This window comes from Corvus cornix, chromosome Z (genome assembly GCF_000738735.6).
Source record: "Corvus cornix cornix isolate S_Up_H32 chromosome Z, ASM73873v5, whole genome shotgun sequence".
NCBI classification, from domain to species: domain Eukaryota; kingdom Metazoa; phylum Chordata; class Aves; order Passeriformes; family Corvidae; genus Corvus; species Corvus cornix.
Window position 1 is genome coordinate 37,773,266 of NC_046357.1, and position 288,358 is coordinate 38,061,623.

General features: G+C 39.6%; 5 protein-coding genes and 1 long non-coding RNA gene across 20 annotated transcripts; 5 read left to right on the forward strand and 1 right to left on the reverse strand.

Moving 5' to 3' along the window:
* The first annotated feature begins 23,173 nt into the window (after positions 1-23,173).
* TUT7 (terminal uridylyl transferase 7) lies at positions 23,174-58,091 on the forward strand. Of its 3 annotated transcripts, none has more exons than XM_039567052.1 (29): positions 23,174-23,276; positions 25,178-25,704; positions 29,907-30,082; positions 30,620-30,736; positions 31,474-31,651; positions 32,152-32,240; positions 33,166-33,217; positions 34,947-35,016; positions 35,882-36,008; positions 36,751-36,870; positions 39,354-39,485; positions 40,220-40,400; positions 40,763-41,910; positions 42,036-42,186; positions 42,855-42,941; positions 43,811-43,911; positions 44,417-44,474; positions 45,168-45,271; positions 46,251-46,340; positions 46,430-46,543; positions 46,652-46,729; positions 47,987-48,164; positions 49,056-49,103; positions 49,223-49,314; positions 49,826-49,941; positions 53,051-53,370; positions 55,114-55,190; positions 55,360-55,423; positions 57,051-58,091. In XM_039567052.1, the coding sequence occupies exons 2-29, from the start codon at positions 25,209-25,211 to the stop codon at positions 57,116-57,118; spliced, it is 4,632 nt and encodes a 1,543-aa protein (XP_039422986.1). In that variant the 5' UTR covers positions 23,174-23,276; positions 25,178-25,208; the 3' UTR covers positions 57,119-58,091. The 3 variants fall into 3 exon arrangements, with proteins under 3 accessions (XP_039422986.1, XP_039422987.1, XP_010402028.3); XM_010403726.4 differs by lacking the exon at positions 23,174-23,276 and adding an exon at positions 23,524-24,041; XM_039567053.1 differs by lacking the exon at positions 55,360-55,423.
* Positions 58,092-63,923: 5,832 nt separating this feature from the next.
* On the forward strand, positions 63,924-71,079 carry ISCA1 (iron-sulfur cluster assembly 1). Its single transcript, XM_010403724.2, has 4 exons — positions 63,924-64,126; positions 66,257-66,310; positions 68,022-68,127; positions 68,598-71,079. The coding sequence occupies exons 1-4, from the start codon at positions 64,046-64,048 to the stop codon at positions 68,744-68,746; spliced, it is 390 nt and encodes a 129-aa protein (XP_010402026.1). The 5' UTR covers positions 63,924-64,045; the 3' UTR covers positions 68,747-71,079.
* A 20,481-nt stretch (positions 71,080-91,560) lies between these two features.
* Positions 91,561-128,166, forward strand: GOLM1 (golgi membrane protein 1). Of its 3 annotated transcripts, XM_039566567.1 has the most exons (10): positions 91,563-91,678; positions 98,062-98,235; positions 100,844-101,023; positions 109,323-109,377; positions 110,357-110,459; positions 116,003-116,129; positions 121,115-121,244; positions 122,460-122,747; positions 124,845-124,958; positions 125,281-128,166. In XM_039566567.1, exons 2-10 carry the CDS (start codon positions 98,107-98,109, stop codon positions 125,343-125,345), a joined length of 1,191 nt encoding a protein of 396 aa, XP_039422501.1. In that variant the 5' UTR covers positions 91,563-91,678; positions 98,062-98,106; the 3' UTR covers positions 125,346-128,166. The 3 variants fall into 3 exon arrangements, 2 of the variants coding, with proteins under 2 accessions (XP_039422502.1, XP_039422501.1); XM_039566568.1 differs by lacking the exon at positions 122,460-122,747 and having other exon boundaries at positions 91,561-91,678; XR_005603776.1 differs by lacking the exon at positions 125,281-128,166 and having other exon boundaries at positions 91,562-91,678; positions 122,460-124,027; positions 124,845-124,930.
* Positions 128,167-129,076: 910 nt separating this feature from the next.
* NAA35 (N-alpha-acetyltransferase 35, NatC auxiliary subunit) lies at positions 129,077-154,741 on the reverse strand. 2 transcript variants are annotated; one of them, XM_039566566.1, is made up of 23 exons: positions 154,656-154,741; positions 153,005-153,148; positions 150,166-150,199; positions 148,741-148,855; positions 147,556-147,630; positions 146,257-146,424; positions 145,328-145,394; positions 144,580-144,623; positions 143,950-144,000; positions 143,130-143,213; positions 142,204-142,318; positions 141,545-141,723; positions 140,390-140,449; positions 139,148-139,254; positions 138,853-138,919; positions 137,584-137,682; positions 136,134-136,312; positions 134,398-134,534; positions 133,362-133,429; positions 132,980-133,120; positions 131,223-131,345; positions 130,038-130,118; positions 129,077-129,541 (listed from the first exon to the last, which is right to left on the reverse strand). In XM_039566566.1, the coding sequence occupies exons 2-23, from the start codon at positions 153,126-153,128 to the stop codon at positions 129,482-129,484; spliced, it is 2,178 nt and encodes a 725-aa protein (XP_039422500.1). In that variant the 5' UTR covers positions 153,129-153,148; positions 154,656-154,741; the 3' UTR covers positions 129,077-129,481. The 2 variants fall into 2 exon arrangements, with proteins under 2 accessions (XP_039422500.1, XP_039422499.1); XM_039566565.1 differs by lacking the exon at positions 154,656-154,741 and adding an exon at positions 154,450-154,547.
* An 8,648-nt stretch (positions 154,742-163,389) lies between these two features.
* Positions 163,390-229,188, forward strand: AGTPBP1 (ATP/GTP binding carboxypeptidase 1). 10 transcript variants are annotated; one of them, XM_039566571.1, is made up of 28 exons: positions 163,402-163,466; positions 164,515-164,632; positions 172,454-172,585; positions 173,616-173,686; positions 180,875-181,005; positions 181,529-181,596; positions 181,873-181,936; positions 182,313-182,459; positions 182,719-182,850; positions 184,699-184,792; positions 186,428-186,465; positions 188,245-188,453; positions 188,854-189,031; positions 190,504-190,601; positions 191,577-191,693; positions 192,280-192,989; positions 196,449-196,532; positions 196,779-196,865; positions 196,952-197,100; positions 198,504-198,591; positions 199,304-199,448; positions 202,164-202,317; positions 203,035-203,215; positions 204,596-204,725; positions 205,089-205,220; positions 206,832-207,008; positions 212,278-212,438; positions 225,679-229,188. In XM_039566571.1, the coding sequence occupies exons 4-28, from the start codon at positions 173,655-173,657 to the stop codon at positions 225,854-225,856; spliced, it is 3,684 nt and encodes a 1,227-aa protein (XP_039422505.1). In that variant the 5' UTR covers positions 163,402-163,466; positions 164,515-164,632; positions 172,454-172,585; positions 173,616-173,654; the 3' UTR covers positions 225,857-229,188. The 10 variants fall into 10 exon arrangements, 8 of the variants coding, with proteins under 8 accessions (XP_039422507.1, XP_039422505.1, XP_039422508.1 ...); XR_005603777.1 differs by lacking the exons at positions 163,402-163,466; positions 225,679-229,188 and adding exons at positions 163,617-163,732; positions 210,417-210,715 and having other exon boundaries at positions 212,278-212,364; XR_005603778.1 differs by lacking the exons at positions 163,402-163,466; positions 225,679-229,188 and adding exons at positions 163,617-163,732; positions 210,574-210,715 and having other exon boundaries at positions 212,278-212,364.
* Positions 229,189-267,484: 38,296 nt separating this feature from the next.
* On the forward strand, positions 267,485-276,489 carry LOC109145181. The gene is made up of 2 exons (XR_005603968.1): positions 267,485-267,595; positions 275,742-276,489. It is a non-coding gene; the product is annotated as an uncharacterized LOC109145181 (long non-coding RNA).
* Positions 276,490-288,358: the final 11,869 nt, after the last annotated feature.

Sequence of the window (288,358 nt, forward strand, 5' to 3'; positions counted from 1 at the left end):
CAGAAAAAGATGGTTTTAAAGAAAACAAGTCTGTTTTGGGGGTGTTTCCCACAAGTTCTTTTTGAACAAGAGAAGAGCATCATGACAAAAACCACAAAGGCACTTGTTTGCCACTTAGGGAAGTGATGAAAACCCAGTCATCTGGGAGATTTGCAGCTAGTTCTGGACAAGATGAATATAAGGGCAACTGGGTCTTAGGCAAGCAGGTTGGTGGATGACAGTGTCTGCTTCCTTTAGTATTCTTATTAAGAGGACCAACAGCAGGCATGAATAATGATAAGCTGCAGCTTCTACTAGAAGAAGCTACTCGGGACATTTGTTGAGATTCAGAGCAGAACTATACTGCTTTAAAAGACTTGTTAGCAAAAGGGACTTTATCATGTTATATAAAGCCAAAGCACAGACATCTGGAGAAAAAAAAAGTAGTATCAGGGTAATAAATAATTATCTCACACAGGACTGACCTATGCTTAAGAAAAGTGACTGTGGATGGAAGAACTGGAGATTTAATGAGCTGTGTTTCATTTGCGTGCGTAACTATTGTCCTCACAGTGCTGGACTTACAGAACTGCACATATAAAATACCATTAGAGAAAACAGACAAACTATACTCTATACTCATTAGTCTGATATAGAGCTCTTTCCTTATTCACAGACATATGCTGTTTTTCCACATACTCATAAACCATTTGCTCTGTTCTTTGCTTACATTTTGGCCTCAGCACAAAACAGCTTTTATTTTCACAGTTGAATATTCCCAAACACAGCAATATAAGTGGGAGAATGTATTGGTAGCTGTGTATGGTATTTGTTTATGAGCTCAAGAAATAAACTTGTCTGTACAGATAATACTGCATTCTAATAATATTAGTAAAACCTTGATTACAAATTTCCTAGCCTATTTTCACTGCTTGCAGGGACAGAAATTTTAAAAGTGATTAGCAGGAGAGAAAGTTAAAGGTAAGGTTGATTTAAAAGCCTTACAGTTTAAATAATTTACAATAGTATTAGTATCAGATAAAGATGTTTCTAGGAATGCACAAGAAAAAAATCTGCTCCATCCTTGAAATACCGGAATTTAGCTTATAACTTTTACCTTGATAATATCTTAGAGACTTGAGGTGGCAGCATCAGCTAATGATTCGTTCCCATACAGAGCTCTTAATAAAAGGGCATGGCATCATCATAGGTGCCAAGTATGTCTTCACAGTCTTTCATTAGCTTAGTCAGAGAGATTTCTGTGGGTAAAATAAAGGTGGGTTTTCCATGTGGATGCAGTGATATCCACATTAATCCTACAAAATGCAGTGTAGTGATGAACACAGTCCCAAAGTATTCAGGGTATCCTAATCTTTATTCTGTACAGGAGTACATGAGAAGGCACAGCAAGGTGCCCTTTGAGGGGTGTGCACAAGATCTCCAGGATCTCCTGTCCTGGATGCGACCCACATGACTTTCAGACAACCATTCTTGACTACAGTTCCCTACCTCAGGAGACCCACCAATACTGTGTTGGTTTCCTCAGCCCCAAAGCCCCTGACAATGCCCTTGCCCCAGTCCTCCAGCTGAGACTTGACATCCCCTCCACTCACCTCCCATCTACAGCAAGTCCCCCTTGAAGCATCAGCGAGATCAGGCCTCAAGACGTCTTCCCAGAACTTGCCAAATGCCAAATTTCAGATGGTTTTAACTCAAACCCAGGAATCTGACCAGATTTTCTTGAAAACAGGCCTAGTTTCATTCAAAATGTGTTACAGACTTCAACAAACAGAGTCTGGGTTTTGACTTTCTTGTGAAACTTGAAACCACATGTGTTCCGCATGGTTTAGGTTTTTGTTGTGAATATCTTACACAGCTCTATGGGAATAGCCTTTTCTTGTGGGCTTTTAGCATTTCCTATCCCAGCCAGAACCATAAAAAGCAAAGGCTGGAAAATATGAAAACTTCAATTATGTGGAAAAAAAGAAGGACTTAACTTTTTAAACCTCAGACAACGTTTGTGTTCATTTAGAGTGCAGAGTGAAGTTTTGAATTAATTCATGTTTTATTTTAGCTGTTAGACTTAATTAGGTGCATTCAGGAGAAATCACTTCCCCTCTAACATAAAATCACGGAGTTTGTGACACATGGAAATTATAAGCACTTTGGAGTAACTTGGGAGATGGGTGGTGGCTTTGCAGCAGCCGAAGAGCAAATATTTACAGTACATTATGCTTCGCTTCACTTCTAAATTATTATCTTCCCCTTTGGAATAATCTATTTGCCAAAGACAGATTTCTACTAAAGTTAGTGCCCTCTTCATCCATTTTGTTTGCAGACAATTATTTTTCCCACATTTACATATTGAAATTTCTTGCCCTAGCTCTCTGCAGAGTCAAATGAAAACTGAGGACATTCTTAATCTGTTATCTCTTCTGTCCCTGAATCACACTGTGGCTTCTGACAAACTTACACTTCCGTGAGCCTTTCTTTTTTCAAAATAAAAATACAAATACTTAACTTCCCAACAGAGATATTAATTAATCTCCATAACGGGATCTTAAAATATAAATTTATATGTAATGTTAATCAGTGGGATCATAATTGCTTATTCCAAAAGTTCAAAGCTGTTACTTTACAGATTACTTAAATTAATGCTAAAATATTCCATCTTTGGTCTCACAGGGCTCATTTATGGGAAGTTAAATATAACAAAAGTAATGCTGTGACATAAAGGAAAAGAAATAATTATATATGCCATTTTTATTCCCCTGATATAACTTCTCCAGTGCATGATGTGCTATTAGGTTTTGCAATAAAAGTGCAGCAACCTGGCTTTGCACTTACAATAGCTAAAACCATGTGCATACGTGTAAAACCTTTGCTGGCAGGCTTCCATGTGCGGTTCATGCATTCCTTCGCCTGTGCAATTTGAAGCTGTCAAAAACTAATTAAATAATTATGTGGTTGTTACTGCAGCTGTGTGTATTCTTCATTACGTTATAAGGCTGCGGTTTGAGGCACTCTCCTGCTCTAGGTTTCAAAATATTAGTAATGGAAGGTGTGTTGTCACTGCATGTTCAGCTGCTGCCAGAAAAAGCAGAAAGAGAAGGGAACAGCCTTTCATGTCAGTCTATCATTACACTTCATACTGTATGTTCCCTCTGTGCAGCATAGAGGTGAAAATACAAACTGACTTCTTGTAGCCCCTTCTTGTTGGGCAGAATTTGGCATGGCCTGTCCTGAGTACAAGACAGAGAAAAGCCCCTGCAGTACTTCCACAGTGGATGGGTGCGTATCTGGAGCCTGTATGTTGCTCTGTAGTGCCTCTCAGCCTAGCGAGGTGATCAGGAGGCTGATAGCAGAAGGAGAAGAGAGAGGCTGTGGAGAAGACCACTTCAACACCTCCTTGGCCAAGAAGGACACTGCTATCAGTCATACTCTTGACTTACTCCCTGACCTCAAGGAAATCACTCTCTGGGCCCAACTGCCCTACCAGTAAATCATGGATAACTTTGTATTACCTCCTCCAAGAACATATCAACAGAATTTGTTAATGACAGTGATTCAACTTGCTCTCAGAGTGAGGGTGGTACACAGATGCAATACAGTATAAAAATATTCTGTCATTTTCAGTGATGTTAAATTACCACATCACCACTCAATAGCATTAGATTTTTAGTTGACGAATAAGGACCTGTCACTGAAATAAAATAATCTCTAGTCATTTCCCCCACCCTTCTGTTGGAAATTATTCTTGTACACAGAAAAACATGGCTGCTATTTACCTTGAATAAAATAGGGTATATGAGTACAAGGAATCAGCTCTGCCCAAAGGGTGAAAAGAAAAGCGTAGCAGTCCCAGTGAAGAAGGCATCTGAGATCTCTTCACAGAGGAAGACATTTCTCAGGCCTACTTAATGAGGCCACTGAGGCAGCTAAATCCAAGTAGTGCTGCTCTTTCCAGACCAAACCAGCCCACATCAAAGATGTTTTCCACTGCTACAAAAGACATGCCCTGTTTGCACATGCAGTGCACAATTTACAGTCATCTTTCAGAGGAACAGTGAGTTACTCAAGCAGCAAAGCTGCATCATACAGAATGTCTCTTTTTTTTTTTTTTTTTTTTTTTGAGCAACTTTACTTTTGGTAAGTTTTCCCTCTAATTTATGGAAAGGTCTGCATCATCTGCACTTCTCTGCTTGGCTGAACGTTCAAAATACTAATAATGTTCAAAATACTAATAAAGGGAAAATTCCAGATCATTATTTTCTTAATATTATACCCGCAGTATAATACATAAGTCCTTCTAATGTCTTCAGATGATTCATCACTATCAGTCTAGATGACACAGCCTTTCCCAGTGCACTTGGCAGCCATGACAAAGTTGTTTAAAATCATGTTATCTCTAGCAGCCTTTTTTCTAGAGCCTTTCTCAGACTCTCCTTCAGAAAGCTTATAGGTGAGTCATAGTAAAATTCCTGAAAGCTAAAAGTGAAAGAAAATAAGCTACTTTTCTGAAAGCCCAAGCTGGAAGCTAACGATCTTTCCAGTTTTCAAGGGATACCAGACAGCAACGCATGTCTTTGGGTCCCTCTTGTGGTCTGGCAGCAACGAGCTGCCACCATCAACATACCCTTGCATGATCCCAAACACACCAACACGCAGAGACACGCATGCTCCCAGACACATGGCCAGATCCAGCAGAGACAAAGGAAGAGGAAAGGAGCCAGTAATCCATGGTCCATGTCCATTTCTTATCCTTACCAAAACTATTGAAATCCCAGGGAAATACTATGTAGTACAGCACTACTCCATTTTCTTGTTGAACCTTCTTTATTCACAAATAATATTTATTATTTATGAAACTACTGTAGATTACAACACAACATGCATAAAGGGTATCAGGACATGACTGTGTTTCAGATAATTTCCAGGTATACATCCAAGATTGTATATTTCTGATTTTGAATAAATACTATACTCAAGATTTTGTGTGTTCAAGATTTGTATATGGTATATTTCTATAATCAAGATTTTGAAGACACTCTTCTTCTGAAGCATAGATTTTGGGATTACTACAAAGAAAATTTTGTTTGGGGGTAATATAATTTAGTTTGGGGAGCATCTTTTAAATTATTAATATATGATAACTAACCTTATCCACTCTGCCAGAGCTCCAGCCTGTTGATAGGATAACAACCTCAGAAACAACTTCAGACATCTAGGCGGTAGCTTGAAATCATGAACTTGGGGAAGACAAGAGAAAGACAGAGGGAGAAAATTTTCTTTTAAGTGGGTGGCCCTGGCCAAAGCAGCAAGCTCTTTTTGGTACCTGTCTCCATCCAAGCACCAAGAGGCAACACAAGAAAGCATATGCCATCAGGTCCTGTGGACAAGGTGTTCCAGAGGAGCCTAAGTAGTGGTGTCTTCTCCCTCCAGGTGCTCTCACTACTATTGCAGACCCTCCAAAGGCATAAAAGGGTTGAAGAGATATGAAGCAACAGCTGGGCAAAGAAACCAGTGCAACATCTGAAGTCATGAAGAACAGCAGCATGTGGGATCGGAGGAACGTGCACTAATGAAGGAGGCACATCCCAGAAAAAAAGGCTCCTTATTGCAGCCCTGCTTTCACCATCATCCAGCAGCTTGCACTGGCCATATCCATGTTCAGCTTTGCTAACTAGTGGGAAATATGACAACTTCACATCCTTTTTACTGCCCAGGTACCTGTCACCTCAGGGGCCCAGAGGTCTCCCACCTCTCCCAGATATAAGTGTGCAGCTTTGACCATGTTCCTAAAAAACTTTCCTGATACGCCTGTCATCCTTCCTGGCCCTCTGAACAGCTCCCCAAAACTGCCAGAGACTCCTCTGAGCCCCTTTCTCCTACCTCCAACTGATCCCTCTCAAATTTCTTTACCTACCTGCACCATCCTGCCCAGCATGAGGTCTAACACTACCAGAAAAACACACTTGTCTGCCCCCAAAGAGTTACCTTGCTTTCACCCATAGGGAAGTAAAATTCAATTTTGCCTGTGCTACAGAGAAGCCTCAAACTACTCGGAGTTTATTTATAATATTGGCTCACTGTTACTTGTCACAAAGGAGCCATTAAAGGAAGAACCAATTTTCTCCAGACTAAGGGCAAATGTACTAGAACATATATCAAATATCCATCAGTGTAGTGTGGAACAACTTGCATGTCTGATTTTGGCAACCAAACTCCCTACACACTTTCTTGGAAACTATAAATAGCAATGTATATCAATATGTTCAGACAAAACCTCATTGTTTCTTTCCAAATAATCCTCTAATCCACATATCTAGTGACCCAACATTAGAAAGACAATCTTAAAGCTTCTGGCTTAAGATTCTCCACTTTCCTAGCTTCCCCATTTCAGAAATATTTACATCTTCCTACGTTCCTCATATACTCAAGGGGCTTTTTAAACTTGCCTAAATACAAATAACCTGATGCATGTGAAAAGATAATACAACATATTTCTAATACTGGACAATCTGTAACACTGGACAAGGCATATTTTGATAGAATACCAAAAAAAAAAAAAAAAAAAAAAAAAAAAAAGGAAAAAACCAACAGTAGAATCAGTCTTTTATGCATTATTGTTGTCCTGCTTCCTTTTAGAGGAAAGGCAGACCTTTCTCACATAAAGATAACGTGCCTCTACTGCTTGGAAAACCACCCTGTAACAATGCTAACAATTCCTTAAATGCCAGAATTACGTAGTTAAGGCTGACTGGAACTAAACCCGCATTTCCTTATGTTAACTGCCCTGCTAAGAATACACAGGCTTGCAAGGGGAAACTAGTCAAAAAATGTTACCTTATTCAGTAGTTCTCTTTATTCCTTGATGTGCTGCTTGTCAAGAGAGTGGATCTCACAAGTGGAGTGAAGATTGGCAGACACCTTGGCCACAGACACCACAAAGTGACCAAGTTTAAAATCTCTATTGACAGGAGGAAAAGTGCCAGCAAACCCTCAACTCTGGACACGAGGAGAGCAGACTCTCACAACTCTGGACACGAGGAGAGCTCAAGGAATTTCCCCAGGGGAAAATGTTTTTGCAGGCGTTGGCATCCATCAGTACTGGTCACTTCTTAAACATCACCTCCTAAGAGCCATACCCAAATGTCACCAATGAAGCTGGAGAGGCAGAAAACCAGCTTGGCTGAGCAAGAATCTTTTCTTGGAAATAAGGCAAAAAAGGAAGGTGTATGCCCAGTGGAAGGAAGGTCAAGTGACACATGAAGAACAGAGACATGCTGCTGGCCACTGTAGGGAGAAAATTCATGTGGCCAAAGCTCAGCTGGAGTTGAAGCTGACTGAACTGTGGGGAACAGTAAAAACAGTTATTTCAAATATATTAGTGGCAATAGGCAGTGTAAAATAACATCAGCCCATTACAGATGAGGATGATCACCTCACAAACAGGGACACGGACAATGCAGAGGGGTATGTGATACATTCTGTGCCTCCCGTTTTCAACACAGATGGTCTGTTCTGGGTTAGGTTTCTTAGGGAATTTCTTCCCATTTGTTGTCAGAGAGATGGTGAATGGACAGTGATGGAGAGAAAACGACTAGCCAAGTGCCTTGACTTATGGCTGAAATGGCTCTGGGTGGAGGGGCGAGGAGGGAATGGCAGTTCTTCACTGGGGGTGGGCAGACTTTGCCTCGCTTGGAAGGGAGATGATTGAGGTTCTGGGTGCTGGACTGCTCCTGCTCAGGGGCTCGGTGCTGCTGCAGAATTCTCCTTGCTGCCTGTTGGTGACCCTGCTGCTTGCAGGAGCTGCCGATTGACTGGGACTTTACAGCACCTGCCATTGCCGGCAGACCCTCGCCATATGCGTTGAGTGTTTCAGGAGAAACCGGGCCCCCACCTCCTCCCTCTCCGGACAGAGGGTCCCTGCTGCTGGTTGACTGGAACCTCGGTGGCTGCCGTTGCCAGGATACCCGCACGGTACACGTGAGCGCCCGGGAAAGCCCCCCCGCCCCACACCCTTTCCCTCTTCCCGAGGCCGCCATTACCCCTGAGGCGCTCAGGGCTCGCATCGGAGCGCCCCCTGCCGGCTGCAAGCGCGTCACTGCAGCCATGGCCTTGCCCGAGCCGCCAGCGCCCCCTGCCGGTTGTAGTCCGCTGCACCAAAGGGGAAACGGCTCAGCGGGTGGGAATCGGTCACTACTTCGTCGCTGTTGTTTGCTCTGTCTTGTTACATACATATATATATTTTCTAGTAAAGAACTGTTATTCCCTTTCCCATATTTTTGCCTGGAAGCCCCATAATTCTGAAATTATAATAATTTGGAGGGAGGGGATCATCTTTCCATTCCAGGAAGGTTCCTGCCTTCCTTGGCAGACGTCTGTCTTTTAAACCAAGACACAGACCAAAGGGGTCTCAGTGCCCTGAGATGCAGGACCATAACTGCAAGAATGATGAACTCCCAGTCGACCCCAAAATTGTGCAGGATGTCCTGCTCCAGCAGGATCATTATAAATGTATGGGGCCTGATGAAATTAATCCAACAGTCCTCAAAGAACTGGCTGATGTAATTGTAAAACCTCTCTCAATTATTTTTGACTGGTCTTGGGAATCCAGAGGTCCCAGCTGACTGGAAGCTGGCAAACAATGCCGATTTTCAAGAAGGGCAAGAAGGAGGATGCTGGAAACTACAGGCTTGTCAGTCTCACTCCAGTGCCTGGTAAAGTTCCGTAGATTATTTTGGGGGTACTGAAAAACACCTGAAACACAGTCATCGGTTACAGCCAGCATGGCTGCATGAGAGGAAAGTCCTGCTTATCAAAGCTGGTTTCCTTTTCTGACAAGGTAACCCAGCTGATGAAGGGAAGCCTGTAAAGTTTTTGAAACTGTCTCTCACAGGATCCTCCTGGACCTAATGTCCAGCCCACAGCTGGATAAACACGTTGTGGGATGGGTGAGCAACTGGCTCACAGGTCAGGCACAAAGGGTTACAGTGAATGGGGTGACATCAGACTGGGGACCTGTCACTGCTGGGGTTCCACAGGGCCCCATCCTCCACCCTCTGCTCTTTGACATCTTCACAAATGACTTGGACACAGGACTGGAAGGGATACTGAGCCAGTTTGCAGATGATACAAAACTGGGAGGAGCTGTTGGCTCCTTTGAGAGCAGGGAGGCCCTGCAGAGAGACCTCCACAAATTAGAGGACCTGGGCAATCACCCACCATAAGTTCAACAAGGGAAACTGCTGGATTCTGCACCTGGGACAGGGCAACCCTGGATGTGTGGACAGACTGGGAATGAGATGCTGGCAAGCAGTGCCATGGAAAGGGACCTGGGGGTCCTGGCAAGCTGAACATGAGTCAGCAGTGCCCTGGCAGCCAGGGGGGCCAACCCTGTCCTGGGGTGCATCAGGCACAGCATCGACAGCCGGGCAAGGGAGGGGATTGTCCCACTCTGCTCTGCACTGGGGCAGCCTCACCTCGAGGGCTGGGGGCAGTTTTGGGGGCCACAATATAAGAAAGATATTAAACTATTAGAGAGTGTCCAAAGGAGGGCAACAAAGATTGTGAAGGGCCTTGAGGGGAAGCCAAGGTCACTCGATCTGTTCAGCCTGGAGGAGACTGAGGACAGACCTCACTGCAGTTACAACTTCCTCATAAGGGAAGGAGGAGGAGCAGACACTGATCTCTTCTCTGCGGTAACCAGTGACAGAACCCAAGGAAAAGGCCTGAAGTTGTGTCAGGGGAGGTTTAGGTTGGGTATTAGAAAAAGGTTCTTCACCCAGAGGGTGGTTGGGCACTGGAACAGGCTCCCCAAGGAAGTGGTCACAGCACCAGCCTGACAGAGTTCAAGAGCATTTAGACAATGTTTTTAGGCACATGGTGTGACTCTTGGGGATGGTGCTGTACAGGGCCAGGAATTGGACTTGATGATTCTTGTGGGTCCCTTCCAATTCAGCTTATTCTGTGATTCTGTGATCTTGTGACCTCCAAACCAAGCTTTCTTTGATTTTCTTAGCTATGTCCTCTTGTCCAATCTGAAATCTTTTCTGGGAAGAGTTGGGGGACTTTGGATATTTACATTAGATTTTCAGGAATCCAACAGCCTCAGCAGAGAGGCAGTGCCTATTCACACTGGACGCTAATGAAAACTGTCCACATTCCACTCTGGCACAAGGAGAGCATCCAGCCTCCAACAGGTCTGCAGCAGAAATCCTGTCTTTTCCTGTTTATCCAGAGTGGCCAGAGACAGAAGCTACAGCTGTAGGGGCACAGGGAGTGTGCTGTCCCACCACAGGGGCTAGGTGCAACAGGACAAAGCACACATCCTTCCATGATCCCATGGGGACCACTTCCAACACAGCTCTGTTCATGTACACCTGTGCTGTGCTGCTACACGAGACAAGATACTGTCCAGAACATAGTAATTTTCTGGGTCTTGTCCTACCATGTAACTGCTATTGTTAGTGCTTCAAAAGTGACTTTTGGAGGCAAAACATGGGAAACTTCCCCCCAGAAAGAACAATATTACAAAGCTATATTCTCTCTCATCTGCATGTAGCTTTTCACTTATAATAACTCATATTACAAAAGCACAGCTGTAACAAGTTTACCTTAAAACTTAAGCAAACATTTTCAGTTTAAATACTTAAAGATAACACATGGGTCTAAAGATAACACATATCCAGCCTGATTTTTAGAGATACTAAGAACCATCATTGAATCCCAGAAGTACTGAATTGAACGAAAATCAGTATTTCTGACTACACAGAGTGCACAACTTTGGATTTTTCAGCCCAGTTGTTACAGGCAAGCAACTTGAGAAAACCTTGGTGTAAAAGGGTCTTTGGCCCATGCTGTTTTCTTAATTTTGGTTGTTCTCTATTTTTAAAGTCAATAGAAACACATCAGTTCAAAAGAACCAAGTATCTGATGCCTTATGTTTACACATTCATATATGTACACACATATGTAAGTACATGTACGTATGCCATGTTTCCTGAAAGTATTTAATTCTTTTTACAAAGTAATGCTTTGAATAAACAGTAAATTAGGGAAGTCAATACTATCTATACTCTTTTTACAACAAGAAATTCTCACAATGAGCAACCTGTCATGTTCTCTACCTCTAGTTTATTATAATGTTCAAAAAATCCATTAACTTGAGAACTAAAAAACATGTGAGGATTGTAAAACTATCCACTTAATAAACAACTTACAATGTTTCTAGATAACTGAGGAACTGGGATTTAGGTTGATGGAAAGGTTTATTTCTTAATATTTTCTGTAACATCAACCATCTTGTCAAAATCCCCTGGTTGCTCTGAGAGTAGGAGACATCTGTTACATGGGGTGAGCACAAATGCTGGAATGTCTGCCATCAGACATTCACAAACAGGCTTCATTACCCCTTCACATGTTAAGCTGGTTTACACTTCACAGTGGCATGGAAAAATCACATAGGCTACTTATGCCAGCAGAAGCTCTGTTGTAGACACGGTCCCACAGATTACAAAGTCCCCTTGGCCAGCATCCTTTAGTTCATGCAGTAAAAAATTGCAGGCTGTACCAGCACATGAACCAGTTTGCCTTTTCCACTGCACAACAGGTTTTACATGTAACTTCCATCAGGAGGATTTGCCTGTGTAGCTGTTTCTCCAATTCTAGCTTGAGGGTTGTGATCGGTGGTACAGAGTCCACTTGTAGGTAATTTCCTAGTGGTGGACCCTAGGGGTTCATACTGAAGCCACTACTGTTGGATATTGTCACGAATGACTGGGACACTGGTTCACAGTGCACCCTCACCAAGTCTGCAGACAGTACAAAACTGTGAGGAGAGGATGAGATGCCAGAAGATCCTGGACAGGCTGGAGATACTCGGTCACAAGAACCTCATGAAGTTCAACAAACAAAGTGCAAAGTCCTAACCCTGGGGAGAAAAAACATGAGGGGCAGGTACATGCTGGGTGCTCAACTGGCTGAAAACCAGCTCTGCAGAGAAGGGACTAGTGGTCTTGTGCGCACCAAATTGGCTATGAACCAACAACTTGAAGCAAAAAATGCTGTAAAACTTCTGGGAAGAACATTGCATGCAGGTCGAGGGACACCAGTGCTCTACTCAGCACTGATGAGACATGTTGAGGCTCAGCCCAGTTCTGGGCTCCCCCAAAAAAAAGAAGCATGAGCAGATTGAAGCCAGTTCTACAGAGGGACAAAAAGATAATGAAGGGACTGCAGCATCTTTCCTACAAGAAGAGGGTGAGAGAGTTGGCCTCTTCAGCTGTAGAAATCTCAAGGGTATCATTGTGTACGTAAGTACACAATGTGAGAGTGCAGAGATGACAGAGCCAAGCTCTACTCAGTGGTTCCCACTGACAGGACAAGTGATCATGAGCACAAATTAAAATACTAAATTCCATTGGAAAATATTTTTTACTGTGAAGGTAGTTAAAGTCTGACACAGGTTGCCCAGAGAGGCCACAGCATCTCAATCCTTTGAGATGCTCAAAATCCAACTGGATGGGATCCTACGTAACTTGCTCCAGCTTACTTTACTTGACAGAGGTTTATAGACTAGGGAATCTCAAGACGTCCCTTCCAAACTCAGCCCTTCTGCAATTCTGTGACAGTAGTATTTACAAACCTTTGGAGTATTTACAAACCCACAGTGAAGATTACAGATCCATGTCCCTGGACAGACATGTCTTCTGATTCTATCTACACCAACAACCCTTTCAATTTATGAGGTTTTTCATTAGGACTTTTATTTCTCAAACTCTCAGTTAATAACAGATATAGCCATGTTTTCTGTCTGAGGGAACTGAATCAGTTCTGAGGAAAAGATCAGATATAGAGGTTTTCTAGAGCTTTTTAAGATTATGATAGTTAGCTAAATATGTTTCACCTGCCTGTCTTTTACAGTCTGTGTACTTCAGAGTAAAGAAAACATTCAGGTGAAACACCATTCAAATAAGAAAATCTTTCACAGAATGGGAAACTATTTGTATTGGTTTAACACAGCCTGGTTTTTGGTGGGGGTTGGAGAAAAGCTGCTCGAAACTTTTATGTCCAGCACAGAGTCAATCGCTGAAGGCTCTGAAAATGGGCATGTTACTGGCCCAATTAGAGAAACTGGTAATGCCTCTGTGATGACATATTTAGGAAAGTAAAAACTGCAGGAAGTTCTCTTTCTTCTTCTCCTGAGGGATGGTGAGGCGGCTGCCGGGACCTATCCTGGCAGGGGCCTCTGGGGACCACATGGCTGGGGTCTTTCCAAGGGCAGGACTGCTGGGGACCACATGGCCAGGGTCTTCCTGAGGCCGGGACTGCACAACCGGGGCTCTCCCGAGGCCAGAGCCACATATGCAGTGCCAGCAAGCACCACATGGCTGGGGCCAGCCATGCAGTGCCAGCAGAGACCACACGGCCAGCAGCGAGAGACATGATGAACAATTCCCCAATGCAGAGCCCAGACAAGATCAACCACTCAACTGCAACTTACAGACACATACTTTCTTCCAAGTCAGAAAAAAAGGAAAAGCGAAGACACATGAGGAGAACCAGCATGGTCACACCAAGGTCAGTGAAAAAAAGAAGGAGAAGGTGACGCTTCCTTGGCTCATTCGTCCAAGCCAGGTGTGTCCTCGGTCTGAGGGAACGCAGCGTCACTTCCCACACACGTCCTTGTTAGACCATCTTCGGTGTGTGGATAAGTGCTGGCGGAGCTCGCGTGCTGGCTCCTCTTCAGAGGAGTCACGCCTGTTGCCGGTGCCAGTGGCTCACATCAGCCCGGAAGCAAAGAAGTGAGAGTGGTCTCTGGTATGGGTTCCAACAGATTTATTGTCAGAGGGTCCAGGGACCAGAAGAGCCCGGAGGAGAGCTGTTGTAGTGGTTTGGTCCCAAATACTGATTACTATTTACCCGCTGTGAGATAAGAACCAGGAGAAAGCAAAGCAGGCACAAAACTTGAAAGAATATAAAGAAGTTTATTAACAGACCTAAAAGAAGGGGGAAAAAAAAAGAAGAAAATAAAAACATACCACACCTTCAGAACACTTCTCCTACCCCCACCTTTCTCCCTTCTCCCACTGTAAAAAGACAACCCTTGAGATGTTCAGTCTGTTTACCACTTCCATAATAACCTTGTTCAGTTCATTTAGGGAGAGGAGTCTCTCTTGCTCATGCTATGGAGACATCTCCACAAGAGGTTCTCTCATGGCTTCAGTATCACGAGACAGCCACCTGTGTTGGCTCTCTGCTCGCATGTGAGAGTTCCTTCCCCCAACTTGCAGATTTTCCCACAACTGCTTTTGAGGGTCCAATCTTGAGCTACTGGGGTACCATTTTAAGGTTGAGCTGTTCAGAAACAAAGGTTCTCTTCACCCATCTCTGGGAGCATCTTCATCTCTAAGAATAGAGGCCCTCCTCCTTCCCCAGGAGAAAAAAGCATCTTCATCTCTAAGACTATCTCTGGGAGTATCTCGAGGGACAGAGGTCTTCTCCTTCCGATTGGAGCAAGAGTCCTCATCGCTTCCATCTCTCCCTGTTCAAATTTCTCATCAAATTACAGCTGCTTCAGCATTTGCTTTTTCCAGCACAGGTGCTTTTGCTCACAAGTACAAGTTGAACGCTCCACCCCCCATGCTTCATGAAATTACAGCAGGTACTCTGATATATCACAGTCCATCACCAGCATAGCTTTACAACAGTATTTCAGCTTTAAGCATCTCCTCTTTCTCCTCCCTCAAGATTTCAGATCTTCTTTCTTTACTTAATGTCTGCAGCACTTACAGCACTAAAAGGGTTAATCTCACCCAGGCCTTGCAGCTGGAATTTAGCTTATTGCTGTTGGTCACATGATCTTTGCCAGACAGCAGGGCAGCTTCAGCTGAATCTTCAGCCACAATGGAGAGGGGGAAGCCGGGCCACGCCGTCTGCACAGCAGGGCTGGGGGGTGCCGCGGGTGGAACAGGGCCACAGAGCTCCAGGATGGCTGTGTCCCGGCCCAGATCCAGCAGGGCTCACTGGGCCCTGTACCAGCCCAGCCCAGTTACCTGTCCTCCGGCTGGAAGCAAGAGAGCCAGCTTCCCAGGGTTTGTCCATTCTTAAATGTGGACCACAGGGGCAGTCAAAATTCTAAGTGGCTTAAAAATTTGTCAATATTCAAACTTGCCAGCTGATAAGTTCTGTTGAGTCACAGAGGAAGCTGTAAGCACCTCTTTGTAAAGACTCATTTCCAGGGCTATGCTTGCTAACCCAGGACAGCTGTACAAGACATTTTATAGGGGAACAATTAGGAGAAAAGGGAAGGGGCCAAGAAGATACAAACAAGGGGGAGGATACAACTGAACAAAAAACAATAAGGAAAGCAGGGAGGCGGGAGTCACAACAAGGAGCCAACAGACAAGTAAGTCACAGGGAACTTTCTGGAAGAGGGGCAGTTGGCTTGAGTCTAGGTGCCACCCAGGGGGATGCGGCCTACACCTCCATGCTGCCCATCGACCTGCCCTCAGATCCACTGACCTGGGCAGGGAAATCCACCCACTGGATCACCTTGGTTTGATGAGTGTTTGAGTGCCACAGTCCAGAAATGGGCTGGGCCACCGCAACAAGCGCTGGAGCTGAGATTTTCCTGTGAGCCATGGTGAGGACTATAATACAACAAACTGTTTCCCTATAATTCATGAGGTGCATGGGGGTGTGCAGAGATCCATGCACAGCCCGTGAAGAAGAGTACTCACGCTGGAGTGCATGGATGCTGAAAAGCTGTAATCTAGTGAGGAACCTGGACAGAGAGAGATGACCCTTGCTTTTAGAGACAGAGGAAGAGAGCCTTCGCTTCCAAACTAGAACAGCTCATCCTTAAAAGACTAAACGCCATGAACTAAAATGGTCCACGCTAGGCAGTTGTGGAAAGACTGCTTGGCCCATGGGAGGGACTCACGTTGCAGCACGTTCAGGCGGGACTGCTACTTGTGAAAGTTAAAACCACACTAGAAAAGTTCACAGAGAACTATCTCCCATGGGAAGAATCCCACAGCACAGCAGAAGAAACTCTCTTCCTTAAGCATACTGAAGAAAGATTTTTAAGAAGTGAAATACTGACCAAAACCCCATGTTTTGTTTCCTTGCGCGGTTGGTGGAAAGAGGGAGGGACTGGGAAAAAAAGGTGTTCTGAAGGTTTGCTTTGGTTGTCATTACCCTTTTTGCTTTTAATTCTGTTAATAATAAATCTTTTTTATACTGTTTAAATTTTAATCCTGTTTTGCCTTAAAGAGTTTTTTTTTCAATAATCCTTATCTCAGCTCATGAAAATGAAGTTTTCAATTCCCCCTCCTCTGCTCAACTATAGCAGAGGAAAATAAGTAGATGGTTTTTTCGTGGGTGCCTGGCACCTAGCCAGCGTCAAACCACGACACTATTCTAATATATTCTCTTAGATTCTACTGACACAGAGCTCTTGGATGTGGCTCAGGAAAGCAAAGACGAGCTAACTTTCATCTAATGAGGCGAAGGAATGGCAGAAATCTCAGTCTAGGAGGGCAGGCAAAGCAGAGACTGTACAGAAATTGTGGCAGAAGATTCTACTTATCGGACCAATCTGAAGTCTGTGTTCCCATTTCTCCCCCAACCATGCACTGTTCTTATCCAGACCAGCTAAATTTTTTATCATGTTTTATTATTGCACCTTTATTTCACTGCAAAAGCATGTCTTTACACTATGTATTCATGGGTAGTTTGAGCTGTCATTTTTCAGCAATTTTTTTGAATCTGCTGCCATCTGGTGAGCAGATATCAATCTGAAATGCGTGGGTTTTGCAGCCAGCAGTGGTTTTAACTTCTAAGACATGCGGGATTTTGTTCTGCTCTCCTTCCATATTAAGATGTAGCTTGACCAACCTGATTGCCTTCTATGAAGAGGTGATGCACTTAGAATGAGAGAAGAGCTGTGGCTGTCTATGGACTTTAGTAAAGGCTTTCACACCACTTCCCAAAGCATTCTGGCTGATGTCTTAGATAGGTGTACTGTTCACTGTGATAAAAATAGAGTGTTCGTGAATGGAGTTAGATCCTTAACCACCCAGGAATCCTGGAAGTGATCATGGATGGGACAGAGGGCTGAAACTTTGGAGTGTCACTACAGGTGACTCATGCTTAAGAGATCCCACTGTATAATAAGTTACCAGAAAATGAACCAATATGCCTTGTTTACAGACAGATCCTGTTTAAAGGTGGAAAGCTGCTGTGTGGAGTCCTATATGACAAGTTGCAGAAACTGCTGACAGACAAAAATTGAGTAAATTGAGTCAATTTGCAGAAGAGAAAGCCATCCAACTGGCTTTAGACATTGCTGAAAGAGAAAATGACCAGTACTTTATCTCTGCACTGACTCATGGATTGTGGCAAATGCTCCGCGGGTGGCTACAGCAATGAAAGCAGAGCAGGTGGCAGAGCAGAAGTAAATCCATCTGGGCTGTTGAATTGCAGTGAGGTATTGCTGCTCATGTGGTGAACCTGGTTGTAAATATACGTCACATAAGTGTGAACATACCAAAGAGTCTGCCACTGAAGAAGATCAAAACAATGAGCAGGTGGACCAGGCTGCTAGAATGGAAGTGACTCAGATGGATCTGGACTGGGAATATAAGGGTGAGCTATCACATATACCAGAACATGTAGAAAGAGAAGAAACACACAAATGGGCTCATGATCAAGGCATGGACTTGATCACCGATGCCATTGCACAGGTTATCCATGAATGCAAAGAGTGTGCCGTAATTAAATAAGCCAAGAGCTAAAGCCTTTTTGGTATTGAAGATGATGGCTGAAATATCAACACAGGGAAGCCTGGCAGATTGATTATATCAGACTACCATGAACTTGCCATGGCAAGCACCATCTGCTTACAGTGATAGAAGTGACTACTGAATGATTAGTGGCCCATGCCACTGCCTGGATTACTGTTTTGGGCCTTAAAGAGCCAGTTTGGTGGTTACTGAAAGAATTGAATCAGACAGCAGGACTCATTTCTGAAGCAAACTTATAGCCCGGCCAAGGGACATGACATCAACCCGGTGATCACATTCCCTGTTATGCACCAGCCTCCAGGAATGCTGAATGGCTGTTAAAAGCTGCACTGAGAGTAATAGGTGCTGGGACGTCAAGCTGGTTTGAAAGTAAACCAGGAGGAGAACTGAAGCCCACTCAATTACCTTAAGAGAGATTTCAGGTCAGAGTTACAATTTAATAGAAAGGTTACAATTAATGCAATGAAACACATTAAAGCTGGTTTAGACCCATGAAGTCAGACTAAACCTGGCACCCTGTTGGCCAAGGTGGTGGTTGTGGTCCTATCAAGTGGTGATTGCAGTCCTGTTGAAGTGATGGTTGCAGTCAAAAGCGGTGGTCCTGTAGAAGTTCTGGTCCTCCTCTGGATCCATCCAGGGGTGGTGGGGGTCCCAAGTCCTCAAATACCAAGATTATATACAGTCAGGTTTGGGTGGGAATGCTAGGGCAGGCAGTTTCACAATGGAAAGATGTAATACTTTGAATCATTGCAGCTGCCTATTCTGCTAGTGCCATTGAGTCCATAATGGCCCACTAGCCATTATGATTCTCCTGCAAGCTGTGGTGAGGACTATAATACAACAATTCCCTATAATAAAAGGGTGGGTGGGACTGTGGCTTCCCCAGAGGGAGTTATCACTGCAGACCCATTTGTGAAGACAAAGAAATACTCCCCTCCTCTTTTTCCTTATGTCATTTAACACCCAGCTTGCAGCCTGAGATGTAAGACATGCACTGGGCACCTACTGCAAATGACCCACCATTAACAGTTTGTCAGAAATGGCATGGAGGGTAGTAGAATACTCAGTTTGGTTACACCCACATAGTACTAAACTGGCATTCTTCTCCTGTAACAAGGACAGACATTCAAACATTGTAAAACACAGCATTCAGCAGAAGCCACTTGGCTAGTTAACATTAGAGCATCTGCCAGTTGACCTGGCCTTGTCCAATCAAGGTCTCTCTGCACTGTGGAAGAAGAAAAGATCCAAATAGTACATAGGAGAAACTGACTAAAAAACCAGTTATTCCTTCTTCAGGAAACGGTAAACCTGTTCATGGGATGTTTTTTGCTCAAGAACCTGGTTGCACTTGGTTAGCACAGAAGGATGGGGAAGTGCAATATGTACCTCAAAGTGATTTAATCCTGAGTGAAAATAATTCACTATTTGAGTTGTAAGATGGCAGTGTTACACAACACTGTATATCACCACAGCTGTAGCTGCCATGTACTGAAGGTATTATAGCAGAAACCTCTTGCTGTTAGCAAAGCTAGAGACAAGAACAGGAATTCATTATCACATTAAAATTTACAGCCTAGTCCAAAGGGACCAGGGCTGGAGAATGTAATGGATGTACTTTTAAATTGTTGTAAACCATGATTTGAGTGGAATATTATAGAAAGACCTACAGCAGAAACTACCTGTACCAAAGAAGGATGAACATCATAAGAAGCAATTGACAGGAAAAGATGTGTGTTAATGTCTTTACAAATAATTTGATGGCTGAGGGTATAAGGTGTTAATGTCTTTGAAATGGTTCTTAATGTCTCTATCAACCTCAAGCCACAGGTTTGTTACATAACCCAGACAGATTGACTCCTGAACTTTAGGGTAATAGACAAATGAGTCTGCACAAAGTCTACTACAGAACTCAGACAGCCTGAACTTCTGACTTTTGGAGGAAAATGACAGGTTCAAGGGCGGAATATGTGGAAGGCGCTTATGGAAGGCTGTACCTTCCTAGTTCCTCTGCCAATTAGGAAGAGGGCAACATGTGGCTGGGAGTTTAGGGTAAAAGGAGGCTGCATCCTCCAAAACCGAGAGAGAGAAACGCCATGGGGGTATGCCCCAGTGGACTCTTTCCCTTTATTCAAATAAAGCTGCAGGACTCCTCTGTCTCTTTTGGGGACACTGGCTTTTCATAGTGTGATTTTCTGCACACAGAGCAAGTGCAGCAGTGACTTGATCAGAGCTGCCTTTGGTGCCAAATGACTCGATGAAACACACTACTTCTCCCATCTTGAGTGACCACCATAGCAGATGGAGCCCAAAGTCATACACCAAAAAAACACAGTGAGCATTTTGTGGATAATTATGGACATTTCACAGACATTTTATGGCCAAGTGGGATGTACTGAGATAGGGTGGAATCTTAACACGACGTAAGTGATATGGAATAACTGGTGGAGAATATACTGGTTTGGGCTGGGGTAGAGTTAGATTTCTTCATGGTAGCTGGTATGGGGGCAATGTTTTGGATGTATACTGGAAAAAGTTTTGATAATACAGAGATGTTTTAGTTACTGCTGAACAGCACTTACACAGCATCAAGGCCTTTTGTGCTTCCCACCAGAAAGTAGTCTGGAGATGCACAGCAAGTTGGAAAAGGACACCACATTTGACCAAGTTCTTTTTGGGTGTAAATGGTCAGATCCACTATCTTCCAGAAAAAGTCACCAATAAAATATCCAGCAGACAGGTTTTATGATTTTTCTGCAAGTGATGCAATCTTTCACTGGTGAAGACAAACAGCAACATTGTCAGTGCTTCTAGTAGTTTAGCAGCTTTTCAAGATGGAGAGTGTTCCAACAGTAAAATGCTGTGGTGACAAAGCAGGTATGGGCTGAGGCTCCAAGAGATGTCTGAGTCACAGTCAAAACAGGATTCTGCCTCTGCTTCCTACCACTTCTGTGCCTGGGCAATCCCATCCCCATTAGCACAAGTATGGGAAAGGATAATCCCAAACTGGCCCAGTTTGTCTCACAAAACCACAGAAAAATGCAATCCTTTATTCTTTGGTAAACAAGCTTTCTTAAAGGAAAACAGTATCTTTTGTACACCAGCAAAACAAGACAAAAGCTATTTAAAAGATATATAAAATACTTGTTTGCTCAAACTGGAGAAACTGGGAATGTAGTGACTTGCTTTAATCTGGAACAAAATGTCTGCAGCAGATTCAAGATCAGTACTCAAAAAATTCCAAAGACTACATTTCTTCAAAACTAAAATATGACTTTGTGATGCCCAATACTGTGATTTGTTCTTTACGCTCAGTCTTATAATTTATATGCACCTGGCTGATCTGACTTGATTTAGTGAGTTGTACTCTTTTACTATTTTTCAGTTTCTCTCTTTTATTACAGGTAAATTTAACAAGATCTGCTAGTTATCTTTCCCATTTCAGTATATTTGTATTCGGCATGCTAAGTTTACTTTTTCTCACAAAAACCGTCTAATTGCATCTTCATACTATCTATTTAGGAAAAAATCTCAGCTGATCAAAATTTAGGCTTTCCAAGCAAGCAGCATGTGTATTTAGGATGTATGACAGTTTTAGCTCATTTCCTCTTATTTTTGTCTGATCATAGAAAATGCTAGTATTTGAGTATACAATAATCCATCAAATCGAAACTTAAACCAGAATCACTGAGCTTTGTAAGAACCACAGGAATTTTAGTTTCATAAAAATGACAGAAACTTTAGACAGTCTTGCATGGGTGCACTAGTGAAAAGCTTTCATCAAACCAAAAACTGTTTGACCCACCACAGTCAATACAACATGAAACATGCTGAGCCTGCAGCCACTCAACAATTTTATGGAAGAAGGAGGCAAGACAGGATTCAGAAACGTTTTCATGTTTGGGACCCTAGCCACATCTGCTTACTCCAATTGTTTTGTTAAGTTATGCTATCCTTCCATGCCAGGCCCTTTCCAGAAAGCATTTTACCAGGAAAGGGTAATAGAGGGGAAGGCAAAAGCATCTTCCAACTGTTAATGCACAGCACTAGGCTATAAATTCCTGTCTTGGAACCATAAATTATTCTGGGAAGTCTCTGCTATTTACCTGTCTTCAAAACCTCTATACTTGTACACATTTTGCTAAGGAAATCTGAACTGGAATGGGAAGGTGAATTCTTCTGAGGACCACGTCATGAGGTTTATTAAGAGTCCCTCTTTTCCATAAATATGAATGCAAAAGCATGGTAGGTAGAGACCCTTCTGAACGAGCCAGTATATTAGGTAAAGAAGAGGGCATACAGAAACAGGATGAAGGTGTAAGAACAAGAGGCTGAGCAAGTGCAAGCAATATTGACAAAATACACAGGTCACTTAATCCAATGAGAAGGGCAACTTAATGAGGTGGGAAGTACAAGGGGTTTTCCTACCTGAAACCAGGTATGTGTCCATTTCCCCACCTGCCCCAGGTTTTCCCACTTCCAGTAATTTGTGGTTTTGTTTCTTGTAAGTAATTTGCTCCAAATGTTAGTGACTTCAACAGGGGGCCTGGTTTGATGAGACACACAGGCTGTATGACTGGGTTGGGTTTGGTACACAGTGGGGCAGCAATGTCTTCAATTTTCCCCCAGAAGAGCCAATAACATTACATTCAGGAACTATTATGCAGGTCTTGCTTATATTGTACTGGTTTTGTGACTGCTGTGCCAATCCATTTATTTTCCATTGCATTTTCTGGGAGATGACTGCAATGCACATGATTCACATCTTCAATGACCAAGAAGGCCAATGGCATCCTGGCCTGTATCAGCAATAGTGTGGCCAGCAGGACCAGGGTAGTGATTGTCCCCCTATACTCAGCACTGGTGAGGCTGCACCTCATATCTTGTGTTCATATTTGGGCTCCTCACTGCCAACAAAGACATAGAGGTGCTGGAGCATATCCAGAGAAGGGCAATGGAGCTGGGAAGGGTCTGGAGCACAAGTCCTGTGAGGAGCAGCTGAGGGAGCTGGGGGAGGCTCAGGGGAGACCTTATTGCTTTCTACAACTGCCGAAAAGGAGGGTGCAGCCAAGTGAGGGTTGGCCTCTTTTCACAGGCAGCAGTGACAGGGCAAGAGGGCAGAGTCTCAAGCTGCGCTAGGGGAGGCTCAGGTTGTACATCGGAGGAATTTCTTCAGAAAGGGTGATCAGAAGTGGCAACGGCCTGCCCAGGGAAGTGGTGGAGTCACCATGCCTGGGCGTATAAGGCAATACTGGACCCGGCACTTAACGCCACGGTCTACTCCACACACACGTATTCGGTCAGTCAACCTTTCCCCGCCCACCCCGCGCCGGACTGTCCCCACCTCCGCGTCCGGCCCTGTCCCACCCCGCCGGGAGGGCGGGCCCGCACTGCCGGAAGACCCGCGCGGATCGGGCGCGCCGAGGGACCGGCGCCGCTTCCGTCGCGGCACAATGGCGACGGGCGGGCCGGCGGTAGCGGGCGGTGAGTGCCCTTCTCTCGGGCGGGCCGGCGCAGGGCGAGGCCTTTCCCGGCGGCGGACGGTGTCCGCCGGTGTCCTGACCCCCTCGCCCGCCCCTCTGCCTTCCTGTCTCCCTCCCTACATCTGTCTCTCGCTCCCTCCCTGCCGGGCCCGCCGCGGCCCCCTCGTCGCGGGCTGTGTCTGGCTGAGGCGGTCGGTCGGGGGGATGCTGCGCCACAGTCCCTGCACTGGGGTCGGGGGTCGACAGGAGGGGGCTGGGGACCTTCGTCAGCCTGTGGGAGGACGAGGAGCGAGCCGGGAGCTGCGGCGTGGTGGCAAGGGAGTCCTGGCCCACACTGTGTGTTTCTTGCGCCGGTATCGTAACGCCTTCGCCTGGGTCCTGCTGGCAGCTTGGCCGGCGCTGTCTGGTGCTTCTGGCCCCGAAGGCTACCGTGTCGTGGCCATCTGCGACGCTGCTGACCCCCAGGGCACCCCTGCCCATGCCAGGCTCGCACCTGCAGTCGTGGTTGGGAGCCGCAGGCTCATGTAAACTTTGACTTTTCTGCTTCCTTCCAGTGCAGGGAGGTGTCGTCATCCAGCCTGGCGGCAGGCTGTGGGCGTTGCTTCTGGGGATAACTCAAAAACAGGCTGGGTTTAGGTTACTCTGAAATTCGGGTTTGACAGCAGTTTCTTGCCTAAAATAGGAAGCAAGTACACTTTGTGTGTTTGAAACCTTTTTTTCCACTCTTAGCTGGAGCAGCTGCATTTCCAGAGATGTATATAATTGGGTAAGAATTCCGGTCTTTGTAACAGGAATCCTATTTGTTTTGTTGCTTGTGTAGGAGCAAAAAACTATCTTCTTCTTAAGAGGGGCATAAACACTAAAAGTCTCGTGCCTATGAAAAGCAGACACTGAGATGCTTAAGAGTGCCTTTGTGGCCTGCAGAACTTAAAAAAAAAGGTTAAAAAATCAGGTACTCTGCTCCCATATTAAAGGCAACAGAAGGATATTTTCTGATGTTTAGATGCTTGAAAATGCTCTTTACATCACTTTACATCTTCATCTGCATCCTTAAGCACCTGCACATATTCTGAAAATCTTTTTTGTTTGGTTGTATGTGTCTATATTTAAATCATAAAATATTCAGTGTTGATGAGACCACTGCCTCAGCATGTTTTACACAGTCTCTTCCCGTAGTTCCCCCTTTCACAGTCCACATGGCTTACTGGCAACATTGGAGTTAGAGCTCCGTGGAAGTGTTTTGCAGTAAGAACATGGATGTAACCAAGGAAAGGGGGGTGGTTATGCAAGCAGTTCAGTGGTCCAGATGTTTCAGACATTGCTAAAATAATATGAAATTGGAGTGTTTAATTCTGAGTAATGTGAGGTGTCACAATGGTGGTCTGGTTAAAATGTGCAGAGTGCTCATTGTTTCTAAATCATTATATCATATTTACCTTATAGCTGGATTGCAGCTTAGCTTCTGCATCTCTTTGATGACACAATTTTCATTCTTAACAAGGTGAACAGTGTCTACTGTGGGCAAGGAGGAATATTTTGATATGCAGAATGGCCTTGGGGCCATCCTTGTTTTCACCTCCTACATAATCTGCATGCCATGAAATTCCTTCAGCATTTCTTTCACAGCTTGCCTGTACTGAGCTGCGACTGACGTAGAGTCTTAAAATTTCCTATCTGTACTAAAGGCGTCTAGACCTTAGTGCCTGGAAAAGCCATAGGCTGTCTCTGCATTTTATGAACCACCCATAGGTGTTAGACGTTCTATGAGAAGAGACCTAGCTAAGATTTGGAGTGCCTTTTCTTGCCTTGGTTCAAGATTGTTGAGATTTCCATGGCAATTAATACCTAGTGTTTATTGCTTGATTGATTTTAAAGTACAGCTTTTACCTTTTTGATTTCTAGGTGGGAGTCACTAAATTGAACAGCAATAATCATGGGAGATGCTGCAAAACCTTGCTTTGCCAAACAAAATAAGGAACAGGAAATTTTGCATCAAGAACAATTAAAAGAAAGTCCCTTACAAAAAGGCTACGAAGTCATGGATGAATATGGCAGTGGCTATAGCAATAAAATAGATACCAGCCTGCAAAAGAAAAAGGGAGCTCCAGGTCATTATGGAAGCAGTCCCAGGCGAGGGCCACGTAGTGTTTTGAGTAGCCCAAATTCACTTAAAAACACAACTTACAGTCAAGGCTCAAAGTTAAATGATATCCAAAGAGACCAAATGAAGAAGTGGGTATCCGATGACCACCGTAGTGCTTCTGACACCTGGAGAGAGTACCGATCTGTTGCCTGGATTCCTGGGCATGGCAGGACAAGAAAGGACTCTTTTCATGAGGTGGAAGGTGGTGGAAACAGAAATGTAAGACGACAACTTCAGGAAGATTTAATGAGCAAAGATGTGCCAGACATGCAGAAAAGAAGTTCTGGTAATCACATGTTTATTTGTTTTTACATAGCTATCCAGTAAAGTAGCTTCCTACATGTGTTACTGAAAAGTAAAATTAAGATTCACTATTAAAGCAAAAAAGCGTTTTTGTTCTCTCCTGTATTGCAAACTATTGACTGCACTGTACTTGTAGCACTTTAGACAAATTGTTACAGCAATTGTTTTATAGACTGTGTTGTCTTTGTAGTTTGGTTTGTGAGTGGTAGAGGTAGGTAGGTTGCAGCATCTGTGTAGTGTCCCTGTTTGCAGTTTTCCCTGTACAGTTTGATGTAATCTGTCATGGCTGGTAGGGGATCTTTCAATTAAGCTGATAACAGGGTAAGATTTTTGGAGCTACCAATGAGGTCTTTAAAGACGTGTCTTAATGAAGATTGAAAACAATGCCATGTAAGTATTTTGAGAATTTAGTACAGCAATAACACAAATCTAGTTCTCCATACATATTGAACTTCCCTGTGTGCAGTTGGTACTAATAATGAGCATACAAACCCAAAGCATTGAAATGTGAGGAAGGACTGGCTTAGAGACGGTTAAGTGATCGATACCATAATATTTTCATTTAATGCAAGTAAAGCAGAAAAAGGGAACTTCAAAGAATATAGAGAATATAACTACATAAAATAAGAAAGACTAAAGCATGGATGCGGTGCTGCTAACGTGGAACACCAGTTGACAAGAAACCTGTCTTGTTTTGGTTAAGAGCGGGAGCCAAAGAAAGTAGTGATCAGACCCTCTGCTGAGAAAAAAAGCTACTGCTGCTTGGTACCCGGAAGCCCAGGAATTAAATGTCCTTTCCTTTGGTAGTAGCTGTAACGAGAAAGATAAACTGTGAACAGGTGCCCAGTGTCCCTCATTGTTAGAAGTAAGTTGCACACTGCTCAACCTCACATGAGGAGAGAGTAGAGTGTTTTCATAAGTTTTTTTCTTCAGTTTACTTGATGTAATGAACTTTTTTCTTCAACTTCAGTAACTCACTGAAATAGATACTTGGAACAATTGGCAATCATCCTTGAGAGCTTTGGGGAAGTGAGCTACTGATTACAGGAAAGTGCAAGTGGAATTAAAATAATTGGTGTGCAACTTTAATCTTGGGAGCCAATTTTGGAGCAAATAATGTAATATACTGAAAGGTATCTGAAAGGTAACAAAGATAAGTAGTAGTTAATAATGGATTTGTTAAGGAAAAGGTATGCCAAGCCCTAATTTATTTCTTTAAAATAGTTATCAGTCCCCTGTGGACATGAGAAAGGCAGTTGGTAGATATTGCTGGTAGTAGTACTGTACTACTTTAGATACTCTTATATGACAGTTCCGTAAGTAAACTAGTGGAAAATTATCTGGATTAAATTAATGTAAGAGACTTGCAGAGCTGATTAGGTAACTATACTCAGAAACTACTAAAGATTTTGTCAGTTAAAGAAAGTAGTGAGCGAACATCTAGTGAGTGAGGATTCTATTCCATTCAATGTTTATTATACAACCCTAACGATGAATGAAGACACCACACTTATTCATTGTGTGCTCTGAAAATTGAATATGCTGTGGAGCTGGTAGGAATGGAATGCAGAAAAGCAGGAAGGTCAATTAAAGTAACTTTGCACAATTGGCGAAATGACCTACATATAGAATGAAATACAAAGGATGTGTAAATGCCATTGTTAAGTAGGAATATCAGCTGTGAAAATAAAGGAGGAAAACTTAGTATAAAATAATATTTTTTTCAGAGAAGAATCTGAAATGATAGTGAATCAGAAGATGATAATGAGTAGTTATTATCATGGGGTTGTGAGGCATGAGAAAAGACTCACAGCCTGAAGTACTCCTTTTTCTCAGTCTTTGTAAACTCAGTTGCAATCCTCCATCCAGTTTTGGCACCCCACTTGTATGAATAAAAGGGAAGCTGTCCAAACAAAAGCAAGAAGGTTGTGAAGACACTTAGGAAACAGAAGCTGTTCTGTGAACAACTGTGAACAATGCCCAATCTATTTGCAAAATGAAAAGTGTAGGGAGACATAGTTACAATCTTCCTCTGTCTAGGATGGCCATAAAAAACTGATGTATTTTTTTCCAGTAGATGGAACACAAAGCAATGGGACTAAAATTGAGCAAGAAAGGTTCAGATGAGGAATAAAGGGCAACATTTAGAGTTTCTAAAGATAAAGGTAGGGAAGTTCTGGAGACGTTGTCTGGGCAGCTCATGGAAAAGGTACCTGAAGGCCTTTAAGAGCAGGTTAGCTGAGCATTGCTCAGATCTGACAGAGTTCATTTCATCCTGCTGTGAAGCACTGGCATGGCATAGCTCACGTCTTGAGGTTCCTTCAGAAGTTCTGTGTCAAGTAGCAAAATCAATGAAATTGTTTCTTTTAGCATTTACTTGAAATACTTTGTGCAGTTGTCCTTTTCATTACCTTCATGTCTTTTTTATTGTAGCTTATATGGAGTTTACCAAATATCTGAGACACTGTTTTGTCTGCAAGAGCTTTGTCTTTAACTTGTCTTTAGTTCTTCATTTAATCATGAACTTACAATTAGATTGTCACTCCTGTACCTACCAGAAGTATTTTTTAAATTTGTGATTTTTTTTTAGGAAGTCTTCTTTTAATTTATAACTTTTTTTTTTTAAGTTATTTGTTGGCTACAGAAACAATTGATAAGTAGGTAGCTGTCAGAGGCTTTTCTGTGAAGACATTAATACACCTTCAGGTTCTGTCTACACTGATTAGTTAAAAATGTAGTCAAATAGATGTGGCGCATCTTAGGAATTTGAGCAGAAGTGTCAGAGCAAAAATGGAGGGTATGTGGAAGGTTCAGAAGCTCAGACTTTCGTTTTTGTTTCCTTGATTCCTTGGGAGTACTGCTTTTGCAACCTGTTAAGCCTAAATTCTCTTTATTCCAGCTTAAACTTGTGCTGCTGCTGAAAGAAAGAAATTATTACATTACCATTTTTGTCTTGATACTATTTACACCACTAACACGTGTGTGCTGCTTAGTGAACTGAATCAAATAACTGGTTACAAATACACAACTGTGTTGTTTCTCTTTTGCCAATTATTAGAGACAAAAATTGTGGTCACAGGAGAGAAACTCCGTAAATGTATTCGGCAGAGCAGTTTATCTGGGGTGGTTTTTTTAGTCTTTTTATTACAAATTATAGCCTCATGCTGTGATAAAAGTTTGGGAGTCTAGGGAAGTTGCATAAACTTTCTTAGAAGAAGGGAACTTTAGAAATTCCATGCTATACATCCTGTATAGCTGTACAAGTGAAAGGCAAGATGTGATCTGAAGTCATGTGTGAAAATCTGACTTGTGTATATTTATTCCTGAGATGATTTTTAGAGGTATTGACTTTGGGCCAATAGCAACTTCTGCTTCAGAATGATGACAAAATTTGCTTTAAAGTAGAAGTGGCACCTACATTAATTTGTTCCAGAAGTTTTGCTGTAAACACAAGAAGTTTTTTAAGCATTATTATTATGACAGTGTTACAGCTTTATTAAGCAATGTGCACATACTTAGCAAGTCCATTCTTTAGTCTCTGTAGTCAGCAGTGGTGCTTACTTTTTTTCACTTGCGTATTTAATGTTGTGGAGTTAGTACTGATCCACATACTGGCTTAACTGAGAGGCAGATTAGATTATCACTGGTAATCATCCCTTGTTAATAAAACGTCAAATGTGAGCTATGCCATGACAGTGCCATATCATAGTGCTGCTAGCTCTTACAAGTCATTCAAATTGGCCTACACTTTTTAATTCTGTCATACTTGTAGTCTAACTTAGTAGCCTAAAAAAGCCTGACCAGGAATCCTGAAACCTTTCAGTATATTCTGTCTTTTCATTATAATGGCATACAGGTGTATAAATTCCATTTAGTTCTTTTTTTTTTTTTTTTTTTTTTTTTGCTAGTTTTAACAAAGGTATCTAAATAAGGTCATTGTCTTCAGAGGGACAAATTAGTTGATTTATTAGTAGTTTAGGACAAAGGTACTATAGGTAATAATACTAATACACTTACTATTATCAGACTTGCACAGAACAGATTGTGAAACCATACCAGGTAGGTGAATTCTTTGACTCTTATATAAGTAGAATGTTAATTAAGGAAAAAATTCTTTAAAAGGCTGTGGGGCACTCTGAAGTTATTTGACACATTGACACATTTGTTCTCATAACTCTTTATAAGAAATGAAGAAGCTTAGAAAACCAAGAAGATCAAGAAGAACTAGGAAAGATGAGTATGATCATGATGAAGTGGATGGTCCAGTCATAGATGAATCTGTGCTGTCAGCAAAAGAACTTCTGGGGCTGCAGCAAGCTGAAGAACGATTGAAGCGAGACTACATTTATAGACTGAAGAAGGTGCCACTGTCTTTACTTGTATAGATAGACCTCTCCTATTTATTTTTTTTCCAGTAGATACATTGTAGAGGGTAGACCTTGAGCAGTATCTCTGATTGTAGCTAGAAAGTTTAGTTACAGAATTTAAGTAACGGTATTGCTGTTAATGAATTATAAAAAGAAGATGGGTTGTCTTTTGGGCATTTTTTTCTACAGTATAACAGTTCAAGCTCAAAAAATGGCTTCTCCTTTAGTTCATGAAATAATAACAAATCTTATATGTTAAAATGCTGGAGTAATTGTTTGTTCAATTAATAGACTCTTCCATGGGCATTGGGTATTTTTTCCTGTAAAAGATAGGGTTTTGGGTGTGATTGACATGGTATCATTCTTCTGACATTATACTTGATGTGCAAACTTTTTGATGGCAGATACGGAGTTAGGGAAGCTGAAGTGAGTGGGTGTAGATTTTAGTCATTCAACTTAGCAAGGGTATTGAGTGAAGTGAAAGTAATATCTTTATATATTTTAGGGAGTTTTTTACTGTCTTTATTTTAGCAACCTCGAAACTACCCATCAGCAAAATATACCTGCAAACTGTGTGATGTTTTGATTGAGTCAGTGGCTTTTGCTCATAAGCATATTAAAGACAAAAGACACAAGAAAATCGTAAAGGTGAGTTAAGCACAAGAAAAAGTATAATCTGTAGCTTAATTAAACCTTCCTTACCCTGCTAATGATATGAAACTGCACTGCTTTTAAAATCATTCTGCGTTTAATTTTTACCATGTTTCAATCTTTTTGAAAACTGTTACATAGTGATACTGATAAAAACAGTAAACTTGGGACATGGACTTTGCAATGAGGAGTAGCAATATGCAAATACAGTTGGTATGGCAGAATTAGCAATGATAACTTGCATGTCAGAGTGAATATTTCAGTTCAGAAATACTGTAAAAATTAAGCACTTGTGGAGTACTACAGACTTGTTTATATGTAAAGGAAATAGATTTGTTTTGAGCATAAGTATCAAAATAAATTTCAGCATAACATCAATTTTACCTTTTTTTTTTTTTTAATGTCTTCTACGTTCTCTGCTTGAAGTAGACAAAATATGTCATATGCAGATTTCCTGTTTCTTCCTCTTTAGCTCCTAACTTTTCACACCTCAGAGGTGATGAAAGAATTTGTGACTTTTTTTTTTTTCACGTGCCAAGTACAAGTATATATACACCTCTGAATGTTACTGAGGCCTCCTGGAGTATCAGATTCTTTATTGCTTCCAGTTACCTACATTACCTGGAAAATCTGTGGTGGTGGTGGTATTACTTGGGATGAGTTGTTGGCATTAATTCTAGCATGTTAAGCAACTCAAGAAACGCATTTGAACATTGGTCTTTTTTTCTTGAAAGGAAAAGCAAGAAGAACAACTGCTGACTGCTCTTCCTCCTCCAACGCCTTCCCAGATACAAGCTATTGGTGTTGCTATTGGAAATGTAGTGCAGGAGTTTGGCTTAAATAATGAAGATCTAGAAGAAAGGCTTAACATTAAAACAACAATGGAAAACTTGCTGCGTCAAAAATTGCCAGGTATTATTTGCAGTTTGTTTTAAGTGTTAGATGTGCCAGCTTAAAAACAAAATAACAACAGCAAAAACTGAACAAACGAAAAAGAAAACAAGCAGAAAAAAATCCCCAACAGCTTATGAAATGAAAACTGAACTAAAAATCTTGTCTCTCTAAATTCTAAACCAGCATGTTTAGTTACTAGTCTGTTGAACAACATGATGCAGTAATATAACACTGTTTCAGAATTAAATTACAATGGTGCTCATGACCCAAACAAACCTCAAGTAAACAGTGAAGATGAGAAGGATGTGGGAAGGATTTGACCTTCTTGATAAGCCTTTACCAACAACAGCATGGAAGGCAGGATTTAGTAATAAATCTGGGCTGTTGGAAGACCCTTCTGGTTTTCCTGTGCTTATCAAAACCAGGTGTAGGTTTAAGATTTATTAACAATGCTGTAAAGTAGCTACAGACTTAGAGTTAGGCATAGTGTAAATGAAGTATAATTCTTTTTGTTGCAGAGTGTTCATTAAGATTGTATGGCTCCTCCTATAGCAGATTTGGTTTCAAAACTTCAGACATAAACATAGATACCCAGTTTCCTGCCAATGTAAGTAAGGCTATTTTATTAAGTATGTGTAAATGGTTTTGAATGTTTGCATCTTCATGTAGATTATATTTTAAATGTATTTTCTAGTGTGGTAGTAACACTTTCTCTAAAAGCCCATTGGGTAAAACAGAGCTGGTCTGGTCTTAAAATAACATTCCTTTCTTCACAGAACAGTAGTGATCAGGCAGCATAATACAGCTTTGTGTTTTATTGAAACTTCTTCTGAAAACACTTAAAACATCTGTACTCTAGCAGTCCTATGAGACAGACGATTATTTATATTCTCTAACAGCTGGAATAAGTGATACTTCTGTGATCTTGTTTCCATACTGATCCTAGTTTTGTACTGATATATTTACACACGCACGTTTTGACTACTAGGTTATATTTGAGCCGTGAAACCATGTTACTATTTTTTTGTGGAGCCTTGATTTGTCATGTTGTTTCTGTGTGTCTTTGTGCTTGAACACTGAAAAGGAATTAAGAACTTGATTCCATACATAAACTTACTCCTGCTGTAGTTGATTTGGCAGTCCCATTGTTAGAGCTAGCATTTCCTTTAGGAAACAAAGAGTGATCTAAGTTCATAAAATGCATATAATTTTAAAAAGCTGTAATTCCAGTCTTTAACATGATGTAAGTCCACTGTGTCAGAATGAAGAGGTATTTAAGCACACTGAAACAGTAATTCTGTTGGTGGGGGTTTTCTTACCATAACAAAGTCTTTGATAGAAGTAAAAGTAACTTTACTAAAAATTACTCCGGGATCATTTTTTCCTCTTCAAAACAAAGAGAGTTCCTGTTCCTTTGGTCCAACTTAACAATACTCTAGTACACCTAGAGGCAGTTTTAAATCTGAGTTGTAGAAAATCACCTTTTTGACAAGTGATTGATACAAAACCAGCTTTATTCCTTTTATTGACAGATGACTCAACCAGATGTTCTCTTACTTGTGCAAGAAAGTCTGCAGAACAGTGGTAAGAAAAAATTGCTGCCTTCTCGATTTCATTAAACTATTGCTGCTTAGTATTGTTGAATTTCACCTCTGCTGAATAGGTACACCACATGCTATTCTTTTTTAGAAAGATATGAGATTGAAAAATACTGCAGGAAAGAATACATTGACAGAACTACTTTTGGTTTAATGTTCGAGTGTTATGAGGGCTAAAGTTCTGTTGTTTTTGATGATGCGAGAAATTCCTAGTGGGAAGCTTTCTTCTACATTGTAAGTGAAGATGTCATTACACATGAGAGAGACTCTGCTCCCTTCCCAGCCTGCTCTATTAGCCATGCATAGTACAGAAAGTAGCCTAAGTTCCTTAATATGTAACAGAAACCAGTAATATACTTTAACATTGTGGTCTCTTTCCTGTAATTATGTGCATGTGTCTGTTAGTGCATGTGATGACCATGTACAGATGACTGCTTCCAGACACATGGGGTTTTTTTCAGGTAACAAATGTAACTCTGTGCATTGATACAGTGAAGTAAAGTTTAAGATCCTTTAAAAAATGCACTTACTCAAACCAATTCAAGCATATGCAAGCAAGAAAAAAATGAAAATATTGGCCGGGGGTGTGAAAACTCTGTTCTTTTAAAATGCAGATTGCAAAAAGTAGCTTCACTGCTTTCTTGCCTTGCTTTATGCCCTCAGTTGGGGAACTAGACAATACGGTTCAAAACATGCATATTTACTGACCTACATTTTCTCAGTGGCACCCCCACCATTGTTGTATGTGTATTTTATTGTCTGGAGCATTATGGTCTTTGAGAATGGGGTTATTTTTCAGTCATATTAGAGGAATGAATACCCAGATCTTGTAAGAAGTTAGGCTTTCCAGTGTATCTCAAAAGCAAGTAATATTTTTATTAACATGTTGTACAAAGTCTTCTCTGTGAGTGAGAAGATACAGCCATAAAGCATTAGGTGTCTGAGGTACCCCAGTGGCAAGAGCAAGATAATTTTCAATGAAATTAGGTGTACTGTTGGCTAAGTAACATCACAAAAATCTTGTCATTTCAGAATTTTTAAGAATCTAAAATGGCTTCATAGTTTCCTCTCTTCATGGCCAGTGAAACAGTGAGGCATCAAAAATAAATTCAGTTTGGATCAATAAACACCACTTAGAGGAAGGACCAGGGTTGCTGGCAGTTGAATCATATTTGGAAAAATTATATAAAGAATAAGAACAAAAAAAATAGAAAAAGCATAGCAAAAGGACATTACATCATGTAGGCACACCTGTTCTACATGTACATAAAGCACTGTCAGATAACCAGGGAGAACAAATTTATTTCTGTATAGTAGTGTTGTAACACTCTGGTTTTTTATTTTTCACACTAACGTTGTTCCACAGGTGTTGTCAGTCTGTCTATATGCCTGAATTGCTGAACCCAGCTCTTAACCAAAATATACTTCCTTAATTGTACCTACTGTGTATATATGAATTTTGAAAGTTCTGGTTTTCCTCAGTATTTTCCTATTAGTGCTCATTGTATAAACCATATTCTTCCCATCACATGTGAAACACTTAAATTAATCCCATCACTCTTGTAAATTATCATAGATACTTTATTTTTCTTAACATTAGTCATTGTATTAGAAGCTGAAATTCTACCTGTACTCCTCTAGTTGCAACCTGTTCAACATATTTTTTGTCAACACCATGCTTAATGTGGCTTCTTCCTTTTCTCTCTCCCACTTAGAATCTTTTACGGAAGTTGATGCAGATTTCCATGCTAGAGTACCAGTGGTGGTGTGCAGAGAAAAGCAAAGGTCTCAGTTGTCACTTTGTGTGTTCTAATAGTATATAGCAATGTAAATTATATTACCAACACCTGATAAATGACGTTTCTGTACTAAATTATTACAGTTCCATGGATCTTGAAACACAAACTAACACTCATGGGCAAGTCATTCCTAGCCTAGAATAAGAGGGTAAGGGTTGTTCTGTCCTCAGCTGTGTATTTCCCAACCCCTTCAACCATTATGGCTTCCAGCATGTACCCTTACCCTTCCATTTGGGATTATTGCTTAAGCAGAAACTTTCCTTTCTTATAGGTAGTGTACATACCGCATTAAATTATAGATTTCTGTAAGGATAAGAACAGTTTGCTTAGCTTTGCTAGTATTTTGAGAACAAGTGAAAAATAATTTATTTTGCCCATTTGATGAATATCAGTTAAGATTCATGAAACATTCTATAAACAGCTACTGATAAAAATATTACCAGTTATTTGCTGCTACCTTGATTTTTCAGTGTTTAAAAATATTTCATGTTCTGTGAAAACAGCATAGAAACTGTTTGAATGGTGGGTGTCGTATGGGAAGACATTTTTGTTTCATGAAGGAAATTAATACTATAACTTTTTCAATTCAGTAAATTCTTATCATTAGAAAAAATATTTAAATTTGAACTGTATCTTAAAACACTTGTACAGAAAATTATAATGCATATATTCTCAACCTAACCATAAATCAAATTAGTATTGCATGCTGCTTTTCATGCAGAGATGCTGTCTTTGAGAGGCGGTCAAGTCTTTCCTCACAGCCTTCTGCTACACTGTTCTGTGAGATGTTATCTGACCTATGGGTGTTCTTACAAAACCTCCAAGATCTTTTGTTTCTTTTTGGATTTTAGTGGCCTTATTTGTAAAGTGAGTGCAGGGAATGAGAACGCTTGTCTGACAACAAACCATTTGGCTACACTCGGAAAGCTGGAACCTACTATCGTACCTTTAGTGATTGCCTTCAGGTACTGGGCAAAGGTGAGAGTCATTTATATTCCCTTATCTGTCAATAAATATTGAATGAACTTTGATATTATGCCTGTAGTTATAGTTTAGAAAACAGTTGTTGAAACAGTCCTTTAAAAAAAGAGTTGGAATAAGGACGTAAGTTTTTATAAAATGTAAATTTTATAAATTATATAATTATCATTTGTGTGTGATAATGTTCCACTAAATTTCAAAAGCAGAATTTTAAGCTTCATTCAGTAGCATGCAGACTGTAAGTATCCTGCTCTGTTACCAAACTAGTCAGAGGAATGTATATGAAATGGAATTGCTAGTTTCTCATATACTTAATCCATCATGAAAAAAAAAAATTAAAAACTGTCTCTATTGTCGATGAAAAGAGTCTTGTGAATTAACATAACTTGTTCTAAAATTTGTGTCTGCAATTAAAATATTAATTTAAAAAATGGAACAACTTTCCACGTGTACTGTATCTATGCAAAAGGAGCTATCATTTTTGAAAATATGTATGTATATATATACTGTCTGTTTTGCTAGTCTGTGTCGTATGGCTCTTACACTGAAAACGTTGTGGTGGTATGGTAGTAACTGGAGTAAATATGCAGTCCTTGAGAACAAATTCCATCTGATAAGAGCTCAGAGATATCTGAGTTCCTGCTAGTGTTCAATATGACTGATTTCTGAACAGTAATTAAGCAAACAGTTTTCATAGTACCACTTGAAACTTTAATGACTGCACAATTTGTTTTTACAGTTGTGCTGTGTTGATCGTCCTGAAGAGGGAGGCTTGTCACCTTATGTGTTCGCTTTAATGGTTATTTTCTTTCTACAACAGAGGAAAGAGCCTTTTCTACCTGTCTATTTGGGATCATGGGTATGTGTGTTAATATGCTGAATAGTACGAATGAGAGGACCAGTCACTTGTGGTATATAATCTGTCAGCTCTATGCTACTCTGAGCAAGCTGTAAGCAAGCCATTCCTGCAGGAATTAAGAATATGAATTCATCTGTGAATTCATCATCATTCAATGACTACACTTAACTTTAGTATGCCTAGCTGTAAGGCTGCATTTCACAATCCTAGTCATTGAAGTAAGTGCTCTGTTGCCCCTTCTATAAGTAAGGAGAGCTGGGCATTGAATAATGCATTTTGCAACAATTTCCTTCCTCATTTTTTTGAGCCTTTCTTCCAGACTCTTGAGAACTCAATCCACATAGCTACGTCCCAAAACAATGTCTTGGAATTTGACATCTAATTCTCCAAAACGTAGACCATGGTTGGGGAGCACACTGATGTGATACCTGCTGAAGGGATTGCATTAGCAGTTTAGAGCATGTATTTCTTGGGTTTAGAAACTGAAATGCATCTTGATGTCAGGAGTTGTATTATGGATGCCGATCCAGAATCCAATTCTCCAGGACACCGTTTATGTGTTATATTCACGGCACCCATTTTTGTACTTACAGTCTCTTGTTATGTTTAGCATGCGTGTTGCAGTTCCTCTAATTAATAACATGAACCTTGCAGTTAACAATTTTCTCTAGTAAGTTACTGACTCATTTGGAAGCATCTCCACTCTCTGAACTGGATTAGAAAAATGTCCTGTTGTGTATGGCCATGTAATTAAAAGATAAATATTTATGCTTGTCTAATGTGCAAAGAAAAGGTTGCGTGACACAGAGTCACACAATTTTCTGTTCCAGTGCTTGGTCAGCCACACAGTAAAGAAGGTCTTCCTCATATTTAGGTGGAACTTTCTGTGCATCAGTTTCCCCTCCCAGGGAAAACTGCTGTAGTGGGTTGACCCTGGCTGGGTGCCAGGTGCAGCTAAGTCACTCTGTCACTCCCTTTCCCTTTGAGACAGGGGAAAGAGTAAGAGGGAGAGCAGCCAGCAGGGTGAGATAAAGCAGTTTTACTACAGTAAAAGAAAAAGAATAAGCAGAGATTTGTGTGTGCAAAAGCTGAAGGGGAAAAAAGGTCAATCTCTGTTTCCCATTAGCAGCGATGTTCAGGCACTTCCCAGGAAGCAGGGCTTCAGCACACCTAACGGTTGCTCTGAAAGGCAAACATTGGAACTTCATTAATGCCCCCCCCCTTCCTCCTCTCTCTCTCAGCTTATATATCTGAGCTGATGTGATATGGTATGGAATTTGACTGATTTGGGTCAGCTGGCCTGGTTGTATCTCCTCCCAGGCTCTTGCCCACTCCCATCCCCTTTGGTGGGGGGAAGGAATGTCAGAGGGGCAAAGCTGCTCAGCAGTACCCAAAACACTGGTCTGTTACCAGTACTCTTCCAGCTACTGATCCAAAGCACAGCACTGGGAGGGCTGCAAGCTTTACCTCAGTCAGACCCAAACTGAGGCCCATTGCCTCTTGTCCTGCTGCTTGGCACCACCTGGATCTGTCCTCTTGACACCCTCCCTTCAGATACTCAGATATGGATGAGGTCCTCTCTGAGTTGCCACTTTTCAAGGCTGAACAAGCCCAGCTCCCTCAGCCTTTCCTCGTAAGAGAAGTGCTCTAGTCCTTTAATTATCTTTGTAGCCCTTTGCTGGACCCACTTCAGGAGCTCCGTGTCTCCCTTGCACTGAGGCGCCCAGAACTGGACACAGCACTCCAGATGTGCCTCACCAGGGCACAGTAGAGGGACAGGATCACCCCCCTTGTCCTGCTGGCAATGCTCCTCCTAATGCACCCCAGGACACCATTGGCCTTCTTGGCCCCCAGGGCACACTGCTGGCTCATGGACAGCTTGTTGTCCACCAGAACCCCCAGGTCCTCCTCAGAGCTGCTTCCCAGCAGATCAGCCCAAGCCTGTGCTGGCACTTTGGGTTATTCCTCCCCATTGGAATGAAGGACCCTGCTTTTCCTTTTGTTGAACTTCAGACAGTTCTTCTCTGCCCATCTCCCTACCCTGTCAAGGCTGCATCCTGGGGTATTGGCCACTGCTTCCAGCTTTGTGTCATCTGGACCTGCTGAGGAGGCATCTGTCCCTCTGAGTCACTGCTGAACAAATTTAACAACACTGGGCCCAGTATTGACCCGTGGGGGATACCACTTGGGACAAGCCCATGTTTAGACCCTGTGCCACTGATTACAACCTTCTGGGATCTGCCATTCATCCAGTTTTCAGTCCACCTCACTGTCCATATTTCCTGAGTGTGGACACAAGCACACCCTTCCAAGACCATTGAGAGTTTTTTGCAGAGAAGTTTGGGGAGAAGATAGAGAAAAAGGTTGGGACATATTCTAGACCTGGAACAGGTGTTTTTAAACTTTGTTCTACTGTGATGTGAGGACTAAAATTTAAAGTTCACATGATGTTCTATGATGGTTTTTTTTTTTATTTCCTCTAGATTGGAGGATTCTCATTAAACAAATCAACTAATTTTCATCTGAGAGAAGTCAAGAATGATGCTGTGGTTTGGGAGCATAACCCCGCTGATGATTCTGATTTGCCACAAGAAACTTCCCCTAGAAGGGGCAAGGTCTGAACTTTTATATATTTATTTCTGTAGTAGTCTAGCAGTCATTGCTGTTCTTAGAAGAACAAAATTTCAGTTTTGTGTTTATGTTTCAAAACCATGAGCTGAACTAAGAGATTGCATGACTGCTTGCTTCAAGGTCTGTTGTGCTTAGCTCTTGGCGCTAAGGAGCTGGCAGGAAAATACATACAATTTCAAACTCTTTGATAAGACCCTGAATTTTAATCTACCAGGGATAATGTAGTTTACAGAGTTGGAGCAGTTTTCTCTTGGAAGGAGATTAAGTGTATGAAAAATATTTCCTCTTTGCTTTGAACTGTTCTTACAAATTATTTCTGTTATAACAACTTTGTAAGAAACAGTATCAGTATGTGATTGCATGTTGTGCCAGTTAACAATTCAGCCTAGACTTTGCTAAAAAATAGGCTGTATAATCCATTCTGTCCTGTTAGATGAGATACATTTCTTTCTTTGAAATTTATAAATTATGGCATAAACACTTAAAGAAGCAATTGTTATTAATTATTGATGCTAGTCTTTACCATTGCTGCAGCCTTTCATTTTCAAGTTTTATACAATCTCTTCCACCTTTTTAATTGCAGTTTTTATTGCAATTGCAGGAGTAGAGAAGCAATGATAAGTTCTGTCATACTAGGTTACAGATAAAATGAAGGAAGTGTAACAGCTAAACGCCTGTCAACTAAATGCTATTTAAGGTTTTCTTCTGTAATTGACAGGTTCCCTTAGTATTTGATTTAAGTCAGCAGTGTTCAGCACCCGTTGGTCAGCTCTGGCTTGAACTGCTTCGTTTCTATGCTTTGGAGTTCAATATGGCTGATTTGGTTATTAGCATACGACTCAAAGAACCAGTGTCTCGTGAATCAAAGGACTGGCCTAAAAAGCGCATTGCTGTGGAAGGTATCTAAATATGTCTCAACAAACTTCAAAGAGCTATAACTTTAATTTTTATAAGGTGGTGACTTGGCTATTGATACTGTGTTACATCTTAGAAATTTTGAATATTGGACTGATTATAGTAGAATATTTTTTTTTAAAAATCAGTTTAATATTTCTATTGGGTGTTATTTTCAACATTATCAGAAATAATTAAGTGAACTTAAAATTTCAGCAGAGTTGTGTCTTCAGCACAATTCGTAGATCTTGTGTCCTTACACAATGTTTAAGAGTAGCTAGCAATTCGAACTCTGTAAGGATGTAAGTGTATTCTTTTTTAAAAAAGTTAACTCTTTCACTGCTGGCTCACTTCTTCTTTCTTCTAGACCCATATTCAGTCAAAAGGAATGTGGCAAGAACTCTAAACAGCCAGCTGGTGTATGAGTATGTTCTTCACTGCCTGAGAGCAACTTACAAGTATTTCGCTTTGCCTCACAAAAAAAGTGCAAAATGGAGCAAAATATCCTCTTCAAATGCAAGTGAGGAGAAATCCCAAATGCTGGACCATGGAAAAGATGCTATAAAGCATGAAGATTCTGACTTGCAAAACTTAGATAGTAGAACAAACACAGCCATAGTAGAAGATTGCATAACAGAGGCTACACATATGCCCAAAGAACATAAAATTGATCCTTCAAGACTGTGTGATGGCTCAGAAAGTTTCACAGAAGAGGAATTGGCTGATGATATAAGTCATCTGGGAATTACCCATGAAGACTCAGACTGTATAATTGAGGAGATTATTTCTGGAGATAATGAGGATTTTAAACCTAGTTGTGAAGAGACAGAGAGTGAAAATGAAGATGAAGAAGAGGAGGAAGAGGAAGAACATGAACAACAAAAAAGACGGTGGAATAGTATTTTGGCTGCTGAGCAGTCAGTCGATGAAGACAGTGACAGTGGAGATCTCCCTGTTACAGTGAATGAGCACGATGTAGAGACATGTAGTACTTCAGACTTAGAAGGTTTTCGAAACACTGCACTTACAGAGAGTGATGAATTTGGGTTGGAGTGCAGCGGTATAACAGATGATAAGATTGACATTGATGAGGATAGTAGCACTGAAGGTACTGATGAACTGGATGAATCCCCACAAAAATTCCTGTGTTCAGCACAGAGTCAGATATCCCAAATGATTAACTCAGATGATGAAGAGGAAGAGGAGGAAGCACCAAGTCTTGTCAATCAGAGAGAATGCAGTATTACCATTAGAGCTGGAGGTGAACTAGATAACACATATACTGGATCTGGAGATGATGATGCACTGTCAGAGGAACAAGATGATTTTTCCATCCCCAGTAAATACGAGAACAAACACTTCGAAGAAAATGTAGCTGGACCTCTCAGGAACAATTTGAGTCAAGAATATCTTACTGAGAAGGGAAGCCATTCTGAAGAGAACACAGCAGTAGAACAGTGCTTAGAATCTGAACTTTTTTATCAGTTCAGTAAACAAGCTTTTACAAAGGGCAAGGTAAGCAAGCTGTATCAGAACATAAACATATTGCTTATGTTCTGTTAGAAGTTATATGAAAGTGTTGCTCAAATTCATTAAAGTACTACAGTTTTTAAAACTGATCTTGCTTTTTGTTTATGCAGTCTCCTACAGTAGTATGTAGCTTGTGCAAACGGGAAGGTCATTTAAAGAATGATTGTCCAGAAGACTTCAAGAAAATTGAGCTTGACCCACTGCCACCCCTGACACCCAAGTTTTCAGATATTCTAGATCAAGTTTGTGTCCAATGTTACCGTAAGTTTTTTCCTTTGAATATTGTTGTGCCGTAGAAAAAGAATCAGAAAAAAATAATGAAATACCCACAGACTAATGGTGTTATAAGGTGACAGTTTATTTGCTACATTGCCTCCAACTCTTAGATTTGGCTTAATGGTAATGGCTTTAATAGAACTGCTGAATAATTTGTATCTAGAGAACCAGAAAGTGTTCAGATTTGTCTTCCAACTGGCTGGTTGATTACTCATACAGGAAAATATATTTTCTGAGAGTCTAATTTTGGGTGGAGTTTTTGACTGATCCTTTTATATTTGGCTGATTTGAATTATGTTAACTGTTCCTTAACTTGTGTTTTTTTGTAAACAAAGACTTCAGTGTTCTATTGTAACACTTCTCCACTTTTGTTCTTTTCAGAGTGACCCAACTTTCCTCCTTTCTCTCTCGCCATTTCTGACCAGACAAAATGCATTATTTGTCTAATTAATGTTTTTCTTTGAACAGGTATTTCTCTTCTACCTCATCCTTGCTTTCTTTCCTTCACATGTGAATTTTCTCTTTCTTTTTCTCTTTCCCTTCCCCTGCCCCACTGTAAACCCCTCTCTATTTTCACTTGAATCTTTGCTGTTTGCTCTTTCTACACAACAGTTGCCTAAATTCTTGTCTTTTTTTCTTTTTTTTTTTTAAAGATGATTTTGCTCCAAATATAGTAGAGGGTCAGGCTCGGGAATATATAAGACAAAGCTTGGAAATCTTCATTAGACAGGATTTCCCAGGTAATTAAGCCATTTTAACTTCATATTTATACTTTTCATTGTTCATACTTGAATGTTTTCCAAGAAAACATCATTTCAGTATAATAAACACTTTAGTTTTGAATGTTTAGCCCATATTGTTGCTCAGCATTCCAATATTTCACTACATTATTTTTTGTTCTAAGTCTTTTAAGCCTTTTTTAAATTTGTGATTTTTTATTTATTCATATATAGTACATATTAGCAGGAAGGAACAATGGCAAGTTAAGAAAAAAACAAAGCAGAAGTGGAATAGTTTTATATTTGTTATTTTAAGTGTATTTATTAATTAGACTTATTTTTGTAACTGCTCTTGCAAGCAACAAGTTTTTTGTAGTACTTCCTACTGAAACTTACTGAGCTTGGAATATTTTAAAGCGTAGGCAGAACATCTGGCCTATTTGCAGAACCTTGGTGTTTGATTTTTTTCCTTTGTTTGTTTCTGGAGTTCTTACCTGTAACACCTGGACTTCAGTTCATGATCTTTTAAAATTAGAAAAAGATTTTTTTGGCTGAAGCTAGGTATATCCCTTACCATGAGAATCTCTGTACAAAGCATTTTTTTAATCAGATGTCAGCTTGAACCTAACTGCTGATGCTTTCACTACTGGAAAGTAACTTGTTTCTGGATTTGTCAGACTGCTTACTTGAACCAATAGTAGTAGAGATTCTTTTCTCGTAAGCAAAGTGGATCAGAAAATTTTCATGTACCACAGAAATGTAATAATGTTTTCATGCCTGTATTAGAAGACATGCAGAGGTTTGAAGCTACATAAAATTTGAGATTCTGTGTATATATAATTTGAGGTTCTTTGTTGGTATGTGGCTGTAATATAATACATGCCTTACAGGAACCAAGCTGGATTTGTTTGGCTCTTCAAAAAATGGCTTTGGCTTCAAACAAAGTGATCTTGATATCTGTATGACAATAGATGGTCTGGAAACTGCTGAGGTAGGTTGAGAAGACTTTGGTTTTATGGTTGAATAAATGCAAAATTTTCTTATATTGTGTATCTAGTGTAACAAATTAATTATTTTGTAAAAGCTTTTAATATCAGAAGAAAATACTAAGGCATCACTAAGTCAGATTATTTTGGGGTGTTTTCTGTTGGTTTAGGCATGTGTCTAAGAATAAAGTAGCCAGTTTTCTCCTGAATTCTGCATTTCTAGCTTTATTAGTGCAGATAAGTAACATTTTTTATTGCATAAAAAACTAGGAATGGGAACAAAATGGCAGAGCACATCAGTCTCCTTTCATGCCTAATATCAGTTTTTTAAAAGTTTTCATTATCAACTGTTGATTTTACATGTGCTATTTTGAAACAATTTCTTGTATTCACATAATTCTGTATGAAACATTCAGTTATACAGCTTTAAGCTTAATGGCACATAATAAAAGGTTTGCCTAAAATACTTGCAGCAGATACATCTTTCAGCTTTTTTTCTTAATGTCTTAGGGACTTGACTGCATCAGAATTATTGAAGATTTAGCAAAAGTTCTCAAGAAACAGTCAGGTAACTTTCTGGAAAATCAAAATAAGTGATTCTGGTTTTGTTACTTCATTTGCTGTAGTGACAACGTTCTGGGGCACTGTAGATGAAAGCCGTTAAGATACAAATATATCAAAGACCTTATGTTGGTAAGAGTGAGGTTAAATATTGTGAACATTTGGATTCATTTTTGTTTGTATATGTAGATCTTCGAGGTTATAATGTTACAGGACCACATCTGAACTGGACAGATAGTATATTTACTAAGACTTGAGGCTTCAATTTAGTAATTATGTATTTGTATGTTCAGTGCACAGTAAGTTGATAGTAAAAGATACTCTGATACGAGTCTGCAATGTGAATCCTGCTTTTTCTACAAGAAATCATGAATTTTATAGTGCTCATTTTGGTGTATCTCCAATGAATTGTAATGAACTATCATTTTTCTCTTAAGCTTAATTCTCTATAAAGAGATTTTATACTCTTATTTAGACTGATCTTCATTTTTTGAGGGGGCTAAACATACATTTAGATAAATTATATTTAGCAGACTGATCATGTTTGACAAATGGCTAAAATCCCTGTTAAACCATAACTGAAATACAAACTTGGTGTCAACTAAGATTTAATTTGTAGCCTTTTTGCTGCAGTTGGAAGTTATTTGATACTGTGTAGGACTGTATTGTAGCCATTTAGTAATAAAACATTTCATCCTAGGTTTAAGAAATGTCTTGCCTATAACAACTGCTAAAGTCCCAATTGTCAAATTTTTCCATGTCAGAAGTGGTCTTGAAGTAGACATCAGTTTATATAATACTCTGGTAAGGTTATCTCCTTTTTTATTTTATGTTGTGTAACAAAAAACTGAGGATCTGTTTCTTGAGACTGAACTGATTGTTTGGATGAGATTCAATAATCAACTGTTTCCAATTACAGTTTTATATTCACAGTTTTATATTTCAAAGACACCTTTTTCGTTTTGCTTGTTTGACTATGAGTGGAGTCAGCTGCACAGTTGTGACTTTAGAGTTGTCATTTTCCTAAGAAAATTTATTAGTTCTTCAGTAATAGTAAGAAATAGTGTTTAAGTATTTTAAGTCTTTCTTAAATGAGCTTTTTCACACTCCACTTAGCATCATGGCTCTTGCCTAGCCTTGAGACCTGAAAATAGTGGTTTTGAACCCAGCTTGCCTGAACTGTAACATATTAGAATTAACAAAAAAAACCCCAAACAATTCACGTGTTCTTGGCCAAACATTTTAAAAACAGGTTTTGTTTATTTCAATGTCTCTAAACTTCAAAACCCTGTTGCTTGAAACAGCAAAGAAAAGTTAAGTCTTAGAGACAATTTTTAAACTTTCTGAAGATTTTTTTGTGAGCTCACAGGGAGTCTTGAGGAAGATACCTCAACCACTAAGTGTGAAAGTTCTCTCCTTGAAGTTGTGCATCTCTATATGTCCGTTGGCAGCTCTTACAGATCCAGACTGAAATCTCTTGGTTCAAGTAATTACCTTCTAACAAATACTTTGAAACCATAGTAGGAGATTAATGCTTCTTGTTTTGAAGTATTGTTCTGTGAATGCTGCTTTGTACCACTTCCACACAGATTAAGGAAGTTGATCGGCTTTTAACAGAGAAGTGATAACCTCATTGTTGAATGCTTCCTTTCTCAATATATATTCCTACTATGTAGGGCTTCACATATGCATTTCTTGAGTTTTTGTTTTTCATGTTTTCAGCTTATTGCCTTCGTAACTTCAGAGCTCCTTTATTTTCTACATTCCTTCCTTATTTCTGTAGGCCTTGCATAACACCAGACTTCTGTCATCATATGCAGCTATTGATCCTAGAGTAAAATATCTGTGTTACACAATGAAAGTCTTTACAAAGGTAAGTGTATTTCAGACATTCTAGAAGCAGTAGCTCCTGCAGCAAGGAATGATCACCATGAAAGATAAAAATCATGTTTCTTTTTCTAGATGTGTGACATTGGAGATGCATCTCGAGGTAGCCTGTCATCTTATGCATATACTCTTATGGTGCTTTATTTTCTTCAACAGAGAAATCCACCAGTCATCCCTGTTCTTCAAGAGGTAAAGTATATCAGAAAGAAACAAGTAACTGTATGCAGTATTGATCAGAAGAATGTCAGTGCTGAATATGAAAGGCTCTTCTAATGAGTTCTAATATTATTCTTTCAGATCTACAAAGAACCAAAAAAGCCTGAAATTTTAGTTGATGGCTGGAACGTATATTTCTTTGATAAGATAGAGGAGTTGGTGAGTAAATCAGACTAATTGGAAAAGGTGTTACCTGTAGCTTGGCAAATAAATAGAAATTCCTTCTAAAGACATTGTTCCCAAATACAAAGGTTGAATATTGTGGTTTAACCCCAGCTGGCAACTTAGCACCGCACAGCCACTCTCTCATTCCCCCTGCCCCCTCCCTGGTAGGAAGGCGAATAAAAAAAAAAAAAGAAAAACAAAAGTAACATTTGTGGGTTGAAATAAAAACACTTTATTAATTGAAACAAAATAAAATAATAATCCTCATACTTCTAATTATTACAATGATGATAATAATAATAGTAGTAGCAGTAGTAGTAGTAATGGTGGTAATTAAAAGAGAGAGAGAGGACTAAAAGCCAAGAGAAACAAGAAAGGCCCAATACAACTGCTCAGCAGCTGCTGACTGATGCCCAGCCCATCCCTCAGCAGCAGTCAGTACCTCCTGGCCAGTTCCCCCCAATTTATATACTGGGCATGACGTTCTGTGGTATGGAATATCCCTTTGGGCAGTTCAGGTCAGCTGTCCTGGTACTGCTCCCTCCCAGCTTCTTGTGCACCTGCCAGAGCATGGGAAACTGCAAAGTCCTTGACTTAGGGACCTTTAGTTGCTGAGCAGCAACTAAAATATCAGTGGTTTATCAATGTTACCAACATTATTCTTAGACTAAATCCGCAACACAGACTATACCAGCTACTAAGAACAAAATTAACTCTATCCCAGAGCAAATACAGGAATGGAAGTGGAGTAGCTGCTGTTTTGAAAATCCCATTCCTGTGTTGTAAAGCTTTTAGAATATGGTTGGTTGTAATTCATCTGTGAAAAAATAAACTCCAAAATCTGACAAAATAGATCAGAAAATTATTTTAAGGTGTTAAGGATGATTAATTGTTCTTTATGTCACTCTGGGTGAAGATAACTCTTATCACTTGTATATCTGGTCATATCTGGTTAATTCCATTGAATAATTTTGTTTTATACAACTCATGAAGTGAATTAATAATTTTTTTTTAAGAGGCAAAACCTAATGCCAAAAGTTCTATTAATTGTCTGCTTTTGTTGTTAATAGGATAAAAAATATACCATTTAAAACCAATATTGGATTATCGATACCAATTATGAAAGGAAGTATTCTAGTGTAACTTCATTGTTTTTCTGTATAAAATAAATCATGAAAATATATTATGGAAATTATGAAAATCATTCTGCTTAATGTAATACTGGATGTAACAATATTTTTGTCATTTTAGTCAGTTGTTTGGCCAGACTATGGGAAAAACACTGAGTCTGTTGGGCAACTGTGGCTGGGACTTCTCCGATTCTACACAGAAGAATTTGATTTTAAAGAGCATGTCATCTGCATTAGGAGAAAAAGTCTGCTTACAACTTTCAAGAAGCAGTGGACCTCCAAATATATTGTAATTGAAGGTAAAAGCATAGGAAGTACAGGAATATACAGAACTTCTTTAGCATGAAAATTTTGCTTTTTCACAAGGCTTATTTATTTTCTATTACTAGATTATAAATTGTTACTTGCTCATGTTTTGAAATCATCACAAAATTGCCATTGAGTTTCAGTAGTGCTAAAAATTATTCATAAGGGTTTGGGGTTTTTTTTGCATAGCAAACCTCATATTTTTTATTATGAAGTAAAAGGCAGAAAAACAAATTTAACAAAATCTTTTGGCTGTAGATACAAAAATGCTGCTAGCAAGGATTTTCTTGGTATTTTCTAAGCCCATGAGAGACTTTTCTCTCTCACAGAAGAGGTAGCAGGGTATGTAAACAACCAAGCCACCTGCAACCTTGAAAAATCTTCTTTATGGTATAGTAGAAAAATATTTTGACAATGGATGTTTTAGGATTTTAGCCAATCACCCCAAGGGGTGGCTGATCCTTTGTCCAATTAGACTATGAAGAAAAAAGTCTATAAAAGGGTTTGTAAAATAATTAAATCAATCAATCTTGCTGCACAATTCCTGCCTGCTGGATCTTCTCTACTCCTCCTCCCTACGGCTGCAGGACATGGTGATATACCCTAGGGCCTAGGCCTGTGGTAATATTTGGCGAAGAAATTAACTATAATGCCATTGAGGTTTTTCAAAAATACTAAGTTTAGCTGAGCCCATATTTACTTAATAAATTTAACTTTGTGTATGATTATGCTGTTAAGTATCACTGTGATTGCTGACAGAGAAAATTCAGTGACATATTTTAGAAATGTTCTGTAAACTGTTTTCTGGCCATTTCATTTTCATGGAAAGAATTCTACTCTCTTGCCTGCACACTGAGGAATGCCTGTCATGTTTTCTTCTACAGATCCCTTTGATTTGAACCACAATCTTGGAGCTGGATTGTCAAGAAAAAGTAAGTCATCTGTTAACAATTTCAGTTACAAAGTGAAGACCTTGTCTTGGATCTTATTTTACATTCTGGTTTGATATTTAGATGATGATTTCAGTTTGAGTTTTTTTTTTCTTCCACAGTGACAAATTTTATAATGAAGGCTTTTATCAATGGCAGAAGGGTATTTGGTACCCCTGTAAAAATATTTCCTAAAGAATACCCATCAAAAATGGTAAGTTCCTTCTAAGAGGAGTATGTGTGTGCTCTTTGGCATAAAACTTAGCCTTTGCAGTAGTATGGTTACACTCACTTTAAGCTCTTTCTCTTAAATTGCCACACTACTCTAAAAGTCTTCATGGGAGTTACTGCTGAGTACCATTTTAATGTCATTTGCGTGTAAAATATGTTGGTATACAGAAGACTAGTCAAGTCAGAGTTTCATTGTACAGATTTATGTATTTTAATCCGAATCAAAACCAGCTTAGCATTTCTTAAAACTGCAGTTTTTTATAAAAGAGTATGCACACCTGGTGGTTAGTAGGCTGCCTGTCAAAAAAGAGGTCAGTGGCCAGTTAATTCATTAGGTCTTTCAGGGTTCAGCTACAGACCCCAAGTTTATTCTTTTCTGTAACTCTTACTGCTGTTTTAACACTTTTGTATCTGTCTTGATTTCCAAGTGTTTGTATTTTCATTTTTAAATTATTTAAATGATTTTTAAATTATTAATGTGATTTCTTCTATAGGAGTACTTTTTTGATCCTGAGATACTAACCGAAGGAGAATTGGCACCAAATGATAGATGCTGCAGAACTTGTGGTAAAATTGGCCATTTCATGAAAGATTGTCCCATGAGACGAAAGTGAGTATAGTACTGGCATCTGTGTGTAACTTTTTTTCCTCAGGTTTGTTTAGGAAAGATTAGGATAGTAATGCTGAAACAAAACGTCTGTGTGCTGCAGATTATTTCCTGAACTTAAATTAAAATGTATCAGTACCTGTTTTGGCGGTGGTGGATGGTGTTGCTGTAGAACTGTTAATTTAAGGTATCAGTGTTGACTCTCCACTTCATTTTACAGGAAGGGAGTAGTCAACGAGAATCTAAATACTCAGCAGAGCTGAATAACTGTGTGCTGTGAAAAGCACTCATGGATGCAATTTTATTTTTATTTATTTAATAGCTTCTACTACCAGAATTATGTTTCTCCTAGCAAGACACAATTTTGTCAAGTTCACAGAATCATACAATTTCTATCAAAAACAAGGCAAGAATGTCACAGCATTACTTTTTGTAAGCACACATGTATGAGAACAATGTCCTGTTTTACATCCAAGAGAATACCTCTCTACCTGAATAGCCACATCCAACATTCAGTGACTTTCTTCTTGCAGCAAATGAATGGCTAAATGGGTTTTGCTGCTCTTCCTCTTATGAAATGTCTAAACTTAAAACTCATCCTTTAATTTTGTTTTCTATTTAAGACAAAGCTCTTTTAAAGACTTCATGTCTGTAAATGCTGACTTTCTGGCGGGGGAAGCCATGCAGACAGTCAGTGTGATTGGTAATGCAAGCTTTGTTTATTGGCAATACAGAGGCGCTTATATAGTATTGAGTACAAGCTTATCAGTTCTTTAATTAGTTTAAACTTATAAAAGCGCATTCTTACTTCTACATAATTGGGTTAGATGAAAGACTACATTTGGCAAGCTTCTATTATTTATGTTTTGACTTGAGAGATCAAAAATCTTCCTCCCTTCTCATGGTCAGTATATCTTATCAGCACAGGACTGTACCTCCTAAAAACTCCCTTTTGGTTCTCAGGCCTGTTTCTCACGCAGGCATTTTCTCATGCAAACATTTTCTCTTGCAGGCCTTTGCTTGTACAGTTCTGTTATTGATTTGTACCCTTTATCAATGATCCATGTCCCTGATCCTCTAACCATTCTCCAACATATAAAGTAGTGAAATCATGAATTATGCTCACTTGTAAGGTGGATGGAAAAACCTAACTATTGTTTAGTATCTATTTATGTTAAAAGCTGTCATTAAAAATCATTTGCACTTGTCTGTAACTAAGTAAAAAAAAAAGCTACTAACATCATGTTGGATGAAGTGGCTGTTCCACTACACATTAGATATTTGTGAACTTACATTGTTGATTCTGCTAATTTAGACATTTACTCAACTTTTAAAAATGCAGTAGCTGACGATAGTTTGAAATTAAAGAGTGCTGAAGATGGTGTGAAAGTCTGCTCAAGGTCTAAACTGCTGTCTTACCTCTATGGATTTTTAGTCTTGCATCCTGAAGTGAAACACCAGTTCATTGCACATACTCAGCTACGTTCTGTACAACATTAGAGGAAATGTAAATGGGATTATGCATCTAAGAACAGAAATGCCCTATGGGGTATAATCACTGATACATTTAAGTGCTCTGTTCAGCCATTCATTGCAAAAGGGAATGCTGTCTCTGAAGGGCAAACCAGTTATTTTCTGCAATCTCTTCTCATGCATTCCCTCAGCATCTGCAGTTGCTGTATAAAAGATGTTAGAGCACATACCTGCCCTGCTCTGGTAATGCTCATTTGTGGACTGGACTTGTTTATGATTTTGTCCTTTTAGGTTCTTTTTTCCTGAATCTGATTCTCCTGGTTTCTGTAACAGTCTTCTATGGCAACCAGTTCCATAAGTGTTCTGACTGATGTGTAAAATAGTACTTTCCTATATTTGTTTAAAGCTAATCTTAGTGATCTAATAACTTGCTGAGTGTGCACTTAATCCATTTGTCAATGTTCCTAACAAAGATGTTAAATAATATTGGTCCCAATACAGACCCCTGAGGAACACCGTTCATCACTGGTGTTCACATGGACATCAAGACAGTGACCACAATGCTTGAAGTGCAACTATCCATCCAGTTCCTTATCCACTGCGGGGTGCCCCTATCAAATCCATGTCTTTCCATTTTAGAGACAAGGATGTTGTGTAAGACAGTGTCAGATGCTTTGCAGAAGTCCAGCTACATGATGTCAGTCACTCTTTCCTTACCAAACATTTCTATAACCATCTTATAGAAAGCTACCAGATTTTTCAGGCATGATTTGCTCTTACTGAAGGCATGTTGACTGTCACCAGTTGCCTCTCTGTTTTCCATGTGCCTTAGCATAGTTTCCAGGAGGGTCTGCTCCATAATCTTAGCAGGCAGAGGTGAGACTGACCAGCCTATAGCTCCCCAGGTCTTCCTTTTATGCCTTTTTTTTTAAAAAAGAAGCTGACCTTGAAGCTCATGCCATTCTTTTGCCCTTCATTCAGTTTTGTGAAGTATTTTCCAAGTTTTTAGCCATTAGCAATGCATCCAACTTGCCAGAGGAGCCTGATACCATCTTCAGACTTGGAGGTTTCACTCCTGTCTCTTTCCCTAGTCATGTATAAAGCTGTTAGATGAAACAAATCTGACAGTGGTAGTGTTTCTTCACTGCTAGACCTTTAAGTCACATAGAATTTTAGAAGCTTCTGGCAGTAGAAGAGACTTCTAGAGTGAATATGCACAGTTTCAGAAGGAAGGAACTGAGTTCTGGTTGAATTGTACAAATAAAAAAACAACCCAGAACTATAGCCCTATTTTTTTTGTACTTTGTTAGCATTTTGCTTGGTGTTTCTTCTCTTCCATTGTCTGCAACTTAAGCAGTCAGATTTTCAGTTGTTCTTATATTTTTTGAGTTACAATTATTAGGATTTAGGACTGCATTGTCATCTAATTGTAAAGTTAAATTATTAAATATTTGTTACATCAGTGTAGCACTGTTTGGTAGGAGAGTCAAAAGGAAAGGTATGGCAATTCACTTCATTTATTCCACTGAAGAATTACTTTGTCTAAGGACAGCACATGGGTTTTTGGTTTGGTTTTTTTATTGATTCTGTGTATGAATGTAAGGCTTCTGAATTCTGCAGCACTTTTCTGCTCCTGCAGGCTAAGACGGCGTCGTGGTTATGAAGGTGCACAAAGGTATGGAGAAATCAAGGAGAAAAGAAGCAAAGAGGACAAAGAAATGCAGAATAAACCAACAGAAAAGGAGAACTCAATCAAGGAGGGAAAGTTGCACCTATGTACACCTCAGAAGAGGAAACTAGCAAAGGTAATAGTGGAAACTGGAAGAGAGAAGACTCCCAGGCAATCAGCAGAGAAATGGAAGCGTCCGGAAGAGAGAGACTTAAGAGAAAAACGTTGTTTTATCTGTGGAAGAGAAGGTCATATTAGAAAGGAATGCCCACAATATAAAGGAGTTGCCGGTAAGAAACTGATCAAGCTGAGTAGTTTAAACAGCACTTATGGTGTTCTTCGGTATTTTTAACATGATTGACTAACAGATAAGGTTTTTGCACCATGTAAATGTTGGGTTGTTTTTTTTAATGTAGTCACATTTAATGATTTTCCCTTCATCCTCACCTTCCTTTCAGAAATTTGCTGTATCCTAGGGGATTTGGCATGGTTTCTCTTAGCAGATAAGATATTTGTAATTAAAAGGGTATAAGTATCAAATATATTGAAATTCCTTCCATTGTCATCACAGTATATGAGCTTGCCAACATTTCAAAGTACAGCCTCTCTTCCAGTTCATCATAATTGCAACAAAAGCTAACATTACAGCTCTTCACATTACCTAAACCAGAATGATTGATTGTATACAACCCTAAAGTCGATATGAAAAGTGTACAGATTTGCTCAGATAGAATTTTGTGAATAAAATAAAGAACGCTTCTGACAAGTCAGCAGTTGGAGGGATACAGGAATTCACCTCATAGATCCTGATTGACAGATCTGAATGAAATATTTCTAAGCAAAAGAGTTTAATTATCTAAGTCATCCCTCAAATAAGATGGATTGCTCATAGTTTGTGTTCCAAAGGAATATCTTTCTGAGATAAAACTCAGACTTAAGACAATATGTGGTACTTGTAATTAGCTTCCAAAGGAACAAAATAACACTGTTTCCCTGTAGGTTAACCTGGGTGTGTTTAAATTCAGGCTGGAAAAAATTTGTTTTACAGATTACTAATGACTTGACCTCTTAAAGGAACAGACAGGAGTCTTTTATATAAACATATTTTACAAACCAGCTTTTCTCTACTTGAAAAAATATCCTGTCTGCCTTAGATGAGGAAACTCTTCATAATCGGATGCATTTAGAGGAAGAGGGCATAAGACTGTGTTAAAATACTGGAAGAGGGAGGAAAATGGGGCAGGTATATTCAGAATTGTGAATATATTTAGAAGTATTCTTACTTTGATAGACCACTAGAAGTATTGGATGGACAGAGAAGTTGATTAAAAATTGAAGCCATGCGTCATTCAGCTTCTGACCTTTTGAAGGTGTATGTCAAGTCTAAATTTAACTTTAGAGTTTATCTTTGACCTTTTCTCACTGAACTTCTCTTCCAACCATTCTGTTCGCCGTGGTACTGCGTGTGCTAAGGTGGAGGGGAATATGCCTGACTGTTTCATAGTCAATGATATTTAACATTCATTGTATGAGAACTGTACTTAGGCTTCACAGTATATATGTCTAAACTAATAAATTCTGAAATAGGTGTTTTTATTAGTATGTTTGAATTTGAAAGAATTGCTGTAGGTTGGGCTTTGTCTTTTATTGCTTGCTTAGTGCCTGAAGTGTTCTCTCTAGTTGAATAAAGTACTATGAACAAATGGATCAAAGAGTTCAGACTTCACTCTTTGCTGCATATTGTGAGAATATGGACACTTCGCTTATCACCTTATCTTCATTCATCCTAAATTCTCTGTCGCCTGCTGATTCTGGAAGAGAATACAAAGCTTAATTTATTGTAGTTTCCTAGCTTAGATGTATGTCACCACATTATGCCAGTTTTCAGTGTTATAAAACTGAGGAAAATAACAATGTCCTACATTCTACATTTTCTGATTCTAGATAGCAAATATTTTGGTATTTTTCTGTCTTACGATAACCGAAATAGAAATTAGTTTGCAATTAGCAACTCCTTTTTATGATTTTTTCAGGTGGCTCAAAACCAGAAGTGTTGTGCGGGTCCCCTTCTTTACCCAGTGCTGTCAAACATGCTGGTAGATTAAATCAGGTAAACACCAAGTGTCATTTTTGTTTCATCTTTTACTTTTTATATGTTTTAAAGTCCATGTAAAGTAATTAAGAACAGCTTTACTTTAGTTTTCAAGGAAAACCTTTTATGTTGTAAAATGGAATACTTCAGTTTTCTTGGTTCATTGATGTGTGTATGTTTTTTATAGGGAGTGCTTATGCATGAAGAAAAAAAGAAACAAAAAGGAAAAGTATTTTTGAGTCCCCAGTCAGGTTTGTGTATCTTCAGTTCAATTCATAAACTATATGTAAAAGCCTGGCCAGGTGGGCAAGGGAGGGGATTCTGCCCCTCTGCTCTGCTGAGACCCCACCTGCAGTGCTGCATCCAGCTCTGGGGTGCCAGCACAGGAAGGACAGGGACCTGTGAGAGTGAGTCCAGAGGAGGCTTACCAAGATGATTAGAGGGATGGAGCACTTCTCCTATGGAGAGGCTGAGAGGGTTGGGGCCGTTCAGCCTGGAGAAAAGAAGGCTTTGGGAAGACTGTGTTGGCCTTTCAGTTCTAAAAAAGGGCCTGTAGGAAAAGTGGAAACAAACTTCTTAGCAGGGACTGTTGTGATAAAACCTGGGGTAATGGTTTAAAACTGAAAGAGGGTCAGTTTACATTAGATTAAAGAAAAAAGTTTTTTACAATGAGGATGGCGAAACATGGGCACAGGTTCCCCAGAGAGGTGGTGGATGCCCCATCCCTGAAAACATCCAAGGTCAGGTTGGATGTGGCTCTGAGCAACCTGATCTAGTGGAAAATGTCCCTGCTCATGGCAGGAGGGTTGGACTAAATGATCCTTAACACAAATTATTCTAGAATTGTATGATTCTTCATCAGTCCTTACAGGAATTTTACCTAATTTGCTGAACACAGTGGCAGCTTGAACAGGCTGAAGCCACCTATGTTTTTTAATCTGGAAAAGTGTACAATTTTTGAGTTTTTATTTGGAAGCAAAACTTGGGCACAACAATTCTGTGCCTTTATATCATTGACTCTGGTTGATTTATTTTGCAGAACGGTATGGTGGAGTTGTATCAATCTCTTCTGTTTCAGCTTACATGGGGTTTTCTGATTCTTCAGGAACATGGAATCCTTTCTTTTGAGGGTTCCTTGCAGTAATTGTCTAGAATTATACACAATAAACTTAAGAGAAATTATCAAACCACATCCTTAGCGTGAGCTGCCAAAATGCAAACTAGTTAAAATTACATTTGAAAGTAGCAGTGAGATTGTATTATAAAGGCCTTTATGTACTTTTTCTGAATCAGAGATGGTTTGCTTTAAATGTGTGATTAACAATGTAGCTTCCTTTCAGTAATTTCACACTCTTATTAGCAATGAAGTACAGTACAATGAATATTTTTAGAATGGCTGCTTTTTTTAAAATTAGAATTTCTAGTACAACTCTTCAAACCTTTCAGCAGCATGGGTGTATAATGCACTAATCTCTCTGCAGTTGGAGGGGGACCTAATTAGTTTTCTGAAGTTTGTAAAGATTTGACTGCAATTAAGTATCTCAAACTGAATTATCTGTTTTGTTGGGAAGACATATTTGGTTTTTTGTCTTCACTGCAAGGCTTTTTCAAGTCTAAGTTTGGGGATTTTTTAACACAAAGTGATTTGTCATTAGGTGTTTAGTTGAAGAAAATGCTGGTTTTTGATTTTGTATTTTATTATTTTCTACTGTCCTTCAGCAGGTAATGCTCTTAAGTTGATCTGTATGTCCTTTGATTCTAGTTTGATTTGATAGTAATTTTCTCCTGTCTTTTTGTTTCAGTTGGTTTATGTCTTTTTTGGAGAAAAAAAAAAAGCAAATACCTTTAAAGCATGATGCTTTCTTCCTCCCAATTTAGGCAGCCTTTCCAATAAATACATGACTCAGGGAAAAGCCTCACAGAAGAGGACCCAGCAAGAATCATGAGGGATATTAAGCACTGGTAAACTGCAACGCAGGCCCATCATTCACTTACAAGAAATGTCTTTGGCTAAAGCATCTGAATTCACGGGACAGCAGCATAGACAACCTTCAGCTTAAGTTCAATGAAAATATGGGTGTTTTATTTTAAATTGTTAGTACAAACAACTGTGGATTTTAATACGCACCCCTGCTCTTTAATAGATTGTTTGAGGATTTTAATAGAAAGCCATGATGTTTTGTATTTGTTTACTAGGTAAATCATTTAGAAAAGGGCAGGTACTAAAAATGGACTGTTTTCAGGGTTTTGTTGTTCCACCTGATGATTTTAAACTGCACTAAAACTATGTGCTAGCCAAATAAATTATATTTTCTTCAAAAATGAATTTTAGAAGGAGCAAATGATATTTATTAATGTTGATTGTTTACTGAATCCTCATGTAAGTGTTTGAAATGTTTGTAGACTGCTATGTTCTTTTTTATTTCTCTAGAGAACTGAAAACATAGACGCTAGTCATCATATGTAAAACAGTCTCTGGACAAGCAGTGCCACTGAGATTTTGTGGGGTTGTTTTCTGTTCTGTGATTTTATGGGAGTTCATTTGCTGCTGTGCTCATGTTCAGGAAGAAAGAAAGAAAGACTAGGAAACAGGTCAGTCCTGTTTTGTTGCTGCTAAGAATCTTTTTCAAGGCCTTGGGGATACAGACAAAAATGCTTTAAGAAATAGAGGTATTATATTTGGCAGTTGGGGAAAAATACATGTCCGTTTTCATAGAATGTGAAGAGGATCCTTGTACCAGTCAAGAATTTACATTCTTTAGTAATAGGCACTTGAGCTTTACTTGAAGTCCTTCCAGAGGTGGTAATGTACCATCTTATCTTGTTCAGAAAAGAATTAGTCACATGTTAAAATTGTTAATTGTTAAAATTGTTAATTTATGAATCTGAAATAAATTTTAAAAAAAAGTGAAAATCAGACTTAAGTTTCTGTATTTTTTCCTGAGGTTGTAGTTTTCAATATTCCTGACATAAATGTAGAATTAATGATAACTTACTATAATTATCTTGATTTTGACTATCATGTTCAATATTTTTTTCCCTATCAATCTATTTTTATGGAAGTTGAAAGCTAGAATTGCTGAAGTGGTCTTAGGGAACTAGGATCCTGTTTTCGTTTTCATCCATCTGAAGCCAGCTATCTGTGGACTTCTAGATATGTTGCTTTCACAAATAATTTCTTCTGTGTCCTTTGCCAAAGACATACTATATTTTTGCTTCATTTAGCTTTCTGTTCAGAGTTACTTCCAGTTTTGCTGGTGGGAATGAAGTGTATAAACCTCTTCTGAACCAGGTGCATACTCTGTCCTCCTAATGATACGGAGAGACACACAGTTGTTCATTCATGCTGCCTTTTTTATTAGAAAAAAGTGCTGTCATCATATTTCACAAGAATTTCACGTGCTTTTGACGTCCGAGTTTCCAAAGTTGGAATATGTTTTATGCTGTGAATAGTAAGTTATCAGGGCTGAGAAATTGAGAAAGATGAAGTTGTTTCAGGTTTGCAGCACAGTTAACTGTCTTAAACAGGTAAGTCAACCTCATTTAGCTATTTAACTGCTAGATCACACACATCCATTTTCCCTAATGTAATTTTTCTGGTGAGGTTTGTTTCATAGCTGTATTTAAAACTGTTTCCCCATCTGTTAAAATTCTACTTAAACTTACTTATTGCACAGCAATTTCTTTTATAAACATCATCACGTTTTTATAAGAACTACAGAAGCCACATAAAAAATTACCTTCACTAATAAGTTTTCATGGCTTGAAATAGCTGCATAGGAGTTCCCTAGCATGGAAAGTTGTTGGCTTTTTCTTCCATACTGATGAATTATCAATATTTCTTGTTACTTGCTTGAACTAGTTAGATTTAAAACAGATTTTTCCATTTATCTTCTCTGAGGGAAGGCTAATGTTCAAGCTCATGCTCAGTCTTCCATGCTGAGATTGATTCAGCAGACACGGGACTAAGGAGTGATGCTTGGAAGCATCCTGAGGAAAGAGAAAGTAAAGCTCTTTGTGCCTGCATGATAGAGTGTTACTGATGACAGTGGCGTTAGTTGCATTTGTACATGAACTTCCCCCCTTCAAGAGTACTGACTTCAGCCCAGTAGTTCATTTAAATCCCCCCAAGTAGGATTGTTTTGTTGAGATTGCATGCTCAAGGTGCATGAATTGTGTGTGATACACTTTTTGTAGCTAAAGAAAATGCAACTTTCTTTATAACCTGCTTTCTTTTAACCTGCTATCTTTGTATTTGAAGTAGTAGTGCTTCAGTAAAGTGTAGTGGCATAATTTATGTGTAGTGGTTTGGTCCAAAATACTCATAACTGTTTATCTTCTGTGAGATAAGAATTAGGAGAGACAGAAAGCAGGCACCAAACTTGAAAGAATATAAAGAAGTTTATTAACAGACCTAAAAGAAGGGGGAAAAAAAATATACCACCTTCAGAACTCTTCTCCCCCCCCCACCTTCCTCCCTTCTCCCACTGACAATGTGAAAAGACAACCCTTCAGATGTTCAGTCTGTTTACCACTGCCATAATAACCTTGTTTAGTCCCTTTAGAAAGAGAAGTCTCTTCTTGCTCATGCTATGAAAACATTATCACAACGAGCCAGCCGCCCACTTCCAAATATTGTTCAGTCCATTTAGGAAGAGGAGTCTCTCTGCCTGCGTGTGAGTCCCTTCCCCTGACTTGCAGCTTTTCCTGCAACTGCTTTCGAGGGTCCACTCTTGAAGTTTTTTGGGGTACAATTTTAAGGTTGAGCCGTTCAGAAGCAAGAACAGAGGCCTTTCTCCTTCCCTGGGAGCAAAAGGTCTTCCTCATCTTCATCTTTAGGACTATCTCTGGGAGCATCTCTAGGAACTGAGGTTTCTCCTTTCCCATTTGGAGCAGAAGTCCTCATCTGGTTCATCTCTCCCTGTCCAAACTTCTCATGAAATTACAGCTGCGTCAGCATCTGCCTATCTCAGCGCAGGTGCTTTTGCTCACAAGTAAAAGTTGAACACTCCACCCCCCACATCTTCATGAAATTACAACAGGATACTCTGATATATCATAGCTTCACAACAGACTTTCAGCTTTAAGCATCTCCTCTTTCTCTTCCCTCAGGTTTTCAGCTCTTCACAGCAATAAAAGGGTTAATCTCACCTCGGCCTTGCAGCTGGAATGTTGCTTATCGCAGTGGAGAGGGGGGAGAGCCGAGCTGCTCCGGCTGCCCACAGCAAGGCAGTGGGGGGGGGTTCCACAGGTGGAACAGGTCCATGGCTCCAGGATGGCCGTGGCCCGGCCCAGCCTGGCCCAAGCAGGGCCTGGGCCGGGCCCGCTGGCCCCCACACAGGGCCCGCAGCCACCTGTGCCAGCGCCGGAAACGAGAGAGAGCTTGGGGGGGAGTTTGTCTATTCTTAAGTGTGGATCACAGAGGCGGTCACAACTTTAAGTGGCTCAAAGAATTGTCCATATTCAAACTGGCCAGCTGATAGGTTCTATCAGGTCCCAGAGGAAGCTGTAAGCACCCCTTAGCAAGGACATCCCTTCCGGGACTATGCTTGCTAACCCATCACATTATGTAAAAAACACATCTGCACACTTTCTGCCAAGCTCTCTAGAACTACTAAGCCCAGAATCGGGGAGCTGAAGTAACTGAGGTCATGATACTGAAATGTGTTTCTTGTGCTTGGACTTCATAAACACGGATTTAAAGTATTATCTAGCATATTTAAGGATGCTGGAATGTGGAAATGAAAAACAGGTACTTGTTTTCCTTCTGGCATAGCCATAATTCAAAGTAATGGCATGAGTCTCCCTGTACCAAGGCTATTGGGGTTTCTTGCATGTGAAGTCACTGCAGCCACCAGGAGCTGGGGAATGGCAGTGCAGTTCACCCAGCAGCTTTCAAGCTCTCCTCCCATGATGCCTCTGCAGGGATTGAGAAGGGCAGCTGACCACTGCACAGCCATCCTCTCACCTGGCCCCAGCAGGGCATAAGCCTGGAGGAAGGGGCAGGATCCCAGTCAGCAGGAGAGCAGACACAATGCATTGTCTGTGATGGATCATAGCAGTCACTGGTTCCAGGTCCTGTGCACTTCACTCAGGGATTTGTCCAAACTGGATCACTCTGCACATGGGTTTTGCCTGCTGAGCCAAAGCTTCCTATGGAATAGCCATATGCTTTGTTATTTTAAAATTCTTGCCTGTGCGACAGTCAATAAATACTCACATTCACATTTTATAGGTGGGACACTATGTACTCGTGGGCCTCTGTTGTTCCCTAGTGTGGGAAAATGCTTGGGGATAAAAAGATAACGGTATGGAAATTATAGAGGAAAATAGGGTTGCTACCCCCTGCATGGAACAGGGTATGCATACCTGACTTCCCACTCACTTGTACATGCTGAAGAAGGGTGGAGTAGAGTACATTGTAGCCAGGCTCTTGCAGAGGATGGAACTTCAAGCTCCTTTCTGGCTGATAAGCTGCACAGGAGCTGAAAACCAAGGGAGATAAAGGAAGATGTGCTGTTGTCGAACTGATGCCTTAAGAGGCCTCCTAGAAACAGAGACTAGACAGGAGTGAGGGACTAAAAGACATTTATTTGAAAGGCCTTCAAAGGTACACCCCAGGAAGCCTGAAGCCATTCTCAAAATGGACCCCAAGACGGACCCCAGGTCACGAGTTCTTCACCCTTTTATAGGTTTGGTTCATTTGCATAGCAGGGTTAATTCTCAAATTAAAGCTTCAGTTTTCCCCTCAGCTTGCCCCCCCCCGCCTTCGTGGCTCTTTGGTTTATACTTTTGGCCTAGGACAGTCTTGGTGTCCTTGGAATGCAGGGTGGGAGAGGCTTTGTTATGTCTACCTAGTATGAGAGAGCAGAAATTAACAGGCTACAAGAAACTTCAGAGTTACACACCAAGCAGTACAGAATTTGAAAAATATAAAAGTTAAAACCTAAGGCATCAGAATCAGCAACTGTGGTTGTGAAAAACGAGGTTCACTCTCCTGTTAGAATTTAAAGAGTTTAATATAAAGACAATAAGACACACATAAAATAAAGCAAAGGGATAACGGCCGGGTGCCTTGGTGCTCTGCCAAGAGCACACCTGATGCTCGAGGTGAGTCCTTTTTATACCATTTTTACTGTCTGTTCTCTATTCATATTAAAACTTTTCCAGGAACTGTTCTGCATGGCCACTCCTTGGGTCCGCCTTTTTAGAGCATGCGTAGTCTTCGGCCTTGTGGTTTTATTTCTTTTGATTCTTGGGGTTGGGCCCGCTAGGTAAGAGTCGATGGTAGGGTGGATCTCTTAATTCCTCAGACAGTCAGGGCTGATTGCAGCTTTGGGCCTCTTTGCCCCCCGGGCAGAGCGGTGATAAGGGCTCTCGGACCCTCCTGGCCGCCCGTTCCCCGGGCGGAGTAGCCTTTGGGCCCTTTTGTTCTCTGGACAAAGTGTTGATTAGCAGCTCCTCGGGCTTCATCCTCTGCTCCCTTGGAGGTTATCTTACTTGCTCACACTTGCTAACATTCTTGCTAAAACGAGAGAAAACTACATCCACACAGCAAAAAGCATTTCTAATATTATATAATATCTACCTTAATACTTTGCGAGAAGCTAATACTATATGTTTATAACAGTGGTGAAATCACTCTCCTTAGGCTGACACATTATGTATACTGAGATATCCCCCCCACCAATGTACAGCCACCCTTCACTGAATAAGCTGTATGACTAGAGCCACTCAAGCTCCATTTAAACATAAGAAAATAGTACAAAAGTGAATTCAGAAGGGTGAGAAGTTAGGAAAGACTCCATTGTAACTTCTGGAATCAGTTGACAGGCTCAACCTCTCTTCAGTCCCATGGGGACAACTATTGGGTAAGAACAGTGTTCTATGAGTGCTAAATGCTTGTCTTGAGCTCACTTTTGTTAGGGATTAGAGCTTTTTAGTATATTGCTTTGAATTAATATATTGCTTTGAATATGTTTTTGCAGTCAGCTACTATCACCATCAATCCTTGAACCTTAACATGTCAGAATTCTAGGCTGCATCCACAGCAGCAGGGCCAGGGAGGGGATTCTGTCCCTTTGCTCTGTTCTGGTGAGACCTCAACACTGCATTCAGGACATGGAACTGCGGGAGTGTGTGGCCTCCTCTGCACTAAGTTGATAGGACTGCAGCCACCACCCTTATGAAGACAGGCTGAGAAGGCTGTCTGGAGATCTCATGGCAACCTTCCAGTATCTGGAGGGGGCCCACAGGGAAGCTGGAGACAGACTCTTCATCAGGAACTGTACTGATAAAACAAGGGGGAAATTTAGACAGGTATTAAGAAGAAATTCGTTACTGCGAGGGAGGTGGGGCACTGGAACGGGTTGCCCAGGGAAGTTCTGGATGTGTTCAGGGCCAGTTTGGGTAAGGCCTTTACAAACCTGGTCTAGTGGGAGGTGTCCCTGCCCACGGCAAACGGTGGGACTAGACGATCTTTAAGCTCCATTCCAATCCCTTAACACTCTAAATCAATAAACATTGTTATTCCGTAACCTGTTGACTTGACCCTTCAAGGGCGCCGACAGACTAATCAATTATTAAAGGATTGCAGAAAAACCTCTCCTTTCCACCTGACACCTGGGCCGCTGTTTTGGCGCGGCCTCCGCGAAGGACAGGGCGTCCTGGTCGTCTTTGCTGCTTATCTCGGCGTGCAGCCCCTCTGCCTGCGGAGCCCCGCCCGCCCTCAGCGGGGCCGGGGCCGGGGCCGCAGCGGGCCCGGGCGCCAGGCCTAGGGGGCGGAGACGGCGCAGCCCGTCCCCGCCCGCGGCCCGTGCGCGGTGGCGTCACGGCGTGCGGGTGGCGCTGCCCATGGCCGAGGGCGCCGGGCCATGGCCTCGTCCGTGGTGCGCGCCACGGTGCGCGCCGTCAGCAAGCGCAGGATCCAGGCGACCCGTGCCGCCCTTACGCTGGTCAGTGCCGCGGGTGGGCAGCGAGCGGGACCCGGGGGCCCGCGGCACCTCACGGGTGCGGGAGCTGCGCCACGGGCCCCCTCTGGCCCGGGCAGTGAGTCGGCCCCTGGCGACAGCGGGGGGGGCACGGGGACGAGGACGGGGACGGACCGCTCCGCCGGGCTGTGCCCGCTCGGCCGGCGTCGGTAACCCCAGCGGGGCGGCTGCGGCGGCCGGGCTGCAGAGGGGTCTGCTTGCCCCTGCCGAGTTGAGAGGCGGAGGGAGCTCCTGCTCCTCGCCAGTCCCGCTGGGAGGAGGCCCCGCGCTGCGCCACTCCGTCTGCGGAACCGTGGAGTTCCGGGGCAGCACCGGTGAGGCCCCTGCGAGCGCGGGGCCTTGTGGCATAGACACCCCCAAAAAGAGTATTTAATTAAATTTTTTTTTAAAAGGGAAATGTGTTAGCTACGGAGGCTGACGCGTAGGTTGTTTCCAAGAAGGCTTTACATCCTGTTGTTAATAATAAAGGACGTGTATTCTGTACCAGCGCCGTACTGGAGAGGCCAAACTTGAAAACATGGTGTTCGGTCATAGGTTGGACTCGATGATCTCAGAGGTCTTTTCCAGTCTCTGATTCTGAGAGAGATCACTGCAGAAAAAAGTGCAGTCAGTTGTTCCGTGGAGGAACAGGGGCAGATCGAGTGCACACAGTTCAGTCGTTTGTCAGAGTAGGTAATTCCTGCTCAGTGGGTCTCTAACAACAGGACTGGTAGCGGTAATTCGAAAGGGTTGTCTACTGCAAGTCTACTTGCGGTTTGCTTTGTGTGTTTATTAAGCCGGCTTATAGTAAGAACTTCACATAACTAATGCATTTCTTGGTGTCTTAGAAATTTGTAGGCATGTAATGGAAATTTTGACATTTGCGTTGTGTTCTTGTATTTCTGCATCAACTAGACCTGCGTGAATGGTGAATTTTATCTGGTGTAAAGTCACAGGTTCCCTTTAGGTTAACGGGGAGAGAGAAGTAGACCATGAGCCCTCTATATCTAACTGATTTTTCTCTGCAATGTGTGTGTAAAAAAATTTTCACAAGAACAGAGCTACTTGATTGAATTATGGTAGTTATTTTTGGGGGAAAAAACCCAAAGAAACAACATGGATCTTGACAGCCTTGAGAGGTGGGCTGATACAAACATCATGAAGTTCAGCAAAGTGAAGTGCAAGGTCCTGCACCTTGGGTTGGGGCAATCCCAGGCACACCAACAGGTTAGGTGGAGAATGGATTGAGAGCAGCCCTATCAAGAAGGATTTGGGTCTGATGGTTGCTGAGAGGCTGGACATGACCCAGTGATGGGCACTTGCAGCCCAGAAAGCCAGTTGTGTCCTGGGCTGCATCCAAAGCAGCACGGGCAGCAGGGGAGGGAGGGGATTCTGCCCCTCTGCTCTGCCCTGGTGAGACCCCACCTGGAACACTGCATCCAGCTCTGGGGCCTCCAACATAAGGATGTGGAGCAAGTCCACAGGAGGCCGCAAAGTTGATAAGAGGACTGCAGCCACCTCCCTTACAAACACAGGCTGAGAAGGTTGGGGCTGTCCAGCTTGAAGAAGAGAAAGTTGTCTGGAGACCTCATGGCAACCTTCCAGTATTTGAAGGGGGCCCACAGGGAAGCTGGAGACAGATTCTTCATCAGGAACTGTAGTGATAAAACAAGGGGGAAATTTAGACAGGTATTAGGAAGAAATTCATTAACTGTGAGGGAGGTGAGGCACTGGAACGGGTTGCCCAGGGAAGTTCTGGATGTGTTTAGGGCCAGTTTGGATAAGGCCTACAAACCTGTCCCTGCCATGGCAGGGGTGTTGGAACTAGATGATCCTTAAGGTTCTCTTCCAACCCAAACCGTTCTGATATGCTGATTCTAACAGCCAAACCCCCCAGTGTTAAGGATTAAGGATTGAATTCTTGAGGTATCTGTTTGCTGGCAGTGTGGGTGAGGAGAGGAGTGAAGAGGTGTTGTTTTCTGTATCAATTAGGTTGAGCAGACATCTGTTTTACAGCAGTGTGTATCTTACATGCCTCAACTTTAATACATGCAAATACTCATTGCAAATAAACAAAAAAATATTAAAACTTATATGTATGCTTCTGTCTTTCAGACCCCTTCTGCTGTCCAGAAAATAAAAGAGCTTCTGAAAGATAAACCTGACCATGTAAGTATAACATAATAATAAGTGTGTAGGGTGTGCAAAGGTATTAGCACAACTCATGATTGCAAAGCATTTCTGGTTAACTTAGAAGTTTGAAATGAGCACTGAAGTGTTTGTTAGAGATGTTGACATCTTTTTTTGGTGGGGAATGCATTAGCTTATTTGTATATCCAGCTTTGTTTTGTTACGAAATGAAATGCAGCAAACAACTGACTGTAATGACATTTCAATGTACTGTTACTGCTGAGATTAATAAAGCTGGAAAAATTTTAAGCTTCAAGTATTTTTGAGATACATTTTAGTGGAACCCTTTAGTGTGGCATAGTGTTGACTTCTGATAGGGAGAGAGCTCTTCGGCTGTTGATATTAAGACGTTATTATTTAAGTTCTTGTAGGAATTCTCATTGTGAAGTATGCAGTAATAAAGTTATATTCATATGCATTGGAGAACTTCTAATTCTGAGGAAACTTGCCAGGCAGTCTGTTTTTTTAACTAATCAGTGTTTCACCAAATAATGAGTTTGTCATCTTTTCTTCCTGGGGGAAAGACACGCAGAGGCTTCTTTTATAACCGTTGTAAAAGCAAACATTAGCTTTTTTTTAACAAGTGAGTATTATTTCAAGAAGAACATTTCTTTTATTAACAAGCCCATTGTTTCTTTTTCTTCCTGCACATCTGCAACTAACTAGACTTACTTGTGCTAATGTTTTAAACCATCCTAAGGAAGCCCTGGGCCTACAATTGATATAGTCAGTCATTTCCTGGCTGTAGATGGTGTTTGCATTTTCCAGCCCATTATTTGTAGCAGTTCCTGTAGAGAAATGTATTACCCTTAAAGGGTCAGATGCAGTTTGTCTTGAGATCCCATTTGATGACAACTGTTGCATTTTGATACATTTTTATCACAATATACGGACATCGATAATAAAATTGCCTCTTAGTTATGAAGCACTGGTTTGTGGAAGGTGATACTTCTTAAAGATTGTTACACACAAATAGTTTTCTACTTTGTTAAAACTTTTTCTCAGTTTTTTTCCTTACATGGATGCTCTTTTTGTCAGACTTGTTGAACGCTGTGAATGTTACAAACATTGACTAAGTTGGCTTTTAAGGCCAGTTAAAACAGTACACATACAGACATATTTGATTTAGGGAGGGGTTTACTTTTTGAGTGAGACTGGCAATAAAGGTAGTGAAAAATCAAAGTATGTTTTTCAGAACTTTGGTTTAAAGTAAGTTTTCTGATGGTGTCATTACAACAGTTCTAATCCAGTAACTGCCCTTGTTTTGGCCTCACAGCTTCATAATTACGTTACTGTCTATAGTCTTGTCATAGTACCTGAATTAGCATCTGAGTAAACTGTAGTTTGAAGTCACAAAAGTATCTGTCTTTGAAATTTGACCTTTTTGAGACCAGGTTCCTACAAGAGTCCCAATGGTTCATTACTTCAAAACTTTAACATACTGTAGGGCGTGATCTGCAGCAGCAAGCACCAGATGTTTTTTTTTACCGTGGCAGTCAAATTTATAAAAGAAAAAAGAAAAAGTTATCTCTTAATGTGTTAAAGTAATTCACTTTTGCATTTAGGCAGTGGAGAAAAATAAATGTCAGCATTTCGTTGTTCTGCATACTTTTTAACTTGCTATTCTGAATAGGTTTTAAAAAGGAAGTCATGCATGTGGTGGTGTTTTTTGTTGTTTATTGGTTTTTAGGTAGGTGTGAAAGTAGGTGTTCGTACAAGGGGATGCAATGGACTTTCTTACACATTAGAATATACAAAATCGAAAGGAGACTCTGATGAAGAAGTAGTTCAAGATGGTGAGTTTCTGGTGCAGCAGCACAAGCTTCTCGGGTGGTGGGGATGAAACCTGGTCATTTTGAGAGAAGAAATCTGTGTTGTCAAAGTTTTGTGCATCTTGTTGGATTCACAGACTTTAAGAAAGGTATAAAATGGGTTACCGTCTGTAATGCATGGGAATTGCGTACTGAAGCTGAGATTCGGTGCCATGTTCTACAGCTTATTTTCCTCAGCATCATTTTTTTTTGTCCCCATTCAAAATTACAGACATTCATGTGCACACCCAAGTAACAGTTCCAGACTTTTGCCAGACTTCTATAGGCAGATTGAAAACAGTGATGAAAGTGCCCCACATTAGGCCAGGGAAACCAAGTTGTACTGGTAGTCTTCATATTTAGCTTCCTCTTTTTTTATTACTGCTCAAAAGAGAATTTCAAAGTGAATGATGGTTTTGCTGTATGTAATTTCTGCTTTTTCTCTTGTTTTCAAGGCGTTAGAGTGTTTATTGAAAAGAAGGCACAGCTGACACTTCTAGGAACTGAAATGGACTATGTAGAAGACAAACTGTCCAGTGAATTTGTCTTCAATAATCCAAACATCAAAGGAACGTGTGGCTGTGGAGAAAGCTTTAACATCTGAAATCTCAGGACTACTTCTTTGACTTTGAGCAGCCCAAAACACTTACTATTATGACTCTGAGAAGCAAATGCATTTTCTTCAGGTTTGTAGGCTGCGTAAAGTGGGGATACTATTAAGAAAAATAAATTTAAATATTTGAAAATGTAAGCTGTGTGTTAAATTCCACCACTGATGTAGTTACGCTGTAATTTGTGATGAGTTGGGATCTAAAAGGTAAGAACAGTAAGTGCTGCAGTAACATCACTGTACTTCCACTTGCCAAGGAAATAAAATCTCACTGTTCTTCCTCTGTCATTTTCTTTGTCAATCCTACTCATACTTCCCCATTCAAAACCCATTTGAAAGAATATATTGTGTTCTGCTTTGATTTGGGGAAAACAAACAAACCAATGAACAAAAAATCTCAACCATTTCTGTGTGAGTATTTATAAGGATTTATATATACAAGCACACAGTCCTTGCTTATTTTGTAGTTTTCCAGTGCTTTCATCTTTTTACAAGTGCATTTTCTGGTGGTTTATTTTCCCTTAAATTCAGGGAAATAAAAATGTTGTTCATGTATTAATATAGTGGTAGACTATGGTAGCACTGGTATAGAAATGCTTCAAAGAGGGCTAGCCTAATTTTAATTATTTTCCTTTCTTTGTTGAAGGCACAGTCCCTGCTGTACTTGGTCATTTTCAAAACATGAAGTATCTGGCACTGGAGGGCTAAAAAGTGATACACAGGCCTTGTTTTTCACATTTCAGTTTCTTTTCTTGCCTCAATTAATTTGCAAAGTTGGTAAAACTGCCTCCACTTTCTCATTCCCCATGTTCACAAAATGTGCTCTGTTTGCACCAAAATCTATGAACACTTCCATTGAGAGACAAATGTCAGATTTCTCATTACTTTTTTTTTTTTTTTTTTTTGGTAATCATGCATGCTACTAATTTTGTTAAGTGTTTGAACTCTTTTTCATAACTCTTTAGGTAGTAGAATTTTTTCACCAAAGTTTATGGTCACTTGTGTTTAACTCCTGTCTTGAGGTTAACTTGATAACAGGAGAAAAAGCATTTTTAATTAGAAAAAAACCCTTAGTATTTCATATTACTTTTAAATTAACAGAGACAGTAATTGAAATACTGTAAGAGGCCGTTTTTTCTTTGGAATTTACTTAATCAGAAATTTGGTTTTGTAATCAAGTGTGTTTCAAGTTTATACAGTCTTCAGCAGTTATTCACTGGTGCTGAGACAGAAGCATAAATATCTCTCTAGACCTTCCCAACACCTGGTATGAGAAAGGAGCTGTTCTGCCCTTTTAACTCCTGATTGTCTGGAGATTACATGGTGCAGCTCAGGTGCTTACTTCTGCAGAAAATAAGATATCTGCCTGAGCAACAAATTTGAACAGCTGGTGAAAATGGTGCAAATAAAAAGTAGGGGACACAAGGAATCTTGCAGGTGTTGAGATGGAAGTGATCTAAGAGCATTAGGTCTGCTTGTTGAAAATCCAGAGGTCATCTTGAGGCAGACAGTTGTACCCACATGCCTGTCACCAACTGCTGGAGGTGCCGGATTGCACCTACATTTTGGTTCTTCCCTCTGCACCTTTTGCCAGGGCAGATGGAAGAATAAATATGAAAAAACAAAATTAGGCTTCATCTGCCTTATGTAGTGCACAGGAACAGAAGGTCAGAATTACTTACAGTCTAACAGTAAATACTTGAATTTTGGTTGTATGTCACCGTTTGATGTAAAGACACTATTTCCTTCAACAGTCAGCTGTTGCACACAGTTACTTTACATAGTGATTCAGGAATTAGTGGTAATACACTGGTGAAGTGCTTCTATAGTGATATAACACTTTTCAGGCTTGCCAAACAAAAACATGGAGTTCATGTGACATAGTTGCATTACATCTAAAACTCCAAGCTAAGGGCATTTCTTCAGATTGCATTTCTCTGCTTCTTGCTAGAGAGAAGACTTTGAATGTGGTAACACTGGTGGTTGCTAAGAGTGCTGGTGCTTACTCGTTTAACTTGTTTTGCAGTGGAGGGGATTGGTATGAAATTTATTTTAGACCTGTGGCATGTACAGCAATCATTTTTGTGTGTTTTGTGTGTATGCCTTGAATGAAAGTTTGCACTTTTGTACCCCCATGAAGTAATCATCTTAAGTTGTCACCTTACTAAGATAACTAATGCACAATGTGTTAAACTTCTGCTAAAGTGCTATTTACAGTTGCATACAAGCTGTATAGTTTTGTTGACTGGTCCACTATAATTTTGTGCAACAATATATGTAGAGTCCTCAATTATAATAATAAATATAGCCTGTTGGTAACCATGAAATATTCCTATCTTGAATGATTTTTTAAAGTAATAAAAAAGCACTGGGGGAGAGAACAGGTTTGTGTGCTGGGATTACAAAGTAGTAACAATGCTGTTGTTACCTGACTTAATATTTCCCCAAAATATTAAATATTTCCAGATATTAACAGCATTGAAATGGCATAGAAACATGGCAAAAAAAAAAAAAAAAAGTAAACTGTGTACATAAGATATTTACACATACTGGAGGACTGTGCTGTTAATGCATAGCCTTCTGTTAAAATTCATGACACACTATTCTCAGGGTAAAAATTCTAGGAGACAAATATATTTTGAAGGCTTTTACATACCAAAAATCATTGTGGTATGTTTCAATGCAGGATAATGATTTTGATCAAAGTAACTGCTGATTTAAAATCTGTTTTTTTAAACTGGTTAGGCATTTCCAGGATGAGTCAAAGGGAATTCTTCACCATTCCACTTCAGTGCTTTATCATGGCATTAATGCCCTATGGTATACTATGTCCATGACACATTTGGGGTTTTCTCTTAGATACAGTCTGTCCACCTCTATAAAGATTCCTTTTCCTGTTAGGTGAAGATTCTGAACAATAGAAGACGAAGTAATGAATTCTAGAAAAATGTAAGAGGTCGTTGGTACAATTGCATATTCATGATGTTAGAGAGAGAGAGACAAATCTTTCATACAGTCAGGAGCCTGGAAAGGCTTTCTGTTGGAGATCTTACAGAAGTTGACAAAAATGCTTGCTCGACCAGGTCAGTATCCCTGTTCCACCCAGTTTTATATCTCTTTTTGGATGGCTCAGGAAGAAGATTTTATTTAGGAAAACATTGAATAGCTCAATATGCAAGTCAACTGGACAACAGGTGATGGGACAAAATAAATAGGAACTACAAAATAAAAAATTAAGATTCAGAAACTGAATTTTTCATGCAAAAGAAACTTTTTTTTTTTAACTTAATTTCTATATGCTGAAGGTTGCTTCCATTGATTTTGTTGTTTTTTTTGTTGTTGTTTTGATTTTTTTTTAATTACTGTAGTTATTTTTCTCCCTGTTTATTTAAATCAGCACCTTCACTATACCAGCTATACCATTATTATACTACTGGCTGCCTGACTGTTCATGACACAAATTTTTTATGATGCTAGAATTTTGCAGTTTCTTCTTACAGAAGAATTTCGTAGTTGTAGATGTGGCAGAGTGTGCATCTCTGTCTTCAGCTCAAAAGAACCCTCAAAAGAGTACTTAAATTTAAAATGAAAGAATACTTGGAAATTACTTTTTCTCGTGACCAATACAGCTTTGTGTCTGTAAAGTGATCTGCCAAACAGTGAGCATTTTGGGCTGCCGTGCACTTTACTGCTGCTTTTAACACCTAAGAGATATCCTGCTTCAACATGGTGAGGAAAATGTACTTAGGGCAATTCCACATGCATTTGGGCTTGAACAGCATTTGAATAGCAATTTTTGTATGCGATATCTGGCACTTTTCTTAAAGAGAAGTACAGCAAGGGAAGATTAACCACTCCATTTTAGCAGGGTCTTCACCCTCACGTTTTATGCTCCCTTTCAGTGGGCTGTGCCTCAGTCTGTGCATGCCTTAGCGGGCAGCAGTGCGCCCCAAGCTCCTCACACAAGAACCCAGCGGTCCCAGACCGTGTCTGTCTAGGGACAGGGTCCAACCCCACACAGACTGAACTCCAAGGGCTAGTTCGTGGGAACAGATACCTGCTGACACTGGGTGGCAGCAAGTTTCCAGTCCACACGTTTCAAAAGGCAGATCTCTTTCCTCATGCTCATGTTCCAAGTTTCCTACTGGATTTCCTAAATACCAGAGCACTTTTGCCTATAGTGGTGAAAAGCATTGTTCAGCTCTGCTGCTTGTCTTTCTTGCATTCTGTTCTGTGCTTTGTATCTGTCCCTGACACCTGGGAAATGATCACAGAAATCCAAATGGCCAAATCATTTCCAAGATCCTGATGGAAAGAGAAGCAGAGGAGCTTTCTGACCAGCTTTAGCTTTTGAAGCGTTGGGTTTTTTCAACATTCCTCCTCATCTTCACAACTTCCTAGTAAGAGATAGGATGGCATTTGGCTGGCACTGGATTCTGGACATAAACTAAGGGATATACACACTATTAACAGCTTCCTTAAGTTCACCTTCTTCCTCTTAGTGATCTGTTTTATATATGTACCATAACAGTATTCCAGAAAAATTACATTTTTAAACTACTTTTGTACAATTCTATTAAGGCATAATGCAGAAAATTAGAGATTTTTTTTCACAGACCAGTTGACATCTGCACTCTGTTGTAAACATTATAAAAGATATGCATAATATTATGTATCAGTTCAAAGGAAATGTACTCATCATTATTGTGGCCTATTTGGGAACATGGTTCTTTGTCTCTTGTGTGATCATGCTTTTAGCTTCATACCCAGCCTGTGATTATTTTTTATACTGTGTTTAGATTGCAAGATTTTTTTGTTCCAAATGTAATTTGTTTGCATTGTATGACGATCAGTTGCTACCGAACTGCAATTTTTATCAAAATTTGTAGTCTTCAAAAAGTTTAAGCAACAACAACAGAAAAATTCAGAGTTATCCATGTAATATATTTTTACGGTCCTGCACCATCAATGTGAAGATTTTACAGTATGCTTTTCAAAAATTGTTGTCATACCTCACAAACACTAAAAATTAGCAGCAAGGTACCCATGTTTTCTGGAGCAAGCACACATCTCTCTTCTGTACTGTACAGTTAGCAATAAGATCTAACAATTGGGATGCTACAGCATGTAACAAACACAGCTTGCTTTCTAATGAGCCTATTATTACCAATTGTTCACAAATAGATGCTGAAAAGCAAAATGCTAAATCAACAAGAACAGGAATGAGAATCCCACACAGTTTCATATCTGAAGATGTCAAACAATTGTCTAATTCAAAGTAAAAAATACCTGTTGCTGGAGGGCACAGGGAAGTTGGTCTGCAAGCCATTGCAAAAACTTATACTTCCTTATGTGTTATTGCCAGTTTCTTTGATACAAGTATTTCAGGGGGAGAGAGGGGAAAGAAATGGTATGCAAAATACAACACTTTAGGAAAGAGAAAAGACTCCAGTCAACATTCAAGACTTCCTCCATGTCTACATTACACAATTCTGATGCTGAGCAGTCAGTACTGATAACTATTTATGGATCTCTCAGAGTACTACAAATGGGATTATTCAGAAACCACAGAACAAAAATTAAAAGAAGGAAAAGTCTGAATTCCAAGTGCCAACTCGTGGATATAGGAATTCAGACATTAGTCTGAAATAATTTGTAAGTAATAGAAGCATGACTATCTGGGATATGAAAAAGGATAGTTTTCAAAGGAGAAGTAGGCAAACAATCTGCTGCATTTATTACACAAAACATGATTTTTTCCACAAAATCATGACAAGAAATATTAAAAACATATATAAGTCCTACAGGCATTTGGGAGCACTTTCAGGTCCATGTGCATAGAAGTAGTCGATTCTTACAAGCTTGTTAGTTGCTCCTAACATTGAATTCAGTGGAAAACTTGTCTTGGATTTTGGTGGGATCTGGATTCACGTATACAGTTTTCTCCTCTCAAATTAACAACATAGTACACCTGCTCTGAAATGTATTAAGAGGCTGTTTTTATGAATCTGCTATAGCTAATGGCTTGGATATACTGTGGCCACTCTGTGCAGAGAGATTACCATACCAGCGCATCTTTAGTCCCAATTGAAAAACAAAGGGAGAATCTGTGCCAAAGCAATACTTCCCATATTTCTTCCCTCCTCCCCACCTTCATTACTACAAAGTACTTTAGGGTTACATATGCATTTTTCATCTATTACCCTGTGTGTGTGTGTGCGTTGTGTGCATGCACATCTAAGCAAAACCCCATGGCTCTGAGTGGCCTTTCTGCATAGCTTGGGAAAAACTAAACCAATTGCTTTAACTCTTGGCATCTCACATATAGCATCAAATCTTCAAGAAATGATTTGTCAGAGGCTGTATATTTTCCACTGTTGCAATACTTTTGGGTAGGTGAGTCATCACCTGAAGACTGCCATAGCATACACTCCTTACATGCTTGCATGTCAGCTCCCTCAAGGAGCTGACAACTGTTCAGGCAGCTGGTTTCAATTGGTTCTCACACTGTCTCTGCCTAGACATTCCTCAGAGGCCAACAGGGACAAAATCAATACCTAGATGACAAAGGAGGTTTTAACATGGGGACAGACTGAAACGAGCTGAAATAAGATCTGTTTTTTGCTTCAAATAGCAGATGTAACATAGGCAGCATCAGTTCAAACCTGTCTTCTTGGATCTGCCAGCAAACCCACGCTTCTAAGAGTGTGCAGTTGTCAAGTGTTGACATCTAGCCACTGGCTTTGTGACTGAGACTGGCAAGATGAGTGCCAAACAGTAATTATATATGAATTATTTTACCTCATGACTTTATAATCAGTCAAAATCACTCTATTCACCCCTGTGAGAGTAGAAGTAGACCTATTTTTCCTTTTTTCTTCTTTGTTTTTTCCCTTGTTTTTTTCCTTCTAAGAAATAACAACAACAAACAATGTAGGCATTTGTCAAGTGTAGATATCTCACTGAAAGTGTTGGGTACTGAGCACCAGTTTAAATTACAACATGCAGAGGTCAGTGTTCTGGCTTGTTACAATGTACTCCCACTTATTCTAGAGAAAATGTTGTATTATATGTATGCGTTAACATAATACATATCTTTTTGCCCATGTCAGAAATGCCTATGTGATCTTCCACAATCTGAGGAGATTTCAATGGAACGGTGAAGATAAAAGAGACATTTCAAAAAATTTTGAGAGAAACAATTTACAGACCTTTCAAGATACTAGAAGGAACAACTCAGAAGGCATGCTATGTTGTCCCTTTGATTTTTGAGTATTCAATAATTTTTTCTGTTTATCTTTCATATCCTGGTCTGCATCATGAATTTGAATGGAAATTACTGCAGTTCAGCAGAGAAAGCAAATAAAGTTGACGTGCTGTAGGCAATTTAAAAAGTTACTATTATTTTTAATTATTCTTCAGACTGCAATACTAGCTGGAAATTGAGTTTGGAGCATGACTTTCTCATGCTGTACCAACACAGCAGAACAATATGACTCTCACAAGTGTTTTAGTGTTCCTCAGATGTGGAGCAGCTGGAGGGAAGCATAAACCTTCAGAAAAACAATGTGCTTATATTTTTTTGTCTCTGCAGGAACATGGTATGTATGAAATGTAGTTTGTATTTCTCTGTTCAATGTAATTCCTAGCCTAGAGAGACTAGCTCAGTTAACTGCTATCTGAGATATCCCTGGGTCAGATGTGGTCCTGAGAGTAGGCATGTTCTACATTAACCATCCCACTTAACTTACCAGGTTGTCCCCTGCCCAGGCTAAGGAACTGAAGTCTGTCCTTCCTTCTCTCTCATCCTTTCATTTCTCTCTCTTCTTGTTTTTGTATATTCATCTCTCTCTATGTATTTATCCACTGTCTTCTACCCTCTTTCCAGGCAACACCTTAATATTTTTTCGATCACTTTTCCTGTCAGTCTACTCTTACTGGTCATGAAGGAGTCCTTGTGTCCAATGCCCAGGAACAGCCCTTTTCTTTTATTCAGGAATAGATATCCCAGTTGTATTCCTCCTTTCTCTTCAATTCTCCTTTAACCCATCAGACTTTCCTGTTTTATGACAGAATTCCCTCAGTCCCAATGACAAAGGAGATCTTTCTGCCTGGTCCACAATGTGTCTCCAAGTATTAGCAACACCTTTGGTTGGCCTGGTTACCTCAGCTAATCAATTTGTACAGTGGTGTTGCCTCAGCAGAGATTCTCTCCTTGCTACCCGGAAACAACTACAGCCAGCTGGGAGGTTGATCCATTGCTGGGAGCTTCCTGGTAACTGTGCTCTTCGTCTCTCTACACCATGCAAATAAATTATTCCTTGGACACATATATGACTGTTCAGCAGAGTGATGAAAACAGTTACTTCAGCAAGCATGGGTGTGGTCCTGCTGCACGGGATGGTGTTTATGGAGAAAAGAATGCGGAGCTGCCTTAGTTGCCACCACTAGCTGTTCTCTCAGAAATCCCAATGAGCGAGAGCTGTGTACTTCAGAGAAATACTCTAAAGGTATAAAGTGTTTTTCTCAGATGCATAAGCGGTGTGATACAAAGCAGAGTGAAAACCTCAGTGGGTTTCTACTTTGTTCAATTTTAACTGTACCCCCACACAGAGACTGGCAGCTAGGTGATGAAGTATTGCTTTGTTGGTTTTTTGGTTTTGTTTTTTTTTTCTTTTTCATTTTAATGATCAGAGCTGAAACCCCTCAAAGTTAATGAAAGCCCCCAGACTTCGGTGAACTTTTTGATCAGGACCATAAAGTGTGAAATGGGTCCCTTCCGACCTAGGAAAGATAACTATTCAGTGAGTATTCTGGCCATTTTCTGATAATAGCTGTTCCTGATTTAGAGATAGTTTGAAAGGACACGTAGCTTGATTTCCCAGACATGTGCACTCCCCAGGCATGAGAAGGAGCTTCTTCCAAAAAAAAATGTACAGAAGAGTTCTAGCTGCAAGAGAATTATGTACATTTGCTGTAGAAAATATTTAGAAGGAGGTGTTTTATTGCTGCCCAAAGGCAAGGCTGTGCCTTAGCTCCTGCAGACTCCTGTCTCTCCCTGATACTGGTGTAACGCTGGAGAGTCCTTCCCTTGCAAAGTGATCTAAAGAATCATAAAGCAAAAAACCTCGGATTCCTTCTGTACATAAAGCCACACTCAAAACATGAATCTTACCTCTCTTTAGATGAGTTCATACTGTGGGAAAGAAATATGTAACACAAATTAAGGCTTGTGTAGATCTTTGAGTAAGTGTTTATAACACGAAAGAAAACCAGTGCTTGTATTTCAGTGGTAGCATTGTAATACTTGATCACAGTATGTAATTTGTAGGAAAGATTTCCTAGTATAAAACAGAGACTGTGTCACTTCCAGGAGATCAGCTTAAGGTGTCTTTATTAATTATGTTTGAAATTCACAGACAGGCTAAACCAAATAAAGTTGTTCAAGAGCCTTTGGAGAAGTTCCTGGAGGGAAAAAAAGGGAATTGGGAATGCACTCTAACCTGTGTTTTATATGAATTTATTTCATTGATGTAGTAGTTCTTACAGTAAACAATTTAATACAAATTATTCTAACATCTTTGCTGAAGCTGAGTAACTAAAAGTTTTGTAGGAGATACATAGTCTATTTTTTCAATTTTTCAGTATCTACTACTCTTACTGAGGAACAATTGGAGCTATTACCCCTCACCTGTAGCTACCTTTGTTAAAAGATCTGAGACTTTACCTTTCACTGATGGTTGTGATGTACAATGTTTAATTCTGAAGTGCTTTATTTCATACAGGGTGCTGGAGCTGGCTCAATGCACTCTGCCTGTCCACTGCAGGGGAAACCTTGCTGTCTAATGTGAGTCTCAATTCTGCTACACAGCAAGATGATTAAAAATTATATCTTAAACCCCCTCCCTCTCTTTCCTCTCTTCCCTCTCCTCCCCCAAATACCTCTAGTCAAGTTTTCTTTAGCTTTCTGACATTTCAGACTTACAAGTGTGGATTCCTGTGAAACAAATAGAATCCATAAAAAAAAGGGTTCTGTCCTCTTATGGCTGGCTGCCACTATTTCTGATCCAACAATGCGGTCACACCAGTTTTATTTGCTCCGTGATCAGTTGTCCTGGGTTGCAGTGTATTCTATCACCATCCTCATGAGCTGTTGAAATCAGGTGGGGCAGTGTTTCCTTGCCTCCTCCCCCCAGACTATCTTTCTGTTAATTGCCCATCATTGTCCTGCCGCCTGACTCAGAGATAACTCCCTCCGGACTATCTTCTGTTAATGAGCCTAATCAACACTTTGCCTCATGACTCGTTACCCCATTGTGAGATGCTCCACCCAGAGGGAGGAACCAAGCATCCCATCGTGGATATAATCTGAGGCTGAACACCAGAGACATGGGCTTCCCACTGGATTTCTAGAGGACAGGAGCTACACAGCCACCACTGGACTTCCTGAGGAAGAGCAGACTGTTTTACTACAGGATCACTGCTTCAGAGGACTGCAGCCACCATTCTACCAGACTGCTACCACCACCGTGCCTAACAGGGTGTCAGGTTGTACCTTGACTCTGTCAGTTTGACAGTGTTTTCTTTTACCTTTTTTTTCCCCTTTTCTTTAATTTCCATTAAATTGTTATTCTGACTTGGTGCCTCCCACTGGTTTGTTTTCAAACTAGTACATCAGCACTGTAACAGCTTGAGTTACTAGGAATGCCTGGGTTTCAGTGGGCTGTTTTTTCTCTCATCTGAAGGACAGCTTCACTGTGCAATTACCATGGAGTGAACAGACAACCAGGCTCTTTTGCGAATTATTTATGAAACACAAAGAATCAGGGATATTTCTTACATTGGAAGGAAGTGGTCCATCCCCACCAGGACTTTATAATCCTCGCTGACACCTTTCTTTATCATTGTGTTTTAAGAGTAAGGTGCAGCAGTGGTATGATGCAGGTTGAGTTTCACTCTGCACAGAGCAGAGCAATGAAGCTGTGAAGGGTCTGGAGCACCAGTCGGATGAGGAGCAGCTGAGGGAGGTTGTTTAGCCCGGAAAAAAGAAGGCTCGGGGGTGACTTTATGACTTTTTACAGCCACCTGAAAGGAGGATGTAGCCAAGTGGGGATTGGCCTCTTCTCCCAAGCAGCAAGTGACAGGACATGAGGAAATAGCCTCAAGCTGCACCGGGAGAGGTTCAGGCTGGACATCAGGAGGAATTTCTTCATGAATGAGATTGTTAAACATTGGAATGGACTGCCTAGGGAGGTGGTGGAGCCACCATCTCTGGAGGTGTACGAGAAATGACTGGACACAGAACTTAGTGCCATGGTCTAGTTGACAAGATGTTGATCAGTCAAAGGTTGGGCTCAACAATCTCAGACGTCTTTTCCGTCTTAAAAGATCCTGTGATTTTGTTATGTGGTGGAGTAATTATTTGCCTAGTACAGATTTGCTACAATGTCTATCAAGTTACAGTACTAAACAATTTGTCCTAACATATAACATATTTCTACTTTTTGTTAGTTTGTGTGTCTGGTTCTAAGGCACGGCTTGGCTGTGGCAAAGCCTGACAGTGTTCCCTGACAGTACATTCATGAATGGATTTAGAAATCTGAGTGGGGGGTTCACTGGCTGTCCCCAAGCTCTCAAAAACAGACACTTGGTGACTCTAGCTGTGATCATAAAAAGGGCAGAGAAAGAGAAAGTTTCAAAGACTTTTACAAGGTAATATCGTGTTGTTGCTGTCGTTGTTTTCCCACTGTGCAAGTCAATATTCCTGTCCTGTTAGTTTTAGCTCGTAGATGGGGTTGGGTCTTTTTCTGTGATGTAGCTTGATGTTTCTGTTTTGTTATGTGCATGGTGCACATACATGCACTGGACAGCTAGCTGCTTATAAAGATTAAAGCCATTGTAAGGAACAAATACATGCCTGGAAGCTTAAATATAGACACTGCTCTCCTGAGGTCACACAGATGAAGTAACACAGCTGGAAATAACATTCAAGAGCTATTGGCTTTAGTCTCCTTATTTGTGCCCTGTAAATAATGCATAGTTCCAAAGCAAATATAAATTCTCCTTCTCTTGCGTTCTTGATTGTTAAGTCCCTGTGCATTTCCAAAGCAGCATGAACAGAACTACATCTGAATGACTGTCAGAATTCACAGTTGTAAATTCTATGTAATGCACGTGTAAGACCTTGACTGTAGTTTCCCAAAGCACTGCAGAGAATAGACTCAGAGGGTGCAGCCTGTTGAGTAAAAGCATGACGCAAAAGTCAAGAGTTGGAGGTGTGGCATAAGCCACCGCAGATACACTGAGGTTTACAAAAGCACAACTGCTAGGCTGTGCTTCAAATTGCTTTGTGGGGTTGCCTTGTGTACCTAGAGGGGACATTTGCATGGAGATACCTCAAGACAGTCCGGATTCTCTTTTCCACCTGAAATGGCAATCTCTCAGAAAGCAGACATAGGAAAGTGTTACAGGTGTAGCTGGGAAATCTCTCTTTTCTTTAAAGTTTCGGAGATTTTTTTTCCTGACAAGGTGGTTGGCCTATAAGGGAAGATTTTGAATATTTCCTTCTTTCTGAGATGGCAGTGTAATATTAGCAGCATGAGGGGCACACAGATCATGCTCAGCAGTAAGACTGCAGGCTTGGAGTACTGCTGAGCAGCCACTGGGGAAAAAAAAAGTGAGAACATGTTTGTGCTCTCCCTATGTCCTGGAGTATACTGGAACAGGCACAATTCTGTTGGCAGCAACAGCTTGGGAAATGGTTTGCAGGTCTGTAATTGCTTGTACAGGCAGCTAATACCAGGGTCTTAAAAATCAAATTCACACAATTAGGGAAGAGAAACAATCAAGGCAATTAGTTCCTGCTTTCTGCTCCTCAGGCAGCAGAAGAAACGGTCTGTACTAAGCTATGCTCCAGTAGGTTGTCACATTCTTAGTTGAAGTATATTATTTCAAACACGTTATTTTTAGAGCCTCCAAGTCTATAAAGGCCTTTGGATGTTGTACCAGAGCCAAGTCTGACTGCACTTCTAAAAGTGATATCCACAAAGAGCTATTCAGGGTAGTGCAGTGGGTGACATGCAGATCTAATGCAGCTCTAGTCTATTTTGGGCCAGCTGTGCTTTTCTGTGCTGCAGAGCTGCTAGCTCATGAAAGGTGCTTGTTTATTGCTGGACCTAAGGCAGACCATGGCTGTGCAGAGGACTGTGAATTTACTTCAGGAATTAGCCTTGGCATGCCATAAACAGGCAAAAGGTAACAGATCCTATACACAGTTATGTTTCAAAGATTGCACGGATTCCTCTTCCAAGATACAGCAGCAGGATTGCATCACTGTGCCATGGGTGATGCATTTATCACTGCTGCTCCAAATAGTCTTTTGCTGTCCATTTGCTACACAAATTCAATAATAGGATTAGCCCTGCTAGCATTACACTTTCCACTACTGTTACTGTCTGTATCATTAGTCCCCATGAAATAATTTAATCCTCTAAAGACATGATGGAACACAATATTAAACAGTACCTCTTCTCAAGGAAAACTGCAGTCACTGGTGAGAGAAGAAGACAGGTACACATATATGTTAATTTCTGTCATCACAAGGCAGGTGGTAGAAGCAAGGGCAAGGGATTATCCATAATAAAGTCTATACCTTTCCAGCTTTCAGAAAACAACAAAGCAATCCAGACAGAACATTATTTAATGCAGAGGCTTTGATGGGATCTTGTCATGGAGGATGAATACTTGCACAACAGCTCTGCTGCCGGCCTCTACAGTATCAAGAGAAGAGGTTCAAAAAAGAGATCCAAAAAAAGCATGAGGACCAAAAAGAACTTGGAGACAGCCAATTTGCACCAAATTATCCATGTACATAGAACCCCAAACTGTTGTTTTCACATGTTTTAAAAGTAAAGGATCCAAAATCATCTCTCAGGGTTCTAATACAAAATGTCAGTCTTTTAGAGGTATGAGTCACTTGGAAAGCAAAGTAGCATTAACATCCATTGTGCAGAGGTGGCAATGACATTGTGAACTCTTCAAAAGCTATCATCTTTTTTCCTGTCAACATCTCAATTCTTGAACCAGAGAGTTCTAGAAACAAAATAGTAATTTTGTGGTAGTGATGGCATAGATTGGAGTGCTGGTTTTTTGGGCTGAGTTGGGGTTTTCCTGTTTGTTTTGGTTTTTGTTTGTTGGTTTGGTTTTTTGCTTTGGTTTGCTTGTGTCTTTGTTCTCAGCTGGTGGTAATAACCCTTGCAGATGTAAGCTTTGGCCCTTCACCCAACAAGCAAAGGGCAAAGGAAGCTCCCAGAAGATGTGATGCCCTTTCCCTTATACATACACTCAGCTTTGGAAAGCCTTGTTTCCTAAATCTATGTTGTTCTAATGTCTAGGGAGATTGTGACCACAGATGTATCATGCAGTCCCTGTAGCTGTGTGAATCAGGGTCAGCAGAAATGTAATGAACTATTGTTTCTGATTACGTCAGTATTTATTTTTCTATGAGAAAGGGTAAATTTTTATATTTGTCTAGAACAGTCTAGAGCCCAGGGTCTCAGTCTTGCTTTGGTGAATTGATGATGTTAGCATAGAGTTGTTTGAACAGCCTGAAAAGCGGTTTTCCACTGTACATTATTCACTTCTACAGTCTTTATGCAGAAGCTGTCAGGCAGTTTAGTAAGCACTGGAGTTTTCTTCACTTTAGACTGAGGATAAAATTTGGCAATGCAACAACCAGTTGTCTGAACACAAATGTCAATCATTTTGCTGAATTTTGCAAACATCTTAATTTTGTCTCACCTCTTTGTCAGAAGGAACATGAAGGATGTGTTCTGCTAACAGTAGCAAAGTAACCATGACGGATATAACTCAATGGTGGGTTTTGATGTAAAAATTTTGAGTGGTTGTTAAAAATTACAGTAGCATTTTTATAGATCAGCTTGTTGATCACATGTTTAAACATGTACATGAGTGTTCTCTCTTTCAAGAAATGCAGTATAAGATTTGACAGACACCTATACCACATGTTTGCTACCATCTGGTGGCTATCTCCACACACTGTATTTTTATTTGCTATTTCTGTCTCTTCAGGTAACAGTGATGCAAAATTTATTTTTAATGTGCCCATTGTACAGTAATAATACTTGCAGGTTTGCATCAGCAGAAGACTGTCACAGAGGCTGTGTCTAATCTGAAACTTCAGGATTTGCTGTAGTACCCATATTTTTGTGGTGCAAAAGGTGCAAATGCTGTTGATGTGATGTATTTCTAAGGTGGCTTCTTATTCCTGCTGCTATGTTGCAAGTGTAGAAATACCATTTGTTCAATTTCAGTGGTATCCTGTACATACCATCTTTGAACTGCTGACAAAAGGAGATTTGACATATGTATCTGTGGATACAAATATGTGGCTAGCAAGAATTTCTCTTGCTTCTTTCTACTCCCATGAGATACTTTTCTCTCTCACGGAAGATATTAGCAGAGTTCTATAAGCTATGAACACCTGTGACCTTGCAAAGCTTTGTTTATGGTACAGTAGAAAAATATTTTGACAATGGATGTTTTAGGATTTTAGCCAACCACTCCAAGGGGTGGCTGATCCTTTGACCAATTAGACTATGAAGAAAAAAGTCTATAAAAGAGTTGTGAAATAATTAAATAAATGAATCTTGCTGCACAATTCCTGCCTGCTGGATCTCTCTTCTCCTCCCTACCACTGCGGGATACCATGATATATATCCAGTCAGTTAATGCTGGCAGCAGTCTCAGCCCAAGAGGGGACAATTAGCTATCAACCCTACTGGAAATGCTTTGTCTGGGTGCTAATCACTGGTAAGGCTGTCACTCGCTACTAGCTCCCTGTTGTGACCATAAGGTGACAAATCTGGTTCACAAACAGACACTTGTGCCTCTCAGGCACCAGTCCCAGGAAACACAGCATTACCTTCACATAAACAAACACCAATGTATGAAACTTATGCTTCTGAATGCTACTGAATTTATAGGTAGACTGCCTTGCTGGACACTTTTCAGTTTCCCACCTGCATTTCCAAAGTACTTCTAGCAATTCCCACATAACCTTTGTAATAGGTTTCCTTTTTGCCCTGTACCTGTATATGTAGCACATGTATTGTGTACAAGGTAATGCAAAATTCATGTAAAGAGGTGTAAATCAGCTTGTGCTTTATAGACTCCTGTGGTGGTGCATTCCCCCTCTCCCCCATTCCAGGCTGCACTGTGATCTAAGAAATGCTCATTAGGCCTCAGCCTTGGAAACAACACCTGGGCTCAGCTCTTCCTAGGCTTATCAGAAACATGGTCTGCTCCCAGGAACTGTTGTCTAATGAGGTCCTGTTTTACCTATGAACAGCCTTGGAAAGTATCTTTCCTGACTCAATAGCACAACATTCCTGTTCTCGTACATTCAAAGAGAGTGCTGACCCAAACTGCAGCCAGTATGAAACACTATGACTAAAACCCACTCTCTTGCGACCTTACAAACAGCGGTCCAAATGAGACCCTTTGAGCTCTCCTAGACCGCAGTGGGCTGTGACCAGCATCTCCCTCTGAGGGGGACGCCTTTCAGAGCCGGTGAACTCTCAGGTGTGCTATCCTTGGAGAATCACTGAACAGTGACGAGTCTTGGGCTGATGCCCTCACTCCTCAAGGCCTGACACTTCACCCATCGGGGAATGCAAAAGCATCCAACGTGCGTATTTCACTGACCTCTGAGGGGAATTTTTCACAGGTACCTTGCTTGCGCTGACTCTTTATGTCTGTGTGCATGCACATGCGCATATGCTATAGCAAATCTGAGAAAAATGCTGCCTTCTTAGATGTTTAAGTACCTTGGATATCAACTAAGTTAGGCCTGTAAGTAAGCTGGTGACTTACAAGTTAACCCTACTTAAATGCTGCTAAGTGTTGTTCTTTCGCTAAGTTACTAAGTATAACTCTGAAGTTATAAATTAGGTTAAATGCTGCTAAGTGTTATTCTTCTGTTAAATTGTTACAGTTACATTATAAATTACGGTAGAAGCTAAGTGCTGTTCCTTTGATCATAACAACAGCAGAGCCCTGTACCAAGGCGCACCACTGGAGCTAGAATCCTGTGGCTCTCAGGTAATTTCACATACAGTCTACCAGACATTACCATATCCTCTTATGTAATGTGAACTCTGGCACTAAGAAGTGAAAAAATGATCCTTATATGTTCTGTCTTCCTGTAAATGAAGTGAGGCAAGTTAGCCAAAACTGAACTCAGTTACCATGCCAGTTAACACTGCCCTTCCCTGCAGAACTGCAGTTTTGCACCACTGACAGTTTTTCTAGAAAATACCACTGTTTCCTAGGTAGACATTCAAGACCCAGAGAGAACTTTTTCAACCTTTTAAGCCCTGTTTTATGTATTGGACTGGCCATGTACTATCCCTAGTAAGTTAAGCTACTCAGTGCCCTCATTAGGTGAAAACAGCATTATTGTTCTGAGCTACTGAAGAACTGAGAAGACTCATTTGCTCTGTAATTGCACAGCAGAGGTCAGACTATATCCTTCACTTTATGAATTTCAGTCCAATAGTCCTAAGTTTTGCAAGTATCAGCCCATGTTCTAGGAAAACCAGGTTCAGCCTGAAACCTGTGCATGGGACTGTACACATATGCACAAGGTTGTAGCAAATGCTTGCAAATCTGGCACCCTTCATTGCACATGCAACTGGTATCACAGAAAGCTGTCCATCGATCTAACAACTACAGAAAACAATGTGTTCCATTCTTTTTACTGGCTTACATATATGGAAGACAAAAAAGGTTGGAGATAAGGGTTTCAGTCTTTTATTTATCATTTTTGAAGAGAAAAGAATGACTTAATTCTGACTCCTAGGTGAACCATCAAAGTGACTACAGCCACTGCCTGCAGGTAATACTTTTCCCAAGAAAATGGCATCAACCAATGTGGAAGAATTAACATCAATCAATAAACCTCCTAACGCAACATTTAGAGGTGTCTCATGAATGAAAAACCTATTTCCCAGAATAGGACAAGTTAGCTGCCAATATACCAAAGACACAGAGGTAACATGAAGAAAAAGAAGTCAAGCAGCGAAGCTGACAGTTAATCTGGTGAAGATCCAGCTTTCTAAGTCAACATGTCCTTTTCTAAGGTGGAGTTTTTTTACTGCCTTTACAGTAGATGTTGATTTTGTCCTATCAAGACCAGCCTGCCTAACTGTAATTCCTACAGCTGGTCTGGATTTTCCATGAAGCTCTTTGTTCTCATAGCAGAGCACACTGGGAATTTTCTCTGAATGAGACAGTGCAATTAAGCAAGAGAGCTGACACTTCGAGGCAACTTCTGCAGAGCTGAAGAAGCCAGAATGATGTTGCCATTTACAGAAGTTAAGCCCACAGACAACATTCAGAATTCCTCAGAGAGAGCACACAAAATCTGGGAAAGGATAAGAAAACCCCTTGTCTGTGCTTCAGTAACACAAGACTGCAGTCAGATTCGATTTGACAGTTCTTCTGAGTATCCTTGTAGATGCAAACAAATTGTTCCGTTTCCTACTTATTTCTTGTTTTGTTTGCAAATGGCTTGTTGTGATGTAATATGGAGTGATTACCTAAATAAGAATTTTCTATGTCTGCAAATGCACGGATGAGTTGGAATCCAGATAAAACGCTCAGAAGGTTTTTCTTTTAAAATGGAAGTAGAAAATACCACCTAGTATTATTTCATAGATAAGCAAATACTCCAATTTCCAACTAGCAGTGAAATTACATCTCAAAGTGCAGTATGTAAATCCAGTTCTAAAGAGTAAGAGCATTAAAACTTGCACAATACTAGGAATGCTGCTTGACCTAGTGAATAGTGATGTCCATTTTTACAATATATATACTAGAGTTTTCTTACTTCAAAAGTGAACTTCAAAGCTTATATAGATTCAGCAGCAGCAGCAAAAGGAGGATTAGGGAAAATGTGGCGCCAGTGCTGAATCAGATGGGTGTCCTGGTGATGGAAGACACAGAGAAGGCAGAATTACTGAATGCTTTCTTTTGTCTCAGTCTTTACTGGTGAGGCCAGCCCTGAGAAGTCCCAGACCTTGGAGGCAAGAGAGGAAGGCTGGAGAAATGCAGACTTCCCCTGGTCATAGAGGGTTGGGTTAGAGATCAGCTAGACAGACTTAACACCCATAAATCCGTGGGCTCTGATGGGATGCACCCATGGGTGCCAGGGGAGATGTTGCTGGCAGATGTTGCTAAGCCAACCTCCATTATCTGTGCAAAATCATGGAGAACAGGAGAGGTGCCCAATGGCTGAGGGAAAGCCGGTGTTACTGCCATCTTCAAGAAGGACAAGGAGGAGCCAGGAAAATATGTGCAGTCAGCCTCACCTCCACACCTGAAAAGGAACAGCCCATTCTGCCCGGGCATGTAGAAGACAATAGGGTCACTGGGAGTAGTCAGCATGGATTCACCAGGGGGAACTCAGGCTTGACCAATCCGATACACTTCTGTGGTGGCATGGCAGGATGGATCAGTGAGGGGAGAGCAGTGGATGTTGTCTGCCTTGACTTCAGCAAGGCTTTTGACACTGTCTGCCATAACAACATTAACTTGCAGGTAAGCTCAGGAAATGGGGGTTAGAGGAATGGACAGCGAGGTGGATCAGGAACTGGCTGAATGGCAGAGCTCAGAGGGTCGTGATCAGCAGAGCAGAATCCGGCTGGAGGCGTGCAGCCACTTCTCCAGGGATCAGTACTGGGACCAGTGTTGTTCAGCTTGTTTATCAATGACCTGGAGGAAGGGATAGGATGCACCCTCAGCAAGTTTGCTGGTGGCACTAAACCGGGGGAGTGGCTGATCCACCTGAAGGTTCTGCTGCCATTCCATGGAACCCTGATAGGCTGGAGAGTTGGGCAGAGAGAAACTTAATGAGTTCAACGCGGGCAGGTGTCGGGTCCTGCACCTGGGGAGGAACAGCCCCAAGTGCCAGCACAGGCCGGGTGTTGCTCCTACAGAGCAGCTCTGTGGAGAAGGACCTGGGACTCCTGGTGGATCACAAGCTGTCCATGAGCTGGCAGTGCCCTTGTGGCCAGGAGGGCCAATGTCATCCTGGGGTGCATTGGGAAGAGTGTGGCCAGCAGGTCAAGATGGGTGATCCTGCCCCTCTACTCATCCCTGCTGAGGCCACATCTGGAGTGCTGTGTCCAGTTCTGGGCTCCTCAGTAAAAGTAGCTACTGAAGATGATCCAGTGAAAGGCCACTAGAATGATCAGGAGTCTGGAGCATTTCTCTTATGAGGAAACGCTACAGGAACTGGGCCTGTTTCGTCTAGAGAAGACTGAGAGGAGATCTCATTAATGCATACCGACATCTCAAAGGCAGGTGCCAAGAGGATGGTGCCCAGCAACAGGATGAGGAGCAATGGCCATAAATTAAAACATAGGAAGTCCCACCTCAACATGAGGAACAACTTCTTTCACATTGAGTGTGCCAGAGCAGTAGAACAGGCTGCCCAGGTATGTCATGGATTCTCCCTCTCTGGAGACATTCAAAACTCACCTGGATGAGTTTCTTTGTAACCTGCTCTAGGTGACCGTGCCTGGGCAGGTGGGTTGAACTGGATGATCTCCAAAGGTCCCACTATTCTGTGGTTCTGTGAACTGTTTTGACAATTATATTCTACCGGAAAGATAATTTTATTTTTGGAAGGAAAAAAAGGTATACTGGATTTTCTAGTTAGATATGCTTTGCAGTGAAAGAGTAATGAGAATTGGATTTGTTTAGCTAACTATTTAGCAAAAAAAGCAGCATTTTATTAAATAAAAAATAGTTATAGTTCAAGGTAATCTATTTTTCCCACAAAATTTTGAGGATTGCCCCTTCTCTTTTGGATACAAATTATTCAGGAGATGCACCTCCAGCAGACTTCTGCAAATTGATTTTCTTCTACGCTTTTCAGGCACAGTAGTACATTGCTTCTAGTAGTGATCCCAAGAGATCGTGCTAAGATCCTTAACTTTTCTGCAGTGTAACATAAGAAGACGTACCCTTGTGGTTTTGTTAGTTCTTTGTTAAAATACATGGCTATTTACTTTTTAAAATAATGATACCTTTTTTATTAATGTTGCAGATTCCACTAGGAAATCAATTAATTCCTTAACTAGTGGGATGTGATCCGACGTGAACTTGTAGGAAAATTTTCTGTTTCTGGTCTAGATGAAGCTATTGTATGAATTATTTTAGAAAAATAAATATATAGTAACACATAGTTGTTCACTCCCGTGAAAAGGCTAAAATGCAGGTGTTACACTGATCAACTTTTAAATAGTCTTCAAAGCCTGGAAGAAAGCCTCATATTTGGCATTATCTTCTGACATGTAGAAGATCACTTGTTAAGTTTGTGCTCTTTGTTCAGTTAGAAATTTACATATATATATATATATGTATGTAAAGAAATTATTTTGCTTTTTTCAGAGCCTACAATTGCTGTTTCACTAGTTCTTCCATTCCGCTTTCGTTCTGTTTTTTAAACTTCTACTTGCAAAAGGCAAAATGTGGAAACAACATGCAGATTGGTCTGAGGAAGTTGGGGCTGTTCAGCCTGGAAAAGAGAAGATTGTGTGTTGGTCATAGCAGCCTTCCTCCTTCAAAGGATGCCTATAGGGAAGCTGGAGAGGGACTCTTCATTAGAAACTGTATTGATGTGACAAAGAGGAGTGGCTTCAAACTGAAAGGGGAAATTTAGAAAGGAAATCCTTACAAGTTATGAAATTATGAAAGAAATTATTTACTGTAAGAGTGGTGAGGCACTGGAACAGGTTAGGTTGCCCAAAGAAGTTGTGGATGCCCCGCCCCCATCACTGTTCAAGGCTGGTTTGGAACATGGCTTTGCGCATCCTGGCCTAGTGGAAGATGCCTGTGGCAGATGGGTTAGAACTAGATCATCTTTAAGGCTCCTTCCAAACAAAACAATTATATGATTCCATCTAGACGGTGGAAAGTGTCCAGCTGAGTTAATGACAACCATGGAATAAATAGGCTGACTAACTTTCCTTTTTTTAAAACAAAGAAAATACCAGTGTCATCTGCTCGGCAGTCAAAAGTAAGTATTAAAACAGCCTTTCTGAGATTTCTGTCGCTCTGTCTCTGATTTGGACACTCAGCTTCACCGACATCACCTCCTTCCAGAAACTGAGGGGCCTGTGGTCAAGAATGGAAATCTGGAACTCAGCAGAAGCGCTGGTGAAGGAAAGACTCTGCCCGAGAGGCTTGGGGACAGGGCGGGGCGGTGCGGGGCGGTGCGGGGCGGGGCGGTGCAGGGCGGGGCGGTGCAGGGCGGGGCGGGGCGGTGCAGGGCGGTGCGGTGCGGGGCAGGGCGGGGCGGTGCAGGGCGGGGCGGGGCGGTGCAGGGCGGGGCAGGGCGGGGCAGGGCGGGGCGGTGCGGGGCGGTGCGGGGCGAGGCGGGGCGGTGCGGGGCGAGGCGGTGCAGGGCGGGGCGGTGCAGGGCGGGGCGGGGCGGTGCAGGGTGGGGCGGGGCGGGGCAGGGCGGTGCGGTGCAGGGCGGGGCGGGGCGGTGCAGGGCGGTGCGGTGCGGGGCGAAGCGGGGCGGTGCAGGGCGGGGCAGGGCGGGGCGGTGCGGGGCGGTGCGGGGCGGGAGGTGCCGCCACAGCTGCTGTCCCGCGGTTTCCCCGCGGACGGGCGCGAAGGCCCGGTCCTGCTCATCCAGGGCACCCCTCGGGCTAAGGCGCCGCCGGGACGGGGAGGGGCGGGGCGAGGCGAGGCGGGGCGGGGCGGGGCGGGGCGGGAGCTTCCCCGCGTCCCTCTCTGCCCGCCCTCCTTCGCCTCGGGCGACGAGGGCAGCGGGAGGCGCGGTACCGCGCTCGCTCTTCTGCTCGGTGGGGGCGCAGCGGGCGGCACGGCGAGGTGAGGCCGCCGGGGGGCCGGGTGGGTGGCAGGGTGGGAGGGTCGCCGGGCCGCGGCTCTGCCGGCTCTGTCCCGCCGGGGTCGGCTTGGCTGGCGGCGGTAGGGGACGAGCGGCGGCCCCGGCACGGGGCGTGCGCGGCGGGCGGCAGCCGGCCGTGAGGGCGGTGAGGCCGGCGAGGGGCGGCCCCGGGCGGGCTCCGTCCCGCGGGAACTTCCCGCTCGCTGCCGGCAGTGCTTGCAGAGGTACCGGACCGGCTTGCTGGGGCTTAGCTGGCGTGTTTGCCGGACACTGATAGTACTTAATTAACCTCGCATTTCCTTGTTTCTTCAGCCAGCCTTCCCTCTTAAAAGTCTTGAGCCGGAAACATCTTTGAATATTCCTAGCGGAGGTAGAAATAATAATGTTGGAAATCAATGCAGGTGTGAGATACGTCCTCCTGCCTACCCTTCGCGGGAAGGGTCGGACGAGGTGGCCTTCCGAGGTCTCTTCCAGTCCGGGCGGTGACCTGGGACTGACTGTTCACCATCGTCCTCCTCCTCCTTCCGAGCTAGCCCCGCGTCAGTCTGCTCCTTGCTTTCCCTCTCCGTGAGCAGGGCTGCGGAGGCCTTACCCCTGCTCCGGGCACTGAAGACTTTTCAAAAGTTCATGCCTCCAGAGGCCTTCCTTCTGCTTGCAGAAGTGCTACCCCCACTTCTTCAGAAATTTTTATTCGGCTGTTGGGTACAGAAAGAACACTGTTTATCGCCTGGGCCCAGGATGTTTGCCTTGCTTTACTTCATTGGTTCCCCTTGTCAGCTTGAAGATAGAAGGAGTTGATCAGATTTTTAGAAAATCGTGCTCCTGAATTGAACTTTTTTGAATGGCCTTTCATCTTACATTTTAACAGCATTTTGCTCTTAAAGAACTACTTGTAATGTTGAATTTTTTTTCTCTCCTGGTGGGAGGTCTGCATGTTTTACAGTCAAACCATGTGTGCAGCTTTGCAGTAGTGGGGAAATGGTAGCACTGTAGTAGGTTTCTCATCACATATCTAAATTCAGTGTACTCTGTTTCCTAATCTTCGTTTAATATAAATGGATGTCCTATTAATTGTGATCTTAACAAGCTAGTTCATGCTGTTTGGAAAAAATACTGGCAACAAAATATATTCATAAAAACAAATGAACAGTATGGCTAACTCTTGAGATAGTTCAAGTGTATAAGTTTGCATGTTTAATTTTATTTTCATACACAGTACTACAGGTGGTAGTAGTATTTTCTAGAAGTACACCTAGGCAGCACATCCAGGAACATGTATTTTTCCAGGTATTCTAGGACATTTTATCAAGTTATTTTTGGTTAGCTGACTTCTCTCATTGGAATAGATACCTACCTTAAACCTCTAGCATCTGTTTTGCCACGTACCTGTTTGGGAATTCTCTTTAATCAGATAAAGGGCATTGAGGGTGATTGGTTATTAGCGTCTTGTAAAGTAGTCGTTTGAAAGAAGAGAGTTCTTGAGCTGAAACATAATTAGTGGTAACAGTCACCCTGTGCTTGGACAGATAGTGCATTTTTAGGGTTTTCATAGTCTTCTGATCTGTTACTTCTAGTTTAAAATGCATTAGAAAAGGAGGACCTGAGACCTGAATTGACTATCAAATGGTTATTTCTGAGCAGGATGAGCGTGAAGTTGTTGAATGGGTTGTGGTGAAAATGCCCTTCCCTTCCTGTGAAATTGTAACTTGATAATTTGGGTAAATAGTGACTCAGTGACATTCATTCAAAGTATAGAAGTTTGAGTAGTGGCTGTTGCTGAATGTTTCAGGGTGTTTTTTTTTTTTCCTTTTTTTCCTGCATTTTGTAGGTCCCTGTGTAAGGCATATAGGAAGTTTGTGGTCAGCAGGCTTGAGTTCAGTGCACAAACTTTAAATCTCTAGTGGAAAAATGTTTGTTTGACCTCTTGACTTGCAAGTTTGAAAAGAAAAACCACCCCCGGACAGTGTTGCTGCAGAGGATGATAAGAAATCTGTGCTGTGTTTTTTGACAGTGTACAGTTCCTGACCCCTATGTACGGTTTGTACAGCCTTGAAAGCATAAAGGCTGCTGCTGGCTGTAGCTGGTTCTCACCATGGGGCTGTGAATAGTGGTGCTTGTAAGTAAGATCCTGCTGTAAGAACCAACTGGATTTATCTTTCAAGGATAATCACTACTGTGTATTAACCATGAACAAAATGAAAATTGAAAGGTTTTGACTCATTTTTTTCTGCACTCCATTTCCACCCACCCACAAATGGTCACTTTTTTTTTGGAAGACTGGGCACACAAATGTTTGCTCTCTAATTCACTTTTTAAAGAATTACTTGTTTTTCCAATTTTTTTTTTTAATAAAACCAAAGTTCTAGTACCTTTTATTCTGATTTACTTGTGTCTGGGTATAACTAACTAACTTGTCAGTGGAAGAAATTTTGAGTTAACTTGCTTGGTTAATCCAGCAGGCTTTAATTCAAGCAGTTGGACATAGGAATTTTGTGACAATATCTGAAAAAACGAGCAATTTCTCCCAGAAGCTCAGAGGGAAGTTGGAAAAGAATCTGCAACAGGTGGGGATAGTACCACTGTCTGTCTGAGGGAGATGGGAGGAGGTTCCCCATTCTGGTCCAGTCTGGTTCGGATGGGATCTTGTGACCTCTCTGCTGTGTGGTAGTTGGTCCTTGTTGGGGTGGGTTTCTTTTTTTTGGTTGTTTGCTTTCTGTTTGGTTTGTTTTTTATGTGTGGGGGGATTTTTTGTTTTTTGTTTTTTGGTTTTTTTTTGGTCTTGTCTCTGGTTGTGGCTCTACATTTCCATAGGGGTTTTAGTAAGACTTTGTCCTTACTCAGGTGTCCAAGGAGCTGTGCCTTCACTTTTCAGTGGCTGCTTCAGCTGTGCTTGGTCTTTAGATGCTGCTCTGCCTTATTCTGGCTTTGTACCAGTGCATTGGCTGGGTGGCAGAGGAGGTGGTTGGTAGGCAGGTGTGCTGGTGGGAGATAAGGGAGCCTTTTTGCTACTCTGTCTGCTGTGTGTCTATTGACTTTTTCATCTTTTTTGATTGTTCCTGCTCAGCAGGTCTTATAGAAGTATACAGATCTGGACCCTGTGAGCAGAGAGACTTGGCCTTGCTTCTGGGAGTCTGAAATGCACCATTTTGTTTTGTGTTTACCCTTAGTGTGTTGGTCTTGAGGGTTGGTTGGCAAGGTTGTTATTTATCTGTAGTGGAAGATTGCTATCCTATATACCAGCTATCCTACTTCAGCTGAGTACAGTAAAAGAAAGACTTGCTCACTGTGGGAAGTAAAAGTATGCTGTATGTTAATTTGCTTGAGCATCTCTGAGTCTAAAACATCTCATTTTCAGTGTGGTACCACTAGTTTGGCAAAGCAGAAGGATGAAATCTGCTGTTCAGAAGTCAGGAATTTTACGCATATGCTTATTTTTACATCTGTCGTGGACATTGGTGAAAGATGGAGTCTTTCGTGTTCAGTAAAACTATTTTCTTACCCATAAAATCAGAAACTTATTTTATATTCAGCTCAGATAACTGTGCCAGAGCAGATGTTTCCTGAAAAACAGCATGTGCAAATGCATTTTCATGTAAATGTGCTTATTGAGCTGATTTGCTTATCTCTCCTCTGAAATATGAGTGTGTATATCCATGGCAGAATGTTAAACAGTTTTTATTTTTAAACTATTGCAAGAGAGAATATCAGTATTGCAACTGAGGTAAAATTTTGGGTCTTCAGTATGCGAGTGGAAGATCCTTCTGTGTCTTTCATATTTTTCCTCTTTCTTTTGCTTTTCCTCTGTTCAGTATAAATTCCTAATTAATATAAATTATTTAAGGGCAAACAACACTGCCTTTTCTAGAAAGAGCAATGTATTGAAGTCAAACATGCTTTAGGGAAATCAGCACTTTCTTGCCTGTTTGTTTTTAACAGCTGAAAACAGCAGAAAAGGTGCTGATGCTGCCAGATTTGTGTACTATCTAGGTGTATTGGCATTTTTTAAACATGGTTTTATGCCCGTGCTTTAAGCTGCATGGTGAACTAATTATTCTTTCTTTGAACAAGATAGTTGCTTTACCTCCTTAAATTTTTGACCTGAACAACTAGTCCCATATATTTATCCAGTAGATAAATTCCAGTGCAAGCTGTTACTGCTGATAATGTGAACCATTTTCTGTAATTCTGACAGCTATGAGGAAAATATCAGTTATTTTATTCAAGTCACACTTGGAATGAATCATTGCATCTTGCAGTGCTATGTTTGTAGTTTTTTCAAGTGTCAAGTGCACCTACTAATAATGCTCTTGTAGCAAAGAGCAGGATAGGGATGACTTCATGACAGGTTCTGACAGATGTTTTTTAAAATACAGTATTTCATTCTGGTATGCAAAATTACCTCAATTCTCTTGTTCTTACCTTAGGTGGCAGTGCTAATCATGCCCTTTGTGCTCTCATTTTTGCTGCTCTGGAGGTCTGTGGTTCTTTTCAGGGACCACATGTAAGACATGGTGGCTCTGTACTTCTCACTTTCCTGATGACACAACAGGAAAATAGTCTGTGCAAGATGTGTGTGTTTCTGCAGTTCTTAGCTTTCTACTGGAAATTTGTGCATAACTCTCTGTGTGTTTTAATCTACTGTATCTTAATTTTTTGTTTTACAAGAAAAAAAAGCACGGTTCCTCCCCATGCCTTTGCTTCTTAGTGTTGACCTTACTTCATCTGTATGTGGCCCTGTGGATGTTCACTGGAGCTGTGCTGCATGTGTCCCTTTGCTCCTTAGATGAGGTTTCCTTTAGGCAAGAAACTCAAGTCTCAGGTGTTAGACTTTTTTGCATTCTTTCTTTGGATTGTTTTGTGGTGTGTTTGTGTGTGAAGAGGCAACATTTTCAGAAAGTTGCATTTTACTCTTACATATTCTGGGTATTCCACCCTCAAATACAAATTAGCAAGCTTTTCAAATGAACACACAGATTTGAAACCTTCATGAGTCTGGCAGTATTGTGCACTGACTGCTGAGAAAAGAGGAGAAGATGGATTTTTATCTTGGCTGCAAAGAGGGAATTTTGCAGAGGATGCATGCGCACTCTTAGGTGTAGGTGAGCTGTTAAAGGACTTAAGTGCTGGATGTACAGTAAAATCCACATTTCTGGTACCTGCAAAGTGGTGCCACCACATTCTTCCCCTGTGTTTACAGTGTATGTTCACATGAAAACCCTTTGAGAGCTGCTACCATTTATTAACTTTTAAAACCTTGCCACCTGTGCATTGCAGCTGTAGGGAAGAGTTTGCTTTGCTGAAGAGCATGTACCTTGAGAGGTTGTACAATATATTTCTAGTAAGTGTATCCATTTTAGATTGAACTAGGGCCTTGTGTTGCATATGTATTTGCTGTCTGCCTGGTCTTCTGTGCTTATTTTTGCTGTCTTTTGTCTACAGGAGTGCAGACAGAAAAGAAGTTAATCTCATTTTACAAGGGAGCAATCTTCTACAAACTACAGCTGAAATTCCGAGTGGAGTTTGAGGATTCATAAAGCTAGATGCCATTAGGCTTATTAAGGCCAGATTTTACCGTGTCATGAAATGAATGTAGCCTATTTCAAAGAGAATTGCAACTGCCCTTTGGCCTGCCAATCTTTTAAAATGGGCTGTTTCACAGAAATTATCCAAGTCTCAACAACAACCAGTAGTATCCCTGGTACTGCTAATTCATTATTTATTTTCTGCAGGAGCAGAGAAAGCAGCTGAGGATCAAAACGGAGAACACTTAATTCAATTTAGCATCGAAATCAATGGAGTGTCTGCTCATATTCATATTAATTTCCATGTTTAGATTATCCTTTAAATAATTTGATTCAATCTGGTTTCCTTATTTATTTACAAGCTTGGGAACAAGAAGTTAGAATAGTAGTATCAGCTGGAATGAGTTGAAACGGCGCAATTTTAGGAAGCAAAGTGCAAATTCCTCCTCAAACAGCAAGACTAAGTTAATTTTCTGAGTAAATTAGGTAAACGGAATCTATCCTCTAGCCCAGTGTTGTCAGCTTAGCTTTTTGGGTAGAATATATGATAGAAGGATAGCTGGTTCTGTTTACTGCAGATTTTCATTGTATTGTTATCAGTATTCAAGACATCGCCCTCAAGACCGCGTGAAGCTTTATGTACAAGCTAATAGTGTGCGATGACCTTTTTTTGTCTTTCAGATGGAAATACCTGGACAGGTCAACACTAATACATTTACCTTCCTTGCTGGGTGTAGGCCTGTCAGCTGAGAGCTGTTGCATTATTGCAAAGAAAGTTTTATTGTGTGTATAAAGTAACTGTAATTGGGGATGCAGTATAATGTGCCGTTTTTAATTTGCAGGTTTCCATACTTGCTGTGGTTCTTCGGATTTGTTTTTTTCTTGCAATGGTAGGACTAGGAAACAGCTGTCGCGGGATGAAGTCTCCACCACTCCTCATGGCTGCACTTGTGGCGTGCATAATTGTTTTGGGTTTCAATTACTGGATTGCAAGTTCTCGCAGCATGGATCTGCAGGTAACATTCCTTTTGCTCTGCATGTCCCTTTGTACTTGTGCAGGTAATAAGCGTAGTTCACAAGAAGGATGATTCTCCTTCATGTGGCAAGTCAGGAACTTCAGCTTATTGTAGGAACTTCCATAAATTTTACAGTTGTTGCTTACCAGTAGTTGGAGACTGGGACAATGGGAGTACATGAAAGGAACCCAAAACTTGAACGTGCCTGCATGAGTGATACTTGTTACTTCTGCTCACACAAAGCATTCAGCTGTCTTGGGGCTGTTTCACATTAAACATGTGACAAATGCCGTCCCCTGTTTTTTGTCCCCTCCTCCCAAGCACCCCCAGTTTCTTCACCATCATGGATGTAGACAAAGCAGAAAAGGCCTTGGCTTTTGGAAGCCCTACTCAATAGTAACAAAAACATCTTTATATCATGAACCCTGTGTTCATCACAAATCTAAAACAGAGCCCCACACCAGCTACTGCGAAGAAAATTATCTCTACCCCAGTCAAAACTGGCACACTCATATCCCTAGATTTGTCTTCGTATGTGACCCATAAGATTGTTCGCATACTTTCCCACCCAGTACAAGGAAATCTAGGTTGTTCAGTGTCTAAAAATCTAAATTTGTGTTTCTTAGTGACCCTTCTGAAGAAGGACATGCAAGTCATATGGAATAATTACCTTGTCTGATGATAACTAAATTTTTTATGGCTACTGAGCTTGGGTTTTAATCCTTTCTGGAGCATTTGTTCTGAAGTAGGGTACGTGAGTCAAGTTTCCGGTTTGTGACAATCTGCAGGACAGGTTTGGGGTTTTTTTGTTGTTTTTTTTTGTTGTTTGTCTGTTTTTTGGGGGTTTTTTTAAATTCTTTTTTTGTTGTTGTTTTGCTTTGTTTTGGTTTGTTTTTTTGTTATTGTTTTTAACAAGCTAACCTAAAACTTAACAACATGTTGATTAAATGTGGCTCATGAGAGCTCCTTCCCAGTTTATCCAGTGAATTTGTATCCTCTTTGTAACTGAGCCAAATTTTAGTACTGAGTTGGTAGCTGAAGGAGTTGAACTCCTGTTTCACCTCAGAGTGGGCACTGTTCAAGCAGGACACTTGTGTCTGGCCATGCGGTTAGGGGTACGTCTTGGTTTTCCCATATGACTTCTGAGACTCTGGTCATCCCTTGCTTTCCCTTTAGTCAGTGACCTCAGGATGGTGGCTACCAGTGGGTAGTAACTGTATCGATATTGCTAAGTTTTGCTGCACTTCCATGAAGCAGCTGATAGTGAGAAATATGCCACCATCCTAGTTTATCTTGGTCTCAATAACCTAGAGACACAAGGTCCTCTGTTATTACTGATGTACTGTACCATCTTGTACATTTCTGCCAAAGTTAGCCTGAAAATTACTTCACTTGTGCTTAGTCATGCACTCTGAATGGAATAAAAGCATAGCTGAAGACATGGATGGGGCTTCTAAAGCACTCTGTAGAGCCATTTGTTTGTTGGCAAGACTTTGCAGCTATTACAACTGAAATGAAATGAGTGCTTTTCCTTGCTATTCCAGCTAAACTGCAAGTCTTCTTTTCTTTTTTTTTTTCTCTGCCTCCTCTCCCATTTCTTGCTTTCTGTGGTGGAGAAGCAGAGTAGGTGGGTCATAATATGCTACATAATACATAATATGCTACAAACTGTGGTGTAAGAAGGTTTGGTCCATGTTCGTGGAGTCTTGGAGCATGCACATTTTTTATTATATCTAATTTTTAATCCACCTAGAATCACCAGGTCTTTTTTCATATGGGTAGATTCTGTTGATATTCCAACCCCTTTCCATGTTTTTGTATTCGTAATCACTGCTGAAGAAAAATTTTAACCCAAAATGTTTAGAAACAATGTCCTGCAAAACTAACTTAGTACTTACAAAAAAGAAGTGGAGGGGAAGGGAAAAGAATGTGAAAACATCAGGCTTGATTCCTTAGCTTATGTCTCTGTATTTGTATGTACTGGATGTGATGGTGTTGAATTTTCTTCTGACTGTAGCTGCTCTTCAAGCAATCAAGAAGAATGATGATTTTCTGTTTATGAATGAATTTTTCTTATACATGTCTTTGTGTAATAGCCATCGGTGAGTTGTTAATATAAAAGTTGGGCAATATTGTCCTCCCTCTGCTTTTTTCTAGCTCTTACAGGAAATCAGATTGATTTGAGAGCTGAGTTTTCACACTGAGTTAGTGTAGGACCAACACAGAAGTGTAGAGCTGTCAGAATTGTATGGGTTACATTTAAAAAATTGTTTGACCTTGTACTTCAGAAAGATTGTAGACTCTTATCTTTTTTATGTTTATGTTTTGATTTGGGGTTTTTTTTAAGCTCAAGTACTGAGCTTTTCATTTTTCTTATCTTCAGGTGAAATTTTGACAGTGCCTACAAAACATGCACTCCTGTTAATTTATGTAAAACTTGGGAGGTTTGTGTCTCTGTGTGTATGACAAGTATCCCTGGCTGACCCAGGACTTTCATGATACCGGCATTATTAGAGCTGTGAAATTTGCTATTCCTTGAATACATTGGACAAGATTCTGGCAAGGGGGAAGCATTTCTGTTTGCTTTGGCTAATCTGCTCTTCCTCAGGGTCGAGTCATGGATCTGGAAGGCAAAGTCCGCAGGGCAGCAGCGGAGAGGGGTGCTGTGGAGCAAAAAAAGAATGAATTCCAAGGAGAGCTAGAGAAGCAACGACAGCAGATCGACAAAATTCAGTCCTTGCACAGCTTTCAGATGGAGAATGCCAACAGAGTGCATCAGGAAGAGAAGGTAGGGCTTTTTCTAGCCACGGTGGTCTGTGAGACTGTGGTCTACCAAGACACACTCTGCAACAGAAAGTGTTGCTCACATGTTGCAGCTGATGGGCGTACAGTCAGTGTTAGTGTGGCAAAATGTTTTATGATTGTATGGTATTGAGAAAATGGACCTTGAATGCATGTTTTAACATTTGCTGTAGAGCTTAGAAATACTAGAAGCCGCAAGTTCTGCAGTTCTGAATAAAACTCTTACCCCCTCTATAAATCATTGTTACCATACTTGGATTGGCCCTTGGCTTTCTTTCCTGTATACTAATGTTTTAAAAATGAAGAAAAAGAGGAAGACGCTCCAAGAGATATATTCCCAAATATTTGTAAGCGTAAGTGATTGATGTTTATTTCTAAATGCATTACAAACTTTGTGGCACCTTGGCTTTCTGCCTCTAAAACTCAGTAGTATTGGGAAGACATGAGAAGGTAAAACTTTCATGGCACTGCTCCTGACAATTCAGCTTTGCCAGGGGAATGGAATTCCTTTGTGAAGAATGTGAAAAAAGCTACTTAAATAGTAGTGTGTATGATTCCTGCTGTGTAGTGTCTTACAAACTGTTTTGCTGTATATTTTCCTTGTGTTCCTGATACAGCTTTGATTGCAGTTGTTAGTCAGTAATATCACTTTTCTCCCTATTAGCAGAAGCATTGAGTTAGCAATTGCTTCTCCTGTAGAGTCTCTTGGCTGAAATTTATAGATCAGTTTTCCAGGACTATTACGTTCAGCAGGCTGAACAGACACATCTCATGATGGCAATACGTGCTTTTCAGGTAGCAGGTTCACTGTGAGGGAATGGTTTGCTGCTCAAAATGTGATGTGTGAGCAAAATACCACCAGTTTAATATTTGAAGGACATAGAGGAACAAAAATTGAGTAAAAGTGGAAGGTAGAATGTGCTCATCAATGGTGTATACAATTAATTTATTTTGAAATATTCTTTACCCCAAGTCTTCAAGGAAGTAATAAACCAATTCTTTTTTACCTCATTTGAGACAAACGTTTCTTTGATAATTTCTCTCTTCTTTGTGTTCAGTCTTTGCATATACTTTAAAAATATGAGGTATAGTTTTGTCTATTTATTTTTTTAATTTATGTATTTTTTAAAATGATACCTCAATATTCAGACAGGATTCAAGTGAGTAATCAATCTTGTTGTTACTTCTGCCTCCTATTATTTGGTGTTGCTACTGAATGCTGTGGCATTTTCTTGCATTCTACTTCAGTCCTACAGGGAGTGAAAACACATGCGTGAGTGGAAAAAAATAAAAATCAAAGGTAAGAAAAGGGCAAATGTAATGCAATATTATGCTTCCTTTCTGTAAGTAGATATAGCCAGAGTTACTAAAGGGCACTGAAACTGTAAGGGCTGGCCACAGAGTTTATAGCACAGGCTAGCAAGATGGACAGATGCTGAGAGAGTTTTAAGGAAGTTTAGAGAATGAAACGTTACTTCTGCCAAGCATGGTGTGCCACCTTTTTGTTTCAAATTTCTGGCATCAGATGAATGGTAGGTGGCACCACACAATACACTTTCCTTGGGGTGTTTTTGAGTCTAGAGGACATGTGGGAACTGTTCATTAAATCTGGCATCCATGCCAGGAGAAATGGTGAAAAGTATTTTACAGAACTAGAGCTGCTGTTGGACATGGGGTGGAATGTGGTGTCTGGGGAAGACTCAGAGTGGCTTCTGGAAAAGAAAGTCTTTATTCTGAAGTATCTTGCTGTTTTCTTCTGAAAGAGTCAGTGTTAAAGGCGAGGGAGACAACGCATTCACACCTGGAATTGCAATGGCTTGTAGAGATATGCAGCCATGTGGTAAGACAGTGGTATTGCTGGAAAGCTGTGCATTTGTCAAAAGAAGACATCAGCCAAGTTGGCATGGATTCATCCACTGTAATTCAGGAATGCCTCTGATACGGTGGCAGGAAAGAGAGGAAAAACTTAATTCTCCTCACTAATGACCTTTATCTGAAGAAGCTGTATAGGATCAGAGGCTATTCCACAGAGGGATGTGGAATATAAGACTCTTTCTGAGTGCTTTTTTGTTTGTGTGTATCTATACCCATGTATAAGTGTGTTTTGTATGTTCATGTCTTGTATACACACACATAACCTTGTTGGTTGGCTCCATGGATTCCAGTGGAATATGTGATTCCTGGGAGGAGAGTAATGAATTCACCCTTTCTGATTCTGGGATGCTTGTTCCTTGAACTGAACTTTATTTGCTCTGTGAGGATTAGCAGCAAGTATTTACCTAGACAGGAAGAATGAATGCAGATCCAAATCCCAAGACTCTCAACTCATTTTACAAGTATTTTACAACCTCTATAACTAACTAGAGATTCTTGAGTCATAAATGAGATTTTGCTTAGTTCTTCTTACTGTTCTTAAAAATTAAAATGCTTTCAGCAGAGGTGTAAGACTGATTGGTCCATCTCAAATCTCCCACTTTTTCAGGAAGAAATTATGGTTCTTCTGGCTATAGAAGAAACTTACATCCAAGGCATACTTACACAATCTGGTCTTCTAACCAAAAGCAACTCCTGAGTAACATTTGAGATCAATTGTAATTGCAGTTCATCTCTGCTCACTGTGTTTTATTACTCTGCTGATAAAACACAGAATAATTATAGTGCTGATTTACTTTCCTACCAAACTAAAACACCAGTAAGGTATGTGCCGAGTTAGTCATTGTTACTAGCAGTGTGGTAATCTCTTTGAGTTAAATCTGTGTTCTTTTGTAGTAGAAGTGTCTCTGTGCTACTTGAAGTATGAGGGCATAGAAAGTAGGTCGTCTGAGCCTGTTATACCAGGTGGGCTCACCATTCACCGAGCCAATATAATTCTGAAAAATTGCTATTGTAATTATTTTCTTAGGTCTGAGTATGTATAAAACACTACTGTCACCAGTCTGCCTTTAAAAAACCTGCTTGAATTTTTAAGGATTAGTGCAGATTTAGGAAATGGCTTCTGGAAATCCATGCAGAAATAGAATGAAGAGATCAAGTAACCTTACTTGAACACTTGATAACCACAATTCAGGAATGCAAAAGGGCTGTTCCTAATCTGTAAACAATTTTGTAAAGAATAATATTCTCTGTGGTTGTTATTCAGGGCTCATGGCTTCTGGGATGTACAGAGCCACAGAAGTCTCTTTGAAGAGCATAAGTACAACAATATGTTTAATATCACTTAACTGCAAGAGCGTGATTTTGCAGTTCGTAATTTTCTTTGGATTTACATATATCTCCAACCTAAATCTGGTTTTACTGAGGAGAAGGGCCAAGGTTTGTACGTTCTATGTGAAGCATGTCAGTGTCCTGTTGCTGAGTATCTTTTAACACTGGCCACAGCTGCTCTCTGGTCCCCTCCCTCTGGGAAAATTTCAATTCCCAGCACAATCTTCTGACACAAAATACCTATTGGTATGCACAGAGTCAACTCCACTCAGAAGGAATTACAGTAGTCTGCAGGGAGAGAGAAGAAAGGTGCCTTTTCCTTTTCATTGAAGGCTATATGTGTTTTATCTTTTGATTCTTTTTTTTTCAACCCAAACAATATTGCATCTTCTAGTTTTGGAAAAGCTTTGAGGTAAGGAAGCACTGCCTCATGTCCCATATTTGCCATAGCACGATATTACTAAATTAGCAAGAGAAATCAGTATGCATACTCATAACTGGTACAGCAAAAGTCTAAAAGATCACTTCTGTCCAAAACATATCTTCACATGGTGGGAAGAAAAAAAAAGGATGAGACCAGCTGAACTAGAAAGAAGGAATTTAGAGTATATGTAGTTTAAGCGTTACCTCTTCACAGCTAAATGAATGGACAGAAAGCCAGAATTTGCATTAGCTATACCTATGGAAGTTTTATATTAATATTCTCATATCATAGGATTTTGTTCTGCTTCCATTGTCTATTATTTGGGGTTTATTTAAACATAACAGTACAGTGAAAGTCCTGCAGTTTCACAAGGCTTTTTTCTTCAATCTACTTGCTGTTGCCCTGTACCTGTAAAAGTAATTTTGGATTCATGTGTGTCAAATTCCACCCTCTTGTGTTGAGATTTTAAGAAAGTAACTTTGCAGTTTTGGTGGTTTTAAAGGCAGAACTGCACCATGTCATGGTGTGCATGTCTTTGTGTCTTCCATGACAAAACAGAGATTGCTTTTAGCACAGGCTTTGAAACAAGGTTGAGTCTCAGATCTTTGACAGAACCACTCTTCAGAAATAGAGGTGGTTTTTTGGGTTTGGGTTTTGTTGGGTGCGTGAGTTGTTCATTTGGTTGGTTGGTTTTTGTTTGGGGTTCTTTTGTTGGTTGGGTGGGGTTTTTTTACATTTATTGAGGAAAAGTGGAATTTCTGAATGGAATTCAGTTTATTGAGAAACAGATTTAAATGAACAGTGTCTTCTCCATTTTGAGCTTGAAATTTGTTGTCAGGCTTACTTCAATTGATGTGCCTCCACTGAAGTATACATGAGTGTGCAGCACAACAAGTAACCTTAAAGAGAAATATTTCCTTAGGTATCTTATTTATGAACTTTCCCCCCACATACTAATATGCACTTTAGCTGTTAGTCTCTTAGCCTGGAACCAAAAAGCCTTTTTGTGGCTAGTTGTCATGTTTTAACCCCAGCTGGCAACTAAATACCATGCAGTCACTTACTCACTCCGCACATGTCCCCCTACATTTTTGAAGAAAACTCTGTGGGTTGAGATAAGAACAGTTTGATAACTGAGAGAGAGAGGAATAAAACCGAAGAGAAACAAGACGTGCACAATCCAATTGCTCAGCACCTGCTGAATGATGCCCAACTTGTCCCCCAGCAGTGACCGGTGCCTCCTGGCAAACTCCCCTATTTTATGTCCCGACGTTCTATGGTATGGAATGTCCCTTTTGCCAGTTTGGGACACCTGACTGAGCTTTCTCCTGGTTTTGTGTGCAACTGCTGGCTGGCAGAGCATGGGAAATGGGAAAGTCCTTGTCTTAGGGTAAGCACTACTGAGCAGCAACTAAAATATCAGTGTGTTGCCAGCATTATTTTCATGCTAATGCCAGCGTAGTGGTGGGGAGCCGTGGGAGTGTGCAAGACAGAACCACGCTTTTTCTTTGCTGTAAGGACTTAAATCAGTTTGAGTTAATAATGAAATGAGAGCCCTGCTTTTCCCTGATTAATTATAAATGGCTGTTTCTGCATGTATAAATCTTAGCTTCCCATCTTGCTTTATTCACGGTTGGATTTGTTCTTACCAGCTGAGTTACTGATTCTGTGGCTTATCTTTGTCTCCTTTGAGCTGTATTTGTGAATGCAAAGCCTCTTTTTTCTTAAGTTTTAGTGTTTACACTCATCAAATTCTTTGCTTTCTTTTTTCTGTTGCAATGTCTCATTATGCTTTTTTATACACCACATACAGTCAGTGTTAGAAAGCATATATGTCAGTTCAGTGTGCTTGGGCTAGCTTGGTTCTTGAGAGTAGCAAATGCTGAAGGAGTTATTGTGGTAATTCCTCCAAGGAATGTGTGTATGGAGAATACTGTTGGGCGTTATTCAGATCAAGTGCATTTACATAGTTCAAAGTATGTGCTCAAAACAAAGATTTCAAATAATTTTTCTCAAAGCTTCCTCATGCATATTTCTGTGTTATGTTTTTTTATTTTGAAACAGTAACTTTAGCTTTGTCTTTCTTAAGTAGAATAAGACTTATGCGGACATGTTCTGTGGTGAATCTTTGGCAGCTGTGATTAAAAAATTTGCTGTACAGCTGGAGCAAGTAATTTTCCCTCACTGCTGGGGGAAGTGTGACTTTTGAGTTTTGGTTTCTGAAGACCTGCTGTCCACAGCATTGTCTTCAATCAAAAGACTGATATTTTTCCTCTTTGATAGTCATAAGGACTTCTGTGCAAACATATTTACAAATACAACAAGCTGGTTCTATGTTACTGAGTTACTCTGTCACAGAACATCAGATTTTGATATGGTGATAGAGTGATTTTCCAAAAGCTGGATATTTTGCTCCTGGGGATTATAGCTATTGTTTCATGGGCTGATTGAAGTTTAAAATGGGAGTTTCTTTCTATAACTGACTATTGGCATGTGTCTGCTGAGTGCTTCCCAGCAGTTTTCATTCTTGACCTGCATAAAACCCCAAAAGTATGTTTGCTTAATTTACAGCCACAAGATGAAAATTAGTCAACACTTGAATGACAGGAGGAAGAATGGAAGGCCTGATGTTATTGACATAGTGAGATTGGAAGCTGGCAGTTGCAGTACTGTCCTGTAAATTATTAAACAGTATTTCCTGCTCAAGTTAAACAGCGAACTAGATTTTAACAGGGTTTTTCCTGGACTTTTGCCCACCTGTTCAAGGAAGTAGGTATGGTATTGCCAAAATAAAGTTTTATATGCAATCCAGAAAGACAAAGGCACACTTCTTTTTTTCCCTGTTGTAATTCAAAGAGAATTTTTTTAATGTGGAAAATAACTTTTTTCACTTCAGCTAATCACAGTTATTATTGTCCTAATGTACAAAACATGTAACACTTGTATGTTGTACTGCCACATAAGTGATCCTGGCATTTAGAAATTTCATTTTAAGGAGAAAAACCCCCCAACCAACCCCTCCTCCCCCCAATAAAAAGATTGCCCCCCCCAATAAAAAGAACCAAAACCAACAATGCCCCCAAAAAACTGTAAGAACATAAAATTGCTCTATCATACTGATTTTTCTAGTCCATTGACAGTTTCTCATAATGGCCAATGCTGTATTATCTTGAAGGTGATAATCTGGAACAACCTGACTACATTGTTCACACATTAGCAAAACTTGGAATTTCCACTGAAACATTAACTTCCTTTCCCCAATAACCAGTGAAAACAAATTTATTTTTTATTTAGCTGTCCTATGAGAAAGGAGAGGGAGATATATTAAACAATCCTACATAAATGTTTTTATTATTGTTTTTTGATTTTCTATTTGTGTTTTAACAAAGGAGCAAGATGTTTTTCCTTGAGGTTTCACGGTGGCGTTCACAGAACAGCTGTACATATAGAATGGTGTAGAAATACTTAGCAACAGCTGAATGACCACCTCTGTGAAGTGGGACTCTTTAAAGGGTCAACCAAAGACAAATCTACTACTCTGGTGGGTGCTAGCCACTCAGGTTTATTTAACGCTGCGCTTCATCTAATCAGCTGGCTTTTATTACTGTAGCCTTTGTGAAGAAAGGCACTGACAATGTTGTCAGTGTTTCAGGGTGACTTGGGCAGACAGAATGGGTGCTGTTACTTCTTTTCAGGCTTGGACATACGCACACATCAATACTAGAGCAGAAACTTTGGGAAACAGGGGAGTTGATGTATTCTCATCTGGGATCCTTGAAGAATACTGAAGTTTCCCAGGACAAGGATAATAGCGGTACTGGCAATAAAGCCTAAGAAATACCTTCCTAAGACTGGACTGGATTTTTTCTGAAGAGCTGGTGGATCTCTTTTTTGTATTCTTAAGAACTCTTCTGCATCAGACTTGCTAAATGTTGAATATGAATAATGTCACTTAGGCTTGACTTGACTCAGTTTTCAGATGTTTTGGGGTATGTGTGTATATGAAATGGTAGACACAGACTGATGGAAGAATAGACAAAAAATGTTTGTATGTTTACTACCTCTTCAGAATGAGAGGGAGAACAAAGTGAGGGAGTGGAAGAAGGCTGCTCCAACATGAAAGCAATCAAGAAGATAGGTAGAAAAGGGATTCAATGCAAGGGCTTCACATTGCTTTCATGGAGTTGCTTTATGCTGAATGATTAATACTTTCATAGCTCATCTTTGCGTGCCTGAATGCAGGTGTATTGATTCCTGAGTGAGAGGGTAATTGATAGTGAGCTGTCATAGGTTGTATTCTTCCTTCAGGAGATAAATACAGTAAGTCTGGCTGACTCCAGTCATGATATTAAACTAGAATAAAGTGACAAGCAATTGTAGTATCTTTAAATTCCTTTAAATTTTTCCTCTTTTTATTTGTGCACTGATATCTTCTCCCACTCCCCATTACTGGAAAATCTGGGTTAAAATGAATACTTGTTGTTTGCAATTGTAGATCTCTAAAGCAGCTAAAAGTTTTTGTTCAACTGTGATGCACAAACTAACAACTGTGACACAAAAAATAGATCTTGTTACAAGTATTTTGATAGATGTTGTTTATAGTGGTAATACAGGCCCTTTGCAATTAAAACACTGCATTTTGTTCTGCTTCTTTCAGGCAATGCTGATGAGTAACATCACACTAAATGATCGATTGATTCAGAGTCTACGAGGTACGTTGTAGTACCCCTGTGAATCTCTCTCTTACTGTTTTTTAGGCTCCCTGTTTTTTAAGACTTGCATGTTTCTTTTGAGAGTGCTGCATTTCTTCAAGTCCTGGGGGTGGTGCAGGAGCTGCCATGACTTAGATACTTCATCTGCATAACTCCAGTTAAGTGTCAGACTAATCTGCCTCAACAGTCCTTGTAGTGCCTGATGTAGTACTCCTGACTCTTTTGATATTATACAGAATAGAAGTAAGTTAATATATTTATTCTTCATTCTCCTTGGCAACATATTCTTGCATTCTTCCCTGAGGTGTGGGGTCATGCATTTTAGCACCAGAGGAATTCACAAGTCCTTTATTAAATAAGAAAACTCAGTCTAATTCATTTCTATTCATGGTTGTGCTTCAAAAATTGTTGTTAGTAATGTATTCCTCTGGAGGTTCTTGGAAATGAATCCTATAAACAAGTAAGTGTGTTGTGGTGTTGCCTTCTGGTACCCTCTCACAAAGCTTTCTATCAGGAAGAAAACTCTGAATCATAGATGCCTCTGTTGCTGAGGATCATGGCTATAAATTGCATGTTATTCAGGGAAGCATTGCAAGCTGATCTTTATGTGGCTGATAAATGTGAATGCTGTTTCATACTGTGTTCTGATTATGATTTCATAGACTTAAAGATTTTCCAGACTGCAACTTAGCAGGGTTTGCAAATCAGTTCTGTGTATTCCTTAAGAGGAAAAGTAGGTAAAAATATACATTGTACTGTTCTTGCTAAATGTTGTGCTGAAAAGTTATTCTTACCAGATTCTCTGCACCCTTGTTGAATAAATTCAACAATTATCTATGCATTTGTGTATGATGTGTAGTTTGCATAACAGATGGATTAATTTCGCATGCTTACTATAGATTTGTTGTTTGATATTTCTGTTGTAGAATATATAGGTGTATGTGTATTTTAATATGTATTTTAATTCTGTTTTGATCAGAACACTTGAAAGAGTTACAGACGGAATATGGAAAGCTACAGCTGGATGTTTTCTGGTTTCAGAAGAACCAGACTAACCTTCAGAGGAAGTTCTCATATGACCTGTAAGTATGTTCTTTAGGAAAGATGACTTCCCAAATTATAGGTGACTTGGTTATAACCCAGAGTACTCTTGTGTTAGCTATAGTACTGTTAGTTAAAATACATTATTAAGGAGAAAGTAACATCTGACACCTCTTCTAAAATTGCTCACACTTGATCTTGGAGAAGAGCATAAACTTTGCAATATTTTTCATCTTTGTGTCCACACACTTCTTGATGCTCCTTCTATTGCAGGAGGATTAAGGTAGCAATATTATCCCTTAAGAGTTGTGGGGGAAAATTGAAACATGAAGAGGCTAAATTCTGAAGAAGTTTGCGTTAAGATAGGGGAGCATCTGATGAGAAGCTGTACCTTATTGAGCTGCCAGAGGTCTTGGGAATTTCTGGTACCATCAGACTCATGTGTTCTGTTTTACCTAGTCATGGCTTTTTCTTGAGATTTCCCACTGAATTGTAAAGCATGGATAGCTGAACAAAAGTACTTATCCATATCCTTACACTAAATACACATTTCTGGTATTTCTAGGAATTTCTCCTCAGTCCTTTCTGCTCAGTAATATCCTTGTTTCCTCCACCTGCCTTCACATCCTATAGGATCTTCCCCCTTGTGCATAAATAGAAAAAAGCAATAAAATTTGCTGTTTGCGTGTTCTCATAATGATGTTCCATCAAGAGTGTAATTGTTGTAGTGATAGGTATTTTTTCAGCAGCCATTGTTTAGCCAGGTTTTGTAAAAATTATGACTAAAAGTGGACCATGAAACTCAAAGAACTTGAATTCTGCAGGCTAATCTTGAAGTATTTTCTTCTGTTTTTCCACCTCCTTAGAATTAAGGATTAATGTTAGTGCTTCTGTAACACTTACTGATGACCAATTGGTTGTGACCTTTTTTTTTGAATTATTACTCATGTAAATAAGATAGATTATATTAGTGGAGCTGTAATTTAAGACGTCTAACAGAAAAGTAGAAGGAAGTTGGATACTTTAGTTTGTACCTGCCTTTCAATAAGCTGTGTTGCTAGTGTGTTAAGGGGCTTTTTCCCACTCTGTGTTTGTTGTGTACCATGGTTGTTAAGCACCATCTGTTTGCTGTTTAGTTAAATGACAGACCTGAGACTCATGGACCTCTGTTGATAGTTCTGTGTTAGTCAGTGAACCTGTTTGCCAGTGTCTTCCTTTTAAGACTAAGATCAGCAGAAACAAATAGATCTGGATATAGCACAAATATATCTGTGTGCTGGACAGTTGTGCTCCACATGAGAGGTACACCCATGAAGCACTGGCTTGATATACACATGCAGGGAAATAATACAAGGAAAATGTAGTGAGTCTGTCTTCTGAAAATTTTGAGGTTTATCACCCATGTCTGGTGCTTACAAGCATGGCTCTGTTGAGGAAATCACTGACAGAGCACCCCTGTTTGTGGTAGTGTACCATAAAGAATCCCTCTTCATTTGACAAAGGAAGGTTGTATTCAGACAGCATACTCCAAGGTCTGGGCTGGCTCAAGGTGAAAAGCTAAGCTTGATAGTAAAGGTGGGTTTGCTTTTATCAGGGTAGGTGTAGAGACATGATAGATCAACCATGTGGTAGCTGAACAGGGACTCAGCTGACCTGTCTCCAGCTGGTCCTGAGACAGCTGTACCAGTTCCTAGAGAGTCTCTATGGGAGTCTGTAAAGGCAGTTATCTCAGCCAAGGAGCTATGCTATCTTCACTAACTTTGTTGCATAATACTTCAATGTTCATTTTCTATTTATAGATTCTTTTCCTGAGAGTCGAAGTGAGGAAACCAAGCGTAGCACTCAGATTTTCATGAAATAATTTATAGCTTGGGTACTGTGCAGCATTCACACAATTCTAGGAGGAACATGTATAAATGTGTTTTTAAAATGTTGCTGGTTGTGTACCTTTAGGGAGGATGTTGGAATTTTAATATTTCTCTGTTGTGGTGTTCTGGTAATTGCAGACATGGATATTTGATAGTACTTGGCTACATATGTTCCTCTTTATTTTATGCTCAATTAATACTGTCACTTTAAATGATTGCAAACAAGCTTTTCCCAATATGATTGTGGGCCTAGGAAAATAACAATTATTAGAAAGATTCCAAATGTTATTTTTAATCTGTCTTCCTTCCTCCCCTCCACATTCGGAATAAACCACTGTGTTACCTCTCTGTTCGTCTGCCTTGCCAGGAGGAGGCATTAGACCTGATTATGTGCTTCTTCCTTTTACCTGGATTTGTATGGTTGAAGGTTTTGCACCTTAGGTAGCAAGTACACTATGCCCAGTGCAAAAATTGAGGGACCATATTATTTGTATAATTGAAAATGTTACAAAAAGATGACAGAAATCAATTGCCTTTTTCAAACAGCACATTGTAAATCGCTCCATTTAAACATTCAGTAACTACTCTGTAGAAGACAGTGGTAAGAGCAGTTGTGAATATGGAATGCGTAAGAACAAAATCTGTGACCGTAGGAAAAAAAAAATCCTTGTTTCTTCTTTTACCTAAGTCTTGAAGTTTCATCTTACCATTTTTTTGAACAAGCTTAGTGTTTTCAGTGCAGAAGCCAGCAGGAATTATCTGACCTTACTGGTGTTGTGTGCCAAAGGAGTGTGCATTCCACAGCAGTTGACTTCACAACATACCTTTGGTGCACACTGTGCCCAGTGCTGTCTGGTCATGGCTAGAGCTTCTGCAGCAAAGGTTCACTGGCACACTGACCCTTCTCTCCTGCAGCAACCAGAATGAAACAGAAGCCTCTGGACTGATCTTTTGAAATCATTATTGAATACATTCCAATATTCAAATACATTTTTATTCCCAAGACCTTTGGTTGTTACATAACTGCTTTTTTAGAAATCTTGCTACGTGTAAAAGGTCTGATAATTAGTTTGGTATTTGCAGACCTTAAAAGTGCAAGAGTGTGAGTGCAGGAGTAACCTTTTTTGGTGGGGTTGAAAGGAGGAGGTTGATAGATGCTCCTGGAGAACAAAGATACTCTGTTTCTCATGCTGGGGATTGGCAAATCCAGCAGCCCAGGAGGGGAGAAGCTGCACATCTGTTCCTGTGAGCAGATCTGTAGGCTGTCAGGTATGCCGGTTAACACAGAACACATGAAGCATGAGCACAGACAACACCGATAGACTCATCCCTCTCCTGTGAGAGTGAGTGTCTGCTAGTGCAAAACATGCTGTGGGGGTGGTCTAGACAGGCTGTCCCTCCTTCTCAGTTTGCTTGTGCCTCTGTGCTTAGGCTCATGGAGATCATCCTTGGATGGGCTGGTGGCTCCTTTGATGGGCCTGGAAGCAGCTGTGGAGGGTATTATTTGGGCTCCTTTGTGTGTGTGCAGGTGAGCTCTGTGTCACAGAATTAACTATGTAGTGAAGGAGAAAACATGCGACAGAGACTGAGTTTAAGAGCAGTAGGTTTGCACATTTGAAATGTCCTGGTGATGGGATGAGGTGGAGAAACTAATGCTGTCCCTGTACTCGAGAAGTTCTTGTATGCATGAGTACAGTATAAAGGAATTCTGTTACAGATAATAAATTTTAAATGGTGAGGATTTGTCACAAATGTTAAATGAATTTTATTTTCATGTGCTATGTGAGATGAAAGTGCAACCTTTCACAAATGCTCTGACTTCAGGTCGTCTGTGTTCTGCATCTTTCTCAAGCTTGCAAACTGAGATGCAGACAATTAATATGTCCTTTTATTTCCTAGAAAATACTGAAAGTGTGCATAACTCAAGCCTATGCTGTTTTACTGTCTCTGATGTTCACCAGTTTGAAGCACTGCTTATTTCGGTGACACTTCCAGGTATTAGCATTATCAAATCAGGCTTTAGAATAATGTCTAGTCAACAAGAAATTGTAATGAAGGTAATTAATTTGTCAGTTCATAGCCTATCTGTCTGCTACTGTTCTTCCTTTCTGGGTCCGAACTACAGAAGGGATTTTTTGCTTTTGAAAAGTAGAGGTGGAGACAGGTGAAAGTGCAGTACAAATGAGTTACTTGCTGTGGTAGAGTGCACGTACCCCAAGAACTCCTTCGGATTATGTAGCTTATTTGCAGCTTGAGAAACTGCAATATGCCTGTCTGAACCAGCTGCTGTTGCACGGAAGGTACTGACACTCTTAGTAACACTGGTCAGAGCCAGAATCAGGGGAAATTTACCTGCCTTCTTAGTCTTGGTGAGGGGGAGGAGAAACTTGCAGTATGTTGACCATGATGTTCTACAAAGGTTGCTGAAAAAGATTTTGAATGCAGAAAGATGTGTTTGCAAGGTCTGTAGCTGATTGTATATGTAAAAACTGGAAGCTACCTTTGAGTGGAAAAAACAAAGGAGAGAGAGAAAGGAGAAAAGGTTTCAAAATCCCAGAAGACTTCTTTGCTGCTAGACCAGCAGGGAAAAGCAAATGGGGTCCCCAGCCAAGAGCCTGCTCTTCCTTGGGCAGGCTCTCCAAGGCAGTGAGTACAGACAGTGATGGTGATTTTTTATCACATTTTCCCCTAGTGTGATGCTCTTCCCATTGGGATCCTCTCAAACTGGTGTTCCTGTTCATAGTGGGGTCAGAGCATACTTGGAGTTACATGATGACTAGTTTCTAAGACTTCTGCATGTGTATTATGGGGTAATGATTATCTTGCTTTGTTATTCACTAGATCTTATTTTTCCTCTGATGTAAACCAAAAGCTATAAAATGACTTCTGAAGAGAGCAGGAGAGAAAGGAGGATCTTGCCCTGACTGTGGCCACTTGCCCTGAGAAACTGAGGTTGACAAAACTCCTGGGCTTTGCGCAGGATCTCCAACACATCCACAGAAGGGGAAAACACTGCCCTGGCAGCTTTAGGAAAAGCACTGCTGCAAACAGCAGGCCTTGCCTAGGAGTTACAGAGCTGTGAGGGAAAGCAGGCTGTAGAGATGCAGATAGAAGACCCCTGCTGTCGCAAAGGTTATGGTGCTGTGTAACTATTAAAAGTATGTAAAAGATACACAGTGCTTGCATCTTTAGGATATGTTCCTTCCAGAACTTATAGTAGCTACTAATGAACTCCATTTCTGTAACATATGTTTTGCTATATCTTGCAGCACTGCGCTTTGCTGAAATATTGAGAAAGGGTGTTCAGTTTGCTAACAGTAGATTACACCTGTTTTCTTTTTCAGCTGATACTTTTCTGTTTCCTCTTTCTGGCTAAAATCAAAATACGAATTTCTGTAATCATAGTAGAAATGCTTCAAGGATCAAAATTGTTTTTAACTTAACTGGACTTGACTGGTTAGCAAAGACACAGAGAAAATCATGTAGCTTGTTGAGCTGGTCAAACAAAAGTACTTTAAATTAATTTATTCTAATAGAACTTGCCTGCACTATGAATTTGTCCTTAGGACTTAGGTGAATGCCTCATTTTTTCCTAGTGACTTCTAAAACCATAAAGAAAAAAATAGATATATGAAAAAAAGAATTAGGTAATTTTGCAAAAGTACATTTTAGAAGAGTGTGGATGAGAGTTAACGGTCTTGTTCATGTTTTTTCAGGTCACAGTGCATCAACCAGATGAAAGAATTAGAAGAACAATGTGAAGAAAGGATAGATGAGCTTACAAAAAAGAGTACTGATGTACCACAAATCAAAGAAAAAAAAGACTTCACAGAAGACAGCCAGGTATGGTTTGGATAATTTCTTGAAAATGCTTTTCTGTGTAGTTCTTAAATGTTTCTTTACCTTTCTGTTATTTCCTACTAGCATTAGCCCATCTCATTAAGTTTTTCACTACTTCAGCATTTGTTGAGTGTTTCTGATCTATGGGAAATGAGGCAATTTCAAGGACAGAACAAGGAGATGTCCTGAAGGAGACTCCAAATCACTGTGTCTCTGAGATGGGCAGAATTTGAGAGGTGATGCTGAGAGTGGTGTGGGGTCCATTAAGGAATATTTACACGACTGAACTTTGTTAACGGCACCTTTTGACTTTGTTAAAGTACTTGGTTGCTTTGTGTGTTAAAGATGAGGATAAATTGTGAATCTCTTCAGAGAAGCAGCACACCCTGAATATTGCAGTCCAAGGTTCACCAGCTATGAATTTTCACAGAAATCCTTTATGTGAGCATTTTACTGTAGGAATTAAGGGATAATAAAGTGTCTGCACTGCTTGCTGTTGGATATTCTGAGACAAAGAACCACAAATTCATTGTACCTATTGAAGGCTCACTGGGGTAGGGCAGGCTTGGCAAATAGGGTGGCTGCATGTCAGCTGGCTTTTTCTCCTGGGGTGCAGAGGGTGGGAGAAAATCCCAAGAAACGGAAATTTCAGTTCATTCTGTTGTCTTGGCACGTGATTTATTGATGCTTCTTCATGGATGTGGGATTTGGTCAGGGATAGAATTTGACTGGTTAAGCTTGATATGGACAGCCCTGGAAAGATGCAATCAAGCTCTTGGATGAGAAAGCACTTGATTAATTTCTGTACCAAAATAGCCCTTTCTTCAGGCTTACCAAAGAAACAGAGGTTTCAGAAGTTAGACTTTTTACATGTGACAGCAGTGGGGCCTTTTCCTCTAGCTGGGTGGCCAACTCTGATTACAAAGGCAGTGGGGATTTGGTGGAATATAGCCTTTTCTCTTTGTCTAGGAAAAGGCTAAATTTGATGACTTTAGAAGTGGAAAGGGTAAAGCATTGAGGAATGAATATTGGTTCTACAAAGAGCTGAAAAAGGATGTGAGAAAATGGCTAAAACCTCTGCCTGGAGATTCCCATAGGTAATGTTTCAGTCTGTGTCCAGTCCTTTATGTAGAAAGGGGAAAACAACTACTGAAGTGTGTGACCTTTTATCCTGGGAACGTGCATTGTGTGAGAGCTGCAATGTGAATGAAGCATTAGAAACTGGAAATGCTATCCAGTTATGCCTTAAAATAAAAGTTACAGCTCTTGTCAATAGTTTTTATAAACAGTATCAAATAAGTAGATAAAAAGTAACAAGAAATATATCATTGTAAGTACATAAACCCCTCATCATTTGGAGATGATACATTAGTTTGTCAAATGCATCCTGTTTAAGAAATTTGATCTAGGGAAGACCCTAATATAGAGGCGATCAACTTAATTTTTAATGTGGTTTTGCAGCAGATTTTAATTACAATTACTTGGACTAGATTCCTTTTCTTTGTTTATTTGTTTGTGTGTTTGTTGCATTTTTGTTCTTCTTTTAACATTTCCAGTTTGGAAGATAAATCATCTTAGGAGAGGAACCTGAGGAGTTTGACTGAAGCCCCTCTGCAGGACAATTTCAGTCTCCTGCAATAAGGTGCATAGCTGGAGGCAATTTTTACTCAAAGCAGATAATCTGTAAGGAAGGGCAGATTTTCTCTTCTCCTTTTTATATGTAAATGGGATGATCTCAGATGAGCTAACTGATACTATATATTTATATATATATATATTCCTAAATAATTTCTGGCTGCTTGTATTCCCTAGTATCTGTGGCAGTGTTTCTTTGGCCAAGCTGTAACTTCCTCAGTTGTTTGCTTGCCCAAGAATTTCATCTTTTTGCTTTTATAAAAGCATACTTAGTTATAGTTAGTGCAAGAGAACCCTGACAAAGTCTATGTATGTTTTTATCCAGTGTTTTAAGCTGGAATAATTCCTGATTGTAAGACGTATGTGCTTATGTAACAGAAAAGTCTGACTTAAAAAGAAAATGGAGTGTTGGTCGGTTAATAACTAAACAGCTTTACTTAGAGCTCTGTAATTTGAGGAATGATACTAAATATCAAGATATACTTCTTGGCTGAGGAAAACACAACATGTTCAATTACTATCTTTTTATCCAACTACTTCAACTTTAAAAAAAATCAGCATATACTCTTTGAATCTATTTGACATTAAAAATTACTAAGCTAGAAATTTAAGATAAGTAAAGGGCTTCTGCATGTGTAATTAAGAGGTAATTTCTTGCCATTCTTGCAGAAGAATTCATGCCCAACATAAAGTGAAAAATGGTCTGATGTTCAGTTTCTGATTATTTCTACTGTAGAGAGTGATCTCAAGGAGCTGAATTATTTATAAAACAGAACCATTTTTAAATACAGCATTTTTATTTTACTGATTGAAGGAAGATGGAGTTCTTCTGAATATCATTACTGCAATAACCAAGTATTCTGCAGTAACATTTGCTTATCAAGCTTTCATAAGAGTCAGTGCTAGATTAGTTGTTGATACTGGACTTCATGGTGTTGACACAAAAAGGTCTAGTTCTGCCTGGCTTTGATGGAAATGAAATGCTTTTCAAAACAGCCAAGTAATCGTGCTACAACTCTGCCTTCTTGGTGACTTAGCTACTTCTTTCTGCAGTCATTTTTCCAAATGACTGAATGAACATTTGACAACATAGTGTTTTACTGCCCTCCTTAGATAAATGGGAAGCTACAGTCTTAAAGACAATTGGTAACAGAAAACAATCCTGTCAGTTCTGAGACTTCCTATACCATAAGATTGCCCATTCATTTATATGGTACCAGATATAAAGAGGTTTGTATCTCCAAATGTGCACACGCTTGTTCCTTCTCTGCATAGTTTGCTTTTTTTTTCCTTTTTGTAAATGAAACAAAAATAAATATGCAACAAAAAATCCCCATAGAACAAATGGTTTTGTAACATTCTGGGTTTTGTTCACCAAAACTGGTATGGAACAAAATGGGCTCCATGCATATTTCATGTTCAGTGTTTGCATGAATTCAATTGACATAGCTCTCTGCCAATTACAGAATTCATAACATCATTAAGGTCAGAAAAGAACTCTTAAGATCATCAAGTCCAGCTGTTAACCCAGCACCGCTGTGCTCACCACTCAGCCATGTCTCCAAATGGCAAATTTTTGTGGCACGCCTTTTGAAAACTTCCAGGAGTGGTGATTCCTCCACTTGGACCTGTTCCAATGCCTGACCACTCTTTTAGTGAAAAAAAAATTCCTAATATCCAATCTAAACCTCTTCTGGTGCAGCTTGGGGCTGTTTCCCATTGTCCTGTCTGTTGTTACCTGGGAGAAGCAGCTGACCTGCACCTCAATACCACTACCTCCTTTGGAGTAGTTGTAGAGAACAGTGATGGTAATGCAGCAAGATGACTGGGAGAGCTCTCTGGTTTCCAGTGACCATGGAAGTAAGCAGACATTTGTTTGGAGCAATCAACTGTAGCTTCTTTGTCCCACTGAAGTCACTGATGCAGGGCTGCCAGGCGGGTAATCCCAAGCAAGCCTCATATCAGAGCTTCTTGTTTTCTTTTTCTTCTCAAGTCTTTCTCTTTGATCATTCTCATAAATTCCTCTACAAAGAGCTCAGCTCTGCTCTTTCCCCACTGGCCCTGGCTTTGCACCCTCATTAAGTGTTTCTAAGATGACACTGGGGAAAGAATAACTCCATTTATCAGGGCAGGCAGGGTCTTGACTGCTTGAGCAATGACCATGAAGAGAAGAGCCTGGGTGCCACAAGGGGTACCATATGAGCCAGGGGGCTATGTTAGGTGAAGCATGGCCACCCTATCTTTTCAAACCTCTTCTACCTCCACTCAACTGCAGAAACATGCTGTATCTGGAGAATCACCATTCTCTACAGGCAGCTCCAGATTCCCCTCCTAGAGGATGGGTGTTCTTAATGTCACCTGTCTGAAAGCCCCTGAGTACATCCCTCAGTTCACTGACGGTCTTTGATTTTCACTTGAAACTAATGGTGAATCCTAAGTTGAGTTCTGTGTCTCTCAAAAGGTCTAACACAAACCTACACCCCCAAATACTTAATTCATATAGTCTGGGAGTCATTTATGGGGAGGTGGTGACGTGGCATTCCTGAGCTCCCTGTTCCACCATGCTAGAGATGAGGGGATCCACTGAAGGAGACAGCACCAAGCACAGACTGCCAACCACTAGATCCAGAGATGGGGAGGAGATGGAAGGGGCCTCAAGTAGGCAAACATGCCAACACTGACATACAGGGAGGCCATGGCCACATGAGGGAGCCAATGCCCGTGTAAGTGAAAGTCATACATAGAATTTCAATTGCCAGTTTGGAAGATCTTCAAGATGGTGTACATCTTAGATTTAATATCTAAGTGGGTCAGATGCTTACAGCAGTCTAGCACCAGAATTTAATACATTCTTAAGCAAGCTGTGTCATGTTAAAAAGGTGTTATTGTCTAGTTGGTTAATTTTTGTTTTTCTTTTCTTAATCCTGCATTTAACATAGTTACAGACCAGTTCCATACAAGCCTTACTTAGTTGAAGTGTAATGGTGACCAAACTCAGTTTTCCTGCCCTGTAGACTATTAATAGTTAATGGCATCTGTTTATTTGCTCCGCTGACACAGTAGCAGAGCAATAGTGGATAAATGTGTGGTGTTACTGTTCCGTGACACTCCGAGAATAACCAAGACCAGTAATCTTGTCATTAGCTGCAGTTAAATAAGGTATGTTAAAATTCTCCTGATGTGCCATGCTGTTATATAGAAGCATTACTGCATATTCAGAATTGTATGGTACTTCCATCACCAATAAAAATTTCAGTCCAAATATTTCCGAGGGTGTTGCGATATTTTCCCACCTTTCCAAATCCAGGTGCAGTTATATAGACAGTGCTTATCTGCGTACATTCACTTTATAGGTTGATACTCAACTGCCAGCCTTGAAGGAAACAGAGTTCAAGCAGGCTGACTTGGAACAGCAGAAAACCAGTGAGGATGTTCCTAAAGCAGTACCTACAGTAAGAAAGACAGACCTGATGCAGGCTAAAGGTGAGATGGAAATCCCTGTCTCACTAACAACTGGTTAAGAATGGTTGTAATTTAATTGAACATTTAGAAACATTTTTGTACACAAGATTAAGATAAAAAAGTGACACCAAAAGTTTGAACATCAAGCTGAAAGAAAACTTGCTAGGATTTCTGTTGGTTCAGTTTTGTTGTAGTTGGCATGTTGCACATAAAAGAAAATGGAAATATTTACAGTTCTGGAATCATGTTCCTCATTTAATATGAAGAAAATACCCAACTTTTGGAAGGAATAATTTTCAAGCATACTTAAAATTTGCTTTCTTAAAAAGTTTGACATATTCAGCCTGGTACCTCTCCTTCTTGTGGAATACCTGAAAGTTAGGCTTACAAGAAACACACATTCACATTTCCCATGTGTTGTCATTGAGCAAATTGCAAGTAAGGAAAATGATACATGCGTTTATATTAGTTAACCTAATGGTTCCTTTTGGCACTAAACTTCAGAAACTATTAATTTGAATGGATATATCCTTGTGTGTCAATCTTGCATAGTAATGTGTGTGATACAAATTCAATTCTTAAATTTAGTTATTCTTACATGCTATCTTAAATTACAGTGGTGTGAGCATGCAACTCTCATTTCAGAGATCTAGCAACTGAAGACAACGTCTACATATAGTTTATTTGCGAATTTTTTTTTTTAATTAAAAGTGTAGATACATGGGGAAGAAAGAGATATGTTAATGTCAACTAAAAATTATAGCACTCCTGCACTTCCCTCTTCATGTTTAAAAATAAGAACAGACTTGGATATGTACAAATCTGCCTATGTGATGCTTTGTCCTGAGCTACTTTTGAACACCAAATCAATTTTATTGTTGGTAACAAGATGTAACACACAGAAACCTGATGCTTATATAGGACACTGCAATTCTATTTAAATTTCTCTGTTTCACTTGCACAATTTATTAACCACATGTACCAAAATTTTAACGAGGTAGAAGCATGAATCTGTTGCCAGTAAATAAAGTTCCCTTCTTTAGCTGTTCCCAGTAGGAAAAACATGAATTGTCTTCCTCTTGTCTCTGGAACTGATGTGACTGGAAGATATTCTTTCAGAGGAAAACCAAGAATTTAATGAGAAATATAAAGCATTATTTATTAAAAGTTTTTAACTTGTGCCACCACTGAAAGGCATTGGTTTTTTTCATTCAGAATCATTTTTGTTGTTTTCAGAAAGAACAGACAGCCTAACTGACGTCAGAAAACAGGAGCCTAAGGCAGAAGAGGAGCAGCTTTCTAGTCAGTTGAAAAAACCACAAGAGTCACTCGAGGCTGCTGCAGGTCACAAGGAGATGCTGCCTGAGTCAGAGAAGGGGCCAAATCCACCTGAGGATGAGAAACATGTAGCTGGGCAAGATACGTTACAGCTGGCAGCAGAGCAGGCTGCCAGTGAGGAAGTTGAGAGGGAGCAGCTCCTAAATTTTGATGCTAAGCAGGATGACTTGCCCCCTGGGAAGGCTGGTTTGTAGCATGTCATGTATTGTTATAAACAGTAACAAAATGAAAAGTAAAGAAATGAAAGTGTGGAATAGGGCATGATTTCTGCAACAGTGGTGGAAGCTGGCCAGACTTAGTACAAGTTTTCATAAAGGTCAGTGTGATGTGGAAGGTGTCAGTCCCCAGCAATCACCTGCAGTTCATGAGTAAAGATGGAGGCTGCTGATTGTGCAACATGAAGCTGCCACGCTGAGTTCCTCTGCATCACCGTAACAACCCTACTGTCTCTCTATTAGCTCTACAGAGCATTTAGGGAAATTAGCCCCAAAACTTTTTGGTATTAGGGCTTTAAAAAAATATGATGCATCTAAAAAGGATGAGTGAGATGTTAACCATGCAAAGCACTGATGAGAAGAGAGTTACTTGCACATGGATGTTTTGCAGTTAGTCTTTTTACATAAATATAGTATATAGTATAAATACATATTTATAAATATATTTATATATAAATAGCTATTCCTATTTCAAAATAAGCTACCATGAGTAAAACTCATAACTCAGACTTCAGGTATCTGAAGTTTATTATTGTGAGTCTTCAAGAACATGGATCAGATATTGTAGAGGTGCCAGTTTCTGGCATCTATCAAGTGACCCTGAACTACACATCTCAACAGCACCAAGCAGCAGAGTATTGATGCTGTGTCTAAACCTGACCAATGTCTAGACATTCCTCTGTCTTGAGGGATTTGGTCTCAGTAGCCCAAAGTAATCAAAAGGAAGCCTTACGGCAGTCAGAGCAGAAATTGATGCCCACAAAAAAATGCTGTTTATGCTTTTCTAGTAAATACATCCTTAGAATTGTAAGTTATCAATGTTAACATTACTAACTTGGCAGGGATAAGTAATCTCCTCTGCATTACTAAAGCAGTACTTTTCCAGCTGGTCCAAAAAGATGCTGGCCAGAGCAGGCTTTACCCCAAAGAGATGTAATTACAAGTTGCCTAAACTGTTTCAATTTTAACAGAAAAAATCAACCCACAATTAGTGCAAGGAAAATCTCTGCCATGCAGCCCATGAAAGGTCAGTTTCAAAGGTCTGCGTTTCTGTGAGCTGAAAAGACTAGGAGGATGTTCTTCAGGCTTTATTGTTATTTTTTATTTTATATTTTTTATATTTTATATTGTTATATTTTACTGCACAGGTTCCTTGTAGCCAGAGGAGCTTAAGATAGAAAGACTTCTTCAGTATTCTCTGGGCATCCTCTTTTTCAAGAGAAGCTGCTTCTGAAATTTTCAGACCTTTAGGTCTGTAACTATAAAAATCTATTTGATGTGGTGGTCTGAATGACATAAGGCTTACAATTTTCAAGCCTGTTTCTTAGCCACTTACTAACTGGAAGGCTTAAGAATATTTAGAACAGAGGCTGTGATCCATCTTAAATGGGATTTGCTTACACCTCTCTGCTGTTACGATTTTTTCTGGTTGATTATTTGAAAAATAAGGATAGTAGTTTGGCAATCAGCAATGTTTCCATTCATGTTAACGAAATCTTATGATAGTCAATAAATGTTGCTTGAGAGGAGTTAATGACTGCGTGAAGAAAATCTCTTCTGGAGTAAAGTGCTTCCATGACAACTTAGCACATCATAAAACACTGTACGCTATAGTCATAGCATTCCACTTGCTGGACAATCTAAAACAAGAAGGGGGGAAGCTGACGTGTTTTGGTGGTGGTGGTAATACATTTAAAAGCAACATCAGAACATCACAGTTGAGTTTTCAGCAATGGCTTCAGGTTTTGCTCTTCCTTAGGCTGTCCTTTAATGTATTCTGAAATTGTTTAATGCTCTTTCTTTATGTCCATCTGAGTGCTGGCTGATTTAGCTATGCTTTCCAAATCCCAAAAGATTCTGTATTTTATCTAGTTCTTTTAACAGGATTTACAGCCAAAGTTGCTCTGAAATGTAACACTTCAAAGGAAAAATAATACAAAAACCTACTCTGAACAGCAATTCATTCAGCAGCAAAGTAATTCTGTGGAAGATGTTTACAGTCACTCTTTCTGTGTGAAGATGACCTTATGGTATAGCATAAAACTGCTTCATTTTAATCTTCTTCCAGACAAACAGGAACAGGAAGCAGTGAACCAGGACAAGGATGCTGATTACAATTTAGATGTGAATGAAGCTGAATCAGAAACAGACAAGCAAGCAGCACTTGCAGGGATTGAAAATGGTAAAAAAGAAAAAACCCAGTTTTAAACCACATATCACATGCTGGTATTAAGATCATATTTTGCATGGCATCCTGTAGCAAGCTATACTTAGCTAATTTGTTTTTTGAACTTTCCCTCATGTTTACAGTGTGACCTATTTTCTGTATAGCACCACTGAACCTACTCTTCAGTGGGGGGTATGGTACTTTACTGTACTACACAGTATTTAACAGTCCTTACAAAATTTCTCCTGTTGTTTTCTAGTTAGAACAACTTTCTTTATGAAGAACTTCGGCCTCTTAAAGACTCTTCTGTACTTTTTTCTTTTTTTCCCCTTATTAGTTCAAAACCCTGAAGATACGAAGAACCACTTACCTGACCATGGTGAAGGACGACAGAAGTTGTGAACAAAGGAAGTTCATGATACAGCCTAGTTACCTCTTCATCTAAATGCAGCAATGATCTGAACAAAGTGATCTTAGAAGGTTTTGATTGTCTTCTAAAGGCTTGACTTAGGGCCCAAATGAAGTAGTATTTTCTTGTGAAGTTTCAGTACTGTTGCAGTGGGGAAAAAGGTAAATCTCTGGAGGCTTGTTTCAAAGCAGCTTGACCTCTGCAATGACTTTCTCCTTCCTATCAATTATAAAATTGAAATCAGGCAGCAATAAAGGTGGTAACTTTGAAGTTGCCTACCTTAGTCATACTACAGCATGTCATACTGCAGTAACGGTACATGTGGATTGGTGGTAAATGAGGAGCAGTCCTCTGCCAAGGATGGATCTCTCCCCTGAGCAATGCACAGTAGAGAAATCCCCAGCTTAGTTTTAAGAACTTAAGAAGGAGCTATGTTACTGTAACAAAACATGGGAAGTATGGAAACCAGTCCATGCTGCAATCTACCCTTGTGCCTGTTCTAGCACCTTTTTACTGCAACACAAACTGAGAAAGTGCAACTGTAGTCCTCAGATACTGTGCAGAATGATGTATTTACCTGGGCCTTCTAAATTAAATTCCTAGATTACACTGTTAGGATGTGTTCTTAGCTTTGAAGTTTAAAAAAAAAAAACCCAAAAGGATTCTGCCAATAGGAGCTTCTTATTAAGAGATTAGCCAGGAAGATTTTTCTGAAAGTGTTGTTGGACTCCACAAGGTCGGTACTACAGTTTGGTCCAGTTACCACTAACTTGCAGAAGTTTAGTGTAAAAATTCAAACTCATAAACTTTTCATGACAGAAGCCCTCTGAAATTGTGTGCTACAACTACCCCTTACCCCACCCAGCCACTATCTTCTGTGAAAAGGAAAAAGGAGTGCAAATGCTTGCCTTGTACAACAGCAGTCTCAGCTGTTCAACATGACTAATCTTCTCTGCTGGACTTCCGAAGGAGGTAACCAGACTATGCATTTAGAAGACATGGCAGTGTCTCCCACAGATGAAACTTTAGTTGTTGTGAAGTCCTATGTTAATCACAATGTATCATCTTGTTAATGTTCTGCAGTCTTTTTCTTTACTGCAATTTGTTCAATGTAAATTAGAAACTAGTTTACTTGCAGTAAGATAGAAACACCCTCTACTTACAACTATGGCACCCTTAACTGCGGTCCAACCAGCATGTGTAGCCAGCTGGTTTGAAGAAATTTTTATATTTGCATCTGCTCCCAAGACCGACACCTGTGTTCGGAGCAGTCTTTGTGAGTACGAACCAACCTTTGTCGAGACTGCGCAACAGCAGACAGCTGTGACTAACTGGCCAATCAGCATTCCATTTAAGAAAAGACAGATTTGTTTTTGGTTTCCCTTAAAGCATTTCCCTTTTCAACTCCTTTTCTGGTGTGTCGTTCTTCAGTGTACTAGTTTACAGCTGCTGTACCTTAAGATATTGAAATACACAAGTGGAAGGCTGGTTCTTTTGTATATGAAAAGAGTAGTAGTTGTCATCAAGTGAAGGTCAAGAGTTTTAAGTCAAATGATGCCTATTAAGCCTAAACACAAACAGTTCACTAGCAGTTTTTCACCATTTAAGTAAGCCTTAACTGGTCTGGGCTACTACAGTCAACAGAGCAGGGAAAAAAAAAATGCTTTTAAGCAGGAGAAGAGGAATAAGCATCTGTTCTGACACGTATTGGGAAACTTGGGGTATTGGGATTTTTTTTTTTTCAAATAGTGGCATGTTTTAACATCAAAGCGTTTACCCAAAATTTAGGTAAAAATATTTACTCATCTTCTGAGCGTTTTCCTAGGACTGAAACTGCAAACAATTATACAGCTGAGATGTAAGTTGATCAGGAATTTAATATTGATTGTTAAAAAGCATATATTCTAACAGTATAAAACAGACAGTGAAACACTATATTCAAGTTGATATAGCTTTACCAGTATCAAGTTAAAAATTCCAAAGAATCAAACACTTTAGGGTAAATAATATATTGACAGAGAATTATTTTAAAACTAATTGGTTTAGCTGTGCTTCTGTACATTTTTGGGCTTCTCCTAGCCAACTGGATGTTGTCCTCCATAAATATGACCACCTCTGTACAAAGCACACTTTTAAACCTCTGAGGGCAAAGGGTCTGAAAACCTGCATAATAGCAATGTTCAAAAGCATGAAGGACTACAGTTTTATTCACAATGACTTCAAGTGCTTCAATCTAACTCAGGTGGCAGATTTCTAGTAGGCAAGAGGCCTGTATCTCTACTGTATAGAATTTCAGAATTAAAGGACCTTTAGTGGAACAAGAGATTAATTTGGAACAGGGGTGTACATAGTGTCGTCTCTCACTAAAGTTTTTAGTTGTGTGAGGCATTACTACTTTGCTCTAATCATCTTGGTGTTATATTAGCACTTTGTTTTTTTGGTTTTTTTAAACTAAACCTAATCCATTTTAGGTAAGTATTTAAAAGTAATCTTCTCTAGTGCATTCACATTATTCTGTACAATTCATACAGTTCTAATTTTAATGAAAAGGGGAAATAATATTATTGCTATTTTCTTGGTTCCACAAATCACATATAATTTGCTTTCTCTTTTACTTGCTGCTTGCTTTGGAGAAATAACAAAGGCTGTCCTTGAACTATTGTCATGTAGTTCAAGATTTTTAAGAAGGGAAAGATTTTGTGACTATTTATAAGAAGCCAGATGAATTCTCTGTGCCATTTTACATCTATGTATTCCAGGCTTTTTATTCCTTTGGCAGCTATATGGAAGCACTCAAGTATATTAATCATGATGATAAGCAAACATGTAACATGAGATGCCGTCTCTTTAGCAGAGAAATTGGAAAAAACATATCTTCAGGACCATACTTCTGATTATTTCAGGAAGCTGCAAATTGCTGGAAGACAAGTGGGAGTTCCACTTCAGAGGTTACTCATTGTTTTCAAGCTCTAGCTTGGCAGTGCCTCTGCTCAGGGGATGAAGCTGAAGTGGTATTAATCCACAGTAAAATTAGGATTAACACCAAAGTGTCTTGTATGGTCAATATGGAGTTACAAGCTCATCCCTATGGAGGAAGTCATTGTACACAAGTGAAGAATTGTCCTGTCCAACAAAGGATTTGCACGTATGGCCTAGTTATGACTTGGCCTTTAGTAGAGCCAGGTTTGCTTTTTTGAACATTTTTTCATTTTGCAACCTTTTGCTACAACACATCTTACCTCTGTTGTTTCACATCTGAAAGCCTGGGAGGCAGAACTATTGCAGGAAGGCAAGGATAGGTTTGGGGCTTCTCCTGTTTTGGATATCTACCTGTCAATTACTACAGAACACAGGATCCAGCAGCCCCATTGCAGTCAAAAATGGAGAATAAAGATCATGCAAATCCCTTGTCTGCATGGGCAAATACCAGGATTGTAACAAAGTTGCAGAGTAGGTAAAATAGAGTCTTCAGTGTCTGGTGCTATTGCTAGTGACTACTGCAGTGATTGCTGAAAAGATTCTTGAGCACTTTGAGAACAAAAACAAAGGAACAAATTCCAACTAGGAATCACTCACTCAATAGCTAAATGACTAATTTTCTTCTGCTCTTGATCTCTATAAAGATTGTTTTAGCTTGGAGGATATGAAAAAAGCCAACTCTACTTGCAAAGTGATCAATTTGATACAATTAAGCAAAAATATGGAAACTCACAATCTCTCCATGTAACTTTGTTCAATGCAGAATTACAGTAGCTCAGCTGTGCACATGAGGCTCTACTGCATGATTTTTATTCAGTTCCTAACCCATGACTTTGTCAGAACACACTAATAAAAATTATTTATGATCAAAATCTGTAACAAAATCAACCAAGATACAACATTCTTTAATAATACAGTTGATTAAAATCAGCTTCACGCATAAAATCCATTAAATCTTTATACAAACCACTTTAAAACAGCAGTTGTCATTCAAATCACATAAAGGCAGCAGACTACAGATATTCCACATAACAGTACTTTTATCCTGGAGGTCCCTCGTAATCCAAGTGCAGCACTAGATATTCCCTCCTAGAGCTGGTATCTGCTACACAGATATTCTTCGGGTATCCTAAAAAAAAAATCTTGTCCTTCAAACAAGCTTCACAACTGGAAAGTATTTATGAGGAGAAAAGTCAAATTCTGGAGGAACCTATATAGAAAAGATTTAAAAGGTCAGAGAGCAGTACTACGGCATTTAATACCCATAATGAGAACAACCTGCAGACAGAAAAAAAAAATTAAACAGATTGAAAAGAAATAGTCCTTGTGGCAGCCAGTACTCTCATGAGTTTGTTCACACAAGCTGCTGCTACACTTGCTTCAACAGTTCTCACTATTGAAGTGAGATTATTAGTCTGTGTTGTCCCACATGTATTTCCCAATTTTTTTCTCAAAAGATTTATAGGTTAGAGTTTTCCATATTTAGATAACTACAACAAACTATTTCCAGGGGAAAAATAAATTTACTTTCCCTGTTCTTAAGAGTAACTACAGCTTGAATGTACTCATTTGGCTCTTAAGAGATCTGTAGTGGCTTTACATAGAATTACAGGACCATTCAGGTTGGGAAATCTCCAGATCATTGAATACAACCTTAATGTATGTATTACTACATTTTACGTTCAATTGAGCTGGCATCTCCTTACCTTAGACTCTTTCTTGTGGCCTCCTGCCAGCAGCTTCATGACCACAATATTGGGTTTTGCAACTTTTAGAATTCGATTGACCTAAACACAAAACGGCAAGAAGTCTTCAAGTCAAAGCATTTGACCTCAAAATGATTTCAATACTCTAATGTTGACATAGTATTAGCCATACAGCAGTTCTCTTACAGGATCAGTTTAACAGAGATCAGACAGTTTTGGATTTGCTTTAAGTACAACAGCTGGATTAATTAAATTTAATGAAGGATGCATTTATTTTAAGTAACTTTTTAAATTCAACAGACCACAGAAACCACAGGTTTAACAATTCTTGAACAAAACCATGGAAACAATGGCAAGTTCTGTGGCACTCCCACAGATAAAGGTACAGATAAGACTCTAGGCATCTAATCTTCAACATTGCAACACAGTGGTAAGGGGTACTCATATATGAACTGGTGGCTTTTTGCACGGAAGTGCTCTTGACGTGCTCAAAACTACCTCTGAACTATCTTGGTTATCCTCAAATTGATAGCTCATGTATGAGTACCACCAGGATCCAGAGAAGAGAAAGTGAATCCTAAATTCTCAGGAGGACCTAATCCTGTAACTATTCTTAACCTGCTTAGATATGACAGAAAAAGCATCCTCCTTGGTCCAAAAGATAGTCACAGACACTTAAGGTTTAAACTATGAACAAAGACAGAAAAATCTCTACCCATGTTTACGGCTCAGTGCTGAGAAACTGCTGCAGGGAACAAGTACCAGACTCATTCCTCTTTTCATCCCAATGATATTCAAACCTATTTTTCCCACCTCTCAGGAGGCTACCTGAATTACTAGATTCCAAATAAGCGCAGCAGGCACGTTATCACTGTCTGGTTAAAACTGCTGTGCTTTTAGAAATGGGCTAGAATCAAGAAGGAAATAAGCTGCTATCCAGCATCTTGGGTCCTCAGCAGCGAGAGGTTTTTTAACAGTGAGCACAACTTTATGTTAGCTGAGGTACTGAAACAGACTGCTGTGCAAGATTGCCACCACTCTCTGCTGTCTACTCCTTAATCAAAGAACTCAGCTTTGCTCAGCATTTTGATGTAAGTGTATTTCGGATGTCAGGCAGATCCAGCTGAGACCAAACACTTATTCTATTTCTAGCAAATACTCCTTTTCCTAGTGTTTCAGTCTTACCTCATTGTCTGGATTTGGAATATTCTCAAGAATCATTTTAGCTTGCTGGTAGTGCTTGCTAGCTGCCATGTAGAGATCTGATGACTGAGGAGGTGGGCTATACTTATTTAAGTCAGACATTTCCTAGTGTGTTACAGAAATACATAAATACATATTAAAATATATAAAACTAAAATTACCAGGAAATTGGTTTTTTATCACATTACTATATTCAAGGAAAGAGTTATGTCAACTAAATACTATTTTAAGAATCAAAACTGGAGTCAAAACACTTATTTAAAATGGCAAAACCCAAGCAGCAACACAGTGCTCAACTATTATAGTGCCACAAAACCTAATGAAATTGTCATAATCTTTATAAAACAGTCTCTCTCTTGAACAAATTGCCATTCATTTGCTTTAATAATGGCATGCAAGAAGGTATGAAGTTATATGAAAAAAAAATAGGAGAAAAAATAAATATATTGTTTACTCAAAGTTACAGCAGGTCAGATGCTGAAACTGTACAAGATTTCATTTTATATAATTTTGATTCTTCCAACTTTTTTGTTTTTGATTAGGTATTAAAAAAACCTTTAATGACAAAGAGGAAACCGTGATAGTTTCATAATCTCCACTACAACAGTGCACATTAACATTAAACTGGGGAGAATGACTGGCATAGAATATAGCACTGCTTCAGTTCAGATTAATTCTGAACTGAAGTCTCATATAAGTAGAGACTAATAACCAGCTGGGTGAGCAGCAGGGTTCTGCAAACACCTAGCTGAATACCAGCCAACAAGGTGCTCTTACTACAGATCAGACAAGCCTCATATGGGAGTATCCAAGCCAGCATATCAAGGAAGGTTATCATCCTATACTCAATATTTGTGTTGTATTATCTGAAATACTGCATCCAGGGCTGGATCCACTCAGTTCAAGAAAGATGGTGAGATGTGAAGATGGTTGGGTGCCTAGAGCATATAAGCCACAAGGACAGGTCAGTGGACCTGGACTTTTTCAGTTAGACAGGAAGGATGCTAATTGGTAATTTTAATAGCAGCCTACAACTAAAGACAGTTACAAAGCTGTCAGAAGATAAAGGCTCTTGTTAATAATGGCAAACAGTGTAACATGAGAGGCCACAGCTGTGTCTTAGTGATTCAGACTGGACATTAGGAAAAAAGTGCAGCCCTCAGTCAGTTACCCTGAGACTTAAAGGACCAGAAAAAAGTAACTGGATCAGGTTTAACCAAAGAGGTTGGAAAATCTCCAATCTTGATTTTTTTTCAGACTTGGCTGGACCAAGATACAGCTAAATGTGATTTATAATGCTACTTGAAGAAGGAGACTGGACAAGACAAGCCTCCACTGGTCCCTTCAAAACACCACTCAAAATTAACTTTTTTATTTTCCCATTTGCTTGCTGCACTAATAAAAACATGCTGCTATAATTAACCACAACCTGTTAACAGAAGAAGTTAAAGAAGTCTGTTAATAGACTTCCAAGAGATTTTCATGCAAACCAACAGAAGCATCTTGAACTGCCATATCAGACCAATTTTTAAATATCTAAGCATCTAAGTTTATAAAGAATTTAGTGCAATATCTTCCTTGCACAAAACTAAAGCTAGAAGTCCTTGCCATTTTGACTTAGTTTCAAGATGCACTTTGAGACATTAAAGGCTCTTTTTACAATGACATCGATATCTAAAGCAGGTAAGTAAATGACTTCTATAAAAGCATGGGCAGCACCACGTTTGAAGATTACTCACTTTAAATTGCAGGTAGTGCACTGGGGGTGGTGTTATAACACTGTTGAATGGAGCAAATCTGTGCTCATATCGAACTTGTTCACTATCCAGTTCAAACTTAGGTTTTCTTACTTTGCCATCCATGTCAAAGGCAATCATTGTCTAAAAGAAAAGGATAAATATAGGGAAAAGTATTAGTTTTATGTCATATTTTGCTGTAAGGAAGATCAAAATTATGATTTAGCTATAACTGGAAGGATAGAAAAACTGTAGAGAATTTACCATATAAAATTATAAACCTGAACTTGATTTCCAGCCCCGCTACAAAGAAAGAAGGCATGCAATGTATGCAGGATCCCCATTACAAAAAAAAATGGAAACACATAGAACACAAATGAGTTACCTTGTACATCCCAGCACACATATTTTGGTATGCTTGACTCATGGTGATCTCTCTGCTAAGAGGGCGAACTGCAAATTTTACATAAAAAGATATATTTTTAATTCAATGTAAGTACACGTATTAATTTCAGATCAAAAGAGCTCTTCCAAATTTCCAAAAAGTGCCGTAACTCTCAATTATATTTTAAAATAACTGAAGTATACAAAGCCTAGACATTCATTTCTGCTCACCTGGCTCCTGGTTACATAAAATACCTCAAGACACACTTACCAATCACATGAACACCATAGTGCTCTCAATGGCATAAACTGGTCAGTGGCATTCCCATGACACTATAAAACACTGAACAGCCTGAAACTTACGTATGTACACAAGAGGCCTGTTTGCTTAGTTCAGGGATCTTTCCGACTTCTAGGGCTAAAATGTTAAAGCACTTTTTATCCTAATAATCCTGACAGCATTCTTGTAAGATTCCCTTTAGTTTCCAGTGTTTAATGCTAAACTGCCCAACACATGGCACCTTAAGTACATTAGTAATTTTCTGAACTTCTAGAGACAGGGGAGTTTAGTTGATATGATCCTGAGCTAGTCATATCCGATTGTTTGTTCCCCTTGAAAAGGTGGCGAGGAAAAGAAAGGGAAGCTCACCATGGTAAAATTAAGAAACATGCTTTAAGAACTTCTAAAGCCAAATAGAAATTACAGAAATATGCTGAAAGTCTGGTGTTTGAATTTAGTTACAGTCACTAAAAGCATAATTCTGCAGGAATTATAAACTCTGAGAAGGTCCAACATATAACACAACTGATGAAACTGGCAATATAAATGAGTTTGTGTTTTTCTGAAAGATCTATTTGCAAGTAACTAACTAAATAGGGAAATTCTTAAAAAGTTTTACATTCAGCCTTCATAAACTTTAGGATATTTTTCCTACCCATATTGGTGTTGGCACTGTAAATTTTGGATTTTAATTCTACATAGCTGCATGAAAGGGGGAAAAAAAGAAATCTTGAGTTAACACTCTACACCTAGGTACCTTTCTTCTTTTTCTTTGTTTTCTTACTACTACGGCCTTTCTGTTGTTCCTCCATTATCCTCTCCTCCGCCATTTGAGAGCTGTCGGCACGGCTCAGCGTTGACATCAGCCAGGCATAGAGGAACTCTGAGAGATACCTGCATGGAAGCAGTATGGAGCTGTTACGGGCGGCAGTGCACCATGGACTCGTGCTGCACGCATTCCCACCGACCACCAAGGCACTTACTCTAAGATGCAAAGGACGTGTCCTAGCAAAGGACAATGTTTATGGGCTGTGAAAACTCTTTGTTTTGCATGGCTGGAATCAACACATCAGTCTATGTTCTTGTTCTGGTTCAGATTCAACCACAAACAGCTCAAGGTATGCGAGTCTCTTACACATTTACTAAGTGAAATCTAAGCTTATTTCAAAACTTCTGTAAGATCAAATTTTTCTAGAACTCTTTCTTCCCCCAACAAATGAAATATTTTTTTTAAAGATACTATGTTAATACCTTTTCTACATTTGTACTTAATTATTCTGACAAACAAGATCACTACTTGCTTTTTCAAGCACTAAAAAGCTGTGAATTATTACATAAAGGGGTCAAGCCCACAGACACACAACATTCACGTGCAGTTCTTTCAGAGTTAAGAGACATCTTTAAGAGAAAGTGGAAGCGAGTCCAATAAATATCTTAATTGACTTCAAATCAAAAGGAATAGGGGGAAAAGAGAATAGAAAAAAAATTACAGATTTGGAGCACAATAAAAATGTAGTAATAGTTACTGAGATATTTGAGTTTCATTTGCACGTTACCTCTCAGAAATTGTTTCTCCTTTTTTTTGTTCACGTAAGTAAGAAAGCAGTTGACATGACAATTCCAACTAAGAGTGATTTTATTAAAATGCTAGAGGGCAATATGGGCAGGTAAAAAAAATACCCTCATACACAAGTTGGTATTACGTATTGAGGCACTACTTATATTGCCACCTTCTGGTAACTTCTGGAATATTAATTTTCTCACTTAATATTTAATCCACTGTTGAAACAATATAAAAACACAATGAATTGCACTGAAGTTTGTGTCGTTTGAACTGTTCTAATCTCTCAGTAAGAAGGCTTATGGCTTACGTAGGAATCTCTGGGTAGCTTTGCATTTTAAAAAAAAATTATCTTTTGGCGCAAGCCATTAACTATGAAAAATAATTAATGTGAACGGAAGTGGAAAAATAAAAGTATTCTGTCTCCATATAATGCAATCCTTTTCACTAAAGGCAGAAGATTTCTCTTCAAATATACTCCAAATAAGAAGTGAATTTTAGCTAGTCAACTTTCAGATTACAGTTACAACTTTGCAGAACTTTTCCAGAATACTAGAGATCAATAAGACTATCAATCCTGATACTAGAAAGGCAGAAAAGAATAAAGGAAATTGCTTTTCTCCTGCTTGCTCTTGTCTACCAAAATCAGCACATTTTTCATTCACTGTCAATAGAAGACCCTGCGCCAAAAAGCTAAACAGAGTGTGTATTACTATTTCAGGAAAAAAAAGTACCCTATTTAGTAACTCTAGAATAGAGACCAACAGATTTTTTTTCCCCACTTGTAATATTATGAATAGGTAAACCAAACACAGTGTTGAGCAAGCTTGAGATCATAAAATCATATTTGAAGTCCCTCCTTCAAATATTTGTAATTATAGCTCTCTGGGAGCATCCCTCCTCGAAGAGCTGTCAATAAAGCGTCCTCTTACCAATAGATGTAGTAATATTCGTGCATACTGTAAAGTTCCAACTCAAAGCCACTGAGAAGATACTGTATCATAATACGAAGGTTATGATATAGGACCCAGGTGCCCAAGCAAGCCAAATGTTGCCTTTGTGGTTCCTGCTTCAGTAACATACTATGAAGCGCTGCATCTACTTTCTCTGCCTGTTGAAAAAAAAAACCAAAACTTTAAAATAACAGACAGAGGACGAAAAACATTTGATTGAAACAGCATCCCAAACCAGAAATAAAATCTTAACAAAATCTTAACAAATTGGGTCAGTAAATTCACGCTCCAGATTACAAGAGAAATAAGTCTAGAACTGTCAGAAAACTGGAAAGATAGTCACATATGTAAATTCTGCTGCACAGAACAAAAATATTCTATACAGTAATATAGCAAGAACATTAGATAGATAATATTTGTAATTTTAAAATATATTTGTATATAGATCATTAGCAGTCACATGAGCACAAACTCAGAACCCATTACACTCTGTTGTTCATTGCTCTATATTGGCAATAATTACTCTTTTTTTTTTAAACCTAGCTGCATTGAAAAAATAAATTTATAAGCTTAACATGCAAGAAACACACTGTGTGTTCCACCAGAGTAACTAAAATATTGCTAAGACCGATTTTGTCTTCAGAAGCAAATTGTATGGAAGACAAAGTCTCTCACAGTTGGAATATCATCAGTAATCCTGAACAGAACAATCCATATAAAATGCTACAAAATGAAAAAAACCAGTGCCTCAGCTATAATACTGCAACAAACTCAATTCAAACCATTTTGAAAAAAGCTGGAGCACACAAAATCTCCCTCCAACTCCAAGTTCCTCCATTGTTTTCCTTGCAATGTACATCCTGGGAAATACTTTATTATTATATGGCTCTCGCTACTGAAGAAACGTATTTCCAGCAAGAAAAAATATGTTTTTTCTTCTCACCTCTCCCTCCCCATTCTTGAGAGATGTCCAAAATCAGTTGGAGCACATATTTTGAAGAGTTATTTTTTACTTTCTTTTTAATCATTATAAAATTTTGCAGTTTACATCTTACGTAGGTTTAAGGCTAAATTTTCAAAGGTGTTTTGTAAGTGTGCCTTGTCTATCTCCCCCTGGTACATCTTGCAGACTGACAATTACAAGCAGGATGGAGACTAAAAGCTGTGCAGTTACCAGTAAATTACATCGCAACAGCTTTTCCTGAAGTCTACTTATTGGACAAAGCTAATCTTAAAAAATGTAGTATGTTTTTGTTCAACACATCTAACACAAAGGTTTTGGATGCATCATAACAATTTCTTGGGCTAAATTTTAGGAATCCTTGTCTTAAGGATTTTGCATCATTCATTTAGAATTTAGTACCATGCTTTACTTTGGCAGTAATATACCTGGAAAGAAACTTTGCTGGTCTGCTGCCTAGGACATTACCTCATCCTGTAGAGTGGCAAATTCCTCAAGAATGTGACCCAGTTTATCTCTCTGACGAGCTCTGTTGTGTCCATGGATTTGAATCAGACTACAGAATGGCTGAAAGAAGCAAAGTAATTTTAAATTATCAATGCAACTTTGAAACTGCAGGAGAAGCACTGCGATGTCTACTTAGGCACCTGGTTTATATATCCATATTAGGAGGCAGGTTCCTTAAATCCCTTCAAAGTGCGAGTTAGCTTAAGTCGATGTGAGATTGAGTGAGCATCCTTTAGGAAGGTCACCAGAACAAAATGCTTGGGGCAAAAGTATTATTTCTTAAGGCTAAATCCAGGTGCCCAGGTGACTAAGGTGGCCAGTGGCATCCTGGTTTGTGTCAGATACACTGTGTCCAGCAGGACCAGGGCAGCAATTGTCCCTCTGTAATCAGCACTGGTGAGGCCTCACCTCAAATCTTGTGTTCATTTCTGGGCCTCTCACAACAAGACAGACATTGAGGGGCTGGAACGTGTCCAGAGTGGAGTGCATTGTCCTGTGAGGAGCAGCTGAGGGAGCTGGGGTTGTTTAGCATGGGGAAGAGGAGGCTCAGGAGAGACCTTATCACTCTCTTCAACTGCCTGACGGGAGGGTGCAGCCAGGTGGGGGTCATCTGTTCTGTCAAGTGACAGGACAAGAGGCAATGGCCTCAAGTTGTACCAGCGAAGGTTTAGGTTGAATATTAAGAAAAAATTCTTCACAAAGAAGTTTGTCAAGCACTGGAACCAGCTTCCCAGGAAAGTGGTTGAGTGACCATCTCTGGAAGTATTTAAAAGATGTGTAGTCACGGCACTTAGGGGCATGGTTTAGTGATGGACTTGGCAGTGCTGATTTGGACTCAATGAACTTAGAGGTCTTTTCCAACCTAAATAATTCTGTGATTTTCTTAATATTTTCATTGCACCACATTCCACAACAGAATCTTTTAAAACAATTTTTAAAAAACTGAAACAGGACAGAATGCAGAAATAATTTTGGTTTTATTAGTGCTATGCATTTGTTTTGTGACATGTAGGTGCAGATTTCTTATAAAGTGAAATTTTAAATTAAAATCTGGAAGGAGGAAAAAACCAGCAATAATTACACTGGATTTTTAAAAATTAGTACCAATTTAAGATAGCCAACTTCTTCAATTTTGCCTTTTGCCTAAAATAACTGGTCTCATTTTCAAATGTATATAAATCTGCCAAGTGTTCATACACACAAACATGCTGTAATTGAATGAACACTTACCCGAACACAGTGTGTGACAAAGGAATCAATGTAGTCTTTTGCCTGGTGGTTATTATAAAGACAACACCTAAAAGGGAAATATCCATGTACATACGTATTTTTTATAAATGCCACCAGTCTATGTAGCACAGAATAAAAAAAAGAAACACAAGTGCAGCAACAGCAACTGACTCCTTCATATATAAGTACGAAGTATAAAATGTACATTTTTTGTACATTTGACATTGCTCTTGTAAGCAGGAATATTTCTCATCAGACATGTAAACACACGCAAATAAACTCAAGATCCACTTACTTTGGAGAAAGTACTGGAGGACTGACAAAAGACCTTAAGGCATCTTTTACCATGTCTTGCATGAGGTGAGTGCCGAACACCTTCTTGTTATCTACTAGGAAAGTTGTCTGAAAGTAAAGATGTGTTTTTAGAAACATGTCTTAAGTTAAAAGTAATGCTCTAGAATTACTAATAGAAAACTCTGGCAGTACCTACTATATGTAAGAAACTTGTAAGATTACTTTAAGAATTAAATGGTTCAACTAGGTCCAAGGTTAAAGAGTCAGAAATACTGCCAGGCTACTGCTGATGTTTTTCAGTCCCTATGGATTCTACTGCTTACATCAGTCATGTCTGATACTCATTTAACTTCCCTCCATGAGTGCTGTGTCCCTTTCTTACATGGTTCTTCAGCAATTAGAGAAAAAGCTCTGCTGTCAGGCAACCACAGGGATTACACAAACACATGTGTAGGCCAAAACACACAATGAAAACATTTTACTTGCCCATAGTTGTATTCCATTGGCTCTACACATGGTTTAATAGGGATCAAATGTAAAGAACTTCTGGCATCTAGGGGCATCCTATTATAATCAAAAACTCCTAGAAAGAATTATTTACTTAGAGTCAAGGTACATATAATGCACTTTCAAGGTAAGAGAAGCAGTGAGAAAGAACAGCCTGTTCTGCACTAACCATCAGTTTTACTGCTGTAGCAATAGAAGCAGTCTATACATTAAATTCTGTCCAAACAAGGAGATGCATACAAACACCAGCTCAAAATGGCACAGCATGTGGAGAGCAGCAAAAAAATGTGTTTACAGGCACAGCTTTATGGCAGAGAAAAAAAAAATTAACACTTTCTGTTTTAATTAGCCTGTACTAAAATGATCAAAGCAACAGTATTTAAACATTATTTTAAAAATTAGATCAGAACATAAGCCTCCACATACAGAATCACAGAATGGTTTGTATTGGAACAGACTCAAAGATCACCTAGTTCCAATCCCCCTGCCATGGGCCCAGACACGTTCCTGGCCGTGAAGACTTGGTAGAGCATCCACAGCTTCTCTGGGCAACCTGTTCCAATGCCTCATCATCCTCACAGCAAAATATTTCTTCCATAATACTTAAATATCCACAGAAAGTTTTTTAACACTTAAATATTATTAAGTTCTATGCAAATTATTGAAATATTTAAAACAATAACAATTTCATAATGAATGCAGAAGTACTTTATTCATAGACATAATTAGGACTTGCCTGTAACAGGGATCTTGAAAGAACACATGGTGATTGCTCACTAAACTCACAGAAAAAATCCTAATGTGTATTTAGGAAAAGAAAAAAAAAAAGATGATTCAGGTTAATATGCCAATTTATATATATATGTAAATATACACCAAATCATTTTTACACACACTTGCATCTTCCCTGAACACTTATATACAACTGTGTAAATACAGCAATATTTTGTTTAAAGGCATAGACAAACATAGCATGGCTTATACAACTTGTAAGAAAGTGACCACAAATAGTTTGAACAGAATGTATTATGAAGATTTTCTGCAATTACTTGGTACTTAACCAAAAGGTTTCTGAGTTTTCAAATGCAACAACTAGAAAGATGATAGTACAGAAAAAAAATACTATGAGATTGTTAAGATCATGATGTAACTACAACAGGTATTGAACAAAACTGAGAAATGATTTAAAAAAATTGATTGAAACCCAGGTAAGGTTTAACTGGTACCAGACGCTTCATGCAAACGCTTCTTTATTAATTAACAGGAAATAGAAAGACAAGAGATTTGATGTAACTGTATCTCTTTTTATCAGTCAGTGAATGCATGGATACTAAAAAATATTTCAAGCATTTAAGTGTCTTCTAATAAATGTAGGCAGTAACTAAGATTAATATCAGTTATTCAGGAAAGAATATAAGCAGGTGCTTAACTTGATGCCCATTTAGGGAACTACATGTTTAAGCACATATTTAGTGCTCTCTTGTGTTATAGGCACATGTGCAGAATACTGCTTAATAAATTTGAAAAAAATCAGGCATATAGAAAAGAATTATGTTCTGTAGATGCAGCTCTTCAACCAAAGAAACTTGCTTGGCCTTTCCCAGTAAGATGTGTAATTATTTAACAAATTACGGGAAAAGTGGGAGGTTTGAGAAGAGGAAGGTCTTCGTCAAAAAAAGAAAAATATTAAGTATTAAGGAAGGATTAAGTATAAAGTATTAAGGAAGGATAGTAAACTTTGAAATTGTACATAACAGTGAGAAACACCAAATACATACGTAGTGCTAGTTTTCTCACCAGTGAGCAAGAGCACGCATATATGGAATTATATTTTGCAAGTCGCATTTTCAGATCTTATTTTTGGCAATAAATAAGAAATATTCATGCTTACCAGTATACAGTGCAAATTAGTTAAGTTGACTACTTCACATACAGTTTTTATTCGGTCTATTAGTTTGGAAAAATAATTGACCATTTCTTCCCTTTTAATAATTTTTGCATATCGAGGGAAAGTTGGTGGCAGCAATCTCTGATTAACAAGTGGCTCAAACCCCATCATAATAGGATGATCTAAAGAAGGAGGAGGGGAGAGAGAGAGACAAACTGCATATAATCTGTGTTTTCAGACCCACTTCAAACTTTCAAGTATAGTACAAATTATTCAATTAGCCAAAAGGAATTCTTTAAGTGACAGTTAACTTCCTGACACTCCAACAACCCAACAACAGCAATGATTACTATTTAAAAAACACCGAGTCCTCAGCATCTCAGCATACACCTGTACAAACAGTGAAGTCCTGTTCCCTATTTTAAAGTGGCATCAATCAAAAGTTCACATTATTTCTGGCTTTGAAATGACAGTACTGCTTTCAGGAGAACCACCACTTGGTAAAATAAAATTAAACAATGCAAGTCTGTAATGGGTTGCATAAGAAGTATTTTAGTTCAAAGTAAATAGTGATTTCAACTTTTTTTAAATACACAAAGGTATTTACATTTATGAAGAGAGCATATCCAGGAAAGGAAAAAATGGTGTAATTTGATACATACCTCCTTTAGTGGTATCATTCTGTGCCTGCATACCATGATGCAGTGAATTGTGTATGGCAGAAAGCAAGTCAGCTGCCTGAGTCATTAGTTTCTGAGCTTCTGCAACTGCACTTGTCTGAAAGGCAGGAAACAATTATTAACATTGTGAACCAATACATTTTGACTATCTAATTAATGCTAGTATAAAAAAAGTAAGGGCATTAAGATTCTGATGGTCTTACACAAGTTCTGAAAAAAACCCAAACAACCCAACATTTTTGTGCAGTAGTGTTCTTTGTATTTCATATATCTATACATAAATTCAATATTGTGTATTTTGCTTTGTAAGACTTTACGATAATTACAACTGAAAGTCCTGCATACGCTATGTGAGAGTCTGCTCTGGGGGCATGTAGTTCTATCCCTTTGCCTTAAAACACGAAGTTCCTTCGCCTCTCAGCAATTGGGAAATCTTATATTCAAAAAACAGGCAAATTGTATGGAATGCTACCGAACTCCTCTTCTCAGACCAAAGATGTCTAGATACATATTCAGTATCACAGGGAAGGAAAAGCTAACAGTTCTTTTGATATGGACTAAACACTGCCCAATGTCAGGTAACTCCACAGGAGGGGACGGAACTCAAAACAAGAAGTTTTGCTCATGTGTGTGAGAAGAGTAATTAGAAAGCCATAAATATTTTTAAGTGTTTTGTAATGAATATTCTGTCTTTCTGCAAGGCCATGATAATGTCAGCCACTAGCCTTCCCTTTGTTTCCCACTTTGAATAAAAACTGAATATTTGCCACTGTAAGGCTTTATTCAGAGCTTTACCTCCACCCACATTCAAATCTCCTGAATCTACACAGTAATTGCCTGATCTTAAAGAACAAAAAAAGAGAACTTCACAGGATCCCAATGCAAACAGAAAGGCCAAATGAACGTACCTCTTTTTTTGTAAATGCTATTAGGACAGTTAGTAGGACGCGGGTAAACTTGACTCTGCTGAAGACAGCTAAACATTGTTGATGCTGTAATAAAATTATACTGATTACTAAGCAATAGGTCATAGAATATTCTGTGTTGGGAGGGACCCAGAAAGATCATCCAGCCAACTCCTGGCCCTGCACAGGACCACCCCAAGAGTCACACCACGTGCCTGAGTGTTGTCTAAATGCTTCCAGGACTGAGAGTTTTGGTGCTGTGACCACTTCCCTGGGGAGCCTGTTCCAGTGCCCAGCCACCCTCCTCGTGAAAACTCTTTTTCTAATATCCAACCTAAACCTCCCCTGACACAATTTCAGGCCATTCCCTTGGGTTCTGCCCCCAGAAACAAGATCAGCGTTTGCCCCTCCTCTTTGCCTCATGAGGAAGTAGTAGCTGCAATGAGGTCTGTCCTTAATCTCCTCATCTCCAGGCTGAACAGACCAAGTGACCTCAGCTGCTCCTTGTACAGCTTCTCCTCAAGGCCCTTCACCATCTTTATGGCCCTTCTTTGGACACTCTCTAATACCTTAATGTCTTTCTTTTATGGTGGTGTCCAGAACTCCCACAGGGCTGCTGCCCTCCCTGGACAAACTGCCTCCCCACACAAAGTGCCTCAGCATGCCCTGACTGGCATGTCCCGCTGTTTGCCAGCTCTTTCACCATGCTCCTGGGTGATCACACTCCCCGGCTGCTTTTTATATGCATGGGTGGGGTTATACCATATTTAAATCTCCCATTTACATTCTTGAAATCCAGGAAAAAAAACAAACAATTCATTACTTCAAGTTCAACTTCCGGATCTCTCTCTTCTCCTTGTCGACTTCGAGTGCTCTACAATGTAAAGAAATGTCAAATAATTTACTAAAAATTGCAAAGGGAAGCTACTGATAAAATCCCTTTACCTTCTCTAAAACATCTACCTGTTGAATAATCCCAAAAATCAGTTTTCAAATTCAAAATTTCTTAATATATAATCCAGGTACTTGAATGACTCTCCGATAGTAATGAGACATACCTCAGTAAATTCTGCAAGTAAGCAAGGACAGTGCATGACCATTTTACATTGTAAGCTGTGGTAAAGGAAAATTAACTAACTTCTTTGACATTACATAGTATCTCTGCCTAAAACCTGAAAGTTAAATACATACTTTCTTGTGTCCCAGCCCAGTGTTACCTTCTACATTATGATTCCACCTACTACTAGTGAAGCAACTACTGAAGAGTATACAGAAGTCTGAAGCTTTCACCATCTTTAGCTAGAAGGCATGTTACACAAACCATTTATGCCAGTTCTTCAAAAACCCCACCATAATGACACAAACCTCCATTCCTCATAATCCAACTCCTTTCCCCAAACCTATGTTAAGTACACCTGAAGTATAATTGACAAGACAAACATGAAAACAATACCTTCACTCGTCTTTGCATGTCATCTTCGACATCTTTCAGCATACCTGGAAAAAATCACAGCACGATTAAAAGCTGAGAAGCATTCCTAGGCACACCTATACCACTCAGGGGAGAAGAAGTTTTGAGGGCAAAATCAAACTTAGAAGTGCTTTACGTATCCATTAGCCAAAGACTAGACAAAAAATATTCTTGTGAGGAATGGTGGAGATGTCTTGCAACAATCAAAAATCAGAATATAGACTAACTGATGCAAAGCTGAAGCGTTCACAAATTTTTCAAAAATAAATCAACAGAAAGCTCAAATACGCATAAAAAAATCATACATCGAAAAGATTAACTTACATGCTTATGAATGTACCTAATAACATATGTATTCATACCTGTAGAACTACTAGACTGCTTTTTTTTTCCTAAAGAATAACAAATTGTGAGACAAAAAAGCAGAACTCAAGCAATGCACTTTCCAGTGGTCTGTATCTATACCATGATGAGCTCATGCCTAGCGACTTTGCTGGCCCATCTAAAAGCACTTCCTCCGTTTCTCAGGCACTTAACAAGACAACTGAACCTTTTTTCCAAGGAAAACTAATTCAATCTCTCTTTTTACCAAGTCAGCAATTGCCACAAGACTAATAAAAAAACTTAACAGCAGAGACTCCTAGCAGTTCATCAGATGTGACTGAAAGTAATTACATGCTCAAAAGAGAAAGAGGTTGCTGGACAGTTACAAAGAAAGCACAAACTGTACCTGTAACTCTAAGATCTGTCACACTGTTGGCCATTTTAAATCCGTAAGTCATTGACTGAAAATCTTCCTAAAAAAAAAAACATCAAGGAAGCAGTATGTAGTGAAATATAAAAAGCTGTAGTAAAAATTTTCAGATTGTGGTTTGAAGTTTTCTTTTTGGTTTGGGTTTTCTGGGAGCTGTTTTCTTAATAGCTTTTGGATCTTTTGCTGTTTTTTCTCTTTTGGGGGAGTGGTTGGGGGTATGCATGAGGTGTACTTTTGTTTCATTCCATCAAGAATAAAAGTCCAGATTTAATCTACACAACTGAATTACACTCAGAATGAATACACTGAATGATTTTCCTGGGCAAATCCAGCTTGAGGCAATTACCTTCTGCATAAATCCTTAATACCAATATGCCCTTCATATTTTCATCAAGTGACACCCTACCAAAATGTTACAAGAACTATAGCTGCAAAGCAGTATTTGATCCATTTTAGATACAGTCAGCAAGAGTGACTTGTCCAAGCTCAGAGGAAACAGATTGCTCTGAGCACAGGAAACAGGACTCTGATCCTGTTGCCAGATGGACATCTTAGACAAAAGACGATCATGACTATCTAACACAGAAAATAAAAAACTTAAACTGGAAGAAAACCACAAGTGAAATGGATTTCAAATGGTTAATCACAAGACTTGAGTTGCTTTTTGAGTAAAATATATGTGTGGCTCTAGTACTCGAGGAAAATACAGAAGAGAGAGCATGAAACACCGTCACTGGGGAAAACTGCATTTTAAAGGTATTGAGTCTAATACTTCTAGGATTATGAATTGCTATTCCTATGCTATCCTTGAATCAAACATGAACAAATGTCACTAATACATTGTTTTACTTGCATTATGGTATAATGTTGCATATTTGACCCCACAGGAGATGGGAAACACATACCTCCTCAAAAACAGCTGCTTTGTTAACCTTTTCTCTGGCAATATCACAGATTTTTAGGATTCCAAGAGCAAAAGCCTTCATAGCAGGATCTTCTATGAAGTCTGGATTATGAATATAAAGGCAAGTGAATACTGTCTGTGCCAAGGAATGTCCTTCTAACCATGTTATCTAGAGAAAAGGAAATCAAGTATTTTACTCATGACAGCCAAGTCCTCATTTTTATAGCTCCATTCTTCTTCCATTTTATTGTGCTTCAAAGGTTCACTAGGAAACTCCTTATCATGGCAACCTTCCATGTACCAAAAAAGGGCAAGTGAAGGTGTTTCAATCCTAGAATTCGGTGTTGGATAAACCTCTTCTATAAAGTTCAGGTCTAATCCCTGTGATTTAGACATGACATTATGTTAAGAGACCTTCACATTTACAAGCTTTCTCTGCATAAACAGTGACTGGGAAATGCAAATGACTATGAGACAAGTCACCAGTATTCTTCATGTTCTCTCTCTTTTACAACATAGTTTCTTGCCACAATCCCCTCTCCCTACCACTTCTGTGTTTCTTTAAGCTACAGGGAAAGATTCAGTAACTTAAATTTCTATCTTGAAATTGCATAAAATAAAGTAGAACCATCTTTTCAAATGGAGTCAGTATTTGGGGGCCAGGAGCAGAAAACAAGTGATGTTACACTGTATCAGATATACAATGATCTTCACATGTCTTTCTGACTAAACTGATTGGAAATGTTTTAAAAAATAATGTTATTGATGTAATTTTAAAGAGTAACTGAAAATAATTAGTATCATTTACTGAGGAAATTAAAGCATATACACAGAAAAAAATCTGCAATTAAGAAGTAACTGATATTTAACTTATTTTTCTAAATGAATTTATTTACTTTCTTCAAAATGCCTCTGTAAGCTCTGTCATTTCTGGCTGTAGAGAAAGGAGCAACAGAGTGCTACCAGTTACTGCACACTCAGCTTCCAACACAGTCAAACATCAATACACAGCAGGCAATCAGATAACCTACATTTATAAAACCAGAAACTATAAAACCTTTCTAAGGTTTAAGGTGCTACCAGCTATATTCCATATTTCTTATAGTAAAAAAATTAAATATCAAAATTAAGCCTTTCATAATAGACAATGTAAATAACTAAATGGAAATTAAAATATATGTATGTATTTTCTGCTTGGTGAATCTTTTTTTGAGTTCTGCTAATCCATTTTTTAAGATGGATTAAAGGAATACATTTTAAAAGCAAAACCATATAACCTAAAGAACAGACAAATGCTTACCAAACAACAGAAACACGTGTCCATTATTCCTACCAGCTCTGGTGAAGTGAGATCCTTTATTTTAATGGTGCCATCCTTAGAAAACAAACCAAAAAAACCCAATCAAAACCCTAAATACTATGGAAGCATACAGGCAAAATACAACTTATTTGTACCAAAGCCAAAAAGGAAAATAAAATTTGTTTAAGACTTCAGAGTAATTGTATACTACTAGCTTTGCTGATCAGCTTCATAACATGTCTTGAATTCTTAAAAACTTTGCCTTCCCATCAGTTGTACACTGACCAACAGAAAACTACCTAAAGAGAATGATAAAGCAATAATTCTGATTTATTACTAACAAGAAAAGTTTAAAACCAGTTAACTGTCAACACTAAAATCAAAAAACAGTATAATCATACTAAAGAGATTGAACAAGGAATATGCAGGACCAATTCTTTGAAGACTGCTTTTTAAACTGGAAATACTTGTAGTGTTTTACTTAAAGGTAACCAAAAAGGCTGCAACTTTACTTTGATCATTTAGTTTGCCCAGTCTATGCAATCCTGCATACATTCCACGTGACTCAGTCAGCCAATATTTTAGGGAGTTCTCTAACTCCATTCAAAATGAAGTTCACCATAAAAAAAAATACTTTTCCCTAAGTGCATTATTTTTTCCAAAATAACATAAAGACTTTCAACCTCTCTCCACCAATTTATCTTGATCATAAATCAAAAGTTAATCATTACAGTTAATGTTGGTAAATTATCTGGCTTCTGTTCAAAGTTAATGAACTCAAAGAATGATAGTGTTAATTTCCAGCTTTTTTAAGGAAGTTGGTTTCTATTCAGGTTAAATAGAAGCTAACCAATAGATCTTCATATAAAAGATGCATTTTAGGGAAGCACAGAGTGACTTGCAAAACTATTCCGGAAATACATTTACTTGAGGTATCAATACCCAATAATTTCACAGTACTTTTCACTGGAAAAGTTAGCATCATTGTGATAATGCAGGTAACAAAAAAAAGTAATCATCACAAGATATTTCTTACTTAATTATCCAAAAAAAAAAAAAAAAGATAACATAAGTATCAAGTGAAGATTGAAAACATTAATTACGCTGAATTGTGCTTAACTGTAATTTGACAAAACTGCGTATTTCTACAGACAGTGTAGGCAAAACCAGGAAATTCACACGAACCTTAATAGCTTGCTCAAAGTTAAGAACCTTCCTGTTAACTTGATTTCCAATCATACCAGCATCCATCTTGGGATCCATCATTTCAATGGCAGACATGGCTTCAAAAAGACCAAAACTATGAACACACACACAAAAAAAAGGTGCTGAATGTAATTATTTTATACAAAATAGTCTTCAGGAACTAATGGAAAAGAACATAGGATGACAAACCACGTACACCATATTCTGACAACAGACAATAAGGTATGTGAAAATTAGTACTGATATTCAGAGATCATAGTTTTCAGGAAGTTAAGGATCTCTCAACAAGTTCATAGGAAAAGAGATGGCTAAAAGTGAAAGAAAATTATTAGCCTTTCTATAAGAGTGAAGAACACTCCTCAGTGACATATCCCACTACTATATCTTTGCACACTTGTTTCTATAAACTTCATAGCATCTTCTTAAACATCACATAAAATAATAAACTGATATTAATTGAACAAGCTGTTCTTTATTACAACATACCCAAAGAAACAAGTGAGATACATCCCCCAGACACTAATGATAATATACATGACACAGACTAATATATATTGAATATACCAGCTTTGTTTAAGATGGGCATGTTAAGAAGACTAATAACAAAAAAACCCTCAGGATGTGACAACATATCACTTGTAGTCAGGGCATAAAAGCTTGCAGAAGAGCCACACCAAAAGAAGACTTGCCTATATATGAAGAGATACAGTGCCTCACTTTATCACAACATTCATCAAAACTCCTGCAACAGTCTTTATAATACACAAAAGTTTATTGCATGTGGCACATTCAAATTCTGAAAAGTGTATTTGCTTTGAATGCACTTATGTATAGAACTACATCTGAAAATGTGCTTTGATTCTGCTAAGTAACTAGCTGGTGACATCCTTGCACACACTTTTAAGCGGGTTTTCATTTAATAGCATGCTTTACCGCATGCTTTTCTTTGATACACATTTCCAATCCGCAGAGTTCTCACTTTCTGCTTTAGCATGTTATTTAAGTTACATTATTATTAAGTTACATTACGTTACATATGGAGTGTTTATCAAAAACTCGATAGTGACATTAGAGTCAACCAAGTTTAAAGTCTTTCTGGCCTTTTTTCATAAAAGCACGTCCCATAAAATAGTTCAGTAACATAATCACTACAGGTCATAAAATGTGCTATAAACTTCTGAAGTACAATTTCAATCACATTAAAAAATGCAATGTTATACTTACACCTTCAGATATGTTCAGCATTCATACAGGTGCAGCATATACATACTGCTGAGAATGTATGATATTCTATATACTTAAAATACTTTATTTAAAGTCTAAAAAAGCTTAGTTATTAGGTAAGATTAACATGTTTGCAATAATCCTATCTAAAAGCCAGAACCATCCTACGTGCATACTTACAGCTTGTCATGAAGCAGTTCTCCTAACTTCAGTTCTACAAAGGAACAGGACAGAACAAACAATTACAATCATCCTACTAGCACAACTTCTCCAGGGTAGTCTTGTCACTCACCAAACTGTTTTATGCTAAGAGAGAACAAGGTGCGGAAAGCAGATCAGACATTTCTACTTGCATTGGGTTTGCATGGCCTGGTTTTGGTAGCTTGGTGGGGGGGTGGTACAGGGGTGAGAAGCTGCCAGAAGCTTCTTCTATGTCCAGCAGAGCCAATCCCTGGTGGCTTCAAAGATGGACGTGCCACTGGGCCAATTATAAATGGTCATAATACCTCTGTGATAACAGATTTAAGAAGAAAGAAAAGTTTTAACTGCAGATGGAGAAGAGCCTAGTGAGAACATGGGAGAAGAAGAGCCCTGCAGACATCAAGGTCAGTGCAGAAGGAGGGGGAGGAGGTGCTTCTGGTGCCAGAGCTGAGATTCCCCTGCAGCCCATGATGGTGCAGTCCATGGTGAGGCAGCTGTGCCCCTGCAGCCTTGGAACCCCTGTCCTGTGGAGGTCCATGGGGATGCAGAGATTCACCCACAACCCACGGAGGAGACCCACACTGGAGCAGGTGGATGCCTGAGGAAGGGTTGTGAACCTAAATGAGACCTGTGGAGAGAGGGGCCCGGCTCCCAAGCTGGAGCAGCCTGTCTATGAAGGACTGCACCCTGTGGAAGAGTGACCCACGCTGCAGCAGTTTTGGGAGGACTGCTGTCCGTGGGATGGACTCACACTGCAGCAGGTCACAGAGAGCTGCTGCTTGTGAGATGGACTCACACTGGAGAAGTTCATGGAAACTGTCTCCTGTGGGAGGGACCCCATGGTGCAGCAGGGGAAGAACTCCTCTCCCTGAGCAGTGGGAGAAGCCTCAGGTGCTGAACTGACCATAACCCCCATTCGCTGTCTCCCTGTGCCGCTGGGGTAGGAGGTAGAACTGGGAAGGAGGGAGGCGGGGGGAAGGTGTTGTTAGGGCTTATTTTACTTCTCATTATCCTGCTCTGATTTTGTCAGTAATAAATTCACTTCGTATCTCTAAGTTGAGCCTGTTTTGCCCATGACAGTATTTGGTGAGTGATCTCTTCCAGTCCTTATCTCAACCCATGGACCTTTTGTTAAAATTTCTTTCCTCTTTACAGCTGCAGAGGTGGGGGAGTGAGCAGCTTTGATGGGTGCCTGGCATCTGGCCCAGGGCAACCCATGACACTACTCCACCTTCGTTTGCTTTTACTTACAAAGCACTTTTCGAGACTGAAGGACTAAAAAAAAACCAGTGGTTCACAATGTGCCCTCATCCCTCTGTTATTCTAGTAGTTAAAGAAGTTTTAGAAATACTAAGCATATAGTGCACTCACAGCCTAAGAAACTTGATATCCTGGGCTGCATCCAAAGCAGTGTGGCCAGCAGGGAGAGGGAGGGGATTCTGCCCCTCTGCTGTGCTCTGGTGAGACCCCACCTGGAACACTGCGTCCAGCTCTGGGGTCCTCAGCACTGAACTACATAGACCTGTTGGAGTGAGTTCAGATGAGGGTTACAAAAATGAATGGAAGGCTAGAGAACCTCTCCTATGAAGACAGACTGAAAGAGTTGGGGCTGTTCAGCCTGGAGAAGAAAAGGGTCCTTGGAGACCATCTAGCACCCTTCCAGTTCATAAAGGAAGGCTAGGAAAGAGCTGGAGAGGGACTTTTTACAAGGCCATGCACTGACAGGACAAGGGGAAATGCTGTTAAACTAAAAGAGAGATTTAGATTAGATATTGGGAAGAAATTCTTTACTGTGAGGGTGGTGAGTCACTGGAACAGATTGCCCAGAGAAGTTGTGAATGCCCCATCCCTGGCACTGTTCAAGGCCAGGCTACATGGGGCTTTAACAACATCGTCTGGTGAAAGGTGTCCCTATCCATAGCAGGGGAGTTGGAATGAGATTGTCTTTAAGGTCCCTTCCAACCCAAATGATTCTGTGATGATTATTCTGTGAAACAGCACCATCTAAATAGCCTGGAACACAGCTGCTTCCTCTGCTTCTTTATTCAGGTGTCTTAGTCTTTTCCAGGGAAGACTACTGAAAGGCTTGCTTTTCCTCATTACTTTTAAAGGAGTCTTTAGATATATTTGATGGGTACACAGATATAAGTAATATTGAGAAATTATAATTTATAAGCAATATAGAGTAATATAGAGAAATAATATACAGAAACTGTGCTTATCATTATATAACATTCTGTGTGGTAAGATGCAGTTTTTATGTTTTTATTTTTCCCTAATGTCATCATAAAATCAGTTGAAAAAACTGTAAATTAGAGGTAGCATCTAACAGTAATAAAGGCAGTGTTTAAATGGAAGCAACTGCTTCCCCATTACTGAGACACATTACACCATTTCAGAAACTCATACTTGTTTCAAAGATGAAAAATGATGCACTGATGAATTAAAAGAATTATTGGGCCCTAGAGATCCAAAAATATACAAGAAATAAACAGAATGTTGACTCTGCATGCCTGAATGACATTTCCACTTGGCAGAAGAGACAGGAAGAAATTTTTGCAAAGGAAAAAAAAGCAGGTATGAATATGTGTAAGATGAAAAAACTTTAATTAAAAAGGTATTTATGTAATCTGGAAGAGGAAGAAAAGTGAGGTGGCTCATGATAATTCCAACCTCACAGCTGGGACACGGAATCAATGTAGCTCATTCATCTGAAGCTTGAACCTGGGTCAAATTATTGCTCAGAAGAACTCAAAGAACTATGCTTAGGCCTCCAAAGGATTCCGAGTTTTCTCCAAATGAAAGGACTACAACTCACCTCTACAAGCTTCTTCAAAATCCCGGGTTATGTCTATCCAGCTGGTATTACTCTTTTCCATCTTGTCAGGCATACCAAGTTCCCATCCTGAATCATCATCTTCTACTGTAGCTTTCATAACCATGCTGCTACACCTTTAAATTCCTGTCAGAGACACCATGTATTTGCACAAATTAGAGAAAGTGCTTCATGGGAATATTTTTTTTTTCTTTTCAAGAATCAGGTGAGAAAGGGAAATGAACTAGCATTTTATTTACACATCTACTGTTACACAGGTCAAACAGTAAAACCCCTATTAATAAAAACTCTTTAAGAAAAAGGTTTTCTTATTCATCATTTCTTTACAAGTAGCTTGTAGGCTGTGAAACCTCAAAAACTAAGGACACCAAAACATCAGCTGTACAGAGCCATACAAAAATGCCTACTGTCAAATTAGAAATAAAATCGGAAGCATAGCAACAGATGCAGACATCACAATTTCGTTCTTGTTCTTTTATACTATTACAGTACACGTCCTCCTACTGCTCTGCAACGGGAATTAAAGAGGGTACTGTAAAACTGAAAAAAAAAAAGCTTATTTCCTACGATTTCTTTAGCAGAAAGCAGTATCACGATTGTGGCATTGAAGTTAAGCAAGTTCAGACTGGAATATAAGTTTTTAACTCCACCGACCAGTTACTTCAAACTGGTTGTGTGCTTTCGCAACCTCCCGACACGCGGGCAGCCCTAAGGACTTCCACGCTTTCCCGGTCAGCCTTCCTGTGAGATACCAGCAATGCTGAACTCCCCTCATGCTGGGGGAGTTCTCGCAAGAGACAGCTGCGACCTCGGCAAGCTCTGAGCAGCTTAATCACCGCCACCACGGAAGCTTCAAACAAAGGCCCCAGTGGCAGAAGACCTCCCGGGCATCGGGAATTAACAAAAACAAAGGGGAGGATCAAAAGGCTTTTGAACAGCAGCTCGGGGGTCCCCTCGTCCCAGCCAGGCTCACTCCCCGTAGGGAGCGTCAGGGTGTCAACAGTTCTCAAGCGACTGCAGGGACTGCCAGGCTCAGCGGACTGGGATGAGGAAATACGTGGGAAATCAATTAGAATAAATTCAATTCCCCCTTGCATTTCGGGACATTCAGGCCTCTCGGGCTCCCCTCTTCCCACAGGTCACCCCGACTCCGGCGGTGCAGAGCCGCGGCCGCCGCGCAGCTCAGTGGGCCCCGCGCAGTCCCCGGGGGCACCGGGCACCGCCGCCTGCCCGCACGGCTCCTCCGCCCCGCCGCAGGGGAGGGGCCAGCGCGCCGCCCGCCCCGCTGCGGGGCAGCGGTACCGCCGCTGCCGGCTCTCCCTTCCTCCGTCCGTCCGTCCGTCCGTCCGTCCGTCCGTCCGTCCGTCCCTCGGTGCCCCTGCGGGCTCTGCCTACGCTCCTCGCCCCGCACCCTCCCCGGGCCTCACCCGCTACGTCCCACGCCGCCGCCGCCCGCCGCTCCAGGCTGGGCCGCTGCCGCACACGCGCAGACCCGTTGCCGTTGCCGCCGCCGCTGCGCCGCTGCCGCCGCCACCAGCCCGCGGTCCCGGCCTGAGCGCCCCGGCGCAGCCGCACACAGGAAACTCCGCCGCCCCACCCCGTCCACAGCCGCCCCTGCGCGGCCGCCGCTTACCGTGAGCGGCGAGGCGGGGCGAGAGCGGCCGGGGCGGCAGCGCTCGGCACCCGCTGCGCCCGCGAGGAACGCGGGGGCGGGGCGGGGCTACGGCGGCTCCGCCCAGCGCGGTGCCGGCTCGGGCGCCACGAGGGCTCCGTGCGTGGGCGGTGGCAGGGCAGCGGTGGGGGCAGGACTGGGAACGGGCTCGGGGACAATGCGGGAGCCGCGGACGGCCGAGCGCTGCCGCACAGCGAGAACGGAGTCCGTCTCCAGGTCTGTTGCGAACGCTGTATAAATATCTAAAAGGCGTGTGTGAAGAGGAAGGAGCCAGGCTCTTCGCACTGGTGCCGAGCAATAGGACAAAAGGTAGTGGGCAGAAACTGATGCACAGGAAGTTCCACCTGAACACGAGGAAGAAGTTCTTCACTGTGCAGGTGACTGAGTGCTGGAACAGGTTGCCCAGAGAGGTTGTGGAGTCTCCCTCACGGGAGATACTCAAGAACCGTCTGAACACAAGCCCGTGCCACATGCTCTTGCATGATTCTGCTTGAGCAGAGAGGTTGGACCAAATGACTTCGTGTCTTGCATCCTGACCCATTCTGTGGCTCTCTGAAGCGCTGCCAGCGGGGGCCCGGCGCGGCCCCTGTGGTGGCAGCCCAGCCCGGGGCGCGGTGCAGGTGCGGCGCTGGCGCCGTGGGCTGAGCAGGCGTCGAGGAGCAGCTACGCGGGTCTCGCTCCCGCACTTTGCTGAACTGAAAGCAGACTCGAAGCAGGTTTTTTTTTTTCCCCTCTGTCAGACGTTTCCTCCCCTTCCTTTTGCACTCCGTTTTAATGAACGTCATGTGCTAGAGGTTACGTAACTCTGCGTTCTGTGCAGGGTCTACGGAGATGTGCTGATTATCTATCTCTGTTGAGAGGGAAGCCAAGTGACGTGAGATGATGTCTTAGGGAACTACGGTTTTAAAGTACACACTGAATGTTTGCAGTTTCAGGTCAAGATCACCAATGTAAAAGACAGTGGCTAATGTGCTTTACTGACCTGGTAGAGGCTATCTTAAGTAGATTTTGTCTCCGAGGTTTTGGGAAACAAGTTAGAGACTAAAATAAAAGCACTAACTTTATCCATCATCCTTTCTATTTAACATGCTTTCCACCAAGCACAAATGCTCTGTACTTGGAGTAAGAGGAGAAATTTCAGTGAGAGCTCCTGTTAACCAATGACAGCAACCTACTTTATCTGAAAGAGTAAGTTATCTTTAGTTCAATGGCTGTTGAAATGTCTGGTGGCTCACAGCTGCACTGTACACAATTCCAGGGGTGATATACAACAATATAACAGGCATCTTGTAATGATCCCAATGTCACGGTAGAAAGATCATTATTGTTGAACCTGATGGTTGTTAAAACATCAGTATGTGAAACCTAGCTGTCTTTAGTACAGAAGACAGTAATAGCTTGACCAGCTCTCTCTTCTGTAGAAATACAGTTGTTTTTCAGGTGAATTCTATTTTTAGTGTCAGGAGAGAAGGGCTGTAGTCCATATAATAATCATTTCACTATGAAATTATTTTTAAAAAAACACTATATTTAACAAAAATTACTTTCTGAGAAGGTTTGAAGTTTGTCACAGAGTATTCCATTAGCAAATACCTGTTTGTGGTTCTGTGCAGACTTTATGGTTGCCATTATAAGCTGACTTTTGTGAAGTAGTCATGGCAGTGGATTCATCCTAAATAAATGTAAGCAATTATCACTTCCCTTAGCAAAAAATACCAAGCATCAAAAATGAACAGCAGGTTGATTATGTGTGTGTGAAATGACCATAGCAGTTAAAAAAGTGAAAACATGTTCACTGCAGTAACCTCTAAGGTGAAATGCTTTGCTTTGAGAACATCAAAGCACTTCAACCTGAAATGATACAATGAAGTGCATGGACAGAATGCTGTGAAGGACTGATCTAACTTCTGGTACATGTGATATGCACATGGGAAAATCCAGACAAATAAAATCACTTTTTATTTAGTTTTAGATTATACACACAATTTTTTTTTGTGGGAATAGTTTACAAAAATCACTAGTATTTAAAATGCCTTGGAGTTTATTACAAAAGTATCCCTTGTTTCCTTAGTCTAGTACACCACAAAGTAGTTCTCAATGTCAAGCAAAACAGAAGAAGGAGGCCACCTTCAGATAATACTTGCTGGTTACGTCCAATGCATGTTTTGTGCTTCCATCTTGGTGAAGTGGGAATAGATCAAGAATTATGAGGAACTTGCTTCGGCATTAATTATGGAGTGCCTTTGTTCATGTAATAAAGGTAGAACATGTCATCATACTTGACTTAAATAGGCTGCTTTGTTTAAAAAAAACTTCAGCTAACCCTGTACCGGTTTAGGGTGTAGTCATTTGACTTGCCTGCTATTTTTGTCTTTCCAAAAAGATGTTACATTAATTTTGAAAGTACCGATGTATTTTGTATGAGTTTGTAATACAGGGTGTCTATTTTTACCCTGCAGAAACTCATACTAAAGCATTATGAATTTTTTAAGGATAGTTAAGAGGAGAAGTGAGCAAAGTTGTCCTCTGCTGTTTGGCTTTAAAAAAAAAAATCACATAAAAGAAATTTTGACTGGCATAAGCAAAAAAGGCATCTCTACTCTTTGAAGTACTGTGTGAGCAAAGGTCGATTAAGTCAAATGTAAAAGCGTGATTACCAATAAGTTCAGTTAATAATGTAGTCTAATGCTCTAAATAAGAGCATTATTAAAGCGTGCTAAATAAAAACAGATTTAAGTTTTTTTGCATCCTGACAATGATTTATTTTTTTGCTCTAAAGAATTTGAAGTGTGTAGAATTACTTATTGACCTGGTTGTACAAAATTATAATTGTTTATCATTTTCTGAATAGCAGAGAATTGCCCTCTCCCTCAGAAAGTGTCCTAAGTCCATTGTGGAAATGGTCATCTGCTGCAAGACATCTTCATAGCCTTGCCCCAAGAAGGAGGTATCTCATATTTGTTTCTGAAGATTATTCTTTACCTCTTGCCTTGCTTAAAGTATTGCTGACTTTTCAGGAACTTACCATTGCTTTGGATGTCCTTCTTAATGGAAGTAATTGGTGCAGGGAGAAAAGGGAAAGTGAGAGATCTCAAAGTACGCAAATACCTTCATAAATAGAAAAAAGGTGACCTTCAGGTAGCATGAAAATGATACACATAGATTTTTTTTTTTTTACTCACTGTGAATATGGAGGTTCTTGTTAGACTGAAACAGATGAGATTCACTCTTGGTTTTAGTTGGGTCATGGAGGGGGGATTATGTTAATGTTCTGCATGTATAAATTAAATGTGATTGTCAGTAGGCATATGGAAAAAAGTGGCTGACTCGGTATGAACCTGTGAAACAGTGCATCACTTTAGAAACTTGTCCTCTTCCTGCTCTGAAAAACAGTGCCCACTCCTTCCCACCCACGGTCCCCAGAAATTAAGGTGAAAATATCCATCAAATCTATACATTCTGAATTCTGTGTGAAGAATATTGATGTGTTATTTCATTTGTAATATTACAAATTACAGCTAAAGTAGCTGAATGAAGTACAGATGTGAAATTGAACTGAAATGCTTTATTATGCACTGAAATACATGCATAACAGAGCACAAAAGATCATCTCAAAGGTGAAAAAGAAGAGATGCAACATTGGTGAAGTACCAAGTGTTCTAACTGATAAGATACATTAGAGGTAAAGAGTCAAAAACAAATTCTCCAGTGTGTATGTAGGCAAGCACTGGCTTCCAAATGAAGGAGTGATTGTTTTAAGAGTGATGGAGAGCTGTTAGCTGTGTTCATTATCTGGAACTGACTGGATCTGTTCAGTAATATGAGTATAGCAACAAGCAAGGCAGATTTAACTAGTAGAGGTTAAGTTTTAATAGGAAACAATGATTATCTAGTAGATTATTACAGGGAACAGGATAGGATCTAGAAACACATGTTGCTAGCCACTAAATTATTTTGAAGAGCTTTTTCTTAGTCTCCTTGCTCTTATCATAGAACCAGAGAATTTTTAAGGTTGGAAAAGTCCTTCAAGTCCAGCTATGAACTTAGCACCATGACCATGTTCACCATTACACCATGTCCTCAAGTGCCATATCCATACATTTTTTGGAACACTTCCAGAGATGGTGACTCCACCACTTTCCTGGGCAGTCTGTTTAAATGCTTTACAATCCTTTCCTGCTCCCAGAGAGGATAACCATTATCTTTTAAAACTTTTTGTGATTATTTTAGCTGCATGGTCTGATCCTGGAAGTCATGCTGTACAGCTTACTTAGTAGTAAATACTTTTTTAGCAGCCTATAAAAATGCATTTGGGAGTGAGGAGCCTGTCTTTGTCTGAAAACCTGTATCTCTGCATAAATGTCGGTAATCTGTGACTCAATTAATTGCTTGTATTGCCTTATCAATAATACTAAATGAACACAATATGATTTATATAAACTTATAAGCTTCTTTTTTAGCTTACGACATCTCTGATGTCCTTGCCTTTCCACACAGTGTGTAGATTGGCATATATTTGTTACCTTCCCTAAGTGCATGGATTGTCCTGTTAAAAGGTATATTCCTAAGACTGACTTTCCTACAAATCATAAAATTATCAAAATTGGAAAAGACCTGTAAGTCCAACCTTTGAATAAACACCACAATGTCAACTAATCCATAGCCCTAAGTTGCATGTCTAGTCGTTTACTGAACACTTCCTGGGATGGTGACTCCACTACCTCCCTGGTTAACCTGTTCCAATGCTTAACCACTCTTTCAGTGACAAAATTCTTTCTCATGTCCAACCTGAACCTGCTGTAGCACATCTTGAGGCTATGGCTTCTTCTCCGATTTGGAAGAGGCTGACCCTTGCCTGCTACACTCTCCTTTCAGGTAGTTGTAAGAGAGTTAATACAGTCACTCCTGAACCTCCTTTCCTCCAGGCTAAGCACCCCCAGCTCCCTCAGCTGCTCCTTATAAGACTTGTGTTCCAGACCGTTCATCACCTCCATTGGTCTGCTCTGGACACACTCCACACTCCTCAATGTCCCAGGCTGGGATCTGCTGTTGACCCCCAGGCGTTTTTTGGCTGGGCAGCTTTCTAGTCTCTCTGCCCCAAGCCTGTAGCAGTGAATGGGGTTGTTGTGACCCAAGGGCAGGACTCAGCACCTCACCTTATTGAACCTCAATCCACTGGCCTCAGCCCATTGATCTGGCCTGTCCAGATCCCTCTGCAGAGCCTTCCTGTCCTCCATCAGATCAGCACTCCCACCTGACTTGGTGTTGTCTGCATATTGAGGGGTACTTGATCCCATCGTCCAAATAATTGATGAAGACAGTAGACAGGACAGGCCCCAGCAGTGAGCCCTGGAGAACTGCAGCTGTGACCGGCTGTCAGATGGATGTAGCTCCATTCACCAACACTCTCAGCCCAGCCATCCATCCAGTTTTTAACCCAGCAAACTGTACCTGTCTGAGTCATGAGCAGCCAGTTTCTCCAGGAGGAAGCTGTGGGAGAGAGAGTATCAAAGGCTTTACTGAAGTCCAGGTAGATAACATCCACAGCCATTCTCTCACCTGCTAGGTGGGCCACTTGGTCAAACCTAGAGACTTAATTTTGGTGGAACCCATTCTGCTCCACTAGAGAGTATTACTGTTGCTGTGATTTTCAGAGATGCATGCCTGGCTCCCCATCAAGCTTTTACTTGATGGCTCTTTAATTTGCCATCACCTTATTTTCAAATTTATGATTTGCTCTGGTTAAATAAAATGTAAATTGTTTGGAATAGTTTCATATGCTCGTTAAAGATTTAACTTAAAGTGTTAAAAATTTTGTGAAGTCAAAAGAATAATGAATAATTATATTAACTCTTTATAAAAAATTCCATAGATAAACAATTCAATTCTGCAAACAGTATTGTGTTTGAAAACAAATAAAGCTAGAGCATATTCCTGCTGTCTCATATAAGTAAAATACATCTGAATTGGTGAGAATTGTTATGTAAATAAGAACAGCAATGGTCTGCTACTCCATTTGTAGGCCAGAGTCAGATTTTCTAAAGGTAAAGTTGTTCTCTGTAGAAATAAATCCTCAACTTGGAACCAGTTTACATCCCAAAAAAATAAAGAATCTAGGTTCAATCTTTCAGTGACCTTTAACTTCGCATAAACAAATGTTTAGCGAGTAAAAATCAGAGTTCTGCACAGAACAATCTTTTGGGTGAAATAATGAAGATGAATGCAGCCCCCATATCCAATTACGTTATGTATTTTTTGTTTATGTTAACAGTGAAAAAAGTGAATGGATTTCAGTAACTGATACAAGTATTTTAATTAGGCCCATTACTAGAATTCATTTTTTCTTAAATGAAATCACACTTTTTGCCAGTCTTAAATTAATTGGAGCTACTGCTGGGTCCCCTTTCTTCAGTAGAGAATTCTTATATTTTTAACTGATTTATTTTTGTCATGTGCCAGGGCACATACAGAGCCGTTTTAAAACATTATTTTTATAACTTACTTGAGTAAACTGACTCTGACTTCAAAAAATGTGAGAGATTTTTATCTACACCCCCTTTATTTGTCCTTTACTTGCCAGAGCCTGCCTGATACTATTTTCATCTTTGCCTGAGTCATACTTGAGTTTATTCCATGTCTTCTGCTTTGCTTTAGACAGAGCTATGCATTTTAAATAATTCCATTAATAGAATTCACAGACAACTTGTAGCTGTACTGAATTCTGTTTTAAGTATTGTCTTTATAATTCCCCAATGTGACCAGTGTTATGGAACAAATGAAACTGTTCCTACCTATTTCCAGTGCACTGGTAAAGTTCTGCATTCTAATAACATGCTCTTCTCATTCATGCTAGATAACTGGAGAAACTTGTAAGAGAGGGCTGAATCTCCTTCGCAATACACGTCTGTTTTGTGATCATAGCCCATGCATGGGTTTACAAGTTCTAGGAAGCATAATTAATGTTGAATTATTTTCTGGAGAAAGACCATGTGAATCACTGAATAAATGGACATCTGACTATCCATTTTTGTTAACATGGTGGGATGAGGACTTAAAAAAAAGTATATAAGCAGTTATGCATAAATAGGAGGTAGGAGGACCAGCATCTCTCATCTATTAGTTCACTGCTCCTCACTTGCATGGTTTCTGCTGACTTGCCAGTAAAGCAGCTTTGTTCTCTGTCCATAAGGTATGGATGTGTATGCTCGCTGTGCAGATCATCTGTGTACCGCTGCAGGGATGATAAGCAGAACTTACCTTTCTAACACTGTAACCTGAGTTACTAACAAACAGTAACAGTAAACCATTCTTCAGGTGAATCAGCCCTACGGAAGCATTGCAAACTGTCACACCAAATGCACAGCTACCTCCTAGAAAGTAGAAAAGTCTTGGCTATCTTTGCTCTTGCCTTTGTGAGTATATTGAAGGATGTGTGTAGGACAGGAGCAAGTGCTGTAGCAAGGTATCTGTACTTTGAAAGGGAAGATGAATAAAAGTGTAGATTTAAAGGATCTGAAATCTGCTTTTTACTGAACAAGAATTAGAATGGGTAACTCCCTGGATACACAATGTTATTGGGAAATTAACTGCATATTTCTAGTAGGGATTGTGCATTTATTATTGGTGTATGTAGGATTTGACCTTTATTTGAGTTTGCTGGCCTTCACTAAAGGGCTGTTTTTCCCATGTAAGTTTTGTAAACTCAATATAAAGATTTGGCCACAGATTCTTAGCAGTTTCTTCATTTGAGGAATTTCATGAAAAAGGAAGTACTGTTCCTGGTTGTTCTGACTTAACAAATGTCAGAGAACGAGATTAAATTATCCACTCCTAGAAGTCATCAGCGATACTGATGCAATGTTCAAAACCAGGTGTTAGGCACATGGAGGTTAATTTGCCATAACATGTTTTGTGAAGTGTATGAGGTATTACTTTTCTTTTGCAAAGATTCTGAGGGGGCAGGGGGGGAGGAGGGGGTATACAAAGTCTTTAACTGATGAATCACTGTGAGTTTTCTTACCTCCTTCTGTGGTACCTCAGTGCCCTGGGCAGTAGGGTCCTTTGGGTTCAGGTACTTACCTGCCCTAACAAACTGTGTGTGAAGGTTGGGCTGGGGGGAAGCGCCCCACGAAAGTATTGCAGAAACACAGACTCCCTCAGGTTGGAAGGGACCACAGCGGGTCATCTGGTCCAACCTTCCAGCTCAAGCAGCTCATCCCAGAGCACATGGCACAACACCGTGTCCAGACAGTTCCTGAGTATCTCCAGTGAGGGGGACTCCACAACCTCTCTGGGCGACCTGTGCTAGTGCTTGCTCACCCGCACGGTGAAGAAGTTCTTCCTCGTGTTCAGGTGGAACTTCCTGTGCATCAGTTTCTGCCCATTGCCTCTTGTCCTACTGCTTCCGAACCACCGCGAAAAGCCTGGCTACATCCTCTTGCTTCCACTCTCCCCTGCCCATTAGATACTTGCATATTTCACATAGGTGTGGACTGCTAAGGGGTGAGCGGCTGGCGCGGGGGGCGGCGGGCGCGGCCGGCCAGGGGATCCGCACGCCTCGTGCAGCTGCCGCTCCCCCGTGCGGTTCGCACCGCCGGACGGGCCGGGCACCGCGCTCCCCGCGGCGATGGCGGCGCTTGCGCGCGGGCGGGGCGCGGCGGGGCCGGTGACGCGCTGCGGTGCGGGCAGGTCCTGCCGCCGCCGCATGAGCACGGCGGGGGCGCAGCGCGGAGCCGCCGCCGTCGCCCGGCGCCCCCGCCTGAGGGCCGCGGGGTGAGTGCGGACTCCTCGCCTGCCACGAAGGCGAAGCCTCGCGGGCGGGCATCGCCTTGGGCAGCGCGGAGCGGGCCGCTGCGGGGGCAGGGCCGCGGCCGGGACTGGGGCGGGGCGGGGTTCCGCGGTGCCGGGCCCTTCGGGGCTGTGGGGCGTGTCGCTGCCGGGGACCGGTGGATGCGTGCGGGGCCTCTCGGGCACGGCGGATCTCTGCGGGAGCCGCACCCTGCGCGCTCCCGCCCGCGGAGATGGTCGCAGGCCCTACGGTAGGAGCGGTGCCTGGTTTGCGGGCCCGGCCGCCATCGGGTCTGCCCGCGGCGCGGGGTGGAGCCGCCGGAGGCACGGGGCCCCGCGCTGGCCGTACGGAGCCCCGCGCCGGCCGCGGGCCGAGCTTATCCCTGCGCTCCGTGCGCGCTTCTCGCTCTGCTGCGCGGCCCTGCAGCGCCAAAGGCTGCGGGTGAGCCCTGGCCCTGCCGGCCCACCAGCGCTGCGGCTTTTTCCCCCCTGCCCCGATGGAGGGGTAACCTACCGTGGGCACTGGGTGGAAAATACGGCGGTTGGGATAACATTTGCCTCATGTGCCATGCGACTTGGCCTGCCCAACGTCTGTTTGACTTAACGCTCCGTGGGTAGGAGTTTGTTAACATTTGGGGTTTGGTTTTTATTTTTCTTTTTTTTCTTTCTTTTTCTTTTTTTTTTTTTTTCTTTTTCCTGCCTTCTCTTGCAGTAGTGGAAATCTAGCGCAGCAAGTCTTTCTTCGTAGGTATCGGTTCAAATGCTCGACAGAGGAGGTCTGAGAAATAGGTTTCACATCGGGGTGGGGTGGTGTTTTTCTTCGGTGTAAACTGTTTTCAGGCACCGAGCTTTGTGAGATGTTTAGAAATCCTCAGCTGGCCGAACTGTTGTGGATACTTAGAGCAGTAAGCTTTCTCTAGTATGTATAGGCAGAAAGTGAATTCCTTTGTACCTGTATAGTGTAAAAAACACCATGAAACTTCCGTATAGCCTTGTGGTGTGAATGTTGATTTTTGTGTATTTGTTTTTCCAGCATTAGGAAATTAGCTCTCCAAAGAGCGTGTTCCCATGAATGACGTTCCTTTGAAGAAATACGTGTGTGCACTACTTCTATAGGTTATACTTCATGAAAAGGCTTCTCTGTTTTGCAGGTAGTTTTCAGTGTGTATTTTGTGTAACGCTGGGTGACTGGATGTTGCTCATGGGATAGCCCCACCTTTTGGTTAATCCTTCATTGATATCATACTTATGACCAAAGAGTTTTTCTGGAAATTATACCTCATGTTGTGCGTTGTGGGTGCAAGTCTGTGTTGAAATATCTTTTTATTTCTTGGGCTGGGCGATGACAAGATAGTCTCCTTTCCTGAGACTTTCCTATTTAATGTCAAGATAATTTTAACACATAATTTCTGATGTTTCAGTTTACTTCTGTGATTATTTTTTGTGCCAGTATAAATTAAGCAAAATACTTTTTTTTTTTGTTTCATTAAAATAAAGATTCTGTCTTTTTTTTTTTTGAAAAAGAGTGGAAATTATGTCAAACCGAAGAGTAGTCTTGGTGTGTGAAGTGACACCTGATACATGTTTGTGTGAAGTGACACCTGATCTCAAGCTTAACTTTCAGTTCAGGTGTTGGAGGTGGCAGTGCTCATATTTTAGTTTTCATGTTCAAGTAGTTCACAGATTATTTTCCATATTGAAGCTTTTGAGCTTGAAAAATACTCAGTTGTCTTGACAGAAGATTTTTATTAATTGTCTTACTGCTGCTGGGAGGAACTTCGCTGAAATTAGGTGTGAGAAGTTACATGTAAAGAGAAAAAGGAGAAGGGCTCTCTGAAGTCCTTTTGACTTACGGAAGGAGTTTTCTATTTCACCTTGTGTTTAGGTTTTAGTTTAGGAAGGACATTCAGCTTGTCACTCAACAGCTTGTCAGCAGTGTGTCTCATGATTAGAAACTTCGCAGTCTTTAATATTCATGGTGATACTCTGCTAGACATAGTTGGGGATCACCTGTTTTTTGGCTCTCGATAGGTTATTTGAAACATCTCCTTGAATTCCATTATCTGTGAGCTGCTTGCTCTTAGGAGATTGCTCCTGTGATATGAATTGCTAATGTCCAAAAGCACAGAGTGCTAATCAAGTTGCACTGGCTCTGGAGTATAACTGCAGTAATTGAAGTGGTGAAACTCCTTAAACAACTTAGAGGAGAAGTCAGGTTTCTCGGAGTGAGTGTGAGAGTGCTGAACAAGGCAGCTCTTTGTGTGGATGCTTAGGAGAGATTTGTAGCAGCAGTGTATCTCTGGGTGTGTTTTCAGGCCCTGCCCACTATCCACAGCTTAACTGTCCAATATCCTGTGCTAAGCATCAAGAAGATTATGAACTATCCAGTGTGTGTCCTGGATACATGGATGATTCAGCATGGTTTTCATTTGGAATTGCAGTTAGCCGTAGAAAGACTGGAAGCAGGGGGGAGGAGGGAACACCCAAACATCCTTTCTTTTGCAACAGCTGCAGAGGCAGCAGCCCTGAAAACGTCACCCTAAAACACTTAGTATATTATGAAGTACATAAGAGCTTCCTCTACATTCTTTATAAAACTTAAAATTTCTGAGAAGCAGGGTGTCCGAGGGTTTGCATACTGGAGGTAGGTAATACTGTTTCAATTGTTCCAAGTGTAATTCATAAACTAAATGGTAAAAATCAAAATTTTGAAAGTGAGAACAATTGCTGAGAGTATTATGGGTTGTTATGATTGTGTTTCTGCACACTAATGAGGTTGAAGGGTTTGGAGTATATTTGAGAGATAAGTATGCAACATGGAGCCATGGTTTTGGTTTTCTTTTTTCTTTTTCCTTTTCTTTTTCCTTTTCTTCTTTTCTTTTCTTTTCTTTTCTTTTCTTTTCTTTTCTTTTCTTTTCTCTTTTCTTTTCTTTTCTTTTCTTTTCTTTTCTTTTCTTTTCTTTTCTTTTCTTTTCTTTTCTTTTCTTTTCTTTTCTTTTCTTTTCTTTTCTTTTCTTTTCTTTTCTTTTCTTTTCATCTGGATTACAACCAGGATTGAGGGTTTGCTTTAACTCAGTTAGTGAATTGGGAAGTTCAGGTCTTTGAGTTGATTTTTTACAGACTGACCTTAACCATGAAGACAGCGTAACCCAAAGCAGCAATCACTGGGTTAGGTGCTAGAAAGCACCTCTGACATTTACCACTGTATTAAGTTTTTCCAAGAGCTGGCAAAAGTTACTAGTTTTCCAGTTCTTGTTCAGTTCTTGGTAGGGAAATGCTTAGTTTCTGCTGTGGTAGTCCTTTTCGTTCTGGCTATTTTTATTGCTTCCTTCTCCCTCCCTGTGCCATTCACCTTACACCTGATGTGAGAGTTACGCCGGCCGGGCAAGAAGGAGCTGACTTTTGCAGTATTTCTGTCAGCTTAAATCACTTAAGCTTTGAAAGTGATACTATGTGACCCTGATGACAGCAAGTTTGTCATATCTTGAAGTAACCCTATGCTTGCAATGCCAGTAACTTTCTAGGAGCTTCTTTTCAGGCAAGAAATAAAATAGTGCTGTTTTGTTTTGCTCCTTTCCCTGGCAAATGCTTTTCTTGCTTGCTTGCTTAGCTTTTTTTTTTTTTTTTGGCTACTTTGTTTTTACAGTCAAGTGGATTGCTGGTAATGGCTGCATGACATAGTTGACAACCTGCTGTAAAGGACTTTGGTGCTTCAGTCTTCTGTGAAGCTTTATATATGTCATTTTGAATGTCTGATTATATGCTGCGATTTATCTAGTCACGTCAAAAACTTGTCCCTTTGCTATAATGCAGCAGTGGGTAAGCTATCAGCTGACTTCTTTTGTTCCCTACTGTAAATATTTATAGCAAATGGCATGAGGGAAAGGCAGTAACTGATTTTCAGAAGTATTTTTTCTTTGACTAGTGAAGATTGTTAGCCTTTTCATTTTGTTTTAGGTTTACAAATTAGACTGTCTTCCACCAAAAACTTCAGATAATTTTTTTCTGCTTGAAGGAGTTGGATAGTCATTAGATAAGGGATTATTTTCTGCCATTTCCACATAAAATCTTAAAATTATATCTGGAAGAAAAGTATCTCTAGTTTTTCTACTATCTTGAACAAACCTTTTCTCATGGAATAAATACTTCTAAGGTAGTTTTAGGTATATTACAGTATTTTGATGGCACTAAAAGCTTTTTGTGCTGCTGCATTTTAGGATCTTAGGAATAGATAGCTGTTCTGTGTGCACTCAATGTCATTCCATCCTATTTTACAATTTAATTAAAAAACCAGCTGGTCCTGGTAATTGACTCTCTGGGCTATTGACTAGGACTTAAATTCGTATTAAACGTCTACAAAGTAAGATTCAGTATGGAGTGGGAAGTCTTTGTTTTTGTTTTCCAATGCTTGTAAAGGTTCAGGAACTGGGCTAGGAATAGTCAACTTCAGGAAACAAATTCTCACTACCACATTAGTTACAATTCTTTATGTATATGGTTTTGTTTACTGGATTGTGATTGGGTACAATGTAGTGTTTGCCAACTTGAAACTTAACTGTGAAGCTTGAAGGATTTCCCCAGATTTTTAGGATGGTTTATAGGTAACCAAAACTTTTATGGAGTGTTCTGTGGATTGAGCTTTCAGGATATAAAGCAGTTTGTACAAATAACTCTGACATCTCTAAACAGCTTGTGAGATTTTTTTACCTAACATTAGGTCTCATGTTTTTATTAAGGAAATTGTTCACATGCAATAACTTTGCTAGTTTGTGTGGCTCTAAAATAGAACTTCATTCTTGAAAAAAAAACCAAAAAGCAACCCACAAGCAACCATTTTTTCAAAAAGATAGTTGTGCAAGTTGTGACTTGAGACACTGAACTGGAAAACTATATATTAGGTATGAAAGAGTAAAGAATTAAATAGCCAGAGGAGCTACCTGTGGTATAATTGCTGAGACTTTTGCAAGTGGACAGTCCTCCTTATGGTGCAAGAGGATGAGATGGGGGAGATTGCACCACTGTATTAATAGCAGTGGCCTGTTCTTACTGCTGTCAAAGGGAGAGGATTCTGCTGTCCTGGTAATTCTTTTGTGTAGTGTTAAGTAACATACTGCTCATTTCTGTATGGTGTGTGCTATTTGTGTGGTTTTGCCGTATTTAGAATGCTGGTTATCACAGTGTTTACCTGCTTTCTAGAAGTTCTTTGGGTAGGTTGCTTTTGGTACAGAGACCATGACTCTTGCTGCCACATGTTGCTGGTTATCCTAAATTTTTGACACAGAGCTTATTCCTACAAGTGTAAATTCACTTAGGTAAATAGTCTGTTCTAGCAAACAATTTACTTCTATGTTTAAGAACATAAACCACAAGTGGTATGTTGGAATTAAGATTGCCTAGAGGACAAAGAATGAAGAAGTATTTTTATCTGGTTTTGTTTAAATGGACTTGCAAGCACTTTGAAAAAGAATATTTTGACCTATGAACAGCTTCTGAGGCTTTGGGATGTATGAAATGAGATACTATGAAAGGTGCATTTGTGTGTAATTTAATCTGCACCAAACTGGGGGAACTCACATGTGCTTCTGTGAGAGGTAAAAGTGCTTTTGGAAGCATACCCCAGAATGCAATCACCTTCAGGGTTTCAGTGTAGGTTTTTTTATGCCTAGCATTTGTGACCTTTTTAATAATTACATGTTTTCTCAGTTCGTATCTATGGTTTCTCTATTTAATTTTTAGGTTTTTTGCGTTTCGACACTATTCTGTCACCTGGGATTTTGTATTCCTTTCCTTTTTTGCATACTAATTTGTCTTTTTTTTGGTACTGTACCATTTAACAAAGATTTAGCTCAGCTACTTGCTTGCACTCTCTGATAAATGAGTACACATCAAAATAATGACTTATTTGCTGCAGACTTGCTCATAGTTACTTTTTTTCACCTTTCAAATCAATAGCTCCATAATAATCAAAAGTGAAGTCCAAGCTTTGGCTTTAAAAATATTTTGGGATGCACTGAGCTTTGGATACAAAGCAAAACATGGAAATATATATATATAAAAATATGTATATGTATGTATAGATGAACAATCTTACAGGTTTTGCAGAGCTATTGTGGTCAATAAACATAAAAAACTTAAATTTTGATTTTTCTCTTGATAAGTATAGCTTGATATGTGGTTTTAGCAACTCATCTATTTATGAAAATAAGATACCATGTTTTAATAAATACTGAACAGACTCAAAAACATGCCTTTCTATATAACAGCTTTTATTTTCCAGAAACTTATTTTCTTAAGGAATAAGAAAATAGAATGTACTGCAAGTAGAACAGATGCAGTTGTATTGATAAACTTTGTATATCCACATGTGGTTTTGATTTTTCTGATTTCACTTGGAGAGAACTGTGTTTTTTGAAATGTAGTTGAAGTACTTTGCAGGAAAATCCTAGTATTAGTTCTGGAAAATTTCAGACATCTCTGGCTCTTCAAAGTAGTCTATTTTCTGGTTGTGGGTTTTGTTTGTTTTTTTTGTTGTTGTTGTTGTAGGGTTTTTGTAGTTTTTTTTATTATTTGTTTGGTTTTCTTGTGTGTGGTAGTTTGGTCTTGCTGGTTTTTTGAGGGTTGAGAGGTTTTTAAGTAAAGAAAATGCAAAGATACTTAAAATTTTCTTAAAATTACATTTATCCTTCCCAGGCAGCCATGTTTTGTGTTAAAGTATTTTGGTCAGTTGAACATGTGAATTCTGTTTATGTAAACTGAGAATGTCCTTCAGCTTCAGTAACAGAGAGATTATCCTTGTTTTCCGTAAGAGAAAATTTTAATAGCAGGATTTTAGCATGAAAACTCTCCATGGTTTTGAGAGTTAAGAGTTTCTGCCAGTTTCAGTGAGGAAGAAAAAACTAACATGAAAGTAGAGGTGCTGTTGCTTAAAATACATTTTTGAGCCTCAGGTGTGACATTATTGTGTGTTTAAGTTATGAGAATTTCTTTCAAGTATGATGTTACCAAAATGACAACAGAAGTGCTCAGCACTAACGTGTTGTAATGGTGACTGTGCTTTTTCTTCCTAGTGTCTAGCCTAAGCCTTCCTCCTTTCAGTTTAAAGCAATTGTGTTGCTTCTTGTCCCATCACTACACGCCCTTGTAAAAAGTCCCTCTCCAGCCTTCTTGTAGGCCCTCTCTAGTGCTGGGAGGCTGCTCTAAGGTCTCCCCAGAGCCTTTTCTTCTCAGGGGTGAACAGTCCCAACTCTTTCAGCATTCCTCTGTATAGGAGAATTGTTCCATCACTCCAGTCATTTTTATTGCCCTGTTCTGGACTCGCTTCAGCGAGTCCACATCCTTCTTACATTGGGACCCCAGAACTTGTGTCAGTAAAATCTCCTCTGAAGCCTGTTACAGTGTCTGACCAGAATTATTGCTGCCTTGCAGAGGCTGAGCATCTTGGTATTCTTTTACTATGTATATATATATAACTTAGTATTCAGGAGGATGGAGTTCATGCAAGTCCTCTGTAGGCACTCCCAGCCATGCCTAATAGACTCATCTGAATAGGAGGTCTGAATGAAACAGCATAAGTTCATTTCTTTAGCCATTGTTTTGAGCAAAAGAAAATTGCTTTGTGATGATCCTTGCCATTTTTTAGAGTAGTTTTGTGGTTAGAGTGTTTATCCAAGAACCAGGAGTTCCATGGATTCCATGTGATTCTTACATTTCGGCAAATGCCAAAATTTCATATGAAAGGGAAATACTGGAAGGGGTATCCTCTTCCCTTTGCACGAACTTTGTCAGTAAGTGTGAAATTTATATGGTACTGAAAAGCTGGATCCACAGAGAAGGTGGCTCAGTGGCTCAGTGACAAAGAATTCACCTAGGAGTGAGGTAAATGTGCTTTTCTGAAGAGAAAGGAAAATGTGAAAATTACATGTAACTTCATGCAGGCCATTTAATTTATTGTACTGTTGATAGCATTATGACAGCATTTATTACAGTGCAGCTTTCTGATCCTGTGAAGACTGCCTTTTCCCCTGTTTAGATGGGAGGATGGATAACATTTCTCAGGCAAGGTGAAAAGGCAGAGGGAGATTGCAGAGAATCCAGCTTTTATTGACTTGGAGTTTTACTTAGTCAACACTTCTTGCTCTCCTCTGCTTCCCTCCAACTTGAGGTGCTTTCATTTAGTTGTTGTTGGTCCTTTACAAGCAGAACTTATGTTAATTTTAAGTCTGCTCTGCTACCACTGGAAGGCAAGTGGCATTGTTTAAAATGTGTAAATTCATTCACCTTTGCCTTTAGCTTTCTATCAAGTGTTTATTCTACTATTTTCTATATAATAATAATCTATATTATTATACTATTAAAAGTTTTAAATTATTTTGGAAGTTGTATTTTTGCATTGCCTACTAAAATGTTAAAGAGAATTTTTTTTTACTTTAGTATGCATAGATGTTCCACCACAACCCTCTGGATAGCCACTGTGTGCATTTCTCTTTTCCTTTTTTCCCTGCTTCTTCTCATTGGTTGTTGGTTTTATTGGGGGTTTTTTGGTTGTTTTTGGTGGGGTTTTTTTTTTCTTTTGTTCTTGTGCTTTTTCTTTTTTACTTGACTTTTCCTCTTGACCTGGAGCATCAGTGAGCACTTTAGTGCTTACTGAAATACTTTGTGGTGAATTTAGACAAACAAAGACCTTGCAGTCTCAAGATGGTTCAGCTCAGTAGCTGGCTCCACTTGTACAGCGGTTCAGTACACAATAATATGTAGACACTATTGGCACTGGCAGACTGTTCATCATCTGTGTGACAGCAGGTCATACTTTTGCTGCAAGCAAAACAGCACTTGGCTACTTGAATCCAAGGGTCTAATTTCCACCCAGTAAGACCTGCAACCTGGCTGGAATAATCCAGACTTTATAATTCATTAAATTGTCAGTAATGTGGTGAACACAGCTCTTCTCTTGTAACTATTTATTTTCTTTAAAGGATTTCCAGATTGTTTACACTTGAAGGGTACTTGGACAAACCTGGGACACCTGCTAACTTGAGTCAAGCTGGAATTCTTGTGAAAAGTTAAACAGTTTCTTCCTGGCTGCTGGGACAAGAGTCTGCTTTCAGGTAAATCTGGAAATAAGCTTGCTTCATACTTCATCTGCTTTAGGCTTTTAGCAGTTGTGGAGTTGAATTTACCAGTAATAAAAACCTGATTATTTTTACATGCTGAACAGTAAGGATTTTTGAGAGGTTTTACACATTTCTTTGGGAAGAAGGGGATGGCGATCAGCTGTGTGTGTGTAGTTGGCTGAATTTCTTGCCTGCATTTTGCAAGAGAAGAGGTGCTTTATCTTACTCATTCTCAGCACCAATATCTTTGAACATCCATTTTCCCCTTTTCTTTGTCTTCTACCTTTATACTAGCCATTGTGCTCTTGGAGGACAGGTTTTTTCACAGTGGGAGTATTTGTTTGTCATTCATAGTAGATCTCAGATGGAAGTACTGGTGTTCAGTTAATGGTCCTGTAGACTGCAACCTTAATTGCTTGGAGGCACCATTTGAGGAAGCCGTGTGCCCTGAGGACACTATGTCCTTAAATGGATAGGAAAATTGAGTCCTTGGCACGATATAGTTTCTGTCCAAGGAATGTATTCAGGTCTTGCTTAAATAAGAACACCAAATACTCCATGTTTCTCGCTGTGCCTCTAGTCTTAGTTATTCTGTAGATACTTAAAATGGCAGTCAGAAATCAGTATGTTGTGGCATCTCACAGTATTGTCAAGTAGGTTTAAAAAGTGTATTTACTGGCTTCAGCAAAAGCTTTACTTGATATAATTCTGTCATTGACAGGAAAATAATGTCTAGTAAATGACTTACAGAAGTTTCTATTTTATTGTAATAGGACTTTCTGAACTTCGGTAGGCCTGAATTATAATGCAGAATCATACTCCATACTTAGAATGCAATAGTTTATTTTAAAAGCTGGATCAAATAGTATGAAGGGAGAAGAGCTTGTGACAGTGTGGAGAAATGCAATCAGTGTGAATTAACTTATTTAGCATTTTGAGTGCAGGGACATTCAGTATGGTGGCAGCCTTTAATCTTTAAAGAACAAAAGATGTTGATAATATGCAGTTGTTTAATATCTTACAGGTTATCAGAGATGGTGATTTGAAGAATCATATTTCCGATATGAACAAAGTAAAAACATCATCTGAAAAAAGGTAAATTTAAAACTGTAGTCACCTCTTAACATCAAGCTATTAGAGATTTGTGAAAAAACAGTCTTTCTCTTAGTAAGAAGATAAGTAAAATGGATCTGTAGTATGGATAAGTAAGTTGATGTCCTGAAAAATCAATGGAGTCAGTACTGATCAGCACAAAGTAACTTCAAATTTAATAAATAACTTTTTAAATCTAAGTTTTTAGTTAGTGTTGGGCATGTTCATATATAAAGTACCTATTAAATTTAATTGAAAATTTAATTAATTTAATGATTTTATGCACATATTAGCAAACCACAAAATTATTTCTAATGAGGGAATTAAAGAAGCAATTTATAATACTGTGTAAGAAGCCATGAATTTGTCATAAGATGTGTGTCATTCTGCAACAATCCTCCAATCCAACACATAGCTAGGACAAACCAGAGTAGTATGCAGAAGATGTCAGGTTGAAAAGTTGTGTTTGTTATTTTCGTGTGAACTTGTTTCAGCAAGCATTTGAGAAATCTGTGAAATTATCTCTGGAAGGCCGTTAAGCATCAGGCAACTAATTAAAGGCTTGCAATCTTACTTTTTTCTTAAGGTAGCACAGATTAAACCAGCTTGTTAAATCAAACAATCTAATCAGACTTTAAAAAGTAAAGCAAAGTTGGCAGTTTTGGCTTCAGTCTTAGTTTTCTGAAGTACCAGTTATTTTCTATGTGAGCAGGTGAATTTTAGTGAAGAATTTGCTCTACTGTGAATTGTGTCTCTATCTTGGGATCTATTTAAAATGCAAATTTAAATTCTTGTATGTGGAATCATCCTTACTTTTGCTGACTTTGGGTGGAACAACTGGGTATCAGACTGGTTGGTCCTGTTTTCGTGAGGGGTAGATAAAAAGAAATGGTAAAAGTCTCTTATGTTTTGTTCTTGTGGTAGATTAGTCCCTTAGGCATTATGATAAGCAAAGCAAGCTCTCTGTCAGCAATGAGTGTTCTTGAAAATACTACAAATTATAATGCATAAAATATGCTATCACAAAGAATATTAGATGTTTGCAGATTGGCTACTTAAGTGCCATTTATTCTTCTTTACTTATAGAGACAAAATGAAAGTTTCCATCCCTGCAATTCAAAACAGTTGTTCCCTAAGTCATGAATAAGTTATGGTGACTCTATGTACAGAGACAGCTGTGAACTAATCAGAAGTATCAGCTCTCTAATGATTACTTGCTAACTGTGGAAGTGGTTGAGAAAAAAAAGGTAGTTTGAAATTATTTGCATTGGAATAAAATCAGAACAAGCTCATGAGAAGCCTGCCTGTTTTAAAATAGGGTTTAAAGGCTCACTGCACCGTGCCAAAATACAGATCTATTTACTGTGGGGGAAGAAGGAACTCCCTTTATACATCAGTGTGCTGGCTGACTGCAAACAGCAGTTTCAGAGGAAGTAGGTACCATTGAGAAACCGATGACATCCTTCATTTGACTATTCTATTTTGTAAGGCTTCTTGCAAGGTGAATACCCAAAAACCATTCCAAGATAATTGAATTTTTATGAGCAGCCATGGCTTAAGAGTTTTCTTTCTCATTTTGAGTAGAGACATAGCAAGCTACGAAGATGTGTTTTAGCCTATGTGTAGTAAAAGTGGCATGTAGTGAGTAATGGAGGATTGTGCATCTTGCACTTCTTCATGATCAGAGTTTGAATGCTTAAATCTTTTGGGAGTGAAAGAAATGTCCATGTAGTGAGGAATATTTATTTGAAAAGATGTTTTCTTGTTGAGGAAGTTCTCTTCCAAATGTGAAGCCCTGAAGTCCTCTGTTCCTCGCTGTCTGGGGCATGCTTCCGTATTTATTATCTACTTGTAGCTTTCCTGACCAGAAAAGGAGGAAAGCCACAAAGCTCTCTGGTTAGTTGAGTCATGTTGTAAGTTTTGGCAACAGCTGAGATACGGACATGGGTGTTCAACGCTTCCTTTTTGCAAGCAAAGTGGTGATGTGGGGGGCATTTTGAACTGCAGCACTTGAATGTGGGATGAAGAGGGAGCTTCCTGCTTGTGGTGACATGAACTGTACTGGATCAAGTAAAGTAACCTTCACCTCAAGATGCTTAAAGAAAGTGTAAATCTATCCCAGAATAATAATTATTGGTTATCTTTGGACAGAGTAGAGCACTGACTGGATACCAGATCAGTGATAGTTGATGACTGTCAGAAGGAAATGATGCGCAGTTTATTTCTGGATGTGCTCTCTCTGTTTCTGGTTACAGCTAATGGTGGGAAATATTCTGGTTTTTCACTAATGATCTATAAGAGAAGAAAGTTACTGTTAAAATTACAGACAATTTTAAGCTGGAAAGATCTTCAGAAGTACTGAAGGACCAAATTATTTCAAAATACTCTTGTGAAATGCAGAAAACGGTTAACAATATTTGAATATGTGCAAGATATTGTGCTTAGAGAGATACGTCACTGGAATGGATAAGGGCCAGTTGTATTTGTAGCAAGAAGTGCCAGAAATGTCAAGATTAAGCTTCTGGATGAAAGCCTTTCAACTGAAGGGATACAAAGTGTTAGAATGAGATTGCCTTTGGTTCTTGAATCATCTTTGAAGGTCATCAAGGACTGATTTGGCATATATGTGTCATGAGGAACAGCTCTGGTGTTTATCCAGATCTGAAGAGAATAGTTTTTATGCTGTTAGGAAGTTTCTCCTGGTGCTCTTTAGTCATGTTTTTTAGTAAAGATAATAGAAACTCTATGTACCCCTCAGTTACAGAGTGCTCTTGTGAGAAGGCTTTAGAATGGATGGGGTGAAAAATGTTACTCCTAGTAACAAGAAAATCTTGTGGGAAAAGTAGTCTCATACTCTCTGTTGCCCTCCAGCATCAGTGACAAGCTCAGGCACTCACTGCAGCTGGAGACCTGGACAGCTGCATGTCGGTGTGTGAGGTCAGTCTGAATCATCTCATTCCTTCTGACAATGGCTTTTGACTGAGTAGAAACCATAGTTAGCCCATAGTTTGATGGGTGATGACTCAAATTTATATTATATCCAGTCAGAATTCTTGGGAGTGGCCTGCATTGCATTTGTACCAGTTTGACCCCAGGTTTCCCTTAGCAGAGTCTCAGATGTCTCATTCTCCAAACCAATTTATTCATGGTGCGGTAACACAGAAACAGCTTGAGCTGGTGTCTCTGAGGAGTGACCACCAGCAAAGGAACCCCTGGGCTTTTAAGCCTTCCCAGTCCAAGCATGGGAAAGTCTTAGCTGTTCCTCCTGACTCTTCAGCTCCTCCTGTGTCTCTGTGTCTGGTAACCATGAAAGTCTGGCCACAGTCTTCAGGGTATTCATTTGAGGTTCTGCAACATCAGCAGCTTGAGAGAAAACATGCCTCTGACCGGACAGAGTTAATTCTGTCTGTTTCTTGTTGTGGGATTTAAAATGCTGAATTCTGTGGTGCCGCTCTGTTTTGGAGAAATGTCTTCTAGATTTGGATGCTGAGTGGTTCATTGGTCAAAACATACATGTTTGCATTACAAATACGAGAGAGTCTCATTACAGCTTGGGCTTGCATTTTGTTCTGGGGTCAAATGGGTGGTCACAGCAGTATTACTGACACTGCTCCTTTATGTCTGGCTGGCTGCCGTAATTCCTGTCCTATGGTCTTTTTGCTGTACGGTGCAGGCATTGAAAACTGTCAAAAAGTTCTATAACCACTATGTATATTAGTGTAGAATATTGGTAAATAAGACTATAATTCTTGTTTTAAGAAGAAAGCTCAGCCATAACTTAAGAGGAAATCAAGGCTTTAGTTTGTATTTCAGCATTGGCTGGTGTTAATTTTCAAGGATGCTTTATTATGTATGCTGAAGACATGAGGTATAGTTAGCTGTATTTATGTTGGAAGACTTTATACAAGATGAATATCTTTCTAAAGATATCTTTGCTGTAATAAGCACTTATTGCTGTAGATAGAAGCTCTCTGCCCAGGAGGAGATTATAACAATAAATCTTAGAACTTAAGTTGTTACACCACCCAGTACTGAGAATGACTTACCCTACCTAAACCTTTTCAAGCTTTTATTAACTATGGAGAAATTATGTTAGGTGCCAGTTTCTTGTACATGGTAAATTGCTTCCATGTGTCAGTGTTTCTTGAATTTTCCAGGGTGCAGCCATCAAAAATCAGGTTTGCTCTGACATTTTAATGCCTATAAATGAGTTTTATCTTTGCAAAAACTTTTTTAAAAAAACTTGTCGTTATTATTCCTGAGCATCAACTTTGCTTTCTTGAGTTGTTTTCAGCTTTCAAACTACATTAATTTCATTGTGAGACCAATGATATACCACAGTGGAAGTGATATGCACACACACAAGTTGAAGCAGCAGTTCTGTTACACATTGGCTTATATGTGGGTTGGCTGGACTCTTACTTGTTTTGGTTGTGGAACTGGTGAAGATATAATCCTATATAAATTGGTCAATTTGTGTATTGGATCAACATAGCTCATGGATTTCATTACAATCTTGGGTTAATTTTGGATCATTTAAAGTTCAGTGGATAAACAGAGAAGGAGAAATAAGCAAAACAAAGCTTATGCAAATAATAATGGGATCATACTATTCCACCTGGTGTTGGATGATGAGAAAGGATTGGAGTGATTATGCTTTACTTACGCAAGGAAATTAATGTTTCAGCACCCAAGACAAATTTAATTTAGATTAAAAAAAGTACTTTGAGATCAAAGTCTAGCAAATAGCTGAGAAGGTGATATGCTTACTTCACTATATAAAATGACTTATATTTAAGAGCTATAATTAATATAGCCATTTCTTATTCCTGTTGGTATCAGCTTGTAAGTATCAGCTGTAATCTGAAATTGATTTTTGGCTCTGCTTCTCATTTAGATGTCAGTGTGGAAAAGTGAGAGTGATGGAAGCAGCTTCTTGTGCAGCTCTTACATCCATTTGCTTTCTTGGCAGTATAACTTTTGCCCTCAGCTACCTTTTTCCCTTGATTTTAATGTTTTAGCCGAGTTAGCTGTAAATGTGAAACCTTTACGCATAAGTAAGATATAAATCAAGGGGTAATAATTTCTTATTGTTATAAACAAAACTGAGTATATTTATAAAACTAGTGTTGTAGACTTTAGTTTTATTATAGATAGAGCAATGTGTGTGTAAAATGAATTATTGGTGATTATTGTAGGACTCTAATGTTAGGAATGAAAACCCAAGGTAGTTAATTCACAGAAGTCACAATTTCTTGTAGCTAATTGCATGACTACAATTAAGATGTTTTAATTGTAAAAAAAAAAAAATTTAAACATCTGTTTAAAAATTACTGTCATGTGGGAATGTGAATCTCAAAACTATTCTGAATAATTGTTATGATCTAAAGTAGAGAACAAATAGAACTGTTTCTAGGCTGACTCTGTTTAGAATACTATAAATACTTAGAGCAATTCTTTCTTTGTAATCTACCTCTCTATATGTATGCCTGGATTGAAGTGGTGTCTTACACTAAAATACATTTTCAAGGCTATTTTTTGTTGGCAGGTATACTGGGTTTGCTTGCTGGTTTTGGTAGCAGGGGTGTGGCTGCAGGGGTGGTTTCTGTGAGAAGCTACTGGAAGCTTCCTCTGTGTCCAGCAGATCCAATCCCTGGTGGCTCCAAAGACAGACATGCTGCTGTCCAAGTTGGGGCCAATTAGAAATGGTGGTTACACCCCTGTGATAATACATTGAAGAAGAAAAAAAAGTTGTGGCACAGTTTTAACTGAGGCCAGAGAAGAGTGGAGTGAGAACATGGGAGTGGAACAGCTCTGCAGACACCAGGGTCAGTGGAGAAGGAGGAGGAAGACATCCTCCAGGTGCCAGAGCTGAGATTCCCCTGCAGCCCATGGTGCAGCCCATGGTGAGGCAGCTGTGCCCCGGCAGCCCAAGGGGATCCACAGGGATGCACAGACCTACCCACAACCCATGGAGGAGCCCCAGGCTGGACCAGATGGATGCCTAGAGGAGCCTGTGACTCCATGGAAGATCTGTGGAGAGAGGGGCCCTGCTCCCAAGCTGGAGCAGCCTGTCTATGAAGGACTGCACCCTGTGGAAGAGTGACCCACGCTGCAGCAGTTTTGGGAGGACTGCTGTCCGTGGGATGGACTCACACTGCAGCAGGTCACAGAGAGCTGTTGCTTGTGAGATGGACTCACACTGGAGAAGTTCATGGAAACTTGTCTCCTGTGGGAGGGACCCCATGGTGCAGCAGGGGAAGAACTCCTCTCCCTGAGCAGTGGGAGAAGCCTCAGGTGCTGAACTGACCATAACCCCCATTCGCTGTCTCCCTGTGCCGCTGGGGTAGGAGGTAGAACTGGGAAGGAGGGAGGCGGGGGGGAAGGTGTTGTTAGGGCTTATTTTACTTCTCATTATCCTGCTCTGATTTTGTCAGTAATAAATTCACTTCGTATCTCTAAGTTGAGCCTGTTTTGCCCATGACAGTATTTGGTGAGTGATCTCTCCCAGTCCTTATCTCAACCCATGGACCTTTTGTTAAAATTTCTTTCCTCTTTACAGCTGTGGAGGGGAGTGAGTAAGTTGCTTTGGTGGGTGTGTGACCTGTGGCCAGCATCAACCCATGATGACAGGCCAAAATACCCTTGTATTCAAAATTAATCCAAGCTTGGATGATAACTTTAGAAACCTTCCTAAGTTTTTTTTCTTCAAAATGGTGTTCTTTTTCTTCAGCTGGTATGTGCTAGTTTGCTCACGTCACGAATGACTTTATTTTCTTCCTTTTCTGAAATGCCATCCTGTGAGATCAGCAGTCTTTTGGACTGTTGGTAGCCAGTTCCTCCTTGAATGGCAGGTTCGACAGGATATCCTGTCACTTAACATAAGTTATTAAATATAAGTTATTGTAGATGACATAGATGAGCAGCATTCGTACCTATAGCTGCATTTTACTTGCTGCAACTGATTCCCTGTTCACAGTTGCTCTTGGAGATGCTGTTACATACAATTAGTTTGTTGCAGTGCAGGCTTTGCAAAATCTGTAAATTTGCCAGAATTGAGAATTAAGACTGTTTTCCAATACAGATAAAATATGAAGTGCATTAGCCACACCCATTCCTCTAGCATCAAGTTTCTGTTGTTAGGACTTTTTTTTCTCTGATTTAGATGGAAAAATTATATCTTTCTTGTAGTGTTTCTGCCAGTTCTCGGACTGTATTCCTGCTGTCACAGCTGGAGAAGATCAATTTGGACTCTGTATTAGGAGCATCAGACAGTGCCAGATATGTTACCTCAAAGATCCTTCATCTGGTTCAGAGTCAAGGTAATTATCTAAGCTTTGTGGTTTTAGTAGTTTCCGTTTTGACCCTTCCTTCCTGTATCTCCCTTGCTGGACTTCAGTTTTTGTTTAGTGAACTTGGTTATCCATCTGTTTTTGTCACTGATTGTTAGAAGCATTTGTTTAAGACTATGTTTAATGGATCTAGTATAGCATTGGTAGTGCTGAGTCCATTTTGTATTGTTAAATAGCTGTAACGTAAGTAATAATTCACTTTGTACGTATATGTGTCTGTGTGTATATATATATGAAAAGTAGAAATATCTAGAAGGGAGCTTTCTTACTGGTGTTTTTCTTTACAGTTTTTTTTCCTAGGCCATCACAAGATTGTTGAACAATTGAAAACAAAAATTAGTTTTAAAATTGCTTGAGTCTTTACTTAGTTTTATATACATATATGCAGTTTTTAATAGCTTTTATTATTTGCAGTGTAGATTCTCTTGTCAATTTGTAGATGATAACGTGTTTTTTTTCCGCAAGCCAGTATTGGTCTTTTTCTCATTGACAGAAAAAACCAGGAAGGAGATGACTTCTAAGGGCTCCACTGGAATAGAAGTTATCCTGTCAACCCTAGAGGTAAAATCTTTTAGTTTTTGTAGTTATGGGTTAATAGCAGTTTTGCATTTTATCATTATGAAATGTATATATTTATTAGTATATTTGTGTTATGAAATATGCTGTTATCCTATGGAGCCTTCAAAACTTGTGTTGGTCTGTAATGAATAGATTTAAGTAACCTACTTGTGAATTTTTCTCCCTTATATTTATATTTAGATATCCTCCTAGCTTTAAGTATCTAAACCATTGTATTAAATTGCTATATTAAGCACAGATCTCTCTTTTTTATTGCAGAATACAAGAGATCATCAAACTATTGTAAATATATTGAATATTCTCATTGAGGTAGTCTCAGTTGGTAAGTTTTTATTAAGGAGTGATATATGATTGTATTGATGCATACTTTTTCAGATTTTTTTTTTTTGTTTTGGCTAGTTACTTTTTATTGTTGTTGGGTTTTTTGTAAATTATCATTATTTTGGCTTTTGTTTGTTGTTGTTTGCTGAAGCATATTTATATGCAGAATTCAAAGAATCTAAAGACTGAAGTTACCTTTCTAATAATCCTACACAATAATCTGTGTTGCTATAAGTCTAAGTCCAGCATGTCCTTGCATAGTGCAGTCACATATAAAGAAAATATTGCTGTTCTGAAGACTAACTTCATGATAACCTTATCTTAGATATTTAGTTGTTCTTTGGCTTTAGACATGTCAGTTCAATTTTAATTTCTAGGTGGTGGTCGGAGAGCAAGTGTCATAGTCACCAAAGGAGGGACACAGATCTTGTTACAGCTGCTTTTGACTGCTAGCAAAGACTCTCCACCAAATGAAGAACTAATGGTGCTTCTTCACACTCTTCTTGCAAAAATTGGTCCAAAAGGTGATATTATGGCTTAAGAATTACAGTTTTATAGGTGAAACTTAATAAAAAAAAAATTTCTGTTATTGTGTAAGCATCAACATACTCAGAATTGGTAGAGAAGAGGAAAAAGGAGGAGTAAATTAGGGGGGAGGAAAGAATGGTGAAAAGTAGATTAGCAGAGTTGACATTAGTAGAAGGAATTCAGTCATTTAACTTCTATTTTTTTAGTAGTAATTTCAAAATTAGTGTGATTGGTCTTGTATTTCTTTGATGTCAGACAAGAAGATTGGCATGAAAGCAAGAATAAATGGTGCCCTAAACATATCACTGAACTTAGTGAAGCAGAATTTGCATAACCTCAGGCTAGTATTGCCATGTCTTCAAGTATTAAGAGTTTATTCAACCAACTGTAAGTATTGCAGAAAATTTTCTTTCCTATGTGAATAAAGCTTTTTATCTAGATGAGGTTAAATACCAACTCTGAGTGCTTGTTTAATGTTAGTTATTTAAACTACTTTTTTTCTGAGAATTTTCTTTTTATATACTCAAAATGCTTAATTCTATAAAAATATTTTTTTTAACCAGTGCTATTGGATGTGTGGAATTTCGAGCCATCTAATTTGCATAAATGCTGTTGTTTAAAGCTCTGAACCAGAAATGGTAACATTTTTCTTGCAGAAGCAAGAGTTAGAGTTAAATAATTGTTCTCTTTATTATTCATTCTCATGTTTTTTGTTTCTGGTATTTTAGTTATTTCTTTATTACCAATTTAAAACTTGGTTCACACAGAAAATATTTTAATTTAACCTAATTACTTGTTAATTTAACCTTTTCCTTACTCCTTTTGCTCAAGAGCTCCACTCTCCACTATTGGGCTAATATTCTTCCACAAGAGCCTAGTTGTTTGGGCTGGCAGTAGGAAGTTGATGAAAATAGTGTGGTTCTTACTGTATCTCTACTGTCAGTTAGATGCTCTTAATTTTTTTCATTTGAGCTCGAAATGGTTGTTATATCCTCTTATTTAAGTGCAAGAAGTTGAAAATGTGGCCATGTTCCCCCCAGAGAATTGAATTGGTGATCTGTAAGATTATGTTTTCAGGTCATTCACATGAGCAGCTATAATTCACAAAGCCCTAATACTTTCAAAATGTGGAAGCTTTATTTCTGTTGAGCTGTCTGATAATGAGGTAAAATTCTTCTAAGCTGAAAAGTTTAATACAGGTAGTTACATTAGTTGCATGGCTTATCTGAAAACTTCCTTGATCCTGAAAATGGGACTGAGTCTCTAATTCTTAGACTTCTTCTTAGATCAATTCTATTTTTCTGTATTCCTCACTCCTTATAAACAGAAAAATTAGTAGTTCATAATATTCTGATGAGTAGTACTTCTTAAAGTTGGTTTTCAGTTATTATTAGAGTAAGTCCTAACTTCACTTAGATTCTGGTATGATGTTGCTGCTAATGATGATGAAATTGCCACTTGGGTTCATGTACTAAATTCTGCACTAATAACAGCATTTATTATATTGAAGTAAATTCTTAGCTGCTCTCTTCCTACTTTGTTAGGAGTACATATTGCTAAACTCAGTCAGGAATGGAATTTCTGTGCCTGTTTTAGCAGTTTGTATTTTCAGTTGCCTGTTGGACTTCAAACATATACTTCAAGTTCATATTTCTCTAACATAGGTCTTAGCATAATCTCTTTTCATTGGCTCCCTTTCAAATAGATTTTTTTTATAATTTTTTTTCCCAAGAGCATATATTCGTAACATGTTGCTCAGGAAAGCTATACCAATTCGAATTTTTGAATTTTATAGCAGACTCTTGGATTTCAAGTCCTGTTGAATATACCTGCTTGTCCAAATACTGAAGGATAGTAGCAAGTCACAGAACCTATTTTAGAATTTTAGAAAACCTGCTGTTCCAATAAAGTGTGAATTTCTATAAAGAAAATTCTTTTTGTTTTGTATCTTAGTAACAAAGAAAGCAGAAGCCCGCATTGGAAGCAGTACATGATTTTATTTGTAAAGTAATAATTAAGTTTTGTTCTTTTCCAAGTTTTATCAGGATTGGATTGTCATGCTAATTACGTGCAGAGCAGTGTCTGCTTGTCACTGTATGTCATAAAGGACAAAATTGTCTATAATTTTTTGTACTTCAGAATTAACTTGTGTGAATTTTAGTTTTGAGTATATTGACTTTTGTCTTTTGCATTTCTTACTACATTATCTTCAAATGGATTGCTTTTAACTTCCAGCTGTAAATGCAGTATCTCTGGGAAAGAATGGAGTAGTAGAACTGCTGTTTAAGATCATTGGCCCTTTTAGTAAAAAGAACACTAGCCTTATGAAGTAAGTAAGGTTTCTTTAGTATACTATATGGTAAAACCTTGTACATTTTTTCAATACTTACTTGTAAATGAAAAATAATACTGGAGAAATCAAATGCAATTAATATTTGAAGGTTAAAGTGAAGGGAAATGGGAAGGAGTACCACAAATATGACAGATTTTAATTTCCCCCAGTAGAGTAACACAAAATACTTGAATGTCTAGTTGCAGTACTGGTAAAATAATATACATTATTTTTTTGTCTCTAATATTCCTGCATGGAAGCTGTACAGCGGTTAACTCCAAATCATAACAAACAGATCAAGACAATCCCATCATTTTTCAGTTTGTTTCTACAGCACCAGCCTGACAGAGTTCACGAGCATTTGGACACTGCCCTCAGGCACGTGGTGTGACTCTTGGGGATGGTGCTGTGCAGGGACAGGGATTGGACCCGATGATCCTTGTGTGTTCCTTCCAATTCAGCATATTCTGTGATCTGCTTTGTGCTTTTAGCGTGTCACTGTCTGTTTTATTTGGTAATAGAATTTTCTTTTTGTTTTTCTGCAAAGTAAATAGACAACCAGAGCAAGATCATAAAACATAGAATAGGAAGCCCCATCAGTATCTCTCTAGCGGGCTATTGTGTTGAAAAAATTAAAATTCACTGTGTAGCTGAAAGTGGTGACTTTAGAGTCTCGCTCTGGTGGTGGTAGATTTTGGGTTTTTTTGTTTGGTTGTCTTTTTTTGATTAGGGTTGGGTTTTTGGGGTGAATTTATAGTAAAAAAAATAGCTAAGTGGATGTAACTGAAGATAATCCTTTCCTTATATACTTTACCTTTTTGAAGTACATACCTGCGGAAAACTAGTTTTTTCATCTGGTTAGTGAAGTAATAATCTCATATTGTGCATATTCTAACTTAGTTACGAAAGAAATAGTTTGGTATTTGTGAAAGAAAATCTGGTATTTGTGGTCACAGGAGTAGTGTTCCAAAAACATGTCCTGCTCCTTTAAGGCCCAGCTAAAATTCCACATATGAATGTACTATTCTATGATGTGACTAATCATGATATCCTTGTTTATGGTCTAAGATCAGGTGCATCAAGTCCATCTTCACAAAATGGGGAAAAAAAAGTATGTATGTTTGTAGTTGCACAGTTGAATTGAGAGAAAATCTTTGGGTACAAGAAAAATGCTCGCTGTCTTGTGTTGTAGTACAGATTGATGGGTATTGCTTCTCAGTATATTCATATACTGCTGGTATTGACCTACAGTTTTCTAAAATAATATCCTTTACTTTGTGGAAGTACTTGTTCTGCTGATAACGAAGACATTAATTTCAGAATATCACAACCAGTGAGTGTTGGTCATAAACATACGTTATCAGAGTATTTTTGCAAAAGCTGGAAGTTTGTATAGCCATTGCACTGATAGTTTTAAGTTTTGTCATCAGACTTCAGATATAACAGAGATATATACAGTCTTCTAGTAAAGTAAAATATACAAGTGAAGTCTGTGCTACAGTGCATCCAGGAAAACATGAGGCTAGACTCTTTGTAAGTCTGTTAGCAGTAAATATTTTGTATAGTTTTACAGTGTTGTAGATTAAGCTTGCTGGTTGGTTGCTGTTTTGACTTTTCTTGTTATGTTGACAGGGTTGCTTTAGACACACTTGCTGCCTTGCTAAAATCAAGTAAGTGTTTGACTACAAGAAACTGTCTACTTGAGCTATATATGGGGGTGTGTGTATATATCGACAGAGTAAAACTAAACATTAAGTTGGTGGCCAAAACAAAAATAAGGCTAGGAAACCGAGAAATAAGTTTCATCTGGAAAGGCTGCACTGCTTCTGCAGAACAGATCTGGATCCAAGGTGGAGAAATACATTTTTACATTCACCCACTTCAGCCCTTCAGTAATGGATGTCTATAGCTTAACTCCTGTGCCTCTTTTTCACACATATATCTGAAAATATCTGTTGGATTGCTAGGGAGAATACAGGTATTCTTCAGTACCTTCCTGAGTAATTAGGGCTTGGGTCCTGGTAACAAGTCTGTCAGTGATGCTCATGAAGTGGAATTAAAAACCAGTGGTGTGTTTCCAGACATCAACTGTCTCAGCCAGCAAGAATTGATCCTCACAAATGTCATCTTTTCAGATTTTGAACCAGCATTGTAACTAGCAAGGAATTAACTAATTTTCTCCAAATACTTGTATTAAAGTGACAGCATTCCTAGTAGTTTTAGTGGCGTTGGATAAGAATTGTGGTATGACTGTGTATACAAATATGTGGCTAGCAAGAATTTCTCTTGCTTCTTTCCACTCCCATGAGATACTTTTCTCTCTCACGGAAGATATTAGCAGAGTTCTATAAGCTATGAACACCTGTGACCTTGCAAAGCTTTGTTTATGGTACAGTAGAAAAATATTTTGACAATGGATGTTTTAGGATTTTAGCCAACCACCCCAAGGGGTGGCTGATCCTTTGACCAATTAGACTATGCAGGAAAAAGTCTATAAAAGAGTGGTAAAGTAATTAAATAAATGAATCTTGCTGCACAATTCCTGCCTGCTGGATCTCTCTTCTCCTCCATACCACTGCAGGATACCACGACAGTGTGACTAGTTTTGCAGAAAACCATTTCACACAAATGGTGGGAAATTTCTGTACTGACTGTCACAGGGTGCTGAGTTTATTCATGTTTATTCAGTGTGATACCTTGGTCTTACAGGTTTGTGTATTTACGAATTTTGCAGTTTCTCCTTGGGAAGTTTAGGGAAAGAAATATTTCCAGATAGTTGTCAGTATTCTCTTCTGTAAACTGGAAGTTAAACTTTAATACTGGGGAGGAAAACGAAATGTTTAAAAGGTGTGTCTTTAGAACAGGAGGTCTTGTGCATTTATTTAGGGAGGTCTTCTCCTTAGTGGTTTTGACTTGTAACTTCATACACTTAAATAAGTAAATATTTTCATAATGACATTAATCTGTTATATATTCCAGTTGTCATACTGATTACCCAGTATTTGGGGTAGAAGTATTTTCAGCTTATGAAATTTGAGTGATAGATGTAAAACTATATGGATTGCAAGTGAAAAGAAGTTTGTTTCAAATCTTGTATCTACACAGTGTGTGCAAATAGTGATAGAAATGCTTTGTAGAAACACTTTGGTTTTTTAATTTACTGGATGACAGCATCTTACAATTTACTTTTAAGTGTAATGCATGCTGTTCTTCTAGTAGACCACGAAAATTACATGAAATGTTCTACGAATGAAATTTAGACTACTGGTCTCAGTTATCCAGTCATTTCTGTTCAGGCTGACATAAAACTCTGCTAAAATACTACTCGAACTGAAACAATTCAGTTACTTGGATAAAAAGAATAATTTAAACATTGAAAGTATTATTTGAAAGTAATATTGTAAGTCACTGGGCAATTTTAATTTTCTTTCCTAACTTTTTTTGCAAAGAAACAAATGCCAGGAGAGCAGTAGACAGAGGATATGTGCAAGTGCTTTTAACGATTTATGTTGATTGGCACGGTCACGATAGTCGACACAGATACATGCTGATACGTAAAGGAGTGTTACAGTGCATTAAAAGTATTACAAATATCAAACTGGGAAGAAAAGCGTTTATTGATGCCAGTGGGATGAAAATTCTTTACAACACTTCACAGGTAAGTTTATCCTGGTTGGTTTTTTTATGTTGTTGTTTTTGCCTCTTTGGCTATGACCTCAAGTTTGTCATATTTATTTTATGAGATTCATGGTCATTCCTTATTATAGAGCAAGGATTATATTCTGTACCAGACTGAAACAATGAAATAGTACAGAACTAAATTTGTATTTGCTGTTAATTTGCTGTATCTATCTCTGGGAGGGCCAAGTGAACTTAGTTTTAAAAAAGAGGGGGTGAAAATGCCATTTCATTTTGAAGTTTGGATTTTTAAAGAAGGTGAATTTGTGTTGGTAGAAGTTTTACTGTCCTTCAAAGAAGACACAAACCAAATGTTTTGTAAATAAATGTAGTTCGACTTTTAGTTTGAGAAATACTTTTCTTTATTTTCCTGTTAACAGGAGTGCCTTGCAGTAAGAACTCTTGATTCTCTTGTCAATACATCCAGCCTAATAATGAGAAAATGTTTTCCCAAAAATCGTCTTCCTTTACCAACTATTAAAAGTGCTTTCCATTTCCAACTCCCAGTTATTCCTGCCAGTGGTCCTGTGGCTCAGCTGTACAATTTGCCTCCTGATGGTACAGTGATTTTTTAGTACTTTGAGTGTGTCTAATGTTGCTTTATGGAAGGTGGAATCAGTTGCACTTATTTGTGTTCTCTGCTAAAAGGACTCTGACAACTCTTCTCACCTAGCAAATGGTCTGTGACTGTTGGTGTGGAGCACCAATTTCTAATGTTAAGTTTAAAGTGATAGAAATTTTTTCCAGACACATGTGGTTATAAAATAAAAGAGAAAATGAGGACTAAAAGGTGATGTTCACCAAACTCTGAAGTCTAAAGAATAGGCTGTATACAAAATTAAGTAGTCTCTCCTTTCAGCTCATGTAGCATATACATTCTCCTATGTGAAATACGCTGTAGTGTACATCCTGTTTTACAGGAGCATGTATTCCTTTCTTTCTTTCTGTTGCTCTGATAAGTCAGGATGTGGTGAATTTAGATTAGTGTGTGCCATTTGAAGCACTGGCTTTTTTATATTATTGTGCTTATTCCTTCAGTTGCATGATGAGAAAGTAGAGCTGCTTTCTTGGACTGTTGCAGTCTCTTAGGAAACACTGTACTGCAAAGCATTTATATGGTTCTTTGTAGGAAATCAATTCATCCCATTGTGAACACCTTTCATTATTTTCAGATAATTAAAACATATTCAGATATGGTGAAACAGATTCAGACCTGGCAAGCAACTAATGAAGTTGCTGTCAGAAAGTTACTCTAAAATGAGGAGGCAAAGTCAGCTTATCTTTTATTCACAATATCTCCTGAAACAAAATGTTATCATAGTCTGAAAGAAGTAAGATACCCTACTGGGGTTCATGTGGGTCAGACTCCAGGAGTTAAAAATTTTTTTATGTTTTGTCTTCACAGTAGAAAATAGATTTAGAAGTGTGTTTCAAAATCCACAGAAATTAAGTCTCTGCTTAATACAGTAGATGGTACCCTATAATACCTGTTTAGAAACTTCCTAGTTTGCTGAACTAATGATATTAGTTCAATAATAATGTTTTAATTCAAAATTCAAAAAATAGTTATTAATTCACTAAAATAATGGTTTTCTGGTAGACTTCTTATCTGTTATAAAAAGAAGTGAAAAATCTAAGGAAATAGGATACATAGGATACAGGATAAAGTTCTGTATTAAAAGATGTAGAATGTGGGGGGGTGGGTAGAGGTCTGGGTTTATTAAAAGTATAATCTTGTATAGTCAGTATTTTAAAAGCAGTACATGTAGTCATTCTGAGTATACAAGAAAATCAGCATAATTTATAGGCCTCTGAGTGAGCCTTTTAGTGACAATCAGCAAATTTCCTGCATGGAAAACACTATGAGAAAACTTAACAAAACCCCCAGCACTAGTTTACTAGTTGGTTTTCACATTTTTTTCAAGGGGTAAGCAAAAAAGAAAATAAACCCAGAATGAAGAAAATCTTCTTCGAGCATGTATAATTGGATTAAGTGTATAATCTGCTTACCAAACTTTTTTGTATTGTAGTGGATGATGTAGTAGATGAAAGTGATGATAACGATGATGCTGAAACTGAGTCAGAAATTGAAACTGAAAATGATGACGACAAGGACCAACATTTTAAGGTTGGTAGAGACAAAATTAATTGAATCATGTAAATAAATGCATTTTAAGTGTTAAAAGCAGTTCAAGGAGGTTTTCAGGGCAATTTCTAAAATAGAAAAAGCTTCTGAAACATAAAGAAGGTGGGTACTGCTTGAAAATATGAACTGTTCTTGTTCATATTGCTTCAGGATTTTTAGCAAAATCTGTTTGCTTCACACTTGATGTATCTGGAGTGCAGGGCAACAGAACTGCAGACTCCTTTAGCAGTGTTCTGTTCCCACTTGCATTTCTCTCAGCCTGCTTTTCTTACATCAACTGGTCCATATGTAGGAGCTGCTGTAACTTTTTCCAGCATTCTGGACTGGGATTGACTAGATCAGTGTTTCAGCAAGGTAACTTGAAGTTCAGCCAACTGTAGAGGTAGACACCATACCTCTCACTGTTGTACCACTTTGGGAAGGTATTCTCCTGTTTGCCATCTGCCTGCTGAGACATGGATGGATATTTGGTCACAACTGCCTTATTCTGTATTTTTATGTTACATGTATTTAGGAGTTAATTGATTGTCTGTCCATGAACTGGAAAAAGATACTTTATTCAAGGGTCTTGTGAGCCCTGATGGAGGGATTATCTTCCATAGAAGCAGTATTGCATTGTCACTGCAATCAGATGAGGTCTCTACATTCCAGGTTCCAGTAGTGGGAATATACACAGATTTCATGTAAAGTCTGATGTCAGTGTATAATAAGTTTGGATGAAAGCAAGAAAATGGAGATGTTTGTAATATTTCTGTTGAAATGGCAGCTTAGGCATACTAATAATACTCAGCAGTTTAAATGTTCATAGTGAAAGCTGCAGTTCAGCTAATTTTAAAATAGGGGTGTTTATCTTTCAAAGCATGCCTGTGTCCAGAAAAAAGGTTAATGTTTCAGATTAATGTTGTAGAAGTTCATTAATTTTGGATACAAGATTAATTTGTTCTGGTGATCTTTCAGAATGATGATATTGAGACTGATATTAATAAACTGAAACCTAGACAGGAATTGGGAAGATCCATAGAAGAACTGAAAATGTATGAGCAATTTTTCCCAGAACTTTCAGAAAACTTTCAGGTAAAGTCTACAATTCCCAGAACTTTTCTGGCTGTGTCAGGTGGACTCTGGAATATACTGTGGTGTTCTTTTTTGGGTGGATTGTTCCTCAAGCCAAGAAACATGGGTCTGCCGTTCTGGACCTACATATGGGAGGTTATTTAGCTAGGTGTTAACGATTGCTTCAGTCTAATTGAGAAGGGGGTGCTGTGGGCACATGTAAAGGAAAACTTTGTTTCTGGTGTCTGATTATTGCACACAGCAGAAAGTACAATAGTCAAGAAAGACATGAGATTTCTGAGAGGACTTCATTGTATTAGGCATCTACTTGCGTGCTGCGCACCTGCTTAATATAGGTAGTTAAAATATCTGGGCAACTGCATTGACTTTATACTTTGTTGTTAATGAACTGCTTGTTTATTGCTTTTAGGCCTTCTTGTAAAAGATGAAACTTCATTGCTCTGATGGTTTATAGCATAGCTGTCACCTTTTCAATTACATTTGAAACAAGGAAAGAGAAATGTTTCTAATGTACATGAGACTTGGGAACTGTTTACCTTTTTTATTACTAATTTTTAAAATTATTTTTTCACCTTTGTTTTTTAAGGAATGGGACTTAGTTTCGAAGGAACCAAAGCCTTTTGTACCTGATGCAAATTTGAGTGGACCTATTGTTGTTCCTACAGCCAGTGAGGAGCACTCTGCTGAAGCAAACCCGGCAACAAATGGAGTTGCTTCGAAGGAGAGCAATCCTTTATTGACAGAGGAATACAATAGAAGGCCAGTGTTTCTGGAACTACCAAAGAAAGATACCACAAAAGATAGTAGTTTACATCAGCAAAATGATCAAAGAAACGTGCTTCCATCATGCCAGTGTCTAAGCCAAGAAATTGTGAAAGGCTTGGACAGAATCAGTCTCCAGAACAGTGCAAAAAATGATCAGTATTATGACGCAGGGTGTGTAGTAAAGAAGGAAAGCAAAGCTAGCCTTACCACACTTGCTTGTAGTAAACCCTCTGAGCATGTTTCACCCTGTGGAGGTAGCCTCTTTGAAGGATCATCTGTCCAGCTGGGAAAACTCTGCTGCACTGGAGTGGATTCAGAGGAGGAGGATTCCAGATCTAGTTCATCAGGGGAACATGTCATGCTTGAAGTTTCTGATGTATCACCAGTTCATGACTGTGATCTTTATATTGAAATGGTGAAGAGCACAAAGTCTATTCCAGAATATTCAGAAGTGGCTTATCCAGATTATTTTGGCCATATTCCACCCCCATTTAAGGAACCTATTCTGGAAAGGCCATATGGGGTGCAGAGGTGAGTCACCATACTCCTTTTTTGGTTGTTTTTATTCCTTTGAGAAACAGTGTTTAGGATGAGATTAACCTGATGATCTCCAGAGGTCCCATCCAACCCTAACTATTCTGTGATTCTGTGGTTCAGAAGCTATGTTACAATGCCTACTTTGTCATCTAAAACTGTTTCCAATGAAAAGCAGTTTGAAGATGGGTGAGTAGGCATTGATCAGGGCAGAGCCATAACAGCACAATCTGATTCTGTAATTGCTAATTCTGGAATTCAGTTTCTAAATATGAAATTCAATTTATGTGATCCTTTTCTGCCTTCCCACCATTTCCCATGTAAATTTTGTAGTTTGCAAAATAACAAACCATCCTACAAAACCCCACCACCAAACAAAACAAAAAAATCCACACCTGAAGGCTAAGACCTGAAAGGAGCAAAGATAGGACAGTTAATAATTCAGTGATTCTTCAGTTCTTTTCCCTGTTGTACTAAAAAAATCTATCTTTCAGGGAAACATAGTGGAAAAAGTTAAAAAATTAATGCGCTAAAGTGTTTGGCTTTAGTGTTCACATTATAAGAGAATTTAGAGGTAACAAATGCAGACGATGCAGTTTGTGTTGGGTCCTGCAGGATGACATACAACAAACACACATCAGCACACCCTTTTATTTCTTTGAGAGATACTGGAAGATGGTGAAGAGTGATGAGATTCTTAAGAATAATTTGCAGAAGTGGTATGAAGAACTGGCTCATATACATAGTAAGTTACTGTAGAGACATGTGAGTACAGTAGGAGAACATGTAATAGTAGCTATGAGACCTCGCCACTTGCCTCCTTCTGAGATTGAATGCCTTCACCTTTATACTTGTAACTGTAACCAACTTAATGAGTTTCTTCATATTTATATTTAGATATTAAAATGATTAAGAGATTAAGTGGATTAAATGTCCTTAGGCAGCTGACTTTAAATCCTTTAGCAGTTTCACACAAGTCGTGAAAAAGTGATCTTTGTAGTGAAATGACAAGTGCTGAAACACTAATGACATCATGAATATATTATTCAGTTTCGAAGGAGGAGAATCTTCCCTAGCAGGTTATTTATTAGATAGATTCAGCTGATTTAGAAGGGAGGTAGTCTTGAGCTGGGAATCACCTAAGAACTGTATTCTAAGAAAATCTTGCAAATACTTTTGTATTTTTCTGTTGTAATTAATAATTCTGAATTTTCCTGAATAAAACTGAGTGAAGTCAGATACAATTTGTCATTCCAGTGCTCCTTGTTAGATATAAATGACTGGAAAAATAAACTTCCTGTGATTATACATGATTTATAGACCATGAAGATCATTTTAGGGTATATTTTAACTTTAAAATGCTTTATTTTTATTGTATTTTTTATGTTGCAAGTAACTTTTTGAAGTCTTGTGTGAACAAGAATGAAATACCAGATAATATTGCTAAACTTGAATCAAAAGTCCTGCATCACATTTTTAAGATGTACACTGTTATAAAGAATTCAGTTTTATACAAATGTCTCAGTTTTGTTACTGCAACATGACAAACTTCTGAGAAAGGAACTTATTAAAAAATGGCTTAATCTTTTTACAGTTTCATCGTTTATAGGAGAGTGTAAAAATTAATTTGGTAGGGGACATGGAAAAGCTTTAAACCCTTTTGCAAAGCTGTGTCCAAAGTCTTTTGATATTCAGTGTGATTTATGTTCTCTGTAATGTAAGCACTTAGTTACTGCTCATTGGGTAAGTCTTATTTAGAAAACAAATGGTTGCTTTAACCCATCCATGTAATTTGATAAAATACTGTGTCGGATCTAAGGTGTGATTTAGTGGATTTTCTTCTTACTTTTATTAGAACAATGTGGGGTTTGGTTTTTTTTTTAGTCTTGCAATGTGCCAGGAGATGCAATTTTTTTGAAATTATGCTTTGGAGTGCTTTTTCTTTCTCTTTTAAGTTTAGTAGCATGTAATTATCACTGAATGTCTCACCAATTTATTATTATTTGGATAAATGAAATTGATAATAGCTGAAGTGTTTTATACTACTCTATCTTTTTAGGAAGAAAATATGATATAGTAAAATACCGTATAAATTTGGGCTTAAATACTACTTTCATCTATTCCTTAAAAATTTAGTTGGGTTGGTATTTTTTTCTGTACACTTTAGTATTTTTCAATCGTCAGGATCCACAAAGAAGTAACCTCTAAGCACAGGGCTCACATCAACAGTGTTGGTTCTAGATTTTTTTTTCCCTTCAATTTTCTTGAAATATCTTATCTTTATTTTTTGGAATGTGAAAATGTCTGCTACTACTTTTCCATCTCATGAGCATCTTGAATAGTATTTCTTCTTTGCTTTCATCTACACTGGTTATTGTAATGGTATTTAAATGCCATTATTATTTATAAAATACTTACGGATTTTTATTGATGGATTTTGTCTTGGCAAAACTCCTATGATAATAGGAAGTATTAATGGCTTTATAGAGCTGAGAGATGCTAGGATCTAATGAGTTCTCTAAGATCAAGTGTAAGATCAAAAATCTGTAATCTTGTCCTGAGCTGAACCTATTAACATGGATTGTGGTGAGTCAGCCTTGTCACAATATTGTCAGTACATTGGACTTGTGATTTCTTTTCTTTTTCAGTTAATTTCAATTTAATAAGAGGTGCTAGAGTTATGCACTTACGTTCTCTTTCTCATTTGTTAACAGTATTTATTTTGGTTGTATTGAGAATTTCCAACCTGAATGTACTTTAGCATTCTGTTTCTGTATTCTTCGTTGTTAATCTGCCTCCTTTTCTTCTTACTGCAGGTGCTGTGCAAGCTTTTCCACACAGCTCTGCCACTATATTTCATTCTTGAACTGCAACACATTCTTACTTTTCTAAGCCAGGACCTAGATACTGCCACTTTTGCAATGGTTTTATGATCTGGATAAGCATACCCCTGACATTTGGCTGACATCACCAAATTCTTTCTTATTTGTTACGTAGTCAGTAAATGAACCTAGATCTCCAGAGGTGAAAAGCTAGTTCACTAACACTCACTGTACGTTAATTTTGGTTATGGTAGGATTCATATAGGTTACTAATGTTATCAAGTGTTGTCCTGGATTAAAGTATTAACATAAGTAATGTTTGAGTAATTTCTGCTTCTATTATAAAGTATGAAATGGCACTTTTTCCCTTAAGGTAAAACCCAGTGAATTGTGTGCATGAAAACTCAATTCCCTCACATATAAATATTGGATTCAGTCACCTGTGAATGCAGGTGTTTAAACTTAAGTACACCTTGACTTTGCACACATAAGTGAGGGTGAAGCTGCAGTCTCTCTGAACTGTCCCACTGTCTTCATGTCAACTTTTAGTTTTCTTGTATGTGGGAATTCTGCTTTTGTGATGTGAAACAGTAAGTGACAATTTAAATGAGAACTCTGCTTTTTTTTTTTTTAGAACAAAAATATGTCAAGATATTGAAAGGCTGATTTATCAAAATGACATTATAGATAGAGTTGTGTATGACCTCGATAATTTGAGGTAAGTTTTTACCTTTCTGTGAACAGTATTCAACGAACACTCTAAACCAGTTCTACTTGCTCTGTGATTTATAATGTTTACAACAGAATTCATCGGAAGTTTCATCTGACATAACAGTGTTTCTGCTATCCAGGTTGTATTTAGAGGAAGGATTGAAATAGTTTCTGAATTGCCAAGTGAGGACTAAAAGCTATTTGGTTTAGCTAAGCTTGTTTTATTCATTTTGGTGCCTTTTTCTCCTCATAGTTGTTCAGTACCAGAGGAGGCAGATGTTTTGAAGTTTAATTCCAAATTTGAGTCTGGAAACCTGCGCAAAGTTATTCAGATCAGAAAGTAAGATATTTCAACTCTTCTTTTCACAGTTTAGGCCTTTTATTTCTGCTTCTTAAAATTACTGATTTTTTTTTTTTAATTTTCAGAAATGAGTATGATCTGATTCTGAACTCAGATATAAATAGCAATCATTATCATCAGTGGTTTTACTTTGAAGTCAGTGGAATGAAAACTGGCATTGGTTACCGGTTTAACATCATCAACTGTGAAAAGTCAAACAGTCAGTTCAACTATGGTAAGATACGTTTCCCATACTTTGAGAAGAAATATGTAAACAATACCTGTACTAGACAACTGTGTACTGTACTAATCCTCCACAGGATTAGAAGTATTCTTGTTGTCAGTTTAAATTCTTTATTTTAATAGAACTGCTGGAAAATGTTTTGATAGCTCTAGTTAAAAAGAAGAAATGCATCTTAAGCCAAGGTTTTGTTGTAAGTGAGGCCAAAACGGAAGAAATTTACTGGTTACTGCAACTAAAATCGTCTTAGGACCATTGGGCAGGAGAGGACAATCAAAGCCTGTTGATTCACACAGATCAAAAATAATGATGGTTGTCATCATTAATCCATTTCTGCATGGGGGTAAATGTGAAAGTAAGTGGAGACATTCCAAAAAAGTTTTGTCTTATTGATGGCAGGGAAAAATAAGTGTAAAATGCTGGGGTTCATAAGTGACCATTGCTGTCTCTAGTAAGTAGCGTTTGCAGTGTGTGCCTCATTTGAAGGTTTACAAAGGGCTTACTGAAATTACCTTTCTTCTGCTTGTCTGGGAGTGTGTATGTAGTGTGTGTCATTAAGCTTAAAACCATTCATTTTTTTCTTGATGTATATTCTGACATTTGTCCTTTAAGAAGGAAGAAATTTCTTCTCCCGCCCCCAGCTTCAAACTCTTGTTTGAAGTAATTTTGTAGTGTTATGTTCTCCTTTGTCATAAACTTTCATCCACATTGATAAAGTCGCAGAATACCAGGTAGTTTGACCAGTAATAAGATGCTTTCAACTTACTTATTAATCTTCATCAGTCAGCCTAGATTTTTTTCATGTTGTGCATACTTACTTGATAGTTTCTTTTGATTTTTTTAGTACAATGACTGAATCAGTCAGTGTGGTTGGCTAATTATCTAAAGAGTAAATGATAATTAGTGTATTATTTTCTCCTCTAACTTCATATTAAGCGTTCAGCTTAAGTATACTATAAAAAAAATACTTTAAAGAGTTACTTTAAAAAAAAATTGTCCTGAAACATCAGTTATTTTTTGGTTATTTACATGAATGGATGATAGTATCAATTTTCTGTATTCTCTTTGAAGCATTTTTGTAGTGTGAGTTGGATGGAGTGGAACTGAGGACTGCTTGTAGTTTCATGCAAACCTCAGCTTTCATTTAAACATTTCGTTTTGGTCTTCCATAGGTCTTGCTGTTTTCTTTAGTTGTTATTTTCTGAAAATCAGCAGTCTTTTGTCGCCCGGTTTAAAGATTGCACAGTGCAATACCCAGACATTCATGAAAATATGATAGTGAGTAAATAAATAGAGATAATTTGTAGACTTGTATGTAAGTCTTGGTATGGTCCATTACTGCTAATATCTTTCTGTTTAATGTTAGGCATTAAAGTGAGATGCATTTCTTCTTTCAGGTATGCAGCCCCTCATGTATTCTGTTCAAGAAGCACTAAATTCTCGACCATGCTGGACTCGTGTTGGGACAGATATTTGTTACTACAAGTAAGTACACAAACCAAACATACAGCAAATCTTACACTGAAGGTTAACATGAGGTACAATTTTTGAGGAGAAGTACTTTTTTCTGCATTTGATAATTCTTCGTTCTGTTGTGAAGAGGGTTTTCTTTCTGAGTTACTATGGAGAGTAATATATGTGATAGAAATATACAGGGTCTCATTTTGGAAGCACACTACTAATATTTAAGCTGTTCATATTTTATACTTTTCTTAGAAATTGCACACTGTGTCTGGAAAGCTTTTAAGGGAATGTATATATGCATGCTTACTTGAAATCTTATTAGTGACTTCCAGTAATACTGACCTCATGGTCCCTGTGGTAAGCCTTCTGTAATCTGTGGTGGAATTATTGTAGGGGAGTTCTAAAACACAGGATGAGATGGTACAGCATATCAATATGTAATCCTTCTTGGTTGATAGCTGTTTGGTTACTTTCTTTTGTTTGTTTTTGTTTGTTTTATTTGGTTGATTGTTTTTGTTTGCTCACGTTTTATCAATGTGAATGAATGTGTGTATCGCTGCTGTAATAAAGTATCTTTAAAGCTGGTGGGAACCTGTATTTAACCTGTATGTACATAGAAAAGAAATACAGTCACTAAAAATCCTTCTGACACTTAAAATGTGTGTTCAGAAATAAGTAGTAGTATGAAAAAAAAATACTCTAATGTGTATATTACCTGCATTTTTTGATTTAGGAATCACTTTTCAAGAAGTTCAATTGCTGCTGGAGGCCAGAAAGGAAAATCCTATTACACGATTACATTCACAGTGACTTTCCAACATAAAGATGATGTGTGCTACTTTGCTTACCATTATCCATATACATACTCAACTTTAAAGGTGAGAAGCTTATGATGTGTTACATAAATGAATATTTATAGTATTAGTATGCTATATAACATTCATGAGTGAATTAATTTTGTTTCTTTTTATGAAGTTCCAAATGCTCCTTACAAGGGCGAATTTTCATAATACTGGTGTTTAGATTGACAAAGTGTGTAGGTTATTCTAAAGAACGGTCACAGGAAAAATAAAATTGATGCTTGCAGGCTAAATGGGTTTTCTGGGAATCATAAAGATGATTATATGACTGGAGCGTCTCTCTTATGAGGAAAGGCCTTGAGAAGAGATGACTGAGAGGGGACCTCATCAGTGTCTGGAAGTATCTGAAGCAGGGGTGTCAAGAGGAAGGAGCCAGGCTCTGCTCAGAGGTGCTGAGCAATAGGACAAGAGGCAATGGGCAGAAACTGATGCACAGGAAGTTCCACTTGAGTATGAGGAGGAACTTCTTCACTGTGCAGGTGACCAAGTCCTGGAACAGATTGCACGGAGAGGTTGGGGAATCTCCATCTCTGGGGAATTCAAGCATTGTCTGGACACAGTGCTGTACAATGTGCTATTAGATGGCCTTGCTTGGAACAGGGAAGTTGGACCAGATGGCCTGCTCTTGTCCCTTTCAACCTTATGCTTTCTGTGATTCTGTGATAATTGACTAGAAACAGTGCTGGTTTGATAGAATGTTTGTGTTTGACTTAAATGACTTGTATCCTGCTGTTCTACATATATACTTTTTGATAACTAAAACTGCAGTAATTAAGATAATTAGAGATCTTTTTAGGTTAATGAATTGTCTAAATAAGTCTTCTGAAGCTTTTAATACTAAGCAAAACTCATTTGGCTAGAATGTCTCTTGTTTGCCTCTGTCACAGCAATGATAGCGAAGTAGGGGATTCAGTGGCCAGTGTATAGCAGCTTTAAATGCAGCTTTTCACTAAACCATACCAACTTTTGAAAGAGCTACCTGTTTTAAACAACTGCTGCTTCCAGCAGCCCCTGGTCCTGGCGGTTCTTCCTGCCCAGCTGCTGGTGGCCAGCCAAGGGACCTGGGGGTCTCTGTCCCAGGCTGATGGACATGGCTGCTGCTTTCCTGTTTACTTCTATGTTCACTAGCAAGTCTGAATATGTATCCCAGAGAGAGAAGGAGACTTATGCACACACACTTGTGCACACCCACTTCCCCCCAGGCATGGCTGGCTACATGGACTGGCACAGACAAGTGTGTACATGAGTGTGTAACACTACCATGACTTGATTAACAGTTACAGACACCCCATCCTCCTCTGCAGTTGGTATGCACTGCTTATCACTAGTAAAAGTACAAGCCCACCCACTCTCTAGAATCACAAGCACCTTTGTGGACCACTGGCATGGCCCATCCATGCCATAGCCCTGCTTTGATCCCAGTCTCTCTGACCTGCTGAGCAGGCCTCCAGTTTGCAGTCTAGTCCAGCCTGATACTCACTAGCAAACAGATGTGTGCACTTGCACACTCATCTCACAGGCACTCTGCACTTGTGGCTCTGCCCAGATGCCAGCATGGACTGTCTGCCTGCTTGATACCCCTCCCTTCACCCAGGGCCCATACTCTCTGGGTAGTCCACCTTGAAGTTTACCAGCAAATGTCATGTGTGCCCCCACATGGACCAGCTGTGGGGAAGATGTGTATGCTTGGCCCCCATCCCTAGCAGCTGTTACCAGGCCCATGGTCTTGTAACTCATGCTCCTGCTTCAGGTGTTGTTACTGAGAAACTCAGTCCTTATTGTTCCACCAGCTGTGTTTTGTGGGACACACTGTCCTTGGCTCAATGGTTGAACACCAACATCTTTACCCACTGCAGTAGCTGGCAGCGAGCCATCCCCTTGCTTCCTTTGCTCACACCACTGACTGGAGGGTGCCAAGACTGCCTACAGCTCCAGCTGCTGGAGTCTGATTTGATTCCAACAGTATCTAGGACTTGGGACCCATAGTCTATGCTACCCACAGAGATGCTCCCAAGAGGTTGGATTCTCCAATTGCTGAGGCTGAGACCCTTGTGTATTGCAGCTGTTGACCGCAAATCCACTTTCACCTGTCTGTTTAGTTGCATTTGTCACGCAGCGCTTGAATGCACAGGATAGAGAGTAAGGCTGCACAGAGAGAAGGCTAAGGGTGTACTGTAGGGATCAGGTGCTTGAGTTTTGTATGGTACCACACCCCCTGCTTGAATATCCTGAATTACCAGGTTCCTTGTTTCTTCTTTATCAGGTGACTCTCTCCCAATCTTTGTCTAGATTCTTAATGGCCTGTTCAGTGAGAGACTGGTGGCTTTGGTCTTTGCTATTGTTTCTGTTACATCTCAGCTCTCTGTTCCTGTGTATTGAGTCTTCCTTCACTTACGACTACTTTTTACAGTGAAAAAGTCCCTGATCAGGTAATCTTAATGAAGCAAAGGTTCTTACCTTCCATATACCCTTATAGTACCATCTGTGTACAATAGCTTACCCTCTTTTGCTTCATCTTTCTCAAAGCAGTTGGAAGACCAGACTCTACAAAGAGAAGTATTCAATCAGTCAGAGATGGTAGAAAAGGGTATTTTACGGTCAAAATTATGCTGGAAACTTGAACATTGTTTAGAACAGCTAAAAGAAAGATCTGTTGAATAGTATATTTGAAATATGCTCTCATATGTGACTGCAAAGGATTTGAAGTATTTTTTTATTGTTTTTGGGATGAAGATGCATCTTCGGAAGCTGGAATCTATGCACAACCCTCAACAGATATATTTTCGACAAGACGTTCTCTGCGAGACCCTGGCTGGCAACAGCTGTCCCTTAGTCACTATTACAGCCATGCCAGAATCCAATTACTATGAACATATCTGTCAGTTCAGTAAGTAAACTCTTCTTTCTCATCAGCTGAAAAGAACGTAAAACTAGGTATTTGTAGAAAAAATTTAGTCTTAACCACTATGCATTGTAAAAATAAGGTTAATGAATTTCGTGAAACTAAGAGGCATTAATATTCAGGATTTGCTTTGTATTTAATAATACTTATTTGTGGCAGTCAAACAAAGATATAAATATCTTGATATATAAGAGTATATATTCATGTATTCTAAATTTTTGTTGCTAGGTTTGTACATTACATTTTGCAGACAACTCTTCTTGGAAAAGAATACGGACAAATAACTTATTTCTTGAAATGCTGAGGTTATTTGCTTGTCAAAAAAATCTTTCATAAAGCTAATATCTGAGCTACTGTGATTCAAAGTGAGCTTTTGTTGTTTCCCGATTTGTTTGTCCACCTCAGTATTTTTCTCGACTGTTGGGAAAAAAGTCATGAAAGTCACATCATAACTGCCAGCTCAAACTAATTGTGTAATTGTCTGATTGATTCAAAGCTCCTTTGTGGTAGTTCTGTAATTAGCAGTCATTTTAAAAATATTGTGGCAAGCTCTATCAATAATACCCATACTCAGTAATACTCAACTCACAAATGTTTTTTGTCTTGTCATAAATGCAGCAGGCTATTGGCTCTTTTTCCAATTAACAAACTGTTTACTTAGCTTAATTCATGTTTTGCAATTTCTATGCATATTTCTTTTAGGGAATCGTCCTTATATTTTCCTGTCTGCTCGTGTACATCCTGGAGAGACTAATGCAAGCTGGGTTATGAAGGGAACACTGGAATACCTTATGAGCAATAATCCAAATGCGCAATATTTACGGGAATCTTATATTTTCAAAATTATTCCCATGCTCAATCCAGATGGTGTCATCAATGGAAAGTAAGCATATATTTACTCACAAATATTTAACCTGTGCTCTAACTCTTTGCATCAATATTTAAAAATTAATAATCTAAACTAGTCCTGGAAAGATACAAACACAATACTTAACATGATAAAAACCAACAAACACTTGCAATATTGATAGGATTTTGGCTTCTTAAAAGGCAGTTACATTGTTACACAAATTTCAGTTTTACAAAAATATTTTCAGTTGTTCATGGATAATAATAATTTCAGTGTGATTTTAACATGACATTTTAATTGTATCTCTGTCTTGGATTTGTGTAAGAGTGTTCTATGAGACCACACCTGCATTTAGGAAAAGCTAAACAAGTTCATGGTCCACATGAAAAAAAAAAGTGCCTTGTATTTGAGAAAGCTTTTTACATAATTTTTTTAAAAGGTGGGAAGTTAATAGGTGTGCAAGAGAAAGGGTAAGAGAGTATCCTGGTTTGATTAAATTTATCAATAGTAGTTATTTCAATTGCTACACTTTTCTTAATTGATTTAAGGAATATTTTAGAAAGTTTTGAAACTGCTGTGAGTAAACATTCAGCAGTCTACATTTACTTGCTTGCAGGGAATTCATATGAAATAGAAATTTTGCTGTGGTGAATCTACAGTTTCTATTCATCTTTTATAGGTAGTATTTTAAAAGGTTTTGTGAACAAAATAATAAAAATAAAACAGCTACAGATTTCAGTAGAGCCTTGTCTTTATATATGTAAAAGCATATGTATACTGGAACACCCATAATTAAATAATTCAGCATACAGGGACAACTAAGAAAGCTGTCCCAGCAGACACAGTCTAAAGGCAAATATATTGAAGATGACTACATGATCATGAAATCCTACAAGTTTAAAGTTCTTGCTGATAGTTGACTGAATACAGAGATGATCTTTTTGTTTGCTGGGTTTTTTGTTTGGTTTTCTTTTTCGTTCTTGTTTTTCTCACCGCTCCTTCTCTCCTAACAACTTCACATTTCAAGTATTATATTTCTAGTTTACATTAGTCTTTAAATTACAGAAGTCAAGACACTGAAACTGTAAAGATACCATATATTTGAAACTACTGATTTTGAACTAGCATTTGAACAGAATTGCAAGCCTTGAGTTTCAACAGCAAATAAACAATATTACAGTTGACTTCATATGAGAGGCTACTTCTAATTTATTTTTAGATTTTCTATAACATAGCTTAAAATGCCCCAAGCATTTCTATTATTTGGCATGTTAGAGAATTGAAGTTTGTTTCTTGCCAGACTCCTTCCAAAGAAGCACTGGTGATGAGGAAAACTTGAGGTGGGGGGGAGGCTTATTTAAAAGTATGATAATACAGACTACATCATGCGTTTTTCCACCCCCCCCACAATAGCCACCGTTGCTCTTTAAGTGGAGAAGATTTAAACAGACAGTGGCAAAATCCAAATCCAGATCTGCATCCCACTATTTACCATGCTAAAGGGTTACTGCAATATCTGGCCGCTATAAAACGTTTGCCTTTGGTAAGTATGTGTGTGTAAGCAATTCTGAATATTTTTAACTTTGTCTATGTAGCTAGTCTATAAATTAAACATTTTAATATGGTCTTGTAAACCATGTCACACTTAAATTTGACTTGGAGAACTGGTCGTCTGCAAACCTGTAGATGTAAATCTGTTACATTGGCTAGGCTAGAAGGTTAAACCTTCCTTAGATGAATCACACACTTTTTGTCTTAAGGCAGGAGTTAATTGTATAAGGAACTGTGCTGCCTAATTCTTTCGAACTTTCAACAGTACAAATAAAAAAAAATTGTCTTTCTATTACTTTCATAAAATGTTAATTCCATATACCTTGGGTTTATTTTGCCAAATGATTTATTGTAGGTCTACTGTGATTATCATGGTCATTCTCGTAAAAAGAATGTATTTATGTATGGCTGCAGCATCAAAGAGACAATGTGGCATACAGGTGTTAATGCTGCCTCTTGTGACATGATGGAAGACCCTGGTTACAGGGTAAGTTTGACATTTGTATCTCTTTTATTTGGCATGGATTTGGAACACTTTTCAAATAGTATCGTAATCCCACCCTATGCAAATAATGACTCTACAGCATAAGCAGACTTATTTAAAATCATCTCTTTTTAGTTTGTAAGTGTACTTCAAAGTACACTTCATGAAGTGTACTTTGAGCTTTAAACATTATCCATAGAATGCTTTTTTTTTGTTTGTTTCTTTGCACCAATATGTACTTTTTTGTATTTAATACTACTTTTTTAAAGAATAGATGGAAAATATGCTTCTGTGCATTTATAATTACCAGATGAAAAAACAGGTCATTGAAGCATGGCAAACAATATTCTAGCAACAAGGAAAAAAAGAAACTTAATTCTTTTGAGAAATACTTACTTTTGTATATGGAAATATGTAAGATTCCTTTTTATTTATTCCCTTATATAATGATGTGTAGTTAAGACATGTGCCCCTAATTAGGTATATATAATCAACTTTGACAAACACATCCTCTGCATTGTATAAGCTTCAAAACTGTCAAAAATTTAGAGAATTACTTGTTTCTTAGTGTTACTTGTTTCTTCCGTGTGTCTCCCTCCACTGCTGCCTCATGGGAACTGCAAACCTGTGTGACCTAAAGGTGTCCAGGCCCCAGGTTTTTTTTTAAAAATTCAAGAGTTAAGCTTCAAAAACATGTGAATGTGTGTGTGTTAAAACACTTGTTACGCATCCTTGAGTGTAATTGAGTACAGATGCTCTCTGATTTTTTTTCTTTAAGTCTCCCTCACAAAAAAAAATTGATTGCTTCTTGATTTTCTTGTGTAATTTCCTGGATGCTGAGCTGGATGCCAGTCATGTTTGCTGCTGTAACACATTATATGGGGTTTTGTCAGTTCGCCCTGCACTACTATAGTGCACAAAAGACAGTAGTCAATAAGGGCTGTTGGAAAAAGCGTTTTGGTTTCAAAAAGGTGGAATGAAATGTTAGGGCAATCTTACACTAATGGGTTAAGTACTACTGAAATAATGAATTTGAGGTGGTCGTGTTTGGTCTTAACTGACACAAATAAACACTGGAAAGAACAGTCGTTTAGCATTATTCAGTGACCTTTTCACTGAAGCTGTCATGTAAACAGTTATACTGATTCACATTCTTGAAGTGAAATACGCACCTAGTGCTTTGCTGAATACAAATGAAAACTGCTTTTGTTAGGTCTGTAAATGGGATTTCTGAAACAGTTTGCAATTGAATTAAATACTTATATGGAGTATGGTACATTTAATTTGAGCAAACTTAGCTTGATGAGTTAGGAGGGATGGTGGTCAGCTGAAAAATTCTCTTGTATTCTGATTTTTACTCACATGACTAACAACTTCAGTGACTGGACCTGATAAAAAGGATTTTAATAAGTAGGAAAAGGCAAACCTGGAGACACTGTCACTTGAACACAGAGTTTTGAAAACTCAACATGGAGAACTGTTTCTTTCTTGGTTTTTTTTAATTCAAACTGCAGCAAAATTTTCCAGTAAGTTTGTGATTACATGATCCCTTTTCACTTCCTTCCATATTGGAAGTAAAAGAATCACTGTATTTTTCAAATTGCTGTCCTGCAGGCACTCCCTAAGATCCTGAGTCAGACTGCCCCTGCATTCTGCATGGGCAGCTGCAGCTTTGTAGTGGAAAAGTCCAAGGAATCTACAGCACGAGTTGTTGTCTGGAGAGAGATAGGAGTACAAAGGAGCTACACAATGGAAAGCACGTTATGTGGATGTGACCAGGGCAAATATAAAGTAAGAAGATATATCAGTTCAATATTTCTTACTTTTAAATTTCTTCCCTTTGCATTGTTATCTTACTCTGTAACCCCGCTTGCTCAATTCTTGCTTGCTTGAAGCTTCTGAAACCTTTTAAGGTCTGGGTACACTAATGTTAGAATGATAATTTTCAACTTTATAGGTTGCATAGCAGTTATGCTTATGGGCTGTTTTAACAAGATTAATATCAATCATTGCTTGTAACACATGTGTATGGATGTAGTTAAAAAAACCCAGAACTGTTCTGTCCAACAGATTATTAGAATTGGGTAGTAGTGTAAATGCCAATACTATTAAAAAAATTTCCTTTACACATGGCAGTTTCAGACTTCAGCATGGCAGATCGTGGTTCTTCAACATATATTTAGCAGTGTCCCTTACAGAATTTTCCCATATAGCTGAGGAAACAGGCTTACAAATAAAAACACTTTCCTATCAGGTTACCAACACTATAAATTACGCATCATCTCTGAACTCACATAGTTGTGTGGCTTCTTGACTTAAAATTTGTTTTCATTTTCTCTCCTTGAAAAGCGTTACAGGCTGGATATCTGAACACAAAAGGTGACCCTATTGGGTAGTGTCTCACTACTAGACAGCATTCATGGAAGAAGTGGGTTTCCTCTGCTTGAAAGTTGAGTTTAGGAATGCTAATCAAGAAAATGATCACAAGCCTCAGATAAGGTGCTTGACAGAAGGAGGATCAGAAGGCTGAGTGGGACAGAAACAACAAAAAAAAAGAGACAAGATATATTAGTATATTAATGTGTACTGCAACATCTGTGCTTATACCCCTAGACAGTAGGAAGACAGATTTTGTCCAGAATTTCAGTAGGCCTGTAAGTATTACATTTTGTCAATTTACAACAGAAGCATTCCTGCTGTTGTCAGAATATTCCCCAGATGACATTAATTGTGGAGCTTTAAAAAAAAATAACCGATTTGCTTATTTTGAAATTTCCAAAATACTCTTAAACATGAACCCTCATGGCTTTAGAAGTGTTGCTACAGGAAGTACTTAAGAAAAGTGAATTGAAGATGCTTTGTGGACAAACTTTCAAGATGCTTAAACCTCCAAAGCTCTTCTTCAGTAATGAAAGAAAAAAAATGGCTGAATTTTGTGGAAGACTGATTTACTCAAAAGGGAAGAGCATTCTTCTATGTAATATAAACTTAACTGATGAGATTAAATTGCTGTTCTGCCATTCGTTTTACGGAGTAAAGCAATTTGTGAGGTCTTCGTCATCCTCTGAACTTACAGGAAGGTCCTTAATTTTTTCTTCACTATGATAATGCTCAGACTTACTAAGAAAATGTATCTAAAAAGCCAAGGTGACTGGTCTTAAGCAAAGACCAGCATTTCTCCAGTGAGAAGATGAAAGAGATGAAAAGGCTTAAGCTCAGTGTTTTTTGGGGGGCTTTTGTTGTGTTGTTTGGTTTATTTTTGGGATTTATTTTGTGGAAGGAGTAGGGCCAGTAACTCTATCAATAAACTTGTGGTATAAATTAGATGACATATGTCATTATATGTTATTTCAAAACAGAAAGAAGTTGAACTATAGAAAGTCTCTTTTCTGCTACTTCCCATCCCAAAGGACGTGAGAGTTCAGATCTGAGGGATGGAACCATAAAGGTCTGAAACACTTCACTACTCTTATTCTGGTTTGGCATCCTTGCTGAATTTTGCTCAAAGAATGAAGAGGATTACTTAACAATTTGGTTCCTTGTGGAAGGAATATTGAGTCTTTGCCAAAGCTGAACATCAGTTTTTATTCTCATTCATTTTACTTGGGCAATGATGGTGCTAGACTATTTCCAGTCAGGAAGCTGTTGAGCTGAAGTTAGCAATTCTTACCAGAATTTAGGATCTCTTGTGACAGAGTTATCTCTGGAAGCAATTATTTTGTAACTGGTCACATGGAGTCTTTGTAGTGTGTTGAGAATAAGTGCTGCAAATACTGCTTGGTCATCTGTGATTCAAGATATGGAAAAACAAACTTTGCGGTGAATGGATTCTCTAGGATCTACTATGGGGCATAATTAAGACACCAGATAGAAGAACAATGTCTTCAATAATTCAAGCCATCTGAAAATGGAAATGAATCCCTTTCCTGATTGGAGATGAATAAATTTGGAAGTGTCGCTTGACTTTTAAGTTAATTGAAAAAATTTTGTTATCAGGCAATCTTACAATGCACATAAAGAGAAGACTTCAGGAAATAAAGACTCAGTCAACAAATTTCTCAGTAACCATGGTTCTTCAGTCTCTAGAATTTGAGTTCTCAAAAATTATTATGTCTTTGTAACCTCTGCTGAATAAGAAAACAGAAGATCTGCATGATATTTTACTGTTCAGCTGACTTCTCCAAATCGTTATATGCTGTTTTTCTTTTATTAAGTATATATTATAGGAATATTCTTCTCACTTGAGGTCACAGTCTGCTATGCCTTTGTTTTGTATCTTCGCTTTCAAGTAGCAAGTTTAATCACTTAGGAAGGTACCTTCATGACATGCTTAGTAAGGAAGACTTCAACCCTCCCTCTAAAATTTTACTGACAGTTGTATAAGATGTAGGGAAAAAGAAATTAAATTTAGTTTTAAAAGAAAAGAAGCTATTTTGTGATGGCTTGAGCTTAAAAGCAATGCCTGTAGCATTTAAGGAACTGTAATAGGCCTCAGTTAAAGGTACTAGAACAACAGTGCAAGATCATTAGAAGATAAAGAAAAGGACTGTAATCAAGGTATCGCTGAAAATGAACTTCACCTTAGGTCCCTTAGTAAGGTCAGCCGATGATTTCCTGAACCAGAGTCTGGATCTTGTTTCATGGAAATGAAGAGGTTTGGCTGATGGAAAAATCAGTTAAGGAATTTGGTGTTTGGCATTTGTGTGATACTACATTCTCCCTTATGATTTAAAGAAATGGAAGAAGCAAATCAAGATTTGGTATGAGGCTCTTACCACAATTGTGTAGACCCCTTCAGTATAGTAGGTTCAAAATTTACCCTTCGGATGTTTCCCAGTTGTCCACTTCCAATCCAGTCCATTTAGGTTTCTCTTTAGTTACATCCTCTTTCTGCTGTGCTAAAAATAGCAGCCAGGGAACATGCGCATGCTTTATAACAATTGTCTTTGCACTTTTCCTTCATGCTATGCTCTTGTCCTTTTTCAACTTAGAGACACATATCCTATCTATAAGGAACCTGCCAACTAACGATAAATTCTTCAGCAACAAATGTAGATGATAACTGGAAAAGTTTCTGAACCATCAAGTTGTGCACATTAGTAATCTGTGTAACAGTGAGATTACTGTTACCTTTCTCCTTCCTCGTCTATATACTTGTTGCCTCTTGTCCTTAATGTTATTTTAATCTCTTTGGGGCAGGGACTGTATCTTCCTGTGATTAGCGTAGCGGAGCCCCAGCTATGATTGGGGTCTTCGAAAGTTAATGATGTGCAAACAAATACAAAACAAAGCCAAAAAGTTGGCCTCTGTGGATAAGGTACTACACTGAGTGAGGAGAACTGATTTCTGTTCCCAGCGGGGTCAGTGACATGCTGTGAGACACTGTGCAAATCGCTTCAACCCTCTCTGCCTCCATTTCTCCATCAGTACAGTGAGGATAATTCTTCCTTTATTAATAAGTGCTTTGAAACCTACAGCACAAAAGCATTATAAAAGAGGTAAGTAGTATTCCTATTAAGAATAATACTCAAATATTCAACTCTTGTTCACTGCTAACAGGTTTCAGTACCATTTGGCTGGAGGATGGCACTGTTCAGAATTGTGGATATAGCTTTATCTTTCTTGTCACTAAAAAGCACCTTGTTTATGAGTACTACCAAGGCAAAAAAAGAACTCAGAAGAAAATCAAACTTCTCCTCTATTAAGTATGTTCAAAACAGCACATGGAGAATGTGTGGGCTGTACCATTTCTGGAGCAACATACTTTCTTTTAAACCTTGAATTTTAAAATGTAGTGTCAATGTGGCAACACATACAAAGCTTGTGTGGGTTTTTTCTAGCTTTTGGTAAAAAAATTCCTGCTTCATTCTTTTTTGCTTCATATATTTTTTTGTACTTGATGACTTAACTTACCACCAATTCCTGGCTCTTCTGCTTCCCTGTTTGTTTTGTCAAAGCTTCTTTTTAGCTAATCTGTGCATTAAGAGGTTTAGAACATCCAAGATAAAATCCTTTTAAATTCTTCAGAGATACAGAAATTGCAAAGGGGGAAATTGAGTTCTGCCACTGAATTTGCTAGTGTATATACAATTAGTACTAGCCAATTACATAACTGTTGAGGCTCAGTCTGGATTACTCTCTTTTCATAAAATAGTTGAGGTCAGAGGTTATATCCCTATATACTGCACTTCTGGCTAAATTTAAAGTGTGGAATTACCTGATGGGAGAGTTTTATCAGATAGGTAAACTTGGAGAGCATTACGTAAGTGTCGTGGTGCTTTCCAGTTTTCCTCAGCAATCTTTATTTCCCCTCATGAAAATAACAGATTTTGTGGGGCTTGGTGCCTAGCCAGCTAAAACCATGACAGTAAGTTCTACCTTTTAAATAGTCTTTGCAGAGGAAAATGCCTGGCTATGTAATTCAAGTTAGAAAAGAGCTCTGGCTTTTGAGAATTCATTTGTTGGTTTTAATTACTAAATGTCTGAATAAATGCTTTCAGAATTAACACACGTAGCCTCTAACTTATAGGCGGGGAAGAGACATCTGTCTCATGGAGTAACTGCTGCCTTAGATAGTCTTACCTATATGTCAGAATATAGCAATGAACTTCATCACAGCTATGATATGAATGCTCTCCTTTCTTTTCATTCTGATTGATGGAACTTATGTTGCGGAATCTTGTATTTGAAATGAATTTTTATAAATTTTTCTGAAGTTGTAAAAAATAATTTATACTTATGAATCTAGACATGATCTCTGTCTCTCTTCCTATGCCACTGGGAAAAGATCTGGTAATATTGGGGTGCTAGAAGTGTAGACTAGGAAGCTCCAAAAAATACGGATGTGTCTGCTCAGCCTTGGAGAAATCATGTAGGTATTTCTGAGTCTTCTCTGATACTCTTGCTAAGTGTTTATTCTACAGTTATTTGTTCTGTCTCTAAAGCAAGAGAAGGTATTAAGTAAAGTAAGAAAATGTTAACCTAAAGAGTTATTCTGCAGTATGTGTGGGTCCATCTGCATGTGCCTATTTTATATTTTTAAATCTTATTTTCAAATTAGGGATTACAGATAGGTACAAGAGAACTGGAGGAGATGGGAGCGAAGTTCTGTGTTGGCTTGCTGCGTTTAAAAAGAATGTCCTCACCTTTGGAATACAGTCTGCCTTCTAGTCTGTTGGATATTGAAAATGAGCTGATTGAGTCAAGCTGTAAAGTGACAAGGTAGTACACTTCTATAATACCTACTTTCTCTTCTGGGGAAAAAATTGCAGTTTCTCAAGTGGTATAAAGATGTTCAAAAATATTCTTCCACTCATCAAAAATAATGCTGATGTATTGTGACCTGTTACTTTAACAATAATCTGAATATGTTGGAGACCTACTGTGTTAATTCAGTTGTTTCAAACTTTGAAGGAAAACAATACAGACAGAGTTAGACTATATGTCACATTTGTTGCTAGGATAAACCCTAGCAATTTTAATGTCATTGGGGAGTTATTACAGGCCATAAAATTCAGTAGTAGGTCTTAGATCTCAATTGTCTCTTTCAAGGTGGTTTTTTTCCCTTTTTTTTTTCTTGCTGTGGTATTAAAAATACATTTAAACAGACTTAAAGTATGTGAGTTAAAGCAACTAAAAACTGTAAGTATTTCTTCCAGACTCTTTTTTTTTGCTTCTCTTGTGGTGGAGGTATATAACAACACTTGAAGAATTTAAAACGTGAAATAGTTTGGGTCACAGAAGAAATTCATATGCTCAGTAGCTAGGTTACTAAGTTGCCTGTTCTTAAAGGTGTAGATAGGCTTGCAAATGTATGCATACAGTGCATCTTTCCATTCATGTAATTCATCACCCAAGTATCCGCATGTGCATGGTAACTAAAGATGGATTCCATGTGATTCTAAATGTACAACCATATTTTTCTGAAAATGTGGTTGACAGACTAATAAAGCTGAGTTCCAGACTTGAAAAAGGCATTATATTGGAAAGGCATAAGGTTTACATGCTACAATATTTCTACTAATGTTGGCTGTAGCTCCAATTTAGCTAAAACAATAGAGTGGAAATTTGGGAAAAAAATGGAATTTGTTACTGCTTTTGGGCAGCTGAAATAAGGATGTACTTGATGCTAAGACTTTTGTTAGATGTAAGATCAACGAGCAATTTGTCTGTAGACCACAAAAACCTAGCAGAGCTATGGGGGGGCATCTGTGACACCGTATGACATGGGAATGATGTTGTTTTTTTCCTGCATTCAGACCCATCAGTGTTACCAGAATGTTGAGTATTGAGAGAAACTGGAGCTTGTTCATGCTTACCACTTACAGATAATAATGAAAAGTGAAGCATAAGCTAAAAGGTGGTAAGAACAATAGGAGTAACGACAGGAGGGTGTCTTAGGGAAGTGGTTAAAAGTGTGTGACTAGTAGCTGTGATGTGCTAGTATCTCTTGGCTCCAGTGATGATTGGATCCCCCCCAGTATCATTTGCTCTCTAGTAGAACGTCAGGATGTTTGTAATGACTGATTTTTTACTGTCAGAACAAGTTTCATGCTTGGTTAAAGGTGAATTAGGGATTCCTGGAAAAGATAGTGTCAGAAAGTGGGTTTGGAGTAACCAAAGAAGAGCTTCCTAAGTGTGTAAGTATTGTAAAAGAAAGATTAGGGAAAATATGGCCCCACAGGTGAATGGGGCAGGAACCCTTGTGACACAGGACATGTAAAAGGCTGAGGTAGTGAGTGCCTTCTTCGTCTTAGTGTTTGTTAGAAAGAACGGCTTTGAGGATGCTAAGGACCCACACTGGGGAAGGACTGGAGCAAGGTGGTTGTTAGCAATTAATCCATGAGGGTGGCATTGAAAAACGGCCCCAGATTTCCATGTAACTTTCTATTACTGTCCGCCTCAGGCGTGGGAATCTCAGTCTTATATTGTCTCTTGGGAGATAATTACCATCCTAGTTCACGGGTAGTTACTGGCTATGCTTTGGAAAAAAGTCATGTGCTGGATTTCTGTTTGTTAATGTTATTTATGATGGATTTTCCTTACAAGAGCCCCTATTGAACTGAGGAATGTCATGTCATATACACAAGTCACTCCCCTTAGTATCTGCTAGAAAGCTAAAGACACATCAAAAACACTTCAGTATCAGAATGGGATAAAAAAGGGGGAGACGTCATGTTTGCTTTCTGTTTGATAGCAAACTTGAGTAATGCTAGATGAGAAAAGGAACAAATGGGAACACATAGCTTGTTTTAATATTATGAAATAAACCAAATCCTGGTGTATGAATAGACACACATAGTTTGGGCTTCCTTTACCAGCTAAAATACTTCATTAATAATCAGAAATTACTAATTTCTAGCTATCTCTAGAAAATTATTATGTATGAAAATTAATTGCATGTGACGTTCAACCATGCTAGGGGCAGGGGGAAGCTGTCTCTGACTTGATTTATATTTAATTGCTGGGAGTGAAGGGCACAGGGACTGTTTTAGCCTGGATTTTCAGAAAGCACTGGTAAAAGACTTAATCCTACATAAACATAGTGTTGTTGGCTACATATGAGCACAGGTGAAATATAACATTAGGCTCATAATAAGCTTACTATTATTGAGACTCTATGTGGAAATACCTATAATCCTGTTGAGTGAAAAAGGTAACTAGTACTCTGCTTCGTCAAAAAAAAACCAGCAGGTTCAGTTCCATCCCAAAAGACTAGGTCATGAAAATCACAAAAATAATTGTACTGCAAGTTAATATTTTAAACTGGAGAGAGGTGATTAAATAACTTCATTCAGTGTATTAAAATTAATTTATATCTAGAAAAAAATTTTACAAAATGGTTTCCCTTAACATGACCTTTGGGTGTTGCACAGCTACAGATGGTGAAAGGTGATAACCAAGTGCTTCTGCACTAAAGAAATTAGAAGAGTGGGGAAAAAATCAGATTCTGTGCATTCAGAGTTCGTATTTTTAATCAATATGGAACATTGACATAAGTAATATTGAAATTTATTGGATGAATCTGTTAACATCTGTTTCGGTTTTTCTAAGTCCTGATGGCTTTATTTCTTAAAGTCATTGAATGTAAATCCAAGAACACTACAACAGAAAAATATGTAGCATGAAGTGAGAAAATAGGTTTCAGTATTGACCTAGCAAATACTTTCACTGTATAACTGTGTGAGAATCCGTGATGGAAAAACTAAACATGTAAATTCCAACAACTTAGTTTAAAATAGGGCATTAAGACTGAAACATGTTGTGTATTTGCTCCTGGGTTTCTGAGCAATCTGGTGTCACTGCCCACAGCAGGGAGGTTGGAACTAGATGATTATTAAGGTCCCTTCCAACCCAAGCCATTCTAGAAACTGTAATTTTGTTCACAGAACCTCCACCGTTAGCAATAAAAGTGCCATATAATATTTAAGTTTGCGCATTATCTTCTTTTATTCTTTGCCAAAGGGATCAATTCTGCCATATGTGGATTTAAGAGGTGGTCCCATTCTTTTGTTGCCAGAAGCTCAGAAGCAGAGTTCTGCTGTATGCCTTAGGCCATCAGACTTTTTGCCTCAATTACTTGGAAGAGTTTGTCTAGAGCAGAGCAATTTTATTCTGCTCCCTAGCAAATACGCCCATGTGACAGTTGGTCCAGATATCCTCGGAGTCCAAATTTCCTGTCTGTGGTAGCAGTCATTGCATGTCACAGCAGAAAGTTCAAAAACCTATACTGTTTATTGATGATGATGCTCAGGGAGGAAGTCTCATGTTACTTGTTTTTAGGGTCTGGCTTCTATTCAGAACTTAGACACATACTGTAAAACAGGTGTTAGTTAAAGGTCAGCTTTTTTACTGGATAATGGAGGTACCATATTCCTCTATACTGGATATTATTAAAAATAAATTTTAACAACAGTCTGTTTAAATAAACGTAGTGAAAATCCACTTTGTACTGTCTCAGGAAGTAATGGGCAAGACCATAGTGGACGTTACTTGGCGAGATCATTCCTCCTCCAAAAAGAAAAACCCAACAAAAAACCCCAAACCAACAAAAGCATAGGATGAGGAATATTCAGTTTTTAACAACTGGAGAAAAGCATAGTTCAGCATGGACTTTCTACTGTCTTTCTTAGTTTGTGGGGATCTTTTGGGTTGGGTTGAGTTTGAGAAGGGAGGGGGTTTGGTTTGTGGGTTTTGTTGGGGGTTTTTTTTGGTGAGGGAGTGAAGTCAGATTCTATTTAAGTACTATTTTTATTAAATCACTGAATGAGTTTTCAAGGCTATTTTCCTTGTACAGTAAAAAAAAAAAGGCTGGATACTGCCCCAAAATGTTGCAGTTCATTCAGATTCCATAATCATTATTTTGCTTATATTCTTGGGAGATGGCTTGGGAGAGCACTCTAGAACATTTTGCTAGAAGGCTATAACTAATTTATGTAGATATGATGAGTATCAGTTCCTAGTGACACTTCTAGTAAGACTCAGCAAACTCTTTTCACACTTGCCAGTTTTATGATAATTAGATTTGGAGAAACATGTAGCTGGAATTTCCAGATACCGTTACAACTGAAGTACACAGGAGTTGGGCTGCGTTGCTGTGTGAAGTGAGACTTCACTGCTGTTTGAAGGAAAAAGTCTCTTGGTAGGATTTGGTTTCTTTCTTGTCTTCCCTGCCCCCTTCCTCCTTACCCCTTGTAAGGATCTGGCTAGTTTTCTGTGCAGCAGAAGTACCTCTCTATTTCTAGGTGCTATGAAAAACAGATATTCATTTACACCTCTTGAAACTTATATGTCAAATTGGTGAAAGATGTTGTTCATTTGTCATTTTATTAAATCCTTGTATCCAAAATGCTGACGTTTTAGTGTTTCTATATGGTTCTAGACAAGATACTAAAAAAATCTTGTCAACCAAGGTATCAATTTATTATTCACTTGAGTGGTGGAAATATACAGAGAGCCTCTGTCAAGTTTATAAAGCTGATTTCTGTTCCTCTTCAGAGACAGTCATGGGTCAGAATATAGTCACAGTGTCTTGTTTTATAGGCCCAAACTTCAATTGTCACTGTTCTATTACAGTGAAAGAACTGCTTACACTTTCTTTATACTCACATGCTTTGCTGCCTTTTACTTGCCATTTAGAGACAAATGAGAACTACCTGCAGGTAAAGCAGATAAAAAGTTCATCAATAGGAAGTATAAAACAGAATAGTTTTTACACAGCTGTAGCATTCCTGTAGGGTTAAAGTAGAGCAATTACTACAATTGTGGTAATTTCCTTGATTTTTGGATGTTACTGGTATTGCTTTTTACCACTGCACAGTTTTAATGCTTTAGAGACTAAGCAGTCAAGTTTAAACACAGAAACACTGATTTTGTTTTTTGCAAATGATTTTGAGGGTTTCTCACATTCTTTTTTGTTTTCCAGGTTGTAATGAAAATGACCAAGTACATGTTAATATTTTAGTATTTCATTACACATAGGCTTAAATTTCCATGAGTTCATTTTGAACCATGTCTGAAACAAGAAAAATAAAGCAATAAGTAGATTTATTTCCCTCTGGCAGTGCACTCTAACATTATGTGATGAATTAAGCACTTAATTTTTCCTTAATTATTTCCAACCCATTTGACAGTGTTTTCACCCCAGTTCCAAATGGGAAAGATTAGACTAAATGTAATACTGATCTTGTATTGAGAATTATAGTTGTTGTGCTGACCGGTCTGATAAGGGTCTATATGCAATGAAACAAAAACATATGACCGCAGTCATAACTGTTATGACTTACTAGACTTAACCTTTGCTCAAAAACTTGACCACTTTTTGGAAATTCTAGTTCACTTCAGTGATTCTTTTGAGGCTCACTGGTGTGTTCTAGAACATGGTGTGGCTGTGTTTGTTAATTTGATTTAATTATAGCAGAGAAGCAGACTGAGCTTCGGGATCCAGCATGTCTAGAAAATGGTAGAAAAAATAGACAGCCAAAAGGGGCTGGGCTGTGGGAAGGGGAAAACTTGATGAAAATCTATTTCTTGCACTTAATTTTACACTTGAGAAAAAATATCAGACTGGTGAGGCAAGGAGTGAGGGATACATGCAGTGGGAGTGTGTACAAAGTCTTGCAAGGGATTTCTGTCTAGGCTGTCTGATGGAAACTGGGTTTGTCCTATTTTATTTTCTTCCCTCTTAATAACTCTTTAGACTTTGCCCAGACATTTGTATACTCCTAATCTTCTTCACCTGGGAATAAAGGTTTTTTCCTTCTTTCTCTCCTTCAGGGTTGGAGCTTTTCTTGGCCTTTCTTCCAGTACTTTACAGCTTTGTTAAAAGGAAGGCATCTTATACTGCAGCTGTTGTCCAGTCTGTCATGGTCTGAATGTTGGAAGAAAAAGCTACTGAAAAATCAGATTCAGAATTCCACTGGTGGGCCTGGTAGCAGCACCCATGCACCAGGCCCCTCCTCTGGCCTAAGTGAAAGTGATTGCTTTTAATTCTGTGTAGACTGTAGCATCAGAGTACTGTTTTTCTTCTCTAGGGCAAAATAAGGAAACTAGTAATCAAGGAAAAAAAACCCTGAACAAACTGAAAAAGTAAGCATGATGAACAGCTTATATATTCTTCATACCATTCTTTAAGTTTTCTTCTACTCCAGGTGATATGATCCAGATACTACCACAGGCTACAGTTAATGATTGACAAATCCCAACTGATTGGATTCAGTTTTGAATTTCATAAAAGGTATTTCAGGGTGAGAACACATAGAAAACTGTTGATGTTACTTGTGATTAAGCTGTGGAGTAAAGTTTTGTAACCCTAAAAGTGCAGATTTTTGAAAATAATAATTAAAAGGGATTTGGATGTTCAGCTTCTTATGGCTTAGGAAAGAGTTGGATACTTTCTCCCCTTTAACCTTGGAAATTCCCTTGAGAAAATATCCTCATTACTTAAAAAAAATCACATGGGTTAAGAGCAGCTGAACCAGACAGCACATGTAGTTGCACGTGTGATGTTGCCTCCTGCAGCAGGATTGCTAATCCCTAGAACAGAATATAGACACTAAAGAGAAATTAGAAGGGAAACTATGGAGAAACAATTCCTTTATGATACTTCTAACTCTCTCATTTAAGACTTTTCTTCCTCCCATAACAATGCAGTTTTAAAAGAAATCATTCTTCAGAATGATTCTTCGTAATTCTCTCTCCTTCCTTTCCCAACTCCCCAGGTAGCTGCAACCCTCCATACTTTGACAGGGAGTATTTCTTAATTTTTTGTTCCAAAGTTTTAAAATTTATACACATCCCTTGTAGTCTCAAGAAACTGCTGATCTCCATGGGGTTGAAATTGGTAATGGTTACGTCTGCCTGGTGGATTAATTTTTCTGTAATTGAGTCTTGTGAATAATGAAAACTCCAAGTATGTCTTTTATGGGATGATTAAAATACTACTTTGAAAAAAATATACCATGTTAGTGAAAAGGTTTATTAACTTCTAATATGTTTGGAGCATTAATGGAAATGAAAGTAAGGTATAGTAAGGTATTATTGTTCTAAAAAATAGTAAGTGTCATAGCATGGCTTGGATGGGAAGGGACATTAAAGATCATCTAATTCCAACCCCCCCTGGCATGGACAGGGATGCAGCCCACTAGATGAGGTCGCTCAGAGCTCCATCCAGCCTGGCCTTGAACACTTCCAGGGATGGGGCATCTACAAGTTCTTTGGTCAGTCTGATCCAGTGCCTCACCACCCTCACAGAAAAGAATTTCTTCCTAATTGCTAATCTAAATCTCTTCTCTTTTAGTTTAATAACATTTCTTCTTGTTATATCCCTTTCTGACTCTGTAAGAAGTCATCCTTCCTCTCTCTTGTAAGTCCTGTTTAGGTACTGGAAAACCATAATGAGGTCTCTCTGGCTTTCATTCTTCAGGCTGAAGAACTCTAGCTCTCTCAGCCTGTCTTTGTAGGAGAGATGCTCCAGCCCCCTGATCTTCTCAGTGGCTTTGGCCCATGTCCTTCCTGTGCTGGGGACTGCAGATGCGGTCTCTCCAGAGCAGAGCAGAGGCGCAGAATCCCCTCCCTCACCCTGCTGCCCACACTGCTTTGGATGCAGCTCAGGACATGGTTGGCTTTCTGGGGTGCAAGCTCACACTATTGACTCATGTCCAGCTTTTCATCAGCAGGGCTGCTCAGTGACTTCTTCTCCCAGTCTGTGCTTACGTCTGAGATTGCCCTGATCCAGTTAGAGAACCTTGCCCTTGAACTTGTTGGACTTCATGAGGTTCTCTTGGGCCCAGTTCTTAAGCTTGTCCCTTTGGATGGCATCCCATCCTTCTGTTGTGTCAGTTGCACTGCTCAGATTTGTGTCATCTGCAGACTTGCTGAAGGAGCACTTGACCTCACTGTCTGTGTCATTGAGGAAGGTCTTAAAGGGCACTGGTCCCAAGACAGAGTCCTGAGAGACCCCACTTGTCACCAAGCTCCATGTGGACATAGAGCCTTTGACCAAAAGTCTCTGGCTGCATCCATCCAAGCAATTCCTTGTCCATCGAACAGTCCACTCATGAAATCCCCATCTTTCCAATTTGGAGGTAAGCATGTCCTGTGGACCATGTTGAAGACCTTACAGAAGACTAGGCTGATGACATAGGTTGATCTTCCCATGTTCACTGTTGTAGTTACTGCATCATAAAAGGCCATCAGATGGGTAAGGCATGATTTGCTCTTAGTCTGCAGCTGTGGAGAGGAGAACACTGTCTGTGCTCCTGATCCCTTTAACATCTTTCCGAGGGACATGAAATCCATTTTGATATTTCACAGTCTCATTGTTGCAGCCTCGTTCAACATGAAAGTGTAGGAGTGGTTGATAGTCCTCTTGTTTTACCAGTTTCAGTAAGCTCTTTGTAACATGATGAATGTGGCTCTGATAGGCAGCAAATCTTGCTAGAGAGGTTGGATGGTAAAAGGCTGCTTCCATGTGTCTCAGTGAGGATTCTCCAATAATTACCATGCTTCATGCACTTTTGGTGGCACTCATTCTCCTATGAATGGCTGATTGTACCAGTTTTGTACCATTGTCCTTTTCTTGTTCTTGGCTACTTATTGTGGAGATTTTCCAGCCTCATAGTGTCATATTTGTTATGTAGGGGCACACTGGTAGCAAGGGGAAAACCTCTTCCTTTTGCTCCAAGCAGAGATGAGATTCCAGTCTCCCTTGCCTTGCAAATCATCCAAGCCTGTCTCAGGGTTGGATGCTAACTTCCTCTTAAAGCAGCACTGTCTCCCTGCCTGTGTCAGTGCATAATACCACACATCAGTCTCCTGCTTGGATTGCCAGATAGTATTCTGCCTGATGAACTCCTCACACAACATGGCAGCCTGCACAAAAGGCAGGTTATCTAGCTGGGCACACTTACACGCATGACACCTCTGACTTCAGGGCCCAGGGGGCCTTTCAGGTTCTGGAGTTTCCTGCAGCTGAGGGCCCAGGTAGTTCTTCTAGTCTTCAGCAAGTCTATTTGGGTCTAGGCATATAACTGAGGTGGCTGTGGTCTCTCTTGGTTTTAGCCTGGCAGCTGCGATGTGTAACTGCTGTTTTTATTATAGAAGAAGACTGCTTCCTCTTCCTCCCCAGGTAGAATTAGTGGCCTCTTCTGCATGCCCTTCCTGGGGAACTGCTCACCATGTCCTGACCGGGGCACCACATCCCAGTCATTTGCACTCTGTGGGGCCATTTAAATCTGCTGGCAACACTCACACCATGTCAGACTCACTCATGAGAGCTGGTGGTTCCTGGCTGGCCTCTAAGTTCTTACTCATGTTTCCCCTGACTGGAGGCCCTGCCCAGCTTGGTCTAGTGCTCAGCCCCCAGAACTTACTGTGGCTGCTGCTGCTGTTGCCGCTATCACCACTACGTGTGCCTGGCTGACCTTAATAATTAAAGTATGTTTTAGTTAATAATTAAAATCCATTGTAGAAAACAGTTATATTAATTCTAAATTCAGTTTATTCAATGGCAGGTGATGGAGAAAATACTCTTTTAAATGAAAGAGATATTCTTAAAGTTATTCATAAATTTGAGGACCATAGTATTATATCAGGTTTATTAATCAAGCATTTAGGAATTCATCTTTTTACCCATAAAATGTTGTTTAGGTAGGATATACAGAACTTCAGAATTTCATACAGTATTCTCTTTTAACAGCCATGACTTCAAAGAAAATATACAGATTGTGGCATCCCTTACATTACAATACTGTAGGTGTGGGATAAACAAGCTCTGCTAATCTGAGAAAAATAATAGTTTCCTTTTGAAAGGAAAAGCAGGAGGTGTAGAAGTAGAGGAAGAAGGATTATTGAACAAGCTAATTAGAAAGAGCCCAAGGGAAAAGTTAGGAAATTAAAACCCATAGAATCAGCATGACAGCAGCTAAAAATATATCATCACAAGATACGCTGAGGGTGGGGAGCAGCAGGGAGGCAAATAAAGAATTTGATTAAACAGTAAGACATTTTTTCAGGTATTTGATTTCTATATTTCTTGTGATCCAGCCTCAGTAAAACAGTGGAGTAATAATTACACTTTGCAGATTCATGCTAACCTTTAGAATGGAGATTGCTGAAAAATTAAATATTCAAGGCTAACATTCGCTACATCAAAAGACAACATGTCATGGGAAAGCAAATATATGAGTGGTATGTGACACAGGTAGGATACAATGTTGTGAAGAATGAAAAGAAAGGAAAAGTGGAAAAAATAACCTTAATAAATATTACAGTAATGTTTATTTTGAGTAATAAACAACTGAGAAGTTATGGTGCGTTGCTCTGGATGGTAGTAGAAAGCTATGACTATTATGAAGCAGATTTCAGAGCAAGTTTTTATTTTAAAGGTTTATGTAGCTTTCTAAGTAAGATCTGTTTTAATCTTTGATCTATTCTAATGGTACTTCTCTTGAATAGAGAAAATAACATAATGTTGATTTTTGTTTTATTAAATGTGAAAAGCATCCCTCAGTTCTGGATGTATATGTGCCAGAGTAAAGGTCTAAAATGTGTTAGAGATTGACTTCTTATGACTGTTCATAGTGCCTGAATTTCTAGAAGTTAGCGGCATGCCTATGTGTTTGCACATACATGAGCAGGTAGAGCAAATGTATACAAGTATAAAAAAAAGTATATCGAATAAATATACTTGAGTGTTTTTCAAGACAATATAACATAGGATATATTCTATGAAGTGACAAGACACTTCAAAGAGGTGAACTGTGTGGTTTCCTTGTGTGTCCAGTTCTGTGGTTTTTTTCCGTAAGGTAGGCTTTGTTGGTTGCTTTCTCTGAACAGGATCAACTATATCAGTTTAAAATCCAAATAATGACATTTACTAAACAAAGTGGATAGAATTTTTTGAGAGCTTTACTATTCTATATTATACTTCACTAAGATGAATTTTTGTAAGTGATTACTGTAATGCATTAAACATTCCCTTGTCATTGGTTGAATAGTTCTCCTTGACATAGCTCATTGTAGTTTTATGTTTCAGTGTTCAGAATTATTACTTAATATTGGGTCAACATTCAGATTTAATGGCTCCATTGCCTGTGAATTATATAGTCTATTCTCCAACTGAAGTGTGGATTCCCTGCATACGAAAACTAATGAATCAGTACCTGTGTTAAGTGATTAGAAGCACAAATTGAAAAAATCTGTGGACTTGTCAGAATGTGATACATCTGGTGAAGTCCCTTTCATTTGTTTCTTTAAATAAATGAAACATTTAAACTTTTTATTTCCCCAACTTCTTTTTTCCTTAGAGGAAGTGTTGGTAGGTGGCGACTTCCTAGGGCAGAAAGCATCACAGGATGAAAGCACAAAAAATTTGTATTCCTTTGGTGGTTCCCCCACAGATGCTTCATGCAAAGCATGTATCCTTATCATATGTTGGGTTCCCCATATGTGAAATGAAAGAGACTTCTTAGCAAAGGTCCTGGTTATTTTCTTCACTCTTTGTCTCTCCTAAATTGAAACAATTGCATTTTAAACACCCAGTTCATTAACCAACAGTGGGTTATTGCCCTAGTTACAGCTTAAATAACCTGTGAAGTATTTTGTTTTGTGGATCTTTCTGTTTTGCATAGCTAATTGAGTACAGGCTTGTTTAGTGAACCATGATATAGATTGTTTTGAATGTAAATATTTTTTTCCTCCTAAGCTAGGGAATAGTTTTTCTCCCCAGTATTTGAATTAACTGTCAACAGTACAAAATGTTACAGTGTGGAATGTCATTGATGCTACAGGTAGAGGAAGAATACTGTGAAATCTATTTATATTGAGTGGAGATTGCATTTCAGATTTCAAGTGGTGCAGCTGAGCTCCTAAAGGGTCTTTAGAAAGAAGCAGTGATTAGTCCTTTTAATTACAAAGCCATAGCCAAGCTAAGTTTTTGTATACCTTAAGAGAAAATTCATTAAAATTAGTATGCAAATATTTCTACGTGTTCTGTATGATGTTTCTCAATAAGAACATTCTCACTGTTTTGTATGAGTTCTGTACCATTTGATTATTAGGTAAAATGCATTACAAAACCTTCCTAGGACTTAATATGAATGTAAAAATACTTTTGAATTATTTAGGAGTACTTAGTGCTTTTAAGCAGATAGCTTTTTATGTCCCAAGTGAGTAAAACGGGGTCTAGAAAACACTTTTCTGCCTCCCCCCTCACTCCTTCCCCTGTCCTAGGGAGGTGAGAGGATCAGAAAGTTGTATTTTAACCGTTTTCCAGTTAACACTAAAGGTGTTAATCCTCCTATTCTGGGGGGCCATTAGTTAAGGACATAGACTATTCTGTGGGCAGAGCATCAGTTCCCTAAATTCATTGCCTCAGACTTGGCAATGCTTGACAAATTTTAAGTTTTACCTGCATACAAATGTGTGAGAATCTGATAGGAGTTAAGTGATTCGTGTGAGAACTTAATTGTAGGTGTAACCATGACTCCCTTGTTCTGTCATCTCTGATATGTATCAAGTAATTGCTTTCAGTGCTTTTCAGTAAAGCATGTGTTTCAGTAAAACACAAGAGGTCTGTTTATACCCTACAGCAATGGCTGTGTCCTCTTGTAGTTGGGTTCTTCTTCAGCATCTTCTGATACTGCTGTATTTGCATGAAGTTCTTACAGGCCTTTAGTGTAGTGGATTTGTCGTGGCACATTTGGATAATGAGTTGTGTATGACTGACTGATTAGTTCAAGGCATTACAAGCTCGGGTTTGTCTCTCAGTTGTTTTACACGCAACTAAAAAGCCAGTTCCATTTCAGGTAATCTGCCCTTTATCTGAGGTAATTTTTGGATAACTGTGTGTCAGGAGAGGGACAGGGCACATGGTCTGAACGTGTTACTTTTCCGAAATATTACCAAAATATTACCAAGTAGTACTTTTAACATGATTCATGGAAATTCTTGTTTGTTATAGCCCCACTACATATGTTTTGGATGAAGATGAGCCTCGCTTCCTTGAAGAAGTTGATTACAGCGCAGAGAGTAATGATGATCAAGACGTTGAATTAGCTGATAATGCGGGTGATTATGAGGCAACTAATCAAGATGATGGACTTTCAGACTCAGATTCAACTAGGTTACTTCTTTCTTGAACCAGCTTTGCCGCCAGTAATAGAAAATAAAGTATCCTGGATTTCCAGTCATATACTTCCTTGATGTTTTCTTAAAAGGGGATAAGCTCCAGTTAACACAAATAACTGGGGCCTGCATAGCTCAAGGATAGTAAATTTTTCTGATAAACTTGCATTTGTTTTATTTAAGGAGTTCTGTGTATTCTTTAAGCCCTAAATAGATGAATTTATTTACCAGTTCATTTTCTACTAAGTAGTACTGCATGGCATTTTGTGTCCTTAAACCCTATCTTCAGAAAAATGGATTATAATTTGTAGTGTGTCAGACAGTACACAAACTAATTACAGTACAGAAACTAATGTTTTGTGGTACAGTTCTTTGAGTTGCTTCCTGAAAAATACATATGTACAGGTTTTCTAAATTAATTTGTGTATGTCTGTGTATATGCGCGTGTGTATACTGAGGTGAAGGTTATTTTTCGACATTATTTCAAAGATACTTGATTGTGTTTGAAGCAATGTAGTGCCTGGTCTGAAACCATTCAATAATTACTAAATTAAAAATGAGAACATGATGTATGAATTTTTGCAGTTGTTTCTTGCTTCTGATGATTTTGTGGTTTTGCCACAGTATTAAGCGAAAATTCTTACTAATGTCTATTCAGAGTTCAGGAATTTTGCACAGTGACCAATGCAGCCTGTGCTTAGAAGAACTAGACTCTTGTACAAAACTCACCCATAAAATAGGCATGATTTAATATGAAGAAGTTTTCTTGTTAAGTGTACATGTCTACAAGAAGAGGTCAGGTATGTACACTCTGTATATTCAGCTACACAGATGCTCCATTTTTCTTCTTGAATATGCACGTAAGTTTAAAAATGTGCACTTTACCGGAGGCACAGTAACTATTTACCCAGTTCAGCTGCTTTAAGGGGGATGGTGCATTTCGGTTTAAACCTTTTTTGTCTGATTGCAACCTAGTGCTAACTCTGCTCTGATGAGGAGATTGGACTGTAACTTCCTGAGGTCTCTTCCAGGCTGAATAATTATTCTTTGGTTCTGTATTCTTCATGTTTAAAGTCAAGCTGTCAGATATGGGATTTACATTTCTTCATCTTCTCCTGTCATCTTCTAGTTCTTATTGCCTCTTGCCTCTGCTTAAACTAAGATCTAATAGAGAAATGAAGATAGGTGTAGTCAGTGGTTTACAGAATTGACATGTTTTGCAATGAAAAATACTTTTCAAAAATTATTTTTACTTGATGTGACCCAGTTGTGGCATTCATTTTCTTCTGTATGTGCAAGGGCTTTAAGAGCATGAAGAATAACATTTCTAAGTTATAGCAGGCTTTTAACTGATAAGGATTTTGTGTATGTTTGTTGTTCCAAGTAAAACTGTATTTTGGAGGGGAAGGGTGCCTTCAGTAGAGGGATAAAAAATAATGAAATTTATGAGAATTAACTGTATCAGTGATTTTCAGCCAGGAGATGGATTTGCACCAGGATCTGTTCTTTCAAATTCAGCATTGTTTGGTAATGCCTGTCAGTACCATCCTGATTCTGAAATTGAGGAAGGGGTTTTGATCCCTTGTTATATGCTGCTGTATTTTTGTTTAAAGGCTTAAATTTATATTAATAAAAATGCAGAGAGATGTAAGGATGGAAAACATGGAAGAGCTGGAAGCATTTAGTCTTGTCCCTTTATAAGTTTTTCTCTGTTGTGAAAATTATCTTTCCTTGTGTTCTGTGAACTTCTGTAAATAAGAAAATTTATTTATTACCCTATTGAAGAAGAGCCCTCTGCATTGAAAGTAGAGGAATTTGTTAATCTGTCAAATGGAAGAATTAACCTTACCACAGAATTTGAAGTATCTGTCAGTCCAATGACAGCAGTTCAGAATGCTCATATTGCCCTGTCAGTCTTATACTACTTATCTGCATAAATAGATTTTCATCCTTAAGGACTCCTACTTCAGGTGGAATAGTATTCATAAATAAAATTATTCATAAACAATTTCACTTAAGTTTCAGAGAATTCAGGATGCCACATGTCTGTTAACTCCATTGTGCATGTCTTCTTGGGTTTCATTTGAATTTGTATTAATCTTGGAACACTATTTTTGTACTACTGGCAAGACTAGAAATATACTTCATCCATTTAGAAAGAATTGTGGCTTAGTAGCACAAAATTGTCTTTTCCTCCTGAGTACATATGCATATTTGTTCTTCTCATGCCTCCTACAGCTTTTAATCTGTGCAAAGAAAGAGTTATCAGTTGCATAATGTCTCAGGATAACGTGTTTATTCATTAGATTCTAAAGCAGTTATGCATTGGATGTCACTTACATGTTAGATGTCACTGGCAGCTGTTGTTCTGAACTTCTACCAGTGCAATTCTAATGCAAGAGATGAAACTGTCGCTATCTTACACATTGTTGAAAATTCAAAGGTTGTTACTTCTTAAACATTTTCCAGTACTTGCCTGTCGAAAGGTAAAGTCCCCATTCGTGCTCACAGGGATGCCAGTTCTTGGGAAGAACTGCTGCAGTGATACCTGCTCCATAGTTGTCCTTTCTCTGATACCTGTTGCCATTGTTGCAGTGGTGTTGACAGACACATGCTGGTGCCCCCATTTATGTGTTCTGGTGGCAATCTGGTGTTTAGCTGAAAATGGAACAGCTAACACTTTAGCACGCATTCCATTCTGTTTCTGTGGCATTCACCCTGAATAAATGGGCAGAATGATAACAAAGAATGGCAGCATCTTGGACTGTCACATGTCAGTCATCGAGCATGGTCTGTCCCAGACTGTCTTTATTCTATGCATTGTCATTTCAGTGTGGCTTTGGTTTAAAATGATGCTGTTTGCTGTAAGCATGACTGGTTCTGTATAGGCAAAGAACATATCCCTAGATCTTCCTCCGGTAATAGCAACAAAGAAGACTATCAATACTAATTACATCTGTGTTATTTACTGTCTTGCTTCTACCTAATTGCTGGACGATGAATCACTCTATTCCTGTTCTTGAAATAATTCAAGTTGCATCACAAATTTTGATACTGTGTCTTCACTGGTGACATCCCCTTATAACTTACAGCAGTTTGTGCCAAAATCTTGCCTGGTCATTTTTCAAGGTGGATTGCTTTATCAGCCTGACTTATCAGGGAGTTTGGTTTGAATCTCAAATAAGACTGCAGAAGCAGTAAACGCTGTTCACAAAATGCAAAAATACAAGGTTTCAGATAATATCTGTTGTAATGCTGTGATAGATATAATTGTTGCAGTGTTATTATGCATGCCCCAAGTACCAATACTTACTAATAAAAATGCATAATAAAGAATTAATTGCAATCTTTTGGTTCCCTGTTACTGGTTAGTGATGATTAAGGATTTCTCATCCAAGCGTTTGTAGCCATGTTCTACCTGTAAGGATAGCAGTGTGCTTAGCATTTTAAAAAGGAGAATATTTTGTTCTCTGTGAAATTAAAGTCAGTGTGCTACAGGCTTAGAGTAGCATTTGCATATTAATTGACTGAATTATAACTATCTAAAATTTTTTGAGATTCAGCAGCGTTTGTAAAACTTAGGATGACACTGGGTGAACCACAATGAAGGTGAAGGCGGAGCACACAGAAGAGCCTTCTGATGAGAGTCTTTCCTTCCCACACAGTTAAGTCTGATCTAGGAAAGGCACAAGTTTATTTGTCAATAAGTCATACCTTTACAATTCAACTCAGACTACAGTTGAGTTATGTTTATTATATATGTTTTTGTAGTGGCAATTTTAAGATTTCAGCAATTTTTTGAGGGAAAGCTCAGGCTAAAGTGAGATCTAGTTTTATGCAGCTGTCTGAAAAGAGCAAGTGATTACTAGGAATCACTAATATAACTTTTGCAAATACATTTGCAGGTTATTTAACTACACCTGTCATACTACTTTAAGTTGAACAGCTTCACAAACTTTGTTGTCTAAACAGTTTTAAGGATCTACAGTAGTCACGGTGACAAATTAGGGTGTCTTTCTTTGATCTCAGTGTTTCTAAGGTCATCAGGATAAGTCATTTGAGATGTGAGCTCACATCTTGTTTGCTTATGTAAACTAAATCTAGGTTGCTTTGAAAGATGGGCTTATAAATGCCAAACAACTGTGACACCTAGTAAAGAATACATTGTCCTGGCTACTTTTAACAGTATCACGTAAACAATTCATCTAGTTCCTATACAGTACTTCATAACTATGAAAGACACCACTGTATTTCTTTTTGTTAGAAAAAGTTAGGTGCTGTATTTTTTTGCCTTTTTTAAAACCAAAAAACCCCAAACAGAACAAAAAAAAATCCCACCAAAAATTTAGTTAGTACACTCAGTACAGTTCTTACTAGAGCTCTTACACAGCTTTTGAAGCAGTTCAGAAAGAATTTGGTGCAAAATAGGGGTTATCATCAAAGGAAATGGCACACCTAGGATTTATTGATCCAAGTTATGTGGTTATGAAATACCAACCAGGTGCTGCCTCTTGTTGCCCCTGCAGCATTCTTACCACAAGATGTTTGTGCTTAGTGTGTGCCCTTCTTTCTGGCATGGGGTTATTTCTCATGCAGCTTTTTTCATGGCAGATTGGAAGAATATATACTAGTGGCACCTCATTATTACATAACTACTGTAAATTTTCACTGGGCTGAATGCTAACTAATAAAAGAATCTGACTAATAAAATTCCACAATAGTACTTCCATACATTAAATGCTGCTCTTAACATGGAGAGGGGAGATTGACTTTAAATGACCTGAAACAGGACTTCTCTTTGCACTGTCCCTCCAGACTTACAAAGTTAAGATAATGAATTAGTAAGGTAGCATAAAATGCTCTCAGATGATAGCATTGCATTCATGCTCGTTTTGTTCTCAAAAGAAAGTGGGCATAAGATTTCAGTACAACCAAGACTTGAAGCACAGTGTAAGGAAGACAAATGATCTTTAATACTTTGTCTAGTAGTTGCTTAATAGTACCATATTTACATAAATCTTAGTGATAGTCCAGTTGACCCCTCGGATTAAAATGGTTGAGTTGTACATTTTATGAAGACAAACAGAAATTAGATGTCCTGCACAAACCTTCAGCCAACGGTCTGCCTTAATACTTGGCTTTGATCATCATCCCACACAGTTTAGTACCTTACACTGCCAAGTGAAGAGTCCCAAACTGGGTCAGACAGTATTCCAAAAAAATAAATGCTCTGGGTTTTTGTCCTTTGAAGTTGGTCGCAGAAATTTCCGATTCTCTGCAACAATCATACGCCTGTTCTGGCTTTTGCGTAATCACAAAAGACAAGTTCAATTTAAAAGGACTTTGTGCTTGTGTATACACTTTTACACCTGTTCAGTTTAATCCATGTCTGCTCTAGGTTACTTTGCTCTTCTAAAGCATCCAGTCTAGTCAAGTCAGTCCTTTAGCTTAAGTGATGAGCCAGTGACATTTTCCTCTTCTTTTGGGTCTAACCTCACTGTTGACAAAACCTTTCTGTTACTAATCCCATCAGTCAGTATTGCTTGAAAATGCTGCTGTTATCAAATGTACACTTGATTGTGTTCCAGAATGAGAGTCCCCAAATCATCTCTTTAAGTACAGTAGCTCATTTGTCATTATGTCAGGTACTTGTTCCTTTTGTCCAAAGACTAAATGTGTAGAACATAAGTAGATGATATTTTAAAAGAATAATTTTTCTGATTTGTGAGTGAATTCAGAGACATATTAACTCTGAAAATCCCTTTATGCTAAGTACTTGGACCCAAAACCTAATAGGGAAATAGATAAAATCTGATGTACTCATGCAGGGGGCCTCCTGGTCAGCTAATTCTATAAGCAAGCCAAGCTACTTGGCATTCCTTCTCACACAGCTTCCTGTGTTGAGAAGAAAATGCTGTCCGTCACAGCAGAGGAAGAAGTCTTCATCTTGACATCGTCTACCTTGCTGCATTTGCCTCACAAACTCTAGAGACTGGTGGGCACATTTTCCTCTGCCTCTCAGCTGTGCTCTATGGTACAGTGAGAGGGACAGAAAGATAAATTACAGCTAGTCAGTATTAAGGGTTACACAGACTAGTGCTTAAGAAGATCCACGCTCCCGCATGACTTGTCCACCAGGGCAAGGCGGCAATGGGCAAAGTGCCCACAGGCAATGAAGGAAAATGTAATAAGAAGAACACAGTACCATTTGGTTTCTAGTCTGTGAACAGTAGAGGCAAATGGGTCCTGAGTAATGACTTGGCCACCTGTGAAATCCCTTTCCACAATTCTTGTGTGAGCTTCCTACCGCACCATAGCTGGGGGCCCTGATGGGGCACTGGTGCCTGAGCTGGGGCCAGGCTACTGGCACAGATGTGAGAACATCCCCACAGTGGTATGAAAGGTAATGCTGGAGGTGTGAGCAGGGTTGTCGAGATGGGGTCATTGACCAATCAAGGATTCAAGAAAGAGAACACCAGCATAGAAATGTTGGGGAAAGCCGGGCAACAGGTAGGTAGGAGTCACTGGCTGAGCCATTGGTGCCAATGGGTGCCAGTGGGTGGCAGGTGTCTCTCTGTGGGTCTGAGCATTGCATGGAAGCCCACCTTGCACACAGGACCAATGCCTGCCTGGACTCCAGAGCATTCTTGAAGTGATCAGCAGACTTGGACTTAGAATAGCAGATCACTAAATCCCAGCTGCATTTTGTCCATGATAGGCAGTGAGTAAAAACACAGAATCATAGAATTGTTTCAGTGGTAAAAGACAGCTAAGATTAACCATTAACCTGACAGTGCCAAGTCCACCACTAAACCACGTCCCTAAGCACCACATCTGAGCACCTTTTAAATAGCTCCAAGAATAGTGACTCAAGCACCTTCCTGGGCAGACCATTCCAATATTTAATGATCCTCCCTAGTATCCAAAAAAAACCTTCCCTGATGCAACTTGAAGTAATTTCCTCTTGACCTGTCACTTGTTACTTGGGAAAAGAGACTGATCCCCACCAGGGTACAACCTCCTTTCAGGTATTTGAAACCAGGATCAAACTACAAAGTCATTCCTGTTAAATTTAGTGATTTACATCACAAGGATTTATGTTCACACTTAGCAGGTGCTCATACAAATGGAATAATACAATTGGAGTCCAACAACAAAACTTCAGAAGCATTTTCAAATTTGAAGGTAGAAAGAATGTGTCTGAGATCCCAACTTTGTGTGGGAAGCCTTATGTGTTGATTGAGCTCTGGGGTTTGCAGGAAGAAACATTTATGCCAAGTGTATCTGCTGGAGACTGATTAACTCTCAGGAAATTTGAAAAGACATTTTCTCATTCCCAGCTGAAAGATTTGATATCTCTCTAAGTGTTAAGGATTTAAATTGTTCCAAAAGAGGAAGAGAAGAGGTTATGATATGGTAAAGTAAGGATATGGCAAAGGGATTTAAAAAGCTTAAATGTACTTATTTTTAATGGATAAAAACAAGAGGGAGAGGGGGACATGACACAGTTTAGGTAAAACAAATTCTGTATAATTTCTGTGATCACTAAAATTCTGAGTTTCTAAAATTTAGTTCCTCAATGAATTTTTAAGCTAATAAAATTTTGGTGTTGTCTTGATTGGAAAAAAATATTCCTGGTATGCAGGGAGAAGAAGCAGTACAGTACTGTTTCCTGCAAAAGACCACTTAACCACGTTAAGGCTACAGCCATGTACAGCTTGAACTCTAGCCTGTTTTCTTTTTTTTAGTGACATCCTTGAAAACTTCTTTTGTAATGTAGGTCAGTGCATCTTCCAGCCCAAAGTTGGTAAGATGGGAAGGGAATTTATATTACGTCATGTAAGGAGAAAAAATTTTGATTGCTATAATAAGAGCTGTGATTACTGGTAGTACACTTAGAATGCATTGCCTGATAGTATTACATATGTAAAAGGTTCACATGCCCACATGATGCCAGTTGTTATAATAATCCTCTGAGAAAGGGGAATTATAAAACCATATGTAGTGGGTTCAGTTCGTAAACCGGGCAGAAACACCATTTAGAGTGTAGTGGTTTTGGTCCAAAATACTCATTACTTACTTATTTACCTTCTGTGAGATAAGAATTAGGAGAAAGCAAAGCAGGCAAAAAATTAAAAGAATATAAAGAAATTTATTAACAGATCTAAAAGAAGGAAAAAAATCAGACCATACCTTCAGAACTCTTCTCCTCCCCTCACCTTTCTCCCTTCTCCCGCTGACAACGCAAAAAGACAACCCTTGAGATTTTCAGTCTGTTTACCACTTCTATGATAACCTTGTTTAGTTCATTTAGGGAGAGGAGTCTCTCTTGCTCATGCTATGGAGACATTTCCACAAGAAAGAGTTCTCTCATGGCTCAGTATCACAATGAGACAGCCGCCCGTGTTGGTTCTCTGCTCGCATGTGAGAGTTCCTTCCCCCAACTTGCAGATTTTCCCACAACTGCTTTTGAGGGTCCGATCTTGAGCTACTGGGGTACCATTTTAAGGTTGAGCTGTTCAGAAACAAAGGTTCTCTTCACCCATCTCTGGGAGCATTTTTATCTCTGGAAATAGAGGCCCTTCCCTGGGAGAAAAAGGGTCCTCATCATCTGCATCTCTAGGACTATCTCTGGGAGTGTCTCTAGGAACAGAGGTCTTCTCCTTCCGATTTGGAGCAAGAGTCCTCATCGCTTCCATCTCTCCCTGTTCAGACTTCTCATCAAATTACAGCTGCTTCAGCATTTGCTTATTCCAGCACAGGTGCTTTTGCTCACAGTTGCAGTTTGAACACTCCACCCCCCATGCTTTCATGAAATTACAACGGGTACTCTTGATATATCACAGTCCATCACCACCATGGCTTTACAACAGAATTTCAGCTTTAAGCATCTCCTCTTTGTCCTCCCTCAGGGTTTCAGCTCTTCCTTCTTTACTTAATGTCTGCAGGCTTCATCTATTCTGGAGGAAACTTACAGCACTAAAACAGGGTTAATCTCACCCAGGCCTTGCAGCTGGAATTCACTTATCACTGTTGGTCACATCATCTTTGCCGGGCAGCGGGGCAGCTTCAGCTGAATCTTCAGCCACACTGGAGAGGGGGGCGGGGTGTAGAGCCGGGCCGCGCCGTCTGCACGTAGCAGGGCTGTGGGGGGCCGCGGATGGAGCAGGGCCGCACGGCTCCAGGATGGCTGTGTCCTGGCCCGGCCCAGGCCGAGCAGGGCCCAACCCGGCCCCGCTGGGCCACATGGGCCCCCCCAGTTACCTGTCCCAAGGCCAGAAGCAAGAGAGAGCTTTCCCGGGGTTTGTTCATTCTTAAATGTGGACCACAGAGGCGTGTCAAGCTTTTTTAAGTGGCTTAAAAAATTGTCAATATTCAAACTGGCCAGTTGATAGGTTCTGTTAGGTCATAGAGAAAGCTGTAAGCACCTCTTTGCAAGAGAATTGCTTCCGTAGCTATGCTAACCCATGAGGCTGTGAAAAAGCAGCCCACATGACATTCTGCAGAGTGTAGCATGTTTCAAAGCTGCAAGACTGTTCTGAGGAGAATCTGTGTCTTATTTTTATACATAGTTCCTGTTTCTGCATCTGAAATGTCATTATTTTCACCATATACCTGTCTGCCAGTAAATATGTTTTTACAAAATAAACAGCAGAAGGTTGCACACCAGCACTGTGCAAGTGTTGCAGGAGAAAGCCATGTTTGTGGACAGGAGGCTTTCCCAGCAGCAATGAGTGGCAAGTAAAGGTCATATTTATATTATGTTTCCCTGGATACTCTCTTTTTGAATGGGTGTCTTTAGTGATGAGGCAAGCCTTGACCTAATGGAGTGGTGAAGGAGGTGTCTTTCAACAGGTATTGACTGTGAAATGCTAGCAGGAACTATTAAATAATACTTAACCTTCTTTCTCTGGTTTGTTTTCATTTACTCTGTTGTATTGAATAGTCAGCAATTAACCCATCAATAAGGTGGTACCAGAGGTATCTGTGTGGTAGCAAAAATATCCAGTGTGTTTCTTTAGACTGACACAATTTCCATGTTAATATCTTTCTTTTCTCACAGCCTGGAAAAGATGTAGGATCTGCACTACAGAACCAGGGAAAGGGTTTGTAACCTTGCCTATGCCATTAGCAAGTGTTGACAGCTCTAGGAGAGATATGAGGAGCCATTTAGCCTACCCACAACATAATTGCCCCTAGTAGAAAGAGATTTTTTAAAACCATGCAGCAAAAGAAGCTTGATTTGTTTCCCTTCGTTAATTGACCGTATTTAGTCAGTGTATGCAGATGTTGCTGTTTTCAATATTTAATATCTTCACTTAAATGAAGTGCTGTGGCGGTTGTATCCCTGTAAGTCCGGTGCTGCAGTTTTTCTGTCCTATTAAATATTCTGTGTTTGCTGTGTCTGAGCTTATAAGTGGCCACGATCCTCTTGTATTTCCAGGTGGAAATGGTTACAGAGACAAGCCAGTGAAAACCACGATGCCTGTTAAGACTTAATCGGTATGCTAATGATGTGTTAAGCTGTTAGTGTGAGTTCAACATTAACAGGTAGGAATCTAAACAATGGAAGGGCAGGACAGAAGCCCTCTATTACTTAGACTTTGTTAAATAAAAATACAGTGGTGAATATCACTGTATTTAAAAAAAAAAGTCTAAGAGTTCTGCAAGGAACTTGAGGATTTTGGTTTCAGAACACCTTGAGTAGTGTGAATTTAATGAGGCAGGAGATCCTGCACTGAACAGCAGGTACAAAATAACATACTGAATACACTCATTAAGTGTACAGAGTCTCTTTCATGCAGTGAACAAGGCACAGATGTAAGGGGAAAAAAGTTTATACCTAAAGATTGCATCATATTTATGAGCATAATAGGGCCTGAAGAAAGTCTGTACAGGCAACTTTCAAGTTGTTGAATGCAGCTTTATTACTACACTAATGCAATTTTTTATGGAGCACACGGTTAGGTCTTTCACTGCATTTCAGGAACCAGTAAATGCTGTTTCAGTCTTACTGTCTTCAAATGATTTCATCAAGTTATATATGTTGAAAAAAGAAGAAAAAACCTGACAAGAGCTTTTTCATTTCTGTACTAACATATGAAGAGCACACAGACATTTTGACAGGGTAACTGTAAAATACTATTAATTTATTTACATAATAAAAAAGCTCAACATTCCCTAAAATATTCCCATGCAAGAATTCAAACTCCTTTTTTAATCTCATGCTTATTTTGAAAGGAAAGAATGCAAAATAATTATGTTTAAAGCAGTATGAGAAATAGTAACTTGCAAAAAACAAGCTTATCTCCAGTGTTAGATCCCCCACTTCTTTGAAATATAAATTGCTTTTATTTTAAAATTTTTAAAAGAGCTGTTATTCATGCTTTTGTTTGCTCTTTATGTCAAGGCAAAATGGGATAATTGCTTTATTCAACAGACCTTGGGAAATACAAAGTTCCAAAAAGCAGAAGGAGGATTGCAAACTTGAAGTTTGTGTTCGAAGTTTGGAATCGTAATTGAAATTATGAAAGTAACTCTCTTTTATGTCACAAACAGATTTTAAAAAATATCATTCATGTCCTCTTGAGCCTAGAAATGGACCACAGAGAGAATTAATTTTGGCATGTTTGTAATGTAAACATGCAAAAGAAAATTCTTGTCTGCCATTTATTTTTTTCCCTACAGCAATTGCTAAAAATACCAGAGAAATACAGAAAATATACAGATATGGAAACACAGCTTTTTTGTGATTCAGCATGGCTAAAAACACAGACTGGGATCATAAGTAGCTTTATAACAAAAAGCCACAATAATTGCTGCCTTCAACTTTTCTCAGTTTTGCAGGGGGTACAACATCATGTTAAATGTATTCTGAGTGGAAACAGAATAAACTGTTTGCCCTGAGTTTAGGTCCTAGCCAGAACATTGAAAATTCCATTTTAAAAAATAGCTCTTGCTTTACCTATGCTGTCTTCTGAGAGCTAATGGTTATTAATATGGGGAAGGGTTTTAAACTAAAAGAGAGGAAGATTCAGAATAGCTATTAGGAGAAAATTCTTTACTGTGAGGGTGGTGAGGCACTGGAACAGGATGCCAAGAGAGTTTGTGGACTTGTTTGAGGCCAGGCTGGATGGGGCTCTGAGCAGCCTGATCTAGTGGGAGGTGAACCAGCCCATGGCAGGGGGGTTGGAGCTAAATGATCTTTAAGGTCTTTTCCAACCTGAACCATGCAATGACAATACCAACAACCTAGTATAGGAGGTAAGAATCGAAATAATGGAATTTGTGAAATTATCAACCTGTTTTTCAGAGGGTTTGCTTGACCAAGTTCCTTCCTTTAAGATACTTTAGTTCTCCTTTTATATATATAAAAAAAAAGATGAGAGAGAGAAAGAAGGAGATTCCCTTGGTTGAAAGATGGCAGTCACGCTATGAGCTTGTTTTCATAGCCTTGCTCCCCTCTGAGGACCTTGAAGACATGCTCAGTACCATGCTGTCCCTCCCGGGAGAGGACACAGAAGCTGTGGGGCTGTGATGTGCAGGGCACAGCACAGCAGGCAAATGCTGTCTGCCCATAGTCAGGTCCCATGCACTGCAAACTGGATGTGTGGAGAGAGAGAAGTCTTGGGAAAACATATCCTGGGGGTTGGGACAGGATAGGAACTTTGGAGATGGCAAGGTCCCTACACCAAGGCCAGAGATGGTCCCAGATGGCCCCAGGCATGCATCTGGAATGAGTGAGGGAGCAGAACGGGTGAGATTCTGTGGGCAGGCAGAAAGCAGCGAGGGCAGGCCAGGCACCACCACTCTGCGACTGCACAGAGGAACTGGAGGAGAGCCCGCAAGGCATGGGATTTTTCTGGAGACCCCACGATGCATTAGAACCTCACTCAGGGGGTCTCATGAGTTCATACCACACTCCTCAGGTTCAGGAGAATTCAAGTTCACACTCATGCAATCTGCTTCAGCATTCTGACACAAAAAGTACCTATCTGGGGGGAATAGATATATCTTCTCTTTCCTTAATGCTTGTGTAATAAGAGAAGACAATGTTCCATGACACATGCACACCCTTCCAAAAGTACTGAGATCTTGAGAGCTTATTGTAGAGGAGTATGAGGAGAAGAGAGAAGCAGATTGAGGCATATTCTAGGCCTGGAACAACTATTTTAAAATTTGTTCTCTCTCTGCTCTGTTCTCATTTGGCTTACAACCATGAGGGAAGAGGGTAAGATTTAAAGTTCACATGATGTTTAGCTCTATGGGTTTTTTTTTTTTCATTTCCTCTAGATTGGAGGATTCTCATTAAACAAATTAACTAATTTTCATCTGAGAGAAGTCAAGAATGATGCTGTGGTTTGGGGATCATAACCCCATTGATGATTCTGATTCGCCACAAGAAACTTCCCCTAGAAGAGGCAAGGTCTGAACTTTTAAATTTGTTTCTGTAGTAGTGTAGCAGACATTGCTGTTCTCAAAACCAAACAAACTACTATTTCAGTTTTGTGTTTATGTTTCAAAACCATGAGCTGAACTAAGAGATTGCATGACTGCTTGCTTCAAGGTCTGTTGTGCTTAGCTCTTGGCACTAAGGAGCTGGCAGGAAAATAGATACAATTTCAAACTCTTTGATAAGACCCTGAATTTTAATCTACCAGGGATAATGTAGTTTACAGAGGGAGCAGTTTTCTCTTGGAAGGAGATTAAGCGTATGAAAAATATTTCCTCTTTGCTTTGAACTGTTCTTACAAATTATTTCTGTTATAACAACTTTGTAAGAAACAGTATCAGTATGTGATTGCATGTTGTGCCAGTTAACAATTCAGCCTACACTTTGCTAGAAAATAGGCTGTATAATCCATTCTGTCCTGTTAGATGAGATACGTTTCTTTCTTTGAAATTTATAAGTTATGGCATAAACACTTAAAGAAGCAATTGTTATTAATTATTGTTTCTATTTTTTATCATTGCTGCAGTCTTTAATTTTGAAATCTTGTAATCTGAGTTTATACTATCTCTTCTGATTTTTTAAGTGCAGGTGTTATTACAACTGCAGAAGAAGAGAAGCAGTGATAAATTCTGTCATACTACGTTACAGACAAAATACAAGGAAATGTAACAGCTAAATGCTTGTGCGTTAAATATTACTTAAGCTTTTTTTTTCAAATACACAGGTTCCTTTAGTACTAGATTCAGGACAACAGTGCCCAGCACCTGCTGGACTTAGCATTGTAATGGGGAGAAAAGCACAGTGAAACTTGTGCATAGCTAATGCCTGAACAATACCATGACCAGCAACAAAGGCAGCTGATAAAAATTTCAGCATCTCTAATTGACCAGAAAGGACACTGCTGTAAGAGTTTCATTAATACAGTGAACTCTCAGATCTACTAATTGAGAAATAAACCCTATTTCCAATGCTTGATAATAAAGCATATGAAGAAAATTCAGAGGTTTGAAGATGATTATATTGCATGGAGGAAGATGTCCTGGGCCTGAGCAATATCCTGTAACCCTACCTTGTTACATTAAGCTTTCTCATGGGAGCAAAACTTATTTTAATATGAATTAACAGGCATTGTACGATCTCAGTCACAATTTATGAAACAACTTCATACAGCAAGGAAAACAGCATCAGTTATTTGCAACATACTGCAAATAGAGAATTGCTTCATTTTGCTCCAGAGTCACTAAGAAAATATTTTTTTCAGGACTTGCTGAAAGTATTTTTATTTTGAAAAGGATTGTCAAGGTTCCCACAGCTTTTGTAGGTCTAAGGAATCTTATTTTCTCTACTTCACACACTTTTGTAAGCAGTACATATATAGTTTGAAACATTGAGGACATGTATCTTTTCATTAACTTCTCTGTCTTCGCTTTCTTATAATTCTGCCTGCATGTGTTTAATATTCTCTTTAATAATGTTTCTTCTCCTGACTGACTGGTGCCTAAATATAGGAAAGTCACAGATGCAGGCTGAGACATTGCAGCTGTAAGCATTTGGAGGAACAAGGAAAAAGAGAAAAACCTTATTTATTTACAAACAACATTGTAATTGTCTGTGGTGGATAATGTGAGTGGATGAAAAGGCTCTGTCCCTCATTTAGCAACTACTTGAACACGGCCTTGGGACAGGGGATTCCAGAACAAATGACATCTGATGCCAGGAAGGAGAGACTCATAAAGTAGTTTTGAAGCAGAGACTGCCTTTTGCACCCAACCACTTGCAGGGTATCAGTGTACAGGTGCAGTACATATCAATAAAGTGATCCATTCTGTCTAAAACTGACTGTGCACTTACAGCATTGATTGCCATCTGACATTTAGGTAAATCGCTATCCCTTTTTGATGTTTCCCTGTCAGCTCATTAACTGAACCCAATGATTCACTCTTCTTAGCTATGTAAATCCAATTGAAAAAACTGCAAGACTGACGGGCAGATTAAAATCTGTGTGACGATAACTATAGCCTGTGGGTCAAAATTTATCCCTTGAACTATTTTGCTTATTTTAAGGCAAATGAAAGCCAAACATTCTCCCAAATACTTGGGAAAAAATTGCCTATGGCTTGCATATGTGCGATGATAAACTACCTCTTCAGAGACCAACAGGAGCTGTTCCCTCTCCCTATGTTCACACAGGCAAGTCAAGAGTCTGTAGCCTTTAAATTCTCCTAAAAGCAGTGCCTTGATCTGTCTACAGCATATGCTTGTCCACATGAGGCCAGACTATGTCTGTTATGAGTTACTTTCTGTGGGATTTTTATGCAAACCACAGAATGAACAGCAGTAGCCAAATGCTCATTGATCTTTTGCTGTGGTTATGATTCTGACACTGTTCCCCAAACCAAAGAATCATTAGTGTTGGTTATTGTTGGGTTCAAATGCCAGTATTTACCTTGCACTGTCTCAGGACTGTCGGTCTTGGCAACCAAGAAAACTTGAAAAAGGTCTGCAGCCTCTTTCTTTGTGTGAGTGAGTTTGGACATGCACAGGTGTGAGGAGAGACAATGAAAAGAGCGTCTGGCCAAAAAAACAAATTTGGAGGTTTGAGATCCCAGGTGCAGCTGGCTATCAATCTACCTGACACTTTCATGAGCACAAAACCACTAGCACTTGTCATATAACCTTCTTTTCAGTCAGATGTCCCTCTATTTTTTTCTCTTTTTAGTTAATATAATGCATTCATCACTGCCCATTTTAAATAAATAGGAGGAAGTAGTGGAGCATGTATTTACTTAGGAAAGCAAATAAGTCTAGTTTTAAGGCTTACAAGTGTATATACAAGAGAAAGTAGAAAGAAAATGAAGTCATAACTGCAAAGAGAAGGTGGCACCCCTTAAACTGACTTTCTTCACCATGTTCTTCAGAGATTATTTAGTCTGTTTTACCAAATCAGTGAATAAAAAATGTCCTTCTGTGCAAGTACTGCGTTTTAAAATGTTGCTGAGAAGTATCTTAAGATATGCCTAGCAGTACATTTCTTTGACTTCACAATTTTTATGGACATCAAGTTTCTCTGCTGGCTCCTATTACTCTGTTCTTCAAGAACATTCACAGAAGCAGCATTTTAATTCACTGGGATGGCTTGCAGGCACAGACTTACATACTAATTTGGTTCTATGAGATACGGCCACGAATTACATCCTTGCAGAATTTTATAAATAAAGCAGAAAAAACTAAAATCTCAGGTCTTTGCATCTAACATAAAAGCAATCATGTTATCACATTAACACTGTTTGTAGAATATTTATGTTACTTTATCTATGTGTTTCCAGCCATGGATTGAAATCCAGTTCACTCCTTCATGGGACATACATCTCAAACAGCAGAAAATGGACTTGGTGACAGTGTACAGGAACCAGACTTTCTATATGCATGCAAATTTTACAAGATTAACAGCAAATGTTGAAAATAACTCTCATGAAAAAAATTTTGTGGTAATCAAAATGAGATGTCAACAATCTGGAAACAAATTTTTAAAATGAGGTTAAAAATGAATGACTCAGTTCTTGACTTGTTCAACAGAAAGTTAATGGAAATTCTTTCGCTTTCTTTTCTTTATGAAAACTGATGTCAGTACTAAATATTTCTGTAAAATGTTGTTGTTCTAACAATTGATAACTTCTGTGTGGGAAAACACAGTAAATTTCTGATCATCTCTGAACAGCTGGATCTGCACATGAGAAGCAGCAGCTTTTGGGATGCTACATAAGTATGTATCAGCTAAAAGAGGAATTTGGATTCAGGTGTGGTTTGAAAAGAAGACTTGGCCCAGCTTTTATTTTCTAATTATTTTACTTAATTGCTAGTTAATTCATGTTAATTTTCTACTCAGTCTTCTCCAATGTAATACTGAGTAGATTTTTAAGCCAAGGAAACTTTTGTTTGCCAATGCTGTAAAACAGCTACTGTTTTTCCTATGCAAGTGAGCTGTATCTATGCAGGGAAGCATTATAACATCCTTCATTGCAAACCAACAATGTCACAGTCTTGTGTGAGCTGTGTCACCTTCCCACAAGCTGCAGCGCACCAAAAGAAGTTGTCTGGGTAGTTCAAGTATTTGTTAATGGACTAAACCCCTTTTTATATAGTTTATTGGTTTGGACAGCTGGTCCTTTTCAGGAATTATACATAGTAAGTTGATATGACACATTGGCTTGTTTGTAAACCCTTTCTGGGAAGCAAATTGGTGGTCTCAAGTCAAAGGCCAGTTTGAAGGGCTGCAGTAACAAAATCCACCAGACAAACAGCAGCACCGTGGCACCTGCAGCTGGCGGAGTTGCAAGCAGGCCAGAGGACACACTTCTTGAATGAGGGGGCCCCTCTTCCCTGGTGAGCTGCTGCCAATGAGGCTGTCCTGGGAGCTGCACTTGCTGCATGGCAGCACTGCCATACAGGGCTGGCTGTAGGAAAGGAAAGCTGGCACTTTACCGTGCCATAAATCTAGTCTCTCCTGATGGGAGAGAATTTGCTGAAAGTCCATGCAAGGAGTTTAGAAGATAAAGCGAGACGTCTTCTGTAGTTTCAATGTTTCCAGATAGTTGTTTATTAAGTCTTATCAGAGGAACTGAGCCACTAGCGTGACCCAGGTACAGCATAGAAGGAGGAAAAGTAGGAGTGAGAGCGAGAGAGAGAGCAATTATCAAGATTTACACAGCCTTTTAAAGACATTTTAACCAATAGTTACTAAAAACGTACATTATTTTCACTTTCTTACCAATTATTCAGTAACACGACTAGGAGCTGCGGAATTTTCTATCCAATCAATCCAAACTGCTTTTACTGCAAAATATGGAGTAGTAGAAGAAGAAGGAGAAGAAAGTCTAGAGAACAACAACAATCCTCCATTTTGATATTTTTTATTCTTTACTATAAAGAGAAGCCTAAAACCTCTAAATTTTTCACCCTGTGACAATCTTACATAGTAGTCTCTAACCTAATTCACACCACTGTATTTTCTAGTTGTTGTCTGACTGTTGGTAATTTTTTCCAAGGTTTAAAGCTATACCAGTGCTGTCCAGGGGGGTAAGAACCCTTAAAAACAGGCAGAGAAATATTCTCGGCACTCTGGGTTCCTACAGAAAGCAAAGTCCAAGAGTCCTCCAGGAAGGTGCTATGGCAGCTGTCCCCTGAGAGATTCAGGGAGAGCCAGGTGAAGTAGCCCTGGGGTCAGCTTGGATGGTGTGAGCAGCTGAAAGGGTTGGGAGATGCTCTGCCTTGCTCTCACAAAAATTGATAGGAGAACCAGAGAAATATCTCATGCCTGAAATATAGTGCTCCAGGAGAAGTTTGAGTGTTTGTTTTTTCCATAAAACTGAACTAATGTTCACCCAGGCATGGCACCATTTATTTCACTTCCTCCCTGCTAAATGTTGACTTTTGTCCTTTTAAATTATTTTGGTTTTCTTTCTCTTTTTTTTTAACCTTTTCAGTCAGAAGTTGTGCAACATGAATCTATGACTGTTGGATGGCACTGAGGCAAATACATAGTTTTCTAGTTCCCGTTTGTTCTAAAGCATGTGGGAGGATTTTTTGGTATTCATGTCCTCTAACAAGCTTTCTGTGTAGTACTAATCCAAAAGGCTAGCTTGGCAAATTTCTGATGAAAGGTAAAAAATGTAGAATGCTCTGTATAGCTGAAAGCTATATTAAAAGCTATATTAAAAGCTTAATTCTCTTTGTTGTGGCCATTGGAGGTTCAGCAGTAAAGCAGTCCTCATATAGTACTCTGTTACCAGTAAGTAAAGCTTTGTAAAGGGAAGGCTTTGTAAAATCATGGCTCAGGCCTGTTACTTCGGCTAAGTAGAAAACGGCTGTGGGAAAGAGACACAGCTGAATTAAGGGTAGAAAAACATGCTGCATGACCATCGCGTGCTCACACTGTGGTATATGGTGGTTGGTTGAATTATGTTTGTTATGCCTTAAAACTATGTAAACAGATAACCAGCTAACGGGTTTTTGCAATATAGGGCTCTTCTTTGCACCTGCCTGGGGACTCTGCATTATCTCAACAGTACTCCATCCATTCCTGGGCAACTTGGAGAAGAAATCATAGATATAAGGTTACAGTTGTCTGCACATCTCACTTAAAACAACCACAACTGAATCCCTCGGAATATGACTGGGAATTAAACAAGTTAATTAGTTCTCATCTCCATCTCTGCTGGAAGTTGCATGTTCTTAAGCACTTAGTTTATCCTCCTGTTTATCCTCCACTGCATTCTGAGTGCTGTGTGGATGTTATCTTCACATGGCAGAAGGTGAACCGGGTCCTTGTGTCTGCCACAGAAACCTGTGCATGATCCCTCTTGTTTATGGGCTAGGTGTATGGGAGAGAAGTTGCAGCCTGGTTTCAGATGCCTTAAGGGAAAAACCTGGGATTTGAACCTAAAGCAGACATTCAGGAAAAAAATGCATTTTAAGGATTTTGTTGCCAGGCAAAACTATTTGGTTTAGAAATTGGAGCTTTAATGAGGTTTGCAGCAGGATACTCAATGAACTAGCCTTCATGAAACAGGCAATAAACTTCTTGGACTGCTTAACTGTAATGTATCTCTTGTGAACTTATGGCTGCAACACTTACTCTACCCTTTATTAACATGGAGGTGAGTGAGGAGTTTTTAGTGGGTTCTGTGGTTGCTTTTTCCCAGATTGCAGAATAAAACTACTTTTGTTTCCCAAATGTTTGATTCTTTTGTTCTGTCAAAGAACCATCATTTATGTTGTTCCAGCCATGAATGGAAATGTTGGCAATAGTACAGTTTTCACTGAAAACTGTGCCTTAAAGTGAATCCTACATCCTTATCCATTTATGCTGTAGTTTTTATTGACTAATGGGGACTTAACTGAACCCAAATTCCCTAATGCAACCCATATATATCTAGGCTTTTTGAAAAAGTTGTTATTTGCAAACTAATACTTCAAGCTGTATTTCTATAGTGCTATGCATATGAGAACTTTCTATTTAATTTTCTATGTTAATTGTGTGGCTGATTTTCTAGAGAAATATGACAGTAACTGTTGTACATGTTTGATTTTGTTTTCCTGCTAGTGGTACTGGAGTAAAAATCCCTGCATACATGTTGGAAGAAGGAATGCAAGGAAGCTGTGCTTGCTTTTTAATCTGTTGATTTGTCATCACTTGATGTTTCTAGAAGGCCAGATGAACAAGATGGACCTCCTTTAGGAGACAAATATTTTTAAATTGACATTCCTTTGTTTTCTTGCACCCCAAAGTCAAAAAGATGGTTTCCAAATTAGTACATGGAAAGAATATACTTACAGGTTTCTTGTCTAAATGATTTATTGAAGAAAGGGTTTTTTAGGCCATTGTAATCTCGAAACCACCCACAGAGAGAAGTAAAACCTTTGTGAAAGAAAGCAGCTCATCAGTGCTGACTGAAAGGGAAAGGTCCTAAAAAGCAAAGGTAAAAACTTACTGTAAAATGCCACTAGCTCATTTGCCTTCAAATGAAAATATCTTGCAAAGTCAAGATATTTTCCTTGCTTTATGCTTTTTCAAATTACTTAAAAGGCAGAGAAAAACAAAATAAGCTAAATTAGCAAATCACACAAAAGTTAATACAAGACATGAAGAACAAAGTTTCATCCCTTTTTTGTAGGCTGATTGATTTAGCTTCTCATGATTTGTATGAAATACAATTAGAAACATGACTTTCATTACTGCATTGTGCCTTTGATTTCTCTTCTCAGCTGTTGCTTGTTTATTTGTTCAAGCTATCATGACTCTGAGTCACCTGTGATGTGTGGTGCAACACAGCTGAGCTGACTGGAAATAGTTCCTAAGAGGTTCCCTCTAGACAAAATCAGAATACGTCTCTCCTGACCACAGTGTCCTTTGTGTGGGATCAGCAGAAAACCTGCATTTAAGGGGACAAGTTTTTTGTACTGCGTTGATTCCCACAGCGAGCCAGCTGAACAGACAGATCAGATTACTCCTGGGGAAATATTAGTTTCTATTGGTTTGGCCCTGTGGGGTTTTCTGCTTAGCAAGGAACGTGATTTTCCTCCTTCCCTCCTTCCTCTGTATCATCATCCATCTTTCACTTCTTGCTCCTTTTCCCACTACAGCTTCTCCCAGTACAGTACTTGGCCTTTCTCTGCAAGTAGGATACTTGTCCTCTGCATGCTTCACTTTGAAAATTGTACCATGGCAAGCTGAGTGTCTTTGTCCTAATTTCTTTGATACTGGGTAAGGGGTGTCTATCACTGAACTTGTTAATAACTAGTTAATAAAACAACTGATTATGCATGCTTAATATAGAAAGGACACCAAATATTATAATACCAGGCAACTTTTCTGTTGGAAAAAAATTTTAGAGCTGGCAACACTCAGATTATTTCTTCCAGCAGGTAGGAGGATGATGGCTCATGTAGGAGCAGGTCTGGTTTTTTCCCTCTGACTGCGGAGAACTGAAGTAATCCTTCCTACCTGTTGTTTATTGATCCTTCCAAAGGCTGGCTGCTGGCAGTCAAGTTGTGGTTGTTGCTGCCAGCAATCCTGCCCTTGGACATGGTAACAGCAATCACAGAATGAGAAGATAAGGCAATTTCAGATTCTAAACTCATAAATCAGCAAAATATTTAAAATTATGGTGGTAGTTAAAAACTAAGGGGAATGAGGCAAACTGGGAACTACTGGAAAAGGAAAGTAGGTTTCTAACTGCAGCATGTGTAGGGTGTGAGAAATTTCCTTCACTGCTCCTTCCTTCTTTTGGAGGTGATTTCTGCCATAAAGATGTAGATACCTAGATTGGAAAGATTGGAGATGAGGGATAAAAGGTGCTCCTCTGGGTGCTCTGGAAATAGCAGAGGTCTGACATCTGCTGGTAAGAGAGAGTTCTGTATAAACTTCTGGCTTTCTGATCTGAACTTTCGCTATTTTAAAGAAGCTTTTGACCCTTTTGGTTGTTTAAACTCCGAATTTCATTTTGGTTTTGAAAATCCTATAGAGTAAGTGGGGGGAGGTTTCTTGCTTAGTAAAAGCTGTGAATGCCTGCTAGCCAAAGAAGTGGCATTCTCAGATGGGAGACCGTTCCCATGTAGAAAATACACCAGATTTTTCCACCTAGAGCTGCCATCTTTCTGACTGAGAAGCAGCTGGAGGTATCCTTCCTGACATCCTCTCTGCCATGTTCTTTGGGAGAAAGAGATGGTGAATCTCCTTGATAACTGCTTCATGAGAGCTACACTGAAGGGGGAATCTGCTTGGCTCCATGTGGCTCGACTGTAGTGGAGGAAACTTCTGTCTCCCTCCTGTCTTCCACTTAAAGTTTGAGGGACAGTCATGCTCCAGGAAAACGAGAATCATGTCCTTATGGAGATAGCCAAGCCCACGCTTTTCACTGGGTAAGTGTGTGATCCTCGCAATGACCTCTTAAAACAGATGTGACCATTTAATAGCAAGGATTGGTGATGCATACTTTGCTCGTGTAAGTGTTGCTATTAGAGATGGTCTAAAAGATTTCATCATATTTATTGGTGCCACTATATGCAAAGGAATAGAAAACATCTGCTCCAAATAAGAAAATCTGGATACTGTGTTTGCTATGGCATTCCTTAGCACCAACGAGGTCTAAATTCTGGAGCCAGACCCCTTCGTAATTTAACTTAAATTGCTATCCCTTTGAATGATGACAGATATAAGTTTATTCTGTAGTCTTTTAATGACAGTATTGTTAGTGGCAAGTTCAGAGACTAATCATTTTCCCAAATATTTTTAACAATTTCCTGGTTTTTGGGACAAGTGCCTTATTACCGCATACATTAAAACATCAGAGAGCCTAGCATCTGAGAACAGATGTTTAATAGAAACAAAGCCAGCACTGTGATCATCTCTTCTTTTCACTCTCTAAAAATTGGTGGCAGACAAATAGAGATAAAAAATTTAAATTATGAGGTATGTTTTTCTGCATTTGGAAATATGGACTTCAACACATTACTGGATGTGTGAGTAATGACATAAAGTGGAATACAACCTGCCTGCCTAAAAGGAAAAGTTGACAATAAAAAAAAGGGTAAAAAATAAGTCAGATTATTCTCTTTTCAAAATTGCGTTACCAATAAGATTATGTTTTCGTAATAAATGCATGATCATTCACTCCTTTGCTTAAGAAAATAAAACTGGTTCTGAAACGTTTAACTGTGATTTTATCTTTTGGCTTATAGAGCAAAACAATTCTCTTAAAATTATTAAACTTAAAATGTCATGAGCTGAATATATTGAAATCAGTGGGAAGCTTTCTGGATTTTAGTTGTGTACCAATTTCTTTAATTTGACCCTTTTTTTTTTGTTCCTTTTCCTTCATTCTACTTTCAATATACATGTAGGAATAGAAGGAGAAATAGGAGGAAGTCTTAGGAGGTACAGTATGGCTACCACATGTTTTCACATGCTCTACCTTCCTTCTGAAATATGTATTTCTGTTCAGATGCCTCATACAAAAAATAACATTGGGTTATGATACTTCTGACTTTGCATCTGAACAATCATGTAGAGACATTTATGTCTTTCAGATCACAATGTATTGTCTCTAATAACAGAGAGGGATGGATGACTGCATTTCAAAACCCAGTATTTGTGGTTTTGCACACAAAAAAGTACATCTTCGCACAGCAATTTAAAAATAGCTGATTGTCTGTATACAGACAGGGAAACAGAAACACAGGAGGACTGAAGGATTTGTCAGAGGGATTTCTATCCACAGCAGGTCTGGAAACAAAAAACTTCCTGACTGAGAACTCTGTTATAATCAAAATGTATAACTTCTCCCGCTTTTGAATGCTGATGTTTCTGAACTGACATGCCAAAATCATTGTCAGAGAACACTGCAATACATAGTTCAGGGTTGGTGGTGAAGGCCATGCCCTTTCAAAAAAAGATTCACCAAATTAGAGTAATTTGAATGGATTTTGACTTCTAATGCAGTATTTGAGAGTGCATCTGGGCAGTTCTTTTTTATGTATATCTCACAAATTAAAATAATTTCTCCTCTGTCTCCCCCACCCCCAAACAATAACTTCGCAGACCAGTGGGAGCAGTATACCACTTTTAAGTATATGCATATCAAATTTAGCTATTCATTAGTAAAGTAAATGCAGGGACTATGTCTCTTGGTAGGATGTGCTGTCTGCTTAGTGTTTTTTCTGATGGCCGGGCTTTTTCTTATATTGTTTCTGTTTCCTCAACTTTTATTTTTCATAATCACAAGAATAGCTGTTCTGTTTTCTCAGCTGAGAGGCAGACTTGCTTGTCTCAGCTGCAAAACAGCAAACTGGGGGTAGGATGTTTCTTGCAAACTTAACATGGTCACTGCATTGAATGTGATTTCCTGTTGGCTGATCTCCTCCCCAGGCATGGGAATCTCTCTGGGTTGACTGCAAAGACAGAATGCTGATGAGTGGCAGGGGTCTGACTGCTGGGTCAGTGGTGGGGAACAACAGCCCTTCACAACTAGCCCCGTAGCACCAGCAGTCACAAATAGGAAGGGGCCCGTTTTGGGAAGACACCTGCAGTAGCAGGAAGACCATCTCTTTGGAAAACCTTTTTACAGAAGGTTTTTCACAAAAGGCAGAAGAGACAAAGAGAATTGCTGATCCTTTCCTAGATACTGACTGGCAAGACACGAAATGCGTCCCAGCGTTCTTTATCCCCCTTCCCACATCCTTGACTCCAGGTATGCCTGTGCCTCTGGGATGAGATGAGGCACCAAGGCACCTGCACCTGCCTCCTGTGCATGCAGCCAGTGCAACATGAGCGGGTGGAAATCCAGAGTTGCTTGTACCATGGCAAGAGCAAAACAAAAAAATAAGATGTAAGGCAGAGGTGGCAGGCCATTGGAAGACAAGAAAATCACCCCTTGGGACCTGGTTTTGCAAATGGACTGTGAGATGCCCAAAAACGGGTGGGCTGTCTGTCTGGGTGCCTAGTTTTTGTGCTTTTCATCCACCTAGTAGTGCTTATAAAGAGCATGTAAAATAAGCCTTACTTCTTACTAACTTTTTAAACTTAGAGTATTGGCGTTTTTATCATTAGTATTCTTCTCTAAGTAATCCAAAGAAATTAGTTAAATATTAGACTGAAACATGTTTATTTTCCCTTTTGTCAGTACACATGCATCCCTGCTCTCTTGTGCTCTCTCTTACTCTCTCTCTTATGTGTTCACATCCTCCCAGACCGTTCTTGTGCTCACAGCTTTCTTTAACAGGACTATTTTATTCTTTATAAAATCGAGACTTATAAAAGAAATAAATCTTGCTATTGTTCTCTTGGGGTGCAGCTGTGCTAAACTGTAATCATGGGAGTTGAAACAGGTTTCCTCTCACAATAACACTTATATTCGTTTCCTGACACTCTTTCTTAATAACATGAGTGTCTTCAGCTGACCAAGGGGAACAAGAGCCCTCTGCTCAGCACTTCTGAAGCTAAAATAACAGTTGTGCAGCACAGAACAGTTACTCTTACATTACAGTATTTGAAATTTTTTTTTTGCATCAGATAAAGATCCACTAGGTCTCTAATTTCTGAATTAATACTTCCATTTCTCCCTGTTCCTTCTCTGTTTGAAGTTTCTCCTAACACTGAGACATATTTTTGCATGGAGTACTAATTAATCCAGGCCTTACCACTTACCTTACTTGCTTCTCTTTGTCTTTTTCCTCAAGGATGAACACAAAAAACTAGATTAAAACATCTGAGAAAGATGCAAAATAGAGCTTGTCAAGTCTCATGAGGATGGAAAAACATGAGACTTCCAGTATATTGAGGCACTTCCTCTGACTTCTACAAGTAAGAGTGAAATGGGTATCTTTCTATTTCAGATTTTCCACTTGTAAAAGTTGCTGGAGTAGTAGAATGGTGTTAACTGTATCTCCTCTCAATGTCCAGACCTTTAGGTAAAATATTTGGCTAGATAATAGTCTGATTTTTGTCAGTGGTATATACACAAACGAGATATTCTGACTTTGGAGGACAGATCCTAGAGATTGACACCTTAGTGGCTGACAAAAAGATGTCTTTTCCTCTTTTTCTTTTCCTGACATGAATAAATTATGTTTACAGAGCAGCCAAGATATTACAAATGTTGAAAACAGGAAGGAGCGAGTTCTTCTCACTTTTATTTCAGAAGATGTTGCTATGGAAAGCAATATCTGCTTTAGATAAGTGTGAGAACCTGTACAGGAAACTAATCTTTTTTTATGTTAATATTTTTAACCAATAAATCGTCTTTCTTTGTATATGAGAAGGACTTCCAAGCCCTTCAGGAAAACCTGCTTAAGTATATATAAACACAAAACTGCCTCATGTTGTGTTTGCATCTTCCATGTCTGCCCCCCAGCTGACACATCCCTCCGTATCTTTTAATGAAGATGAAAAGCACTGCAAGACCTTATTATTATAACCTTTCCTTTAACACAGGGGAGAGCCTGGATCTGGTATTAGGAAAGAAAACATGAGAAGACACTTTTTTTTTTTTCCCTTTTTCCAGGGGAACAGGGTCATGAAAATGACAATCTGCAGGATGCAATGCCTGGGTAAACTGCTTTTGTGGAAGGAGCTGCCAATAGGAAGAACACCTGTAAAGGGCTCTGTACTATATCATCCTCACCGTGTCTCTCTTTTTATACACAAAGAGCACTTTTTGCAGAGTTCATGTCACTTTGCTGCATGTAATTCTGAAGGGCAACATAACAGATCCAGTCAGAGAGAGTGGGAAGACTGTTCCACTGCTGTCTGTGGCAACATTTGCCTGCTCTAAAGTATTCACAAGTGTTGCTATTTATTTAAGCATAGCATTACATGGATTTCAGAGCCTGACTTCAGGAGACTTGGATGTCGCACTCCTTCATAGACGAAATTTATCCTGCTCAAAACCAATAATCAACAGTGTTTTGCAGGGCTATGACATAATGGATAAAAATGCCTGGCACTGGAAATCATATGGCCTGACTTCAACTCTTTGTAAAGCTGTAGCTTACTATGAGGTCTTGGGAAAGACATCTAATGTACATTCAATGTGTGTCAAGTTCTTCAGCATGAATAATTGTTTTTAACATCTGTGAACTTCTGTGAGATCTACAGTGGAAAAGCACTAGGGAAGCTTGATCTATAACCCTATTCAGAGCCCTCCCGCCAGTCATCCACATGTTTCTGGCATGACTCACTCCTAGCTTTGTCCTTCTTCTACCAGCCTTAAGCAAAGCTGTGTGCCTGGGTTTTGCCTGAGGTTGAATTGTTTGTGAAAGATTGAGGAGAAAAAAGTATAGCTACCCTGTGTTGAAATGTGAGATGAGAGGAAGGAGGAAGAGCCCTAAACAAACAAAAATGAGTGAATGAGTCCTGAGGTTTTTATGTGAACATCTGGTAGTACCAAAGCCACATGAGGCTAAAGGCTGAATTTCTGATTCTAAGAAAGGACTTAATGAATATAATAAGCAGTACTTATAGTTTCAATGAAAGATTGCTGTGATTTAGCAAAAATGAACTTTTGAAAGCCATCATTTTAGTAGTTCCAACCATAGCAATGTTTTCAGTCATGATTTGCCAACTTTCCAGCAGAAATTCATATGCTTTGTTCCTGTCTGGATGGCTGATTAGTCTCCTTATTAAAAATACACAAAGTTCAAACTCCTGCCCATGATTCCAAAAAGCCTCTTGCTGCTATTTTAACTTTGTCCCTGACCTTTACCAAAACATAAGCACAAGCTCACTTATGTTACAATTACCCAAATAAAGGTAAGGAGGTGTTTGTAGGTTTACAGGAAGGTTTGAACCTTGTTATTAAATAACTTGTTAATTACTGATTACTTAATGATAAAGAGTTCACTCTCTATCTATGATATACAAAGGAAATGTCTCATTTTAGCACAAAGATGATGTAACACTTTCTCTCCCTTCAAACAACAGAAAAACAGTTTATCTGATTTGGACTTAAAATGAAAACAAAAAAATTGTCTAAAAGCCAAAACCTGCCCTTAGATGCAAGCACAATTCCCAAAGTAGTTTGGAGACCAATCCGTGTACCTAAAAATGGAATATAGCCCCCAGTTTGGGTTAAAATTCAGCATTGCTATGCCACAAATTAAGATGTTATCACAGGTTAAATCAGTGATGATCTCCTTCCTCAGCACTAATTTAAAAGCCTGAAATCACCCCCCCACCCCCTTGCACCCTAAATTTATATGGAAAATGGTGTATTCTGAACAGTACAGTAGATTTGGACTTAGTAAATCAAACTTGAAAGAAGGTATTTCTTATGCTAGTTATAGCATATTTAATAGGAAATACTTCTCTGGTTAGAGAAGTAAAGTTATCACATTAGTACTAATACAAACAGATTGCCTGAAAAGTCTATAAACGGTGTCTTTGTGGTTTTTCCCTGTCTATGCCCTCATCCTGCGAAGTGTTAATATAAATTACACCTCCTTAATTTGAACCCATCTATCTGGATTGATACCTGCCACCAGACCTTTTGATGATTATCAGTTTTGTGTCAGGGCATTTTCCAAATAAAGAACAAATAAGCCAAAACAAAATATTGAAAGGTACCTTTCTTTTTGGTGCTTATGCTGAAAAAAACATGGGCAACAATTAAATATTTCCTGAGAACTGTGCTGAGTACGTTGCCAACGTTTTTCTGAAATAAAAATGTAGACTCTAATGTTGCTTCCTTCTTAAAACATTTTCTTCCTTATATGGCTTTTCTATGACTGCAAAATAGGGCTCCAAGGATATAAAATATTCACGGTCTGCTTTATTTTTTTTCACATATGTACACTGGCAACTTAGTTGAAAGGCAATATGTATAAAATGTATAGTGGCAGGAGAAAGGTTCATTTTCTGATATTTTTCTTTTAGCTGTGTAACAATACAGTTAAAAACACTAATGGGATATATATGCTAACAACGGGTAGCATATGGATAATCTAAGTAAGTAGCTTCACTGAATTGGTCTGTGGATTTATATTGGTTTAACAAAAGGCGAAAGTTTCTTAAGTATTGCATGTGTATTTGAGGCATGTTTATTTGATACAGTGTGGTAAGTGTGCCTGTCTTGGAAACAGTTTTGGGCAGAATTACAGGGTTTCTTAGTAAATGGTGTCAGAAGGCCACATTTTGGGCCAGACTGCATGTTTCATAGGGAAAATTCTGGAACAGAGAACTTCACTTTGCCAGTGTGCTTCTCCACTGGATTTCCTACCTCCCAAGTATTTACAGGGTATAATTTTATGTGATCTATTGCATTTGTTTCATATTCAGCAGATTAGGATCAAGCCGATAAACAGAAACAAAAAAAAAAGCAAAACCAACCCAAAATGCCCAAAAGACCAAAGCCCCAAGAAATCAACACACAAATGTTCTTTCAACACTAGTTTTCAGGAGTTCTGTTACCCTTAGCAAAAAGCCACTGCACAGCAAAAGTTTCTCACTGTTTGCAATAATGCTGCTAATTATACTATTTATGGGAATTATGGGCACATAAACTGATTAAATGATTGGCATTTAACATGACACTTGTATTCTTTGCAGCTGTTTAGTGGTATATACACAGACAAAAAGATACAGACACAGATACATACTTAGGTATTATTGACAGCTGGAGAGGGGCTGTCCACAGCAAATTAATCCCACACCAGCTAAATGAATGCAATCTTTAAGTTTATATCAGTTTTTCTTCCTACTACATAAAAACAGACACTGAAGGATGTTTATTTGTCTATTGATTGTTTTTGTTGAGGCAAGACATGGAACACAAGAAGGTAATCCGGAGGAGTCAGCATGGGCTCACTAAAGAAAAAGTATGCTAGAACAACCTGATTGTCTTGTACAATGAAACAACAATCAGTATGGCTGAAGAGAGAGCAGTGGATATGATTTACCTTGACTTCAGCAATGCTTTGGATGCGGTCTCTCATAACATCCTCATAGGCAAACTCAGCAGGTGTGTTAAATGACTGAACAATGAGATGGATTGAGAACCAGCTGAACAGCAGATCCCAGACGGTTGTAATGAGTGGCACAGAATTTGTTTGGAGGCCTGTCTCTACTGATGTCCCCCAAGGGGCAGTACTGGGCCCAGTACTGTTTAACATGTTCAACCTTTGGACAAAGAGACAGATGCCTCCTCAGCAGGTCACTGATGAGACAAAGCTGGGAGCAGTGGCCAATATCCCAGAGTGCAGCCATTCAGAGGGACCTCAACAGGGTGAAGAGACAGGCAAAGAGTAACCTTCTGAAATTCAGTCAAGGCAAATGCAGGGGTCCTGCACTGTGGAGAAATAACCCCAGGGACCAGCACAGGCTTGGGCTGATCTGCTGGAAAGCAGCTCTGAGGAGGACCTGGGGGTCCTGGTGGACAACAAGCTGTCCATGAGCCAGCAGTGTGCCCTGGGGTCCAAGAAGGCCAATGGTTGTGGAGGGCTGTGAGCCCTTGGCACAGGAGCCCTCTGCTCTCCCTTGGAGAAGAGAGGCCGGAGGGCAAAACGATCTTCCCCAGAGATAAGCAACCTTCCTCTGGGTCACGGTGAGAAAGTGAACCACCCCCAGCATGCCTTGTTTCTATATGGTAATACCCAGTACCCAGTTGGCTAGCTGGTTTCTACCCCATCTCCTGCCTACCCCATATAACCTCTGCCCCCTGGCCCTGATGCAGGGAGCCTTGTCCCTTAGCCACCCCTTCACAAGGACTGCTGGACAATAAAGGCTACCTCTGTGGAAGTGCTATACAAGGCTCCTGTCTCTCTATCCCCGAGTTTGCCTTGGGTGATTTCACAAAGGGCTGAATCACAAGAGCTTATATCACTTCTAGCTGAGAAGTTGCTACACTACCTGAAATCACTTGTTGCCCAGGGAAGCCTGCCACCACCCCTGGAAGAGTTGTTCCTTGCAAGACACTCTTTCTAGGAGGGTCATGGCACACCGGGTTGTCCACCCCCAGCAACAAGTGGTGTCCTGGGGTGCATTAGGAAGAGCATTGCCAGCAGGTCAGGGGATGTGATTCTGCCCCTCTACTGTGCCCTTGTGAGGTACCTCTGGAGTGCTGTGTCCAGTTCTGGGCTCCTCAGCACAAGGGAGACATGGAGCTCCTGGAGAGAGACCAGTGGACAAAGATGATTAAGGGCCTGGAGCATCTCTCTTATGAGGAAAGTCTGAGGGAGCTGAGCCTGTTCAGCCTCGAGCAGAGATGACAGAGAGGCGACCTCATCAATGTCTGAGTATCTGAAGGGGGAGTGTCAAGAGGATGGATCCAGGCTCTCCTCGGTGGCGCCAAGCAATAGGACAAGAGGCAACAGGCACAAACTGATGCACAGGAAATTCCACCTGAATATGAGGAAGAACTTTACCACGTGAGTGATAGAGCACTGAAACAGATTGTCCAGAGAGTTTGGGGAGTCTCCTTCACTGGAGAAATTCAAGAATTGTCTGGACACAATTCTGTGCCATGTCTTGCATGACCCTGCTTGAGAAGGGAGGTTGGACCAGATGACCCAATGTCCCTTCCCTTCCCTTACCCATTCTGTAATTATGTGAAACCCAAAGTCTCAGTCTTTTGAAAAAGCTTTGTTCTTTGTGAATGATTTAATGCAAATCCCTATTTGAATTGGAAAGGAGAGATTGCAGCCAAAACTATTACTAAAAACTACCACCTGGACTGTGATGCAAACCTAGCCCCATGTTACCTGCAATCCAAATAGGCAACTGTGTGAAGGAAGCAAGCTTAGAAAGAAAAAGTGACTTTTCCACTGATGCTAGGAGCAAAGCCTTGCCCCCAGACTTCCAAGACAACAGCTGTATTCCTGCTGATCGTTACCTGGCCAAAAACCACCTTGATTTTCTGCCAAATTTGAAGCTAGAATGGGTATGTCTGAGGCAACACACAATCTGTATGTTTTACAGCAGTACAACTTAGTATGTGGCATCTGATATTAGTAATGTGTATGTTTCCTTGCACAGGGTTAGAATAGTGATTCTCAAGCCCTTCTTCATTAGGCAGGCACTGAAACCTCTACTGCTGTCCAGCTGTTGAGGAGCAACTGAAGTGAGTCAAATACCGTTAAGCAGATAAACACTATAAATCCTCATGTGTGACAACATGATTACATGCATAATCTTTTATTGAAGTGACTTGTTTCTGGATCCCAAACACTGCCATGATGGCAAACCCTTGTGCTCTTCTTGTTCTTTATTTTAGGTAGCCATCACTTGTCCACCAGACAAGGAGAGGGCTCTTTGTGCTAGGCAATGTGCTAATTTTCTATAAGCCTACTTAAGAAGCTTAAAAAACATTTCTAAAGATATATATACTCTGACTTCTCAGTGGCACAGGTTTCCCAGAAAGGTGGTGGACTCTTCTTCCTTCGAGATCTTCAAAAGCTCTCTGGATATGGACCTGGAAACCTGCTGTAGAGAACTCTGTTTGAGTATCAAGCTTGGACCTCCAGAGGTTTGTTCCAACCTTAACCATTCTGTGATTCTGTAAAACTTTCTGAGAAAAGAAATTAAGTTTGTCCTTCCTAAGAAGCATGATAGATAGAAGCAAGACATACAAGAAGGCAAGGCAGAAGAAAGGTGAAGGAAGTGATTTCATTTATCTTGTGTTTACAGAACAGAAACATAATGATTCATTTAGGGTGGTTATACAACACCCAAGCAATTCTAAGATGTGAACTTGGATTTCTTGAAATGTCATGACAGAGATCAGTCTGATTCTGTTTTCCTGAGCTGGAGATTTTGTTTTCTGTCAAAGCAGAAGTTTTACCATCCAACTTGCAGTTTTGGTCTCCTACCAAATTAATCTCTGCCTATGTGTATTGGTTTTGCACGGCCTGGTTTTTGGTAGCAGGGGGCCACAGAGGTGGCTTCTGTGCGAAGCTGCTGGAAGCTTCCACCATGTCCAGCAGAGCCAATCTCTGACGGCTTTGAAGATGGACAAGCTGCTGGCCAAAGCTGGGCCAATTAGAGAGATTGGTAACACCTCTGTGATAATGCATTTAAGAAGAAAATCAAAACAAAGTGCACAGGAGGAAGAGGTGAGAACATGTGAGGGAAACAAGGTCAGAGGAGAAGGAGGGGGAGGAGGTGCTCCAGGTGCTGGAGCCGAGATTCTTCTGTGGGCTGTGGTGAAGACCATGGTGAAGCAGCTGGGCCCCTGCAGCCCATGGGGATCCACAGGGAATGCAGAGATCCATCCACAGCCTGTGGGGGAGGTGCCTGTGCTGGAGAGGGTGGATGCCTGGAGGGGGCTGTGATCCAGTGGAAGACCCGGTGGAGAGAGGGGGTCCCTGCTTCCAGGCTGGAGCAGCCTGTCCTTGGAGGACTGCACCTCGTGGAAAGAGAGACCCACAGTGCAGCAGTTTTGGGAGGACTGTTTGCCCATGGGGGGAGTTCACACTGCAGCAGTTTTGGGAGAACTGTTGCTTGTAAGATTGGAGCCACACTGGAGAAGTTCACAGAGAACTGTCTCCTGTGGGAGGGACTCCATGACGCAGCAGGGGAAGGATTTCTCTCCCTGCACAGCGGAAGAAAACCTTGGGTGACAAACTGACCAAACCCCCCTGCCCTGTACCCTATGCTGTCAGTGGGAAGGAGAGAGGGGCTGGGGGAAAAAGGTGTTTTAAGGGCTTATTTTACTTCTCATTATCCTCCTCTGACCCTGTTAGCAATAAATTCACTTTGCAACTTTAAGTTGAGCCTGTTTTGCCCTTGGAGTGGTTTCTCCTGGTCCTTATTTCAACTTACGAACACTTTGTTAATTTTTTCCTCTCCTCTGCCCAGCTGTGGCAGGGGAGGATGAACAAGTGGCTTTTGTGAGTGCATGGCATTGGGCCAGTGTGAAACCATGACACTATGGGACCAAGAAAATATTTGACCTTACAAGATACTGGACTCTTAACCAGCCACTGAAACTGAAACTGAATTCAGCAGTGCTGTGAATGTTAATGGATGGGGAAAGGCCCTTAACTGTGTCTTCACAGAACCATACTCAGTGATTAAAACCAAATAACTAATTAATAATTAAAATCAAATAACGTTGAGATCTTAATTTTTCATTCCTTCTGCTGCAATTGTTTTTCTGAATTTGGACATTAAGTGAATGATTCATGTGAAGTAGTAATTTGTTTTACAGGAGGTGAAGAATAATAAGGAGACCAACAGTAGCTGAAGGAATTAGAACTGGAATCTGGAAACCATGAAATGTGGTGTTTGTATAAACCTGATGGGTACAGATCCTTTAATCAGAAGTAGAGCATGAAGTATTCTGTTGGAAGCAGACACAAGGAAGCTGTGTTTAAAACTACGTTTGAATGCTCCTGAAAATTTTTCCCTGAAGCAGATTTGAAAAGGAAGAGGAGGGAATGACAAGTGATTCCATATGACTTTTTTTGGAAATTACTTTTTTTTCCAAGATCATCTCTGCTGAAATCAATTTCCCTTAGTGGAGCTGACCCAACTACTGTTCTATATTAAGGAGCCAGGTGTTCTGCTTGGTCTGTTTTGAATAAATGGCAGAGTGTATCTAAAAGACAATTTTTAATTTCTACTTTGTCATATTTATTCGGCCTGTTCCTGTTTTAAATTGATGACTTGGCCTATCTAGAATAAAAAGGTCTATGCTAAACACTCTTATGTCTTGTTTGCTTTAATTAGAATTTTAACGTGATGTTATCTTCCAAGTAAAAGTTGATGTTTATAGCATTTGAAATATAGTCATGAACAAGAAAAGGACAGACTCTTCTTGGTCAAAGAAACTAGTCAGGATTTCTTAAATGGTTTTACAGTATGAAGTGCAGTTTCTAAAAAATAACATTGTATCAGGAAGTTTTCCATTTGTCTCAGATATGACATATTAATATTTCACATAAGGTCAACCCAAGTGGCTTTGAAATATTTTGTTTTGTTCAAACAATGCCTAATATTTCTGCCCTATTAAGTAAATTAAGTTGGATTTCCCTACTGTGGCAAGCTGCTGCCTGGGAATATTGTTCTGTTCAGCTCTCATGATGCAGTGTTGTCCTGCCCCAGCTAACAGCCTACTGCTGTCTGACTGCAGACTTCATGGGAGATGTAATCTGGCCCATAAGGTCCTTTGGGAAAACACATTAAGCTACAATTCATGTGGTCAATGATACAACAGGTCTACCTCATGAGCCTCTGCATGAGTCTCTTGTGTAAGTGTCCAAATAAGAATAGGATGAGGTAAATATTTTCAGCTTTTGCAGAACCTCTGTACTTCTACAGCAACGTGTACACTGACATGGGCTTGCTTTCACTTTTGCAAGATATTTCTGAAAGACATTTGGAAGACATCCATGGACTTCTCTGAACAAAGAAAACAGGTGTGTTACCACCCCTGCATGTAAACACCAACTGTATTTTTTGGTGGTTCAGACAAGGAGTAAATATTTGCTGTGATGGGTTGACACCTGCTTCTCCATGGTCTTCACCCAGGGTAGCCTCTTCTCCACTACCTGGACCACCCCCTCCTTCTCCTTCTGCACTGACCTTGGTGTCTGCAGGGCTGTTGCTGTCACATATTTCTCACTCACCTCTCTCAAAACTGGTATGAGTTGTTTTTTACCCTTTCTTACATATATTTTTCCAGAGGCACTACCAGCTGGGCTGATGGACTGCTTACCTCTGGCCAGTGGGGGTGCCATTTTAGCACTGGCTGGAACAATCCATGTTGGGCATGGGGCAGTCCCTGACCTCTCCTCATGGAAACCACCCCTGAATCCCCTGCTGCCAACTCTTGGCAACACTTTACCATAGCTCATTTGATAGAGAGGCTCTTCCTTTTTTTGTGTTGGCTGTAGCAGTGAAGACCCATAATCCTCCTTGAGCACAAAATCCCTTGACTGCACATGAGAATTTCTCTTTAGACCCAAAGGATGCTTGTCTCCTACACCTCAGGTCATACCTTCTTTGCTCCCCATGTAAAAGTGCCAGAGCTCTTGCTGGGACTCCCTGGTTCTCCATGTCATGACCCATGTTGTGTGTCCAAGCCCTACAGCTGTGACTAGCACCATGCATTGTTTTGTCCCAAGTGGCAGCAGTGACAAGGTGCATGAGCTGTGTTTTGGGTGGCACACACAGATTAGATAGCATGGTTTTGAGACACTGTAAGGATGAAGGAATTCAATGAGTGCTAAGGTTTTTGAGGTTGAGAAGACAGATTCAGAAACAGTGTGAGAGAAGGTATTTCCCAGGGCATTGCAACAGTCTGACAATGAGCTCTCACATCTTGAAATAAGGATGCCTTCTACTGCTCCTGTGGTTCATGCTTTTTAGGAAACCATTCAGCCCTGGTTTCTGGACAAGTTTTGTGTAAGAAAGAGTGGAGCTCGTTCAGTGGGATGACATGGATAAGCTCACTGCTACCTGCCCATTCCCACAGCACTTGAAGTCTAACAGTACTGCACTGGGATGCAGAGCACTGGCTCTGGGCAACTGAAAGGGAGACTCCCTTGTGAGAGCAAATCTACTGTGGAATGACTACAGCAGTGGGCAAGGCAAAAGCCACGAATATCATCCATCTGGATTTCTGTATGGCCTTTGACATGGTTTTCCACAACACCCTTCTCCCTAAACTGAGGAGATACAGATTTGATGGGTAGCCTATTTAATGGATAATGAATTGGTTAGATTGTTGCATCCAGAGGTCAGTGGCTCAGTGGATGGAGATCGGTGATAAGTGGGGTCCCTGAGGGGTTTGTATTGGGAATAGTGTTGTTTAACGTCTTCATCAATGACACAGGGTCAAGTGCACTCTCAGCAAATTTGCAGATGACATCAAGCTGAGTGGTGCAGTTGACATTCCTGGGGACAGGATGCCATCCAGAGGGACCCAGAGAAGCTCAAGGAGTTAGCCCATGGGAATCTCTTGAGATTTATCAAGGCCAAGTGTAAGGTGCTGCAAACCTGGGTTGGGGCAACCCCAGACATAAATACAGACTGGGAGAAGAACTCATTGAGAACAGCTCTGCAAAAAAGGACATGGGTGTGCTGATGAGTGAAAAGCTGGACCTGACTTGACGATGTGCACCTTCGGCCCAGAAAGTCAATTGTATCAAAGAGGAGTGGCCAGCAGGTTGAGTTATTCTGCCTCTCTGATCCACTGTGATGAGACCCATCTGAAGTGCTTGTCCAGCTCTGGGGTCCTTAGCACAGGAAAGGCATGAACCTGTTAGAGCAGGTCCAGAGCAGAGCCACCAAGAGGATTGAGGCCTGGAGCACCTCTCCTACGAAGAGAGACTGAGACAACTCATGTTGTCCAACCAGGGGAAGAGACAGCTCCAGGGAGACCACGTTGCAGGCTGTCAGTTACTAAAAGGGGCCTACAAGTAATACGGGGACAAAACCTTTATCAGAATCTGTTGTGATAGGATGAGGGGTGACAGTTTTAAACTGAAAGAGGGTCAATTTAGATTAGATCTAATAATTTTTTATGATCAGGATGATAAAACACTGGCACAGGTTGTCTAGAGAGCTAGTAGATACCCCATCCCTGGAAACATTCAAGGTCAGGTTGGTCAGACCCCTAGATCTAGCTGAAAATGTCCCTCCTGACTGTAGGAGTGTTGGACTTTGTGATCTGTGGAGGTCCATTCCAACACAAACAATTCTGTGATTCTATGATTTATCTGTCTACCTGTACGTGCATGCAGACAATGCACTGGCAAAATCAAAGATGTATTAAATGAGGTTGTTTTCAGGTAATGTGCTTTCTTGATATTATGTCATAGTAAATCAAAGGGCCTGGATTTGTTGAGATCATGGATGCCAGCATGCATAAAAAAGATTGGGTGGTGGCTGGATTATATCACCAAATCCTAGTTAACATTTCTGAAAGATGGGTGGGCACCAACACTCTTAATAAAGCAAACACTGGGAAGTGAGAGGTGATTTCTTACCTTGGCTTACTCAGTTGATATCTCTGGTGAATTTAGGTCATGCGATTTACTTCATTGTGTTTATCACTCCCCTGATTTCCCATCTGTTTGTGTTTCTTTTTTAACACTTATTTCAGTCATTGTCTGTGCTATGATGGAGACTGAACTTCAGAACAGAAAAATTATTTGTAAGGAATGGGAAAGTGTTATATTTCTTAAAAAGTGTATTTAATAATTCCTAATACTAGTTCAGAGCTGTTCACTTTCACATACTGTCTTAGAAGCTAGTTGCCATGAATTAGCTACCACAAAGCAGAAATTCACTTTGCACTGCTGTTATGCAAAACTGTAGGTTATCATTTATTAAGAGAAAATAAATTCAAGTCTATATGAGTGAAACCCATCTCAGTAGCCTTTGGATCCCTGTAACAGAAACATAAGACACAGAGAGCTTTGGTGCCTCCATTACCAGAAGTCAAAATAATGACCATTTAGTGAGCTTCTATCATATTACAGGAAAACACCCCATGGTAACTTGAACCCCCACAGTCATTAAAACAAAATTCCTTGAAATATTAGTCCATTTTTATTGTTTATGTGTTGACTTAACTCAGATTAGAAGGTCAGACTGTCCAGATTGCTTTTCAGTTCTGTCTTAGTGAAAGATAAATAGTTTAATTTTCTCACTAATATTTTCAGTTGCATGACCTGATGGAATAGCAGCAGGCTGTCCAACCCTCTCCTTAGCATTGCCTCTATGTTATACGAGTTTCCTGGTCATTTCCTGGTGAGCATTTACTATGTCACTTAAGTCTCTTGTCTTTTCAGTTTCTCAGGCATAGTCTTTTTTAAATGCAGGATGGTCATAATTTTTTGGCTAAATGGTGGGTGATAGTGGATCTTTCCCATCCCCCAGTTACAACAGTGATACCAGGAATGCTAGGCTGTGTTTAGGGACTGTCATTTCAGCTGTAAATACCTTCTGCAAGTCAGGCAGTTTAAAGACCACTGGGATAAAGAAAAAGATCTTGGATTTCTAATGTGTTGTAGTGAAAAACCTTTAGGGGTTTTTTTTGTATCTATCTGAGGCATTTCTGTATTGCTTCTTTCTGCTATGTACAATATACATGTCACAGACAAACTGCATGTATTAATATTACAGAAGCAGGCCTTTTAGTTATACACAGCCATAAAACACAGGCATGGTTGCAGAGATTTAATTTCTGATATAAATAACACACACTAGAGAGTTTGGCTAAATACATGTTAATTTCTTAGCAATAACAATCCCCTTGAAGATACGGCCTCTGCAGAAAATGTAAGGTAAAAAGCCTGTCCTATGTCTTGTCATTTATGTGAATATAACAAAGCCTTTTTCTTTTTTTGATCTTCTATATGCAGTGTTTTTCTTCAGGGCTTGCTAGGTTCTTTGGACAGGTATCAGTTTTACTGGCACTTACTACTCCAGCTGCAGACCAGTGTTTTGTAGGGCTACCTACAGCGACTACACAGAATGTTTGGGGTTTCTAGGTCTTATGTGTGTGCAAAATTGCGTTGCATATTTCAAGGTATCTCTTCTCCTCTATGCTTCTTTGATGGCAAAGGATGAGTTAAAAAAAGAACAGCTGAAAAGTGGAAGAATAAAATACAAAACCATCTTTTCTCACCTAGAAAAATGTTTGTGAGAAAGAAGAGATTTATTTCTAGGCTGAAATGACGTTCACACCATGTTTGCTTGGAAACATCTTGCTCTTTCAATGGCATGCTTTGGTTGGTAAACAACCATTAAAATTCTGAGCAGATCTGCATAGCTTGCAGGAAAACCTCTCAAAACAGCTGCAGCCTCCTTTCAACAGATGGGAATTAATAATAGCCTTTGTTCTCCAGGCTCTTCCATTTTTACCCACAAAATGGGTTGAAAGTTGCTTTTCCTAGACCACTGGTGCCCACAGGAGTGTGACCACTCCTGTAGTGGGAGCTGTAGGTTGTGAATGAGCACGGGAGGTTGTGCGTGGCACCAACCTCTCTTTCCCCTCCCCCTTGCTGGCCCCTGCAGATAAAGGAGCCGAATCCAGCTGATATAGTGAGATATAGGTCTGGTTTCACACCTCCTCTCATCTCCTCTCGGTGCAGGGAACCCATTGAGAGTGTTTCTGGTGCCTGCTGTGTCTCCAGGAGATGTGTGTTTGGGACTAAGGGTACAGCTTGATGAGTGGCAGAAATGCCACAACAGGCTTGGGGATTTCCAGCAAAGGATGATAGTGCATCACTAGCACGGATAAAAGGCTCATCTATGCTGGCAGAGAGAAGCTGACAAGTGGTGAGAGACATTCCTGAGCCCTGGGAAGGGAGTCAACCCCTGGCATCTGTATGTGCCTGCATTGATGAGGGGTGTGGGCCTGTGCCAGTGGGTGAGTGTAACTTGGCTTCTCTGTATTGACCCAGAATGTATTGTTTTGACCGCCAGAGTTACAAATTTCTGCTAAAACGTCTGGCCAGGCCCTTTACCCTATGCTTGTTATCTGGAACTTTTTTATTTTATTGTGGAAGAATTGCCAGGTATGTCTCTTACTTCCCAAAAATCCTTTTCATAAGGCCTAGACGCCTAGAGGCCAAAGCCTCTAACACCTGGAGTCACCCACATCCACCCCTGCTGCCGGCATCCCACCACATACCCTTGCGCCCTGGACTTTTGTCCTTACGCTTCCCATGGCTTGGGACCCGAGCGCCGTAGAAGCCGCCAGCCCCTCTGAGTTGCCTCCAGGCAGCGCTGCCCCTCGAGACCACACGGCATCGAAGACAAGAGAGAAGTATATGAGATGCAGAGACAAAATGTTCTTGGCTCCCCGAGGAAATGAGAACCTGCCAAAAATCCCTGGGAGATCACAGCATGCTGCAAAATCTTCCCGTTCAGTGGCACTTTCCCACCCTCCCTCCGTGTACGAGAGGATAAACACGCACGGCTCGGAGAAGGCTGGGGCGAGATGAAGCCTCGAGGAGTCTCCTGCCGGCGGGGCGGGGGCAGAGAGGGGCAGGGGAGCGTCCCTGAGCAGCAGCCCCGCAGCCCCGCAGCCCCGCAGCCCCGCAGCCCCGCAGCCCCGCAGCCCCGCAGCCCCGCAGCCCGTGCCGCAGCCCCGCCGCTGCCGCAGCGCCGCCGCTCCCCGTTAGAGGGCGCTCCGCCGCCGCCGGTGCCGGGGCGCGGCCGCTCGGCGTCCCGGGCTCCCGCCGCTCCCGCTCCCGCCGCTCCCGCTCCCGGGCCAGCCCCCTGCCCGCAGGAGCGATGCCACCTGCGCCCTGTCGGGTAACAGGCTCAGCGAAGTTCTCTGTTACGATTTGTTAGGTGCGTAAAATATTGCTAATTTGCCTGTACTGCTGTGTTTAATTTCCGTTTAGGAACCTAAAAGTGGTGCTTCAGTATTGTGATTCCCCCTTTTCTCTGCTTTAATATAGAAAAACAAATCTTTATTGCTGACTAGTAGAATCTGCAGAACACATCCGTGAACGACAATCTTACTGTAATGTAAGCTGCAGAGGTCTGCTGAATTTCTTTCACACTGACATTTGATTCAGGAAGGAGAACATATTTCTCAATCCTTTTTAATTTCAGTAATTTCCTTGCATTGTTTGGAATTGTTTAGGCCTTCTAATTTTTTATGTACATGTTGATGATGTGTGCCTCAAAATCTTTTTACTCCAACTATTGTCAGATGTCCAACTCCACAAGGATGTGAGGTTCTAACTCAGATGGCAGCATTAGAAGTGTTAGAGAGAAACAAGAAGAGATTTTCTGCTTAGTAAAATCTCAAAGACACTGAATTTTCTTTTCTTGTTCTCTTTGCCTACTGCTGTGCTGATAGTATGCTATTCTTCATACCAAAAAACCTGGCTATGGGATGTAAGAATTACTGCCACATGTATCTGCTCTTTTTTTCCTTTCATAGTGAGATAAAAGCAGGAAGGCTACTTTTGCTGTTTGATGGCAAGTGGATTGAACTATCAATTTAAGGACAATAGGAAACATTTTGATGTGGCAGCATGACATCTCTCAACATCTAGCAAAATTAGGTGTATTCTGCACTAGCTAGGGATGTATCCTGTATTATAGTTAGAAGGGAGCCACCTTCACTTTCTGTTATTAGCGTTTGATGTTTTGCAGTCAGATAAGGAAAATCTGCAGTGTTAGACTTGCAATGTTTTGGGTATGCAAACCTAGTTCTCAGGTAAAACTGGTTTTGCTTATTTTCTTATGGGCAGCAAGACACCAAGTTCCCCAAACAAGTAAGCTCCAGTTGTCCTCCAAGTGCCTGAGTTTCCAAGAGATCGGCAGGGGGCCAGTAAGCAATTCAGACTGATCACCATCAACAACCGTGTACTACTGCTGCTGCTCTTTTCTGATGACTCACATAATAGCATTGTTTGGTTCAATTTTATAGAGAGAACAAACATTGCCTCAGTGAAAGGAAAAAGGAAGCAGAAGCAAACTGATAATGATTGTACTTTCTAAAGGAAGAAGTCAAGATACCTTTCAAGGATGACTCCTCTTTGCGTACATTGGTTGAGATGCAATCAGTTAGTGCATCTGAAGTGCATTCAAGATAAATTTAATACAAGTTTATAGTAGATCTCTATTTTTTTCCAAATTTGTAAACATTTAGTCGGAGCTTAGACACATCATCATGTAGCTACCTGAGTCATAAAATAGGCAGAAGTCAAAGAAATAAAACTAAAATCTTTGCAAATTGTATCACAAATTCACATCACTGTAAGTATGTATGTGGTTTCCTTGTAATCAGTTTGCCAAGGGGAGAAATATATGTATGGAAATGCAAAGAGAAGCTCATTTTTTTTTCCAAACAGGAAGAAGATTAGTTTACTGGGGTACACATTCATATTAATTCCACTGCACCTCATTGTAAGTAAAGATATTCATATAATGGTTGCTGCACAGGACACATGTATGCTGTATAGCTTGTCAGGGACTTAAAATTGTGAAGACTGTTGCAAAACATCTGCTTTGCTTTACTGGCAAAGTCTGTTCACATTTCAGGGAAAAGTCCCAGAAGAAATGGTGAAAGAAGGAAAAAGTGTATTTTTTGTATTTTCTGTTCTGCCTTAAAACTAAAGCGAATAATAAAACATATCCAAAAAGTTACACTAGAAAGAATTTTGTCATAAAATGGAAAGTCTTATGTTTCTGGATCAAGAATAATAAAATCAAATAACTTGAACTAGTGGTTTTGGGCAATACAGGAATCCATGTGTGTAGAGTAATTATGCAGCTGATGATTTCAGAGAAAAGAGGACAGTTAGAGCAAAGTGGATTGCCTCTCTCAGATACATGATGACAAATAGAAAGTATTTTACCAGGATGCTGGGGAAACAGCAGTACTTGATAGAAAGTCCATTTGTTAATAAATCAGGAGGGAGATTATATTAAAAAAGACTTAGCATGGTTGAAATACTGAACTTGCTTTGCTTTCATCTTAAAAAAAAAAGTAGACGAAGTGGATGGGAAAAAAAAAAGCAGTAAATGCAAAGGGGAATAAACTGCAAAAAAAAAAAAAAAGTGAACTGATATATTGAAAATCTAGACACATACAGGTCACCTGGATGACACACATCATTAGGTGTTAAAAATACTGCTTCCTGAATAATTTTCTTCCACTTATGACTGTTTGAAAACAGTGGGCAACAGTGGAAGTGCTGAAAGATGGAAGGAAAGGAAATATCACATTCCTTTTCTAAAATAAGAAGCAGACCAACTCTAGCAATTCTACCCAGGTCTATGAGTCCCAGCTCTCCCCAAAAGGTAGATCCCATAGGAACACCCCCTCTCTCCTTTATCCTATTATGTCTCTCTCAGCTCAATGGTGCACCTCAGCCGCTCAAGCCCAAGTTTATCTGAAATTATACATAAGCTTAGGTGTAGGTGCTTACTTGGATCTGCACCCCTGAGAAGAAAATTTCTGAGTATTTCTGAATATTCAGACTCTTGGCAATAAAAGATGAACATGCAGATACACAGGAGATGCTGGAGAAAGAGATGAATGGGATATAAATACTATTTTCCTTGATATTAAACATCCGGGATTTAGCACAGCAAAATGCAGATGATCCGAAAACTCATAGAGCGAAAATATATTGGTGCAGCGCATCACAGTTTCAAGAGTAAAGCCAAAAATCTGCAGCAGTATTAAAAAAAATACAAAAATAACCCTATTCCTCAGGCAGGATGCTATTGATTTTGTCTTTTGTATGCTGAATAAACTGGGGAGGTACAAAAGAAATAATGAGATTCATTTGCTATTTTTAATATGCAGCAATGAATTTTAGTCCTTAAAGTGCCCCAGCGGGTGTAGATGTGATTGTAGAATAAAGAGAGGCATGGAAATTCAAAATGATGAACAGCTCAACAAAAACTTGCAATCTACTGGCATTATGAAGAATATCAGTATATTATTAATTGTGGTAATTTTTTTCATTTCAAGAGAGAGCTCTTCTCTTTTGGGAATGTAAATATACTCACTGCAGCTTTATTAAGGGGTTTTCATAAACTAAGTTTCATTAAAGGGAAGATCTGCAGCATTTCATCATGCCTCTAATGTCTGATTTGGACAGATCAGCTCCTTGATCTGAGCTTCTGATACTTGTGTAGCCCCGATTCAGGGAAGCATTTATATTCAGAAGCAGCCCTTAGTATCAAACACAGACACAAGCGATTTTCTAAATGGGAAAGGCCTCAAAGACATATTTAAATTCTTGCTTGGCTCAGGAGTTGCTTGCTGTCTTTTATGATGCTGTGAAACAGAAACAAATGTGACGATTACTGAAGTATGAGCTGTGAACTGCAGCAGTTCCAGCTGGAAAGCCTTCCTCTACGAGCTTCTGACTGCCCTTGCATAGCCTGATCCTAAGTAACTGGGACCCTGCTTTTACTAGGCTCATTTCTTTTTCTTCCTTGAGGATCTAGCAGTACATCAAAAAGCCAAAGCAAACCCAAAGCAAACCAAGAGCAAACAAAAACTCACAACCAAAACCAAGGCCATATATACAAATTTTGAGTTACTGAGTAGAAAGGAGAATCTGCATGTCTGACCTGGGAGAAATTATGTCTTGTAGAAATAACACAGTTTTGTGTGAGGAGGCTTTAATTTGTTAGTGCTTTACTCCCATGGAATAACTCAGATGATGTTTGCAGAAATTCAAAACTCCTAGAAACTGCCTAGAAATTCAAAACTCCCTTCCTTCACTGTAGACCAGGGTGAGGCAAATAGGGCCCTTTCTGGTGTATCAGGCTGGAGTCTGCCAAGGAGCATCCCAAAGCAGGGAGGTTTGACCAGTTTTAGGACATGGGGCAGTACAGTGACATCCATGTGTGGGGCACAGAGCTGCCCTGCCACTAAAGGCCCACAGGGGAGGGGTGCAGGGAAGGGAAGCACTTCTGCTTCAGCCTCTCCATTTTCTCTTATCTTGTCATCTCCTTTTCTCCTCAGAGTGTTTCTCCCTCAGCCCCCACAGCGCCACAGGAAACCTCACCCACTCTACTTATTTTTGCCTGTTGGGATGTGGGCAGGTATACCTGCCCTGTGTGCTTTAGCTCAGCGCTGCATCATGGAGCAAGCACTTCTGTTCAGAGCTCTTTTTAAAGCTATTAAAATTTAAAAGAAAAAAAAAAAAAAGAAAAAAAAAAGAGAGAGAGAGAAAAAAAAGAAGCATGCACCCTGAAGCCTGAATAGCAGCATTTCTATCATCTGTTGTCATGACACACAGCTGACGTGGGAACACGGCAATAAGGCTGACTGCTATATGGGTTTAATTTTGGTGCAGAAATTTGCTAGAAGAAGCTTTCAAAAATATCTCTGGGTGGGAGGAAAACAGGTGGGTGCTGGTTATGTGTATGAAGCAGGAGGAAATAGTTGTCAATCTTACCTAAGCATTACTCCGCATCTATCAGCCCTTTGGTACCCTCACTACTCAACAGGGGAAATAAATGATGCTGTCTCTCTCTGCTCCTCTCTCCTGTTACTTCTGCAGAAAGTGCTGGTGAGCCATAGAGTGCAGGGAAACCAAGCATGGGATGACCGAATAGAACCATGGTTGTCTTGGTCATGTGGTTTCAGTAAAGATATCTATGCAGGAAGGGGATCACATACCAACCACTGGAGCCAAGCGACAGTGAGATGCACTCAGGACAGAATTCTGGGCCAGTAGCATCTAAAATGACACCTGACACTGGAGATGGGTGGTGAGTAGTATATGGTCTGTAGGTACTCCTAGGCTAAACCCTGTTTCTGTGGTTGTCCGTGTAGGTGAGCGAGTGGACTCAGTTCAGCCAGTTGTTCAAGGGGTTTGTTCAGCCCTGTGTTCCTACGCCACATACACACTTTTGTTTCAAAAGCGTCTCTTCTGTCCATGTCAGTGCACCCAGGTAAATCAGACCTAGTCTGGTTTTTAGACACTTCTGAACGATCACAGCTTCTGCTGGATATGAAAGAGTGTAGGTGTTCAGAACTATTCTCTAAAAATCACTCTTCTAACCTGTTACAAGCTCATTTTGTTTTACTGCAATTACCATTTATTAGTATATTTCTCATCTGTTAGTCATCTTGACTAATGACTTTACTCATCTATACTAGTTTACTCACCCATTTCAATACTTTCCTAGATCACAGGAACATTTTGTGACTTAATTAAACAATCAGTTAGAAGCTCAGAGGTCTTTGAATGAAAAATGTTATGTTTTATAAGAGCAAAATACTATGATTTCATGACTGAAAAACATAATTTAATGTAGGGACTTTAATTCTCCCCGTTCGGTGATTGGACATCCATTATAACTACGGTGGCAAAACTGGAACCCCCAGCACTGAGAAGTTTGAAAGAGGACAGCCACACTATAACAAGTTGGTGGTCTGTACTGACACTGAAGCAGAGGAAGAAAAGGAAGAACTTGCTTGGAGAGAAGGTGCACTGGGGCAGAAGGACATTTAAGCCTGTATGAGCAGAGTAATTCAGAGTACCTCTTGCAGAGCAAAGCTTGTACCTCTTGTAGTCATAAAGCCAAGGGAACCATAGCATTTTATTTTACCCCCTTTTCATTGTGTTTCAACACAATTTGAAAATCTGGCTTTTCCCATACTGGTGCCTCTATTTACCCAATGTGTGAAATTCTCCCTTCTGCAGTCCCAAAGGAGAAGCCTTGTTGAGTTGAAAATTTGATAGCAATGTATCCTTTGCATCTTTACTTAGCTTTTTGGGTTTGATCCTGTCTCTTTGTGCTCCTCTGATTCTCCTGCAGTTTTCAGTTTTCAGCCTCTGCACTGAATATCTCATAATGTGCTCAATAAAAATTGAATAGTTTCCACTTAGAATTCTAAAAATGGTTTGCCATTTCCAGAAAGTGACAGTATCAATATTATCGTCAGTCTCTTATGCAAATTGCCACCCTGTTGCTACTCACCAAAGTATCTAATATTTCTCTGAAACTAGGCTCCACATTCTTCCACTCAGATGCTCTGGAACTCCTGATGTTCCTACTGGAGGTGCCCAAACCACTGGCATTCACCTTGCTACTGGGCAGAGTAGATATTAATTATTTAAGTGGTGTGAACAGTCATCAGCTGGGAAACTGTTCTTCATACTCTCCCTTTGCAGAATCTAGGTGGCTTGTCTGAATTCTTATCCCTTTTCCTTTTCCTTTTCCTTTCCTTTTCCCTTCTTTAAATTCTAGAGGGCTGGGAAAAAAAATCAGTTCTGAGTTTGTCTTTGGGGAAACATAACCATCTGGGAAAAATATAAGCTTGTGCTGTAGGGTTGATCTAGCTTCCCATGCTAAACAAAGAAATTGATTTTTCCCTTCTTTTTAGTTACTGCACTTCACATAATTTTTTCAAGCCACCTTGAAAAGACAGCCTGGACTAGCATTCTTCCTATATAAACAACTCTGGTAGAAATGTTGCTTTTCTTTACATGAGTAGCAGCCATGTGCTCTCAGTCAGAATACCCTAAACGAGAGGACTCAATTACATTTTTAAGAAGCACATTTTCCTTGTAGACTCTCCGCTGCCTGCTCCAGTCTGAAGACAAAGTGACTGCCTGTCTGAAGACAGCAGATGTCTCAGAGACGTAAATGCTCAGCAGCCCTGAATCAAAGCCCCAGCATAGCTGAATACCCCACTGTATAGAGACAATATCGACTGTCTTTGTGTTTGTTTGCTTTTTGTGTAGGGAGTTGAAAATGCTAGTGATGTTTAAACACCTCTTTAGAGTCATTACAAGATATTGTGCAAACACAGTTATTTCTCCCTGGTAAGCAGGCATGAAATGCACATTTGCTTATCAGAATGAAACAGTTCCTGGGGAGGCCTTGATGTCTGTCAGGTGAATCATCTAATCTCCAGATTTAATGTATTGAACTGGGTAAATAAGTCACTTTTTGGAGATGTCTAAATATACATTTCCCCGAGAGCTTTTTGAGTCTCTAGGGTAAAGAAATCATTCTTATATAAAGATTGGGTGATTACATGAAAAAATAATTGTGATATGGCCATGTAGTGCACACACTAAACAGACTTATTTCCAACATTCTTCCCTGTAAAAAGGCTTATTTCCAAGCTGCATCAGCCACTTAGGATTTAATAATCTGTAATAAGATATTTCCCCCTCCTACTCAGGAGAAAAAGAAAAGCAAAAATAAAACAGATACAAATTTTGCAGTCAACAAAATTGCCATACCTCTTAAGAATATTTAAGTTATAATATAACCTGACAAAAATCATGAAATTAAAATGCAAAACCAACCCACTGTCCTTAATTCACCCCTTTGTGCTTTTCCTTATTATCATGCAAAAGAACAGTGCCATTTCTGCTGTGAATCTTTGCGACACTAAACTTCCTTGCTGCATTTTCAAGATGACTTATTCTGGCTGTTAGCTACCTCCAGAACTGTTACAGTAAGTCATCTAGTCCATCTCTGCAAAAGTGCAATTAATCCCTACTGCACATTTGCAAGGGCTTATCCCACCTAATGTAAATGTCCTGAGTAAGCTGGCTTTCTCTTAATCTTTGCTTTACCACTGCATTATTTTTCAGCCTAGGAATATGTTAAAAAAATAGACTTAATCAGGATCTTTCCTTGACTTCATTAATTTTGTACTAAAATAAGTGCTTGGTATTTCCCTGCAGCTGCACGATGTTTTTTCACTGTATTTTCCTTTCCTTCCCAAAAGCTGACGTCTGGAAGTATTGTCCTGGAAGGACTGCTCAGCCTTTGACCTCACTTTTGGGAGAGATTCTTTACCCCCACTTTCCCACTTCAAGGCTGTTGTGCTTTACCACACACTTGGGAGTACCATGTCTTCAGTTTATCTGCCTGGCTGGGCTCCTTCACTTTGCAGCACCGACAGTGTGTCAAAATCCAGCCAAGGTTTATTCTGAAAGAGGTTTAAGATCAGACACTGTCCATCTCTTCCTGTTCTTATTTGCAGCTCCCGCCTTGAAGATCCTGCCTGGATTTGAAAACCCTTTGGAGGACTTGATCTGAAAGCATGTGCCTTGGGTGCGCATGTTTTTCTCTGAAAATAACATTGAGGCTATTTTACCTTTCCAGTCTCTCCCTGGGAAAGGGAATCTAAAGACTCAAACAAACCTTCTCTCCATGGTGCCTCCTCAACCCCAGCAGCATCGTCAATGCCTGACCTCAGTTCTTCCCATGAAGCACACAAGAAAGAGCTTGGCTGTGATAAATGCTGGCAAGGTCTTCACAACAGGCTGGTGCCATGGTTTACAGGCTCTGAGTGAGGCACAGATGCTCAGTGAAGATTGTGCATGGCAGAGGCGCGTGCAGCCATGTCAGAGCAAGTGTATGAGAAACTTCCTGCCTTGCCCATTTTGGTGTGTAACCACTTGTCCAGGCCACTTGTTTCTCAATTAAACAAGGGATTTGGCAGCTGGGTCTCTGTGTTCTCAGTGATTTTTCCAGCCTACACTTAATTTTTCCCAAGGTTGGGCAGGTGGATAGAAGGAAGAAGTAGAGAAAGTTTTTTCAGAACTTTTATTTTCATTGATGTATGATATGTAAATTATGAAGAACACTAGTGGGAATATAGTTCTTAAAAGTAAGTAGCAGTATGACTTAATACAGCCAATCACCAAGAAAGAGATGATAGGGCATCACTGTAGAGTCTGCTCTAATGTTATGAAGCTGGCAATAAAATGCAATATTTAGTAACAGCCTTTAACATTTCCTTTATTTTATTTCCTTAACCTTTAACTGTGATGTGAAACTGAGACAGGAAGGAACTGCTTATTAGGCTTGCTAAGTGTGTTGTTCATGGCAATTCTGAACAATTTTGCTGGCATCCAGAGGACTGAACCAGGCACAGGCTCGTTTTGAAGACTGTGATGGAGCAGAGTCAAGTTGAAGTTCCTAAATATTGCCTGATTCTGAAAACAAGTGTCTGGAGCTCAAATTTTCCATTGTTTTATATTTATAGGGAATTTTGCTTGATTTCATTGATAGTATAAATATTTAAATGCTAAGCACAAACATTTATATTGTTATTAATAGTATAGTGAGGAAAGGAAAATGAAAGAACTGGCCTGTCTGTCCTTACTTAGACAACTGAGTATGGTTTTTTTCTGTTTATTCTTACATCTTTTAGTGCTGAACAGACAAGAGTATTTAATAAATGGCTTCTTCACCATCTACCCTTTCTAAAGAAAAGTAGCCTCCCCATTCTGCAGGTGACTGAACCAGAGACAGAGTTAGTGCCTATTTGCCTAGGATTCAGACAACTGAAGCAGGACCCAGGCTGCTTTCTCTCACACAGGTGTGGAGCAGAACAAAATTAATTTCAGAAAACCAGTGCCAGAGAGCATGACAGGAGGGAATATCACCATTTTCCAGCCACTTCTGTTTACACTTGCATTGCGATCTGGGGCTAGTCTCTGTATGGACAGGACCTGCAGGAAAGTTAATAAAATTTTATTTTAAATGTATTGGTAAAATTGTATTACCTCGCTCAGGTGACTTTAAAAAAAATTTAAAATAGGCCTTAATTCTGTTTCTTTCAATTCTCTTTGCAATATAATGTGGTTTACCTGGTCCAATTTAAATATACACCTTAAATTAGCTCAGCTTACCTTTCCTCAGCATCCTCACATAGCCAGGACCTAATTTTGTTTTCTAAGTCTTGAAGCCATATTCCCCATGTAGGAAGGACCTAATCTTATCTTTTAAGTCTTGAAGCTGTGTTCTACCCTCTCTTCTCAGTGCAGCTGGGAGACCTTATTTCTGCACTTCACAGATTGCTACATGCCCTGCCATCATGCAGTTAATATAACCAGCTCTTAAAAAGGTCAATGATATTAGCAGTTTTTGTCGATACAGAGTTACTTAAAAAACTGGTGATTAAAAAGAAGGTGTGATAGAATAGGCTGGGATAATAATTCACAGAGTAAAAATGATGAAATGGTGGAGTAATTACAGCCTGAAAAATCAAAAAACCCCAATGTGACCAGCTGTGGGACTTGTGACAGTTTTATTAAGGTGAGGGACTGAAGAGAGGGTGTGAATGGGGCTTTTGAAAACTGTTTTCCTGGCATGAGGATGTGGAGGAGCTGGGTTTGCACTTGGTGGCAGTGCTCTCCTGCCCTGCCAGCAGCCCCGGCTGCCCGTGCTGTGCCGCTGCCTGCAGAAGACACGGAGAGAGAGTGATGTCTCTGCACAACCCAGGGCTCATAACCTGCCTAATATTGTTTTCTTAATTAATTTCAAATACTGTTCCTTTACTCTGTTAGAGCTCTGCTGCTTTAGAGCTTTCATTGCTGTCTAAAGGACTCCCTAAAGAGAAATGGAGGAAAGAAGTTTCTGGAAATGGGTGAAAATGTTTGTAATTATTATAGGAACAGTTATCTCTGTTATCAAGAGTCCCTTGAGAGTAAGGATAGATGTCAGAAGGAAAATGGTTGGGAGGTCTTAGGGCCGTACTTGGTATTTATTTTTTGCCTGGGAAAGCACTGACCTTCATGGACTGGCCCTATTTTTTGCTCTCTTTCCTCCCCTTTCTTTCTCCTTCCCTTTTCCTTCTTTCCCTTTGTTTCTCCTTCCTTCTTCCCAAGCAGGCTATACTCCTGTAAGGGAAATGCTGTACCTTCCCCACTCTTAGATGTGACATGTTGAAAGTAAGGAAACACACCAGCCTACAGCAAACACTCATTGCCGAGGCATTTATTGACTGTCCTTCAGCTCTCCAAGAGGGCAGGAGAACTGGTGCTGAAAGTCAGGTTCATTGCCAGGTTACTTGTCACTGACAGCACCAGAAACCACATATTGCTCTCAGACGAAGCTCTGGTCCTTATGTGACTAACAAAATTACAAGGATTGAGTGTACTAGACCGGAGCTGTTGCCTCTCCTTTGACAAGACATCCACAGCACCACAGGTGTTGAGGGGGAAATAAAGTGTCCTTCAAATGTCCTGTGCCTTGTGTAATGGGAATCTTGCATTTATGCCGTGTCCTGACTGATTCTGTTGGCAACAGATGGGAGTCCTCTAGCACCTCTTTAGGTGGAGATCACTGATGGTCTTGCAGCACATGGTAACACAGACCTACTGACCACTCTGGTCTGCTGGAATGAAGTAGAATTAATGTGGTGTGGTCAAGTCTCACAGTTTCATTATTAATTTTGTAGCATTAGATGTTTTTCTCAGTGCTTCAGTCTTCATTCACATGACATGCAGAGAAGGTAATTTCTCTTCTTTTAAATAGAATGTGTGGCTTTTCCTCTTTGTGTGGAACAGATTTGAAAATGTGCAAAACAGAGGCTTTGATTGTAGGACACAAACTCCCTCCATTTGCCCAGGAAAATGCGAGGCACTTTAGTGTCACAATTTTTGCAGGCCTCAGATGACCAGTAGTCAAGATTAGTGGAGTGGTCTCTGCTTCAGCTTTACAGACACATTTTTTGCATAACAAAATGAAATGTGCGAGACTCTGCAGCTGTTCCCTCAAGGTACATTGGTTGGTAATGCCCTGTGGTGGAAAGAACTATGTAATCAGGGAGGAATAATACTGGCAGCAAAAAAGAAAGGGTGGGTCAAATCTGTCCATGTATAAATAGAGGATGAAATAGGAAGCTTTGTAAAAATTAGAGAGAATCTGGAGATGTCTTTATCAAAGCAGCAGGAGAGGGAAATCAAACAGCTTTTTAAAGGAACTTGTTCCTGAGAAGAATGTGAAGTTCAGACCAGACACAGTGACACAGGACACCTCTTTATTTACTCAAATTTGGAGGTTGGTTATGCACCATGTAAGTTCATAGCCCATTCTAGGTGCAGAGGTTAAATATTCGATGCTCAAATGGGCCCAAAGCACAGAAATAATCTCTTTACCATGACACACAGTGAAAGGAGAGGCTAATGTGGTTTCTGTGGCTGCCTGGGGCAGGTCGTTCAGCAGCAAACATTGTTCATGGATTTATCTATCAGCAGAGATGAGCCTCATTGCTTTTACAGTTCAGTGGAGCTCCTGATCTGCCCAATCTCGGTAACGAACAAAGGCTGTGACATAATTTGTGTCCTCTATTAGAGACAAACAAGCAAGAACACCACTTAAGGAAGCAATATAAATAATTAATGAGTAGAGAAATGTGGCTCTTTCTGACAGAAATGATGCTGGTTTTAATTTGTGTTTATGGCACCTAAAGTAATGGGCACATGAAATATGCATGGAGAGAAAGAACCAGGAAAAAAATCCCTGCAGAACCCGACTGCAACCCCCTGGACTCTGACCAAAACTTGCAATGGGAAAAATGCAACGAGGCAAAAAGAAAGCTCCAGTAGGAAGAGAAAATAATAAACATAGGAAAAATACAGTGCGTATCTTTCTCTGGCGCCTGCTACACTACTAGGAAATCAAAACACTTTTTAGGAAATGAGCTCAAAGTGTAAGATTGCCTAAAGAGACAGTCTGTAGCATTTGATATAATGAAGTCAGATCTTTATGGAGAGAAAGATAGTGTTTCAGTGTTGCTTTTTGTTTAAAATATATGAGTCCCTCTTTCAGGGGTCATTCAGAGTGGTTTTCCTCTAAATTTAAGAATAATATGCCATGAATCAGAATAAAATAAGGATGTAACCCATCATCTTGAATCTTCCTCTGGAAAAACAGGTTAAGTTTGGTTAAATCTTTTCTTGAAGAACATTTTAGAAATTTGAAATAAGGATTAAAATTATTTTAGCTTTCATAGTTGAAATTGCTTGTTCCTGGACTTTTTAAAACCTGAAGAGTCTACAGATGTGTTAATATGTCTGCATATGATGAGTAGGGACCTACTTTTTTAACTGGGGGGCTGAACAACAATGTCCCAAACCTGCAGTGATCAGAGTGATTACAGGATATTGTTTTTTGACCTAGAGCAAGAGTGCAAACATTTTGTTTGAGCTTGACCATAGAATCTGGTTTCCCAAAGTAGCACGTATGATTTTCATCTCAGGAAACAACGGGCCAGCTCTTTCAGCAGTGCTTGGAATGGAATGGGATACAGGTCTTATATAGTTGAATTTTGAATGTGGATTTTTCTAAATTAATTTTTCCACAAAAGTGAAATGGTATCATAAATTTCATAACAGGACTTCTACATATCATAACAAGACTCCTGTACTTTCTCTTCACACCTGCCTAAAGCCATGGGGCTGTAACACCCCTGTACACATGTAACCTATGTATCAAAATTACATCTCCAAAGGCAGTGTGTTATCCATCAAAGGGTTTGTACTGGGTTTGCACGGCCTAGTTTTGGTAGCAGTGGGGCTACAGGGCTTCTGTGAGAAGCTGCTGGAAGCTTCCTCCATGTCCGGCATAGCCAATCCCTGATGGCTCCAAAGACAGACATGCTGCTGTCCAAGGCTGGGCCAATTAGAAATGGTGGTCAACACCTCTGGGAAGACAGATTTTAGAAGAAAGAAAAAAGTGGTTGTGGAGATGTAATTGTGGCCAGAGAAGAGCAGGGTGAGAACATGTGAAAGGAACAACTCTGCAGGCATCAAGGTCAGTGCAGAAGGAGGGGGAAGGAAGTACTCCAGGCACCACAGCTGCCTCACCCCTGCAGCCCATGGTGCAGCCCATGGTGAGGCAGCTGTGCCCCGGCAGCCCATGGGGATCCACAGGGATGCACAGACCTACCCACAACCCACGGAGGAGCCCCAGGCTGGACCAGATGGATGCCTAGAGGAGCCTGTGACTCCATGGAAGATCTGTGGAGAGAGGGGCCCTGCTCCCAAGCTGGAGCAGCCTGTCTATGAAGGACTGCACCCTGTGGAAGAGTGACCCACGCTGCAGCAGTTTTGGGAGGACTGCTGTCCGTGGGATGGACTCACACTGCAGCAGGTCACAGAGAGCTGCTGCTTGTGAGATGGACTCACACTGGAGAAGTTCATGGAAACTGTCTCCTGTGGGAGGGACCCCATGGTGCAGCAGGGGAAGAACTCCTCTCCCTGAGCAGTGGGAGAAGCCTCAGGTGCTGAACTGACCATAACCCCCATTCGCTGTCTCCCTGTGCCGCTGGGGTAGGAGGTAGAACTGGGAAGGAGGGAGGCGGGGGGGAAGGTGTTGTTAGGGCTTATTTTACTTCTCATTATCCTGCTCTGATTTTGTCAGTAATAAATTCACTTCGTATCTCTGAGTTTTTGTTTTTCCCATGACAGTATTTGGTGAGTGATCTCTCCCAGTCCTTATCTCAACCCATGAGTCTTGGTTATTTTTTTTATCCGCAGTCCAGCTGCGGAGGGGAGTAAGAGAGAGGCTTTGGTGGGTGCCTGGCATCTGGCCAGTGTCAACCCACTACCATGTTATAGTTATGAATAGTTATGATAGGCTGTACTGAAACTTGTTAGTCCCAAACGAAGTGAAAGATAATAGTCCCTAGATAGATGAAAGATTACAGGAAAGAGAGAAAAATCCCACTCCATAACAAGAAGAAAGTCAGACACAAAACTTTCTAAGGGTAGGGACAGCAAAGGAGTAGATGTCCTGATCATCGAATATTCATCTCTGAGATGCTAGAAAAATGTCAAAGTGCCATTTCTGTCCAGCATGACTTTGGCACAGGCAATTCCCCAGGATCATGGCATTAACAGGCATGTAGGCAGAAGATGAAGAAGGAAGCTGCTTGAGGTCTCTTTCAGTTCCACTGGTTCAGTGAGCAAATGAAATGACCCAATTGTTTGTGAGGTCATGGAAGGATTCAAGTTGTGGGATTGCTCTAGCAATACTCATCAGAATTAATAATACACCTGAGTTAGAAGGGTGCAGTGATGTGCAGTGCCCAGCTTCCAGGGTGTACAGGGGTCCCTGTACAAATGATCAGTATGTTTTCTTCCTCCTTGGTTGAAAGATTTTGTCCATGCCAAAGGGAAAATGATCAGTCAAGAGTGAGCAGAGCTGTGCTGGAAGCAAGAGAACACAGATGGGAGAGGGGTGCAAGCCTCAGCTTCCCTGGGAACTTTGTCCTAGCAGGTGAAAGTGGAACAGTTCCTTTGTGTTTTGTTTGTGTGCCTAAAAACACATTTGAGAATGCATCTATCAATTTTTTTCTCAAAGAGGTACCTTAAGCACCTTAAGTGTCATTTCTTTCAGCTGGAAAGTCCTCTGCAAGTCCCATCTGAACCTGCTGAGAAGTCTGGTCACTCAAAACTTGCATTTTCCAGAGAATTTGCTGAAAACAAAAAAAAAAAAAAAAAAGGAAGAAGGCCCATCTCTTATGACTCTAATGACAAAACCATTTGTTTCCAAGAACTTCTCACAGGTGACACAAGAATTTTCTGTTAATGTCTTTGGGTCAGATCCTCGCATGACACAAATTGGAATATATGTCTATGTAACTCAGTCTTTCAATTCATGCTCCAGAGATTTTCTTTGAAGTGCCTGCTTTTGCACAAAAAAACTAGTGAGGCTATGGCCATGCCAAAATGTAGCAACAGGATACAGACTGGCATCTTCAGCAGGTGGAAATCAGTTTATCTCCATGATTTAAATAGTTTATATAAGCCTTAGCCAGCATGAACCACACATGCATTTCAGTAAGGACAAAGGAAGGGCTCATCATTCCTTTGCAAGGACTCCCAGTCAGATATTTCCCATTCTCACCAGTTTCTTTCTCCGGAACAGTCCACAAAACCCAATTTGTGGCATTCAGTGAGTACTAGGTAACAAGCATGGTAGAAGAAAGGCCTCAGCAAGCCTAAGATTCACTGGGTAGGTAAAGGAGAACTGTAAAGAAGTGCCCTTTCCAGGTCTCTGGTGGGAAGCATAAACAGGCAAAACTGTTCTTTGCTCACATGCTTATTTTGACTGTGGATTTCCTACTCAAAGGCCTTGTGAGCACAAGGCAGCATAAATGAAAAAATGCCAAACTACTGGTAGAAATGTACATGCCCCTTAGCTGTTCTTCAGAACGGTCTCTGTACGATGAGTAGGGATCAGACCTTACTATGGGGAACACATATGCCATGTGCAAGTACACTGGTTAATATTTCTTGGTCTGAAAAGCTAAACAAACATGTTACATTTTATTGTCCAGAGAACCAAACACTATCCCCCAGCGGGGAGGACCATAATTTTTGTTGCATTGGGGTCTGCAGGAATCCTGAGCTGCAAGCAAACCATGAGAATTGTTTCTCAGCAAGTCCCAGGTTGACAGTAAAGGCAACAAAGATAAGTGACAGAAAGAAAAAAGTGCAACTGTCATGGCAAAATGGACATTGTTTTCAAAAGAAAACTAGCTTTCTTTGTTCCAGGGCTTTTGCTTTAATCTCATCTGTGCTGTAGTGCAAAATGGTAGACTCAAGATAAAAAGAAGCGTTCAGTGCCGTAAGAACTCCTAAATATTTGTTAATGGCCAGTGATGAATTTGCAGAAACCTTCCAGACCCTTTCCAAATGGGAAAAGGTTTGGGCTGGATCTACTTTGAAAATTGTTGCAGTGCTAGCCATTGTCCCTTTCATGTGCATTTACAAAAAAGTTAATCTGGGATTCATAATGCTGCTCAGGTAAGTAAGATATCCTCAAGAAGCCCTCCTATTAGACCTCTAGCTTTTCAAGTTGAGCAACATCCTTGATAGCAATAAATTTCCAGTGTCCCACCCAAACCTGTGATGGGTCATGCTTGACTGGAGGTCTGTCTGCTTTGTGGTGCTGGAGTAATCCTGCCAAGGAAGAGTATGATTATGGAGGGCCAAGGCTTGTGAGCTACACAAAATGTGTTAGAAATATCTGGAGTGGATTCCCTTTTCTTGCACAAGACGAATAGGTAGCATGGTAGATTTTGTACTGTTAATAAAAGCCAGCTCTTCTAGGAGAGTCTAATGTCTGCAAATTCTTAAACAAATATTAACAGGACCACCATCTTTGCATTTCAAAAAAAAAAAAAAAAAAGAAGGACACACATTTTGCAAATATACTTTTTGGAAGAATTGCTTAACTGACTTTGAACTGTGCTTCAGGTGAATATATTTCAGACAGAGCAAAACAGTAAAGCACAAAGCAGACTTGTAAAGTGACACCACAGCCCCAACTGTATCATGCACATCTCTAAAGTAAGCAGATCTTTCTTTGATAAGTGACTTAGATTATTTGAATGTTGACCAGGAAAGTGAGTCTTCATGGAAGAAATTACTTTTTCTTTGCATTGCGAAGAAAAGATTTCCTAGAACATGGGCAGGGCAAGAGCTAGAATCCCTGGTGAGTGTTATTAAGGACATTGTTATGAAATATAATACTTGGTAGTTCTTTGGAGGAGTGATTTTCTTGCCACAAAGACTGTTATTTTAATAAAACCATATACAAATGCATTTGTTTAGCCAGTTTTCTCTCCTCACTTATGGAGCAGGAAGTTTCAGAATATATGGTTTTTGAAAAGCCTATGTGGAAATTGCACTGAAAAGACTTGCTTTGAAGTAATGAAATTCTTATATTTTATCATACTGAAATGCTGAAATAACAACTTGAAACACAAGGTTTTACTTCCATATGTTGATTTAACAGAATTTTTTTTTTAAGCATTTCATCTACCATCACAAAAATCAGAACATCAGTAACCTCAGAAAATACCAGCACTGTACCCCAAAATAAAAAATGTCTGTGTGATCCCATTATCACTAGAAAAATGTTCCAGTGGAAAGTATGAGCCATTGTCAGAGTTCATTAAAAATCCTTCCTATTGGCTTTAACTCTTTTTTACTTGCCAGGAGAGGTAATTTTTCTACATCACATATTTTTTTTCTTCATGGAGTAGAGACACCACAGTTCTTGCTTCAGTTGTGTGCAGAGAAAATCGAAAATGGAAAACCATCCAAAGTCTGCTGAGGTTCTGGAATCTAATGGGGAAGGCTGACCTTTTGCATGTGGCATGAATATATCACACAGAAATTTCAGATCCGTGCCAACCCCAGCATTGATTTTTTTCATTTCAGCTGCTGGTTGGCAATGAGCTACACCAAAGCTGCCAGTTTCCAAAACAGGCCCAAGTGACTGGCCCTGACTCCGTGCAACTGCAAAGATGTGAGGTGTGCACACAGCAGATTTGATCATGTCTCCTCCCTAGAAACTTGCCCTGGCATTTGGCAGCTTGTGACTATCAAATACTTATCATATTGTCAGAGGACAAAGCCAGAGCTAATTGATATCTTCTATAGCAGAACCCAACAATGTAGGCTGTGTGATAAGCAGTGAGAGCTTCCTAGGCACTTCAAGGAATCGGAGCTTCTCAGCCCAGTGTCTTCTTATTTTTCAAAATTCCTATTCCTCTACTCAAGGTTGCCAAGCCATGAGAAGATATTTGCTGTGTATTCTACAAATTGGAAAGAGAGGCTCACCATGCAGCAGAGCCACCAACGTTGGCCAGGCAGTGCAGGGACAACCAGGTCTGGGGACCCGCACCAGAGATGCTCTGGCTGGCCTCTGTCACTGCCACAACAGGAGGGGAAGGGACAGTGTTAGGACCCAAAACATTCTGAGCCAAGGTAGAAAGCCACCTCAGCCTTTGGAGAAAGGATGCTATTACAAGCTCTGGCTTAGGGGTAGGAAGAAAAGTGTGTTTTCTGTGATTCTGGTGGTGTGATAGTACTTTTGATCCTGGCTAAGTCAGAGATCATACAGAAAGAAAAATCCACAACAACCCACAAACTAACAAAACTCCACCCCCACATTAAATTAAGGATCAGATTGTTCTGATTTTAACTCTGTTGATTCATCCAGCCAGGTTCTTCCAACAAGATTTTTGCTGCACAAAGAGCTTGGGGCATCTGAAGAAATAAGGGCTTGGGGTCTGGAAATGCTTAGTTAAAATTTTGGCTCTTTCACTACTTTGTGCAGTTTCCAGCTGGCTAATTCTTGTTTTAGTGCCTCAGATGGTTCATCAGCAAGGCAGAGCAACAGCAGTGTCCCCAGAGAACTAGTGACTGGGGAATAAAACTATGTTCCTAAATATGTACATTATTAGCAATGAAAAAGTGTAAATACAAAGAAGAAAGAGATGCTTATTTTTATGATATAGTAGCTATGTAAAGGACTGTGATGTCTGCTAGCTAAGAAATACAGCTCTTAGTGACTTTGTGAGGTAAGATTTTAAATTAGTTGCACGTTGATAGTGGTTGGTTATAGTCATCGGGGTATGTATTTGTATATCTGAAGATTATGGTAAATTACTTGGATTTGATGCCTGTTTTAAAGGGTATTTAAAGAGTGGGTTGACTGTAATGTGCAACACAAAGGATAGAGTTTGTTCTGTCTGTGGGGATATAACTCCAAATCTGTGGCCAGCTATTCTGAAGGGCTTTACAAAGCCAAAAATAACTTAAAACTGCAGTTGAAGTGATACCACTCTTGGTCAGTGCTATGTGAAAGTTCATTGAAGGGTTGTGAGCACTATCTCTTACTCATGAAGAAAGACCCCTGCCATCCTCATAGACACAAATCTTGTCTAATTTCAACAACTTTGGGATGGCTTGTGCCCTTGGGCCAGACTTTTGCATGGAAGGGGTCTGGTTTTGTTTTTTGCATTGACCTCCAAGGACGTTGTATATGACTTTGTTTCTTTGCATAACATTTCCCACAGTGTAAAAAATTATCTCAAAAAAGAATGGTTTTGTTTTGCCATGGAGATAGGTATAAATATTAAAAGCAGGCACAGATAAAGCAATAAACATTCAAAACAGAACTTTGAATTATGCTTTGTTTTGGAATCCATTCATCCAGCACTGGTGGATTCAGATATATGACTTTCCCTTGGGAGTGGAAATCAGGAGGGTTTCCACAAGTCATCTGACCACACAGCATGGTGTATGTTATTCAAATGCTTGCCCAGACTAAGCTGTCAGAAAAGGTCTCCCTCTCTCTCTCTCTCCGACACAGACTGCAGTTGTTTTACAAGAGCTAAGCTCTGCAATTCCTGGGAAGATTTCTGTTGCAAAGAAGTGATGAGCTGACTGATACCTGAGTGCAGGGTCATGATTTAACACACTTGCAGGTGTGTCCCACTTCGAGGAAATGTCAGAAAAGCACATGGGCTTTGTGTCCTGAAACACATTTGTTTGCCCTGAATTTCTGCTGTGATGAGTCTGGCTCTGTGTCAAGCAGATCATCTCATCCTGACACTGAGCTTCCATTTCAAAGCCTTTTCTTGATTTGCACAGAGGAAGTTCCAGCAGGTACACATTGTGCTACTTGCCAGAGCCCCTTGAGAGGGAATGCTCATGGAATTTTTTTTTTTTTGCGCTGTGGGGTGACCTGCAACAGGACCCTTGGTGTTCAGGCATGGCTTAAGGCCCAGCCATTCTGGGGTAAAGTTCTTGTTTGTAAAACCAGGTTACTACAGCACAAGGGTAAAATGTCAGTTTATAGCTTTCCTAAACACTGAATGTTTTAATTTGGACTTGGAAGAACTACCTGTAATTCTCAGTGTTTTTGTGAAATGGAAGGTATGGCAGTGTGTACCAATATATAGATGCTACACAGTAGCATAGATGGTATAAATTGGTATAAGCTCTGTACAAGCAGTTGCATTTCTCTTTCTCCAGACAGAACTGAAGACATAAGGAATTAACA

Excerpts from the sequence above, each read along its gene's own strand:
- TUT7 (XM_039567052.1), top strand. The coding sequence starts at position 25,209 with ATGGGAGATGCTGCAAAACCTTGCTTTGCCAAACAAAATAAGGAACAG. Across the intron at positions 31,652-32,151 it reads GCTGCGTCAAAAATTGCCAG|AGTGTTCATTAAGATTGTAT; the intron begins GTATTATTTGCA and ends TTTTTGTTGCAG. Across the intron at positions 49,104-49,222 it reads AGCTGGATTGTCAAGAAAAA|TGACAAATTTTATAATGAAG; the intron begins GTAAGTCATCTG and ends TTTCTTCCACAG.
- ISCA1 (XM_010403724.2), top strand. The coding sequence starts at position 64,046 with ATGGCCTCGTCCGTGGTGCGCGCCACGGTGCGCGCCGTCAGCAAGCGC. Across the intron at positions 64,127-66,256 it reads CCCGTGCCGCCCTTACGCTG|ACCCCTTCTGCTGTCCAGAA; the intron begins GTCAGTGCCGCG and ends TCTGTCTTTCAG. Across the intron at positions 68,128-68,597 it reads TGAAGAAGTAGTTCAAGATG|GCGTTAGAGTGTTTATTGAA; the intron begins GTGAGTTTCTGG and ends CTTGTTTTCAAG.
- GOLM1 (XM_039566567.1), top strand. The coding sequence starts at position 98,107 with ATGGTAGGACTAGGAAACAGCTGTCGCGGGATGAAGTCTCCACCACTC. Across the intron at positions 101,024-109,322 it reads GAGTGCATCAGGAAGAGAAG|GCAATGCTGATGAGTAACAT; the intron begins GTAGGGCTTTTT and ends TGCTTCTTTCAG. Across the intron at positions 124,959-125,280 it reads ACTTGCAGGGATTGAAAATG|TTCAAAACCCTGAAGATACG; the intron begins GTAAAAAAGAAA and ends TCCCCTTATTAG.
- NAA35 (XM_039566566.1), bottom strand. The coding sequence starts at position 153,128 with ATGGTTATGAAAGCTACAGTAGAAGATGATGATTCAGGATGGGAACTT. Across the intron at positions 146,425-147,555 it reads ACACGTGTTTCTGTTGTTTG|ATAACATGGTTAGAAGGACA; the intron begins GTAAGCATTTGT and ends CCTTTTCTCTAG. Across the intron at positions 134,535-136,133 it reads GAATATTACTACATCTATTG|GTATCTCTCAGAGTTCCTCT; the intron begins GTAAGAGGACGC and ends GCTTCCATGCAG.
- AGTPBP1 (XM_039566573.1), top strand. The coding sequence starts at position 173,655 with ATGAACAAAGTAAAAACATCATCTGAAAAAAG. Across the intron at positions 181,006-181,528 it reads TCATCTGGTTCAGAGTCAAG|AAAAAACCAGGAAGGAGATG; the intron begins GTAATTATCTAA and ends TCTCATTGACAG. Across the intron at positions 184,793-186,427 it reads AAGAACACTAGCCTTATGAA|GGTTGCTTTAGACACACTTG; the intron begins GTAAGTAAGGTT and ends TTATGTTGACAG.